The sequence below is a fragment of the Copidosoma floridanum genome, unplaced genomic scaffold (assembly GCF_036245765.1).
Source record: "Copidosoma floridanum isolate Cflo_tuat_1 unplaced genomic scaffold, Cflo_Japanese_pri ptg000014l, whole genome shotgun sequence".
Classification (NCBI taxonomy): domain Eukaryota; kingdom Metazoa; phylum Arthropoda; class Insecta; order Hymenoptera; family Encyrtidae; genus Copidosoma; species Copidosoma floridanum.
This window is the reverse complement of record NW_028321891.1, coordinates 4,593,583-4,821,731: the sequence shown is the minus strand read 5'-3', so window position 1 is coordinate 4,821,731 and position 228,149 is coordinate 4,593,583. Positions and strand designations below refer to the sequence as shown.

The window sequence follows — 228,149 nt, the reverse complement described above, 5'->3', positions numbered from 1 at the left end:
ATTTGCTATTGCAAAATCATATCATTGATTTTTACTTGATTTGAGGTTTTTAAGATTTTTATACAGAGTGTAAATATATTAAAATATATAACTTTGTTAAACCTCAAAATAGAAACACAATCATCGCATTGATGTTAAAAACTCGATGAGGCTAGAAAAAATACCAACTGTAAAAATCTATATAGGAAATTTCATCGATTTTTCAACCAAATATCATTGTACAACCGAATGAAAACAATTTTTTTAAAATAAATATCTACAGAAAATAACTTTAAAAATTGCGTACATTCTTATTTATAGTCCATAACATATTTTAATTTTGGTTAAATTTGTAACAAACAACAATGAAAACAAAACTTTTTTTTCGAACTATAATCATAGATTTAAATAAATTTTATTGTGCATTGACATAAATGACATTCCATTGAAATTACAATTTACATAAATTTGCAAAGTAACGAAGTTTTACAAATAAGAAAATCTTTGAAAGAATCTAGTAATTTAAGAGCGTAGTTAGTAAGCTATTGAAATATGAGAAATTTGTCTGCTCAACTCAAACAAAAACGTCATCAAAATGCAAATCAAGTATCACCAATATAATTGAAAAAAAAATTATTAAAGATCTGCGTGAAATTGACCGGTAATTTACTCCTTCTTTCAGTGCCAAATGCTAAGTTTTAACAATCGCATAAATGTCCCACGCTCATTTGAAAGAAAAACAAATGCGTTTTTTAAAAACAATAGCTGAATATTCATAACTTTTCAAAGCATAAAATACAGTACTAACACAGGCGCTGTTATGATTGTATTTTACTCTTAAGTAATCGATAGATGTGAAATATCAAGTGAAGTCCCTGTTTTTGTTTTTACGACAGCCTTGGGAATTTTACAACAAAATTAAGGATGTTGTGAATGCCCGCAATCAATTTAATCTTCCATCAATTAAATCATACGTACGAGGAAAAGTGTCAAAAAAATATGCTCGAGAGCTATTTGTCAATTGAGATAATATAAGAAAATCAAAACTGATGATAAAATTTACTTAGTTAACACCTAACTCTTTAAGTTGCAGAAAAACTAAATACCAACATTGTGGGTATAATTGATAAAACTTTCGATAGGTACAAATGATAGTATTTCCATGTTAACGTGTCAATTTATTGAATACAATCGGACGTAAACAAAATTGTATTTCTAATACACAATATTTTCGTTACTTCAAGCAAATCGAATACAATAGGTCACATGTATTTTTAAAGTGATGATCAACCTTCTTTTTACTTTTAAGATTGTTTAATTCATCTTAAACTATTTAAAAAAAATTTTTCTTCAATTGGTATTTGTTTATTTTAATTATGATATCGTCTTTGATGAGCCCAAACAATTCAAATGATTTATGGTCTCTCGAGTTTCTACTTCGAGACATCAGTTGAATTTAAAGTGGGTATACACATACACATTGTAGCAAAGAAATTGCAATCACTCAGCAGTGACATAATGAGGTCGTTCGATAACTATCTAAAAATTTGACATTCAATTTTCTCACAATCATTAAGTCTGCAAGTGCAGAATGAATTTACTCGTAATTTATTTGTATATTAACGTTGTATACGTCAAATTGTTGTAATTACCGTAAATTACTTTATACATGTGTAACCCAAGCAAGTTTTTGTGTCCTTGTCCTTGAACCCTGCACGTAGGTATGAATATGCAATTAAACAACCATCACCAACTCACATTGGTTCATAACAAGAACATGAAATTTTTTAACGCTACTAGTTACGGACTTTGTGAAGTTCTTCGTAATTGACATTTTTTTTGTAATAACGTATAAATATTTAATAACGTTGCAAAAAAAAAAAAAAAAAAAAAAAAAATATGAACTCACCAGCAAGCCAACCCACGTTCAACTTACCTTTTACTTACCGTACTTACCTGTGTAAGAACGGTCCCGGTGGGCTACTACACATCTTTCAACAGTAGAAAACCATTCAAACCGAGCCGTAAGTAAACAAACTTGTTTGTATTTGCACTTCTTTATTTACAAACTATTGTTTACATACAGCATTAATCTAACCTAACGTGTACAACTGCGCATCGCGTACGGTCAGGGACGATCGCGGACGATCGGAGAAGAGCACTTGTTCACTTTCGTCTCCGACTCGCTCACACCGTCCCCGACCGTCCCTGGATTGTAAGGTGAACGAATCTACTAACTAAACCTTTTTTTCGCCACTTGCGGGAGCTTACTTTATGTATGATATTCATGTATTATTGGACTAATTGCCGCCACGCGGTCAGAGGTACGGTTATACTGTCATTTCAGCATTTACAATGCTGCTGTGGCCAACCGTTGTCGGTAATCAAGTAATACTAATATATAAATAATATGGTATGTTGGCTTTCCTTTGATAATGTAGGTAACCGGTAACCATATGCTAATAGAACGCTGTAGTATACCTATATATGCGGCAAAAGGCAAGACGTATGTGAACTTTCCCGTAAAGTCAAACATCGATGGCCAATCAAATCGCGGTTGAAACCAATGACGCATCATTTTTTTTATCAGTTTAGGGACTCGGGAGTCGGGAGTGTATCTTTCGATATTAAAAGTACTTAGCCCCTTACTGTGGCTACTTTTATACTAGCTTTAATATTATTAAATAAACATCATACATTACAAGAGGAGCACACCACTATAAACCTTTTTCTATAATTTTCAACAAAAACAAGTTTGATGAATAAATTTTTAAAAATTACTTCTAACGATTAAGAAAGAATTAACTGCTAAAGAACATTGACCAAGCTTTTGAACAACAATTTTTAATTTGAAAAATAATTTTTTTTTAAACAAAAAAACAAAAAACAAATAAAAACGGATTTTATTCAGAATTTTTTTTCTCACAATAATTCATGACAGCACGTGATGGTAAGTAATTCATAGATGATGAAATCAGTTCCTAAAGTACAAAATCGTCATTAGCTTTTTATTTAGAACAATAAAAGGGATTCATTTTTTGTATAATTCTCACATATTTTTATTCCACGCTATAGCGATATAAAATTACTACTATAGGTGGTATACATACAACATCATGATATTACTATTAAAAAAATTTTCTGCCAAAATATCATATAATTCTTCCACAATTAATTAACAAGAAAACTGTTAAGAAATAAGAATAATATTCTTTAATATGTTTTACACATTTTTTTCCTTTGTCAAAAACTTTTTTTTTCAATCTATCTAAATATTTATTTATAACCTAATTTCACTTGAACGAATAATAATTTGATCACAATTCCATTTCTGATCCACCATATCACCAGCTATCGTCGGAAATGTTGATTATTATTATTATTATTATTAATTTTTTTTTTCAGTAATTGATAAAGCCTATTACAATAAACTACTGTTTAAAAATTAATCCATTGATGTTACTCTTAAAAAATTGTATTCATGAAATAATTAATGATTTCATGAATTCACCTTAAGATAAAGTCTTGTTCTACTTCCATAAAAAAAAAAAGATTATGACAATATTGATACAACAAAATCAATATCCACATTTGTTGAGACGAGTACAGTAATAATACTTAATTATTTCTCTAACCTTATTACGATATTAAACAAGTAAATGGACTTCCTGCTAATTGATCTTTTTTATAATTCGATTCGACATACTACAGATAACGCCGAAGTCGATGCGCTTTCAATTACGCTTGTAAATCATCAAATGTTTTAGTAATCTAAATATCATCAATGCAATAAATCACATCGATCTCGAAACTCTGCACTTCTATTAAGTGTTATCGTACGAAAGGCACCTTCCGGCATTTTGGACCTCAAAAATTGAGTGGAAAAAAAAATAGTTCTATTCAGTCTAGCTTTTGCCTTGGACAAATACATTTAAATTACGTGGCCTATACGACCAATCGCATATCCCGAAAATGCACCTATCCCCGCTTACAATTAGAGGCGATCGTATTCACACAGATAACGATGCGTTTGGAAGAAATCGTTATCCAAATTTTTTTTTAAATCCTTATCAGACAATTATCTGGAACTGATATCGATGAGCTCGTTCACTTAAACATTGCAATACTCTAACCAAAAAATTTTCTCATTCGTTAACCACTAAAATTAACGTTCAGTCACGTTTTCAAAGGTCATCGATAATATATACAGGCAACGCAACGGCCACGTCAACGACTTATCTACTAAGCTCGGCTTTCTCACGCTCGGATGAAAAATACGTAGAAAAATCGAAGGTATTTAGTGAGAGATACCGTGATAAACGACATCGATGAGTACTGTGAAAAACTCGCACGTATACGACAAGTGGGTATAGAGAGAGATAAATACAATTAAACACCCACGCACACAGAGAGGTATACCAAAGTCTCAGGTGTCACTCTCGTGAGTGAATGAGTAAGAGATATGGGTCATTTAGGAGTATACATTTGAGTGACAGACGGATCGGACTCGGATAAGTAAGTATAAGGGGGAGGTTTAGTCGGCCGCGGCCTGCAGTCGACAGTCAGTCGCGCATCCGCGGCTGAGGCGTGTGCTTGGTGTACCTATACCGATCGAACCTCCGGAGTACGGCTCCTTGACCGGTTGTCTCGCAGACTAAAAAAGTTTTTTCCTTTTTTGCGGTGGTGCAGTGCTTGTGCGACACTAGTGATTTGTAACAATTAGGTAAGGGGGGGCGAGAGAGGATTTCCGTTAGGTTTCGATCTTTTGGATGGAGGATGCCGCGATGGGTTCGCGTTTTCTGCCGATCCACCGGAACAAGAACCTGTTGCTGGTGCTGTTGCTGCTAGCTGGCACGTTGTCCTGTGCTCTCGAGGCGCACACCTTGGGTGCCAAAAGTGGTAAGGAGCTTGGAAATAATTTATTTTCACGCTGGAAATGTGTGGTCATTTCTTTTTTTTTTTCTACATTTATTTTACACTCTGGTTCGGTGCTGGGTGACAGTGTGACTGATTATTTTCGTTTTCATGAATAATTAACGAGCTCGGTGTTGCCCGAGGAGCACATCGGTTTCTCTCGTATAGTGCAAAGTTGTGCTTCGCTGTTTGGCTAATTTTATGTTTTTTTTTTTTTTTTTTTTTTTTCCTAGTGCATTTAATTCAGTCGAATGTATTGGCGAGCTTGGCGGAAAAACAAATTTTTTCGATAAGAGTTCGTTAATTGGGGTTCGAGGATGATTAAAAGTGGTTGCTCAAAGTCATTTATCGTCGATGTGTCTTGCGTGGCACAAAATGTACCGTAGGTAGTTATTTTGTCAGTTGATACTTTCATACAAAGTTTCGTACTGGGAATACCTGAATTGTTCTTTTCTTACAAATACCATCTTGTGCGAGTCATATCTTTTATTTGGTGTACACACACGTCGTTTTTTGTAGATTAAGAAAAATAAATCATATAATTATATTATCAATTATCGAAATTTAAAGACGTTTTAATCAATTACTCGATATGATCTATACATTTTACTGTACATTGTTACACATTTTTTAGAGTTTGATATCCAGCAAAACAATTTTGCATTTTTAAACATTATCTTATTTGTTATTCTATTTAACAGTTTATACAATATAATAATATAAAATACAATTTAATGAAAATTAATTTTTTAGTAATTTATTGTTGATCACGTGTTGTTTAGAAATATAAACCGGAAAATGCTCTTTAAACCTACCATTTAAGTGAATATTAAAAATAACAAGTAATATTACAATACTGTAGTACAGAAATACAAACAGAAATATTCCCAGATACATTTATTTGTTCTAAAAATGTAAAATATGAATTATCGAAGAAAGAAATGGTATACAAACAAAAACATCATAAATATGTAAGAAGGACATCAGTGTGAACATTCTCGAAATAATCAAATATTATCTATACTTGAGTATATTTACCTAGTACATTGTATACTAAACTATTATGGAGCTGTTTTTTTTCTTCTTTTTTTAACATTGATGTTGCTCATTATATAAAACACATTTCTGCATTATTATACAATGTAAAAAAAAAAGTGTAAGTACATCGACTTTCTCACGAATAAAGTGAATAAATGAATGCATTTTACTTATGTAACAATTTATTGTCTTTGTAAATTAAAATAAATTCCCTTGGACTAAAAAAAGAGCTTAAATATTTAACGATGACAGTACTATCTCTTGTATAATTTGAGCTTTTAATCACAGGAAAAAGCAAAAAGTATTGTAGTCATTTCCAGATTTTTCTATTTTAATCTTTTTAGTTATTATTTACATTAAACCTTTTTAAAAAAATGAGTTTTTCAGCATTTTTTATTTTTAAAGATAAAATTTGAGCTTTATCACATTATTCCTATAGTACTTGCTTTAAAAAGTTATAAAACTGTTATCTTTAAAAAAGGGACGTGCAAAATTTTTGTTCTATCAAATCTCGGAATCGAATTCAAGTAGTGAAAGATAAATACACAAATAGCGTAAAAATTTGTACTGATAACAATTGGTTGTCACTGTCAATTGATTAGATTAAAATTCATTAATATTGATTGCCAAATATAAATACAAATGTATTTATGGTGTACCAATTTTTTATGTTTTAATTTAAAGATTCAAGTTTATAAGTAAAGTGAAAAATCTGCAAATACTAATAATAAATTAAGAATTTCAGTTTATTCTTAAAGATATTATATTCCGTACGTGCCAGACACCTGGTTGACTCGATCCGTCATTCAATCAAACCAAATGGAATCTGGTTAATCGATTAGCCGATTAAAAAAAAAAGAAATGCGTGTAATCTTTACTATATGCATAATTGCGCAATGACGATTTATACAAGCAAAAACAAACAAAATCTTCGGCTCGCGCTTTGCGCGTTTATGACTGCGTTGTTCTTAATCCATCGACTCGAAAGAGCGCGCGTTCTTTTGACATTAGCCTGGCAATTAATCTGATTCCAATTTGTAGAATGATCCACCCACTGAGTTTATGTCTCGAAGTCATACGATGAACACGAGTTGTTCTGTGCCGATTAGCTTGTAAATTTTATGATGAACTGTTGTTACCTGTAATATCACAAAAACAGACTCGGTTTTTTGAAGATTTATTTCACTATCTTTTTAACAACGTATCGATAGATAAGATCAAGAAATTTGGCAGTGTCTTTGTGTACATGACTAAAAAAAATTAAATTAAAATCGTAAAGACATAACTCGCACAAAAATAAGTTCAACAAGTCCTTATACGTCACACTAATTTCCACATTCATATTATAATTTTTCTTTTTCTCTTGGTACAATACTTTCATTTCAATTTAAGAAAAAGTGTAAATTATTACAAAGTATTTGAACGAATTATTAAAACTCTGTGATACTTTTGTATATATATATACATTTTTTTTTCCCGACTTTTATTTTCACGTAAGTCGGATTTGTTTATCTTATCTATAGAGACGCTGTCCTTTGCATCACTGCACACAAAAACCGTCCGTACTCAATAACTGCAATCGTCATTTAAGCTTACGAGCGCTAACCCATAAAACCCCGAAAAGTACATTTTTCGTCGTCTCCTTTTATGTTCGCGTAAACCACCTCGAGCTACCTCTTTTATCGCTCAATGAAATTATGATCAACAGCACCGGCATTGCCAAGAAGCGTCGAAAATGCCAGCTCGTCCCAACCGAAACAATCAGCCGCTAGCCTCGAGGCGGTGGTGGAGGACGAAAACTGCTCCCACCACTCGATAGAGGACTTTCCCGAGGACCTATTCACGAGGCGGGAGCGCCAACGCGGTGCGGTTGCCCTGCACGTCCTGTTCGGGCTCTACTGCTTCCTCCTCACGGCGTACGTGTGCAACGACTACCTGCTGCCGTCCCTCGACTGCATCTGCGCCGACCTGAGGATAAGCGCCGATGTTGCTGGGGCCACGTTCCTCGCCACGGCCAGTTGCTTCCCCGAGCTATTCATCAATGTCGTGGGCACATTTCTCACCGAGTCCGATCTCGGTATTGGCACCGTCGTCGGTGGAGCTGTTTTCAACACCTTCGCCACCCCCGCCGTTGGAGCGCTCTTTGCTGCTCAGGTTTGACCTTTTTTTTTCTTTTTTTATTAAGTTATTTTTGCGAGAAAAATCATTCTTTATTTTTATTCGCAATACAAATCCCAACAAGGAATTTTTCTGAAAAAAGGAGGATGCATTTATGATTATTGAGACTAAGAATTACTTTAAAATATTTAAGCAAGTATTCTTATGTTTTTTCTTTCAAAATATTGTTTTTATTGCAATTTGATTAAAAACTGTATGGTGAAGTATTTGAGCAAGTAATTACGCTAATCCTTGACGGGGATGGTGTACAAATTTAAAACACGAGTGCAACGTTTGGTTTTATTTTTACGTCCACCCATTTCTGACCTAAATATCAGTAAGACGCCAATAAAACCACCTTACTCGTGCGGTTTAATGACACACTCAAATAGCATTTGTAGACAATCACCACGTACAATTTATGTTCTATGTAAGCAGCAATCTTCATTTACTCGTCGCGACAGTTTAAACCCTAATTTCCACGTAACATAACAATATCCTAACGAAGCGCGCAATAGCGTAGAAAAAAAGTAATATAGACATAATTTTTCAACTCGCATGCACCGACGAGAATAAAAATAACAATAGACCATGATCCGCAGGGTATACGGCTAAAATGGCAAATTCTGTCGAGGGACTGCATCATATACGCGCTGTCCGTGGGTGTCCTCGTCTTCGTCATGTGGGACGGCTACGTGACGCTAACCGAGTCCGTAGTCCTGCTCATCTTGTTCTTCAGTTACTTTACCCTCTTATTCGTAAACGACAGTATTGCCCGGACCTTCCGAAGGATGTTTGCTCACCCCAAGGTGGAGCCCACGCCCCCTGATCCTGACGCCAAAGAAGGTAAATATTGTCTCTAAATGAAAATCTATTTCGGGAAAAGGGTCTCTTCTAACGTAATTTGTTCAAAAGCCTAATATTATGTTTGACAAGTGTTTTACGTTTATTTTTGGACGAAGCAATTACGTTAATAGTCTCGTGTGTTTTACAAACTCTGTCGTACCAAATTTAACATCGAGCAAATGACACGAATTAAAATTAGACCCGTTAAATTATCTAAAACGACGTCGTCCATTACATTTATTCGAGCAACTACATACACACATTCCAAAATTGCTCATGAACAGTAATAAATTTTTTTTTCTCCAATTGCCTGATGATTAAGTTATTTTCCGTTCGTACGAAAGCCTGAGCTAAGAGGACGAATTATCAGTACAACGAACAATTTTGAACATTTTTTCCAGAAACCGTGAAGCAAGAAAGCGATGCGATGCCCTTTGGAACTTACAAGCCGTACTTCCACGGGGAACTTGTGACCGAGTACAGGAACAGCTTGCGCAAATTAAAAGCTCGGTCCAACGGCGAGGCTGGCGCCGATTACCTCACGCCGATTCCCGAGGTCTACAAGGAGCCAGGTACAACTTTTGGCTTACCCTATCGCTTGCAATCCAAAAAGATTACGGGTTCAAGGATGATGTTGCGATTGATAATTTTATTTTTTTTTTTTTTTTACTGACAACAATCAAAATTAATCTTTTTGAGACTATACACGTTGGTAAAATTTAATTGTGCGGTTAAAAATATTTTTGTTCAACTTCTCGATGTACATACCAAATCAAAAATTCTCGTCAATGATTTTCAAGAAACGATATTCTCGTGGCCATCGAAGTGCACGTCGCCAGAGAAGTTGTGGTTCGTCTTCACGTGGCCCCTGAAATTCGTCCTCTTCGTAACGATACCGGACAGCCGGTACAAACGGCTAAGAAAATTCTACCCTTGCACGTTTGTCATGTGCGTTATTTGGATCGCCATATCGTCCTACCTCGTCTCGTGGATGACGACGGTCGTGGGAGACACGATTGGTATTCCCGACTCCGTCATGGGAATCACCTTTTTGTCAGCGGGTGGTAATCTGCCGGAAATGGTGTCGATCGTCATACTCTCGCGCCAAGGTAAGACCGATGATGTACACCTTTGCGGGTACTTTTTTTTAAATCTTAACAGTGCCTTGTACTTACTGCGCACAGATACGGTTGGTGGTGTCCCAACAAGTTAGATCGGGGGATTTCTCTATCGGTCCGAGTTACACAACGTTAAGCGTTGGGGCTACCGTTGGACTCACTGATGCGCTAGATTGTTTATCTTATCGTTTACGAGACAAATTCGATTTTTCTCATTTCTAATGCTTTCATACTCACGTTATGCGCTTTTTTGTTCAAGTTACTTGCGCCAATGCACCCGTTGGAATTTTTGTACTCGAATATTTTTTTTATAGGATTATAGCTACATCATCAGTCGTATTGATAATAGTATGAAATAGCGGATTAAACCTTTTTTTTTTTTTCTATCAAAAATGATAAATTTTAGGTGAATATATTTTTTATCCATCGTCTTAAAAGCTCACGAGTCATTAACTTTCCTTTATCTTGATATAAAAAATAAATTCAGTATTACGTGTTGGATAACGAACAACAATTATGTACCTGAGGCCTACAACAGGCTATTTAATTGATGTTTTTAATTGTCTTTCCATACGATTAATGGGCTAATCTTTAAAAAAAGGTCCGAGATCAGAGGTAATCAATGTATTTTAAATTAGTTAATAAATGTTCTTCGTAAAGTAAGATTGACTCGTTAATATGAAGAAGAATCGTTTTATTACCTAATTTAAGACCGTCAGTCTGCTTATCTTTGTAATAAGCTACATTTACTTTATTTCCTGATGCTCATGACATTCAACAATAATCAAGTACTTTTCATTTTTTAGTAATTGATTTATCATCGGTTTTGTGAAAACGTTTCTTTGTTTTCACACCCATTTATTGTCCGTTAATCAATCGTACGATCGATCAATGAATTCTTATCGCATAAGGGAAAATGTTAAACATTTCTATTGAAATCATAAAACTCGCTTATTTAAATTCCTCAGCTTAGCATGAATGAAATAGTATGAATGAATCCAATTCTTCATGGTAGAGGTAGAACTTAGGTTGATATTCCGTATTGAGAAGACATTTTCGTAACACTCAATTGATTCTTTAACCCTATAGATGCATTTATTGTAATTATAATGTGTGCTATGGTAATACACAATCGTAATTCTTCATTTTTTTTCCAGTTTAAATTTATATTGATGGGATAGTGATGATTTGAAGAAAGTAGCGAGCTTTAATTTATGATAATCGATCAATGATCCAAAAGCTCATTGATACACAGAAAAGCATCTTTTTACAGTGGTGATATGCCGATAATTAAATTAGGAAAAATCTGGAAAAATTTATTATTTCATCACAATGATAATGTACATTGTATTTACAATGAGCTTACGACGCGTAACGAAAGCGTTAATAATAGTTTTGGTTATTTTTAAATATTGGTATACAAATACCCTATCAAGTGATACATTTAGACAAATTTACAAGTCAGTTTACCATTACGTATTTTAAATTCGTAAACAAATTTAAAAAAAAATTATACTTAATATAAAAATGTAAAGAAAGTACTTTGAAAAACAGTTTTTGTCATTTTCGACCCTGATCTTATATATAATAGCAAGTAACAGGTAAAAAAAAATAATAATAATAATATTAATATTTATAAAAAAAAGGTTTGTGTTTCCAATTGTACCGTTATAATTTGTGTATGTGCCCAAAAAAGCTCAAAAAAATGGATGTAATTGCAGGCCACGGTGACATGGCGATGAGCAACACCCTGGGTGCCAATACCCTCGACATTCTCCTGTGCCTCGGACTTCCATGGGCCATCAGGTGCTTCATGACCGGCCGGAAGGTGGCCATAGTCTCCGGAGCGCTTGTCTACAGCAATTTTTCCATCATCATCTGCGTCATCGGCTTCTACGCCGTGACCGCCCTTTACGGCTTCATCCTCAACAAAAAGGTCGGCATTGCCTGTCTCCTGATGTACGCGCTCTTCCTCATCGGCGCGGTCATGATGGAGCTCAATGTCTTCTTCTTCGTCAATCCGCCCATGTGTTGAGAAACCGGGACTATTTCGTTACTTCGCCGCGCATAGTACAAATAATAATACAAAGAGTCGTCATGCTCTTGTGTTGGTAGGTTTTTTTTTTTTTTTTTTTTCATGTCGTTAAGTGTTTCTGTAGAGAAACTTGCAACTCGTGCAGGTAAAGCTGTGAGTCGTACTTTTGGTGTTGATGATATGTAGCAACAACGTGTAGATGCCATTGCCTTATTGAAACAATTATCTCTAGATTTATTACACGATAGCCCAGTTTTAGGTTTACGTATAGCTCGTACTCAAGGCAACGGATAATTGTGATTTAATGTATAAAAAAAAAAAAAGCAACAACATTTATAATTTTGTGTGTTCGCGTGATAAATGAATTGTACTGTATAGTTATGTGTGAAGATTGAGTTAGCAAAAATATTACTGTGAAAAATATATGTACACGCTTAAAAGATGTATTGCTATTGAACAAAGTATAAATTACGTAAGTGTAATTGTGCGTTCGTAGAAATGAATAATAACGTCTGATAATTTTTATCCTCATGGTCGCGATGGAGTGCCACGTGCTGATAGAGCGTCCTTTTTCGTGTACATGCGTGTACCGTTTAATTGATTTTCCCTCGATTATCTCCCATCGAACGAGTACGAAGTGAACTCTAGATCGACGAGTGACAGAGAACTTGCGACGATAAAGGAAGATAATGAATTTCAGTGAAAGAACGAGTCGATCGGACGCAAGAAAAGTGCGAAGGTTAAAGAAAAACAGAGACGCGGACTTTACCGAGATAACAATAATCTACACGGTGTGATCAGCACACGCGGCTGATACGTGTAAATTACATATTTCGATTTATTATGACGTAGCGACGATTTGTTGTACATTACTGAGTAATATACGTAGAATATATCGAGTCAGCCAAACTGTGAAAGACAACTTGCTTATTATTTACACACACGCAAATGAAGAATTTACTGTACATAGTTTTATATGTTTGTATGAATGTATACTTAAGGCATCTTTTATTTTGTTCTCTTTGTTAGTAGAGAGTAATTATGAATTGCGGTACACGGACTTGGAGATGAATACTGACTTTTTCAAATACTAGTTACAATTTTCTTCAATGTTTTATTTGTGCTACACTTTTTTTTTTTTTTTTTTTTTATTTACTGTTTATAATCGAGTATTTAAAAAAAAATTTTTACAAAAGTAATACATTTTGTTTTAAAAAACAAAACAATTTAAAAGAAAAAAGTGTTTAAATACATTTTTAAATACTTTATGATATTTTTTATTTTCTAAAAAAATATGTTGCATTATTAGTTGCTTGAAATTTTTGTTGAGTATAAAAATGAAAAATAAAACAAAACTCTCCAAAAAAAAAACAATTAGTAAAACAAAAAAAAATTTGTATTAAGAAATTATTGAAAATTTATAAAATAAAAGTACCTAAGTCTGGCAGCGGGCGTATAATTATGTCTATGTATGTATGTGTGTGAATGTGTAAATTAAGTGTTAACTATACAATGTATATATCGTATACGTGTAATAAAATATTAATTTTAGTTAGAAAATTCAAAATTCTTATTGTTATCCTGATTCCATTGTGTATATTTTTTCTCGTACATAAAAAATTGCAATATAGTGAGACCTGTGTGGAAGTTAATGAAAATCCAAACTGATTTCCATGAAAATTCCTGAAAAACAGTTGGTGTTTGTAAATAAATCAACAAAGACACATATTCTTTTTACTTTTACTTATTGTTACTCCTTCATCTTTTGAAGCTTTTATTGTGATAATAAAAAGGCGCCACTCATCCTCCCTGCCTCTGTGTAACAATGTAAAAACAATTTTTTTTTTTTTTTTTTTTTTCATTATTCATTTTATCATAATTTTTGAAGAGAGCACTGAATAATCACGAACTACATTACTCCTTAGTTTTTTTAACGTAATTTTAACTTCAAAATCCTGCTGCTGTATTTGGCAAAAATCGACTTCTCGGATATTGTACATCTGGCTCTCGCTTGTGAACACCTACAGACATTCTCTCTCAGGAACGTTTTTACTCGTGATATTAATTTTTTTTTTGTTTCGTCCAACAAATTTTCCGTTACTTCGAATCATTTAACGCTATTATTATTCAATCGATGTATCTACAAAACTTTATGAAATATCGTATGTATATAATATATTAATAGCTCGTGCCCTCTTGCTGTGTGAAAGTTTTACCGATTTCGTTTTTTTTCTTTTTTTTTTCAGGCTGTTTAAGTCGTTTGTTTTCTGTTTTTTTTTGTTTGTCGCTTTTTTACAGTGAACGGTTTTCGGCTCGATTGCGAGTAGGAATGCAGGAAGTAAGTATTCGGATGTACACGCAGTGTTTCGGTAAAAAAGTAACTACGCTTCGCTCGTCGTCCACAGAATTTTCGCTACGCTCGAGGTGTCAACAAATCCAAGCACCGGCACACAACAAACGACTGCTCGATGTTTGCATCATTCCTTCTTCTATAATTCGTACAATAGTTAATTTATTTTGTAATTTTACTTTTGAAATTAAAAAGTGCCTAAGCTTATATCTTATTCGACGTTTTAAAATTTACGTTTTACTCCGGATTCAATACTTTTTTACAACTAAAAAAAAAAAAGAAAATTTTAGTTATAAAGAGTAACATTAGTCGAATAATTTATTGAATCAACGAAAGATTAATTTAATCTAATTTGACTCAAGTGTGTATATCTGCGATAGTTAAATTTTGTTTTTTTTACGTGCCAAGCTGCATGACTTTCCGTTTACTCTTTGTTGATAGTACGTAAATCCTTGGGCTCATACAACTACATAAAAATATCAAAAAATCCACTCGAATCCAGAGTAAGCCGATCAAACCTTAAAACGAAGCCCGAGCTAGTCCGTCTTGCGAGCAATGTAAGTATACATATATATTAACAATTGATCTAATGTAAAACTGTTCGAGTCGAAAAGCAATTAAAACCGCATAGATAAGAACGTGTGCGCTCCGAAATGGCAGCGCGCTACTTTAATTTTTTTGTTGCGTGAACACTAAGTCATCGCCTAAAAACTTTTTCCTCGTCCGACCCGTCGCGTTTTTCCAGCAATTATCATCCCTTCTCTCAAGATTTGTACGCGCGTGTGTTTTTCGAACAATACTAATGATCGACTGTTTTATGGTGCTATTATTTTTATTATTATTTCTTTATTATTATTATTATTTTTTTAAATTTATTTGTGAATCTATTTTTTAAATCGTTTATTAACGTACGGTGCTCGTCGAGCTGTGATTATTTCACGTATCGACTACAGTTAAAATTCCTTCAGGGGACGAGGCTTTCGAATCTCGACGGTTGTGATCACGAGTCGTCAACGTTTTTATGTATAATATTACTGTATATACACATGCTTTTGTTCTTTGCCAACTCATCTGTGACGTTAAGAAGTTCATTGACTACGTTTATTCGTTATTATTTGCTTGAACTGCTAACTAGAGCAAACCTCGTTTATTTTTACCGAGTTATTTTATTTATTTACCTTTTTTAGCTTACTTATTGCGTATGATTTATTATTATTTATTGTATTTCATTGCAGCAGGTTTTTTCTTTATCGCAATCCTTACTGCTTATTTAAATTCTACCATGCATCTCTCGTATTATCGACCAGCTAATATTATTATTCATGAAAAAGTTATCGAAACTTCTTACAGAAGAAAAAAGTGGAAAAATTTATTTCTTAATCGTACGATAGTATAAAAACGCCGGATTCGAAGCATCGGTTATCCCCGCCAAAATTTTAAAACATCGTCGACAATGACATACTTTTTGGTTTTTTTTTAATTGTTAATTTTTTTTTTAAATTTATTCTTTTGCTAAATAAAGAAAATTCAGGAAACATGTTTCGATACTAAATTTTCCTTAATTTTTTTCGTTTTATCATACATATGTAATATATACATGCATAAAAATCTAATAAGGCTGAAAGCTTATCAGCGATCAAGATTAAAAACTTCTCTCTTCCTCCCTCCACTCAAAATTCAATATTACGGTTGCAAATCACATTATACAGATTAAAAGTTAAAATTTATCGCATGATGAAAAATTTGTTTTCTTATTTGTTTAAAAATGCAAAAATATTTTGATTGACGCTTAACAGTGTGCTTCATTTGTGATAGCAAAGTAATTAGGTTTACTTAAATCATTTGTTAAATACGTAACTTACTGATGTGATGCAAAATAATTGTGTAGTATTTTTTAACTTTACATTAAATTTGAATATAAATTCAATTGTCGAAATCAAAAATAATTGTAATATCGCCATGTTATGTATGTACAATTTCTCTTGATGTCATTGTACATGACAAGATAACATTAAACATTTAGCTAAATTTAAATCAACTTAATAAATTTTTTAACGTGAATGAAATCTCATAACAAAAAAAATTTAACATGAAGATATTTTCCTGGATTAGATCCAAACAACCTATTAATACGATGATAAACGCGAGTATGATTGCAAAAAGATCAGGATAAATTCGCTCCGTCCAAAAATTACCTTAATTTTTGCTTGATAATGCTTTCTCAACCTCCATAAATATCTTTAGTTTTAAATATATCGAGTTAAAAAAGTGTTAACTAATGTGAGCAGACGGTTGTTTTTCATTAGAAATGCATAAGTGATTTTCTCACTTGTCCATCTATTTCTTAAATTTTTATTTCTTATGACTCATACATATGGACTTATTTCTGTATTATTGTAATAGGATCGGATATTGTAAGCAGTATATAATAATGGATCAGTCGCGATTTACCTTTTCAGTTATAAGTTACGCTATATTATAAAAGTTAATTATTTGAGGAGAAATTTTTATTATTTTATTTAATCATTCAAAACAAATATGTTTTAATTTTTTTTTAATATTTTTTTGTAAAAGACTATCACTGGCTTTCTGCGCTCATACCTATAAATTTTTATTTTATGTCTTATTGGTGCGATTTGTAACAAACTACGATATTTCTCTATTTTTATAAATAGATTGAGAACAAAATTAAAATTTTCATATTTCCTAAATTCAAAAATAATGAACTAAATAAACTAAAAGCTAAATATATGTCAATGACAAAATATTATAAGTTTTTATTATGACACATGTTACAATAGTTAATTTTGATCTGTGTGATTCTCATGATTTTAAAATATTATGTAAAACTAATTAGACACATTTTTTATAAACATTAATTTGTTTTTAATGCAGAAAATTTAAATTGTTTTGTTTATACAACTTAAATAAATTTAAGTTTTTTATGATTAACATATGCACGGGAAATAAGTCAATGTAAATATTTGCCTATTTTCCAAAGAACAGATTTAAAAATATAAAAATGGATTTGTCACTTTGTAATGATTGTACCACGATTGAGATATTTCAACATATATTAAATTTTTTTAAATTGATAGTATTCAATACAATTATTTATGTCAGCATTCTCTTTTTATCAGAAGTGATTTAAAATAAACAAAGATAAAATTTGTTGAATCTAACATTTCTGGGATAAAAAAAAAGAAAAATTTTTTTTTAATTTTTAGTCATTTTTGATGCAAATAATTTCTGCACTTTTAAATGTCTTGCGAAAGTATAATAATTTTTTTTTATTATAAGTTTCGTAAAGTTAGATTTTATACAGAGTTTAAGAGAAAAATGTCAGTGAAAGACGACAGTACTGATTTGCATCGTATAAACTATATTTAAACTCTTATTACAGGTATTTCTTTTTTGTACAAAAAAATCTATCCTATCTGGTCTTGAATTTTTCAATCATGTATTAATTCGATTGATTGCTTACTCAAAAATCATGAATTTTTAACTATCTATAAATATTTATTTGGAGGTAATAATTTATTTATTCGCTATAATGCACGTTTACAGTTGTAGCTACACCGTAAATTTATTATTAAAAGCAAAGATACAATTTTTATGAATAACAGATTGACATGCTATGTATTCTTTAATCATCAAATAAATATATTACTTTTAATTCATGAATTGATAGATTTCTAGATCTACGGAAAAATTATTTTAATTTTTCTGAAATAAACCAATAGCATGTTTTATTTTAAATAATAAAAGTTTTAATAAATAATTTTCATAGAAATCATCTTCATGGAAATGTTTGTATTATTTATTTTACCTAAAGTGAAGAGTATAATGTATTCAATTGATGCAACTGTAATATAGTTTTTTTATTATATCGAAAGATTAATCGAAGTTTGTTTGTGCCAAAACACAATCGATTTCATCTTTTACTTAATATCTGTCTCATAGGCAGCGTTGAACGCAAATATCGATGATATTTATTGATCTCATATGTCAAACTAAAAAAACTCGTTTCCACCCTTATCATTTTTTATTACTCTATATTTTACACATTCTCCCTCTTTACTTTCAAGTAACAAAGCGCAATTATTTAGTTTTATACCTATCATCGCGAATCAGATTACATTTAAAAAGTTTTAATAGTATTTTTTATAAGGTACTTTATGAATACGATTTTTTGTCTCGAGTATTATTAAAAATTTAAAATTTAAATTCTTCTCTGCGTTTGAAACCAAAGATCTTCGTCTCGATGCTGTTTAAAATTGCGTCCCATATTTATTAAATATAAATTTTATATAACTATGGATTTTCGTTTATAATAACGATAAATTTGACTCGTTCATTTGTCCATCCACGATTCGAGATGTCGGCACTCCATTCGTCATTCTATCATTAAAATTTGAAACCTAACGTACGTATATTTTATGTTTAATATTTAAAAATTATTTGAACTATGTACACATTTATTCTAATAGTTTGTTAGTTTATTTATCTATTACTTTGACTTATTAAAAGCTTCCGTCCTTGTCCACAGGACGCGATCAACGCCAAGGAAAAACGTGAATAAAGTTTCGCACCTACATTTCAAAAAAATAGAAAAAAAACTCGAGAACGAGTGATATTAAATTTTACCACTGCTTTCGCATGGAACTCGCTTTCAATCGGATTGTAAATTCATTTTTGAATGTGACCTGAACTAGAAACGATGTTGGCTTAATTTCTGTCCATTGGCCTCAATCTTTGGTTTATTATTAAAATATTTTCGTTGCGCTCTGGTCGGCATCGTTTTCACATTTGCATTTGGGTTCGTGTAGTCCTTTATTTTCATTCACCACTCCTGAGAACAATCACAGTCGATGGATTTCCAGTTGTATTTGTATAAATATAAAATTATTGTAGCATCATCATGAAATGTACAAAAAAATTTGGATGCCTAATTTTTTACGCATCTACGCTAAAGCGTCTATGTGATGTTGATTTTTAGCATCGAATCGTCTGTAAGAATATTTTATCAGCATTTTTACGAAGCGTAAATAATTTTTTGCTAGTGTTATACTTTTATTCAGTTAAGAAAACGTGATCAAAAATTTTATTTTAGTCTACCAAAATTTTTATTGCTTATTTAGTTTTGTTTATTTTTTTTTTTTTTTATTATGTATTATTTTTTTTAACAATATTTCTATTCAATAATAACATGAATTTTAATCTTTACGATAAAAAAAAGAATACGTGAAAAACAGTGAAATTAAATCGTTTGGTTAATTGCACAAAAAATTTTCACGTCAGCGAAAATTAATCGTACATCATCAATAGAGAAAAGTATAAAATTTTGAATAATTATTAAAATATATTGTAATGTTTTCCGTACAAAGAATGAATTAAAAAAATCTCATCTTGTAATGTAATTAGAATGACAATAGATTTAGTTTTAAATATTTAAATATTATATTCGTAATCTGTACACGTAAAACCCTACAGAGATGAGAAAAATGTCTCTAGATTAGAGTATAAGTATCACTAAAAAAAAAAAAAAAATATTGAGCCAAAATTAATCGTGAAACAATTTTTCCAAATATAAAAAAACAACTCGCGCGAGCGAACTAGATGAGAACAAGCGATCACAGTAACATCCGAAAATCCACCGACGAAAGTCTCAATCGTCGCACCAAAAAATCCCACTCTCATCATCATCATCAACAACAGCAACAGTAACAATAACAGCACCCCCTTCATCATCATCAACAACAACAACAACAACAACAACAACAACAACAACAACAACGCACGGCCAAAAGGTCGGCTCGGGGGTACGAGCGAGACTGGCAGGTTGAATCGCTTGGGACGCAATGAAGGTACAAGGTGCAATAGCCCAACAGTAGGTGTGAAAATCATCGCTTATCATTGTATCTCGCAAAAAGCGACCTTTTGGGTGGGATCCTTGTTCTGGTCCTGCTCGGTGGACTGTCCCGGCTGGGGCTGTGCGCTCTGGCCGGCGATTGCCGCTATCGCTGTCTCGCTTTTGGGGCTGCCCGCTAGTGAACCCCCACGGCTGCCGTGGGGGTTGAGCGATTGTCATCTGAGCTGGAGGGTCGAGATCATCGGTGGACGTATTGGCTTGTTCAGTAGGATACGCTCGATTTCCGTCATCGTGGCGACCGTCAGCCTCGGGATCAGCTGTAACACCGTTCGGGGAATTTTCAATGGTTCGACAAACTTTTTGGCAGCTTATTTATTGTTAGCTAATTACTTTATGGGCCATTTTTTTAACCATCGAAATATTTTTACACCCCAACGTGTAATATTTGTGACGTTTCATCGCGATCTTTCTTGCTAATCTAGGGAGCTGGTGGTCTTTAAATCCTAAATTATTGAGAATTCAGTCAAAATGTAATTTAATTTCCTTTTTTTTTTTGTTGTATGAATTTAATTTCTTTAAAATTACTACATGCTAGCGTAATATTCAAATTACATTTTTCAACCCGTCTTTTTTTATTTAAAAAAAGTTTTCTCAGAGTATTAAACGTCAAACGTATTTATTACCGTATTGCTGCGGTACGAAAACTTTTTATAAATTATGAGCTTTCGTTACAGGAGACCAATAAAACTATCGTTATTAAAGCCCACTGTCACTGTAGTTTTATCAAGAATATATTTAAAGTACTTTAACCGTCGAAAGTTTAATTTTTAATTGTTTGAAAAAATGAACAAACTGACCTGCAAGCTCTGAATATTGTCGTAGAGTTGCTCGACGTTGGTCGCACCGAGTAGAAGGCACTGAACACTTTCATTCTTTAGGGTCCACGCGATCGCCAGTTGGGTGAAGGTGCAGCCGAGCCTCTCGGCGAACGCGCATATCTCGCGCACCTTGTCCGGGCCTTTTCTAGTTTCAGAGTCAACCGAGGCTTTTCGCCACTGCTCCTATGTTGGAGAAGAAAAAAAAAAAAAAAAAAAAAAGGAAACGGTTACACGCGTGCTTTTTTTTTCTCATATAGAATCAATGATTTTGTAATGATATTGCATCGTGTATAATAAATAAATATATGCGAGCGACACACATATAATGATTGATATTTGTATGTCTGGAAGAAATGCGTCTAATCGCTATTGTACGTAATGTATCACAGTGTAATTGTGACTTGTGTGAGTGTATATATTACAGTATATAGTTGTACCAATCGTCCAATGGTTGTTCAATACTTTATGATGAATTTTTTTTTTCTTTACATTCTAATTCTTCGATTTTTATGTTTTATTGATTTTTTTTTTTTTTTTTTTCTTTCTAACAAATCTAGCGTGCAACTAATGATTCACATTTCATAAGGTGGCTACGGTAAGGTTTTTTATCACTAACTATTGCTCTACTATTGAAATATGCAACACTACATTTTAAAAGAGCACTTAAGTGTACTTGGCAAATATTCATGACTAGATAGATTTCTCCCCAACACTAAAGTTCCAACACCCAAACGCATTCAACAAAAAAAATAACTTTTAAAAATGTTTCTGGGTTGATTCATTTTTTTTTTTTTTTTTTTTTTTTTTTTTTTTTTTTTTTCTAAACATCGATCACAAACGAGATTAGACAAACCTCTTTACACAAAATCTCAGACTCGTCCTCCGTCCAACTGAAGGACTTATTCTAAAAAGAAAACGAATAATTTTTGTAGCCATTTTATTAAAGAAAAACATCAATTTAAGAATAATAATTCGTTTTATCTACTGAAGCATCAGCCTAACAGGTATAATAAAAATATCTTTTCATTCCGTTTCAATATGATGAACAACGATAAAAAACAACAATTGCTCTATTGTACGTATAATATGTATATATATATATATGCGTGTACATGTACATAAACATTCATTGAGCTGCTGCGGCAAGATATACATGTATTGTATTTCTTGTTTTGAGATTGAAAATAAAAAATATGATTGGCTGACTCACTTTGTACGAAGATCTGGATCTTGGGAGAACGGACATGCCACCGCTGTCATCGACTCGCGACGAAATCAAGCCTATCGATATCGACGACCAGCACATTAACCCAACACCTGCCATGCAGATACAAGGATATTAAACAAACGAAGATTTTTTTTTTTAGATTATAAATAAACCAATGTTGAATTGTAAAATGTACAAGTTATTTACTTCTCGAATGAAAAATTTAAATCCCTCATCATTATAAATAAAGCGAACGTTTATGATTGTACAAGCAAAAAAAAAATTTCATATGGTCCCATTGAATAAATAAATAAATAAATGATCATTAAGAACTGAATAAATAGACGATAGATTACCAATCTTGTTGTACAGTTCCGGCATGTAGAGCTCGGGTTTTTCCCTGTAGAAAAGATGATACTCGGCCTGCTCGACTATAGGGGTGACGCAATTGAATTGCCGGCAATTCGAGTAGGCCTCCATTATTTCGCAGGGCGACCATCTTGATGTCCCCCAGTACATGACCCACCCTTGGTCTATCACGTAATTCATCGCACGAACGATTTCTGGAACAAGCAACAAAAAAAAAAAAAAGAGAGAGTGAGAGGCAATTTTTTTTACAACTTAATCCTGTAACGGGTATCACGATGGCCACGGGGCTCGTTTTAAGCCGCTTATCCATTTTTTTTTTTTTTTTTCTTGCCTCCGTTTCAGGTGGAGTATGGATTTTTCGAGTCGTTACGTAACGCGGGCAGATATAAAGCCCACGAGGAGAGATAATTCAAGGCGATTTCTCGAACTTTGCGCGAATCGGAAAAAAATAAGCAGTAACAATGGTAATAGGAGAAAAGGACGTACCTTCCATGGGACACGTGGAGTCGACTTTGTGGATCATGACGATGTCTATGTAGGACAGCTGAAGCCTGGCCAAGGACGCCTGCACCGTCTCGATGATGAATTTCCTCGAAAGTCCTCTCGCCTCGGATCTGTAAATACACCTCGAGTTGAGCAAACAACCAAAAGTACTCTGCAGTGTTAGGTATATACAAGTGCTCGGGGACCTAAACACCCTGTGACATTCCATTGTTCACGCTAAAGCGTGGATAATCCGAGTAAATATGTACATGTCGAAATGTACGATAAATCATGAAGATAAATTATTGCTCGACTTGGGAGGCTTCTATGGCATCAATCTCCATTGATTGCTCTCATGATAAATATTCGGATGAACTTTATTTTCAGCTGATTAACGACATAAAGAATGGAGCTATAATTTTCACTGAATGTATTTTCTTTTTTATGCAATCTCTCTCTTTGGCATGTTTTTGTTTTTTTTTTCCAGTATGCGTTGAAAACCACGTTATCGATTTTAAACAATTGAATGAAAGTGCTCGCGTATTAACCCTGTACCTCTAATTTTAAATACCTCCAAATTATGGTTTTTTTTAGATTTTACACGTACCTTGTATACATCATCAATAGCTTTACCATTCAAATCCCCTGTTATATGTATACATCATCCCTGCTCTCCTATAGTCGCTCCGTTACATCATTTGAATACGTAATCCAGCTTTGCTCGTGACGAGCGATACAAGTATATTACCGATACCCCGTGCACTGGTTTCATATATATAGGTACTTGTAATAGTAACAATAATAATAATAATAACGTCAATTACTTGGGATTCCAGTAAATTTTCGTCGTGACGATGTAACTCGTGCGCGTCCAGTTGCGCTTCTGAAGTATACGGCCGAGTTGGGTCTCGGCTTTGGGCCCACTGTGGGCCTCGCTCAGGTCGAACACGTTGATGCCGCTCTCGTAGGCGAGGGCTATTATCGCCTCGGCGTTATCCTCGGTGTTTGTGCCGTTCACGCCGCCAAACATCGTCCACGTGCCTGGTACGTTTGAGGCCCAGGTGGTGCAGGTATCGATGAGAACGAGAAAACAAATTTTTGGGGGTGGTTTTTTTTTCTATTAGTCAAAAACGTAATCTTTTCTCTCCAATCTCCGATTTTCATTAATATTCACACATGTAATAAACAAGCCATGTTGTGCACAATCGAAGGTATTGGGGTAATTTTTACCGTTAAAGTACCTATAATATACGGTAAGGTTTGGTAAAGCTATTTAAATGCTGCAGTTAAAGTGCATTTTTTTTTCCAATCGTACTTGTACGGTAAAATTACCGCGACATGTGTGTATATAAATCATGTAAGAGGGTGTTGCGTGGTCGATGTAAATGTTTACGTGACACTTTGGTTTGTCACTGAATGAGACTTTGGTGGGTTTTTAATGTGGTATTATTGGTTATATAATCATTTTTTTTCCATCCCCTTCCAAGTGTCAGTGGAGGTGTTACTGCTAACACGATTAAGACAATCGCTTTACATGCTCAGTCTAGAAGAAGAAGCACAATTGAGGTTTGGAGGCTCAGTTCGGACTGACGAGTTTATTTTATCATTCGAGTGGAGGTTGCTTTGGCATGCGACATATATTTTATTATTTTTTTAAAAATATGTACAGCCATTGATTCTTTGACGATCGATAATCTACTGTTTGGCCATGGATTACAAAAACAATTTTTTTTTTTTTTTTTTTTTTTTTTTTAATCACATTAACTCACAGTACGAGAAAAAAATCAACTTTCTAGACGAGGGTTTGCACAGAAGAAGGATCCTCGAGTTGTTCAATTAATTAAAGTTTCTTTTTTTCGACAAAAAAGCGGTTCAAAGGAGACGCTTTGTTACAACGCGTCCATGATAATCGGAGGAAAAGCCATAAGCTGTCGGAAAACTAATGATCCCCGGAGGCACAAGTGATAACCACGCATTGTTCGCCGCAGCTAATCATAGTTTTAAAATGGTTTAATCACTTTTCGAAAAGAAAAAAAAAATAATTGTGAGTATCGAATTGTAGGCACGTGTATATTATTTTGTTTTTCTCCCCGTCATTCCAATGTACTTGACAAACGAACCACACGTAACGTACAAACAAAAAAAAAAAAAAAAAAAAAAAAACGTTCATCCAGACAGTAGCAAAACAAAGGGAAAACAATCATGTCAGGTATAATAATTGATAATGCAACACCACAACGATCAGCACAATAACGATCACGGCTATGCGAATATCAAATATGGGCAAGACAGCAAACAACAATTAAAAAATACGCCTTGGGCTCGTTGTGTTGCGGCAAAAGCATCATCATCATCATCATCATCATCATCACAGCTGATCCGAGCGACGAGGACGAGGGACGCCGGTGACGACGACGATCGACGCAGAGATGAAGAACTTAAGTACGCGTGCAACTCTCGACTCTCTCGAGTGCTCAAGAGAGGGGGACTGACTCTCGAGTGTGCCGTGGGCGGAAGAGGAGCACAGGAGGGAAAAGAGGGTAAGGAAAAAGCTCGTGTAACCGGGAGCTGTTTCCTATAGCCCGACCCCACTTTTTTCCCCCCACTCCTCGTGTCGTGCGACGATTCCCCACCCCCCAGTATTTTTATTCACGTAACTCTTGCAACTACTGGGTGTATCGGAGCTTCGGTGTCGGCAATGCATTGGCACTACACGTACATGCACGACAACGCGACGCGGAGTCGTTTCGGGATTTATCGTGGGTGAGGAAGTTTCATCGCGCGTCCCCTGGTATGTAAGTACAGCGAATAACCTTCTCTCTCTTTCTTTGCCGCAGGTTTACTTGAAAAAAAAAAAAAAAAAAAAAAAAAAAAAAAAAAAAAAAAAAATGTTGTTTAGATGCTAATTCCGTCCGGCAATTAGACGGGGTAAAGAGCAAGCAACCGGACGCACTTTTAACTTTTCAGATGGAAATTGGCCACGTGCGCGCGCTAAAGGACATATACCCAACGAAATAATTCAAGAGCCAACGCACGCGTACTTTTTTTCAACGCTAATGTCGCCTAAGCGCGAACCAGCCGTGCAATTAACTCGGCTGTTCGACAGCGCGGAGTCGAAAGGCTGCGAGCCGAGAGCTGCCTTTAAAGGGAAACGCTCAAAGTACCTTTTTTTTCAAAAACTAAAGTTACTCGCGACCGTACGACTCCATGCACGTGCTTTTTTTTTCTCTCTGCCGACTGGATCGTCCGGGCGTCTGACCAAAACGGGCTTTTTCTACTTGCTGTATGACGCGATTGAAACAGACACGCGGGAGGCAAGGATTGTCATTCGATCGGACATTTGTTTAACCCCAATGATTTACCCCCTTCAGAGAGTAAAGGAAAAAACAAAAAAAAAAAAAGGTACGTGATGGAGTGAAGAAAGGGTGCTGGTTTGGAAGCGAAACAAAGATAAAGGGCGCGAGCGTCAGTCGTCGTCTCAAAGCGTAAGTATACGAGAAAGGCTGTTGCGGAAGCGGACGTCGCCAAAGAAAGAGAGAAAGAAAGAGAAGAGAAAAAAAGACACTTTGAGGGAGTCAGTGAGCATATGGAGGAAGGGGGGGGTGGGGTGAGATTTTCGAGAGAAGTAGAAACAAACAAACAAACGGAGAGGAGCCGGGGAGGGTGGTTGATTGTGCATCATGAGTGGACGGGGCGTAAATTGGGAGGAAAGGGAAAAGAAGAAGAAGAAGAAGAAGAGACACGGAAAGCGTACCTAATCCAACATTGGAAACACGTAGACCGCTTTTGCCCAAGTTGCGGTAGCGAATACCTGGCGACGGGTTGTGCTGGAGGCCGGCGCGCTGGAGGGACTGGCCGGCCAGGCAGCTGGCCAGCAGGTGGTCCTTCGTGCCAGGGGTGCTGCCGTAGTGGCCGCTCGAGTCCGTGCCTGCGCCGCCATTGAACTCTTCCATGCAGTCTAGGCTCGCTATTGGCGCCCGGCATCTTCCAAATATACAAGTGCATAAATTATCAAAAACCTTTTTTTTTTTTTTTTTCCATGCAACGTTTTGATTTCCACTGTATACGTGCTCGGTGTTTTAACGTTCAAGGCACAGAGCAATAAAAAAAAAAAAATTAAATCCCAATGTACCAACATACTGTGCCGTTGGTTGCAGAGAGAGTTATGTTTCGTAATCTAAGTATTAGCGCTCTGTCGTGCATTTTTCACAAGCTCCCGGATGACGTTAAAAAAATACGGTCACGAGCAAAGGGAGGAAGTGATTTTTTTGTTGGGACCAATTTTGTTATTCCGCTTGAGCCAGGTGTCTTTTTTTCCCACGAGAAAATCCGATGTCTTGAAAAATTTTCATCGTGAAAAAACTTGTTTGTCACTCTCTTGAAATTTTTAAGGGTAGGAAGTTTCTTTTTCTTTTTTATTTGGAAGGTATAAATAAAAAGGACCATAAATAAGGTTCAAGATGCGGAACGAGAAGTACTTGGTGAGTGTCCCAGCGGGCTCGCCGTAGTTTTAAACTAACCCTTTAAAAGTAGCAGAGACACAAAAAAAAAAAAAAAAAAAAAAAAAAAAAAAAAAAAAAAAAAAAAGATAAAACAGAATCTAGTCAAAATCCCTGTACAGTGGGGGGTGGTGCGATCGTCTTAAACTTGAAACGTAACCGACGTAGCCCAGGAAGCGCATACGCAACAAAGACAACAAGTGGGTCGTCGGACCACAATCGAGTTAGCCCCCACGGCGATCGGGCAAGATAAACGAGTTAACCAAAGCCTCCCCCCCCGTGTAAGCTTCTCTCAACTTTTCTCACCCTCCCCACCGCCACCCCCGAAGTATCCGATCACACGCCTCGACGGAACACAATAGCCACGGGTGATATGGAAAAGGAGAGAATTGAATTGAATTTGTTATTAAAGAGCTAAGAGCAGAGCGCTCTTCGTAGCTCTAGAGAGAGAGAGAGAGAAAAAGCTCACCGATATATCGTAGGCAGCGGATACGAGTCGTCGTCGTCCATGCTGCTGTGAGCGGTGTGCGGCACATCCGTCAATTGTTGCAGCTGTAGTTGCTGCTGTTGCTGTTGTTGCAGTTGTCTCAGCTGCATGCGCTGCTCCCTCTCGAGCTGGAGCTGCCGCTCGAGGGCCTCCTGTTGTATGAGCTGCTGCTGGCGCTGGCGCTCGTGGCGCTCGCGCTGATCGCGCTGCTCCCGCTGCTGGGAGCTACTCGCGCTCGTGTCGGGACCGCTGCCACCGCCACCGCCGCGCGCCGCGCTCGACGGCGCCGGCTGCCCGAGGTTGCACAGCATTACGTGCGACATGGTGCTTATATTATACGCCCACGCTCTTTACTCTGTTTCCTCCCTCTCCTCTGTTGCGCGCGAGAAAAATCAAGGTACGAGCTTCCCTTTGTCTCTCACTCGCCGGCTCCTCTGCGTCTCCTTCGCTCGTGCAGACTCGCCGCCACGGAGCTGCCACCTCTCGCTGCACCACTCGCCCTCGTCCTTGCTGATACCGTTGCACGCGACATCGTTACAGGCACTCGTTCTTCTTTTCCCTCGCCCCCCGTCTCGTGGACCCTCTATTTTCGTTTTTTTTTTTTCTTGCCTTTATCGCTTTGAATAATCCAGGAGACCGGTCGTATGTTAGGCAGAAAGAAGACTCCCTTTTCGCGTATACCTACGTGGGTACGGATGAACCGCTGGAACAAAAAAAAAAGAACAAATTCGTATCGTTTTCTCTACATCCCTTTAATTTGTACTTTATTGGGTGATTTTTGTTATTGCGCTGGTTAATGTTGTACTTTTACGCGATCAGTGAGCTAGCGTTGATAAATTTTGCTCGTTATACGAACGTTGGTTTTTCAAAAAATTGGGCAAACAGCGTGCATGAGTGTATATATGACTCGTGGGGAAATTCAAGAGTACAATGGGCTTATAGTGGTTGCACGCGTTATAACGTTGACACATACAAATCGCGTTAAATATTAATTTATCGGCGTTTGATGCTCGCACGAGAGAATACAGAAAATATGTGACTCAAAAAAGCAAAAACCATAGCCAACCAATGGCATCAATTTCCTCGCGACGATTCATTTTACGTGTATAGGTACGCGTATACGTAAGTATATGTAAATGCACGTGATACCGCACCGCAGTCGCAACGCGTATACGTATATATACATGTGTGTCCTCGAAAGTTGTGTAACCGCATTAAAACTTTTATCCTGCGCCTCCGTACATATATATTTACGTGCACTCGCACATACACATGCACACGTACCCACCGTCCACTTTACCTCGGACAGAAGGCACTTACGATTTCATCGCTCGGGGCTCTCGGTTTTGAAAGAGTCTATTTGAAATTTCAATCCCTCTCCTTCTCGAGTACTTATTTAAAAAAACACTTCATCGCCACCGCCTCACAACAAACACACACATGTACACGTACCTAAGGCTCATCGATGCTGGCTTATAGAAAATAATCGGGCTCTTTGGGGAACGAAAATCGGCACTCCTTTGACGTCCTCATCGGTAATCTGCATCGAGAGGCAAATTTTTCCTCTTCCCTGGCAATAGATAGCCCCTCGAGCACAAACACATATACACACACACTCAATACTTCACTTATCCACCACAAGAACGTGCACCAGAGTAATCTGTTATGTATTTCTTATTTTTTATTTTATCCCTTTCAAACGATTTTCTCAGTATCGATTGAACGAAAACACGATCTTCATAGACCTGTACAAGCACTGATACACCCCCTGGAAAGATACTTACTCGCCTCGAGCGTGTATCGCAACAACGATGTGAACACACGCACGGGAGCACACATATGCATATACATTTATATTTATGTACACTGGCTCATTCAAGCTTTTCCTGCGATAAATTTTCCCCGGCCACCATTACACGCGACGTACGGGCCACTGCAACCTCATGCATATAATATCATGTGTGCGTGTATGATAAAACCATTGATCCAACTGCGGTGTACCCTCCTCTTGCACGCGCTAAAAAAGCTCGAGTTAACGCGCCGTTTCACCAGGATCACATCACTTTCGAGGTATTGTCGAGGATCGTTATCATTGTCGAAATAACAGGTACTTGTTGTTTTGCTCGTCTCGCACGGTCTATGACGTATACCTCGGATACTTAAAAAAAAAAAAAAAAACAACGGAGTTAAATAGCACGGCGACCCACTTTGGCCGGTTATCATCTATCGGAGGGTCCAACGAGGCGGATCGCATCCCCCATCGAGCAGCTCATCCTCGTAGTCTCGCGTCCATCCATACTCTCTTAATGCCCGATCAAGTATGGTGTACACCTACACGCGATAACAACTCGTGTGCGTAATCACGCGCGACAACGAGCTCCCATCGCTAACGGTCCCCCTCCCCCCTCCCCGCCCCCCAATCACCGAGATTGGTGTGCAGGATCGATTGTCCCTTGTCCTTCGTTCGCAGAGTATACATATAAGATCGTCGTATCATCTGGACGCGGCAAGTAGCACCTCGTGGCCCGAGCCGTTGGTCATCGGCAACATCTTAGCCGTGGTATCCCCCAAATACGAAAATCAGCTGACACTGTACGGGTGCAACAGCGTTGGCAGAAACGGCACGGCTAATGGAATTTGGCCGAAGAGCGAGGCGCTTGGCACGGACTTTCGTGCCGTTGTTACGAAGATCCATCGATGCCGCGGGACATGTGCTGGTGGTTGGGCTGGTAGTGCCTTGGCCGCATAACGACCTGGGGCACATATACACGCGCGCACGGGCACAGAGTCACTCGGGCGAGAGTGTCCTTGGCCGAGGGAGGCTCGGCACGTTTCAATTAACAATTGAAATAATATTAACAAATAACAGTATTGTCTGGCACTGCTCGTCGGCCAGGCGGTAAGGAGGCGAAGAAAAGGAAGGAGGGTGTGTGTGTGTGTGTGTGAGGAGGAGAAGGGGGCAGGTGGTTTTGTATATCGTTGGTATTTGTCGGGTAAGCGAGTTAAAAAAAAAGGTGGATGAGGTAATGCAGAGTCGGCCTGGCAATCTGACAATGTCACGGGAACGTCGAACGAGCGAGCTAACACTGCCAGCAGCGGTCGGTGGGTATGCGCACGTAGGTGCTCCGGCGACGTCGCGGTGGCGGACCGCACTGCGGCGGCAGCAGCTGCCTGCTAAAAGCAGCAGCGACCCTTATTCCGCGCTCCCTATCTATCTATCTATCTATATATATAAATATGTATGTATATATACACGCGTTCAACACCACCCCTCCCCCGGAGGTGCTTGTACGCTGCGTATAACTTGCAGCGGTGTCAGTCGTACAGGGTGGTGGTGGTGGTTCACCCCCTCTCTTCTCGCACCGCCACCACTGCACTGCCTCCGCCACCAGCGCGTTATCAGCTCGCTATATTTATAAGTAGGTATACACTGCTCTCTTCCTCTCTCTCTCTCTCTCTATCTGCCTGATGTACATGTATGTAATATATACGAGTACCTGCCCATACCCACCCCCTCCGCTTTATACCTCCTCATAATCGGTACTCGTTCTTCGCTGCTACCGTGCCTGTATCCGTAGGCATATATATATGTGCTGTTGTTGGCGTGCCAGCGTACCTGCTATTACTTCTACAGTTCCGTGTTCGTATATGCGTGTAAAGGTGTGAGCTTGGCAGGCGGTAATTGTTAAGAAGAAAGAGGAAAAAACAGCGAGAGTGAGTTGTATTGTCTGGGGCGGTGCACGTGCATACGTGGAAATGGAAGGTCAATGCGGTAGTTGGCCGGATACACCGGTAACTCCTCTCCTTCTTCCCCCCAAAATGATATTATTTCTTACCTCGTACCTGTACGTGCGTTTGTGTGGTGCATCCACTCTTTCTTGCCAATTGTGTGCGCTCCATTGTCTTCCAGATATCCAACATCAGAGGTTTGGGCACTCGATGGAGCTAAGCTTTTTCTTCCCTCTCATTTTTATCTTTTACGTTTTCCTGGCTCATGGATCATTGGATCGTCGATGGTGATAACACCACGGCTCATTGCACACCCTTTCCTATCTCAATTAACGAGAAACAAAAAAAAAGAAACAAGTATTTTTTTTATTCCCAGGATGTAAGCATGTTTGGGTGCACATTTTTGTACCCATACACGTCAGTCAGGGGCTCAAAGAGCCGAGATAACGAGCAGAACGACGATAATAACGCTCCTCTTCTCTTTTACCTTCCAATAAATCTACACGTGCAGTAAAGCGCCGAAGCTGGGCGCAGAGAGAGAGAGAGAGAGAGAAAGAGCTGTAAGTCTTTAAAAACAAACCATGCAGCCAGTCAGACGGGAAATATAAGTGCATCGTATAGAGTGTGAGAGAGCTACAGTGATTGTGTGTGTGTATGCACAAATGTACGCGCTGCACGAGCAAAGGGAGAGGGGTATAGCGGGGCTGACTGACCCCTTCCCCTTTTGTGCGCTGTGTGCGTGGGGTAGTCTCCGTAGGTATACAAGTATATATATATACGCGCGTGCAAAAAGAGGGAGGGATAGAGAGAGAGCTCCGACACAAGTTACAGGTATACATGTGTACAGATAGGCACGACTCCGAGGAAAGAGGGAGAGAGGAACGGCTGTTGGGAGGGAAGGGGCTGCGGCAAAGGCGCACGACGCCCGCCGTTCTCGTCGCATCCGGGGCATGGATCGACTGTGCAGGCTCGGCTCACCTACACCCCCTCCCCCCACCCCTCGTTCCTCTCCTCCTCCTCGCTATCTTATAAATATGTTATTCTTGGGCCGCATCGAGCATAAGCTTTCTTCCATCCCCCCCCCACCTTCTTTCATTCTTCCAGCTCGTGGGTACTTTGTTTGGTTATACTTACCTCATTGTTTCGCTCGCGGTGCCTAACGCCCATTTGTTTTATCCATACGATATTTCGTACTCGAAAATGACGATTGTGGGCACCTTAAAAACATAATTATGCTTTTTGCGCTTCGACTTTGGCAGTTTCTCACTTCACATGGTATCGTGGCCCACGGTGTCTGGCGTCACGCGGGTCTGTACTACTGATTTCGTAGCTACGCTGCACTTTTATCCTCCTTTGAACTCTGGGTCTTGGGGTTCCTTTTTCTTTTTTGTCTTTGGTTTCTCTCAACCTTTTATTTTTTTATTGTTTTATCACTGTTTGACATTTTTTTTTTTGTGTTGTTTGTTATACCTACTACTTGAAGAAGATCAGAACTAACTTGAAAAACCGAACATCCATCATCATTACGGATAACATAAACTCCAATGAATAATAATAAAAGAACCAACGTTGTTTTGTAAAGGAACGAAAAAAAGGTAAAAGAAAAATAGACAAATTATCTATACAATGGATAAAACGCCCCATGTCTATGTATATATTTCCATACTAGGATACACACGTATCCCGTACGATCCAGCTTATAACAAGTTCGCGCACACAATCAACGGGCGTCGCATAAAACGCCCCGGCGCGTATAATCTCAGTTTCGCGCGTGCACAAAACAGTCGCTATAATTTGCCGCTTCCCATTTTCTCTCTCTCATCCCTTTTCTCGCGTCACTTCCACGCGATTCCACGGTCGCGTACACATGTACATGTATATATGCACACCGTACGCACGTTCCCTGTTCTCACGTTTACCTACACGCAACAACATACCACTCGTGCATACGTACATAACTATATGCTTACATACGCAACTATACGCAAGCTTACATAGTACATATATATATACCTACTGATGTACACGAGCGTCTGACTACATGGGGCTGTTTCTACTTACGCTTAACGCTCTCTTTCTCTCTTACTCACGCGTGCCTCTATACAAGTCTGACGTTGCTCTCTCACTGCTTGCACATTGCAGCTGATGCCAAAGTATATATGAGCCGTTGTTGGTGCAGCAGTTACCCTATATATGTATGTATAGGTGGATGGTTGGTTGTTGGGCGAATCTGTATAGTAGAATAGAGCGGAGAAAGGGGGAAAGACGCGCGCTTTCCTTCCGCAAAGATTTTACTGAGGCACGAGGCACCGGTGCATTTTGAGCTTTCCGTCTTTAGAATGGAAGGGAAATAGCTTCGAGGGGTGCGGGAAGGGGAGCTTGGAAAGGTTTTTCCCAAACTTTTTCACCAGAAAGGCTGCTTCGAGGTGTCTGGGCCAACTTGAATGGCTTGGGTTTTTCAATCGAGCCTGAGCACTTTTACCTTGATTAATGCGTCATTATTGCTCAGTGTCTCTTTTCAACATTCAATATATCGAATAGAGGGAGGGACAAGCGTAACAAAACTAACTGCGGCGAATCAACAAACTTTTTACCTGAATAATTTTGGCTGTCTATATATTTTTAACAGCCGCTGCTTCCTGCGCTGTCCTAGTTTTCCGGTGTCGTACATTTCATTGAATTTATGCATGCAGCTCCATAACATGCAAATAGAGCCTCTCGTCTTGACTTCATCATCCGCTTCTCGGCACGGAGTAACAAAAAACGAAATAAAAAAAAAAAAAAAGTTCAGTTGGATGTGTTTTCCATGAAAATTCATTTCATTAAAATGGCCTGTAATAATTTTTTTTTTTTTACCACCCACGTTTTCATTGATCAGCAAGTTTTAATTGGACGAAAGTTTTCTAATAGCACTACAGTGCCTTGAACACCAAACTTTGTTTAATTCGCACAATTGACCTTATTCTTTTATTTTATTTTATTTTTTTTTGTTTTCCACCAAAGTAGTTTTTCTTTCTCATCGATGAAAATTCCAACCCCCAGCACTGGTCCAAGAACAAACGAAATACATTATTCGTAAATGCTTTACTTTTACTGTGGTACAAAAGAGTTTAGTAATAACATGCAGAGATATAGGCTGGTAAGTGTAATTGTCTCGATCTTTACTGTGTTATGATGATTGCGGTGCCATCAGTAAATAGATAAACAAATGGATGAAATGTGCCTTAAAAACTCAAGCAGTACGGGAGGTTTTTATGTTGCGCAATGGTTTACTCGTCATAGTGAGTACACCTTTAAATAGCGTGGAACTTGAGGCAGTCAATAGTTTTCGACCGATCGATAAAAGAGGCAGCGACAGCAGGTGAAACGTCTGAAATGTAATACAACAAAATTCATACGTGTACATGTATATGCATAAACATCGCATTTTTTTTTTCTCCATCTTTACGTAATAAATTGCATACATACGTCACCTTTTTTTAAATGTACAAAGTTTTTCTTTTTCGAGATTCCGAAGCTTTTTGGTCATCAAATTAGTAGTTACATAACGATACATTGGTTTGCGATTATTCCTGAATAATCTAAAATTTACAATATTAATCGAGTATAAGAACATTTAATCGCAGCAAGTTGTCCAAGGTCTCGTAATATACTTTTGTTGCACATCATCGATGAGTAATGAAACATTTAACGATAAAAAGCTCTCACTTGTATCCCAAACCTCAGCCTTAAATCGTCAAAACGATTAAACGAAATCCCTCGATAAATACACGCAAATCGTCGAGAGCACCTCGTCAAAAGCAATTCAAGAGGGACGTATTGAAAAACAAAGGGACCGCAACGAGCGAGAAAACAAACAAACGTACATACAGCCAAGGCGGGCGCTCCAAAAATAATCCTTTCCCGGCGAGCTAATTTTTTTTCAATAGCGTCGAAAGAGCGCGCAAGAGGTCAGACGAGACAGAGAGGGTAGTATACACCAACAAAATCCAGCCGAAGGAGAACGAGCGAGTACGGTCCCCCCCGGACTCCTCCTCGTCGGCAACGCCGCATTGCAGATCTCTACGCTCTGACGTTCGGTCAAATGCACCCCACCCCCTTTACTTGTACATCCATATGTATATATATACACGCACTCCCCCGTCCATGTATTTTCGTACAGGCACACGTGTATACATTATACACACACGAGGCTTTGACTCTTTCGCTTTTATTCCAACGCACACAGCCACCCGCGGACTTTTGCTCTCTGTCTGTCGTCCCAAGCGCGCGAGTCCCCCGATGCCCGTTTCGCGATATGATTCAGGAGGGACGCCCATTGTGCTTTGATTTATGCCACGCGACACCACCTTTCTTCCCTTTGGCGCATTGTGCGTGGAGAGCAGAGCGAGGGGTAGGCGTGCGGGTGCTCCAAGTAGTAGAGGACCGGCTTTGGTCGGACGGTTGGGGGTCAGTCGGACAGTTGATGCACTTTGTTGATCATTTCGCTGATAATGTGCGTCACGTCATCCCTTTTTACCGAAAACAGGCATTAAATGATCGAGGGGCCCATCCCCTTTTGCTCCAGAGGTGGTAGAAAGAGAATAGAGGGGAATTCAATTTTGTGAAGATAAATTACAAAAACAAGCTTCGGCGAGAGTTTTAGCGTCGGGGGGAGCTCTTCCGGCGAATTAAATGTTTTGGCTCTTGGCGAGTAAATACGCCCGAGGACAGGGGGGGGGTGAGGGAGGATCCGCCGAGAGGGTCGCGAGCAGCAGCTGCCGACCTACAGACCCAGAAGCGCGCGGACACTGCGGACATGAAAAACGTCCGGACGGGCTGCCAAGGAAATAAATAAGCACGTGTCCCCTTTCCGGCTGATCCCCAATTTCTTGGGTGCACCGAGGGTGTGTACCTGACTGTAGAGTGCAAGGCCAAAGTTGCGGGGTATTGAATTTTTCGGTGGGTAAATCTTTTTTTTTCCCAAGGAAACGCGGTGCATGGAAACAAGCGACTTCGCGTGCCTTCCTTCCGGTCTCCACTTCCGGAAGCTTTTATTCACACGCTTACGGGAGTTTTGGAGGGGAATTTTTTAAAACTTGCCAGGGGTTTTGTTTTTTTTTCATGCGAAAAAAGAGATTCGTGCCAGAGGGTATGAATGTGGGATAAGTACAGGTACACGTGAAGGGTAGTTGTGGATTTTTTAATTCGCTCCAGCGTTAATTATAATGTATTATGCAAGCTCAACTGAGGGTAGCTTGGAGACTTTCCCTTCTCAATTGGAATAATTGAAAAAAATGATAATTAACAATTAACAAAAATAATGATGCGAATTGAGCACTGTGCGGCTAAGAAGACATGTATTGTTCTTTTCATCGAGGTCATAAATCCTTCAATGGAATTCCCATTCAATTTGTATTTAAAAAGGAAAATAAATTATTTTATTCATTTATATGTCACAATTAAATTGTTAATTTATTGGAATTTCTATTGAAAGTTGAGTTAATTTGTTTGAATCAAAATTAACTATCTAATTTGATTGATGATTACCAATAACGTGCAACAAAAGTGAACAATTAAATTTACTTATCCACTGGTACACCTTTCAATTGACAATTACATTTCATTTTTAATCCAAAAATACGAATCAATTAACTATTGAATTCTCGTTAACCGTAACTATGTTGTTTAGTCGTAATCGTAAAACTGTAGTCAAAACAAAACAGTAAAATGTAAAAAAAAGATTTTTAAACTACATCGTTTTATTAAGTATAATCAAGTACATGCATGAAGAATCAAAAAATAGGGTGTATAAAGAAATCGCACCCCTCGACGAATTGCAAAGACTTATTATGTCGCTGTCGAGCCGAATAAAAAAAAAAAAAAAGAAAAAAAATAGATGAAAACACTTGGGGGGGGTGGGAGAGCAAAAGAGCCCTTTCGTTTGGCTCGATAAAGTCGAGTGGGACTATGCTACTCTGCTCACGAGCGGCTCAAGTCGTTATATGAATCAGTCAGCGTTGGGTTGGGGAAAAAAAAACTTGCAGTGGTGCACGAAGGGAGTATTAATTTTACTCCGCAAAAGCCCCGGAGAAAGAAAAAATGAGAACGTGCGAGGAAAAACTGTTGGAGTTTTAAAATGAATACAAATAAAAGGGGGTTTTGAAAAACATTGGGACAAACTCGTGTTCTTTCATTTTGGTGTCACTTTTAACACCCACGTTGATTCAGATTTTGTTTGGTAATTAAACTCTTTGGTGAATATTTTTGCCAAAATAGATCAAAGATCGAGGGCCATACACATAAAATCTCGATGTTTCGAGAGAGTAGGGGCTATACGTTGTAGAGCCTCGAGGGTAGAAATGGAGGTAAGGGTGGGGGAAAACCAGTCGGAAGTTGGCTGACGACTTCCGATCGAACACGTATATACATACGTATAGGGGGAAGAGTGCCACAAGAGCGGCCCGTCGCATAAAATGGCCATCGACGTGCACAAACACGCACGTGTACACTTTCCTCGAGAGCTTCGTCCTTTTTTTTTCTCTCCCTCTTTCTCCTCGTAACGTAATAAAACTTGGAGCGGCCAGGTTTTACTGTGTCGCGAAAAGAGAGACGGTCATTTTGAAGAAGAAAACTGAATTCGACAAGTGTCACATTCTGCCTCGCATTTTACGTATTTTTAGAGCTGCACAAACTTTTTTTTTTTAAATTTATTTATTCACTAAAGGAGCAGTGTCGTACGAAATGAGATTTATTGACACATTTTAAATGTAATACATGTACATGTATGCATAACCATCGCATTTTTTTTCTCCATCTTTACGTAATAAATTGTATACAGACGTCACCTTTTTTTTAAATGTACAAAGTTTTTCTTTTTCGAGATTCCGAAGCTTTTGGGTCATCAAATTAGTTACATAACGATACATTGGTTTGCGGATATTCCTGAAAAATCTAAAATTTATATTGTTAAGCGAGTATAAGAACACATTTTAACGCGAGAATCCATGTATAATAGTATACTTTTTTCTTCTCACCCGCACGCATTCAAATTAACGCAATTATATGGGGTTACAGAAAAAATAAATTTTTTTTAATGTAGACAAAAATCGGTGACCATTTCATTAATAGCTAACAAATGAATAAAATTTATAATCTATGAAACTTAATGTAATAGAGTTAACGAGAGATTTTATCGCCTAGCACACTTGAAAGGACATTTCAATTCTTGCGATGTATATATAAAAGTGAAGCGCGAGAATTGACTTTCCATTGAGATTTATTAGATTGTCATGATAAATTATACATTACGTATGTGCCTGTTATCATTTCAGCAGTTGAAGGGATTTGTCAGTTCGTAAAACAGAAATCTAACTTATTGAAATTTTTTTTTTTTTTTTTTTTTTTTTTTTTTTTTTTTTTTTGTAAGGAATAAAATAAGACTTATACAAGAACTGTGTCAGACGTTTTGAGAAATTAAGGTAAATAACGTTGATAAACTGAAGAAAATTTAGTACATATTGTCAATAAGGTAGATTTGTGTTTAACGACTTGATTTTACCTCGATAAATTTAATGACAACACAAAAGTAAAATATCGTTAAATATACAAAATAACCAAAAGATCAATATTTTTTTCACATAAATGTTTCACAAAATGGATAAACTGTAAATTCGTCTATTTTATTAGTGGTCAAACAATTGTTGAAGATCATTCATATTCTTCACGTAACAGTTGTACCTAAGCGTTTACCCTTTAAATAAGGCCAACAAATTTTCATGCTTTTATTATTATTATTATTATTATTATTATTGTTGTTGTTGTTTCACACGTGCAAAGAACCTAAAAATGAACTGTAAACGTACACGCACATTTAGCACACGCGCACACACACGTACACATCGTTGCCTTGGCACGCTCTCTTCTTCGTCCCTTCTTTTGTTATTTTGTTTACTATTACTTACCATTACTATTTTTTACCAACTCTTGCAAAGAAAGAAAATATGGAATTTTACAATTTAAAAAACATGCTAAAGCCACATTTGGCGTAAACAACCGAAATTCACAAAAATATCGACGTAACAGTATTTTTTTTTTTTTTTTTTTTTTCTCGCTATGTTTGATTCGAGGTCGCGCGGCTTGTACAGATGATGATAATCTATTTGAAATCAACACCAAAGATAAAACACACACTCAACGTTACGTTAGCGTATGTCAGCAGTGTTAAGAACAACAATAGTAGTAGTAAAAAAAAAGAAAAAAAAAAAAAAAAAAAACCGCACTTGTCCATAGTTGGAAGGTAATAGGTGTGAAGGTAGGAACGAAGGGAGAGCATAGTGGTGGTGGTGGTGGATGAACAAGAGATTATTGGGCAATAGTAGTAATATTGTAGTTGAGAACCCTATCGGGGACAAGTGGGCAAGTTGACCCTGAAGAAGACGTTGAGCTCGATGAGGGTGGCGAGTATGAGGAAGACGGCGTACATGCAGAGGCAGGCGCGTCCGACCTTGCGGTCGAGTTGGAAGCGATTCGCGGCGAAGGCGACGTAGAGGAGCAGTAGGGTCGAGAGGAGGGAGATCGCGCTGTACTCGAGGCCGCCCGAGTTGATGCTGATGTAGTGCTGGCCCTTCACGGTCGGGGCGAACGATGATTTGATCAGCCACGGGAGACCCAGGCAGAGCAGTATGTCGAACGTGTTCGAGCCGATCGAGTTGCTTATGCCCATCGAGCCGTGACCTGTGGGCGTTAAGTGCGTGCATCAACGTTTTTAAATCTTTTCATTTTTTTTCTTTTCTTTTTTTGCTTCAAGCAACCGAAATCTACCTCACCAAAATGGCAAAACTAAGTGAAAAAAAGGTCACAGAGAGATATCGTGTACTGGGGTCAATTTCGCGCAAATTACCTTGCTTAGCGACGATGACACTGGATACGGCTTCGGGCACGCTCGTCCCTGCTGCAAGAAACGTGATCCCCATTACCGAGTCTGGTATTTTTAGGGTGTCCCCTGTACGGAAAAAAGTCGAGATTTTTTTATCAAGATTCGTTGTACCATTTTTCTTTTGTTTTCAGTAATGAACGAACCGATGATGGTGATCATCCATGCGACGAGGTAGCTCAGGGAACCGATCCAGACGATGCACATGAGAAAGGTCACGGGGAACCACTTTTTGAACCTGGGTTTGTCGCAATCCGGGATCGTGCACATGAATATCAGGTGAATCGGCCACGTTATTATCCACGCGGTCTTTCTTATCCAACCGGCCTTCGATGGCCATACCAACAGCTGGTACTCGTATTCTACAACAACAAAACAAATGTTTTCCGTGTGCACAAAAATACATTTTTATCTCGTTTCATCCCTCATCGGTATATATACATGAACGTGAAATTAATACCATGAATTTTGGACGAAAGTTGGAGTTGGTCTTTTTGATTGAAAACCGCTTGAACTCTCTTTTTAAACTTTAACAGTTGAATAGAAAGAAAAAAAAAAAAAAAGAAAAAGAAGAAGAGAATAAAAATGATTTACCAGACTCGTGATTCTCCTCCTGCGACTTGGTGCCGCCGTTCTGCAGTGGCACGTCGATGGTCGCAATTTGCTCGACGCGGTCGATGGGCGATTGCAATTTATCGGATCTCGATAAGTGAATTTCCCCGGCGTCACCTGCGGATCAATATTAAAGCCAAAGTCCAAGCGAGGCTCTTTTCTTTTTTTTTTCTTTTTTTAATCATATATACCCACTTGGAGAGCCATTTTCACTCGACGCAGCAAATTTTCCGTTTAATAGACCCGCGCGAACGGGAACGATAAAAATCGGGGATTCCAAGTTTCATTAAAAAAAAAAAACACCTTATACTTATAAAATAATAGCAAAGTTGGAGTGACGAAAAAAAAAAAAAAAAAAAAAAAAAAACCAAGAAGCGCCTGTACAAGTTTCACGTAACCCTACACATAATCATCGCTAAAATTAAAAGAAACGTCATACATTGTGGTCATACGAGGCGAGAAACGAGAGTCACGAGGGATCAAACACTGAAAGGCCCGTCACGTACGCCGGACTCACTTTATATCAATTATCGTCACGCAATACAAATGAAAAGCCTAGATGCCGAGTGCGCCAGTTACAATTGCACGGCATAAACTCACGGAGATGGACAAAACAGCTGATCTCCCAAAACATTTTTTCAGGCGCAAGTTAAGAAAAAAAAAGTACCATCTACGTATCCGCGGGTAAAACAAAAATGATGATGATGAAATTACCTGGTCGGGCATTGAGGGCCTCGGGCGCGGTCGAGTTCTTTCGGCGGAAACGCGCACACCGTTGGAACGACTTGTCGTAGTACATGACGGCGATGTAGACGATGTAGAGGAGGACGAGCGAAAGGGCCTCATACCACTCGACCCGCTCGTCGTGAATAATACAGATTAAGATGGCCACGGTCACACCGTAAGCCAGACAGTCTCTGCTCACCGGCCACCAGTCCAGCGGCACCACTTGCTTTTTTTTTCAAACAGAAACACACAAAAATCATTTTTTGTTTCCCCTCACGGAGCATCAAGGATTGAAGAAGCAGTTACCATTCCCGCGCCGATACCGCAGCACGCGGGGACGGCGAGGATGTTGAAAACGGCCGAGCCGACGATCGTGCCGACGCCGATGTCGCCCTCGGTGATGAAGGTGCCGATCGCGTTGACGAAGAGCTCCGGTGCCGATGTCGCCGCGGCCATGAAAGTCGCCCCTGCCACATCTTTCGACATCGACAGCGCTTCGTGGCCACGAGTAAAATAAACAATGAAAATCCATTATTTCACTTTGTTTTTTTTAGGGTTTTTCAATATGTCCTCTTGCATCTAAGCTGCCAAGTGATTTCTCAAAGATACACCCGCTCAGGCATGTTATTGTACATCTCGTAAATTTGTCGAAATGGACATTATAAAAATACATTAAATCATGGGATTTTCCGTTTGTGTCAACCGTATCTTGGGATGCCCCTTTTTTTGGGGGGTTTCGATGAATCGGGCGCAAATGCAAAAAAGTACGCGTGTTTATTTGACGAGCTTTAATCTCGTGCCCCGGTTTTTGTTGTCGCGCTGTACATGCCTCTTGTTAATCGTCACACCGATCACTGAGATAAAAAGCACCGAATTAGCGAGTCAAGTATCGCCCTGCCAGTAAAAGCTACGGGCAGTGGTGACGCGTGAAAAAATCGCAATGAATGTTAAATCCTACTCGTCGAATCGGATCGCGTGAGCTCTTACCGTGGCATATTTTTTCTACGGCAGGTACGAAGAATTTGTCGCATACTACAGCTAGGGCGACGAACAGGTAAAGGGAGATGAGGACGTGGATGACTACGGCGCCGGCTTGCCGCTGCTTCTCGTCGAAGAAGTCGTGTGGAAAGTCCTCGATGGCCGGCTGCGTGCAATTAGAACCTGCAAGATGCCAACAAAAAAAAAAACACAGGTAATTTTTCTCAATTTGTTGAGCTTATCTCAAAGGTGATTTTTACTCGATATCATTGATCGATATCCATGTAGCCGGGAATTTTCTTATCTGTCAACATTATGACGCGTGCTGCCAGCTGTGGATGAGGAAAATAACGTGCGTGCAACCTGCTTGAAACTACTATATTTATGCTCCATACTTTTTTTTTTTTTCCATACTACATTTAGATAAAGAAAAAATAAAAAAAATTCGGGATATTCTTTAAAGCGCATCATCGAATTCGTGTACCAAAAACACGTAAAAATCCAAACCCTTGGATTTTTATAGGTACGCAAGTTACGCAGTCTAACTCTTATCAAACGAAAAAATTACGCAATCGGCATTATCCAATTTTATCAACGAAACAATAATCGCCGATAAGAAGAAGAAGAAGCCATGGCCGCGTCAACATAATCATCGTCGACCTGCTCGGGTTTTCCGTCCGACTAATTCTTCGTCGAGGCCACGGCTGACACTGTACCGCTATACCAAGCCTGTCTGCATAATCCTTCATTAACACGAACCGAGAGGCAGACGAGGAGAAAAAACGACTTGCCGGAAACTGCCGAAGCATCGAAATGAGGAAACCAAAGTTCGTGTAATCTCTTTCTTTCTGTCTTCCTATAAGAAAGGAGAAATCGGTAAATTAGAGGAGAAGAAACTCGACCGCCGAATTATCTTTGCAAGAAGAGCTGGGGACCGCCACCCTCCATCGTTCATTAATCTTCTGTGCACTTCCATGGCAGTTGTGCCATTAGTTGTTTTTTTTTTTCCCCGTTGTAAGAATCGGAAAAAATAAGGAGTGGGAAAATACGCGTGGTTATCCGTGACGAACGACCAATTTTCACGATTTTTCGATCTTTTTTACGAGAGCGGGTAGTAATTCATTTTTGGTTACGAGCGACAGAAATAAGGTCACGATTTGTTTTGTCCTTTTGGCAATGCGGTTGAACCAAAAGGTCCCGTAGTTTTTTTTTTTTCCTACAATCCATGAAATAATACAAACATTATGACGCCAAAGTTACGGCAAAATCGTATTTTTTAAATGATTGAAAAAAGGTAAAAATATATGCCCATAATCAACTCGTTTGAATACCATTACGAAAAAAAAGGAGGAAGAGATAAATCGGCTAAAGCAATCAGGACGCAATTGCGAAAAGTCAGATTAGTCGCGTGTCAGTCAACAACGATGGATACAACGTATCATGGGTGGGAAAGAAAAAAAACACGCCAAGCGGCAGTTTCGTAGGATCAGTTAATGTCCGTATACATAATGGCCCGTACATATACAATCTGTTTACACCACTTATAATGGGTTCGGATTAAATTTTTTACTAGTATACATATTATGGTTTAGTTTTTTTTTTCATTTATTTATTTACCTTACGAGTAGACGAGTCTTTCTGGACAAAATTGAACAAGAATTTTAGCACAGGAAACCAAACAATTAATGTAAAATGTAATATCTTCGAGTTATTAGAAATACGCGGCAGACAGAAGCAAATATAGCGCAAGAAACTAATAACTGTGATATTGTACCGAGTGTCGAGATTCTATTTATTACAGATAAGATTTCGGTAGAGGTCAGACGTTTTCGGAGTAATCTGTAGTTTAACACGCGAGTTAGGAATGTTAGACAAGTACCGAGACACGTAACGAATGGTTTATGCACTGAGTATTGTACGAGGCGCACACGATTTGCGAATTGTTTTTCCGTGAGGTCAAAGACCTTCGCGTCCATATGTATGAGAAAATCGAGGTGTGTCCCTTGTACATCGACAAAATAAGAGAAATACACACGGATGCGAATGATGCCGACCTGCACACCACAATGAATCAGAAAACAGATGTATTCCCGTTGTCCACGCCCGTTTGAACGACCAAACGAAATTATCTCGTCCATTTCTCTCGAGACCGATTTCCATCCACCCAACCAACCGAATCAGACCCAATACCGATTTATTCCCAAATCGCGTACTTTGAAATCGTAGCTAAAAGTGCGCATCGGAAAAAAGTAAATGAACGAGCACGCGTGTGTGCTAGTGAGAAACGGCATGAAAAGGTAATTGTCTCTCATCGTTGTTTTAGTTCCACTCCCAGAAAGTGGGCACGTTGGTGCTGCCGAACCGAGGCCAGCTCGCGATGGATGTAGGCATGTGTACACTTCATAACAACCATGATCGGTTCGACTCGGCGCATCGAGTTTGTACTATTAGGCGTAGGTACTTGTACGTTCATGTATAATGTACATAATAGCTTTGGCAACGCGTTATTATGCGCGTACACATGCTTACACGTAGATACAAACGTATAGGTGTAACTGATATCATATGGTTTCGGTGGAACGACACCGTGGTAAAATGTTGCAGTAAATCTATATAGAGACTGCAAAGTTAGAAAATCGATTGAATGTTATTTGTAATGTTTGGCTACAAATTTGCATTTCTGTTCACGCGTTCGGACGATAGATGTATCAGTGCGTAAGACTAGTGGTTCACGATGAAATTGATGTGCCCCTATACTGTTGCCGTGTAATCACGAATTTTGTAAATCATTTTTTACTATAGAGATAAAGACCTCATCGTTTTTTTTTGTTTTTTTTTTCCACACGTTACTACAATTGCTGGGTATAATAGGTGTAACGTCAAGCAGCAGAGGCCGACCAATGGAATAAATTAAAGTTATGTACACAGGACGGTCGACTGTGTGAAATGTGTTGGCACTTAACAAAAAGACAAATCAACGGACGGGATGGAAAAACTAAGTCACAAAAAGTGATGTAGGAAGAGACTCGTTAGACCGGTAGTTTCACGTGCGTATAAAAGAGATGGTAAACAAGCAGCATCGTTATCATTTGATCATTCAATGCCATGATGATCTATTTCACCACATCATAGGCTCCGGCTGTTACAAAAGCTTTCGGTTTGTTCGCCCTATTTGAAGAGCCAAAAAAATTACTCGACTAGCGAAAGTTTACATTATTAAAAAAAAAAAAAAAAAAAAAAATTATAGGTCCAAATTAAATTTTGTATGCAGTGTACTCGTAACGATCGTTTTGTACATAGATAATAATATTATTTGTTACAAGCAGCGTGCCTTGCATTCCACTCTTGCACTGTCAACAAGTGCATGTTATGTTTGTAGGAAATCAAATGTTGTTTCAAGACGCTGTGTCACAGCACAAACAATGAAGAACAATATTCTCGAAACTGATAAGGCGTTTTTGATTACTGAGTCATAGACAGTGCGTGCTTGGGTAAAAGCTCAGAATCGTGCTATCGAAACTCGACGCAAATCATCGTAATACCTTGTAATTAAATCCTTCAGAACAAAGAAGATACCTCCATACATATGCGTTATGACATTACTCGAGCTTCCGGGGAACGAGTACACATTTTTCCGAGTTAACGTACCTCGGCATGGGAGCGTAAACTTTGAGTTTGGCGTTTGAATGAGGGATTGTAAGCACCGGAGCTTGCCTGTACCATTATTAATACAAGACACAAACATGTACGCATTTATTCTATCCCAAGAGATCAAATCAAATTAGATAAACGCATCCCCAAGAATACTTATGGATCTGAAAAAAAAACTCGTTTTCACTTCGTTGTAAATATACAGTAAACTGTGTTGAGTTCTTGTACTCAAGTTTATGTATTCATCGGAATGGTCTTATTCCAATATTGTCATATTCCTCATCAATACGTAACTGGATTCTATGCAAAACCAATCCAATTGGTCCATTACCAATTGGAGAAACGTAATAATTTTTGGCAGGACATCGCGTGATTGGTAATTCAAGAAGCTTTGCCTCGTATAGTTTCCTCACAAGCAAAAAGAGAAATGATCATTGCCAAAGGGAGCAAGTGGAAGAATAAGAAGAGGCGAAAAAGTCTCTTTGGAGTGAAAGACGGTCGGGCAGCAGTAGGTATATCCACGAGCAGTATATGTCGTCGTCGTGGTCGTTGAGAGAGTCGTGTTATATCTAGTTTATACGACGTACATTAGGCATGAATGGCAAGCCGCTCTGGGCGCTCGAATGAGAGCAATTTAAGCTTCTTTAGGATGCTTAATCGGGTAGGAAGTCACATCAGCCGCATAGGTGATAACCCACACAAGGCGGACTAGTTACATGTACATATAAAGTGTACTACACACCACACACGTCATGCACAAGCATCTCGATCTGCCTTTGCCTTTACCTCGGCTCGAACGAGACGCTCTCACTGTTGGACGCACTCGACGATCACGAGGATTGCCAAGAGATGAGGTACATGGGAGATGTACGGAAGACCCACAAGCTCTAATCCGTACTTGCACGTGCACAACCATTGGTAAAAAATCTTACTACATTCATTTAGGGTTGAAGAAAATATATCAATGTTTGACCCGTCTTGGCTTCAAAGTAAACATATTGGGACCAGATGCGAGAGATGAGAGTCAAGAACTAGATGAATAAATCAAGAAATAGACCTACAGTACTTACTTATCAGACCACCATAGTGTGCGTATACTAAATCTGAAGAGTATGTACCAATGGTTAACCGAAGCGTTAATAGTAATTGATAACAATACGTTGTGTGAGGATGAACGACTAGTAAGGTGGATGACTCAGTTATCTCCTGCACTAGGAAGCGAGTAAAGATTTTTTTTTTCTCAACAATTCACAGTTGTGCGTCACTAGAGCAATAATTGTTTCCTAAAGTTGCTAAAGGTGGTTAATATCAAAAATATTTTTTAATTGTGGTTTGATTCGTTAGTTGTTGTATTTAAAAATAATCGAATCAAAAGTGAAGATCCACAAAATCTAACAGAGGAGTATTTTAACCATGCATTGAAAAGGGCTTGTCTCATATTTCTTGTACTACAGATGTGATACTATATTTATTTTTAAAAAGTTGCTTTGTCTACAGAAAATAGTTTTAATTTGTTGCCTCTACAAATTTTCAGAATATTTCAATAGCAAATGGTCTCGTGTACTTATTTTGTAGAGATTTCTGTGCCCAAACACCAAAATTCGTATATTTTTAAAAAATACGAATGTTAACTAAAACTACCATTGTGTCAATAAAAACAATAATCAGTTAATGTTTCTGTATTGTTTCCTTCTAAAATTTACAATAGAAACACGAGGAAAAAGTTGCTCGAAAAGAAGCCAAGAGTTTCACAAAATATCAAGATCACTAACGTGTGATGAATATAAGAACAAAATAGTATTTAAATTTAATTTATTTCCAAGAAGTAAATGTTATTTTCTAAAACCCTTGACCGTCTATTCTTGGGGAAATTGTAAGCTATTAACTTTCTTCGTTGTGGTGGACGTATATAGATTCAAGGACGAGATGCGAATCTCATTTCTGTCTATCGGAAAGTGTGTCCAACGATCACATTAGATTCAAAGTTGAAGCGTCGCTGATGAAGTTACCGCACTAATTAAAGGCTAAAATTAAATCAAAAGTTGAAAAACTTGAAAATCTTTCTATCAAGAGGAAACTCTGCGATTGATATTGATTACTAGCTTTCCCCCTTTCCATCTTTACGATATTGAGCACGTAACAAAAAGAACTCATAGTACTTGTAATGTACTTTGAAATAAAGGTCACTACGAGAAAGCAATAATACAACGTTTACGTTGAGAATCGATTTTATCACTTTTTTTTATTTGAAATCGTAAAAGTGTAGGAAGCAAAAAAATTTTATGGATATATATCGACTAGTATACTGGTAACTTCACGGCTGACCTGTCGTCAACTTTGGTTTGTCCGTGTAATTCTTTAGTACGTAGATTATTTATATTTTCTACTTCTGTGAGCAGATTTACAATAAACGATACGATTGTTGAAGGACGTCGGGTTTCACTGCACCGCACGCCCTGGCAATGACTGTGTTATCGAGGTGATGCAATGATGTTGTCATTGAGGTTTAACGATAAAAAAAATGTCAAGCACAACAAATTTTTTTATTCTTGCACTCAGACAATTTGTTGGGTTATCGAATCTGTGAATTGCATCATCGAAAAGAAATTTATGACCATGAAGAAGTCGAGGGTCTGTTACTTCACTGAATGAGTCACTTGTCGACAATTTGGGGGTAACAAATTTTAATTAGATTACCATCGATTGAAACGTAAAAATTTCTACGTTCATCGCCAAAACAATAACACGTAAATGAATCATATGTTCAAATGTAGAAGCTGCTCGAATAATCAATTTTCCTAATGTGTCCATTTCACGTGTACTTGAGAACCGTCTCCAAGAGATACATATTTTTTTTTGTTTCAAACATTTTTAGCGCGTTAAACTATGACGGCTCCACCTCTTTGGCGGCATTTCAAAGCAACATTCTTGAAACAATTAATAAGTACTTAATACGCTACAAGTAGGCAGGAATTTCGCGCGAGCGAAACCTAACGAGCTCCGACATCTCGGGAGCTTTCGAAATTGGAGCTGATTATAAGCACACTTGTGAGTAATTCACGTTGAAACACCAACAAACACACATGTGCACGCCATCACACAAGAGGCTCATTTTCTAAGTAGATTATGAAGTATTCAAGGTGCGTGAGAATTTCTGGTCTTGAGAGTAGTATATAGTGTTGAGGCAAGGTGTCATGTATCCATTTCAGCTGTTAGAACTGGTATCTTGGTTCTATGGTTTGGCAATTATTTACTTCAATGTGTTTCCGATCATAAATACCCACTCTCAACATTTATCAACATATGTCACCTACGGTTATACCTAAACGATAAAAAAATGTATTTATCGTATCCGGTAATACATAAACTGTAAGTTGAAAAGGCTTTTCGAGACAAATGATAAATGAAACCGATGGAATAAGCTACTTAGGCAAGTAGTTTTTTATCGTAAAATAATGAAAAATTATACCAGATCATACTTGGAAGAGTCTCTATGTGTCTGTAAATATTTAAAAACAAAGCTATCAAAATAAAATAACGTATCAAACTAAGGTAATAATCGAGTCTATCTAATTATTTTTGAGAGATCCACATTCATAAAAAAAATGTATACGTTATTTTTTGAAGTTTGAATAGTACCTAACTCACACTTCATCGTATCAGTTTAAATATCATGAGCTAAATAATTAATGAAATCTCTGTAAGACAGATTTTACAATCAGTCAAAAACCGAAGACAGATGAATCCAGGAGAAAAAATATTGTAGGAAAACTTGTAGTCATTAATCTAGTTTTTATTCTTACTACGTTCAAGGTAAGTAAAATTACTCTTCTAGTGTTAGGCAGTCATAAAAATAGTAAAACAAGGAAATGCAATTCATAATAATCTGTGATTAACACTGTGTAATTTTTCCAAACATACCAAGGTAGATTATATAATTATTATATAGCAGTAATATGCATGATTTTTAGAGTAGATAGCATTATTATTGGAAGTGTATTGTTTTTTTTATTATTCAATAATGAAGATTACAGAAAATTTCCTCTCATGTATCATAACTTTATTTTTATTTGTATAATATTTACTCAAATCTACGATAGAAAGGATATTGTTCAACACTGCGGCCCATCATCATTTCGTAATATTGTAGTTTATTTTAAATTCAGCTAACGTTTTAAAAAAAAAACAGTAAACACCACAAATTTATATTACTAGTCTTTTTTTCTCCCAGTACATCGTTATTATTATTTATTTTTATTTTTTTTAATCAAACGTTTGCAGTTTATTATTGAAAAATTCAATTGAAAAGACTGACGTTGTCAAAAAGTGCCATCCCCGATTGAAATCGTCAGATATTTCCAACACGACTTGATGATCGACAGATGAAATTGACTCTGCAGTCCACACTCGTAACGTAACATTAACAAGATAATCATATTGATTGCAAGTTCAGTACACAGACAACAAAGTGAAGAAAGTGGAAAAAAAACCCCACTCAAAGTAGGTCGTAATTCAAAGACATTCGTGGAAGTTTACGTATCTAAAGTCAATCTTCGATATCTAATCAATTTCATAATATCGTAACGATCGTCAGAATCAAGCTTCGGTGATTTATTGCGCATTTAATTACGCACTTACTTACAAATGATACTTTTCTTAAAATAAAACGGGCACGATCATTCAGAACAATAGACGATACTGGTGTTGGGTATCGAGGACATTTTTCGGTGGACATGCGTATAGGAATAAAAAACTGTTACTTTGTTTAAGACGTACCATTGATGGTCCGATGAAGATCGAAGTAACCTGTCGAAATAAAAATAACAAACATTTAAGAATTTTAACTGCAAGACAAGCAATTAGGCCTATACAAATTATCATGCAAATATGTCAAGCGATTGGTTAAAAAAAGAAAAACCTTTTAGATGTGCCATGTTATAATGAATATCTATGTGTGTATATTGAGTTTTAAGCTCAATTCAAAGACGATGTAGTCTTCTCATATTATTATTTTTTTAAGAAACTAATGAGACTCTAACTTTTCGGTTCTTCGCGTCACCGCTGGAAGTTTGTGTCGTACAAAATTTCAAGTGAATTAAATTATGGACAGTTCGAGTTGTGCACGCGAAGAGCCACTTTTTTTATCAAGTACTTAGAAGAAAAATACCCGCTACGAGAGCCAGCCGCCGCGCGTCAAAGTTGCGCGGTGATAATACCTACTTGCGTCCCATTAGATTGCCTTGTGCCAATTTTTCGCCGGACTTTGGCCCGTAACGGCATCCTTTGTCAATTTCCGAAAATTGCAAATTTGCACCGCGTGGCCTGTAATTTTTGGCGAGTAACACCTATATACAACGATTATTGCTCGTGTTTGGAGCATCGGTGGTGTAAGTGGGTGGGCATACGTGCGGGTGCTGTGCGCCGAGTTAAACCGATCTCGAGCTAACCTTATTCTTCTGATTGAGCGAATTAACCTTTAAAGTTTGTGTTACTTTAAAACGTCTGGATTAAGGATCGCGTGAAAAGAGATCGTTAGAGGCGGAGGAGACTTTAATGCGAATGGACGCACGTATACCATGTACTTTTGTGTATACGTTTGCTGCAAATATTTATTTATTTTTTTTTTTTTTTTAATTGAATTAAATTTCTCTTCTTTTGAATAATTTTATGCCATATAAATTTTTTTTTTTTCAAATCGAGGAAAACTATGATTGACACCCTGTAGCTATAAAAATATAAGATCCATAATCTTTACACGTTCAGTACGAAAGAAATCTCCATTGTAGGACCAAAAAATACAACTATCTTTTATGATCGGACTACTCGGTACATTCGAATCAGCAAAATTTGTCATAAAAAAAAAAAAAAAAAAAAAAAAAAAATCGTGACACGAATTGAAATGATAAACCAATAATTGGAATAAAATTTACTTTCTCTAGTACCACAATTTGCACTGCTGTACATATAACATAAAACGAAATGAAAAAAAAAGTAATAATAATAATAAATAAAAATGGCAAAAAACACACGTGTTGCGTGCACTAAGGGACCAAAGTAATTTCGCCCGTTTAAATTTAATTTGTCAAATAAGCCATCTGCCAATTCAAGCAAGTCACTCGCGACGACGACGACGACGACGGCTAGCTCTCTTTTACCGCAACATACACATACGCACGCACGAACCTTTTCGAGCCCCATATACACATTATACGCCACTGATCGGATAATCACGAATTTTTACCATTTATAAATGTACACAAAAAATCTACATATGTATAAAAAAAAAAGGATGAAAAAGCAAAGAAAGAAGAAAAGAAAAAAAAAAAAGGCTCATGTGATGATCCGCGAAACATCTCGTCCTGATGTGATGACATCAATCAATTAGACGGCATCATTGCACTGCTGGTCACGATTGCTTCGGATAACACACAATAGCTGGTGCATTATACTTGTAACGCGTATATATCCAAGGGGCCTCGGAGCGGCCCAGATCCATACACGATTGGCATTACCTACAGCTTCGGCGAGTCGCGAGCTAAGGATATCCATCTGTCGTCCGACGATTGAGTATAGGTGCACGTCAACGGGGAAGGTGTCAGCAGATGAAGCCACGGGATAAACGTGATACCGTCACCACGAGCGCACGAGCCATTTGTCAATTTATTTAACGTGTGTGTATATGTATATATATATATATGTATTATTATGGCACACTGGATTTTTTACTCCGTTTAACACGCCACACTGTACTGCTCCTCTTCTTCTTGTTCTTCTTTGTACTACCGTAGCTGCCGTTGGTCTCTTTTGCAAGGTGACTTTATTGCAAATGCGGCCATCGCACGTATAGGACGAACAGTCGGAGAGCAATGATGGATAGAATAGAAAAAGAGAGAGAGAGAGGGAGAGATGAGCGCAGTGGCGTACACGTCCACGAAAAAGCTCTCCTCGCAAGCTCTTACGCGCGCTACGTCTTTACGAAAGCTGTTTGGATTTTACCAGCTGGCTCATCCTCCTCTCTCTCTCTCTCTCTGCGTGAACCTATACCTATGTGGAGTAAATGTGCGAGTGTGATTACGTGTGCGTGTGTGCTTGCAAGAGGTGCATAATGTGGTGTGTGATTAAATCGAGCTTGCAGCGAGTGGAACGAGTATAAAAAAAAAAAAAAGATAGAGATAGAAAATAAGGAGCGGTGGTGCGTGCGGGATCAAACGAGAGAGAGAGAGAGAGACCAACCTCCTCCTAGGTTGGACGGCGAAGCCATGCTGTCAATCCCGTTGTCACACACATACTACGTTAACAACTACTCCGAAGTAAGTCGGGCATCGTTTGTCGGACGGTTCGGCCGGGCCCCTTCCTCGCCGGCCCTACTCCATACCTACTGATGCTGCTACCGAGCGCTGCTGCCACTGCTCTCCTGTACTTATACATACATATACCACATCTAGCTGACTCTGTTTTTTTTTTTTTTTTTTTCCCCCATCTCTTTTCATCTCAACCGCATTTACCTTTTTTCCCACTACTCGGATCAAATCATTTTCTGCTTCTCTCTTACTCTCGCTTGTGTACCTGGCTATACTTTTTTGGCTCATATATCTGGTCCTTAGTTCCGGAGGTTTTTCTATAGGTATTTTCGTACTGTTGACAGTGGGTGCAAAAAAAAAAATGGGCAGTACAAACCAGAACTTGCGCTCATATGAAAAAAAAAAAAGTTACTACACGCGTGAGAGAAAAGGGCGCGTCTTTGGGGATTTCGATGCTTCGGCCACTACGCGTTATTCAAACTACAGAATATAAGACCTGAATCTCTATAGTTGCTTGAAACGTTCGAGTGGTGATCATTGAGTTTTATTTCTATAATTTGTAATATTTTATAAATGTGCATATGTTATGTATAACAGATTATTATTATTTATTTTTTTTTTTTTAACCGTCAGAAAAGAATTTCAAAAGGCACAACTGGTATATTTAAGTATCACCAGTTAAAAAAAAAAAGCTCAATTACTATTACACTTTTGACGCTTTGATGATATTTTTTCCCGCAACTTAAACCGACAAACCACGCATCATTAATCTCGAACTAAAGAAACTTTAAAAGAAAAGCTCTGATCCAGGCATGTGTACATGTATACATCGAAGCAAAAGAAAAATGAATCTTCAAGATGAGCAATAAGCCCACGTTGCGTAATGGAGTATAATTTACAAATGGGTATACCGATCATCATCATCATCAAACGCTACACACCATCAACAATAACAGTGGGATATACATGCAATGAGTACACAAGTATATCAGTTGGATTCCATAGCTGTCGCGTGCGCCATGCATACCTCCGACATGTGGAGCACATGTACGAATATATTATACCGCGGGCGTGGTGTATGCGTATATATATATACACTTGTACACGGGACACATTGATATATGTACGTGCTTGTGCTGTACGACAAAGGAACATATAGAGAGGAGGGAGTAAAGCTCGGCTACACAATGAGCTTCAGCGTAAGCGTATAATGGCGAGATTGACGCGTGGGTGTCGGTCCACAGTGAAATGGCAGCCTTTTCATCGATCCGTCATCGCGTGCGTATATGATGTTTGGATGAAAAGTACAAATTTAACCTTCGCACTCGATTGCAAAACTGAGATCGGATCGAGGAATCGGTAAATAAGTAGTCCTCGCGATGGAGCTTTAGAGTCTCGTAACTGCAACGATTCAAGCGAACGCGTCACTCGAGATCGGCAAATCATCCGAAAGAAAGCAGATTGCCCGCAAGCATTAAACTCATTGTCAAAATATACCAACGATATCGCCGACGTAACGAAAACAAAAACAATGTACTCGTACCAACCAATGCAAAAAAAAAAAATTCCCCGCGGGTACACAACACACATGTGTACATACGCGCACCCTCTCTCCATCGATCTCTCAAGCACGGCGATAAATCCCGCACGCGTTAACCAGCGGTCAATGCGAAGGGAGAAAAAACTTTCCTCGCGTCGAGCGCTCGCTCGTGTATCTCCTTGCGCCAACGGTAGATTTTTTCCTCCGGCTTACCAAGGAGAGAGAAAGAGAGAGAGATAGGTATGGGTTTACCTATGCAGGGGCAATCTTATCACCTTAGGCGCGAGGAGATAAGGCCCGGAGTCTCTTTAAGTACTACCGATCGGCTCCCGGTCGATCTTCGATCAGTTTCGCGCTGGACGTCGATCCTCGGCGTTCGGGTCCTCTTTCTCTGCTCTTCTTTTTCACCTGCCTCCCGCGCCTCTCCCTCGATTCAGAGCCCCCTCCCCCCTCTCCTTTTGCAACCCACGTAGTGTACGACGCATCTTTGCCAAACTAAATACAACCGCAAATCAAGGACATAAAAGATAATAAATCATCCTTTTGGACGGTAAAAAAGAGAGAGAGAGAGAGAGAGGGAGGGTCAGTGGTTGTGCAAAAGCAGCAGAAGAAGGAGCAGTCTCGGGGGCAAAACGAAGGGCAGGATAACCACAAGGGGTCGGCCGGCTATGGCCAAGAGGAGACGATCGCTCGGCATACGATTGCTACTGGCACTAGCAATACCGACCCTCTACGCTTTATTCGCCAGCTTTGCCGGTTACGTGACCTCCGCGGGCAAAGGCCCCCAAGCCCCGGCTGCGGAGAGCTTCTATCGTAAGTAGTCTCGGTTCCTTGCCGATTTTTTGCCTATACGATCGGTCTTCTTCTTCTTCTTTTTACCGATTTATTAGCCTTGTTTGAGTTGAAAAATGTGCATGTAAATATGTTTACATACTTGTACGAAAAATCGGTACATTGAAAAAGCGCCTGGTTCGTCGGGCATGTCCAGTAGCACGTACGCGATCTGGACGATAATACACGCAAATACACTTCGAAACCAATAAAAAAAAAAAAAAAGTTATTTACTCACTGGAGAGAAGTGTTTGTTATCGGTCGATAAGCTTCTAGTGCGGATTTTCGCAAACAAACGAAACAAATGACTCGCGATGTCGTTGCTACGTCGATATCGTGGATTGATCCTACGTGGTTTTATCAGGTATGCGTAAGCGGGGAAATTTTTCCAATGAAACTGCAGGAAATAAAGTTGAATGAACAGAGACTTGAAGATTTGTTACGAGACATATATGTTAACTTGTACATGATTACAAATAAATGGCACTTTGATACGAACTGTAGGTATTGTATACAGGTGTGCCTTCTATGTGTATAAAATTGTATTATAAACTAGGAAATCTCGTATATTTATTCATCAGAGAAACAAAAGCTACTGCAATATGCGCTGTACGTATATGATTAAATATTGCCTGCTTCACGGGTAAAAGATTAAAAATTTCAGATTAACGCGTGTATAATATATCTAATCGATAAGACGTCGAGGAGTTACTGATTTTTATCGCTGCAGTGTCGAGAGATGGATGTCACAGTGATACGTTAATTTGTTACTTGTGCAAATTTTTTTTTTTCAAATATAATTTTTTGGTGAAAGTGTAAAGCTTTATTTGAACTAAAAAAAAAAAAAAAACACATTGCTTGAAAAGATCGTTAGCAGTAAAAACGATACATTAAAACTTGAAAGAAAAAACAATTAGTTGAGAAATTTAAAAAAATTTAACAAAGTATTTTAATTTCAATATTCAAAGTGTACTTATTTGCTAGAAAAAAAATTGTATCGTAAACAGTGACGAATAAAAAAATCTTCTCAGCAAAAAAAAAGAAAAAAAACACTTTGTTCAGAAAAAACAATTTTCTTTTTTAAACAACAGAATTTTAAAGTCCATAAAATAATCGCGTCCAAATCTGATAACACGTATGTGCGCAACTCGATGGAATATAACAGATTCTCTTTCATGACGCAATTAATTGATCAAGAGCGACGATACCGATAGATCAACTCGTTCGATATTCAAAACAAAAATACTTTTAACATCCGCAATTAGAAACCACCAAGTTGGAAAAGAAAAAACCCCAAACGCCTCGTACGGAAGACGTTTTCCAAAAAAAAAAAAAAAAAAAAAAAAAAAAAAAAAAAAAAAAATGTGGCAACCGAAGCACAAAGCGTCCCCCGCAAAGATTGTAATAGTTTCCTCTTCCACCGATCACCCAAAGACTCGTCGAGGCGACTACTTCAAGCAAACGACACCGAGACACCAGTGCCCGAGATCAGCGCCAACTGCACCCCCCCGTCGATAGCCGAGTTCCCACCCGATGGGTTAACGCGCGAGCAACGCCAAAAGGGCTTCCTCATCTTCCACATAATAGTTGCCGTGTACTCCTTCTTCCTGCTCGCCATAGTCTGCGATGACTTTTTCGTTCCATCCATCACGAGGATATGCGAGAGTGAGTTTATTTACATCGTTGACTCCTCCTCCCCTTCGAAGCACCTGTAACTTGAAAACGAGCTGCGCTTCGTTGCAGAGATCGGCATGTCGAAGGACGTGGCAGGGGCGACTTTCATGGCCGCGGCCTCGTCCAGTCCGGAGCTGTTCATCAACATCATCGGCACCTTCGTGACCGAGGGCGACCTGGGCGTCGGGACCATCGTCGGCTCCGCCGTTTTCAACATCCTCGCCGTCCCCGCGTGCTGCGGCCTCTTTGCCAGCCAGGTAAGCGTCCATTCGGCTTCGACGCTGTACAATTTACCCTCGTAGATTTGAGAAAAATCAGTCACGCGTGTAACGCGGCTCTGCTGTACTTGTATACCGAACGCGTGCAATAAAACAAAACAAAAAATGTTGGCATGAGTATAAAAAAAAAGACAATACGGCTTTGCTTGGACGTGTTTTTAATGTTCAATACGCACTCGTGGATATATCGAGATGGTGATTCGAATGCGTTTTTCACCTCAGAGCTTTCGTATGATGTTGCTGAGAAAACTGTTTTACGTAATGAAAAACAAAATTGGATTTATAATTTTAGTTCACGGCTCAACTCTGTTTTTCGTTCGTAGTTTCATTTGGCCCCAAAATAAGGGGCGTTGAGTGTATTTGGGGGGCAAATCGGAAAAGTAAGAAATTACGTTTATGCGCATTTGTAATGTTTTTCAGGTGCTGGACCTTGACTGGTGGCCCATAAGCCGCGATTCCATGGCCTACGGCATCACCGTACTGCTGCTGATCGTCACGTTGCGTGACGGTCGCATCGAGTGGTACGAAGCGTTCATACTCGTATTGTGCTACATTTTGTATATCCTAGGTTGGTATCGCCTTCTGGTAAAATCGCAATGTGAAAAAAAAAAAAAAAAAAAAAAAGAAGCGCGATCATTCGTTGCATTTGTCGGTTGATTTAGCGATGTGCTTCAACACGCGCATCAGCAGCTGCTTGAATCTCTTCGTGACGAAGCGCCGGAGGAAGTACAGGAACCTGAGCGAGACCAGCCCACTCGTTACCAAGGACAAGTTCCACAACTCCTTTGTCCAGTCGGACCAGCAGAACGACAACTTCTTCACGAATACCAAGGTCAAGGAGACGCTATATCAAGCTGGTACGTGTTTTGCAGGGTTGACAAGTAAAAAAAAAAAAAACAACACAGAATTTCTCCATTGCTTTTTTGCAACAGGTGACTGCAACGGAGTCATGGACGTCGAGAGCCTAGAATTCAGCGACGATGTCTGTAAGTATATGTATACACAACAAACACGTGTAAGAGGCAAAAAAAAAAAAAAAATAAAATAAAAATAAAACAATAAAAATGTTGTAATGTTTACCAGCTGACATTGTGAGCATGACAAATTGGCCCGACGATGGCTGGGAGAGATGCTGGTGGGTCCTGACTTGGCCCATAAACGCCTGTCTTCTGATCACGATTCCCGACTGCAGGAGAAAATCACTTAGAAACTGGTATCCCGTGACTTTCGGCATGTGCATCGTCTGGATCGCCATGGTATCCTACGTCGTTGGATGGGACATAACGATCATTGGTAATTCATGAGCTACTTGAGAGAAAACAAAAAAAATAAAGTAAATAAGTAAATAAATGAATCTCCTGTTTCCAGGTGACACGCTGATGATCCCGGATTCGGTGATGGGACTGACTTTCCTCGCTGCCGGGATGTCCGTTCCCGAGGCGGTGTCCAGCGTAATCGTAACGAATCAAGGTAGCATACCTTTTTTTTCCCACAATTCCCTATACCTCCAAACGAGGGTATAAAAACAGGCATTGTCTTTTCAACAGGTCACGGCACAATGGGTATCAGCAACTCGATAGGTTCGAACGTCTTCGACGTGTTGCTGTGCCTGGGGCTGCCTTGGTTCATCAAGGCCACCTTATTCCCGGTGACCAGTGGCATGCACTACGTGCAGATCAACTCCGAGGGTCTGATATACAGTTCGGTCTCGCTGCTCTCGACCCTGGTGTTGCTCTACGGTGCTCTGGCCCTCAACAAGTTCAAGCTCGACCGTAAGGTCGGCCTCATCTGTCTCGCCATGTATTCCGTATTCCTCGTGTTCGCCTCGCTCGTCGAGCTCAACGTTTTCTTCGTCGTCAACCGTCCCACCTGTGCGCACTAGTTTTTTTTTTCTTTTTTTTTTTTTTTTTTTTTTTTTTTTTTTTGGGAGGGAGGGGTCGTTTTTTAATTTACACTATACATTTATATCCAGGGCGATTTTTTTTGTCTTTCACCCAAGTGTGCACCAGGTACCTATAGGCTCCTTTTCTACTGTTTCATTGTGCGCCCTCGCAACTGTGTTACTCTCTGTGCAAAAATGGGATTATTATTTGGCGTGGAAAAATTGTAGATTTCGTTGCCAAGTTTTTTTTTTTTTTTTTTTTTTGAAGTTTAAATGTGCAGGAGTAATTAAATAACAAAGTATACTCGTGGAACGTTTTTTAATTAAATTTCTTGAATTGATTGGTAACTCGAGATTGATAAATATTTTATTGTTATTACGGATACATATAATATATACTCCATTTTATGCATCATAATAGAAAATATTTAATCACATTTGTTATTTGTTAGCGATCGCTTTTAAGTTCATTTTCAACCAACGACATGTACGTTTGTTGTGTTGCGAAAATATAATACGTAATTAAAAAAAAAGACATAATAAGTATGACAATAATCGCGTGTAAATATATATAGCTTAACTTGTGTATATCCACATGTATATACGTATACTAACGTTACGTTTACTGTATATTTAGATAAATAGGTGATACACATACCGTATATGAATAAATAAAAGAACAGAATTATTACTGATTTGAATTTTTTATTAAATCCCCATGGAACCACGTTATTATGTTTTATTCAGTATTCAGAGGTAAGCTGCATTTTTTAAGAACAAATGGAAGTACTTCATGAATTTAACAAATGAAAAAAATTAGATGAATAACAAAATGCCCCATCAATTTTTGTACATCGGTTTAATGAACATTTCAGATGCTATACCGATCTTAAGAGAATTCACTGTATTGGGATGCATCTCGATATTATTATATGCTTGTTAGCACGTCATTAATACGCGAGTGAGAATTTATAGTGTACGTACACGAATAGGGATAAACTCATAGCATTCTATAGTGAGCAAACAATGAAAAACCGATGGCATAAAAAAAATGAAATGAATTTTCAAGTAAATATGTATGAGCTTGAACAATCGTACGGATTCAACAATAAATTCGAACGAACGAATACGCCTTAGAAATAATCAAATGTTAAGTGAATTTGATGATGCACTTTGAGTTTTGCTTATACCCAAGATTTAAGTAAATAGTATATAATGCTTCTATTATGACATTGATACATTCATGAGATATAGAATACAATTAAAGTTGATAACTATCATATAAAAACATGTGATATTGTTTAAATTTTTAATCCATACCGAAAAGAATAGGACAGTATTTAAAAAGCAGAAACGTCATTCATTTGTACACTTCCTACAAAATAATAGTACCTACCCTCCTATATATTATACACTTACTTTTTGCACAGTAATTCTCGCACGTTCGAAGTAAATTGACGGCAATCGAACTTTCGCCGCTTACGCGCGTTTCAACGATCCGCAAATCCGGTGATTCTCCAGGACACCACGTGACCTCCCCCTCTCGTCTCTATTTGCACACCAGCCAGATAGGAGAAAAAAAGGGGAGGCTCCTGCATATTTTCCTGCTTGTGTTGTCATCATCCGCCTCAGACAGACACGTGTGTGGCACGTCAACTGTCATGACAAGTGTCAACACTGAACGAGACGGTTTGTATCGAAAGTATTATATTATCAATCGTCAGCAAGAAAAAACAACGTTCTACCAGCTATATTATCCATAGACAACAATTCAGTAATGCGACAACCATCTCTCATTTAAATTTTCATTGGCACAAGAGAAGAAAAAGGCTGTGTTTCGTGTATATTTACACCGTGATGACTATTTTTTTACACTTTAAGTTTCCTAAGATAATTTTTTTGTAACCTCGAAAATGATGCTCAAGCCGGTTAACCTCGGTGCATTCGTAGTTTGTTTGATAACATACTGTTGTACCCTTACGCTCGCGAGTACCAACAACGAGGAGCCAAAGGATTGCGGCTGTGGCAAAAACTTGAATAGACCAAGTTCGAGCAATGACGGGGGCATGTGTTCTACAAAACCGGAAGGAAGTAACTTGGACGAGGGCTCGTGCGTTATCGAGGAGGAGGAGAACAAAGTCGGATTCGACGACGAGCTCATCAAACCTTACTACATGCACTACTCGACCGAAGACATGGTGAAAATAGAAGCTGGCTCTTACTTCATTGGCACGAACAATCCAGTCTTTATTTCCGATGGCGAAGGACCCAGGCGTGAGGTCGAACTGGACAGCTTCTACATTGACAAGTACGAGGTGAGCAACGCGGACTTTGAGAAGTTCGTCACTGACAATGGGAACTACGAGACCGAGGCTGAAAAGTTTGGCGATTCCTTTGTCTTTGAGGGACTTTTGAGTGACGCTGTCAAAAATGAGATCAAACAGGCTGTGAAGCAGGCTCCCTGGTGGTTACCTGTTAAAAATGCCACTTGGAGGACACCAGAAGGCATTGACTCTAATGTATCAGGTTTACTATCATCCTCTTACTTTTCTCACTTAACTGAATACATTGGTTTCGATATTTTTAATAAAATAGCGTTGAAATTACAGATAGAATGAACCATGCGGCTGTACATGTTTCTTGGAATGATGCAATGGCTTACTGCAAATGGTTGGGTAAGAGGCTGCCAACAGAAGCCGAATGGGAAGTCACCTGTAGAGGTGGACTCAATGACAGATTGTTTCCCTGGGGGAATAAATTGATGCCTAATGACCAGCACAGGTTTTGTTGCACTTTCGTTGTGGATAAGTTTATCGTGTGCCAACATTTTAAACTGAATTTGGTGTTTACATTTTTAGAGTAAATATCTGGCAAGGACAGTTTCCAGAAAAAAATACTGCAGAAGATGGTTTCAAAGGTACTAATCCAGTGGACCACTTTCCACCAAATGGTGCTGGGGTTTATAATATTATTGGCAATGTCTGGGAGTGGACTGCAGATTGGTGGACAGTCAGGCACTCGGATGAAAAACAAGTTAATCCTGTAATTAAATACGCTATCAAAGATAAGTTAATTTTTTGTCGGATGTGGAAAACTCTAAAGTATTTTTCTTTCTAGACTGGACCCCCAAGCGGATCTGACAAAGTAAAGAAAGGCGGTTCTTACTTGTGCCACAAAGATTACTGTTACAGATATCGCTGTGCAGCTAGAAGTCAAAATACTCCAAATACTTCAGCTGGGAATCTAGGCTTCAGATGTGCTGCAGGAGTATGATGAAAAAAATAAGCAATGCACAAGTATTATATTTTTTACTTTGTACGCGTTTTGATTAATGTCTCGGCGCAATTGTTTTCTGTTGATTGTTGCAATTATTTTGTATATCTATCATTTTATTTATTGTTTTCTGTTTAATTGTTGAATTTTCTTTTCTATCGTAAACAAATGCATGGCACTTAGTTAAACAGCGGGATTTCGTACCTTGTCGACTTACTATTTTATTTATTTAAAGTTAATGTGCAATACGCAAGTAACAGATTCTGAAAAGTGATGAGATAAGGATGTTTTTTGGGCTGTACCGATTATGATGATCGGAGCTTATTGCAATCAGTTTATTACATCACTATTTTTTTGATATCTCAAGAGCAAATTATTTTTTTAAACTTTTGATCAATTTTGATAAATATAGACACTTCATTTATTTTACGGCATGAATATCTATTCGGCAAAAAAAGTTATTATAATAATTGACTGGTAAGTGTTTTGAAATATTTTTATGTATTTAAACTTAAATTTTTTATAATATTTTTACACAACTATACAATAAAGAATGTTTTGAATATTGCACACTGCGTTTCAATGATTTAAAACAATATTTTAGAAGGGTAAAGTGATTTATTTACTAATATGAAAAAGGGCTGACTAATAATTTTTTATTTAGTTCTCAGTTAATAAAAGTACTATTGAAACTGTTGAATAAACATTAGAGATTATTAAAATGCTCACGTCAGTCATCAGTGAAATAAACAATAAATTTTCAATTCGATTCGAACGCATAATTAAGTTATTACCAACGACATTTTACCGACTGAGTAAAAGAAAGGCTTGTTTACAACGGAAAGACGCAATAAATGAGGTAAATGCACCTTAAGATTTTTATGGTTATGATATCATAACTCGATAAAAAAGAACGAGAAAGAAAAGCACTTGCAAAAAGAGAGTATATAGAGAATGGGCAGCTGGAGCTCTCTGTAAGGCTCAGGAGCTACTTGTTAAAGAAGAGAGAGCAAAAGGTCACTGCATCCGTTGGATTGTAAATCTGTTATATACACTTATGTCTGTGCAGAGAGTTGTTGACGAGACGACGACGCCCATTCCACTGTAGAAATAAGATTCCACCGTCTGCAATTGAGTCAGTCTGGAAGTGCGATCAGTGCGTTGTTAAGTGTCGCGTGTGTTCATGTTGTATTTATATTGTAAAAGTGCGACCGGTTATCTACGATTACTTATACCATCCTCATTGAATTGGGCCTCCTGACAAACGTACGGATAGTTATAAGTACTCCCAATCAGTTTCGCCGGATACGATCGAAGAGAGAGATACATGTTAAAAGTATACATGTTGTAAGCGCACTGGTGCGCGCGTGTGCCCGTCCAAAACTTCGTCGGCGACGACGTTGCTATAGTTTAAGTACCATCACAGCTGCCTCGTTCACACGCGTCGTCGTCGGGAACAACTGCATCCTTGCACTGGTAATTATATGGTTTTTGTGGTTTTAGCAGAAGAAAGACTAGACGTTTGTGCATGCGTGTGTCTTCCGTGATATAAGTATATACCTACCGTCGTCACGCAAAATGGCTTCTCCGAAAATAAAAAGAAAAAAAGAAAACAAGACAGAAGCCTTCTCTCCTACGCGGTACACTCTCCGCAGATGAGTTGCTTTTTCTCTCTTGCTGCAGCCGTCGTTCTGTTTATTTGCTCAAATTCCATGCTGTATGTTAATCTCTTTCTCTTCCTGTAGTTTTTTTTTTTTTTTTTTTTTTTTCTTTTCATACTGTGACAATTATGACGTGTTTCTTATCACAAAATTCTTTATGTTATTATTATTATCTATCTTTCATGTAGAAGTGTATGTACACAAGAGACATCTGGACATGTGTAGTCACATGTATGCATCTAAATTTAAGGAGGCTTGGGCGTTTGGTGTCGTATCTATTGAAGGGCCCCTGAGGGGTACTTGTCATACAAATGATTCTTTGTAATATTTTTTTTATAATCATTTTGATTATACACATGTGTGAACAAAATAGCAATAATACGCGGAAAAGTCATTGGGAAAACCGATATTAAAAAATTTATTAGTTTTCCCGAGGTACCTTGTGTAAAGACGACGGCCCTGCCACGATAAAGCTGACAACACTGTACTCTCTTGCTCTCATCTGCTATTATATACCTATACTTGTGTTAGACTTAAATTTTCATGCTTGTATGTTTATGAATGTACAGCGCATGCGCACTTACAGTATCTGAACAAAACAATTCTCATGTTCGATGTTTTCCTCGCTATTTTCTCAAAATTTAACGTGTTGATCCTATTCTTTTTTTTAAATAATAGATTCTTTATACTTTCAAGTACATGTACCAATATAATGTGTGGGCCCACAGCTTTTTATTGCGGTACGGTAGTCTATTGAATTTCGGGTTCCGTAAGGTTGCGTGTTAAAATGACGAATTTTCACAAGCGATTTTCTCGAAAATAAATGTGTTGACCTACCTATTTTGTTTTCCTAAAAAAATCTAGCAAACTTTATCTATATAATCTCTGAATTTCAGACCTAGCCAACATTTAATTCAAAATCGCCCAAGCCTCCTTAAGTACATACATTTGATGTATATTATTATGTACGCAGGGCTCTGCATAGATACGTCGACGCTACATGCTCTATACTCGGCTATGGATGCAAGTCGCATATGTGCACGCTTTAATCTGCCGTTATGTTCGTTGCCGCGCCGTGATTTACGAATACTTGACGCTTTCGGCACAGTTTTTTCCAGCTTTCTTTTCTTCTCTTTCCCTCTATCATCTCTTTTTTTTTCAACTCTCAATCTACTCCCACGTAAGGAATAAAAGCTTTGAATTTTTCGTTTCGTGAAATATGTTTCACTTGTTTTAAATGAGGTACATGTGTCGAATAACAGACACATTTCAATGAGCTTAATTGAGATTAATGTAAACCAAACTTTTTGGCAGTCAAACTTACTTTTACAAAAGCAATCTCATTGTAAAGTGCCCCTCGTTGAACGTAAATATGCGTACAACAACAATGCATACATCAGTCAATTTGCATGAGGTCTACGGTTTTACGTGGTGATACATGCTTTTGCTGTTGCTTTGATTTTTTCATTTAAATATATTTATAAACGTGTGTGGTTGTACGCCAAATTTTAATTATGTGTTTATCTGCTCGTTTATCTGTACATATAAGTAGTAACTAATTATGTGTCATTACACAGCCATTCTAGTCTCTTTTACACTGATGCATGTAAAGATATGGTCAACTAATATATTGGCTCTGGAATTTCAGTTGTTACATTTCGCAACTTAAAAATTTACTTATCTTTTTTTCGTTATTATTTCATTAGTGGTTTTATCATCTATCTAGTGTGAAATAACAGGCTTACCAGATTTTTTAAAGTTACTTTCGCGGTACGACATTGTTCGAGTATCGTAAATAAATTATGTATAGTACACAGTGTGGTCGTATTAAATTGCATTTAAAACGAAATAAAGGTCTTTTATCGCATGTAGAGTGTATGATTACATGAGTATTCTTTAGTACTATTTTGGTTTAGACGTAGATTAACATATATATTGTATTTATCTTTCATTATTCTTTACTTTGTTTTGTTGTCCTTTTTTCTTTAGTGACATTTATATTTTGTATTTAGAGTTCTAAAATGTATATATTTTACTTTAAAGTTTGTATCTATATATAACGCAACGACAAAGACCATCATATTGTATTATTTTGGTTGTAAAGAACGTACGTGTATTTATTGTAAATGACAAGTTGATTCGCGATGACGTTATACTAAGCTGTTTATCGGCGCATCACGTCATTGATGGCTCTTTATTATTATTATTTTTGTATATTTATTTATTTTTTTTTTTTCAAGGGCGTAGAAGTTATTAAAGTCCTTTGTTGGGATTAGTTTTACAATTTATCCACTTTTATTGGGTATCTATGTGTGTTTAAAGAATCTTAATTTTTTCAGGTGACATAGACTAGTTTCAAGATGCAGACAATAAAGTGTGTTGTTGTTGGTGATGGAGCTGTAGGTAAAACTTGTTTGCTGATATCATACACGACAAATAAATTCCCCTCGGAGTACGTACCCACAGTTTTTGACAACTATGCTGTCACAGTCATGATTGGTGGGGAGCCGTACACTCTTGGATTGTTTGATACAGCTGGTAAGGATTTTATCTGTAGTAGTGTTAAAACGGTTGTAATTATAGCAATCGCTATCGTTATTGACATTGAAAAAAAATTTATTCATAGGTCAGGAAGATTATGATAGACTCAGACCATTGAGCTACCCTCAAACAGATGTTTTTCTAGTCTGTTTTTCAGTCGTATCGCCCTCGTCTTTTGAGAATGTCAAAGAAAAAGTATGTAAATGATTAATTATCTTAAAAACTTGTATGAACATTTTTTTGTGTCTGTGTATAATTTACCATGCAATTATATTTTATTTCAGTGGGTGCCTGAAATAACGCATCATTGTCAAAAAACGCCGTTCTTACTGGTTGGAACGCAAATAGATTTGAGGGACGACGCCGCAACCGTTGAAAAACTTGCAAAAAACAAACAAAAGCCCATTACGGGAGAGCAGGGAGAGAAGCTTGCAAAGGAGCTCAAGGCAGTCAAATATGTTGAATGCAGTGCGCTTACACAGGTTAACTATGATTTTTTATCATGATTTAACACCAATTTACCGATTGGCATGGTTCAATCAGTAGAGGGTCAATTTTTGTTTGATTCGAGCCACATTCTGGTACAAAAAAGAGTAGCAAATGCCTGCAAATATTATTCAAACAACACCAATGTTGCTACAATAATTAATATATTCATTATTTCTTACGTTTACAGAAAGGATTAAAGAATGTTTTTGACGAAGCAATTTTAGCTGCTCTTGAACCACCAGAGCTAGTGAGAAGAAGAAAGTGCACCGTTTTATAGAAAAACGCATCAGATTACCTGTTTTCTTCAATAATCGGCTCTTGAAACACTGCAATGTAAGTCCTATCGATTAGTTTTGCTTTTGTACATCCTCCTTAAATTTTTTCAATTAAATACTAAACTTTTATTTTTATGACATCAATAAGTTAACTTGTAACCCTCTGTAAGGATAAATTTCAATTAACTCTATTGAATTTTCCTCCTTTTTCCTACTACTAAAAATGAAATCTTTTGAACTATAGTTGCATTACAAAGACATACATGAAAACTTAAAAATTTTATTATTATATTATTATTATTATGATTTCAGGATCGCATCAACGTCTTTATGTATACAATTGGTATTGAAAAAGACAAACAAAGTAGCCTTTAAATAACTGGCGAACGAGTGCAAGAAAAGTCTGTCACTTAATAAGCTAAAAAACATAAGGCATTTTTTAACTAATAAGATAATATTAATGTAAATTTTTTCCTAATGAACTCGTTAGTCCAAGAAAAAAAGTTAAAATCATGTAAACAATACGATCTAGCATGCGATTTTTTACCTGTGGAGTTGTGTATTGCGAGACACGAGCGCTCCTCCATTGCGTCCTCGGAGCTCTGTGGTTTCTATATTTTTTGTATAGACATTTGTACAAAATAAATATTATAATTATATAATATATTTGACGATATCAACAGATACGGCATAACATAACATAATTTCCATCCAATGTTTTTTGATAAAAGTTGAAGTTGTTTCAAATAGTCTTTCTACACTACCCCTTCCACTGAGAAACATACATATTCTATTTATGAGCAAAAATTTTTATACAACCAAAACTCAAGCTGAAACAAAAAATTACTATTGTGCAAGTAATAAAATTTTGAAGACCTTTTTATTCCACTTGCTTCAATTTCACACATGTACCGTTTACACGTATATTTTTACTTGATATTAATTTGATAGTCCTTTTATAATTATATTTTATAGACGTCAGTCTAAATCATCTACACAATATTATTTAGTATGTATGTGTACGTTTTTATAAAAGTATGTCAATTAATCAAACTAAATTAATTTTAATCTTTAAGTGCCAATTAGAGTGATTGTTAGCTCTTGAACCGAGATTTTATGTTCTTGTAATAGAGATTTTTTATGTGTATGGAAAAATTATACTTTCTATCGAAATATTCTCTTTATTTTGTTTATTTTAGAACAATCACTGCGAGTAAAGATGTGTAAGTTAAAGTTAAATCTGTATGTAAAGCTCCAATATCAACCTAGATAATATTTTTCTGATTATGTTTTTTAAAATAAAATCTAATACGAAATTTTCAACAATTAGTTCACTTTTCTCAACGACACCTTTAAATTTAAGATTTGTTTCAAATGCGGGATAAAATAGAAAAAGCTCCCCTCGTTATTATTGAAGCTTTTTATTTACATAATGTTTTACTAGTTTTATTTAACAATCAAATGGTATGTATATACAGTCTGTGTGTAAATTATTATTAATTATTTTTGGCCGTTTCAAGTACAATCGCATCAAAAGTACATTTGACGCTTCGTCATACAAAATCCCATTATACGTATATAATATTCTTCGAGGTCAGAGTAAATATGGGATCAATCTTATCTCTCTACATTGAATTTTCATTTTGAAAAAGTTAATGCGTACAAGGATCCACAAAGTAATCGTTCTTTTGTCCTTTTTTTTTCAATTTCTCAATGGACACCATGAGAGCCTTGAAAAATCGAGTAAAAAAAGTTTCAACATCCTTCACAAATGCCTCAATCTCACTACAACATTTGAGTCGATTCGCTCGTTTGTTTATGGTATAGTAGCTTATAAACGGGACATGTATTTTTTCCATTGACCTCGTTCAAGTGCCTCTCATTCAATTTGTCAAATGTGTATTATTCACTGACTCTGTACATTCACATCGCAAAATCTTTTTCCTTTGTTTTACTTCATGAATTTAATCTCTTAATACACAGTCCGAGATTCCTTCTGTTTATTTAACATTAGTTATCCACCACGTCAGTCGTCAAGTTAATATAAAAGTTATTAGCAAGTAAAGATTAATCAAAATTCATGAAGTCATCAAAATGTTGAAAAAATTATAATTTTCCAAAAGACGAGAGTTATTTTCAAAGTAACGATTTACATGAAAAATAACAAGTATATATCAATCACCACATCATTACTCTTTCACACGCAAATCACTATGTTCAATTCAATCCAAAATCGACTTTTTTTTTTATTAGCATCTAAATAATTCGCGTATTCAAAAATTTTCCTTAATACTTTTTTTTTATGTCTAACAATCTTTATTAAAATAATATTTATGTCTACTTATATGTCTACTTTGTGTTTGCGAAAAATTAAAATGTTTTATTTTTTCTCTTTCTTTCATACATCTATACTTCATAAGAAAAAATACTCTAGATAATACCGACTTATTTTTTGGCAGTCAATGAACGAGCCTAGAGCAATTAACATCGAATAATTTTAGTTGAATGTTTGTCTGACTGTTTATTTAGCAAAATGCTTAATAACTTTTTTCATCTCAACTTTTTATTGATTTTTTTTTTCTTTCTTTTATGCTATTTATTATTAATAATACGATTTACGTACTTTACTGGACCACTTGACACAACAATCAACGATCATTACTTACTTCCTTTATCTTGTTTCCGTTCGCGATTTTCTAAGTTTATTTACACTTTTTGCTTCAATTTGATACATTTTTAAACTTGAATATGCTTGAAAAAAAGTCGAATAATAAGTAAAAGAATTTTTGACACGTTTAGTAAAAAGGTAGAATACAACCCTTTGAGCTGGAAGGTAGATTGTTTATTTTTAAAATTAATTGTGTTAACAGGTTTTGAAACCTACACGAGAATTAATGAAATCTTTTTTTTTTTTTTTTTTTTTTTTTTTTTTTCTTATTTTAATACTGTTATAGGTAGTACGTTTTAATTAATATTTTCTTTACTGTTGGCGACTCAATACTACAGATAATTCAATCGCCTTACGTTTAAAATTCAAAAGTGATTATTTTAGGTAATGGTAGGCTCTGGTTTATCCACAAAACAGGAAATACTGCATAAAATTTTTAATTTATAAAAAATGTTCTATTTTGGCTTTGTTATGCTATGCTTTTATTTATTTTATGATTTTGATATAAAATACTATAGATATTTTTTTGTTTCTACATAATTTCGAACTTTTTCTCACTGAATACACTTTTCTTTTCTTTATCTTTTTTTTTACGTTTGTTTCATTTTTTTTTTTTTTTTTTTAATAGTCATGAAATTTATATATATATATTTATGTACTTATAGATTTTGACTAAAGACATGTTTGTACCTATAGATTGGGGTTTTTTTTTCAATCACCTGACAGGATATATTTTTCTAACAAAGTAGTACATTTAACGTCAATTGTATTAATTTTAATTAGAAATTTTTTTTTTTTTTTTTTTAACGTAGTAATAAAAAATTTACCGACACTAAAACAAAGCAAAATCCTTTTACTTTCTTAACTTTCAACGGCGCACACATATTGTAAACTCTATTTAAGAATTGAAAAATTCACGAAGGGTCCCGAATACTCCTCATGTATACCCTTAATTTACCATCCCCCGCCTATACTGTCTCATACTTTTTTTTCCTAATAGCTCGATTAGTCCTTATTCACTCGGACGACATGATTAACTTGTTTTTTTAACAGTTTTTTAATTTTTGTTAATGTTATTATATAACCATAGCTTGCATGATGCTGCTGCATAACTAAAAAATCTGTATTGTTGACAATTATCGATTGGCACAAAAAAAATTTTTTTAATAGTTTTTTTTCATCTCGTGTGCTATTATACTTTTTCAACCAGAACTTGAAAATTTTTTTTTCTATTTTAACACTCTACTGATTAAATACTGACATGTTATAGTGATAAATGAAAGGTAAATGAATAAAATAAAAATCATTCAATCTTTGGAATGTCGTTTTACTAATCGAAAAAGAAATTAAGGTAACTTAAACGTATAACAAAGATGCAAAATAAATAAATTGTATGTACTTGCACATCCTCGCCGATCCACGTGTGTACGTATGTATAATATGATGCGTTTATATGTATATAATATATAATAACATACTTCTTCCGCCGTTGTTGCTACAAATAAATTGAACAATCGCGCGCTTCGCCTACAACGCATCGAAAAATCGTCGAGACATCTATATACGAAAAATCTTTACGGTCTTACCGACTAATCGAATGCTGCTATACATGTATTACGTGCATACATAATAATACTTGGATTCTTTTATCGCTTCTCTCACATATTTAATCATTAATTTTCATTATTTTTATTCAAATAGGCCAGAATTGTATTTATTTATTGCAGTCTTCAGTGTTTCGACAATTATCGAGAACAAAAGAAAAATCGTTCTCGACCTCTATCGTTTATTTCCATCAGTGTTTTTCTTATTCCACTTTTTTTTTTTTCTTAAAGTTATATACGGCTTGTGTGTATTTTTCTGTCGACATGTTTGTGTACCAACGCATGGACACTTCACCGTTTGGGGTTATTATTTTTCGCTACAATCGGTTTCTTTGCGCTTGTCGAATATCGCTTATGGCTCTTTTGTTTATTTTTTTTTTTTTTAATGTATACTTGACCCTTGTGTTTCTATACGCGTACAATAGTAAATTGTGTGATATATCGAAGATTTATGTTTTTTTTGTTTCTTCATATTATGTTTGCTCATCAACGGAGACCATACCATTTTCTCGTGCCTATACTGATAAAATATTAAATTTCTTTCTAAAACGTAAAACTCATTTTTACCATTAATTTCATTAAATATAATTTTCCGACGTAACATTTATTTTTCAGTATAGTCTCCACTTATATTAACTTTATTTTTCATTTTATAAACGAATCACAAAACGGCACAGCTTTTACAACGTTTTATATATATATATATATATATATATATATATATATAAATATTACAGCAAGAATAATCTAATCAACTACGGTATTCATTATAATTTAAACAACAATGAGCTCATGGATGAATTCAACTTTAGTGACAGTTTAACGGAATCACTGCACTTTGAACGCAAACAAAATACATCGAGGAAGTTTTTTTTTCTTATTTACATTATATGTATATATATATATATTTTTTTTTTATACCTATAGACGATGCAAGAGCGAAAGAGAAAAATAAATATAAAAATCTATATTTATTTATCATAATTCGAAATAATATCACAACAGGTTTTTTTTTTTTTAATCCTCAACACAATCGTGTTTTCAATGCTCTTCTTGACATTATACAAGTAAGTCTTTCACAATACTTTTTTCGTATTCTTAGAAAAACATTAAAAATAAATATTAATTTGAAACATAATCGACATTAAAATTTTGAAGAAAACAAAAGCTTATACGTATTAGACTGTTTTGTTGAAAAATTTGGAATACTCAAAGTTTTCCTACTAAATAGTAAAATTTTCTACAATCACGATTAGTTCATTCAACGCTCACTTGTATCAATAGTTGAGAAATTTTTCCACCATCAAAATAAACGCACATGTTATTCAGCTCGTCGTTTCATTACAGGGTAAATAACAGATATACTCTCTATGCATTCGCTAAAAAAGCACATTAACGGAAAACGCATGATAGACTTTGCGCATTGACTGCCCCTTTTACAAACCGCGTGTATAAATATAATACTCTACAATAATATATTATTATTTTTTTTTTTTTCCTAAATCAGAGAAATACGCTACGTGACGTAACATAACGGCACTATTTTTTTTTCTAACCCTCGTATTTTCAAATGGAGAAATGAAAATTTGGTATACGTATGGTTTACCTTCGCTCGCGCGATTATACATTTATAAATTATATCCCTGACTTACGGTTTCTATTGGATCATTTGTTTTTCTCATTGTTTTTGGCGATGAATTGCGATCGAAGTACTATGGTTGTGTTTATTTATTATTTATACAACTAACACGATCAAAGTTCCACTTACGGCGCAGTTCTATGTAATATTAATAAATTTTTTCATTATTTTACATAATCCTTTTTCAGATTACTACGTATATCTTAAATATATATATATATATAAGTTTACTATATTCTTCGGCTTCTTTGGCGTCTGTCTTAATCATTACTCTCTCATTTTTGTTTCTTTTTTTTTTTTTTACTTATTTTTCATTTCTTACTCTAATTCCTATATTCTTTACATGAATTCGCGAGTCACATATTGGTGATTCGCCGAAAAAAATTTTTTTTCTTGATTTTTCAATTACCATCCTACGTTATAATACTGTGAGATTAATCTCTCCACTCTCGGAGATCGAATAATTAAAAAGTACGAGTACAAAATCGAAGATTGTTGAAGTTTATTGTAAGATTATTACTTTTTTTTTTTGCTGAGCGCCTGTCTTTCGAAAAAATTGAAAACAAAATATTTGTATTTTTGCATAATATGTTTCGTTTATCGATTCATGTTTCTGAATAAAATCGTACAAATATATTTCGATTCCAAAAATTGTATGATGCATATAAATTAAACAATAAGCAAATTAATATTTGCCGAGAGCACTTGCGCTAGCATTTCTAATTGATTAATTTTGATGATTTCCGCTATTTGGTTATTTCGTCGATAAGTACAAGAAAATCTTAACAAAAATAAATCATCTCTAAGTACAAGAAGAAAAAAATGCACTACATGTTAGTTAAAGATTTTCGTCGAATAGTGAGTAAGTATATGTGAAAAAGAAAATTTTTTGTTTTATCATCCCTCCGAAGTAAATCCTTAAATAATAAACCCTCTCGTACATCGCGAAAATTTAATCACGTTATTAAGCCTCTTATACACGGAAGTTCACTCCTGCCCTCGATTACACGATGAGAGGCAGACAATAAAGTGTGATATCGTACACATAATCTATATCACCCGCTTAATCTGAATTTCGTTATTGCGCGGAGAATAAGTACAGCGTCGAATCGATTTTCTCCCACGACATTTATTTAATTTCCCAGTTTTCCAATGTACTTCATTTCAATTCGTTGATACAACTCATATATATATACGCCAATGTGAGTAGAACAAAGAAATAACCAACACGCGTGTACATGTATTTGTACAAATAAACGTACACGCACGAAAATAAAGTATAGACCGAAAACAACAAAGAAAGCAATGAGTGTTTACCTAAATCGTGTAGGTATCCTACATGAGGTCACACTTTATGAGTTCTCTCTCGGCGTGCAACGAGTAAAACTCCTCTCAGACATTCATGGCGTAGTATACGGGATTCTGAGCGTCGACGAGGGTGGCCGAGGGCGGTTCGCCACCAACGACACCGACGCTGCTCTGGCTCGTGGTCATCGTCATCGTGGTCGCGGTCGTAGCCGTCAAACCAGCGCTGCTAGTGCCCATCAGTTGGTAATCGTGGGAGGGTGCCGAGGCCGCGCCCTCGGGTACCCCGCGCTCGGCGACGCTGCAGCTGGATCCCCTCTGGAGGCTGCCCGTTTGCGAGGGCGGCTGCGACGATGGCTGCTTCGTGGGCGACGAGAGGAGGGACGAGGTCACGGAGCTCAGGCTGCCTGGTAGGGACGAGTTGGCCAGGAGACTGGCGCTGCTCAAGAGGCCCCCGCTCACGCTCATCGACGATGGGTTGCAGCTCGTTTGGGTCTGCACGTCCGACGAGGCGAGTCGACCTTTACACCAGCGAGAAACACACGGTTTTCGATCATTTGCATCATGGAAGAGCCGTCATGCGTTTTTTTCGCTATAAATAATATCCATCGGTCGGACTTGGGTACTGTAGTTTTTTTTTGCTCAAAGTGTAAGGCTTTATTTATTCGAAAAAAAAAAAAAAAAATAGATTTTATCATAAGATAATTATAAAATGGGGGCACTTTGATCAGGAAAAAAAAAGACTTTTTTCTTTTAAAGCGTTACGAATCCATGAAATACTTGTGCCCAAATCCGTTGGGTAGTATAATACAGACAATATGTATGGCGTAAAATATCGAGGCTTCCCGAAAATATGAAAATCCACGTGGGGAGCGCTGAAATTTCTATAATTACGAGATTCAATTATATAGCCGGAGGAACGAGCACAAAGAGTTGGACGGAGAAATTCAAAGTCAATGAGACGGAGGGATTTAATGAGATTAACTAATTAACAAGCGCACGAACGAGCGATTACGGCTTCGGATCTGGGGGAGAAAAAAAACAAGCGCGGGGTGAAATAAACAGGCGTTCCTGCGAACGCTTGACACGTGTGACACGATCCAAATACTGTAAAAGGGGGAGAAGACTGACAAGAACGAAAAAAAAAAAAAAAAAAAAAAAAAAAAAAACTATTTACATGGTGCGGGGAACACCCGTTGGATTACGCCAGACCGTTAGTTAATTACACACATATCAGTAAAACAAAGGTATATAAAAAAACTCTTTTTTTTATTTTTTGTTTTAATGAGGACACTAGTTGGGCTTCGGCACATCCAGACAATACGAGATTAAGATAAATACTGTATTTTCGTAGTTCAATGCATTCGTGCTTTCGTTAAAAAATTACGTAGGATTGTAGCTAAGCATTGAAATGGACGTCAAATGTATGCATTTAAATCTTATAAATTGCAAAAAAAAAAATGTCATTAACCTCTACGGCTTCATTTCAGCCTCGTTTGGCTATTTTATAATTTGATGTGATCGAGCTCAACATAGTTGGTCATAATTTTGAATGACTATTCAATTTAGTCGTATTTTGGCACAGGAAAAAACTAATCGCAAAATTTTCTAACGGAATTATATCAGACTCCAATCACATAAGAAATGACTAACCCTGTATCTGCATCTGATAGGTGTAGGTAGCGCTCGTCTGCGATGGCGGTGGCGGCGGACATATTGAGTACGTAACCCCGGCTATCGTCTGCACAGTGTACTGTTGTTGTTGTTGTTGTTGCGGCTGCTGGAGATGGTGCTGCTGTTGTACCTGTTGCTGCAGTTGGGCGTGCATCGGATGAATACCGCTGCTGCTGCTGCTGCTACTGCTGCTGGTTGACTGAGATCCAGTCGCAGGGAGCTGGAGGGACTGCTGGCGGGCGAGCGTGCTCTGGGACGACGAGGCCGACACCTGGAACTCCTCCGCCTGGTGGAGGTGAAGGTGTAGCTGACCGCTCCCCGTCTGAGTGTTCTAATGATGGTAGAGAGATACATTTATTTTATTTCATTTATCGGAACAGTACTTTTGTTTATGCAAATCACATATAAGTTGAGAAGCTACACGCGACAACTTTTCTGCTAGACATGCACGTCCATTTTTTCTTAACCTCTGGTCGTCCGTTTGTATGTGTGTCTGTTGTATTCGCGTCTGTTCGTCTCTATTCCATGATTACTCCAACTCCACGCTTAGTTGCTTGATTAGAAGAAAACCAAAGATGTCTACACGTGAACTCACCGGTATCGAGGCCGGCCTGACGTAGTATCTCTGCTGGGGCTGTTGCGGCTGGTCGATCCTACCGTTCCTCGGATAGGGATACCTCTCGAGGTGCTCGGCGTAGTTGGTCGGGGACGACGAGTGCGGCGGCAGTATCCTCTGTATGTTCTGGTAAGTGGGATCCGACATCCCGTTGTACGGCACAAAGTACATGGTCCGGTAGCACTTGGCGTTGGCCGCGGCGGCCGCGGCTGCGGCGACCGGGTTGACCCCGGGACTAGACGCCGGTAGCATGCCACAGGAGTAGCCGGCAGCCGCGGAGTACGCGGTCGAAACCTGGGCCGGATGCCGGTGGTTCTTGGGCAGGGTGCTGTAGACCCCCGGCGGCGTGGACGTACCGGCCGGCGAGTCGCCGGCCATCCTCAGCATCCGGTTCGGGTTAAGCAGACCGTTCTTGTGCTCGAGGAAACGATGACAGGCCGCTTGCTCCTGCTGGGGTAGCATGGCCCTTGGCAGGGTGCTACTGCTGCCGTTGGTGCTCTCGATGTAGGGCATCCGGTGCTGCTCGATCAGCGAACCGGCGACCCCGCTCTCGGCTATCGTCTGGTAGATGTCGTTGATCTGCCGTTGCATGTTGTTAATGCGGTTGATTGTGTTGTGGTCGGTGAGGATCTCATTGGCGTAGGTCACCCGGTAGAGCTCGGACGAGGAGGACGAGGACGCGGAGGCCCCGGTCGTGGCGAGCTGATCGTTCGTCGCACCGCTCGCCTCGTCGTGTCCGGTGGTCGTGGTGGTCGCGGCTGCCGAGGCCAGCCGGCAGGCCTCGGGCAGTGAATTGGCGGCGGCGCTGCGGCTTCTCAGTTGGCGCACAATCTCGTTCGTCGTCTCGAATTGGGCCTTGATGCCCCGCACCGAGGGCCGCCTGTTGAACCCGTAGTCGTTGAGCTCGTCGTCGTCGTCGTCCTCCTCGTCGTCCCTAGCCATGGCTATCGAGTTCTTTGGGATCTCGATCGCCATGATGTTCGACGCCGAACTGTCGCTACGCTGCAACGACAGCTGCTGATGGTGGTGGTGCAGCTGCTGCTGTTGTTGTTGGTGCTGCTGGTACAGCTCCTCGGCGTCGTTGTAGCGGCGTTTGATCCGCTCGATCCGCGACTTGTCCTGCTCGACGAAAGCCAGGAGCTCGTCCGTGGGGTCTTGCTGCTGTTGGCCGGCAAACGCATCTATCGGCGGTCCAGCAGAGGTCGGCGTGCCCCTCGTGACATCGGGCGGGGCGGGTATGCCCTCGCTCAGCGCATCCTCGATATCCTCGAGGCTGTACGACGAGTCGGAATTGTTGCAATACGAGTTCCGCTCGGCACCACCCACCGGGCCCCCGGCCGAGGAGGCCCCGGCGGCGAGGCTCGGCTTCGGGGGCATCCGGTAGTAATTGTCGCGCTCGTCGACGCCAGTCGAGGCGACGCAGGACAGCGTCGCGAGGAACTGCTTGCGCGCCTCACTGTTCGCCTTCGAGCCCGACTTGCCCCCGCTGAGGTTGTGCTTGCCACCCAGCCCGATGTCCGGTAAGTTCAGCTGCTCGGACGCGCCGTTGCTTCCGCTACTGTTGCTACCGCCGCTCTTTTTCGAGCCGAACAGGTCGGTGATCTTTCGATAAGCCGAGTTGTGGTGGTGATGGTGATGGTGGGCCTTGGGCCGCTCCTCACCCGACGGTGAGACCCTAGCCGGCAAAGGCGGGTGCTGGAGCATCAGCAATCCACCCCCACCGGCCTGAGACTGCATCAGCTCATCCGTCGCGCAGTTGCCCTCGCCCATCATCCTACAGCCACTCGGAGGCAGGACCCCATTGCTGTTGTTATTGTTGTTGTTGTTGTTGTTGTTGTTGTTGACGATGACGCTGTTGCTGATCACACCGTTGCCACCAGCCCCAACGCTGCCGTTGTTGTTGTTGTGGAGGTTGTGGTGGTGGTGGTGGTGATGCTGGTGAGCGTGGCCAACGGCGTTGCGGTGGTTGTTGGGCCGGCCGATCTTGCCCAGCATGTTGTTGTTGTCGGGGTACAAGAGACGGTCGTCCGCGGCGCCACCGTCGTCCTCGTCGACGCAAGTCAGCTGTCTGATGCGCTCCTCGAGGGTGAGGTCCTTGCCCCGCAGCGTGTTCTTCTTCCTGAGGGTGTCCGTGTAGTTGGAGAGTAGACTGCGGCGCAGAGCGTTGCGCTCGATCGTCCGCTTGATGGACGAGTCGCTGTTGTCCGAGGAGTCGGACCGGCTGACCGCGCCCGGCCGCTTGGACGAGTCGAAGAGCCGGAGGTTGTCGGCTGTTATGAGGAACTTGGTGCCGTCGCCGGCGTCGTCCGGCCCGGCGGCGTCCTCGAGGTCCGAGGAGGAGACGCTCTTGGCGACAGCCGGTGGGGGCGAGATGAACCGGGGGTCGGGGAAGAGCTGTCGCACCGCCGAGTTCGGCTTGAGACTGTTGCTCGCGAGACTGGACGACACGCTGCCCAGCTTGAACGCCAGCGACAACTCGGCCGCCGTCGCTTGGTTGGGCTTGCCGTCGGCCGCGTCCTCGGGCGGGGCCTTGCCGGCGGGCTCGATGGACTTTTGCTCGGCGGAGCCATCGGCCTCGTCCTTGGCGCCCACCGGCCGGCTCTCCTCCTCGCTGATCTCCCGGACTATCCGGCGCTCCGTCACCGTCGTCATTGTTATCGTCTCCACCAGGTAGCGCTGCTGCACGTCTGCAAACACATTGACCGTGCTATTCGTTTGAGATTTGTTTGTACAATCGCGCTTGGATTATAATATATTCTAACGCGTGAAGGCGAATCGTCGAAATTTCGGGGTGAAAAGAGTTTCGAGCCCGCACAACACACGGCCGGATGCGGGCCTGATTGGCGCCTTTGTTCAATCAGCTCTTGTAAAGGATAGGGGGGGGGAAAGCTGCAACGAGGCATCTCCAAGGGGACAAATTAAAAGTATCCGAAACGAAAAATTCTCGAATCAAGTCTCCAGTTGGCTCATCCGGCAAACTGTCGAAGCGTAAGAAAAAATAAAAACTTGCACTCCCGAAGAAAAGTTTCCAACGGACAAGCAGGTTTATTATTAGCAAGCTGCCTGCGAAAGCAAATTTTTAAATTTCATCCTCCAATCAGTGCCTCGACTTCTGAAAAAAATGATCTTCTCATCAAGAAAGTATATATACCTGGCGTCGTCTGCTGCGCCTGATCGATCGTCGGCTGGGCCACCGCGACGCTGCCGCTGCTGCTGCTCCCATCCTCCTGGGACTCCTGGGAAGCGCTTCGCCAGCCGTCCTGTTGATGATGGACGGCCTTGGACTCGTCGCCTCCTCGGCTGCTCGGCCCACTAGCATCATCCGCGCAGTTGGCTTCTGCAAATCATACGTCGGGGGGGAGGTAAGTTTTGCGTCACATATAGACAAAGTTTATCATCATCATTGTGAAATTTTCCTGTCATGTTATTTCGTTTTATTTTTGTAAGAGTTCGTGCTAGTTGTTGCCGATGTAACAATTAACGACCCGCGAGCACGCGATAATGCATTTATATTTTATTATTCGAGTACGCTGCTTCTGCGCGATATGCACGCTTTGCTAGAGGTTCTTGTATTTTTTGCACCCCAACATTGTTTATGGAATACGTGGAATAAAGAAATGGAATATCAAAGCTACCAGCCATGCAGAACCATATCCGGGAATGTACGATCGAACTTTGTGTTTTTCCCGTTTTTTTCGCACGTCCGTACGATTTTATTGGTTTTTTTTTTTTTTTCCAAAAAGAACGGACGTGAAAGGAATTATTCTTCGCGCGTTCAACTCGGCTCTTTTTGGGGGAAAAAAAGAAAAAAGTTAGATTGGTACATTCATAGCCCCGTATTTTTAAAATTATCTACACGTCAAGCGTTACAGAACTATTCTTGCCAAGGCATCGCCCTCAGTGATGAACGTTGAATTTTTCGCTTTTCTCAAAAACGTACTATCCTCAAATGGGTTATACCCACAGGTCATATTTACAAGCTACAATCGCGTTACATCGACAGTTTGATTTTTCGAAAATTCAAAGTTCGTCCTACTTACCCCGAAACGGAGGAAAGCGCGCTCGCGTGTATATACGTACCTCATATAATACTATCGCCCGTCAAAAAGTTCGAAATTTGCACGTCTACAAGCGAAAGGGGGTGGAATCGTTTATGAACTTCGATCTTATGATCCGCGTTCGAAATCGTCGAAATTCCCGATCCGCGTAATTAGATTGGACAATGACGTATTTCAGATGGATATTTTTTTAATCAAGAAACTCAATTGAATGATAGGAGCTGAGGATCGGGACACCCAGTCTCGAGGACTAGAACAGCTAAAAAATACATGTATACGATTGACGAAATCGCCTAAAGGACATATTGTACACTTCATCGAAGAAGCGCGCCCACATAGATCACACCGACCTCTTGCAAATTGTAACCAATTCTAGAGCCTCTTGCAAATTGTAGTCATCGTCTAGTAAAAGTCCTTACAAATTCAATAATCATCGAGTATAGACGCGGGCGCAGCCCTTGATTACCTTCGTCACGCACAACATCATAGAAAAAGAGAGAGAGTAGCGTAACCCGACACCGAAGTAGGTTAAATTGTAACAGGGCGTATATGTACGAAACTCGTCGACTCGTCTCTCGCAAACTCTCCAACCAACAATGCAAGACACATCAGGAGGAGGGGAAGGAGAATGAGCACGCGATATATTCTCAAGTAGATGTATATATAGGTACGTACGTCTTAGCAGAGCTCGTGACGCCGACTCGCGCTTTGTTCGGTAACTGATGTTAGCCTCCGATTTCATACCGATCACGATGACGCTGCCAATCGAGTTGACGCGCCGTGGCACTGCACGCGCGTACAACTTGGTACATTTGTAACAGGCGTTATACAGACACACGTGTCACCCGAGAGACAGATACTTTTCCAACTGGCTAACTACGCTCGACTATGTGCGCTGGATGGGTCCCGCGCACTTGACGTCTTCTTATCGCGCGCCGCGCTTCAGGGGAGACGCAGTTTATCGGCTTATCGTGTATACGCGTGTGGGTGTAAATAAGTAACCCCCTCCTGTATACCGTAAGCGCGAGTACGAGCTGCTTATCAAAGAGAAACACACGAGGTATAAGTAGGTACGCGTACACTATACGTTGTACTCTTTTGAAAGTTGGTTATCGCCATGGGAAAGCAGGTACGTGGGTGGTGCGCGTAAACGCGGGTTCGAGTTTTTCTCTTTCTCTCTAATTATTTGTGAATGTCTGATGAATTATTTTCGACATCGATCAACAATTACTTTTTCTTTTCAGTTCAAGGGTAGACGTATCATACAGTAGGTATTGTCAATGTTGAAATTGGATCGGCAACTAGAATGGAAGTTGGACATCTTGTATGCCATTATTTTATTTTTCATTATCTTTACTAAAGGCAATCAATATTAACCAATGGAAATTCGTTCATTTGACGTTTTGATGAATTTTTCATCAAGTTTAACATTAAAATTGAGAAAGCCCCGAAATTCGTCGTGAAGAGACGATGAGTCTTCAAAAAAAAAAAAAAAAAAGGCGTAGGCGCCTACACGTGCCAATATAAGCAAAACTGGGGGGACCGGCATAAAAAGTATAGGTATATATATATATACCCTCGCCGAGACAAAGAGACAGGCGCGTTCCCCTTTATATTTTCCATTGTGTAAATCAAGCATATACAACAAAGTGTAGTACTCGAGGTACAAGGAAAATTCTTCCAAATTCCTTGTACAAAGCTCTACACCGTCCAAGTGGCTTTGGGACGCAAAAGCTTACACGCCCGACGGAGCACTCGATTATACACCCCGAGACCGTGAGCCGCGGGTTGGGCTGTTGCTTCTTCTTCCTGTTCCTCTTGGCTCGTTTGTATATATACATCCTTTGGCGCTACATATACGTACACCGCTCGGAGTATCGACTTTCCCACTTTCGGAAAAGGAAACTTAGGACGACGTGTCGTTTCCGCTCCTAACTAACGCTGTTGTACCCACTTTGGGTTGATAGTTGGAACGAGTAATGGGCTCATTTCGACGTGTGATAGTTTGCCCTATTGTGTGGCCTTTTTCGGACAGCAAATACATATATAGTGTGTCTCACTCGTACACTCGTAGCGTTTTGGTGTACAATGACAGTTGGGTGTACCCATGTACGTAGTACAATGTCGTAAGAGGATACGAAAAAAGAAAGACAAAACATTTACAAGTACATGCATGACGTCAATTGGAGCAGATGAAATCGTCTAAGTTATATTTATTCGCGGAACAGTATAGCTCAGTTGTGTGTTTGCACTTGGATTTCCGAGATTTTGAAGCTTGCATGATTTATTTGTGGAATTTTTTTTTATTCTGAGGAACGATAAGGCGATCCGAAAAAACTATACTGTTTAGGGCGTGAAATTGGCATTACTTTGGACACAAAGGTTGTAAATACTCAAGTATCCAAAATGATATAAAGAAAAATGTTTGGAAACAGATGATTCTCTTCTGCACACACCCAAGTACTTAGCAATGTACCGCGTCAGAAAAAAATATCAGTTGTTTGTATACGTATATAACATTACATGCCGTGCGAAAGTCGACATTGCAACGCCAACGAAACATCAAAACACGATGTGCCTCATCAGTAAAAAGCTCGGACATCATAGACTACAACTATTTTTTTTACATTGAAAAAAAAAAAAAAAAATGATTGCCATCAGAAGCAAAGAGGTAAAACGTTGTAATTGAGAATTCGTTATTACAAAGCAATTTACCATTTCGTAATTGAAAAAGTATGATCAAACATTCGTATACTGTACATGAATACGTTTTTATGCATCAATACTAATTTGCCCCGTGTAAATAATAAATACAAGCAATTAATGACCATAAAATAAATCAAGGACAAACAACAAACCAATTACTTTTCGGTGACAACAGCAACAAATGGAATTAAAAAAAAAAATGCTGGCTCGCAATTTCACCCCTTCTCCCTTGCGGCAAACGACGCTATACTTGTTACTATATTTACCTAAAGGATATATGCAATGTACCTACGTATTCTCTCGCACAATATAGGAAGTCGCAGGCAATTTCCGTTCCTTCCCCACACCCCAGCCGAGCATTCGCAAGACCCCGCAGTCTACGTGTTTGATCGAACAACTTGAAAAATGAAGATTCGGAGAGAAAGATAAAAAAAAAAAAAAAAAAAACAACGACCTCCGATGTCACTGCTCGGAGGGAGCAAGTATATACAGTGCAATACACCCTCGACGAGACAGAACGGCAAAACGAAACGTAACGAGTACTCGCACGCGACCCTCTCCGTCTGAAATTTCGCTCATCTCGTCTATATCATCAGGGGTAAGAACAAAGGGAGCAAAAAAAAAATCTGTGATTATATACATATGTGAAAAAAAATATAAGGAAGTATAAGCTCGCGCGTGACGGCTAAAGGGCTTTTGTGCAGTGATGCATGATATACGTAGCGATGCGCCGTCGTGTCCTTTCGTTTGGTATGCCTTGCGGATGTATGTATATATATATACGTATAGAGAAAAGGGGGGACACAAAGTCGGTATGTGGGTGTGTCTGGTGTGCAGTGCATCACCGGAGGGCCCCCCGAATATATAACGCTTCCAAGGCACGCCTCGGCCGCGTCGTTGGCATTTTACGCGTGTGTGTTTGTACACTTACTTGTAGGTACATAACAGACGCGACGGGAATGCCTTACGACGATAACGAGTGTACTTTGCACGCGGAGCGATCCTTTTTTGTCTACTCTATGTACGTTTTTCCAATCGAGGTTTTCGCTAACTTATTTTTTTTTTTTTTTTTTTTGTTTTGCGCTCTTCAACTCGAAAATGTACAACTCCATCGAGATTCATTGTATGCGGAGCCTATGCACAATGAGTCATTGTAGCAAATACCTAGCGATGAAAATCTACACCCCAGACGCGGAGGGAACGAAAATCGTTTTCCTCCCACCCGCGAGGGAGTAATGAATTTTCATTTGGCCGTCGATTAGGTACAGGAGTATACATATATATGATCCTTCCTTGCCGTGTCGAGTATACGGAGAAAAGCCCCGATTTTTCACCATCATTCTTTTTAATTGCAGGCAAGCGTGTATACGTGCAATAGCGATCCAACATGTATACCATATATATCGGGTGAATGAAAATTTTCACGAAAAATTACAGAAAGACCGGCCTCTGAAACGTTGAAAAAGAAAAAAAAAAAAAAAAAAGGACGGGCGTTTGTATCGTGACACCGCGAGTTTGCTGTGTCTCGTGTGACGTTATGGGAGCACACTCACTGACGAGAGGGACAACAAAAAAAAAAAAAAAAGCGCCGTTACAGGAACGACATCGAGACAATGAATGGCTTTGTGTAATCGATGCGTGCTATATATACAGAAGCGCTCACGAGTTTATATATATAAGCTACAAATGCAAACGAGCCTTTCGACATCCACAGAAGAAAAAAATAGCTATTGGTCTTTTTTTTCCATACACCTATACTTCCAGTGGGCGAAGGCGCGAGAGTATGTACCCCACCTTTGACGGAGGACTTTGCGATTACACACACGCGTCTGTTATTGGCTGGAAGTACTGACGGCTTGATTTGCTCGAGTTGTTAACTTTTTATGGACACTCTTTTTTTTTCAAACCAAATAGAGTACACATATTTTTAGAAAGCTATTCTGTACCTATGGTATTGAGTAAAAGTGGTTTTTTCGACCGGATCAAACTATGATTTGTTATTTAGCTCGCATTTTTTCCAATCTCTCACTCTTATTACAGTCAAATCCACGTTACAATTTCTACGACACGAGCTTTACATTAAATTAAGCGAAAATTTCTTCGATGAGTTTTCTTGTGAGTTTATAATTAATTATCAAACTATATTCTAATTAAATTGGTGAACATCTATAATTTGAATTTTACGAAAATGAGAAAAAATTCAAGTGCTTTTCGGATGTAATTACGTGATGAAAAATGAATCGTCGAGTATCCAAGACATCCAACATATGCCCGATATCGGATTAAATAAAGGAGAAACAATAAAACGTGAAGCGCAAGTGTACAGATAAATACTTTGCAAGACAAACGTCGAAGCGTATAGGTATACGAAAAATGGATAAACTGAAAAATCGGTGCTCAGTGATTTCGCTCCGTTCAATTTTGTTGACACTGCAGTTTCTCGAGTTTCGACCGTTTATCACTGGCGCAGCCGAAGCTCGGTAAGGCCCGTACGTATATATAGGCAAAGCTCAAATCTGCCAATTGCAGAACCCGTACCCGGAAAAATCAACTGCAGAGCCGCGCGCGAAACTTGAACCGCCCGACAAAAGATAAACGACGATTTGGAAGCTCCGCCGCGTTGCAGGTGGATATAATTTATTAATGCAAGTTGTACGAATGCACGATGATTTATTGCAATATACGGCTCGAGAGCCATATCATTGCAAAAAGAGAAAAAAGAAATGGCTGCGCAAGTTCATATACGGTTTGAGAATTGTCATTTATCTTGATTAATCTCGGAGCAATTAAATTGCAACGTAAACGATAACGTATAAACTTCCTTTTCTATGGTAATAAAAACCATACGATTTATCTTTTTACGTAGGATAAACTACGAAAAATTGATCCCTAATTTACATCCAAATGATGGGATAAGTAAACTAATGATGGTAGTTCCGACTGCCCTGCGTCTCCGTCCCTCACAAAACTCGACCGCACGAATCGATAATTCGAAAGCAGAGCGAAGAGAAGCAATACTTGGTGAAGAAAAATAGAGGATTTTTTTGTTCATTATTTTGAAGTATGCATAAAATTCATCGCGAATGTAACTTGCTTATTTTCTTTTTCTTTCGTCGAAAGTTCATACGTACAGCTTTTCTCACAATGGACGAGGCATCCGAAAAATCGAGAGAGATAGAAAGTGTCAGGCGCCCCCTACGCCCTCAGTGCCGAGGTATTTTTTGCTGCCATTTGTCTCGCCATTCATCTCACCGAAAGAAGGTCCTTTTTTGTTTGCTCGCCGCTCGATACGAAACGCGCAATAAGATTGGTATGTGTGCATATACGTGTACATACCTCCTTCCATAGTATCCCGTTGTCACGCAAAAAATGAAATTTTTTTAATAACTTGGAGAACATTGATACAACAGGGGTCGCGTGTGCATCAATATTTATGTAGACTTTAATGGAATCCAAGTCGTACATATATACACAACTTTACCGTAAAATCGTTGGAAATAAAAACGAATAACTTTCTCCAATTAATTACTCATAATTTGGATTTCAAATCGATTATAAAGATAACAATATATGCCAATGAAGCTCTTGGTACAATTTACTCAAAGATTATTAGCGCACTTTTTTTTACAACAAAGTTTTGAAGTATAACTTATGGATTACTTAGCTATAAGTACATTTACGTTTAATCATCGATATATACTTAAATTTAAGAAAATACGATAAAAAATTAATGATTCACGACAGCATATACTCTATAAATTTACAGAAGAGATACCTATAACATAATTCATCGTCTCGGAAAATATTGCGTTTCATCCCAGATGGTAAAAAAAAGTATATGTGATGGCCGATCGATCACAATGTGATTTATATAGCGCAGACATGTTTTTTTTTTTTTTTTTTTTTTTTTCCAAGTTTCCTCAGCAAAATACGTATACCCAAGAGAAGATTGATTATGTATGGAGTATAGTTGTAAAAAAGTGAAATTTAATTTTGTCGTCCATCATCATTGTATAGCGTATATGTATATACATTCAATAATTGCACAAAAGCCAAATAAACTCATCCGATGTGACTCGAGATACTAACGTATACATATAATAGACAACAAGTTCACTTGAAGCTCATTAACAAGCGTACCAATCGAAGAATAATATAATTATCCTCCAGCCGTATACGGTTACACACACACACACACACACACACACATGTATAAGTACCGGCGTGCACTTTTCAAACAGTTAAGAAACAACAGCAACTGTAATGACAACCGGCGCAATTAGGTGTATACGAGAAAAAGAAACCTGTGCGCACCCCATCGCGTGTCTTTCTCCCATCAAGAACAAACAAGCGCATCCTCATATATATATATATATACGTACAGAGAGAGAGAGAGAGAAAAGAACCGCACGGCCACTTTGCTCCGTATAAAGTATGAAAATTGATTCGGCCGTCATCCTCGCGTCCTTCCGAGAAAATTGCAAAAATATCCCCCGCAAAAAAGAAAGACGCATCGATCTCCCGAAGCTGTGTGCGTATACGCGTATATATCATATGTACGTAGAAGCGCAGAGTAGGTGTACGTGTACAGCTTAGCGGCAAAAAGCTGTTTTTCCAGCAAAAGCCTTCGTCGTCGCATGAGAGAAAACTCTTTTCTCTTGTCTCTTCCCGACGCGTAAGTATATATTTATATACACAGAGACAGCTCGGCGCCTCGAGTGTCGAAAACAGTCGTATTGCACGAGTACATCATATCATTGTACATACTGCACGCGCGCAAAAAAAAAAAAATGGGTGTCTCTCTTTTTTCCCTTGTTTTTCGATCTTCACGGAGCATTACAGCTCCTTCTCGTCCTTAAAATCCATAAAGAAGACATTCCGTGCGTTGTATATACTTGCACGTCTGTAAGTATAATACACGTGCAAGGGACGACACAGCCTTTCGCAATCGATACTTGCTCGAGTTTTTCTTTCGTATAACTACGTCGTGTATGGCTCTGAATGTTGGCAAAATGCATTTTTAAATATATCTATTACACGTTTACATCGTGTGGATATCAGATTATTTTTTTCCATAATTTTTATGAGACTGTAGTGTTCAAGCGGTTGAAAAATAATCAAATGCGAAGCATTTCTGTTCGTTTCATGTCATAGACATCCCCCGTCCAAGGTTTTTTTCATGTAAAAATTCGTATTAATCGATAGTGCTGGTTAAATAAATTTGAGTTGATAAAAACTTTATAATGTGATTATTTATCTTTGGTTATTTTTTTTACAGAACTGAAAACTTTTGAACAGAAAAAAATTGATGTAGGAAGGCCGTAGAGTGAAATAGTTTGACTGTCACAGATGTAATACGGATACATGTACATATATACATACAAGTGCGCAAACCCTACGACAGAAATGTTTCATTTATAATCTACTTGAAAAAATTGATCAGTTCAATAAAATAATGCATTTAATGAAAAAAAAAAATAATAATAATTCAACCGCTTTATTCTTATATTTTATGTTTGTAACAGTAATAAATAACGAAATATATAAAAATAAAAACTCGATCAACCAGTCAGACGTAAGGGAAGTTGAAAAAAAAATCAATAGATCCACGTAACGCTAATATTTCCAATTAATAACCATAGGAAAGCTTGTACCTGCGAACAATGTTTTCAACGCGACCGATTGGCAATTTTCATCGCTGGAAGCTGGAAAATCGATAAACTAATTTTCGACGCCCACGTCCGTGTTTTGTTCGCCGATGGGTGTATAGATTGTCGTCGGATGCAAATTCGGGTAAAAACCATCACGGGAAATTGTTTTTTATTTGCCGCGAAGGATAATTACTTTTCGAGACGACGGGACGCTTTTTTGACGGCCGACATGCGAATGAGGGGGACGAAAATTTGAAAAATCACCTCCATTACTTTGGCCAGAGTCGAATTTTTCCATACCGAACAAGTGGCCAATTTCAATGCTTAACGAGGATCGGCCCAAATAATTTCGTCCGAATCGCAAAACGAGCGTATATATTATCCGCGATATCGCCCCCGGCACTTAATAACAATTACACCCCCTCGGAGAGAGGGAGTTCATATTGCGGTGACAGATTGGCGCATGCACGCGCTCGTATAATAGTATAAATCACTTTGTTGTATACTCCCACGCGTTTTCGTTCCGGAATCGCGTCATTTTTCAAATTACCATTACGTTGTGTGCAATTCTGATGTTTGGGGGAGACCTTGAGCTCCGTGGGTATATGCACAACGTTGTTTGGCACTACCTATTTTTTTTTTTTTTTTTTTTTGGCCACGTGAAAAATCACCGAGTTAATCTCGTAATGCGCTCATTGGCGCCCGGCCAAACTCTATGATGTCGAGATTTAACTCGAGCGCGATAAAAATCACTCGGTCATTAGACCACGTGGAACCGCTATGTAGTTATATGTGTACACCTCACTTGATGCGATTATAATATATAGAGCTTCCAAATTATTAATAGCCAACAATACAGCCCCATCCCAACTAAAATCCATATTATTCGTCAATTGTCATACGGTGTAATGTTAAAGCGATAAAAGGGATAAAAAAAACCTTTATATATATAAATTTTCAACATAATGATCAATCGTCTCATATTTATACACGGGTAATCAAAAATGAAAATACACCCCGGCAAAACAGAGGATTACAGCATAATATAATATAGGTAATGTGGACGCGTAAGTATATACGTATAGGGCCCCCACCGCAGCTCTAACAAGCCAAGCCATGCTCGTCAACGCGATTTTCCGTACAAATTTCATTACGATCTCGTAAACTCTCGCCGAGAGACTTTGACGCGCGTGTGTGTACAGGTGTATACATAACACAGCGAGGGCAAAGCTGGCGTTAATCTCCCCCTGCTCTCTCGGCAGCAGCAAAGTTTCACCACGTCACGCATACGTATAGGTACACACATATACGTATACGCCATTGTACAGGTGTCTCGAGGAGCTTTTCCGCACACGTATATATTATACGCGTAGCACGTGTGCTGTGTATAGGTACGATACGCGTGTAATTGAAAACGGGAGCGAGTATCTGAGCGCTCTTGCATGGCTGATTTGCGTGGGAGCGCCGTCGTAATACGTACATCCGTACACACACACACACACACTTGCTTCTAGGCGATAAGGGCTCGTCCCCTCCTCGTTCAACGCGCATAAATATAACGATGTATACATGTACGTGTCACCATTTTGCATTTCCTTTTTTTCTTGATTTTCGTAACAAGTATATATATGCAATCAGTTCTGTCTAGTATAAATACGGCGAGCTATGATAAAGTGCAAACGATATGTGTAGGCATTTAAAGAAAAATACCCTGTATAACGATACACTATGTAGTTGCGCTCCCCGATTTTTTCCATATCAATTAATACGTATTCATGCGTTGCTGCTTTTGTATAATTATATATTTAGTTCGATCTCGTTTTATTAATGCTCCGAAATTTATTTACAAGTATATATGCACTAGACGTGACAATTCACATCGTATACCTATACGCAGCGAGTTTGACAATTTCAGAAAAAAAAAAAGGGGTTGGGCTTAAACGCGCAAATTAATACGACAATTGAAGTATAATTACACTGTTTAGAAGTGACATTACACCGCGCGTCCTTCGATCGTGTTTGCTATAATACGCGCGAGGATAAAATTATTCCCACGAGCGAGGCACAAAGCAAGAAACCTCCCTGATATCCATAAATTCACAACCATGTACGTATATTATATTATATTATATTACACGCTCGTTTCCACAAATCCGAGTCACGCACGGAAAGCTCCCTTCTGCCGCTCGCGTTGTTCCTTCATTCACGCAATCGCGCGTCACGCATGCATATACATACAACTTACTCACAGAGGGACAACAACAATAAAAACGAGTGGTATGTGCATGATACAGCTGGTATATCGTGCACGCGAAAATTCATAAAACACGAAATACCGATGTATATATAGTATATGCGTTACGCGGGTATACAAGGGGTCCAACCTATAGTGCATTGTAGGCAGTGACGCCGTCGCGTTGCAGACGGTGGGTGGGAGGAGGGACCTCGGGGGAAAAAAGCACGAGGGAGCCCGATGCTAATGATTTTTTAGAGCCCCGCGATTTAATGAATCCACCCCTCTCTTTGTACGTGCATGCGTATACGCAAGTAAAGTATATCGTCGAGTTTTTTCTTTTTTTTTTTTTTTTTTTTTTTCCCACGACGCGCGCTTTGATACACTCACTTTCATGAATGCATACATATTTATTATACGCGTATGGATACGCGCGCGCGCGAGAAAGGACAAGTGTGCACGAAGAAACACACCGGCAGGGATTTGCTGAGAAACGAGGAAAATTGGACGCGCATATAATATACGTGTACATGCGACTGCACGTATATATAAGCAAAATGGGTATTGGGCGTAAAGGAATAAAAGGCTTTTGACTCTTTTAATGATCGAAACGTGTGACGTTCACGCGAGAGCAGGAGCTAAAAGTGGGGAATAATGGACCACGCGCGAGAGCTTTTGCGATTATTTTTTTTTTTTTTTTTTTTTTTTTTTTTGTTGGAAGCTTTAACGAACGTAATAAGAACCACCGAGAGTAAAAATTCAACCGTGTACGATTTAAATATTATACCGAGTAAAAAGCGCTTCCCGTCCCTAATCGGGCCCTGCCTTGTGCCGAGCTAAATTAAATTATCATATCCACTGTGTATAAGCATGTGTGGTATTCACACAGTGCCGGGGAACACGGAAGTCTATATATACACGGCGTGTCTCGACGAGGAAGAATCGAGCCGCTTCCCATTACTCCTCTAAACCATACCGATTTCTGACGGCTCCTCGGGTCAATTTTCCAAAGTCGTCGGACGGAACAATGGAGACGCCAAGTTTCACCTCCTTCTGCTCCCGGCCCAGGCACTCCCCCATGGGACCCTCTGCCCCGCCTCAATCGTGCCTATTCTTCTCTATACCGCTGCCAAATTGATTTTTTCCCTTTGCTCTTCCCACGTCAACCATGAGCAGTATACATGTGCCATCGCCTCCTTTTTTTTTTTTTTTATTATTTAATAACCCCAACGCGAGTACACGGCTCTTCTTTTTCATTGCTCTTTCTCACGAAAAAATACGTGCACGCGGAAAGTTCGCGTAAACGACAAGTAATACATATATGTACGCGTATTATTTTAGTTCGGCTCTCTCACGCGTCTGTTATTCTCGGCGGGACGGAACGAAAACAAAACAATTTTCCGCGTCTATCTAACGAGGTCTAACACCGCGCTTTTCGCCCCCCTCCCCCCCCCCTCCGATAATTGAGCAATTTTGCACGTACACACATGTACGCGTATATATTTATGGATTATTACACGCATTTGTATATTTCTCGGCGTATACGGTGTGCCATTGGTGTACTTTTATTACAAGTTGTTCGGGAGAGCCTCGAGATATTATACTATTAAAAAACAAACGGCAATGAGCGCGCGTCGAAGGTCGGACGGGAATTTTGATGCAGTACGAGTGACGATGCTAATTTGTTGTTACAGTCGATTTTAGCGTATGCCGTCAGCGCTCGGTTCTTATGTATGTACAATCTAAAGCTGAATCGTCGACTTGAAAAATCGATGAGAGATATAATACGTAAGGGGAGGGGAGGGAAATCCGATCGAAAAATGGAGCGAACCACTTCGATTCGCACCTTATACCTATACGTGTTATAATGTATTCTCGTCACGTTTCGTCGAGCATTTTAATCGCGCTGAGTTGGTGCTCAACGCCTATATATATATGTATGCGTTATACCCGTGGACGAATGCCCATGCGAGTCGAGTGTATAAATTCGATGAATTTGATTATATAGGTACTTGCCCGACGTATGAATGTATGTATGTATGAGATGAATCGAAAATCAGGAAAAGATGCGGTGCACATTTGCCGAACCCTGGATTTTCGTCCAAAGTGTTGGATTGGCTATGCAATGTAATTTATAATTTTGAAAATTTTGATAACCAAAGATTGTAACTTAAGTCGTGGATAAAACATAGGGATGGGAGACATAATTTATGAGGTTTAAAAACGAGACCAATTCACATCGAGAACAATTCCATGGTACATAGTACTACCTTTATTGGATGATTTTGTAAGCTTTTTTATTTTTCTCCAATTTTTTCATTTGATGAGATGTGATTTTCTCGTATTACTCCGTAAAAGGAAGTTTAATAGGAATCGTGACGCTATGCAATGCTTTGTCTTGTCTGGATATTCGTCAGTTTTCTTTTTTTTACATCAAATAATATATATATTATCTCCAAGTACTGTCTGTTAAAAAAGAATTAAATAAAAAATATGGTTGTGGGTGGTACGTCTTAGGTATTTTTCGCACGCAATTAAGTTAGATCATATGTACAGCTTATTACTGTTCCTCGTGCAATTATTTCAATAGTTGAAAAGTCTTTGTCTCGAATGCTTTTACACAGGTCGAGAGATGACTCGTAGGTCAACGATGTACAGACTAGACCATTTCAATCTGCGAGATAATTGTACAATTTTGATACTTATAAAGCAACCTATTTTAAAAAATGCCAGTAAAGTTTTAAAATAATCATAAAATACGGTACTTCGGATACATGCAAAAAATGCAGTGTAAACAAAGATCTCGCTAGAAAAGGATATGATTCAAGCAGTGCAACGAGATTCGCTTTTAATATGCATCGGGGAACGAAATCGACATGTCGGATTGATTAATTATGATCCACTGCATATGTATTGTTATTTGCAGTAATTTTTTTTTTTATCGCTACGTAGCGAGCTTTGATTAAAGACGAAAAAACGCGTGCACGGATGATAAAAATCCCACTCCACGTTGGGCGTTGAAAAAAAAAGAAATTCGTAGACATTGGTTTTTTTCTCCCTATATATATTTCATATATGCATAATGGATTTCAATAAAATCTGGAGCAACAGCTAGGCCTTTCGAACTGGAGCGCGAGGAAGTTAAAATTGGAGTAGATCGAGGACTCTAAAAGAAAAAAAAAAACAACTTTGCAAGAAACACATGTAATATTTTTGGGATAATTTTTTTCTTCCTTTCTCTTTTCGGCGTAACAAAATAATCGACGAAACTCCGAGCGGACGAGCCAATGCACTTAGAGTTGATTAAATTTTTCCAAGCCATATACCTACAGTATCAGGTGTATATGTTGAGTTGATCAAAACAGGGAGCCAAGAACAAAAGTAATCACACTCTCGGTGGTGGCGCCAATTTTCAAGCCACACACACGTGTCGCCGAGCATCGCGAATCAACGTGCACCGCTATACCTCGAAACTCTCTGTGATTTGGACGGAAAAAACGGGGGGTTTTGGGGGAAATTAGGTCGTCCGCCGATTAAGGTCGCGCGTTTTGACGTTTTGTTTTTATTAAAGCCGCGGGAAAAGTCCACGGTATCGGGCATTTGCACGTAAAGCGGAACGAGGCCTTGTATAGTATTTTTTTTTTTTTTTTTTTTTTTTTTCCACCACCGCGAGCGGATGCTGCTGTAAATAGCCGGGACAATGAGGCAAACGCACGGGGCGTGATGCTCGTGAAAAGAAAGCCGGTGACGCTATTATGCGGGGGAAAAAAAAGTGTGTATATATATTTATCATCGGAGAGATAAGTTTTTAATTAGCGCGAGTCGAGCGAAAATGCGGACCGCCGAGAGATATCGGGGTCTCGTTCGCCGTTTTTCTCAAAGTGGGGCTGCTGCGCGTTGCAGAGTTTCGTTAATGATACATCATCATCATCACCATTATTTTTTGAGTTTACTACGTGAACACGGTCGAGACGATTTCTCAAGCCAACAGCTCGGAAAACCTGGACGTTGTAATTCGCGACGCTTTTTCTCCAACTCGGCTCTCTCGCATTTTTCACAAAAGCGACGCAGTAAGTACCGATCACTTGCCTCTACTTTCCGAAACTGCACGCGTGACTGTGATCGGCGACCGATTAATAATCATCCCCCACCGTGTGGTTAAGCATATATACGTTTCCCTCATTTTCTCGATTCGCTCTCTGACGGGGCGTATATTCAGAAAACAAAAGGAAGCGCAAGCGAGCAAACAAACAAACCCTCCGCGGCTGATGTACCCGCATCCAAGCATGTATGTCACCCCGCAACGTTATAATTTCGCTAACTGTACATATATAAAGCTCGGTTGCTTTTTTTTTTTTTTTTTTTTTTTTTACATGCAGTGCAGCATTGCTGTCCTCTGTCCACGTTATACCGGCCGATTGCACACATAGCGTGTACATACAGCTCGGCCGGATGCGCGGTCTAGCGTGACTCCGGTCCTCGCCCACCTCGAATGCACGCACGTATACTCTGCCCCTATACTCCCTTTCCATCTGACGGGTCTATCTTCTTCCTCGTGGCTTTGCTCTCTCTCTCTGTTGCATTATAAATTATAGGTATGAGTATACCCTCCAATTTATTTCGAGGGCGCGATTCCTTTGTCCGCTTCAAAATATTTCCGTGTGCTCGGACGATGTCGTCCTTTTAGTACCCCCCTTTTATCTTACGAGCGTATCTTTTTTACACCTATACATCGGTGCGCAAGGGGCTACTCGTACACGATAGGTACACTTACTCCATCAGCCACTGTTCATTTAAAGGCACTCGAGATTTTGCTCGGTTTACAGTAGGTGTATACACACACGGTGCCACATGGACCGGGGCATACATATAGGGTATATAGTTACAGAGAAGAAGGGCAGTCGTTCCCTCTTACCTCCGTATATGTACCGATGTTTGTCGCTTTTAGAGCGAGTTCACCCGCACTCTCGGCGCGTTACGTACCTATATGTACACGCGTGTATATACCCTCACACGGTATGGGCTTTGTTTGATCGTAAAATCACTGAATAAACAATATATTCTCCTCGTTAATGATATTAATTATCCCCAATACACGTTTGACTATTCAAAGTTTTTCTCTCCATCTCCTTTTCCCTCTCCACAGAAAGACGCAGACGTATACATATATTTATACACAGAGAAGTAAAAGGACCCCATTCATACCGTGCCACGCGATCTCTGTGGCTCTCTGTAGCAACGACGACGATGATTTTTATCAAAACTAATTGGTCCCGGATGTTGCGATACAGTGGTTAAAAGAGTACTTTTTTTTTTTTTTTTTTTATTCTTTTTTTCGGTAACCAACCAATTTAAGTACATGTATTCCATCGTATACCCGGTAAATCTGTTTCACGCCTTCTTCGTGACGGTCGTTCGTGCGGCTAATGGCTCTCTTTGGGATTGAAGAACCAGAGAGAAAGTTGTAGTTACCTCCTGCTTATTGTTACTTGCGTGGCTTTTACGTATATATACATTGCATGTATACCTATACCACCGTTTTTTTGTTATTCATATCATTTTTTTTACCGATCAGTTATTCCGATGCAAATACGCTTTACTTCTTGGACGCGCCAATCGAGTCCAAATTTAATTTCCCGCCACACCTTCCAAAGCTCCTTGTATAAATTCTCTATATTTACGGACCACTGTACTGTATACGAATGAAAAAAAAAAAAGAAAAAAAGAACAAAACAGAAAAACGAGAGGGAAAGCAAAAGTGCGTGCTAAACAAACGCCCTTCCGATGAATTAGCGCCATTTACCCACGAGTATACGGGCAATCGATAAATCATCGCCACGGTGTACGCGTACATATATTATTCCCATCGTCCCGCTTTCTACTTAATAACTTCCGTTTGAAGGGTAGGTACAGCCATGGGAAAACACGGAAGTCCTCTCTTGGCGTTATACCTACACCCCGAGCGAGTGAAACTTCCGAGTGAGTGTACGTATTATCATCATTCTCACGCGGGACGGAGCAAAGGGCGCTCCCGAAAAAGCATAAAACGCACCTGTTATACTTGTGCATACACTCGCGGGACGAAGAAAAAAAGAAGAAGAAGAAGGGGGGGGGGAGAGACAAAAAAGTCAAGAAGAGCATGACGTGTAGGCAGTGGGCAGGCGACCGTGACCCCGACCAGGGCTATTCCCACGATAAACGCGCGTGTGTGTGTATACGTGTGCTCAAGATAATGTATACGGCGCGAGATAATCACGGCTCAGCGGTGCGTGTGTATGTGGAACACGGGGGCGAAGCAGAAGGGGAGCCGAGGATGCCTCGTGGCCTTCTATACGTGGAATCCGAAGGACGGAGGAGGAAGCGCCGGACAAGTGACTTCCGACGCTCGGCCCTCGCGAGGGTGCCGATACAGTGCAGTAACGAGTGCACGGCACAGGGCGAAGGAGAAACTATTTATACAGGGAAAATGGAATGTGTGTTACAATATGTTGTATATATAGATCGGCGGGTGGATATGGAGAAGGGCCTCGCCCTTTGTCGCGCGGGTCTGCCGAAAGGGAGATTTTCGTTTGTTGGATTTTGGAGCAAAGTGTATGTACCTTGCGCTGTATAGGATTGGTACATATACATACCTATACTGACAGTGTGCTTAACAAGTAGACGAAATTTTGCTACGTACCGCCCTTTTGGTCCTTAAGTTACATTAAAAATATTACTCTGGTGCGTCCAACGAAACTCACCTGAAACATAAAGAAGAAAAAAATACTTTGAAATATTTTTATTTGTGCTCTATGGAAGATTATTATGTTTTTTATCTTTTCTCTAGATAATTTGTAAAAAAAAATGAACTGCCTATTTGTAGGTAAAAAAATATTCGTTACCCGTGCCGTCAATCGTATAGGTTGGTGGTTGAAATGAAAATCTGGTATGAGTGGTGGAAAAGTGCATAATCGGTTCAAGACACGCTAAAAATTAAATGTTCCGAAGGAATGCGCCACCATGCCTCAGCATATGGCAATGCTTACATCATGACGTAATGAATAAACATGAAATTCTAATTTATTGAGCTGATGGGAGGTGTATTACCCGCATTATCTCTTTTTATGCTTCATTTCAAGTATCCGTACCGACAATGCTCATATCCATATTAAAATAGAATCAACGGTTATAATCCAACGGACCGCGAAATATAATTTATTACTTTTTTTTTTTTTTTCATAAGCTATACCTTACAAACGCTATACCAGTCCACTCCAATGGTAATTGTAGGTCCGAAGTATAACGTTTGAGCGCGCGCGAGATCGACGAGTTAATTGAATCGGCTTAAAACGCAAAAGGGGGCTAAGATGTTATCTCACGCGCGCGTGCTTGGGCCGTCCAATTAACTAAACGGCTTTGGAAATAAGTACTCCCTTAGTTTTCGTGAACATCAGAAAGCTCTTGGAAGCTCTTTTGTTTCGACCGGGCTTTCACGGCAAAAGGTTGAATAATGGTAAAAAAAAAAAAAAAAAAAAAAAAATGGTAAATGAGTGTAGACAGACTCTTCCCCCGACCAATAAGTAATTATCTTCACCCCCGTGCAGCTCGCGTATATGCATAGCCGTGACTCGATACTCTGAAGGAGGAAGGGTGTGAGGGGACGAGAGCTAGAAAAATGCGCTTCGGACGTGTTGGGAGTAGGCTCCGTATACTTTGGACACCAATTGTGGGTTTGGGTAACAAGTGCCGTACACCCTTACTTTTGACGTTACGATGTACAGGTGAATTGTAATGACGTTCGCGTAGGTGATGTTTTTAGTAATCTGGTCAGGTCAAACGTACCAGACGAGAGTAGGTTTCTTTTTGTTTGCAAAGCTTTTTTCGGTAGACTACCGGAGTTTTGATGGATTCGCTCTCTAATGAAAATCGTCGGGATTTTCCAAGAAGCAATTTTCCGAGCGTGAATGGACTTGGCATTTTTCGAGATGCGATAGGTAGGTGTGGACCATGAGGATTTCGAGGTATTTACACGTGGGTGGGTGTGGTACGTGAGCTACGTTAAGGTTGAATTTTCGATAACTCCAACGTTGGAATATTTATTGAACAAAAAATATTGGATTTTTTCGTCAAATTGCTGCACCTGATCACCATTGTCGAGTAAATGTTACATTTTACGGGCAATACTCAACTCGGCATCAAAAAATTGAAAAGAAATACAATTTATTACCGTATAGAGTCCCCCAGAAATGCTAGAAAAGAAAAAATCAAACAATATCATTCCACGACCACGTAACCGTTTTTCATTCGCTCTTGTGTCGTGATTCACAAGGTAGGCGCGATAATGAGCCATGCGCACTTATAGCTATATGTACCTACAATATATTTACGAGGGAAGCCGATTACGCAAATCCTCGGTGAAACAATGTAACGGCATCAATAGAGCAAAATAAAGTGTAAAGTCGAGGCAGAATTTATTGTTCGACCGAAAGCAAGTGGTACGCTGCACTCGAAGAAAACAAGGAAGAAGTAAACAACTGCGTAACGCGTCGTAAAATCAAGCAATAGAGGGAAAAACGAAGAAAAAAGCTGCACACTTTTTGCTATTCCCCTCTATATGCGAGGGATCGATTTTTTTTTTTTTTTTTTTTTTTTTTTTTTTTCACCATTGACTCTCTTTGCATCGTCATTCGAGAGTTTTGGAGAAAGTGCGCGTGCAACGGGAGGCCTTTTACAATGGACACTTTTTTCCGGGACCATATATTACATATGTACAAAGAAGAAGATTATTTCGTGCTGGTGCGCGTATGCACCCCCACTTGCTCGAAATTGTTACTCCACAAAGGGACTTGCAGAATAAAAGTATGTCTCCCCCCTGCCGTGCTAGTGCAGATACTCGCGGCATCAATCCCGCAGCGGAGCTTCGTACGGTTAGGTAATTTCCATCGAGTGGGAAAATTCACTCCGTATATATATATGTGTGCACGCGCATCTATAAACTCTTTCTACATACGCACCTTCAACAAGCCTCTTCTTGCTGTTGATGCTTTTTTCTCTATCTCTCTCTCTCTTGTCTGTGCACCGCATACTTACGCGCTTTTATTTCATAATTAACGCTTGTAATACGTATGGGGTGTATAATATGGCAAAGGAGAGGTATACACCTATACCGCTGCATTTGATAATGCATACCTGCATGTGTGCTTATATTATTGCCAGGAGATGTATTAAGTGTAATTGTGCACAAAAGGCGATGAAAGACGTTGTCGGTATAGTATACGTGTTGGTATTATTGTGTGATTTGTTAATTAATAGTTTTTTCATGTCTATAAATCAAACGAGAAAAAAAAAATGTATTGTTTATTCTTATGCACATCAAAACATATACTTTATCCAATGTTAGTAAAATTTCATATCAATTCAAACAATGATATAATCACATCAATATATAAATGTATAGCGTTGAGGTACCATCGTAATTGTTTGATTCATCTTTTACAGAACCAATGTATTGTAGCGATTAAAAAAATTTTTAATCTATTCTTAAAGTGGCGTGACAGAAATATTGAAGCTCGTGTAGTATCCATATTTTTTTGCCATTTTAAATAAAAAAAAAACGGTACTTAAACAATAAATCACAGTGAAAATAAGTAAAGAAAATCCCGCAGTATTCACGCCCCGGAGTCTCATGATCCACGTAAATCAATTAAAAAAACTAAGCCGAGCGTTTCGTCATTAATCTGATTAACACCTTTGAAAAGAAAAAAGAAAAAAAAAAAAAAAAAACACGCAATAACAGCCCACGTGCATCGGAGTGTGCTACACTCCACGTAGATCAGGAAAAAAAAAACCAACGCTGCCCTATGGACAACGGCAGCTCCTCGTTTCTGTACCACCCACTCGGCGCTAACATATACATGGGTACGCGTGTCGCACGGTATACTATACCCATGTACTGTAAAAAGATACTTGTGTATGAAAAAAAAAAAAAAAACACTGAATTCGTTTTCAAAAAAATGAGCGGCAACAAACGAACGAAACAGAGTGCCATCATCAAAATGTCATCTCCAATACCAATATATATATATGTAAAGTATGGGTATACGTATAGTAATTATCGACACGTCGCGCACTGCATATTATACGTCCCACGCTCTCGGACCCGAGAAGCGCTCGTGTGGGTGTGTCGTTGTCATCGGCCTCCTTCTAGCTCGTTCCAACAAACTCTGTATTACCGCCACGTAGAAGCATATTATGCAATATATATGTATATAGGAAGCAGAGCGAACAACCCGACAATTAGCGCTGCCACTTAATTTTCCCGCTGCAGTCCCGCCTGCTATTTATATGTATAACCCACACGTTCTCTCTCGACACTCGCGTGTTTGATATACATTGCCACGATGCTATACGTATCTATGATGCGCATACGGCGTATATATTATGCATTAAATTTGTTTGCTCGTGATGTATAGAGGAGGATACATCATATTTGTAAAAATGTACAGGATAACAGAGCACATCATCGCGGATGCGGAGGACAAAAGAGTAGCAAAACGCGGTCAATGATACGAGATGCCCCATATATATGTACAAATGCGTGGTGTGCGTTGTTAATGTTTATATGTGCTCTCGTGGACGAGTTATGCTCAACAGCGTATAAGCCGTTACTAACAAGTGTCGGGAACGTAAATTGTCCTCTTGCCATCAGCCCGCGCCGGCACTCCCTCTCCCGTGCAGTCATTATAATATAATATTATATTTCACGCGCACAGGCGCATGGCGCATTATGACAATTACAGCGCGAGAGATAACTAAATGCAAAGCGTATGCAGGGATATGTATAGGTGTAGGTACGTGCGTGTATGTCTGTCGATGACGAAGGGGAGAAAAGTATGCGTTCGCGCATTTTTTTTTTTTCCTCCACTTGTACGCGCATGCCAGTATATACCCGTACAGAGTACTTTTCTTGCCTCCTCGCGCACGTATACATATGCAGTTAATATATATCGGGAGATGAGCCTCGCACCGATGGAGATCAAAAGTTGTGAGTACAGGGAGGAGATAGTTGTGCAAGCTGTATACGTCCAGCTAATGGTTTTCCGATTCGACCAGTTGTATAATATGTATATGCACCTGTTACACGTATATATTATGTGTAGAGAGAAAAAAGCGCGCCTATGTGTATTGTGTTCTGACGATGATTAATTTTCACGTCGCTGCCTCCGGCTGTAGGTCGAGGGGACTCGCTTGGGCTTTTGCGGTGTATTGTGTGCATGAGATAAGGTGTCTCTATCTGCGGGATGAGAAAAAAAAAACAAAAAAAAAAATCTGCGATTTACCCAACAAATGTCCTGTTGCAAGTGTTGCGGCTTACACATATATACTGCGTACACTGTATAGGTTGAGGGTACAAAAAAAGCTTGGTCGACGCAATCAATCAACTGCACGGTTGTTTTTATTGTATTTTTCTTTTTTTTTTTCTCCTGCTTATGACTTTTTGATTTTGATCTTTTAAGGAACAACTTGTGAATATTTCATCGTATCGTTCACCCGCGCTCACGTGTTTTCCATGAACAGATGATAAAACAAACTCGATGTAGGTACACTTAATTTAGACGACATGAGCAACGAGCCAATAGTTTTACTCGATAATTTTAACATCAAACAGCAACGAAAGGGAAGAGAGAGAAAGAAAAAAAAACCGTACATAAAAAGAAGAAAATCGTTTGGTTATATAGCCAACGGAACAGCAGCTCGGAGGTCCCTTGGCTGTACCACGTGTGTATATGCAACATGCGCGAGGGGCTGATTTAATCATCGGCCCTTCGACTCGATTAACTTTTAATTGAAAAGGCGCGTGCGCCGCATAACGCGCTCTCTCGATCCTCCGCCACGTATATATTATGTCGTGGTACAAGCCAGATAGAATTTATCATCGGGGACAACAAAGTTAAGAGGAATAAAGAAAGGCAGCTTCGAGGGTGAGATGGTCTTGGAAAAAAAAAAAATGAGCTGCCATTTAACTCTGAATGATTAATAAGCGGCGCGCAATTACTTCCCAGATTGATGTACCAGCCGAGAAAGAGATCGCAGAAAAAAAAAAAAAGGAGTGGGCGGAGGACTCGGCGCGAGCGTGAAATTCGCCCGAACAAGCTACACGCTCTTGCTATAAAATTTGCACGGAAGCTCGCCGCAAAAAGAGAGTTATACAGCTATTACGCTTACGAGCTGTTAAAAACTTTCCCCCCCCTCCTCCTTTACCCCGCCCGAGAGAGAGATGGGGTTAAAGACCCGCATAATCACGTCTCCGGGGAGCATAGCACTATATACTTTTTAAAAAGTTCAAGGGGACCACAAGTGCCCCCCCATCGCACCGACTATGAGCAACTTTCTCAGCTGCATGGGCAAGAAAGAAAGAAAAAGCCATAGACTCGTCCTCTCCCTCCTACACGCATTTTCATTGCAGAGTTCGGGAGGATCGCAACTCGCAGTAATATTCTTTATATAGCCCACGGATCGGTATGGTACAATGCCCCCGCGTTGCCATCAGCTATATGTATACGCTCTTCTTGCACGCGGGAGCCTCCCTCTTTCTCTCAATATACAATAATACACCGGCAGGGGCGCTCTATTTATTTTTCATCGGGAAACCCGCAAAGGCGGTATACGGGCATTTACATCTTTCCTCTGGGAGTCTGTATACTGTATATATATGCATGCAGTTACGTGCGCATCTGCGGGCGTTCCGCGAGAGCGCACATTCGGCTTGTGTGTCCCCCGCGCATTAATGGAAAATCTATCGCCAACTGAAAAGAGTATCTGCAATCTACGCGAGGGACGGCTTTGCTACGGAGGGATTACATAAGTTGATTTTTTTTTTTTTTTTGGAATACAAAAAGCGCGTCTCGTCCACGAGTAAGGCATTAGTTCAATTTATACTTGATCCCTAAATCTTGGAGTGCGAAGGAAAAGAAAAAGAAAAGGAAGTTAAGGACTAAGCTCGTCACCGCCAAACTTGCGCGAAAAAAAGATTTCTCTCCAGCCACAGTAAAAAAAAAAAAAAAAAAAAAAAAAGATTAACTACCGAAAATTGCGCAGAATAAGAGCAGAGTCTGTCCGGTATGGTGTTGGTGGAATGGGAGGGAAAAAAATAAGCAGTGCATAAGCAGTACAGAAAGCCACGTGAGGGAAAAAAAGTACATTTACTCCACGTTATACGAGAGGAAGAAGAAGAGGAAAGCATCAAAAGTGTATGTATAGGTATATTTCTTATGCACGGCCAGTAGGAACAAAAAAAAAGAGGCGTCCATGGGTGCGGGTACGCAACTTTGCCCGAGCCTCAATACATGCGATATACTCAAAGGAGACAATGGACGAGGTGTGGCGCTCTTATATATATGTGTGTGTGCGGGAGGATCTATTATAACATTTGTATTACCTATGGGATATGTATATGTACCGTGGACGGAACCGTACAACTACACCACGGCTTACCAGTGCGAGGCTGCATCTACTGCGACTCTCGTTATTCTGCTGGCGCGTCGTGAAAATGCTACCATATATATAATTTATACCCGCAAATGGGAATAAGCTATACGTTTGCTTCTGTTTTGCACCGATTCTAGTTTTCTTTTTCTCTCGATAAGCTAATATTTTTAGCGGCGAATCGCGGTTTCATCGATCGCGAAATTAAAAGTGGCTAGCGAGCACCTTTGAACGCAGGTATATATATATATACACATGTATGTATATGCGTTTCGGGTGTACCTACTTGTATCGAGGTCGTGTGTGGCGCAAAAGGCATAAAGCGATTTTTTTAATTACTGCACTAATTAACCGGCTGTGATTTAACTCCCGAGCACTTGGGTGTACCGGGTACCTGCTATACCGTGTTTTCAAAGCGCAATAACTACACTTTATCGCTTGGTTGGCTTTTTCCGATTGGATCCTTGTACACATGCGTATACGTGGTATACATGAGTTAACCTGGTAAATCTCTACTTGTTTGCACCGCTTCTGAGGGAAAAACCACGCGGACATGTGCATATAAAATAAAACGCGACTTTTTTCATCTATGTATGCGTATATATGTTATCTACTATATACCCCGTCAAGCGTGTGTGGCAGGAAGAAAAGAGGATCCTTTGTCTCCCGGCACACTTTTATGCATTGGAGCGATTTACGTCTTTCTTTTCTTTTTTTCCTCACCTTTTCCTCCATCGGATCACTCGAACGCGACTCTATTTTGGTATATGATATTTATTATTTCGTTCCTTTTCCACTCTTTTGTGCTCCATCGTGAAGTATAAATAATCTTCATCTCGAACAAAAGTACGGGAGGGATAAAAGTCATTGATTTTTCCGAGTCTTTTACTGCTTGTGCAGGGTTGGTTTGCAGGGGACGCGATAGAATATATCCCTGGTAAAGGTCATGGGGTCACTATCACTACGAACCTCTTTTTTTTTTTTTTTGTTTTTTTTTTTTTGTACGAGGCCCCAAAAAACCTAAACGGTCTAGGTACACGGCGCTTCACTTTTTGTAGTGCCAATCGAGCATCGCTTTTGTGATTCTCTTTCGAGCAGATAAAAAGACACCCTCGCTGTTTTTCGAGCTAACTATTTATACGACCCCCCCTCCCCCTTTTTTTTGCGTTTGCGTATAATAGTCGGTGGTGTATCGTCACCTCATATCGAAACCCCTCCTGCACGGGATGTGTCAAAGAGCGGAGACAAAAGCCTTGCGCGCACACACATACTGGATAAACATGTACAGGTAGGAGGTGCGTGCGGAGTCATACACCGCAAGCGTGTGTATCAGCTCTGCCGCAGCTTGAAACTCCTATGGCGCGGGAGAAGCCCTTTCCAGATCTGTACTTTACGTACAGGTGAAACCTGCATGGTACACCACCCATTTCGACCCTCCCCCTCTCTGTTGTTCTCTTCCACCATGTATAGGTACATTCACGAGGAAGTTTGTTGCGTGCGGGCCGTGGTAGTAGAAGCTGATTGAATTATATATTATATTGGGAGGCAGCGAAATTCGAGGGGTTTTTTAGAAATTGCAATACAGGGACAGGATAATTAATAAGAGTGTAACGGTAATACTTTACAACTCGCTGTATATACAGTGGAGCGGCGAGACACAGTTTCCCACCGCTATCGGCTTCTATTCACCACGTGGATGCGATTCCCACGCGAAAAACTTGATGATGAAAAAAAAGAGCGAAGGAAAAGAAAAGAAGCGGAGTAAGTATGTAAAAAAAAGGAAAAAAAAAAAAAAAGAAAAAAAGAAGGAAGGAGGAGGATATCGTTGTTGTTGCGCAAGAGTTGCACGAGAGAGAGCCGCGCGATGTTGCGTTGGATAACAGAGCGGCTTCCTCACTGCGCGTATATATACTACATGTTTATATACACCTGCGTGTGTAACGTGCGTACAGCTATTGCATGCACGTATGAAGCATCTGCACACTGTATAGATGTAAGAGAAAGTGAACGCAGAGATGCATGAGTTTTTTTTTTTTTTACGATGTACGCGAGTGTCATTATCTCCTTTTTCGGTAATATGATGTTCGTAATCTGGATAAGCAAGCGTCGATATACACAATCGGTTGGGTAAGTGTACATCGTCGCCGGTATTTTTATTTCAGAGTAATAATAATAATTGTATATTTATTGTAGATGAATTTTCATTAGCAAAAGCCTATACTGGCGTGTAGGTGGGAGCCGAACAATAAGCTTCATTGGCAAACATAGTGGATCATCCAGCTTCGTCACATATTATAACCACTGTAGAGCTGCTTTGTAATAATTTCACTATACGATTCCCCAAAGAAAGTAATTGAGAAAAAAAGAAGAAGTATCAAATCTGCCGAATGAAAAGCTTGCCCCTTTTTTTCCATCTTCCATCCGAGGGAAAATGAAAAGTCACACTTTTTAATGAAAAAAAGAAAAAGAAAAATTCTTCTCTTGGCTAGACAGCTCGGGGCATTGCTTACGTATTATGTACTCTTTGTTGTGCCTTCCGTGGAAAATTGAAATTTTCCTCCCCCACCAGCCCCGGTGTAACTCTGCAACGAGCCGTCAGGCATCTCGTCATTTTTTCGTACAGGTCCACCGAGTTGGGTTTAATCTACATTCAAATCGGCTCCATTGTTTTTCGTTCACGGGTCCAGTGATATACTGCATGGGTGCATATATATAAATCGAAATTGGTGGATCAGTCGAGTCGCAAACTCAGCGAGTCTCGGTTTTTTGGGGCTTGAGTTTTGAAACAGGAAATCGTTGCCTCCACCGTGGCTAGTACCAACCCGAAGCGTATAATATGTACGTACGCGTCAAAGGAGTGTCAGAATTAAAATTTCAAAGTGACCGAACCATACACACGCGTCGCGTCATTGTTTCGGCGCATAAGCGTGAAGCTCGCGCGTCCTCGTTGTCGCTGGAAACTTTCATCAAGCCTATGTAAAACAACACATTTATGTATACATGATATTGCTAGTTTTTTTTTTATAAACAGCACACCAGTGTTATCGCGAATTTTGTATAAATAATCAAATATTGGCTAGATTCATAAATTTTTTTTTTTTTCGTATCCTGTGTGTATTGTTATACATACGATGAAGCTGCAATGGACGATAATTATTATTGTGTTGCTGAGCAAACGTTCATTAAAATATCGCCGTATGATGCACTTTGCACGTAAACGTGGAATAATTTGATGATCAATCAATAGTGTCAAATAAACACCGCCTCTGCACATGGCTTGCTTCACTATGTACACCGACTACTCTAAATGATAAAATTATGTTGTGGAGAGGTATATAAATGCATCGATGAAGAATTTGGCAATAATTTCGTTGCACCTGAATTTGCAACGCCAAACTTGTACATGTAAAATAATTACAACTTTATGCGAAAAGTCAACTCTCAGCCGACCCTATATATTACGCGCCCGCAAGAGCAGATGATAACTTTCGTAAACCAAACGTATAAACAGTGTCAGCGCACGTTACGCGCGCAGTTGCTTCAAAGCCACATTCACACACCGTATAGTAACAACGTATAATTAGATTTCATTTCGTACAACGTGTCGAGTGAACGATTTTGGGAAAACACCGCACGCACGTAGAAATCATACAAAAGGTTTGAAAAAAAAAACTACCCGTCGAAGACGAAGGTGGTATACATAGAGGCGCAAAACAATTAACGAGGCCGCGGCGGAAAATTAACTAGCATTCGCGAGCCGCGACACATCCCTTCCCGAGCCCCCATACACTTTTTAACCAGCGGCACTCGTCAGTCTTCCTCGGCCCTTTCACAAAAGGGGCTGTACGAGCCGATTCACTTTATTATCATTACACTATCGCGTAAGGAGCAAAGTTTGGCCAAAGTTCATTTACGAGTAAGAGGTTCGGGAGACGAAAGCTCTTGGGCGCGGGATTTCTTCGGCTCCGACCATATATATACTGGCTGCTTCGCTAATAATTTAATTAGAGGGACGAAAGAGCGAGGGCGCGCATACGATGTTATATAGCCTGCGTGTGGGTTAATAATGGATTCGTCGACAAAGACGACGAACGAGGGCTGCGCAAGTAAATTATTTCAGATTAGACAATCCGAGGGTACGTGTGTGCACTATAATGAGCTCCACTTGTGCATATATAGGTGTATGTGCATTATCGAGTGGCTGGCGACGAGTAAAGTCACGTTTTCCGTATATTGTTCACTTTGCCGGTAGGTTTGTATTGTGTCTGTATAATAGCGCGAATGAACGAAAAGTACTTGCTTTGTGCACTGCGATCACGTTGTCTTGGACTTTGTCGAGGAAATAAAGAGATTAGCATTGGTGTAAGTCTAGTGGCTCCTCTCAAGCATGTAGGTGGGGATCGACTGTTCCTCGCCTTCAAGTGTTGCATTTGTTTTTCACTCAAGTGTATTGAAATGGATTGATTCTCATTTATATGACTTCGTAGTTGATTCTTTTTTTTTTTTTCCATTAGTTTTATTTCGATCACGTTGAATGTATTGTGTTTTTTAAACAAATCATTATACTTTTTTATCAAATGTCACTCATTTGTTCGGTAACGTTTTCGTTTTGTTAATCCATACGAGCAATCCATAGTTTGGTACACTTGTACCTGTAACGAAGATATATATTGCTCGTTCAGCGAAAGTGCGATCCCCGTCTCAACAAAGTTTCCAAATCCGTTTCCAAATCCAGGAAACCAATTATACCACCCACTGACGCAAAAGGGGAGCCACCATATATTATATTTCCCGAAACACACGAGGAAAAAAAAAAACCATGTAGAGAGAGAGCGAGAAAAGTCGCCCGAACGAAATATCCAGAAAACAGCCGCGTCACACCAGCACCTATATACACCCCCGAATGCCCAATCAGCACCGGAGGAGGGTGCCCGGAAATAGCCCTTTCATTAGCGCCCATTCTTCCCACCCCCCCACTCTTCTGTACCTACGCTCTTCCCGCTCCGATCGATCCCCTAGTCGTTTATACGCATACATGTATACATTGTACACCTTCTTATACAGCCATACACGGGCGCCGTTACGCTCTCCATTCTATACTCGCTAAAAGCCATTATATGCACCATCGCTCGCAGCTATATGACACATTATCAAGTGAGACGCCGGCGTCTAGTTTTTTTTTTTTTTTTTTTTGCTGCGGCCGCAATGCATAACACCCGCGTCACCTGCAGTCGTGAAAAGTCACGCGCCAGACGTGTCTCTTGTTTCGCTCGCTCGCACTATACGTAGGGTCTACGTGTAGATGATCGGCGTTTTTTCTCGCACAAAGCGTCGTCGATACGACTACGATACAACGGTGCGAGGGTTATTTTTAAAAACGACCCTGACAATGGCACTCGCGAAGCATTGCCGTTTTATCGTTGCTCTCGTTTATGAAGACGGGGTTAATTTGGGCTGTCGGTTGCTCTTTGCGTGGCTTTTGGTGTGCGCAAGAGACTCAAGAGATCAATGAGCTGATGAGAAAAAAAAAAGGAAACAAAGTGAACTACTGGTAATAAAACTCAAAAGTGAAAACTCTCTGGGAAACAAAGACACTATACCAGAGATGTAGGTACGTATAATCAGTGGGGAGGGGCATCGCGAGTTGACTACTCCAAACTTGTAAATTTACTTTTTTATCAGCGTCAGATCGCGAACTTTGGTCCTCTTATTGGATACCTACTTACAGCATTGAGAAAGAGCGACCACTATTCCTTTTTTTTTTGCTCTCGATTCCCCCAATGTTTTAAACGGTGGAAAAAAAAATTTCCCAAGGAATGAACTGTAGAAGTGTACAATATTCATAATCCCAAAATCAGCTTGAAAACTTATGTACCTGTACGTATTTCCACGCAAATATCGCCGAAAGTATCGAAACGAATCAACAACAACCAAAAGCTGGTGATAGAATGGCTGCAGTCACGCTCAATCAGCTCGCAGGACACCGCAAACCTCCTCTCTTTTCCTCCTCTTTTTGTGTGTATGGGTATACGTAAATATACGCAACTCACCCAGACCTATACTGGCTGCTACTCTTTGAAAACGTTCAAAACAGACGCGCCCACATATACGTACATATACCAACCCCCGCGTTTACGTAATCTCGAGCGGCCTCCCCCCCATTGCTTTTCACGTAGCTTTCGTTTAGCTTTTTTTTCCCTCTGCTCTCGAGGTGGTTGGTTTTTTTTTCCCTCTTTCTCCCTAAATACGTACGCGCGTATGTGTGTTTTCGGGCACATGCGTATGGTAATAGCCTGAGCCACGAAGGGATTTTTTTTTTTACTTCCATCTTTGAAAGGTCCCTCATCAGCTCTTGCTACACGTGTCGGGCTATACGGTTTTCTTTTTTTTTTTTTTTTCTTTCGCATTTCATCCCCCAAACGAACAGATTTTCTTTCCACTCCCTGTACATTTATATAAATATACGCACAATTCATGTGACTCTGGAGCACTGCATATGTTTATCAACTATTCAATGGTATGGCAATGAAAAATTGAAGAAAAAAGAAATAAATAGCCATCTCCAACACATTATACGCAGTATGGGACTTTCGATTGATCGTTATCAACTATAAGCGGTTCGCCTCAAGATTTGTTTCGCCAATCAAAGTAGGTATACATATATAGAGCACACCAATATACACCCATTGAATGGCAACACGACACTTGGACCCGTTTTCCCCGCCGCGGCGACGCCGATCAATTACCAAAGTTTCTCGCAGCAGCCGCACTTGTCCGGCGCACAAGATGGAGATACACCTATATACACACTCGCGGCGCATTCGAGTCATTAGCATACTCTATGTCTTCCAAACCCCTCTTGTGCTATATATCGGGATTATACGTCAAGGAGTTGGTATATGTATATATATATAAAGGTAAAATTGAGTATCGAGCTGCGAAGGGGGTGCCAAGATATATAGGGTACAAAAAGCCGTCGTCATCCCCATGGCAGGCAGCATCCGCGGTATCGAAGGGCAGAGAGAGGACCCGGCGTCGGCGTCGTAGTCACATGTATATGCAACACAGACTCGCGCCCGCGGATTCAATATTGCTGCGCACGCGCCGAAATAACGAGTCGCCCAGTCGCCTTTGTATACGTACGTATATATAGAGATACGCGACACCGGTGACTGCAGCTTTTACTCTCTCGTGGGGTTTGCTTCTTTTTTTTTTTTTTTTTTTTTTTCTCTTTTACTCTTCTCCTTCTCCGCTTTTGTATATGTACGCACGACCACGACTGTCGCATCTCGCTCTTGGGATGGCTACTTTTTTTTTCTCCCATCCGACGAAGGAAAATCGGGAAGATCGTACAAATATCGTATAGTCGAATGCCAGTACATCCCCCTCTATTTTCGTCGTCCCGAAGTCAAAGCCGTGCAAGGAGAGAAAATTCATTGTTTGGACGATGAAAATGGATCCGACCGGATGAGGAAGTGGCTTCGCGTGGACGAGAGGCGCGTGCGCGGGCTGTCCTCATCTCCGGAAAAACCAAGTGTGGATAAATCATCCGGCGCGTGTCTTCCCCCTCGTGTTGTTGCTCTTCGCTCGTGTACCTACTTGTCTCATCATCGCGATTTTCTCGAGGTGCCCGTATGTATATACTTTCGATAAAAACGCGAGCGTGCATTGTAAAAACATAATCCGATGGCTTTTCCGGGTGTACTTTGAGGGACCCTCGGCCAAAATCGATATACCCACGAGAGCGGCGCGTGTCGAGTTGTCCGGCTCCACCAACTTTTCCTAAAAATACACACCGGACCAAGGATACAAATACTCGCGTCCCCTCGGGGAGAAAGTGTTTTTCTTTATTTACAAAGTTTTTGCGCGCACGGGCCAAGTATAGTTGAATTAGGGAGACGAGGTTTTCCTTTGAGAAAATCAGGAGATCTTTTTTACTCTCCCTCTCGTGCTCGCCCGCGGGGCTGAGGCAACCTTTTTTTCTTCTCCTTTCAAGTGCAAGCGACGCAAGACTGAGACTTTGCTTTGGCGCAGCCTCGAGCTTTTTCATTTCCTAATGCGGAGGAGAAACTAAGTTTCAAGTGACACGCGATTGAACGCGCCTACACTTCACCATCGCATCAACTCTTGCTAAAGTGTACTTTTTTTTTTTTTTTTTTTTTTTTTCAACCCTCTCAAATCGAGAGTGATGATGGGTTTTGATGGAGAAAAATTTCAACCATTTACAGCACAGAGAGAGAGAGAGAGAGAGAGGCGTTAATGGTGTTTCGCTCAGTTTGTAGGACGAACTTCTCGTAAAAGCGCACTAAGCCCCCGCTGCTGTTGAAAATATTTCACGTAAAAGCGGCCGTTCTAGAACAAAAAAATAGCTCCTGCGAGTGGGTTTAAATAACGTCAGCTTAGGGAGAGGGGTAATTAAGGAAAGAACCCACGGGTGACGTAATGCATATGCAAGTGCGGCGAGTAAAGTTTCCAAAGTGGGATTTCTAGGGAGGAAATAAATATACAAAGTTTTAAAAGGTAGGGACATGAGAGTCCTGGGCCCGGTTGACCACGTGACGTATGTTTCACCCTCTCAGAGACTGTTTTTTTTTTTTTTTGATGCCCCGATGGCTAAGCCCGTGGAAAAAAAGACATTCTCCGGCCGGTAGCGTCTTTAATCCGAGACGGCTTGGGTATGTATATGTATAGTCATCTACTCTCCGCCAAGGTCCTGTGACGGCTACTGTCTGCTCTGGAATTTTTCCGAGTGTCTCTGGCTTGCTTTTTCCTCGACCTTTTAAATTTGGCTGAGTGCATGGATTTTGTAGGGGATTTATGGACTTTTTTTTTAACTTCATGCTTGGAAACATTTTTTACGTAAAGAGGCGACGTGGAAATAAAAACCCAAAAAATTTTCAATTTTTATTGACAAACACTGTAAGTAAGATTTAAGTGTCGTTTATGTTAGAATAAGTTTTTTTTTTTTTTTTAATTATTTACGTTTTACTTGTTGGTCAAACAATTATGAAAAATTATAAAGGTCGGCTTATCTCGAGTGCACTAGTTCTTTAAAAGGTGCAAGAAATTGATAAAAAAGTGTATTGGAGGAAAAAAAAATAATTATATAGAATTGAGTGACAGTTTTATAAAGGGTACAAAAATATGTAGTCGCAAACGCTCGGCTGAGACCTAAAGCGCTTGAATTAATTTAAGAGCTTTTGTTTAGGTCTGAATGAATTTTTTCAAACGCCTCGAGGGTTGAATCTATATTTACTCACGTAAAGAGGAAGGGCGAGAGAAATAAAGGAGGACTCCTCGAGTTCGATTTCCAAGGTATTTAAAAACTTTGAGCTGAGCGGCCAATAGTTTTTTTATCACCAAAAATGTTATTATTTGCAAGCACTTTCTACTTTACCAGAAACTTTAACTTTTTTCTTAAAAAAAAAAAATACTTTTTACCTTGATCTTAGAGAGAAAGGGAGAAAAAAAAGAAAGAAATGTAAAATCGATGAAATGAAACGATTCGCGAAGGAAGCCCGAACAGCGGAAAAAGAGAGAGGACGGGCAAATTAACGGCCATTACCGTACAAGTGCCCGTTTACAGTAGAAAAGAAAAAAAAAAAAAAAAAAGAAATCATACCCGTTACGTGAAATCACATCAATTTTCTGCAAACTTAATAAATACCCTCTGGCCCGTACACCGCACGGCACACGGTAGCAATCGTATACTCGAGTATAGTCAAGGAAAAAAACAACCACACATCCGACGGAACTCGTTTCGATAAAACAAATCGCGCACTCGCGCGTTAAAATTGACCAAATCACGGGCGATTCGCTGGGACAAAGAGAAAAAAAAGGAAAAAAAAAGCCCAAGTGCACTGTAGCCCGATAGTATTCTTGCACGGCGCACGTACACATGCGTGTAAGAAAGAAAGGTCGTCGTCTGTAATAGGCGCACACGGCAATTTCTCTCTCGGAAAGCTGGCGGAAAAAAAAGGCTCGGGGGGAAAACTGCTGATGACGACGAAAGTGTGTACATACGTACCAAGTAGCGACTACAATACCGCATCGCTCTTTGGTTCGGTTCTGTACCACACAATGTGTAGGTACATGCATATATATGTACATGTGTAGCAGGTGCATTCGTGTGTCCCTGACTTTTTTTTTTTTTTTCTTCCACCCACACTCGCTTGCGTGGAGGCGCTTTTCCCGGTTTTTTTCCCTCGTCTTGCAGGATTTAACGATCCGGTGCCAGGAGAGGAATTTTTTTCATTAGCGAGAGAGAGAGAGAATTCCACGGTGGATTGCGAGATGCGGTGATTTTCACCTTGATTTACCATGGAGAAATCTGCGTGCTGGGGCTTTTAATTCGGCCCTCGCGAGATGCGCTTTTCTACACGTCCTTTTTTTTTTTTTTTTCTTTTGATCGGTCACTGGTCGCCCGTGTGGAGCGCCACGCGGGTCAATTCATCCATACCGAGCTTTCACTTTTCGACCAAACGGTGATTGTTGGGCTGCCCGGGCATCACGAGTTGCGTGTGTCATACACGTACGATGATTATAATTTTCCGGCCTTTTCTTTTGGAATGTATACAGGTATACATTGCGTTTGTTGGTCATTGTTTATACATAAATGTGACCTGTGCAAAGTGCACTGCAGGAGCGAGGACGAAAACAAAGGCGGGGAAAAAAAAAAGGGGGAAGCCCGCGGGGACATTGGCGTCGTGAGAATTTTTCTTGGGCGGAATGCGCGTCTGTGTCGTAAGAAGGAGCGCATTCCTGACTTTTCGTAATCATCGGTGTTGGCGTTATTATGTATAATATTTTATTTTGCCACGTAACTGCATGTCATTCGGACCGTTGAACTTGTGAGATATTAATGGCGATACGTGCAATGTTTTTCTTTTTTTTTTTTTTTTTTTTTTTTAGTGTCGCAAATCTAAAGCGGATGATTCTTGTACCTCAAAGGATAGTTCAAGAAATCGGTCCCCACAGCATACAATAAGGGTGCAATTCTTTTGTCTACATCCCGAGTAAAATATGCAACGACTCGAATGAGGGAGATTTTATTTTAATTTTGAACACCGTAGCACTCTGGCATCAGTAGAAAAAAAAAAGTAGCTATTGTCATCGTAAAAAAGAAATGTAGATGTATACCTATACTACTCGTACAATTTAAAGTATGAGCATGTATATATATAAGTTAAAAGCCTGCGTGTAATTTGTAACTTTCCCAAGGAGCAATAGCCGATCTCACGCCCCGATGACGCATGATTCATTAGGAATTACGAAATGACATATTGTTAATACAAGTACCACCAATGCATCTATAACATTGTGATGTACCTATACGTATACACAAAAATCCTGGAGGGAAATTCGACCAAGTCATACTTTTTTTTATTGATTATATTTGTAATACACAGATATTCCCTCCTCCCTCTCCGAAATTCAACCCTCATCCTGACCCCAAAGGTGATCCTGCACACGTTGAAAAACAAAAAAAAAAAAAAAAAAAAAAAAAAAAAAAACCCAAAGGAACCAAGTCGACGAATAAAAAATACAAGCAGGGGCAAACACTCGGGTCCAATCATAACGCAGCTCCATGATGGAAATAAAACACACACAGAGAGTGGCGGAACAATGCGGCTCGGGGAGAGAGTAAAAGAGGAAACGAAAACAAAGTCGGAGGCCGCGTGTACACGCGGAGCCCAGGGCATAAATACAATAGGCCGCGGAACCCGCGCTCCTACTTATATATCAAATAAGCGGCACACACACACACACCCATACGTATTATGTATGTATATATATATATATATGTATATGGGTATTATAGGCGAGGCCAGCGAGTTATTCTCTCTTCCGATCTGGAATCTCGGCCTAGTTCCTAAGGCTAACTGTGCGACTCGTGTAATATGTGCGCTTACTCTCTTGTGTACGTATGTATATATATATACATGGTACGGACTCCCGACTCGGAAAATGAGTCTGTAATCAGATGAGAATGCCTCGTGTACGAGTATGTAGACCGCATATATATATATATATATGCACCACCTGTTTTTCTCCTCCTTCCCTGTACTGTTTCTTTTGCACAACACCCGTACACCCAGTGCACTGACACTGAGACCTACTCGGCTGGGAGTCGAAATTCCACCTGCGAGTATGGGTATGTGTATACCTAAGTGTTACTGGCAACGGCCTTCCGCAAACGGAGAGAAAGTCGGAGTCTGTGGGTCTCGTGCATGCGCGCACCTATACATGTGTATACAAGGGGGGGGAGGAGGAAAATAAAAAAAAAAAAAAAAAAAAAAAAAAAAAAAACAGGTAGGTAGTTATACACATCAGATGCAGAGAAGGAAAGTGAGGGGGAGCCGCACTCGTCCAGCAGCAAAGGAGGAGGAGGAGAAGGAGAGAAACGAGCGCGTGGGCACGCGCCTCCCCAAGAGAAGAACCGATGCTGGTGCGCGCAGGGAAGAGGAGAACTGATGATGATGTCCCAATTAGCATCCCAACAAACGGATTGGGTGTGATTAAGTGCAACAGAACGAGACGCGGTATTAATAATGTATTCTCACGGGATTGGGCCATTAAATGTGTTATACTTGTGTTTTGGCTTATTTTCGTTGACCCATGCATACCTTGTATAGAATTATTGATTTCTGATGATCCGTCTCTGCATGTGGGCAAAAAGTGCTCGTAAAGTTTTCTTTTTTCATTGACGGATGACTGGTACTTTTGCGAGACCAAATGTTGCATTTGTCGGCCAAAGACACCTCAAACCGATACCTATAATATTCTCATCGAGCCACGGAACTATCGAAGCTGATGCAGGCGCGCATAATTGTTTATAATATATGAGATCAATCGCAAATCGGGCATTCCTTTTGCACACTGCTCGGATATGACAATTGTGATATACAATCAACTTTAAAAAAAAAATAGTATATTACGCCACTAGGGCGGAAAGTGCTTCTTCCCGCCCGCGGGCGCACTTTCCGCCCGCCGAGTACTTTCCGCCCGAGGGCCGAAAGTACTCGAAGGGCGGAAAGTGCGCTCAAGGGCGGGAAGGCCTCCGCCCGAGTCGCGTATCCTATTTTTCTCCTTAAGGGCGCAAAGTGAGAACGTATTTTGTCTGGTTAATGATCACTTCAATAGAAATTTAACTACAGGATTAAAAATGAAAAATATTTATTCAATGTCTATCTAATGTACACAAAGCTTATTTTTCTAGATAAATGATGAGAATTTTTACAATTTTATGCATAGAATATCGAGAATATCTTGACTGCAGTGTAGATATTAGTGAACTACCCTATTTATAAATTGTGTTGTATATATAAAACTATGTTTATTGATTGAGATGTCATGAAGAAGAACGGTAACTCGTATTTTGCATCAATTATTTAAAATTGAGTATGATTTTATTTTTATAAAATAATAAGTCTAAAAAAGTAGTCGGTAAGGTAGGGAATTTTTTAAAATAAGTAAGAGTTAATTGTTAATAAACGAAAGTTCGCATCAAAGGTTGTGCGGGGTCCAGGGGCGGCAGCCCCTGGTGGGGGACCAGGGGGCAAAGCCCCCGGCGGGGGTCCAGGGGGCGGAGCCCCCGGTGGGGGGTAGGGGGGGCAAAGCCCCCTCCCTCGTCCAAAAAATCAATTGATCGTTCGATTAAAAAAAATTTACAACCATTTCCCGAAAAAAAAAAAATAAATTAAATTAATCTAATCTCCCGAAAAAAAAAAAACTTGGTGGAATGAGAGTTTGAGTATCAAAAAATGGCAATCAGAGATATAATACTCCCTTATTGTAATATTATATTTTTTCTTAAGAAATTATACACAAAATATACTTATAATAGAATTTCATAAAATAATCAAGTCTTGTTTTGAAGATGTATAAAGAAAGATATTTGATAGATGTCGCATATAACATATTGATAATGTACAGCACCAACTACAAAATTTACTAATTTTTCTTATTTGCGGGCGGGAATGTACTTTCCGCCCTAGGGCAGGAATGTACTTTCCGCCCTAGGGCGGGAGGTTCCACTTTCCGCCCGTGAAATAGGCACTGAAAGTACTTTCGGCCCTCACTTTCCGCCCGAAAGGAGGAAAAATTTTTTTGTTTTTGTTAATCTCATTAAAAATAAATGTACAATTTACAACAGCAATAGAGTTTACGCACGAGCGAGAAGCGAATTAATAATGTACATGTAGAGTGCGCGTATATACATTCACAGGTGAAGAGCTATCAGTTTTCAGCGGATCAACGGTACAATAAATACATACATATTAAAGCAAGTAACGCTTAATGATGAAAGTAGTTGTGTATACATATACCATTACTTACTAGTAGCGCTTACTACAAGATGAGGATAATAGGGGTGTATATATATTATACTGCACGCATGGATGCAAGATACATTATATATACGTATACCTACATACAACATATATATAATACATACTATAGGTGTGTACATGCAACAGCCGCGATCCGCACAATCGCGTTCGCTTAGCCTACATAACATATAGAAAATGGCAATAACCGCCGCACATCGTAATATATGTGTCAGCAAAAGAGAAAGAGAGAGAAAAGAGTTGATTGGTGTACATGTATATATACAAGTAACCATTACAAGAAAGTACCTACAATTATTACGGGCAGTAAAAAAATGTAAGCGAGAGATACACCTATATCTCCCTCTCTCTCCTCTTCATCTGTGCTCGAATAATGTTATCGGCTCTCAATACCTATATATACTTACTTGTGCGCAACTCGGGCAAAAATTTCAGATGGGAGTGGCGCGGCACGGATCAACACATCCTTTGCAACCCGACCAAATCATTAAGATAAAGCTCAAATGGCTATATATACATACACACGTGTATGTATATAATATGTATACACCTGTACCCATATGTACCTAAATATACATATATATATATAGTATATTGGGGAGCGCAATGAAAAATGCGCGCAACAGCGGCAGCTGTTCTCCGTGTTCCACTTCCGTAAAACGCGATATCGGGGACACGACACGCGCATATATACCAATGTGTACTTATACCTGTGTTGTACCCGGGCTCGTACACGGGCAGATTATCGGCGTCGTTACATCTCCCACCTTTGTCGCCGACGAAGAGGGACGTATATATACCCCCCCCCGGGGGGTCGCGAAAATTAGCTTCCCCCTACGGGTGTGCTCTTCTCTTTTTCATCATCGGACGCTCGTCTTTGGCTGATGTACCACTTGACTCTCTCGGTCGGGAAGGTGCCCCATACTCCATACATGCGCTACATAGAGTAGATGCTGCTTATCGCGATTGTTCTCTTTTCTTTTAATATTGAGATTAAGGGGTTTGGTGGGGCTGTTTGAGCAGCTGAGCCGATGATAACCGAATATATCGTGTATTGATCGAGAAAGAGAGGCCTGACACGGTTCGCTTTACAACAAAGTTAAGAGTGTGTACATGGAAAATCTATGTGGATGCGTGTGTCTGTTATTTTGCACTTTTGTGTCCGTCGCCATACATTGGCTCTTTTTAATTGTTTACATTACATACACGAGTGCGTGAATTTGCCGATTTTTTTTTTTTTTTTCTTACATCTATGACGTATGGATAAGGAAAAACGAGGTTTTTTGATATTTATTTTTATCCAATCGTCCTATCAACGTACATTTATACATGTACATAAAATTGTGTAAAATTATACAGGATTGGCAGTACGATTGGTGTAATTAAAATGTACCTAAGAAAAAAAAAAATAATAAAATAAATAAATAAATAAAGATTGGTCTTGAAGAACAACTTTGTAACTTGCACGAATTCAGTTTAATTTTTTTTTTTTCCCCTGTGCGAAATTATCCACGTGGATGGTGTATTGTTAAAGAGCCAAACCACCAATACTGTCGATTTCTCACGTTACATTTTTTTGTTTATCAAACTATTACATCGAAGACGCCTACTCGCTTTCGCTGTGATACGAGGGAGAAAGAAAAATACTTCTTCTTATGACAAAAGAGCCGCGTACATATATATATAGTTATACGTGCATAAACTGCGTTAGTTCTGCCATTATCTAAGAATATGTATATCCTTATGAATATGTATGTAAAACAAAGGTTTGTCGCGTATACAATAGAACGTACAGTTCCCTTTTAAGCTGTGCGCAGCGTTGCGTAAAAATGTGGGAAGTGTTTTTCTTTCTTTCTTTCTTTTTTTTTTACTCATGATGTAATTTGGATAAATGTTTTGTATCGGATCGAAAATTTGAATTTCATGGTTTATTTTTATTTATTTTTTTTATTTATTTATTTATTTTTTATTTTTTTCATCGTGAGACCATCTCTTTGTTCGAGGATTGCCATCCTACTTGTTCCTGAGCTTGAGAAAAAAAAATAAAACTGGAGTTAAATTGTGCTCTGTTGTTGTTGCTGTTGTCCAACACTTTGATTTCAACAATTTTTTGTTAAAACCCTTTTACTATGAGCTTTCAAAATTACAAACACGAGCAAATACCTGCGCTTGATGGAGAACGAAAAAAAAGAGCATTGAAAATTGAAGACTATATAAGAAAAAATATGATCTGCACAAATTACTTTTTTTTCATGCAAAGTGATAGAGTGATGTTAAAAATAAATTTTGTAAAATACCTTTCACTCCTACGAGTAGATAAATTTTCGTAAAAACAAAAGCTTTTGCATACAAAGGCACAATACCACAGGATGAATTATAGCGACACGATTAAACGTAATAGCTCGTAAGATTGAGGTGTATGTATATATTTTACGTATAAAAAAATGCAGAGCTGCCTCCGCGAGCTTAAAACCTGCTCGTAAAGCTTTTATAGTACCTATAGCACGCCTACTTTGTATTTTAATAATAATTTAGTTTGCATAGAAAAATGTTTTTGCAAATTTGGTTCAACGCAGTTTAAGAGCATTTCAGGATTGCATAAGAATGTATATATATTTTAATAATACCATGGATGACTAATACTCAATAGGTAATTGTAATCAACACGACTAGTCATTAGTTGGAGAACTTTCGACTAAGAGTAAACAATATATAAAATAAAAAAGTAGGGAAAAGTTAAAAAATTCACTATTATACTACACTAGTTCTACATTCCAGTCCAAATCTGAAGAACTTATTTCAGGCTCAAATTTATCGCAAAAAACACACAGACACACACACACACACACACACACACACACACACACACACACACACACATTGTTCCACAGTTAAACAAACAAACAAAAAATTTCTATAAACGCATGACTCGTGCAAAAACAAACAAAAGGTGAAAACAAAAAATACTGCCAACAGCACTGAAAAACTCTTGGCTCAATCCGCTTTGGATTATACTCATAGCGAGGGAAAAACAAAGAAAACTCTCGTCAAATCGACGACGACAAGCAGCTCTCTCTTTCTCATCGACTTTACATAACTCAAACAATCGATCTAGGAAAAAAAAAAAAAAAAAAAAACCTCTCGCACATTATACGTATATACATCTCAAGCTTACGTATTTACCTCATAGGCCGATCACGCGTAAAGGGCATACCCGCAAGTATAGGTATACGCAAAATCGTCTCAGCATTTGCACAACAGCGCCTGGCATTGCGATAACAACAACAGCCGAGCTTTATTCCCTTCCACCTCTGTACATGCATATATATATATATATATGTGTGTGTGTGTACCTCTACGGCAGCAGGCGCTCATTGGATTAAGCTGATGCCGCTTTGACACTACTAGACCATGATATATAGGTACTCCTGTATTGTATACATGGACTCACCCCTACTTATCGGATCGCCAAGGTCATCCGACTTATCCAAATACCAGCTCCCGTGATAACGTGTCCTCGCAATGTGACTGCTCAATTCTTTCTTTCTTTCTTTCTTTCTTTCTTTCTTTCTTTCTTTATTTTTCAACCCTTTTTTTTTTTTTTTTTTTTCATTTCAAGCATCCATTGGTTATATGCGTGTGTATATAAATATATAATGGTGGAGTGCAAGCACAGCGAGAAACGGACATAAGTAGGTATATGTATGTACTGCATATAAGGAGACACATCGCGTGTCTTTTGGCGTTGACGTGCGTGCGGAGAAGCCGGACGACGGCAGACCGCGGACAAGTTTCGAGAAGCGCTGCATTTATACTTTCTTTTTTTCCTCCTGGTTTTTCTCGCCATTGAAACTCTCTTTTCTATTTTTTTTTTTCTTTTTTTTTTCCTTTCAAGCTGATGCGGAGTAAGCGAGGGTTGTAATTGGTTTTCGAGGAGTTGGGTTGTTTCGTTCCCTCGAATTTCAAGGGATGCGCGAGAGCTTGGCAAAGAATGGCTTCTCTCTTTCTCTGATGGCGTGCACGCACGTGTCTACCAATGTGATATATATACATGCACTTTAAATTGGATGATCATTTCACGATGGATTCACACTCAATTTTGATGATGATTAGAGCCATACGCGTTAAATCGTTCTTTGGGTGAATTGTTTTATAAATTTCTTTTGCGCCAATGCGCGTCAGAAGATTTTCTCTTGGCTACAGAGAGGCCGTATATGGTTTTATAGGAAATCTATTTTATCGATTTCCAAGCTATTCGAGGTAGTGGAAGGAAAAAAAAAAACATCGAGCGCTTGAATTTACGACTTTTAATATCGCCTACCACGATCTATTGATCGGCTTTCTTAATTCCGATACGGGAAAATTCCACTAATTTTTCGCCAGTCAAAGTAATTTTTACTGAAAAGTTTCATAAAAGTTATTGTGGACTTATTTGTTTTTACAGTAAAAAAACTATTTATTGATTGAAACAACAATTTGATATGTAATGAGCGAGTTTTTTCATCATTTTTTTTTAAACCGGTTCTCATTAAAAAGGACGTGGTCCAAAAGTGTGGAAGAATCAGTACTATTTTCCATTCTTTTTTTTACTGTTCATACCGCCCAAACTTTTAGATTAGATAATAGAAAGAGGAACGTGTCATCAAGCAATACGTACTGCAAGATTATCATTTTGGGTCTCGATTTGTGTCTTGTCTTGAAATATATATTTATGTGCAAACTCATTAAAAGGTTTTTCAAATCTAGGTGCGTATAAAATAATGAGTATGCATAAATATACATAAGCAAGGGTTTTCCAAACCTTTTTTTACATATTTTTTTCAACTTGCAGTAAAAAACTTTGACACCGTCGTATATACCGACCAGCAAGAACCTTAATCATTTAACCAACTTTGTGAAATTAATACAATATTTCCACGCTCTTCTTCTCGTCTCGAGGGATCACACATATATATTCAATTATACAACGCACAGTAAAAAATGAAAGCAACTCCCAATATCTCTCTCTCTCTCGAAAAAAAAATCGTACACATGGATACCCCACCCTCGAAGCTCTCAGAGCAACGACTGGTATAGCTAAACTCGTCGGGGTGTAGAGAAACATCTAGCTCCTAATTTCGTGAAATCGAAAACCCTTGTAAAACGCAAACGCCTCCGAGTGGAAGAAAAAAGAAAGAAACAGAACCCAAACGTCGCAGCGATTCTTCTCCGCAGTGAAACTCATATGGAAAAAAGAAAGAGAGAGGGAGAGCCCGGCGGAGCCTTTTGACACACTTTACTCGGCTAACACTTTCATTAAGTCCGCAACCCGTTTTTCCGCCTTCTTTTTCCTTCGCTGCTGTTGCTGCAATGCCGCGTACAATGTCGCAAAAAGCGTCGGGGGCCCTCGAGACACCAGCGCGAAAAAAAAAAGAAACGGAGCTGCTGGAAACGTTACTTTTAAATAAACAAAATAAACGAAACGCTCGTGACATGTTACCAAGTATACATTCATGTCATGTTGTGCATTGAGACCAAAGTTACCGCTACTGAAAATTGACGCGCGTGTACTACATAGTACACATGGGCGTTGTTTTTTTTTATCTTTATACTATTCTCAGTTCCTTCTTCGCTGTATTATATATACTTACGGGAAAAACTGTTCTCTTATTCTCATATATGTATATATATAGTAGGTATACTTGCATCAGGGTCTGCAGTGTTGCGAGAGAACGTAAAGTTCGAGCGGTAAACGGACGTTAATGGGATTGGGCTACGAGTCGTAAGCGATTTCTTTGTTTCTCGGTTAGTGTATATATATATCTGCTCGTTTTCTTTCATTTGAAGAGTATAATTATACTGTACGCGAGAGTACACAGACTGTGAAAAATCATCAAGTAAAATAAAAGAAATGCTACCACCCAATTCCATTCATTGGAGGATTATTCTCAAATTGTACACGAATATCATCTGACCAATCTGGTTTGTCTTTTAATTTCATCTTTAAATGGAAAACGTGATTTAAAAAATTAAGAAAAATACGGTATTATTCATTAACTAAAAAGTAAAGAACAATTTTTCATACTACGTATACGATTGATAATATGATGTACATCAATGGAGACCCCCTATTATATCAGACATGCGTAAGAGCGAAAATTATTTTTTACTTAATTCTGCAATACATCGTTAAAAGCGTATTTTTATTAAATTTTTAATTTATTATTTACTTTTAATTTTGATTTGCAATCACGTCTATGATTTAACTAAGTACGCCACTAGTATATTCGTCATGTATGACCAAAAGGTTCATTGTTTACAAAATTAAGTAGAAACAGACGAGTGAGGTAAGACAATCCGAGAAATGGAAGTGATCCAATCTGATGTACATTTAAAATTTATCCATCATTATCAACTTGCAAAAACACAATAAGAAAAAGAAATTCGTCTTATAAGTTTAACTTAAACACTCCATTGCCGGACAATAGTGTATGGTAATAAAAAAAAATCACTGATGTTGTATCGCCATGCGCTCATTGAATTAACGAAATAGCTTGTAGAGAAAACGTTAAAGTTTCGAACACGATGATGATTTTATCCCCTAATCTAGTAAAAAATGTAGTATTCACTCTATCATTTTCAAACTTGAAAACAAACTCGATCTGATGAACATATCCGGCCCCACCAGAGCTCAAACTGAACTCCGTTTCATGCGCTTTTGATTGCTCTTCGAGCTCCAACTTTGTCCTCAGCTATACATTACAACCGAAAGGGTTCAACTGAAATTTTCGCTTATTATGTTTGCTGCTCGTCCCAATGTACCCCTTTGTCCGGAGTCCAGGAAGCGCGCGACGTTTACCCTCATCTCGTGACTTTTTTTTCATTGATTTTCACATATACCTATATTATACGTAACATACGTACATCACGGTACTCAAGAGTGTAAAAATAGCATTCGGCTCGTCGTTGCATACACGCGAGGACAATTAAACACCGGCTGCCGGCTCGGGTGGATTGATTACATTTTCATCTCTTCTTTCATCGAGCAGTAACATAAAGAGCCATTTCGAGAATTTCCATTGCGCGTTTCACGTATGTATGCGTGAATATTTACATCAATCGCAGTTCTCCCGTACGATTGCACCGATTACCAAGGAAATATCAAAACAACGTACGCGTCTGTACATAAATGGTTGCGTTGTTATTGGAAAAAAAAAAAAAAAAAAAAAAAAAAAAAAAACGTTTTACTCTAAATTACACGCTCGCATACATATATGTATAAATGTAAGAATCGTCCGATCGATCAGTCGATATATATAATAAACATGTGCATGTAACTAGGAGGTACAATTTCGACATCGCGCCCAACTTCTCCCTTTCACTCGCTTCAGCGATCGCGCGCGTGTATACATGCGTACACGCGCGACCGATCCCATCGGTGGGTAATCGGCGCGGGCAGAGCCTAACGAGAAAAATAGAGCACTTAGCCAAATTAAAGCGTTTCGCCGAGAGGTCCAATCGAAGCGACGCCCTCTGGCCACCTATTCGTGTGGGTGAAGAAGAGCTTCCGGGAAGTAAAACTGGACTAAAGTAGGAAGCGATGAGACCGAAAAAAAAAGCAAGCACAAAAAAGTGTGGAGAGGCAGAAAGACGGTGGGCGCCGCCCCGTAGCGAGGAAATCTCTTCTTCTGTCTCTGAGCACCTTATTTTGCGAAGAAAAAAAAAACAACAGAGAGAGATGAGGAAGAAAAAGAAGAGCACATGTGTGTACGGAGCGAGTAAGCGAATCCTCGAAACCGCGCACGCGGAGCGAGCAACCACTTCCGCAGCCCCGCCACCGCGTTTTCCCCCCTTGCGCCCTTTTGAGAATCTCTTTTCGTACCTCCTCTGTATAAGTATATATAGGTGAGTGGAAGGAAAAAGCTACACGTGGGATGTGCGTGTGTGTAGGTATCGAAGGTATAAACATATACAAGTACAGACAGGTACAAACGACTCGAGGATATATCATCTGTTTCCGTTGCCGGGCGAGACGAGCATTGGCTGTTATATAAATACAGTGCGTCTCGAAGGAAGCGCGGGTCGAAGGCGTTTGATGTTTCTCGATTTTCTACAAATTCGCTCTCGGGGGTGGTGAAATGAAATTTCAGGGGTAATTTTATCACGCGCTGATGGAATAATTTGCGGTCGAAAGGAAAGCTTAGCGCTGCAGCTTTTTTTTTTTTTTTCCTCGACCAAGTAGGGATAGAAAAAGGACGTTTAGTGGCACGTCAAGGTATTAGATTAGACGTCGATTTGCCGTAGAATATTAGTAGATAACAATCGTTACATGCAAGTGGGAACTTTTTAATCTAAAATTGATGTACTCGTATGCCAGTGCACACTGATAAAGATCACAAATTTATCGGGGATACAGGCATGTACGTAATCTATTCGAGCTCGAGCAAAAATATTGTCGATTGATCAATAATTTTCTAATGGACTTGATGCATATTATTAAAATTGTTTACCCCGGTTATTCCGGTACGTGGCGAAATAAACTTCCGTTTTAATCACGAGCTGTTTCACGAGCAGGTGTACATATATATACGCCCACTCGCGAAATTTACCACGCGAATAATGCACATGAATAATCAAAGAGCTTGTAATAAAAATAATCGACTCGGCCTTTTTTTCTCACCCCCTCCCCCTACATCCCTCGCTTCGTTTCGTGACCACTGATATTTTACATTTTATTGAACGCGAATGAATTCTTCCGCAACTTTTATTAAAACTCGATCGGAGGGGGAAAACAGAGCACTTGCATGTATTGTACCTACGTTTTGTATAAAAAAAAGGAGAAAAAAAAAATCCAAAGTCGAATAAAAATATAGGGAAATTAGCGAGACGCACCTGAAAACGTTGGGTCGCTAGTCGGGCTGTTTCTCTACCTGTGGCAGTTTGTTTAATTATGAGAAACTTTGAACCACTTGGCTGAAACTTACAACTTAACCTCGTTTCCAACGGCCCTCCCTCTCTCTCTCTCTACCTGCTTCTCGTACCTTTGCACAAGATGTGTACACACATACTCACGCTCATTTCTATACGTGTGTATATATATATATCACTGTAGTGTACTCTGAATTCGCTTCGAGTGAGATATTTAATTAAAATTTCAAGGCGACGACGATAAGGAGTTTTATTACCGAGATGATTATTATTTTCGAGACTCAAACGACGCCGAGTTTTCAATGAATAAATTTTTTTTATTCGTCCCTCCTCGCTTGATTTCTCGAGGAAAATTTTTTTCAAAACGAGCGCAATTTCCACACGCAGATAATGGCTTTAATATTACACAATATGTAAGCTCTCCCACTGTATAACCGCCAACTAGGAGTGTCGGATTAAAACGAGCAAAGGCCCTGCCTGTGCACTTGCAACATCATAATTTCCTGCTTCCCTGCAGAAACAGAAAAAAAAAAAAAAAAAAAAAAAAAAAAAGATCAAATTACCCGCGTCCGCCCTTTACTCCCCGATGAACCCGATACCGTTTCCGCGCGCGACCAAGAGCCGACACGTACAGTCTCCTCCTCGTCCCGCATGTGCGAAAAAAGAAGAAGCCCGTAGAGAGAGAGGGCCCACGTGCTGCCAATAATACACGGCCACCCGGGCTCTCTCTCTCGAAGAGAAAAAAAAAAAAAAAAAAAAAAAGAAAAGAAAAAGAGCCTGGATATGTCTATACGGGGAAATAAGTAAGTATATTCGGAAAGAAAGAAAGACGTATGGCTCACCTGCTGCCGCGGCCGCCTGTCTCTGGTAATAGTCGCACTCGGCGCACACGCCGTCCTCCGCGGCGTCCTCTAGCTCCTGCTGCGCCTGTGCCGCGACGCAGAGGTCCTTGTAACCCTCGGGCGGGCTTAGGGTCTCGCGCTGCTGGTGGCGCCTCGCCGGGGTGACCGGCCTCCTCTCCTCGACCTTACTGTCGACCATCATCATTGGCCGATAAAGCTGCTGCTGGTGCTGGTGGTTATCGCCACCCATGCACTCGTGGTGGTGCATGTGCCGATGCTGCTGGTGGCCATCCCCGTCGCAATCCTCCTCCTCCTCCAACTCCTCCTCCTCCTCGAGCTCGTCCTCCTCGTCCTCCTCGTCCTCTTCCTCCTCCTCCTCGTCCTCATCCTCGTCCTCTTCCTCCTCCTCGTCCCGAGGGTTGACGACCCCACCACCCGCGCTGCTATTGTCACCACCACCACCACCACCACCGTCCTCGAAGCGCAAATTGAGCTCGGCCCGGCACTCCTTGCAATTCCCGAGCCTAATCATCTCGTGCTCCTGGCAGCAGCAGTCGCACTCCTCCTCGTAATCCGGGCAGCACTCCTCCTTTATGAGGATGATGTAGTCGGCGGCGAAGAACTCGTTCATCTTCTCGTTAATGACGACCCGGTTCTTCGGGGTGCCCTTCGCCCTCGTCTGCCCGGGCTTTTTCAGCAAGCTTTTGAGCGCCCGGACACCCCCCGGCACCACCATCTCCGGGCCCTGCTCCGCACCCTTGTTCGTCTCCTTGTGCTCCTTCATCCTCCTCTTCTTATCTCGGTCTCTCGTCTTTCCCCTCGTTATCCCCTGTTTTCTTCCTCCTTGCCGCTGAGCTCGCGGTTACGAGTGTTTCACCCTGGTCCGGTCAATTGTCACGCCGGTGCTGCATCTTCGTCTCCGTTTGCCCGCACCGATGCCGTACGTGGCTTGTACGACGCGCAACTTGCGTACGATACATTTGCGCGCGCGCCCTGCGAGCGACAGCTTCCGCTCAATGGTACGGCCACGGTCGCGAGAAAAAAAAAAAGTATCACCAGCGGCACTGTCTTTCGGTCAACGATGATTACGAGTACCAACCGCGCGAACCATCACCGCGGAGGGTACGGACCGTATACAACAAAGGGGGGGGGGGCGATTTGACAGCTCGATCGAGCCGCGCGTGTGTTTGGGGGTGGATGGGATGCTGGGCCTAGGTTACGGTGCCGTACGGAAGCATCGTTACCCCCGTCGCTGCTCCACTGTTACTGAGACGACAACGGCTCTTCTTCTTCTTCTTCTTCTGGTGAGAGGAGGGATGCTGCGTACGGAGAAGGGGGTGGTAGTGGGTATATGGCAACTGATGGTCCTCGGGGAAAAAAAAAAACGGGGCAGCGGGGGAGGGAGGACGAGTCGATTCTCTCCTCCGACCGGATGCCCGCTACGGGTTTTACTGATCCCCGTTCGCTTTCATCGCTGCCTCCCTGCAACCACCAACGGTCCTTCTTATTCTCCTACTACAACTACTACCCTCTCAAAGGTACAAAGTCTCTCATCCTCGTTCCTGTAGTGGGTGCTGGGTGCTACCACCACCACTCGGCTGTTGATCCGTCTTCTCCTCCCACGAGGGAGTGTGCGCGCGTGTCGTTATATATATGTATGTATATGTATGTAACGGTGTGTCTGTCTCTCGGCGCTGCTTCGCCCCCTCGCAACCACTTTCTGCCGCTTATCGATCAGAGAGGGAGAAAGAGAGACGCGCACGCACGCACTTGTCCCCTATACAATACAAATACAAATGTGCGTATAGGGATACATATAACGCATCATATCCCCTCTCGCCTATCTATATATATTATATGGGGTCGCGCGAGTGCGCGTCCTTGCTGTATCCGTGCGCGACCCTTGCGCTTGAACCCTCCTCACCCCCCGCTACCCTTTTCACACGTACGTGCGTGTATAAGCGCGAGATATGGATGGTGGACGCACACCTGTACACGTGATGGGTGTGTTGTGGCCGTCCGAGCGAGTTCGCCAAGAGCGTAAGTATATGTATATTACACCAGTGGCCTGGGAGCTTTTGCAAAAAGCGCCCTAGCGATGGTTCCTTCTTTTTCTCTCGCCGGATGGTAATTAATGGCCCTTTTTCCCCAAGCACGCGTATCGACCTTGGACTATATTTGTCGACCCTTCCGTCGTTGTTGTTTGTTTGTTTTTCCTCTATGCAGATCTATATAGTCTATGCGGGCGTATAGTCGCTCTGTATATATATATACGCGTGATTTCGGGTCGTACGGCGCGGTGGGTTCAACCAACCCCCCTATATATGTACATATATATGTCCGTGTACAACCTGCAACGAAATGCATACACGCGCGCTGTTGTTATCATAGAGCGGGGGAGCTTTTCCCTCCTCCGACGCTTCTCTCTTCCCGACCACCCCACCGCGAAAACCGACGGGGCGAAAGGTCGTTCGCTCCCACCCCCTACCCCTGGGGCTGTCGACACTATACGTATATTTAAACTGTGGTATATATTGCTATTCACGCACCGCACTTTCTCGTCTGCTACAGCAGACGACGCGTACAACTGTGTATATATATATACGACTGCACTGACATAAACTTTGCACTTGCACGTATACTTATATACTTAGGTGCAAGAGAGTTTCGTGTTTCTTTTGAAACGATACTTTGCCCTCTTGCTCCTCTGTGCACTGTTTTTACTAACTGCTCGCACGTTTAATTTTTTTTTTTTTTTCTTTTTTAATACATATAAACAATTGCTGTCACTTTTTCGAATATTATCTTTCTCGTGTGATTTTGTACCCGGTGGATCCTTTTTTTTTTTTTTTTTTTTATGACACAAACACTTTATCGTCCCCCGATAAAAATACGTCACGAATCACATGAAAGACACTCGTTGGCGGCAAAAAACATACAACACCAATAGAAGAAAAAAAAAAAGGACGAGGAGCGCGTCGCGCGAGGCACACGCACCTGAGCACGGCCGGGCCACGACTACCGCGAGGCCACTCGCTCGCTCTGCACAGTACTTACTGCATGTATCCAACGCGCGTTGGATATATCCCTATCGTCCCTCCCTACCTCCTTCTTGAGGCTGCAGGCACTTGAGAGGTGGTGTGTGGCGACGGCGCGCGCACACGTGTATATGGATCTTTTAACAAAAACTTTGTTGTTGTTCTTTTTATTTATTTATTTTTTTTTTTCCCCTTGGTACAAGATAAAAAGAAAACAAGGTGAAATTCAGTTGTATTTTGGATATTTTACCATCACAAATGAATGAATATTTTTTTACACTTCATTGTTAAGACACCGTTTTGTATTCCGAAACGGCCATCGCGAGTACATATTTAAATTTGTTTTGCAACCCCAAATGCTCACGTAGCTGTGAAGTAACAATATGGTCAACTGCAGTTTCAGAATGTCGATTAGGTGCGGGTGCTAAATCATAAAAATGCGAATCAAAAGAATTTGTCGTGATTTTAATGGCAACTCAATAAGACTCTTATTTAGCCATTATCCTGCTTTGAGAGCGTACCCCTACTAGATAATGCAATTAAATTGACATGAATTTTTCACAAATTACTATACTACAACGAAGACGCAATGTTGAAAAAAAATTTCGCTTTAAAAAGTAAAATTGCAGGCATTGGATTTTTCGTGAAATAACCCATGTACTCTCCTATACACCTGCAACGTTTGACATGACAGCACATTTATATATATATACACACGTATGTATCACGTTGCCGGTACTTTAACGTCGTCGTCATGCAGGGGGCTCTTATAAATAAGCGTATATACCTGCACGTATGTAATATCTACTGCGCACCACGCACAGGGAAAACTATATATGTAGGTGTACATTTCAGACGCGGAACTCGTCGCTAGGCTGCGGGCTATGCTCTGTTTCTGACTGGTGCGTAAGGGGGTAAAGTACGAGGGGTTGATTTCCTTTTTTTTTTTTACTTTCTTATTATAAGTTTTTTTTTTCCAAGGGGTAAATTTCAGGGGTGGGTCTAACAACTGGGGGAGGAGTACTGATTCGTTTGGCCAGGGCTTGATGCCGATGCCCTCGGTGTCGCGTATGTTGCGACGCAGCCTGCAGCGGTCTTTGCCGGCACGGGGGGGTGCGTTGCGTTGTATATTTAAATCGATTACGGGTAGTTCCGCCATCTGACCCCTCACACGGTTGCCACGGGCTTTTTCGCATTAATTTTCAAATAATTTATATTTAGTTTACGAAGTAATGACATTCTAACATGTACTGGAGCAAGGGTTTTTATGTACATGGACGGATGTTCACCCTGTTATTAAATGCATTATTTTTTTACAGAACTTTTTTACTTTTAAATATTTTTAAAAATATTTGCATTTTTTTTTTTTCTTTTTTCAAACTTTGTCGTGCATAATGTATACTGTACGCATTGATGATCCAACGAGTGAAAGTTGTACCGCAAATGATTTGCAAAAGTTATTACTTTCCAGATTCATCACAGAGTTTACACCAAAGTTCATCGTTTGCCTGTATTCCGAGAAGTTGGAAAAATGAGAGGAAGCAAACATGTCTCATACTATACTTGTTCCCAAATGGATTTTTGTCTTATTCGAAAACCAAATTGGCCTCCCTTTTCCTTGGTCATCGCCGCCAATCCCGCGAAGCATAAGCAATAAAACCAGCATCTATCTCCTTTGCTCGAAAACCCACGCCCCCCCTCTCTTTTCACCGTAGTCAAAGTTTAGAGAGCCAATGGTGCTTACCCCTACACACCCCATCGTATATAATAATATAAATATGTTCCTACTCGTGCTCACACTGACAGGTGAGATTTTCTCGATGGGCCGTAAAATGACACGCGAGCGAGGGAGAAAGTCATCCGTGGAAGAGACAAAAGTGGTACGTGATGCGTGTGTATCAACAGATTTACAGAGGACCGAGAGCTTCGTCATTTGGGGGCTATAAAACCGTCCCTCGAGGAACACTTACAATACTCCACGTTTTTCCCTGTGCAGCTTACTTTCTTTGAATCGTGTGAATAATAAGCTTATTATGGCCCTTTATTTTTACTTTCATCTGAACATACCACGCGAGAACGGATTTTTTCACGAATCATTCGTTTGTTGGAAAAAAAAAAAAATGGCATGGACTTTTCATTTTTTCCGCGCTATTACACTTAAATACGCATTTTTCTCATTCGATGCGACGAAAAATCATCATCTCCGTGAAGGGAAAATCAGCTTCGAAAATCAACCTCGAGGGAAGTCGAACTCCATTTCGCTTATTAAATCATCCGAAGCGAGGCTTTTCCAGTAGACTTGACATATATATATATAGGAGAGGCGAGCGGAAGGGGGGGGGAAGGAAATGAGCACATCTCGAGGGGAAAACGCTCTTGGAAAAAGAAAGGCGTGAACCGAAGACCAGAGAGAGAGAGATGGAGTAAAAGTACTTGTATCTTTCAAGTGGAAAAAACAGGATATAGAAAGAGAGAGAGAGAGGGTGTGTGCGTGTGGCGAAGGATTAAGAGGGAGTGGCTTTTTTCAGAGGTACCGAGAGATGAGTGATAATACGCGATGGGTATAGGTATATACATACTTTGAGAAAGAGTTACGAGCCGACAGAGTATACCCGAGAGAAAAGTTCGGGGGAGAGGCGCGGTCTTGGTCCTTGTCAAGCGCTTAAAGTGGTACTTCACGAGTTTTTTTTTTTTTTTTTTTTTTTTCCCTCCAACGATTCCCAAAGTGTATAGGTGCGAGCTGCACGTACCATACTTTGTCCAGAGATTCAAATTTGATTTTCAATCGGAAACGAGTAAGATATCTTATTTTTCAGCCTCTCATTGCAGGCAATTGAAGTAATGGTAATTTAAAAGGAAAGGAAAGGACGTTTTTGAGATTTCGCAGACACGCGAGGAGACGTTGGATTGAAAATATATAGGTACACTATCCCATTTGCTCGACGTCGACGGCACTCTCGTGTGCTCATCAACTACACGACGGCACAACGATGTGCGCGGTACACGGATAATCGTTACGCTATATATATATATATAGCTCCACTCGATACAAGTACCTACGTACAAAGGGTGCGAGGAAGCGTGTATACGCGTCTGCAGTGGGTGGCACACGGTCCAAACACAACAGTATACGAGAGTTGAATGGGGGTACGAGTGGCAAAAGACGGGGCGAACCCACACGCTGGCGCACCCTGATGGCGTTCTTTGTCATTAAATACATTTTGTGGTTCAGTGTTTTTTTTTTTTTTTTTTTCTTTTGTTTTCCCCCTTTATTTCCATATACAACGTATAGCGTTTAATTGGGCAAAAGTGCACGCGCTTCGAGGATTATAATGAGGGTGGAAGGGAGGGAGAGAATAGCGTTAATGAGTCAAGGGCCTCTCGTGGTAGTCGCCGCTGCATGGGAAGAATATCTTACAAGTGCGAAGGGTCGCACGTCTCCTTTTCCATTGGAAACCTTTTTTTATTATTATTATTAAAAATTGTTTTTACCATTTATTTATACTTTTTGCTTCGTATGGCGTGGTTATACATATCCTCATATATATTTAATGAAGGGTCGAATAGTTTCACCTTCACATATTTTCATTGGTTTAATGTATACTTTACTGCACAGCCAGTATTTAATATGCTTTATTTTTATACTGCTCCAAATGATGCGATTAACGATGATTTGGGTTTTAGCTTAAAACTATGCGAAATTTACACTTTGTTGCAAATCATGGGTTATACGCGTAAAAACAACATAAAAATTCAAATCTAACAACGATCGAGTGGACGACGCAAAAATGATATTCTATACATGTTACCTAAAATACGCGTCTCTTGGACACATTAACGATTAATTATTCGGGCGTTTACTGCACTCAAGCGATTCATTTTGGGTGGAAAAACATTTTTTTTTTTTTTTTTTCCTCAGCAATGAAGCTGATTTTACCTGTATCCGTACCGCTACAATATTTATATTAAAAACACCTTCCAAAGAAAAAGAAAAAAAAAAAAAAACTTCTCCATTATCGACGAAGCCGCGAGCAAAAGCCCCCGCGTTCGCTCCGATCCCCAGCGATGGCGCCATCGGTCGACTCCTCGTGTCCCCTAGTGCCCCGGCAATACTATATATATACATCGTCGTCGTCGGAGCATACACACGCAAAGACAGAGCCCTCGGGGAGCAGCAAAATCGTCGGGCCGATGCACTTTTAATAAGGCGACTGCAAAACGAGCGCTCGCTCCCTCCACGTTGCTTGGCCTGCTTCTATACACACACACACACACACTTATAATATGTATACCCACCTATTCCTACCTATGCCGAGTGCACACTTGAAATAGCGGCGCATCTCGTCAATTAATCACGCCGTCCTGACCCGGCGACGCCAGCCGGCGTCACACACATAATATAATGATTTTCCACTTTCGCGCTGCACAGCCGTACTTGCATACCATACACACGCACACACACACACACACATCCATCCCATAGCACCAGTGCTATTTTCGACAGTCCCGTAAATCCCGTAATTCTCTGTGTCGCGCAAGAGAGAAGGGACACACGCATGGAGAGATGTGTGTATGTACGCGGGGCGCGAGCGAGCCTCAGACCGAGTTGGTGTGCAGTATATGTACACAAATATAGGTGTATCGATCGGTAGGGACGCGTGTTGGTGTGTAGGACCGAGCTGTCGGGCGCAGCGCGTTAATAATTTCGAAAATTTGATTAAGGAGGATCGGGAGATGGCGGGGGGGTGGGGGGGAGTTCTCGGGCTACCGGACGTTTTGATTGGGACAAATGACTCGTGATTATGGGGGCTCTCGAGGACGTGACCTTTTTGGGAGATCTGTTGGAAAATCGGATGGTCTGCAATGTTGACTATTTTGTTTGTTTGTTTATTGTTTGCATACGATGTTTGAAAATATTTTTAATTGGCGTGTATAGCTTCAGAGTTTTTTTTTTTTTTTCGTTAAGTGTCTTCTTACGATGTATCTACCGATTGTTGCCGATTTTTTTCATTTTTTGTGTACTATAGAATTTTAGTGAAGGTACAACAGGATTGTGAAGAATGTAAGGAGCGAGAGAACGGTGTAGGGTTGTACATACCACGAAGCTTCCAACATTTGATGGATCGCATTTGTAAGAGGCGCTGGTGCGAGTGAGCTTGCACTTGTACCTAATATTTTGTATACTCTCTTCACTTGACGTCTTTTCGTATGTGGAATTGTCATACTGATTATCATCTTATCCAATGAGACGACCCATTTTTTTTGTTTTTTTTTTTTTGTTTTTGTTTTTGTATACATTTTTGGTGAATTGTGGGTTTCTTTTTTCCATGAAGATGACATTTTTAAAATAACATGTATAAGTTTACCAAAAGGAATTTACTTTGATTTTGTGGCTTACAGAAATTTATTAGCACAAAATATCTCAATGGTAAAATACAATAAAGTTTATTAAAAAATAAATAAATAATCTTTTACGTTAACAGAAAAAAATATATATATATGTACATACATGTGTAAATAAAAAGGAGACTCTCTTGAATACCTATCTCAACTGGTTGTAGCAAGTGGTATACCATTGTCTTCTCAACACAATCACTGGGGCCAATTTGGTCATTGGCAACAGTTGGTCACTAGGGCGAACCCTTGCTTAAGACTATGAAAATTAACAGCTGCGATATTGTCACAAAACAAATTGTTGCACTTCTCAACATTTGTGCGACGGATTCATGCGCATTTCTATGGTATAACATTTTTTTTTTTTTTTTTTTTTTTTTTTTTCAAATAAAGTATCGATTACGGCAAGGCATGTTATTTCAGGTAAACATGAGTAACATGTGCATTTAATGCACTATACAATAAACGTCGGTCAAAAAATAGCGTCGATAACTTGGTTATCGATATATTTTTCTATTAAATCCCCGAGTGTTTCAAGGAATACAAGTATTAAAAAAAAAAAAAAATAAAAAAATAAACAAAATAAACAAAAAGCATAACTGCCTATAAATGTAGCAACAATGATCGAATGCTGAAAAAACACACGCACGCGAATAATGCATGTCCAGCCAATTCCAAAACAGCCATCTCAGAGGGCCCGAAATAAATAAATAAAAAATGCCCCTTTCCGTCCATCAATGCCATATACAACATGTAGATCACCACACGACCTTGTACGGATTGAGTATGCGATTGGGGTCCATGGTTTGCTTCACGACTCGCATGAGCTCGATCGCCGACTCGTCCTTGCTGTACCCGAGGTACTTGGCCTTCTTGAAACCAATGCCGTGCTCGGCACTGATGCTGCCCCTCAGCTTGGACGTTTCCTCGAATATGTACGGCTCGACCAGGGCAAACACCTTAGGGTCGTAATCCGGTGTCGAGACCTGCACGTGCACGTTGCTGTCGCCTGCGGACAACAATCAAGCACCATATTACATATATACATACAGGATGGGTACAGGAAAGGGTGGAGAATATTTACAGGGTGGTGTATTTGAACATTGGACGCAGTGCGATCATCTTACGACAAAAGATGAGGCAAGACGGCTCGAATCTTATCGCGGGACTTTTGGGGCGAGCCGAGTTTACCCTTCACCCAAAGCCTATAATATGACACCCCCCCCCCCCACGTGTGCGCCCTTCTGTGCCTCGCGCTCTCGGGACGTTTTATCTTATGCAAAACTGTGCAGCGAGTGGATTTTCGTGCGAAAATTGACTCTTTAGCATACGGGAATACACACTCGGTGGGACGAAAAAGATTGAAATTTCCGAATCACGTTGTCTATTTGCATAATAGTTTCGCTTCACTGATGAAACTTTTTTTTTTTTTTTTTTTTTTTTTTTTTTTTTTTTTTTTTTTTATAAATTAAAGGAAAAAAAAGGTCCATCTTGAGACTTTGAGTTTTCCTTCGTCGTAAGTCTATATGATTGAAAAGTCTCACTGTCATCAATAATGTTAGAGTTGTGAACTTGCAGTGTATAGAGGAATACTTGATGTTGGTTCTTCGTCATGCTGAGAGGGGATTTATAATCTATGGTTCAAATATGAAGCTGTTAATGTAAATTACGCGAGTTACAAATTGATATTAGCCATATACATAGGTGGAAAAAAATATATCAAGCATTTTGAGGTCACGTGAATTTACGAGCATACGTATACATATATATACGTGAGCTGAGAATTATTAATCTCTCAAGTAATTATGCAGCCATACGTCATTTATATATATAGATGAACTTTTTCGACCTCAATACGGAGATCTATACAGATAAATCAATCAATTTCCAATAATATACATGATTTGAGAGTTGAAATTTGAGTTGTTTGTAAGTGTAGGTTGGTAGCACTTTATAATTTAACGATATTGAGGGGTTGTTAAATTTTTCAAGGTAATACATTATATAGACAAACGATTTGGATGTTACCGATATTCGACGTAATCTTACTAAGTGCATGTATTTCTTGAATATTCATACGATCGAGTCAATCAACAGCACATATTATATGATGTTCCTGCTTAAATTGCACTAAAATTTAGATTTTATTGAAGAGTTCAGATTCGTATGAAATATTTCGAGTATAGAGTTCTCGTCATTTTTACTGTAAAAACAACAGTGAAGGTTTGTCCGAGGTTTGCCCTTACAGTATAAGAAATATTTTTTTTAAACTCATTTTGATTACATCACGCGGATGTGCGAATAAAATTTTGGATGATTGCGGGAAAAGTCTTGTTATCGATTTTATGAGGAAAAAAAAAAAAAAAAAAAAAAAAATGTATACTATTCCTGACAGCGTAATTATTCAGTGCTTACCCTCGTCATTACCGAGTCTTTAAAAGGCAGCGAGCCTCCTTTAATTTACTCGGCGCACTCCAGAGCACAAAAGGCCCGGCGTGCACACATTTACGTGAGCAACTTACCAATGTGTCCGAAACCAGTGACGAAGCGAATATCGCAGTCCTTAAGGCGTTCCTTCAGCTTGGGCACGAGGGCGTAGAATTGCGGCAGCGGCAGCGAGACGTCATATTTAAAGAGATAGCCAACCTTCGTCTGGGACTCGGCTAATCTCTCCCTCAGCGACCAGATGTACTGCACGTGCATGGAAGGAAAAGAAACACAACATACACATATTATCCTCTATATATACATGTATATATGTGTACTTATACGGACGACGCGAAATGTCTCGATTTCTGTATACTCATTCCATGCATACCATGTCAATACCATACTGTAATGTGTACTTTGTCTTCTTTTGTCTCGTCCCAAAGGGCTTCGAGTGTATCATTATTTTTTTCATAACTTGAGATTTTGATGGATATTTTGCAACACAATGTCCTTGTATATAAATGACTGTGATCACATTTTTTGATCAAATGAAACAAGGAACGTTTACATAAATAATCATAAAGACAGTCTAGACTTGTAGTAATATATACCGTTGTAAACACGTGTAATCCATCGATAAGATCATGAAACAATCGTTGTTATTTTACTCTCTTGTAATTAAAGACCGGGTGATTTCTGTAGAGCAAAGAAGGTCACGTCGAAAGCGTAAAACTATATCAACAGCACTTGGTAAATAAAACATTTAATGAAACTGTCCAGTTGCAGTTGGTCGTGTGGATGAAGCAGAGTATACGAGTGATGAACAAACCTGAACTTTGCTGGGCTCGGAGGTAACGGTGCCATCGTCGACAATGCCCTGCTCCATGACCTTCTCGAGGAAGCCGGCGACTTTCTCCTCGTCGTGCGCCAGCTGGCTGCCGGCCGTCTCGATCAGCATGTGAAACTCGTGGCCAGTACCGAGCGGACTCCGCAGCCCCAGCGCGTCGTTAATGTTGTCCATCGACGCGCGGTCTATTAGCTCGCACGACGACAATATTTCGCCCAACTCGTGCTTGGCCAGCTTGTACGCCCTCAGTACGTTGTCGAAGCTCCTCAAACCTGGTGTTTGTTTTCTTTTGTTTTCATCATCATGTCTATAGAGGGTTTTAACTTGCTTTCGGGCAAGATTTTTCTTTTTTTTTGTCATTTCTTCGTAGAGAGAGTTTTGTAAATTTTTGTTTTTTCAACGGTCAAGGACAGTTGCAATTGTGATTTCATCAAAGCCCCCGCACAACTACCCATTGTATCTTTCATTTTTAATAAATATGTATATGTTACATCTGTTACATTCGTAACGATTACTGGTAAAAAAAATTTAGATAGGAGTAGTTGAAGGTAGTAAGAGGAAAGCTGTATTTATAGTGATGCTTTTTTTCATCACCGTGTACTTGATTCGGTCAAAATTTGACGATCAGGCTGTTTGAGATTGTTTGTATAAGTAACAGGGGGCCATTAAATGTATACTTCCAAGGCACGTGTACAAAATCATGTAAAATCCCTGGGTTTAAAAAAAATTCTCATAAAGTACAATGATGGAAGAAAAAAAAAAAAAAAAAACTGTAATCCGCTCGCAGCCTAAAAAGTCAAAAAAGCTACACTTTCTGCTAATCTGTTCCCCTTCGAAAAGGGAATGAAGGAAAAAATCGTTACCCTCACGAAAAGAAAAAAGACCCTTCCCCTAAATGAAAAAAAAAAAAAAAAAAAAGTTAGTTTCCCTCCGGTTAACGCCCGGCGCGCAGAGTCCGCCCAATAATAACAATAGAGAGAGAGTCGACGAAAAAAGAGGAGTCAGGTCAACCGGATTTCTCCAACGCGCAATAAATACTTGTATATCGTACGACCGGGTCTCTCTTCCTCCTCCTCTTTCTCTCTCACTCGATACCGTCCGAATTATACAGTGCACGGGAATATCGAGCATACGAGCTATGAGTATATTATACCCATGCCCACACAATACATACATGTTGTGGTGAATTATATTACATTTACAAGGGGGGGGGGGCGGAAATAGCTCACCGAGAAAGGCGACGTTCAGTGCCTTGGGTAGGGTGGGACACTGAATCGACACTTTTGTCACGATGCCCAATGTACCCTCCGACCCGATGAACAAGTGCTTCAGGTGGTAGCCCGTGTTGTCCTTCTTCATCGTGTTCAGGCAATCTATCACCTTGCCGTTGGCCATCACCTATACACACACCGTACATACACACGTTGTACCCAAACAACAAAAATATTTTTTGATATTGCCAAGTCATGTAAAACAGTAGAGCTCGTTGTTACATTACTTTGTTTTTTTTTTTATTCTAGTTGTTAAATGCTAAATATTCCCAATAAAATTATTAATTTGTTGTAAGGAGGAATTTTGTAGTTGGAAAAAATCTATTCATCGAAGGTCAAAAGAGATTAACACAACATATGTAAGGAGGATTGAGAATCAAGTGGAACTAATATAAACATGAAACATACGACATGTACATGTATATAGGTACAAGAAAGCAAGAGTGGGAAGCTCGTTAAAGCGTTTATAAAGGGAGATTGAGGCTGATTGAAAGGTTTTGTACGTAAGTATGTGTATATATATGTATAGGCTACGGGTGTTGTTCGTGGGCGCAGCTTTTTACCTCCTCAATGGTCGTTAACATTTACATTGTATTTCATTTGTATGTGACTGACGATTAAAGCTAGATAAAATCAAAAAGTTGCCGTTAACGTATACACGAGTTGAGAAATTGTGCATCAATATCGTACCGAAATTATAGGTGAAGCAATTTTTTTTGTGGGCAAATGCTGCGTATATTATTTAATATGGTATCAATATTGAAACACATTTGCAATAATCCCCACGAAATGCATGATAAACGTGTGAATTTCATCTATAGCGTAAGGACGATGTGCTCCTGTACGTGTTAAATGGGGTATGGAAGCGTAAGTATACCTGATGTGCATGATAAAATGATGAAACCACAAGCCAACGAAGGGAGGGAAGAAAAATTGCGTGTTGTTAGAGAAAAGAAAAAAAAAAAAAAAAACAACCGAACAGAAAAGGAGCAGAGAAAGAACGTATGGTGAGAAAGAAAAAAAAAAAAGGCTAAACATAAGAGAATCGAAATCAGATCTCGATCGTCACAAAATCGGTACGAGGGGTGTACCCATGTACCTTGTGTATAATTATACCCCATAGTCTCTTAACACGTGTATTAGAAGAAGTAAAAAAAATGCGCTTACGGCCTCGAGTCCCAGGACGTTCCCATGAAGATTGCCGTAGCGCAGTAGCCTCAAGCCTCCGGCGTTGGTGGAGACGTTGCCACCGATCAGGCAGCTGCCCTTGGCCCCGAGGTCGATCGGCATCATCAGACCGACGCGGTTCAGATGCTCCTCGAGCGTCTGCAGCACGCAACCGGCCTCGCACACCAACACACCTGTGCATGTTTTTTTTTTTTTTTTGTTTTTGTTTACAATTTTGTGAAAACCACAGTGTTTCAGAGGATATTTGTGGATGCGTGCGTAAGTATAGTAGCGCGTAGCGTGAGCTCGGGCTGTTTGAACTTTTTGTTTCTCGTATCGTTGCTTAAGGGGTGGATGAGGGGGGGGGGAATATTTGATTGAGATGTTTGGGTGGTAGGTATACTTTATTGCCAAGGGATGTGTTTCAATTCGTGCATTTTGTTAAACGAGAGATTGCTTTATTGGTGTTATTTTCACGCCTGTGGTATGCACTTTTTTGTATCAATTTTCATGGAACGAAATAATAAACAAAAAATTTGTGGAATTTGAGAGAAATGAAACTGTTCCTTGTGAAATAGTTATGGTTTTTTTTAACTTTTTTTACAACGGCTGTGTTTTGCATGCAAAGAATTTACTTAATTTAATTTGTTACGTATAACAAAAAAATCAGTTTTTTATTTTCAGACCAAAATAACATATTAAGTATCTTTGTTTATTTATAAAAAAAGGTGGTACCTCTATTTTTCATAAAAAAAGAAATATCTTGGACGTAAATTAAAAAAAATCGTGATCTTCAACGATATAATTATATAAATTTCCCTTTACGAGAAAAAAAAAAGAACTCCCATACGTTGATAGTGTATAAATAAAGAAAGTATTTGAAAATGTATTTATAAGTTACAGGTTATTATTACGAAAAAAAAAACTTTCCATTCACTTTAAACACAAGTAGTACGTTTTTCTCACCAAAAGTAGAGATAGGTGCCACTACTACAACATTCAACTCAAGAGTCAAAATTTACTCAATAGCAAAGCGGGACTACTATATAGTAGGTATTTTTGTTCACCTAGGAATGTTCCCATTGGAATGGTCCATTTCACCTTTCACGGGTATATACTTATTGTTACGAGGGTACAGAGCCCGCGGGAGTCAAAAGTAGCAGCTACTGGTTTTTAGCCTATGATTTCATCATTATGAGCTATTAGCCGTGCCGCACTATTCGTATATATATTATATACGTCACACGTGAGAAAGAGATGGGTGCGTGCAAAATAATAAATCGCAATTCCACGAAAAGTATATATTACTCAGTCAAAAAAAAGTTACTCCGATGCTTGTCATTAATGCATCCCACGAAAAATTACACGCACGCGCATCTAATATGTATGTATGATGTACGTGCAAGTCGATTTCAACAACAGACAAAGTTTCGATGGTTTTTTTTATTTTTTTATTAATTTTTTTTTCGTGTACCTCGCCTATTATATAGACAAGTGCATATTATGTAAAAAAATCATTCCCCCGCATTACCATACATCCACACTCTTACAAAAAAAAATCCACTCACAGCCCACCTGTCTGCTGATAAATGAAATCCAGGCCCTTCGTATAAAACAGAAGATAAGAAAGGAAGCGAAAAATCGCAGCTTCCCCGAAAGGAAAAGAAGCAATGATCTCCGCGCGTGTATCACGCTGTATAGGACCTGAAAAATTAAAACGGGCCGTCGCAGCTCGATCGAGGCCCAGAGCGTGGATTATATAGGTATATACACGTATAAAAGATTGGGCGGGAGGGTAAAAATTTGAAAATTAATCCTCCCCGCCTGCTCTCCTCTGCTCAACGTGCCCCTTTCAAGGTAAACTATACGTGTATGGGTTTCTCTGGCCGCGGCAGCGGAGAGGAAAAGGGTAAAAGAAACGGCAGTGTATAGCGGGAGAGAAGAAGCGCCTCGTTGGATTACGGTACTTCCAGCCTCGCGTGTGTTGCGGACGTGTTAGCGAACGGCCCGGGATCTAGATTAGCGCCGTCATTAGGGAGCCTACGGGTGTACGGCTCTTATTAGTGGCTTATACTCTATATAGCTGTTTCTCCTGCCGCTGCGAACTTTTCTTTCGAGAGCAATCGTGGAGAGTCACACAATTGTGTATACATGTACTGTTGACGATACTCTTTACCAGTAAAACAATTTTACGTTTTTTTTTTGTTTTTATATTTAGGAAGTACATGGCAATCGGTGCCGCAAATAGAGGACAATTTAACATTTGATAAAACTAGAAGTTCTTTGTGCACGAAAAAAATATCCCCAACCGAATTGTTATTACACGTAGTCTTTTTTGTCAGACAATCATATAACCTACCATTGAAGTTGTACACAGTTGTATGAAGGTATAGTAAAATTTTGAGGGTTTAGATTTTTGTTGAAAAACGTGCTAATTAAGTTTTTCTTATCAGGAAAAAAGGTGTTTAGTCAAATGTGGCACAGTTGCGACAGATTTCGATCTTCGTATCGATAAAATTTTGTGTATCGTGACCTTTTCCCCCCGACCTCCCAAAAATTCCAGCAGTGGTAAACACAAATATTAATCATAACAAAAACGTTAAAGTTTAAGAACATGAAAAACAGTAATTTTTCTTTTCATCCAAAATACGTACCCGGAGCGAGCGAGATGCCTTTTGTTATATTTTCAATCCTCCTCCATATACTGATGTTAAACAACATTGTACACATGCATATATATACCCAACTAATGCACCAACCGCAGCCTCCGAAAAAAAAAAAAAACTGAAAAGTCATACACCAATGTCCCGAACAAATATTATTCCAGCCATGCAGTGGTGGGTCCACGTGTCTTTAGTTAAAAATGTGTGTGTGTGTGTATATGAGTGCGCGCGAGAAACTCAAACCTCGCCGGAGTCGAAGCGAAAGAAAAGAAACGAGAGAAAAGCCGAGGAAAAAAGGAGCCGAACGATGAGTCCTGCCGTGCTTCAAAAGAGAAAAGATAAAAGGAGAGCTGCTGCTGGCTCATGCACATCTACATGCACATATATATGTATACGTATATATAGAGGCGGCGGGCGCGGCAACAGCGTTTCTCGAATCTGGGGCCCATTATCGGCTCGCGCCCCGAAAAGCCAACCTTGGCTCCTCTCGCCTATTATGTGTATAATATATATACTAACGACACGGCTGCGAGGCACTTTATCTCTCTCTCTCTCTCTTTCAGTGTTCGTCCTGACCACCTACTGATGTCCACGTGTTTGTGGACGAGAGCGCGTCAGGCACGAACGACGCACGACCCTTTTTTCCTTCTTTTTTTTTTTTTTTTTCGAATACAAAAGGACGAGCTCGGACGCCATTAGGTATATTGGCTCTCCCTCTCTGCTCGGGGCCATTTGCATACACATATCGGGAACAACGGGCGGGGAAATTTCGGGACCTTTTTTTGTCCCTCCTCCTCCCAAACGCATCCTTAGAAACTCAGCTGCTGTCAACGTGCTCTACAGCCACTGGTATATCGGTATGTATCCTTCGCGGTGTATACAGGCAATTCGTCATAGTATTGAGTGATAGATATCATCAACAGAAAAAAAAAAAGAGGGAAAAGTCCTTACCAGACAGCTCGTCGGTGTGGATGATTTTGTTCATGAGTTTCATGGAGATGACGATTTCGTCGAAGACGGGCACGCTGCCGCCTACGAGGCCGGTGTTGCCGCTCTGCGGACAGACGGCCAGCCGCTGCTCGTTGCAGTACCTCAGGATCGCCGAGACCTCCTCGGTGCTCTTTGGCTTCAGGACCATTCGGCTCATGCCTATAAGGAAGAGGAACGACTTTTTTTTCTCTCTCTTGTATAAACAAAGAGATCGGGGACTCGCAGCCAAGACTCCCGAACAAATTGACATGCTTCCCCCGAGCAATCGACATGGGCAGATATAATTCATATGTGCACCGAGAGAAAGAAATAATAAAAATTATCAGAATATGATCATCTGGTATATCTACCGTTTGGTTCTCAAGAGACTTTTTACTGTACGAACAATGATTTTTATCGCAAGTATGATTTTTTTTTTACTGTTTGCGTATACAATAAAAATAACTGTCCAGCAATCGAATGATAAAGATTAAAAGTTGCCAAAAAGTAAAAGGTCCCTGTAGACGGCGAAATGCCATTCTAGGACAGTTGGCAGCAAACGAATGGTTTATTTTTATCGTGGGTAAAATAAATAAGGATATTTAATGAGCCAGTGGCCCCGAGTCCAATCTTACCCCTCAAAGAAAACCTTACCCTTGACGGAATTGAGCCAGTCCACGTTGTAGATTTCGCACTCGTCGGCGTCGGTGATGACCCGCTCGGGGCCCAACAGGCCTGTGAAGAAGCTCGCTTGAGCGTCGCCGATAACCGCGTAAGGCCCGCGCTCGACCTTGTACCGCACGGCCGTCGGTTCGGGCTGCGTTTTTGCAGATGAGAAACGATAACCGATGCTGCTCCCCAGTGGCCATTTCACGCACAAGGCCCTTCGCGCAGTCTGCATCGTTGTGATTTTTTCGGACGGTCTTTCGTTGCAGGTTCACCTGAAATCAAATGTAGAGGAGAGTTTGGTTTAGCCGGTTTTTGTGAGTAATTATCTACGTGGATTAAATGATCATGTTTATAGAAACTGGGTATTTTCTTATACCAATGATGGCCAATGAGGAAATTCTTTTTTTTCACGGGTGAAATCGTCGTTGCGTTTAAAAATCGAGACTTACGCTATTGTCTTTATATTGGCATAGGTACACGCCACGGCGAGTATCATTTTTAAATACTTTTGTATGTTTGTAAATACGTGCACAATTACAGGAGACGTGGGTGGGTTAGTGGGAGATTTTCAAACGAATCACAGTTTAGATAACAACTCGATAAAAAACCAAAATTGTTTTTTCCCTCCCGGTACGATTTGCCATTAATTGACTATTATATGAAAGACGGAAATCCCGAAATGACATCATGACATTGTACGTATCTGTGGATGTAGGTTGGGTGTATTTTACATACAATTTTTCGGGCTAATATCGTAAAAATTATAATCATTTATGACAAAATGTCAACTCGGGGAGAAAAAAAAATAATAATAAATTGTAAATTGTAAATAAATTGGACTTGTAAATTGCATTAACTTCGAAATTTAAACTTTTCTCACTCAAAAGCCGTCTGCGTGGCCAAACAAAAATCGGCCCGAAGCGCAATGAATCGTCAAATTTTCTTTGGTTCGTCTGACGGGCGCAGCTCGAAAAAAAAGCACGAATCTCAACCCCGCACAGCCCGGCACTGTGCACACACCACAAATACACATCACGTACAGTGACAAAGGATTCCCCCGGAAAGGCCGAATTTCAAGCTCTTCACGCGCGCTCTCCCCTCGTCTCCCCCGTTCACCTGGTGGCCCACACAGCCCACGGGACTCGAACAAAACGGCCTCTCTTGTAATAACATGTATACCTACATAACAAAACCAACAATGAGGATCCAGGCCCGCACGGCTCCTCTAACTCCTTCGTTTATTCGCGCGGACGAAATACAACACGGAATTCCTTGCGGAGGGACTGTATACAGTCTACTGTGCGCGCTTTTTTCAATGTGCGTTATTGTACGTGCTCCGCGTTGCGTTGCATATACATATATATGTAAGCGCGAAAGTGCGGGCGGAAGCGCAGAGTTGCCAACTGGACTCGCGGCCGTTGTAAGTATATGATGTCTTGCAAAGGAAGGAAAGAGGAAGAAAAAAATGCGACCAGTCGAGGAAACGACGCACGCGCTTCCTTCTTCTTTCGCTTTCGTGACTCTTTTTTTTTCCACCTATATAATACACCTTAATATGGGCTCATGAAGCGTACCTCCGAGTGTCACATGTGGCACGGCTGCGAAGGTATATAATATAGCATTACGAGAGAGAGAGAACTTGAACTCTTGCCAAGAGTTTTCTTTTTTGGAGCTGTTGGATTAATTGATTTTAACCTATGGTCGAGCAAAAAGTTGAAAAAAATGCAAAATTTATGTTTCAAACAGTACAGGGTTTTTAGAATTGCTGAGTCTCTTCATTTGTGACACATCATTAATATACCTGAGCGTCAGTGAAGCATGTCACTGTAGTTTTATTTCGAGAAGTGGTTTATTGGTAAAGAAGCTCATACCTTTTACAAATTTTATCACCATGTGAGGGAAACAAGCTATATACGAACGGAGATATCTGTGTTTTTTTGTATTGGTTTGTGTTCTTGTAAAAAAAAAAAAAAAAAAAAATACATACAAAAAATAGACAAGGAATTTTATATACTAATGCATTGTAAAAATATGTTTTAATCTAAAGGTTGAAAAAAAAAAAAAAAAAAAAATTGTTTATCCATACCATAATATTAAGAAAATAATCTTTTATCATTTCAGTGCCCATAGGCCAGAATTATCATTACTGTTTTTTTTTTTTTTTTTTTTACCAAATCTTCGGTATTTTATTTGTATGAAAACCAACGTGTCACAATAAATTGCACCAAAATCGGATCAAAAGATTAGGTAATCACGAATTAACGCCACTGCGTGCAAAAGACGAATATAGTACAAAGAGCTGGTTCTCAAGGATCGATCAATTAATCGAGACGTATCCCAACCGTATAAATTAATGAAGCGATGAGTACCGCAAGACTCTCTCTCTCGAGAGAGAGAGACGAAAATAAAACAGGGGAGGCCCCCGCTAACACGAGAGCCGATCTCTCTACACCATCCCTGTGTTCATTGACACGGTACCTTACACAATCAAGACAGGTATAGGTGGGCAAGGTAATAAGAGCTGCTGTACGAAAAAGAAAAAAAAAAAGGAAACAAAAAGAGGGGGTCGGTGATGTATAGTTACATTACGAGCTCCAAAGACTCGCGAGGTGCACAAAGGAAACGAGGAAGGAAGAAAAATAAAGGTAGCGAAGGGGGTGGGGAGGATGGAACGAAGGGGAGGGGTGAAAGAGAGAGAGAGAACAAGAGGAGAGGAGTGTACAATTACGTAAATTGCCCCGCGTGTGCCCCCAAAGTGGTGGCGAGAAATAATCCCCTCCCCTTCGCTCTCTTTTCTCTCTCTCACTTGTATAAGTATCGCGCGGACTAACGCGCGTTCCCTGACTCCACCCCGAGAGTGTCGAATGTGTGTGTCTGTGTGTGTAAAGAGAAGAAGATTGTACTATGTATGCAAAAAGGGGGGAACACGCGACTCGATTGCTGCTTGGCAGCAGGTCAGAAGGGAGTCGTCGATGTTCCTTACTTTTGTGTGGGTATAATATCAATATTGTATTATTATAGGTATACCCGCGAGTGCCACGTATACGTGTATACATGAAACGACGAGTCGTCTTGAAAAACCGCCCCGAGGAAAAGAGGAAATGGGCTTCCAACCCACCCCTTTGGTTGAAATGTATATACGCACATGTTTATACGAACGCGCGTGTAATTATACGTGTATACTTGTATATATAGGTACATTTGGGTGCATGACTATTGTTATCATTTTTCATTTTTCATTGTTTCTGCCCTTTGTGCGCCATAATTGTTGTTTATATAACGAACGTCGCGAATATTGAAATGTATGTCGTTTTTATTTTATTTTTTTTATAAGCTTTATGGCTACAGGAGATATTAATTTTAATTGTTTTAATATCAAGGGGTGAAATCGAGACGAGTCTATACAGGATCACCGATTTGGGAAAAAGAGTATGGATGATGGTTAAGGGAAGGAAATTTGGAGCTAAAAAATAAATCAACGTGACCCTAATCATGTAATTATCTTTATTGGTGAATGTATGTCAAATATTCACCATCGAAGAATTGCTAAAGTATAGGCGTCAACGTGATATACGCTGCTAAGTATGGAATGATCATTTATATAGATAATGGTAAAAAAAAAGTATAACCCCGCAAGACGAAAAAAAGAAGATTGTATGTGAATGTACGTACATGGCCATCACCGGATCGATAACTATATGTACGTGAAGAACAGTATTGACTGTGGGGGGAAATCAACAGGTAGCGCGTCAAGTGCTCCGCTGTACCTTATATATATATGTATACCTGCGCACGTCCCGTATAACTATATAGCGCTGTCTGTTTTTGGATAATCCATACGTGTGATTTATTCATTGGACGCCGGGGGAAGTTGAAAATGGGTCGTGGTGATTTCGTTGGATGAATCGTTATTTTCGTTCACTTGGATAAATTATACGTCTGCGCGAGATCTTTGGTAAATTGCTTTCAGCGACAAAAGTTATCGATTGTCCTGTATTACTGTAATGACGGGTCTATATGGCATATATACATGCAGGGTAAAAAAGGTTGGTGTACATGAAGAGTTAAATATGGAAACGTCTCGAGCAGGTGTGCGACTTTTCAGTTCGAGATGTAACGTTCTCCAAACGACCAAAACCCAAGGCAAAACGGAAAAAAAAAAATTATTGCATCTGTCATCGAATCATTTTTGATTTTTGATATGGTCATTCTCACAGGGGACTTTTTTTGCTCTTGTAAACACATGATTCTATAAACTCAACGCGTCTCGAACTCCAACAACGTATATGTTTGCCAGATCGACGCTCGACCCACTGGTCTGCACCAAACTTGGCATGAAAACCATACAATCATACACCTATTCGAAGATAATTCATAAAAACAAGGAGAAGCCAGGATCCACGTAAAACACCACCTCGATGAAAAAAAAAAAAAAAAAAAAAAAAAAAAAATGAGCATTTGATGAGCATGAAAAACGTGTTAGCGAGTCCAGGTGCGGGAGGAATGAATTTTCCAAAGGACGACCGCGAGTCGGGGAAGGGTGAAGGAAATGCCCCGAAACGACACCGGCGGCTTCCCTTTAACTACACATCCACCCCTCGAAATGATCAATTACCCACATGCACGCGCACACATACACGAAGCCGTCCTTCCTACCACCCCCCCCCTGTATAGCCCTTCTTTGGATGTATAGTGTCCCCTGTACACGCACGCACACGGCGATCGCATGTAATTCCAACGCCGATCGGAAGAGTAAATAATAATGTACACGGAGAGGGGGAGAGGAGATGGATAGAGATAAAGAATAACACAGAAAACAGGGGGGGGGGAGGATGAGGAAGGGTATAGGCACGAGCGCGTGAGTGTCCGGGTACATGTACAAGGGGGGAAGGTCGGGGAGGGGCGCGACATCGACAGCAGTGGCAAACTGTATATATATATATGGCTCGGGTGTAAAAGGTAAGGGGGGGGGAGAGATGAAGATCGAAAATGCCGGCGGCCGATTTTGCGTGGGCCATGTTTGGGTGGGCACTTTTGGCTAATGACGCCTGGCGCGGCGAGCGCGCATATAATGTATATACGATGCACACCTCTCGCACCTACATATATATACAATTACCCCAATGTGGATGGATGCTATCGGTGTCGTATATCGTGTTCCATTTTCTTTTTTTTTCTTTGCTTGTAGCTGGTGTGTGGTAGAGTACAGTGCGTACCGGAGCGCCGATGTACTGATCCGATTGTCTCTCCCTTGCGTAATGTATTTTCGGGGAGTAGCCGGAGTTGCCGTGTTGTAATGGGTTTAGCTGTGCGCGCGTATGGACATCTACTCCGGCTGATGCGCTTACGTCGTGGATTTACGGTGGCAAGTTCGAGACGTCACCGTGTCTTTGTTCTGGGTTGACGGGTTGATTTCATTTGCAATGGCAGGGCACATGTACATTGTCGCAGTGTGGTGACCAACAGTTTCGAGAATTCCTGTACATCGATAACCTATACTAATACCTTGGGTGACACCCGGAATTTTATTACGGCGTAACACGCGAGAGAGGATAAAATCCAATACCATTTTTGGTTTTTTTCGAAATTTCGTTAATTTTCCATATACTCTGGGATTTTCTCTCCCTTGCAATAATGTAATGATCTGAAAAATTATTAAATCTATTGTCAATCGCGTAGAAATTCATATGTACATGGGGAGTAATTTCAGGCGACTAATGTACGGTTGCTTGCACATAGTTTCTAAAAAAAAAAAAAACATTCCTATGGTTTGGTAAAACTGAAGAAATAGAGATGAGTCGTTGCTTAATTTGACGGCTTCCAAAACACTTGATTACGGTGGTAGCTGTAACGCATTGCATGAAAAATCCAAATTTTCTTCTACAAGTGCCATTTTCATGCATCAAATCGACCAAGGGTTCATTGTAATCGTCAATTCGTAAAGAGTTGTCAAAAAAGGGTATCCAAAAACTTAACGGTTTACCAAACCTTTGCTCCGAAAATTTGACCTTTCGAAACCATGGTCAACCTTAATTTTGTCAATACCTGTTGTGTAGAGTCACCGTCAATGTCGAAGATGAATAAACAGTATAGGCACTTACATGCAACCAAGTGACCGCCAACACTTTGTATTAAATCCACACATGTGTATAATATATACTTGTGCATCAAAGCACGGGGACAATCGTTCGAATGCAATTACAGCGTGTAATCTAATCGTTTGCCTCGTGGCTATACCTCCAAAAGGAGAGGGGGACACCATACAGCTTATACATACAGAGACGCCTGCGACACATTACACCTACATATACATATACACGTTGACGCGTAAAGAGCGACTGTGTGCCGCCAGATCAAATGATCAAGTGGCTCATGACGGTGTTGGATGCGTGCTCTATATGGTAGTATAGTGACAGTAGGTGATGCTTTAATCTCGTTATTGTAGCTCAGCCGAGGCGCGTTTACCCCTTTGCTCTCCAAGAGTCGGATGACGTTTCGAGGTGCCTAATTGTAAATGAAGCGATGCTCATGCCTGTACCTACGCAAATGGCTTGTAAAACAAGAAATCGCGTAGTATTGTTATAATAAAATATTTAGCATTTGTGTGCCGATACTCGAGTTTTTATTGCTTTGTGAGACACTAAGCTTTGTGAAAAGTATATTATTACAATAGGTGTAGAGCTGGTAAGTATCGTCGGTGGTTTTCGCAGAGACGAACGGAAAAACTAGTCGCGTACCAAATTCGACACCGGGGATCGGCTTTCGTGCCCCCAGGGGGTGGGGGAAGGGGGGAGTTAAAACTGCTGTACACACGAGTTACTTGGAAGGCCCGATGGCTTGGACTTAGGAGAGGAACAAAAAAAACACCAACTTGGCTCCCTACCAAACTTGTCCGATTAAACTTTCAAATGGCCTTATTATCTTTTCACGGTTACTTTGAGGTGTGGGATACGGACAAGCTTACATACATACGTGTACAATAGTTACGTTTATGTATACCCGTTTCTGGGAAAATCAAGAATTTTAAATTCAACCGGGAGGAGACTATAGTGTTGTGCTTGGGTTTGTCTGGATTTAAAAATTTAAGTTCGGACGTTTCAACCAAGTATATCTACAACTGAACAAAAGATATATTATGTCCAAAGGTTACATCTGAATGTGGCATCAATACGTTGCGTTTCAGATTTACGGACTGCTTCTTTTCTCTACTCGAGTCAAGTTCGATATATATATATATTTAGGTGTTCCTACAAATGTTACTCGGATAAAATGAAAATAGAAATGTCAAGGTTATTTTATGTTGGACGTATGATCAATGTCCAGCAATAGATATATATTTCACCTGTTGTTCCCGTGGAAATTGTGAGCTTCTCTTCGATGAACCACAGAAATGAAATTGTGACGATATTTAATTTGAATCATTTTATCAAACTGTCCCGATGTCTTTCATATAATTATCGTTTAATTAGTTGGATATTAATTACTGCACTATATATTAAAATAGAATGTCATTTATTATTTACAGTCTAATTATTATCACTCGTATAAAACAGCACTGCTTTTTATGATTTGTACTATATTTTGATAGTAAATATAAGTAGGAAACAGTGAAGTATGTCTTCAAATGACAGAATGCCATTAGTTAACAGTGCAATGTTGGGACAGTAATTTTTGCTTTTTACCTTTTTTTTTTATCCCAGTGAACAGCATTGTACATTGCAACGAAGGGTGAGACTCTAAATTCGTCACAAACTCGAGATCGTTAACCTAAGCTCATCATTAAATAAAAATAAGCATATATAATAGTGTCCCATCCCTCGATTAAAAAGAAAAATTTCGATCGGTATAATATATAAGTACCCCCTCGCTGCCGCAACGAGATCACTCGGCACACTTATTCTCCCTCCCCCCCTCCCCAAGAAATCTTATCACTCCAGATTTCATTTATGACTGATCTCGTTGTACAGCAAAGAGAAGCCATAATAACCTTTAGGGTATATTGAAGAATATGCTCTTCTTCTTTCCTTCTTACCGCGAAAGATGATGCATGTATTTATCAACAATCACACACGCGCGCAATGAAAAAAGGAAGTAGCGCAGAGGCCAAGGGTGCATGAGAGAGAGAGAGATATTCCACGGTCTGCAGGACGTGGCCCCCGAGAGAGATATCCGCATTCCTCGCGAAATCGAGGGTCCCATGCCCCCCCCCTGTGACCCTCTTATATGCCATGTATAGACTCGATTAGCTTGCGCCCTCGCTCTCTTTCTGGCTGACAATTCGTAAGCCCATAACAATAATGATGAATAACATGGAGTGCGGGAACGAGGTTCTTGGGCTAATGGTACAGGTATTCCCAGTTGGGACGAACGGGAGGGAAGGATGAATGGGAGAGAGCGACGTTTTAGCGTATAGGCCAAGTGTATACATGTAAATATACAGCGAGCACCGCAGAATTGAAATGTGGAGCGAAAGAAAGGAAGAAATGTACCGGATAAAAAGGGCACGTGTGTGTGGGTAAGGGGGGGGGGGTGCTCTGCATGGTGTGGGATGATGGTTGAGTGATTGGAGATTATTAATTCTGGGGTGGTCATTTCTTTTTTTTCCCCTTTCGTTACGCTCTTCGGTGGTTTATACGCGCACAGTGAATTCGCTAATTGATATTCCGAGGATATATTCCGATGCCCCGCGGAGTGACCGTTGGGAATTTCGTTTTGAACGTTTGCATGGATGTTTGTACAATTATCATGAAAAAAAGAAATTGTTATCAAAGTACGAATTGGTACGTATAGTACTGAATGTACCGACAACTCACTGGTGAAGGCTAGTTCACGATTACGTCTCTAATCTTTTCACCGAGATAAGGTGTATCTCGGGTCTTGGCTGGCAAAGTTAAATAAAGTCGCCGAGTCAGTTATCTCGTGAATTTTTTATTTATTCTGTATACGATTTGTATACGAGAGCACGAGCTGTAAATTGCTTTGTTTACTTTTTATACGTGATTCGAGTTGCTTTATGTAGATCCATGTATGTAGGATTATTTTGTTGAAACATTTTTTGTCTTCTCAACGCATTAGAATTTTTACTTTTATGAATTTTAATGTTACTGTGTATGGATAGTGATGCAGAAGACTCGTAAATTTTCCAAATGGAAAAAGTCAAGATGTCTACATTACCGACTGGACCATTTTCGGACTAATCAACAAAACCTTTCTTAGCTTCGTTCATCTTTGTTATTATACGCAATTCAATTTTTACCAAAAATACGAAATTTAATTCAGTATACAAGCTTGAAGATACACATTCACTTTATTTAGACATTGAATGACATTGTATAAATGTTGGAAAAAACGTGAGTTATTCCGATCACAAAACCTCAATGTACTACTGTACAAAGTTGAAAAAAAACTCGTACAGACAATTAGCAATATCGTTGTCCTCCAAATGAGATGATAAATCAATCAATGAGTAACACATAAGCGATGGATCAAAGGATTTTACAGCAGCTTTGAAACGAAATACGAAAAATCGCCGAAAAATCTAAAAAAAGGCACCTCACGAAATTCCCAGCTCAAATTCGATAGCTCATTTAAGTATTCAAAATCGAGTTCAAAATACCGTCAAACAGCCGAAATCTCGTTATCGGTAGTGGCAGTAGCGAGTATCGGTTGCGCGGTGGATCGTCACTCAAATCCCTTAAAGTTCCTGCCATTACCCTTTAATTCGTATTTTCTTCTCAACCATATAAATATATACTGCAACATTATGAGATGTGCAATGTACAAACGTATAGATGAACAAAGTTCAAGATGCCACGGCGATGTAATTTCATCGGAATAGAGAGAATCTCTGCATGGCAAAGCGATGCAGAGCCAAGAGACCGTACAAAGTGTGGGTATAGGTATATAATCTCTGAAAATCCCACCTCTCGAGAATAAAACACACATTATGAGCTCGCTCATGCGCCGCTGTCTCTTCCGTACTCACGAATCATCTCTTTTGCTCCCGCGTCCAACTGCGCTTTATAATCTCCCCGTCTCCCTCTCGTCCTTGTACAACATGTACACGTATATTTACTATACTCGTTCGCTCGCACATATGTACATTATCTCTCGACTCCCCTTCTCCTATTTTCTCCTCTGAATTTATATATATATACGTGTCTTCCACACTTCCAAACGCGAACAGAGATGGAGAATGTAAAAGTCGCTTGCGCGCGCGCTCTACCGCAGATCTGATATTATACACTCAATGTGTATACACCAGCGATTACACGAAAAATCATTAGATGCTCGATCCAAAAATATTTGAATTTAATTATACTTGTACATTTTTTACAAATTCGTCTTGTATTTCTTTACTGAGGCAACGCGTGACCAATGAAAAAAAAAGAATAATGGTCACCTTAAGACATTGATTTGACGCCCTTGGTTTGGACCATTTTGAAAGTAGTTTTTAATCAAAAATATGACGTTAGCTTGTACACACAAGAGCAACATTTAAGTAAGCCTGATTGCTTGTAATTTTTGTTCCTGACATTACTTTTCACATCAAAGCTTATTGTTTTTTACCAGCTCAAAGTTGTATTTTGAACAAAAATGGCACTTTTCCGACATTGAAAAACAAATTTTGAAAAGGTATTTACAACGTTTGTCCAGTGGAAGTAAATTGCCCGAAATATTCAACAAAAGTTGTTTTCATCACAGTTTCCAAAAGGATTTTCAGGATAACCAAGATTTTCTGCTTTCCACCTAACGGAAGTACACACAAACAAAATGACATTCCCACATTCCCAATTTGTGGGTTTTTTTTTTTTTTTTTTTTGTGGAATCGACCACTCGTACCCACACAGCCACAATCGGCAGTAGTAGCAGAAGGGGAAGAATATCATATAGTAATAGCGCACAACTACAATAGTGTTGGTTGCAGCGACACACACACACACACACATGTATACATTTATATACGAAGCCAAAAGAAGGATAGAGAAGTGGTCGCCGCCGCTGCTACGCCCACCACCGTCAATCAGGAGAGATGCCGCGCAGACTCTCTCTCTATTCCGCGGAGAGTGGGGATCTATTTCTCATTTACGCGCCTGCATGTATCACTATATCCGTGTGTAGGCCGCAGTGCCATCGACAGGAGATATTTATATTGGCACTTGGAGGAAGCAGAGGTAGAGGCATAATATATGTATGGCTGTGAGGGGGTGGCAATTCCCTTGTGCACAATATTATTATTACGCAAAGGCAAGCTAGTCAAGTGACAATTGCAGAAAACGCTTATACTCACTCTGTTATCAATATAACTTTCATGGCTATACGATATATAACATACTCCTCGTGTATCTACTCGAGAACAATTTTCTTTCTGTAGAATGGATAATATGTTCTCGTATGCACCCCTTCGTCCCCGAAACCGCGGAGCTAATCGTAAGATCTCGCGCTCGTTCCGCTCTTTTCGAGCGAGTAAATGTATACATTACGCACCAGCGCCGAGCGCTCTCGGGTTCCGGGACACTCGAGCCGGGAGAGCAGAAGCGCGGAGGAGGTCGTTTCGTTGCTTCCCGAGCTTTTGCCGACGACCTTAAGATATACTTATACCACCAGACCGCGGATACATTACCGATCGACGCTCCGTACGATGGGTGTACATAAATACTAGTGCGGTTACGGTGCACCGTCAAATCCCCTTTTTACGGGGGGTGAGTCGATAAGGGCTTGAGTAGGTATACATATATCTGGTATTTTAATATGGCTATCTGTTTGTGTACCTAAATTATTTTTCGATCCATCCTTCGAAAAGAAAAACTGGTAATAATGATATGAATAGGTGACGTAGTCGTATACGCGTGTAGTCGTTACTGCGCAACAAGAGTACAAACTTCATTTACGACCTGTAAAGGTGCCCTGGAATTTGTCTGTGGAAACAAGATTCAAGTATGTAAACGCACTGCATGCATGGTATGAGCTTTTACAATGTCAGCTCTGAATGATGGCTCTCTGTTTATCAAATACTTTCCCGTGAAAGAATATAATTTTGGGGAAGCAGAGTATAGGTGCAAAAAAACAACAATTTGTTGGACTGTGTGAGTTTTCAGAGTTTAGCTCCGTAGGTGTCGGTAATCTTGAGTTTTTGCTGCGTATCGCAAAGCCCAAGCGCGATAAGTTGTCGAATAACGTGTGAAATGACAATGTTTGTGTCTTTTGAATTACTGGCTGAAGATACAGGAAGATATGATTAAAGAAACATCGAGTTCCACCGCTGCTTTGATAACGTTCTTTCAAATTGTTTTTCCTACCGAATTGAACGCTGCTGATGTCAAAGCGTCAACTTTGTTTTTTTTTTTTTTTTTCCCCACGGGAAGTCAAAAGAATACCAATCGCTCATTGGCAGTGATTCGGTTGGCTTTGGAGTACACGATCGAGATTTATTCTTGAAAAATCGATGTACTGAATTTCGGAAATGCCTTACGTATATATAGGTGTGCACGATACACGTGAAATTTCAAAATAATACATTGAAATGGGATGCGGCATTTAAGATTCCACTGGTGCACGCATTTGTGAACCAACTTCCTATTGTAATAGCGATAAATAATTAATTATCCAAAGTTCATGAATATTCGATTGCATATCATGACCTTTCGTAATCTTTTGGCCTTTGGTATACTCGACTAGTAAAACCGAGTGAAACGGTTGCTCGGTACTATTAATCTTTTCTTATCTTGTATACATAAATATATTCGTTGAATAATTTTCATCGAAACAAATAACGCGATACCTCAACTGCGAACAGCTTGAATAATTTTATCTGTTTATTGATGAAAAAAAAAAAAAATGTATTTTATCGTGAAAAGTCCCGATCAGTGACAACGGTATGCTTTAGATGTGTGACCTTAATCGTATCGCAAGTTACTATACTCTTACTAAATAAAAACTAAATTAACGCGTACCGCTCAATGTATATCGATTTCCCAAATAAATAAAATGGGATTTTCAATCATTTTAAGAAATAAATTTTTCATCTATTCTAATGTTTTTTTGTATGCTTTAATTTTTCAATAACATATTAAGTAGAGTTAATAAACCATCTAATAAATTGTTAAGGGTTTTTTCAAGCAAAAAAAAATTTTAAGATCATTTTACAATAAAAAAAAAAAAAAAAATTATGAAGTTATCTTAAAAATTTTTTTTTATCTCAAAAAGCCTTTAAAAAATTTTTCTGAAACCGTGAAATATCTCATTTTATTTTTTTCAATTAGCAATTAAAATGTGACATATGGATTCGTATTCCTGTTTAAATAGCTTACCATTTATGTTGAAGGAGACAAGGAAAAGACTTGTTTTAATTGCAAGATTTGAGGAAATTTTCAAGACTATAATAAACTACAAAAATCACAAGACCATTTTACTAAATTCACATTTCAAATTCAACACCTTTTGGTAAATTAATCAATTAAACGTTATTTTCCTGTACTGTACTTACATAAATAAATAAAAAGTTTCAGCAGGAAATGTAACAGCAGTGGATAATACTCGATTACTTTTTATACCTTTGAAAAATACAATAAGGTGTGTAAATCAACACATATAATGTATATAACACCAAAACAATGGCCTACCGAAATCAAATATTTTATCTTGAGATGTGCCACTGCATCAACTTATTTAAAAAAAAAAAAAAAAAAACCATAAGTATACTTGTGCGTGAGTTTAAAGTTTTACGAAATTCGAATAATTACAAATAAAAAAAAAAAAGTACGCTTGTTAACTATACGTAAGATATTTTTATAGGCAATAAAAACATTTTTTTTTCATCTTACTAAATTTGGTGCAATTACTGTTTTTGGTGCTATTATAACACGTCTGTAAAATTTGAATAGCCCTTAATGTAGACTGGGAGAATAACAATAAAAAAAAACGAAATTTAAATAAATACAAGCCAGAAATTCTTCAAAATGGCAAAAAGATATTGGTAACCGTATAAAACTCGTCAATATTAGAGTTTGAAATGCGTGAAATGATCGTTTGCAAATGAAATGCGTAAAAAAAAAAGATGAAGTACGACAACGCCAACAGAATAAAAGTACAAGTGTGATTAATCAATTTGTTGACAAATAACTGTTTTCAATAATAAAATGCGATTATAAATCTTAATAAATAGTTTGAAATAACTTTCTTTGAACTCAACAATGTATTTTCAATAAGCTAAATTTTGTTATCTTAGCTGCACAGATAGAACTGACGTTACTTTTACAAAGAAAGCAACTATTGCGAATGCAAAAAAAACAAAATGAGCAAAAAGCCCACGAAGTCACAAAGTAGGTGGAATCGACCTTTGCAAAGCGGTAAGAGAGAGTAGGATGGAGTCGAAGAAGAAGAGGATCTTCGTTGGTAGGTATTGGTATCTCTGGAAAGGATCGTCGATGATCTCGAAGATATATTGCGATCCGTTCTCTTAGCTATGGCCGGAGCCAGGTAAACTTTCCATAGATTCGTATCTCGCCAACCTCCCTTTTTTTTACCTATATGCTATTCTTACCTGAGAACCGATCATTCTTTCTTTTTTTTTTTTTTTTTTTTTTTTTTTTTTTCCCGTAGGGTTTCTTTAAAAGGTAGAAAAAATTTGACCGACCGATAATGAATGATTAATTTTGGAAGCCTCTCTAATTGCCCAACTATTTCAATGTTTTTCGGTGAAGTATGGCTTTCCAAGACATATTCGAGAAAATAGTTACGAAGTTTGAAATAGTTCTTTTATCTATTTCATAGCTATATATTTTAGATACACGAAAACTAAAATAAACGCGTTGGACGCCAAGTGAACCTAAAGATTCGTTAAAAAACAAGGTTCGAAATGACTGTCACTTCTTAGTTCTCAGATCAAATACACTGAAAGAAAAAAAAGAAAAAAAAATTACTGCGCTAGAATGGTAATCTGGTGTCATTGCGTCGTCTAGGGACTGTTTACTTTTTCCAATCTATAATTTTTACCTTTCCAGACAGTAATTTCTATTGTACAATCAGTAAAAATCACTGTACTTACAGCAAAAATTACTATTCTGAACACTAAAAATGATTGTACAAATAGTAAAAAGTCTCTAGACGACCGAACACTACCAGATTACCATTCTAGCACAGTATTTTTTTATTTAATTTTTTTCTTCTCACTATATACCAAAGTGAATATAGTTTGTCATTAAAATAAAATGACTACGATTTCGAGCCCAAATGCATTACATTTTTTATGCTTTGAACTTGTTGAAGTTGATCACTTGTATTTCGAAATATAGAGATAATGTTATATTTATGTCGATTCAAGTTATCAGGACTATTAACTCTTTGATAGTACAAAGTTATTTTCGGTGAAACAATTTACACTAATTTGTAGTGATGTTTAAGAATCGATTAATGAACTACATTTTATTTTTTAGTCAGTAGCATTTTAATCTATTGGTCTCGAGTTCATTAATCCTTATTTACCAATGATAAGATAACGTACACTCGAGGCACTTTATATCTGTCGGAACGATTGGTCTACATACGGTCAATGATGTCCTGTAACGTATAATATAACAAAGACGTACTGTCACTTAACAGGTAATTTTTCATCGTTCCGACAAATATAAAGTGCCTCGAGTGTACATAACAACAAACTCAACCTACTTTCAAACACACCGGTCAGAAGTCCATCATTTTCAAACATAAACTGATAATAATAAATTTTGTAGCTAAGTACTTGTAAACGAAAATTATACCAATATTTGTAATTATTCGCGTAAAGGACACTTCACATGGATTGCGTGTAGAATTATTATACATCGTATTGTTCATGATAATGTATAAAGATAATTTAACGAAAATGTATTGTTTATTGAGTACATATTTTTTGCGCTGCCCAAGACTAATGAAAATCGTATTACTGTCTTGTTTTATATCGAAAAATCAAGACAAGACAACATGTCAACTCATTCATCAGACTGTTGGGACATACTCAATGACTACACAATATTTCTCTCAAGGAAACGTGAATTCTAAATTATTGTTTTATAAGTACAGCACGCATTGCGGCCAATATTTCTCAAATTTCTTATAGGATCCATTTTATGTATAGCTCATCTGTTTGAGTACTCGTTTCGTAACTTTCCTCCTTCATTTCTTATCATTTTTACAACATCTGTACGTCTCTACACTTTACATGCTTCTAAACATGCAGTATAGCAATTATACTTCAATACACCTAAATTTGTGGCCATTTTACAATAAAAATACGTACAGAATAGCATCCAAAGACCCATAACCATAATAGTAATATGCAGTACACTTGGATGTCACAGAATAGAGACTCCTCGGATGAAACCAATGTCTCAACAAGTCTTTATTTGAGGAATCTCGGAGATTGACATGTAGACTCAAATTCTTTATAGACTGTTCAAGATGGCAGCAAAACAGAGGAAAAGTCTCGTTTCATTTTGTTTCGCAGCATCCACAATTTATTCCCGAAAACCCAAGATGCCTCCACATCCCGAACGACATAGATATCTGTTTCCAAGCTCCGGGTAACAATGTATTATTGTCATAATCAAATTCACGTATCCCGTACAGGTGACGCAAGTATTATGACATGGACGGAATTTCGCAAAAGGACAAGCGAGTAAGTGCAAGAGCATCAAAGTAGAGATGATGGAGGAAGGAGGGGAAGCTGTCGCGATCACGCGTGCGTGAAAAGAGTACCGCGGAAAGACGAGAGGCCGCTCTCGGTTCGTTCGCGGGGGGGCAGCGCAAACTCGATCGACCGGTCGCGAAAAGAGCGAAGGAGACAGAGGTACATATACGTATATATGTATGTATACATGGGTGAAGTGAGCTGCTGCCGTTGCACCAATGGGCCCTCCTTGCAAGCATTGAACTTCCTGCACAAGGTGAGTGCGCCGCCGCCACCGAGGTTTTCTATATGCATCTCGGGCGCACCACCCTCTACCGCGATAATATATATACACGTGTATAGGTGTATATACATAACAATGTTATCAGCCACCACCGCACCATCGTACACTAGCTTTTTCTCTGGATCCTCGGGCGCGAATCTGGCTTTTGCGGGACGCGTTGGTTGGTTGGTGCGATTTGTTGATCATACTGTCGGAGGATCAATGGGTGTGTAGTACCTATATAGGGTGGAGGCGAGGAGTCATATGAAATGGACTTACTGTGACACTTTTTATATGTGGATGATTTTACACTTTTTTTAATGTGCACTCATGATTTACACACGTGAAAGGTGTTGTTCTCGCATATTTCGTGTGTGTGTAAATGACAAGTACCAACTTATAATGTGTAAACTTACCCACATAAAAGTGAGCAAAAAGTGTTATGCGGATTGAAATAACACGCTTCGATTTGCACATGAACCACCTCTGATTTGTACCAATGCCTGCATGTGCAAGTTGCGGTGACATCTATACGTTCCTCGAGACGACGTTTCGTGGGTCTACGACGCAACTTGACTTACCGAAGGGAAAAATCACGCGAAAATACATAAATGGATGGTTGATTCGTTTGACATCGAGACAGCAAAAAATTATGACACTGTCACGGACGTAAATTACGTCAAGTTAAATGGGTTGTGCACGTGAAAGATGATTGATATTGGATCGTGGCCGTCCATCGTGTATTTGCGATTGGAAATCAATGCGCGAAAATTCTTCCAAATGTGCTGTTATGGCAGTTTTTATTCATACATATGTATATATAATCCATCCCACATTGATAAAAATACCAAATTCTTCCACAACTATATAATATATCGGGTATTGAATAAAGTATATATTAGTAGTGCTGACGGAGAGGGAAGTTTCTTGCGACTCGAGTCGAATACCAATACCGAAATTGACATGATAAATAAGCTACAATTTTAAATCGTTACAGTTAATTCATTTGTAATATCCAAAGAAGCTGCTTCGTTGGTCGATACGCCATTACAGTGAGGGAAAAAAAAGTGGGAGAGTCAATTGTAAGTGCACTTGCATACTGTCCATATACCAACCATCTTGCATGCCTCAAAAAATCGAGGGCGATAAAACCAGTGACAATGAACAACGAGCATAAGTACGGATACCAGAAGAGAAACAAAAAAAGCAACGAAACATTGTTACGTATACGAGCATGTCTTGCGCGGAGGGTCGAAATAGGGCCGTATAGAATATGTTCGAGAGCACAGAGGGGTTGGGGCGGAAAAGGGCGTTGGAATGCGGAATAAGGCGCGCGGGGCGACAAAATGTCTGCGGCACACGCACTGAAACGCGCGTGTACAAAGTGCCCACGGAGACATAGAGAGCCGAGAGAGAAAGAGAGAAGGAGAAAAAGCTCCTCGCGCGTTATGCTCCCGTGATGAGAGCCGATGCACGCAACGCGTAAAACTTCTCCCTCCCTCCCCCGTTCGGGCCGACTCCCACTTTTTGTGTGCGTACACGTGCGTGTTAATGGGCGCCCTACTGTTTAATACTTACCTATACCACGTGTGTGTGTTATTGGATGACGCGCGAATTCACGCTTATCATCTTCCATCCTCGCACTTGGAGATCGATTTGTGCTGGTGTAATTTTATTTCGGTTTGGATGGAGTGTTCTATTTTTTTTTTTCTTTTTTTTTTTTCTTTCGAGAGAGCTATTAAAATGTAGGAAACGTGCCGAGATTATTGGAATTCGAGTGGAATCGTTATCGACTTCCGATCACGTATTTTTGATAAAAAAAAAAAAAAATAATCATCAAAAACAGTGTTATGTAGATCGTGGAAAATTTTTTAAATGATGGCTACGTAAATTTTAATTTTGATTGTCATGTTATTGATGTGGTTTGGTTAGAACAAGTTTACGTACTGATTTTGAGTTGCAATTTTGAAAATCTGTATCTTTGAAAATTTTTCTGTAAAAAACGTTACGTACTCAATAAACCTGGAGGGGGGAGGGGGTACACATTTTTACTAGCACTATTTTCTAGTTTTTTTTTTTTTTTTTCTTTCGAGCAATTTTTAACAGAAGGTGCATACATTCCTTAAAATGATCCGTTTTTTATACGTATAACGTACTTTCTGATTTACTGAAAGATAAAAAATTGATTTGGAGAGAAGTACATCGAGAAATTAAAAAAGGTTTTTTTACAATGATGATCTCCTTTCAGCATTTTATACTCGAAGTATTCGACAGTTAACAGTAAAAAGGAAAAATTAGCCTACGCGTGATTTCACTTAGTTTACATAGCTGTACCTGACATTTTTTTTAACGTAAAATTACATCGATACTGAACAGTTTGGAGGGTAAACAATATTTTTTTCGACGTCTTGGAAAATCCCGGGATTTGATAGATACATAAATTTAATTTTGTGTAATCTTCTGAGTTTCTTATCGATAAATGCGACCTTGTTTCACTTGACGGCAAGCTTCAACTTCAAGTTTCTTTCTTTGATTCTAGACGGAAAATACTACTTCAATTTTACAAACGTGTTTCTACCATTGAATACTGTACATCTTCTGAGTTTAATTCCGATGATAAAAATTATGATGCCCTATGGAACCACCCAATTTTTTTCTCAATCAATCATCCAATTTTTTTTTCTTTCACGCTACTAATTCTCGTGAAACATTATTTCTTCAAACACTTGTCAATCTTTGACTATATATAGTGTTATATTATCATATTGGTATCACTTAGTGATGTGAAATAAATTAGTTTTATGATGTTCGACGAAAAACAGACTTCAAATTTCGAATCGAATTTTGGTGACAAACAATGATTCAGATTAATTTTGAATCTTGTTCTAAATGATCACTGTATCAAATCACAAAATTTTAATATTGACGTAATTATGGGCGATACAAATAAAAAAATAGTGAAAACGTGCGTAGTTTCATGTATGAATTTCACGAATGTTTTTTCTGATATGTACACGTATAAATGAAAATTTATTTTACCCAAACGTATTTTTCACGAGGAAAGTGTTATATTAGGATAAAAACCACGATTTGTTTTGAAAATACAGCATTATCAGAAGCCTTGTTATTTTTTATATTAATTTTTTTTGTGGACCACATAATACAATTGTTCTTACGAATAGATGTGCATAATAATAATAAAAAAAAAAAAATTACCTTTCAATAATACACTACACATGTGTTGATGCTAGTAAACCTCCAGTAAAAGCACTTTTACCGAACAAATTGTAATTTTCCTTACAAAATATTCAACTTTGACCATTTTTTCTCAATAACTTAAAACACCCATTGTTCTGCAAAATAGAATAGTAAAAGAGCACGTACTGTTCAAAGTGAAAAATTTACAAAAGCTATTTATAGGTATCTGCGCACAACACTATAAGAATATGATCATTCGTCACTGTGCTCATAATCCAAAGTCAAGATTACCATTCATCGTGATCTTTGGCTCTTGTACAAGTATTACGCCCTACTAAGACACGCCTTGCTGACAAAACATCGATCTTTTTGCCACCGATACCAGAGTTTGCGCAATCGGTTGGACATGATTATACAGACTGCAAAAACCATGGCGAATCAAATTTTCGACATGTCGACGGTACAGCGATGGCGTTGCCGCAATCGTTGGCCGATTGCGAAACTTTCGTTTCTCTCGCTCGCGCTCGTTTGCGCCAATACCAAAGTCATCTACCGATTCGTCATCGGTTCGTAACTTGGGATTGCGCTATTTATTCTTCTATAAAGTTTTTCCTTGCAAAGAAGTTTGAGAAAGTGTTCAGGGTATACTTTTTTCGTGTTCAAGAGCTACAGTTGTATACCCGCGGTATGGGGTGCAATATGATTCTTGCGTATATGTTTTGGCAGGTGCATCATGTTGAAGCGAAAATAATGTCACTGATTACTCGAACTTATTGTTTTTTTTTTTTTTTTTTTTTTTTTTGTGTTTTACAATTTTATCTGATGCAACGAGCATTACATCAATACATTGCCGAATAGTGACTCAAGTTGTTTGGATGACCAAATATGGTGTGATTAAGTTGGTACGAACAAATAACTCACGTGATCTCATCAATTGAGGATCAACAGGATTTTTTGAGTCCTTTGTTCTTTATTTATAGTGTATGTAAGGAAATACTTGTGAATAAATAAAAAAAATCGACCTCATCACTATCATCGACCAATGGTACAATCAAAGTGCACCTTGATTAATTATCTCTGATAAACATCTAACTTCGAATGTTACTTTGTGTACATATTTTTCACCACAAATCTGACTAATCTAGTGATGCTGCTAAAAATGGCATAGGAAATTGTGACGTGAGTCTCGTTCCCAAGTTGAGACACCGACGTGTAAAAAGACGATAACCGCAATCCCCCAACCCTAAAAATTCCTCCCTTCGTTACCTGCAATCGCAATGAGACGTCATAACCAGACAGATCGAAGCTCACCCGATTATCCAATTTCCGTGGCGGTAAAATTAGACCAACCCGACCGGGGGTAAGGGGGGAGGCAGGTGCACCCTGGAAGCGAAATCTAAAAATGGCGCCTCTCGCTCCTTCGATTAGCCCCTGCTCACACCAGCCCCCCCCAACCCGTTGCACCTCGGCAAACTCGATCCGTCTCAATTCGATACCTACCAAAGATCTCTGCGCGTCCACGTAACGCAACGAGCAACGAAATACCCGTGCGCGCATCATCCATCAATCCTCCGGCGAGCCGGTGCACCCTCGTGTATACTTATGTATAGACGGCGGGGCCAAAAAAACTGAAAAATGGCGCGCACGATGCGCTTGGTCTGCCATCCGCGTCAGAGTCGGCACCTCCGAAACGTAGAGAAAGAGAGAAAGGAACAACACGGAGTGTCGTTACAAAAGAAGACGGAGATGGTGAGATGACGAGGGGGGAAGCCTCTCGAAGCGAACGAAAAAAGAAAAGAAAAAAAAAAAAAAAAGGAGGACGAGAGCGAGCCAACTCATGCGCAAAGGGACGCGACGGAGCCCTTGTTTGTATGTATATATATACAGGGGCCGAAGAGAAAATGAACGAGAGGCCGTGTATAGGTACATACTCACAGATGGGAGGGGGGTGCTATACTCAGCTTCATATTCTGCTTTAAAGCGAGAGGAGGAGATGAGCCACGCAGGCAAAGGTCGGAGCTCAGAGACACACCTACCTCGGTCACACATACATATTATATACATATATACATACGTATATTTTTGCGCGTGTGTACGCGTGCACTTTGTGTTATACATTATTCAGGCTCGTATATATACATATATATGTATATATGTAGTAACCCCCTCGCGAATTGTACCTATGTATATATATATTTTTTACGTACGCGGCTTAAAACCAAACACGGGCAATCGGTATCAGAATGTGTGCGTGTATCGGAGAGAAAGAGATGAAACGGGACGATCCGAGAGGAGGGGGTCCAATCATCGAATCAGTAAATCGTAACACGTGACGTAACAGCTATATACGTATACATGCACATTTTGCGGATCGGCTCCTCTTTCTCTTTTCAATCGAGCACATTATATAGCTATACGCGCATAACCATGACGTGTATTACACGTCACACATGCATACACAAACGCATATAAAATATTATGCAGCTCACATCCATGTCACGTGATCGCCATACGTCGTGTGTGTTTGTCAGTGAATGAACAAAAGAGAGCCTATATATATATATAGGTACATATGTGTGACAAGACGTATGTGTCGCGACGTCGCGAGTTGGAGAAGGGACACGAGTGCGTTGGTGGCGGAATAGAGGGTATAGATAGAGAGAGAGAAGGGGTGGGGGTGGCTTGTTGGCCTTTTATTTATGGGCGCGTAAAGTAAGAGAGAAAGAGAGAGAAAAATAAAGGTGTTACGTATATTGTATAGGCGGGTGGTGTTACCTGTATGTATATGTAAGCGGATGTATTCTCGGCGCGTTTAACTGATGGCAAGTTAGCGAATCAGTGTAAAATTGACGAGCTGACCCTAGGTTATTTTTGCGAGAATGTTCCTTGTGTCATTTTTTTTATTTTCATCTTCTTCCTATACTTACCTATAAATTCTTTACAGTCTCTATTTTTATTTTGTGTATACCCTTGCACATGTGAGTTAATTTTTTTTTTTTTTTTTTTTTTTCTCACTGACTGAGTTTTGATCCGAAAACTTACCGTTAAAAAAATGAAACTTTATAAAATAAAAAAAAAAAAGGTTGTTTTTTTGTTTTTATCACATGATATCGTCTGACCTCACCAACTCGTGTATCTCGATAATATATTTCAGTACTATTTATTTCTCTCTGGCAACATTTGTGAATTCTTTTATACGTCTATCACAAAAATTAGGGAGGCGGACGATATCTCTGCCTTATAATATCTCTAAACAGAACGTAATAAAATTTCTGAGGTAAGTTGTCATTGTTTATTCACGTAATGCTGATGGCATTCAATGAAAATGCACAACATTTATGGACTTGATTTTTTTTTGCTGTGTTAAACTTTTGTTTTTATCTAGTTTGTAAAATGATTATTGCATGTTGATTCAATTAAATAAATAATTTTATTCGGCGTAAAAGTTTCGGTGAGCCAAATCTAAGCATTACAATTTCGTAGCAACACATTATCGTATGGTTCTTTTATACTTGATAACTTGGCACTATCGTATAACAGAGCCTTGAAAAAACAAATGAAACGATACAATATGATTATTCATACGGTCCTAGTGAAGATAATTGAGTATTTATGTGTCGTAAAAAATATTATTCGTCGGTGCATCATTAAGGTTTGATAAAAAATTCTAATAATTAAAGCAATCAGCACACAACAAAGAGATATTGTTATTCTATCATTGGTGCATTTTTTTACTAATTAGTGTATTATAGTGGCTATTACTATACGATATATTTATAGTCATTAGAGACGAGGATGGAGATAATTATACAAAAGAGATTTTACATTCCTCAAAAAAAAAAAAAAAAAAAAAATCAACTGACTGGATCGTCGTGTGGATTTTCATACTAACTAATGACGAATAGACAACCAATCGCAACCTAATCATTGGTACAAAATAGACAAGGGGTATTGGTATGAGTGCGTTGTCGCACGATTGGCGTAGAAATAGATAACTTTAAAAAACGTTTATCTAAACATTAATGACACTTGTGTATCGTGTGCACAGCAAAATTAGTCAAAGCTTTTGGGGCCTACACGTTTTGCCGTAATGAACTGAAAAAAAGTTTCATGTTTTTACTCTCTAAATTTGTATGTAGGTATACTGACAATGGAGGTGAACTTACTGATATATACTTTTGAAGTGACCTGGTTTTCTTGCTCGAAAATTCATTTATACAAGCTTCGTTTAATTATACCGATGTAACCTCATTTCATCAAACATCAGATCTAACACATCAAATTTACGGATATGTGGTTGCATAAATACACTTGACCATAGATATTTCGGAAAAAATGAACAAACGGAAAAATTACAAAAAAAAAAGAGGCACCACACAAATATTACTAATCATTATTTATACGTAATTCTGTACCACAAAGTATATTTATACCTATAATCAGGTGTTTTTTGCATTATTTTACGAGAGCAACCCTCTGTACACACATATATAGGTATAACGAGCTTCAGCGCCTCGTTAGATCCCAGCTCGGAACAACCCCTCTATCGGAAACGTTTCGGGTAAGTGAAAAAAAAAGCCTATATAGCGCGTGTTTCCGTGATTGCTCGAAAACTGATGTTTGATTTTCTTGGTGTATATATATATATATATATATATATATATATATATATAACGTTGGAGTGACGATCGATCGGTGCAAAAAAGCCTACACCATGGACGCCAAGGAAATAAAGGAGATAGACACTAAGAAATACACTCGCAAAGAGCAGCAGTATACGCGACAAGGAGGGGGGGGGGTAGTCATGCCGAAACAAAAGAAACCGAGGATGAGGGCGGAATCGGCTGGAAAAGAGGCGTGAGAGGCATCATCCCCCAACCCGACACGGATTGAGAAAACCAAACGGGGTAACGGCAAAGCTTGGGGGCAAAATCATATATGTATATATATATGTATGCGTACAAGGAGGAAGTAGGTACAGTCGTCGTGGCAGGGGAGGCCTCGCAGTGGCGCGCAACTGTGTGTGTATACGTGGTTCTCTCGTTTCGCACACACACACGTTACATCACGTGTATATCAAGGGGTTGGAGGAGGACTCTCGAGCGAGGATGTAGGACGTATATAGGCAACACGAGACGAGAAAGAGGGTGGGTGCTCTCACGTAAGTGCTCCATCCGAAGCGAGTGAGGTATAGGTAGGGGCGCTCGGAAAACCAATCGTCGCGCGCTGGTGTTCTACTACCGCTCCCGGCGAATCCCTAAATGCCTGCAGCAGCAGTAGGGTTAGAGTTAATGTAGTGGTAGTAGGTGATGGTGGTGGTGGCGAATATGAAACAGTGGTAGTACTGGTAGTGGTAACGGTAGCTCTGTCGTTCTCTGTCTGACTTTAAAGCGGACGTCTTGGTCTCCTGTCTTCCTTTTTAATGCACATGTATGGAAGGAAGGGCGCATGCGTACACCCTCTTCGCACCCCCACGAGCCTTTTGATTTTAACCCACCCGGATTCGCGACACTCGCACAGTGTCGCACACCCATGCATAAATTATACACACAGGTACACCCATGTCTATACATATACAACAGCTGCGAGAATAGCTCGGTACGTCCGCGTGTTTGAGCTTTCAGGGCGATTATGCATATTTGTACGCATACACAATTATACATGTGTGTAAATTCATACACACACATTGATGTAATTGTGTGTGGGTTTGCGCGCGTGTGCGTATAAATATGTATGCGCGCGTAACTCGCGAGAGTACGACTACGGCCTATTGACATGCCCCCCTTGGCTCCCCCCGAGCAAGAAAAGCAGGAGGGGGGCACACACACACATGTACATACACGTATAGAAGATCGCGAGGGGATATTAATGAACGTCGCCGTCCCTTTTTATTCTTTGCCTCCTGTTCCATACCTCGACGACAGTAGGTTCGATATATGTATATGCCCTCGTGTACACATACGCACATAGATAGGGGGACTGACGCAAGCTATAGTGTAACATCGGCTTGAAAATCCAGCCAGCAGCACGCGCTTACTTACACACATGCAAGAGCAGAGGATGGAGAATTGGAGATGTATAAGTATAGATGTGTATAGGGAATCGAGAGACACACACAGCTTCGCGAGTCGTGGGGCACTCGCGGCTTATGATGCGCATGCGCTCTAGCGAGCATGGTGCAGAAAAGGTGGAGTGAAGGGGCAGAAGGGAGGCAGCATTAAAAAGGCCTCCAATTCCGCGAGCCTTGGATCGGCCGGCGACGCGAACCTCGAATCATTAATCGGTCGCCCCGGCAACCCCGACCGTCCGAGTCCATTGGTCGAGGCTGGCTGCTTCCCCCCACCCCCTTCGCACACACAACACACCCGTCAAAACCATATACCCACTACACAACCCCTCCTCACCGCCGCCCCTTTGCCGTGCGTGTATAGCTTTCGCAGTTGCCCCCATGCATGTTGTGTATGCGTGGTATGTGCGTACACACGTACGTTGCACACACAGGCCACCGCACCAATACCACGAGCTGGCCAACTGAACCGCAGACGCGATGTTCTGATGTGTTCCCCCCTTTCTCATCTGCGTGCGTTCGTTCGTTCGTTCGTTTGCTCGAGGCCACTTATAGCCTCTTTCTATCCGATGCTCGACCAGGGGCTCCGATAATATTACACGTCCATATTATATATTCTACAGCTGGTACGATGGTGGCTATTGTACATATACACATCAGCATTTTTGTAATACATGTATACACCTATGGATTGCCTGTGTGGGCGTGAGGTTTGATTCACCAATACCAAAGATGGATGTAAATGTATACAACCGAGCGAGCTTTCTGTTCTGCGCTTGATGCAGTTTTCGAACGCTTGGAGCTGGGAGTGATACGGACAGTTTAATCATAGTATCAGACCCGTATCTATATGTATACAGCAGAGGCACAGCGAGTCTGACAGCCTGTACTTGTGTGGCTATGATGTAATATACCTACATTCACACTACAAAGTTACCTCCATTGAGTCGTTACAACAAAAAAATCTTTAAAAAATGGCTACAAGAATGCCTAAAAAGGCAGTGAAAGTTTTTGCGACGCTCATATAGGATTAGCGCCGTCGTGTAAAAAGCAGTTCGTATGAATAATACTTAAATGTTTGCTTCTCTCGTTGTATACATTAGTCTTACTTGTTGGAAAAGGCAAAGCCGGCCGTGTATACCACGCAGCACGATGGGTCGAACCATCAGTTGGTTAGGTAGGGATTCCCACCTCATTTATACATCTTAAATGTATACATATATGCGTTACACACGTATAATACGTGCTAAAAATATACAAGAGGAACAAGCAGGGGGGTGGAAGGGGGCTGAAGAAGAATATATTTATAAGAAGATAGAGGATGCAAAGAGAAAGAAGGGAGATATAGAGTGAGAGTATATGGCTGCATGGGTCGTCGACGCCGTCGAGGAGTATAAGTATTATATGGAGTAGAAAAGAGAAGCTATAGCGTCGCATTTCGGTGGGGGGCTACAGCGCTCTGGGGGCTTTCGTTTCACGTCTGCGATTCTGCGCGTGTGTATCCAGTATCTGTGTAAGTTCTGTGCGCGCTATTCTACACCTACATGGGCGTATATAGAATGCCACGATATATATAATAATACACAGCATTGTATACAACTGCTCTCTCTCTCTCTCTTTTCTTTCTCCTTTTACTCTCTTTCTTCCGACTCTGGGGATCTGAACGTACACATACACACAGATACGCATACACATACAAGTTTCTGCATTTTAGAACCAGCCTGTATGCCTCAGACGAGCAGTTTTATATCTTCGACCTTACATCAGGGCTGTGTATGTATAGGCTTCGGTAACCGAGGAAAAGTCCCCCTTACAAGGAGAGAAAGGAAATGAGCTTTTCTTTCCCAACCAACAACGTATTTTTTCTTGTTTCATTTTTTGGTATAATTTCGAACAAGTATAGATATCTTCCCCCGAGAAAAAAAAAAAACAAATCACATGACGAGACAGCAGGATAGACCGAAACGAAGTTCGCTCCCCAAAGCGCGTGCCTACTAACTTCAAACGGTACATCGGCTTTAAGCTCGGGGAAATGAAGTTACGTGGGCACATAAATATAGTACATTATACACAGCAGCAGCAGCAGCAGCAACAGCAATCTCCATCCACCACCTTTTTGGTAAATAACGTAAGACTTTCGTTTTGTACATCTTATTTTTCGCTGTTTCTCCCTTTACGCGGAAAATGGGGAAGAAAAGTACAAAACCGGAAGGGAAAGCTAAATTGCTTGCGAATTCGCGAAAGCGCATGACTGCTGCGTGCATAATTATGTGTGTCTACCATTTTATATATATTTATAGAGGCTGGGGTGTACCACCAGCTGACATTATGTTGTACGTATATGGTACTGTTGCGTGTATATGTATATAGCTAACTCGGAACGAACAGCAGCGGAGCGCCAGTATACAGCACACGGTGCCAAGTCGGACAAACGAAGGGAGAATCGGTGAAGGAAAAAAAAAAGGAAAGAAAATGAGAGGAGAGAAAAGAGGACCTTATCACATCTCGGGCGCTGTAACAATAGCCTCAGAGACACCGCACTTGTGTAATAAATATAATATGTGTTGGAAAAATAAAAATGGGGGGAAAGGGGGGTACACTCAGTGGAACTCTGATCTGTCCCGAACCCTATTTCGGAACTATGGCGTGAAGTACTGTTCAATAATAGGGTCCAAGACAGATCAGAGTTCCACTGAGTGTACCTATAACGAATCAGTCGATGTATGGTATATATGTATATTGAAAGCACCATCGTCAAAGGTGGAGGGATCATCTCCTCCCTAAAAATCTCTCTCGACAGTTGCTCCGTATGTGCGTGAGATGTATGTATTATGTACTCCTGTATGGGTGTATAACATATAACGTGGAGCCTAAATCCCATGCAAGCCCCGTAAGGCGAATACATCACGCACGCATATGCATATATATAGGTCCTCTACGCGTGTATAAATATACGTATACGTTCCGCTTGTTTCTCATCGCGTGCATATAGAATCCCTGATTTTTCTGTACACGCATACACACGCACACCCACACACACCTAGCTCTCTCCAAGTGTATTATGAGAGTGAAGAGAAAGACGAGCCTCCTCTGAATATAAGACGGGAGTCGTTTTGTAAAGCGCACACACTCGCTGTATGTATAAGCTCGAGAGGAACTTTTAGCTTTTGCACTCCCTCTCTAATTTTTTTCTTTTTTTTTTTTTCGCGAAAGGAGAGTGCCTTGAAGGAACAAGAAGATGAGAAGGAGGAGGGCGTCCCAACAGGAAAAAGGAGGCCTCTCTTTGTGCAAAAAGCGCGAATTTTTTCGTGTCGGAAGCTCATAGCTCGGAGATATGGGAAGATGAAGGAGACGAAGAAGGATTAGCGGGGTTTTCGGTGAATTCCACCGACGAGACCTCCCCATACATGTATATATATACATACCCTTCCGCTTCCAGCATTGCTTTTTTCCCCCTATCATCTCTGTCTTCTTTATACACGTATGTAAGTATAGTTATAATGTTCTTTTTCGTGTGTGGCTCGTGAAGTTTTTTTCCTTCTCACAGCAGGGCTCTCCCACTGTTATTGAAGTTATGCCCCCCCCCCCTTTACTCAACCCTCCGATTTTATTATATAAAATACGTATATGAACCCATTGTATACAATTTTACCAATCAACTTTGGCCTAAAACGACATAGTTATACCATTTGCAAGTACGAAAATGTTCTAAGCAATGAAAATAAAGCCCACCGTAACCCCGGGCACCCCGATTCGCCCTATTCCTCGTTCAAAATCTCTCATTTATATTTTCTGAACCCAGAATCATCTTCCCCTCCCCCCCCCCTCTTTTTTTCACTCCCATCATATCAAAATTTCTCTCCATCTCTCTATAGCTTTCTCCGCTGCTATGATATTGCTACATGCACATTGTACACCCGCGTATACACACATATATATATATGTACCTATAAATGTATACACGAAGAGGCCTATTATATGTAAGCTCGCGGGTTATCTTTCCCCTTATCTATCTTTCACCCGAGCAACACATCTTTCCGTCCTCCTTTCGCCTCCTTCTACACCCAACACCCTTCTCTCGCTCGCTCTTCCAGTTTCTATGTAATACCATACACACGGACACATATACGCAGTCTCATCGGCGGAGCCGGCTGCTGGGCTGCCTTCTCGTCTTTCTCTCTCGATCCTTCGAGCCCAGTTGCGCCACTCTTGTGTTGGTGAGCCCCCACACATACATCCACATCCACGATTGCTTTTGTGTGTGTGTTGGTGGGTGTCCGTGTAATGGTGTGGGTGACCAACACGTACAGCCGAGCCGACGAGAGGAGAGTATAGGCCCCCTCGGAAATATAAAATGTCGCAGCAGCTCTCTGCAGCAGTCGCCATTGGAGGAAAATGTTATTTGCCAAAGATGCGTATATGTGCGCGTTTAAATGCACACACTATCCCATACATCCGCGCGGAGCCCCAAAAGCGGTGATGGTGAGTGGTGGGTAGCCCTCGCCTCTGTTTGCGCTCGTCCGTCCGTCCAAGTGTGTGTGTGTGTGTACCCACACATGGTCCGTATAAGTAAAATGTAGGTGTGTGTGCACGTATACGGTGCGTGTCGGTCGGTCTCCGGGTGGGGCGGAAACGCCGCTTCGAGACATCAGCTGGTAGCATCATCAGGGACGTAGCGAGAGCTCGTGGCTCTTCACCCGTCTTTTTTTCGAGAGGTTTATATCGTACGAGTGTATAATATGTGTGTGCTCCAAATTCCACTTTCTCTCTTTTGGATTTCTTGCTCGATACGTAATATATACACGCGACAATTTTTTTTTTTTTTCCATGCATGCACGTGTGTTTTTGGGTGGTTTTTTTCCATTGCTTGGGGTGGGTTTAGGGCAAACGTAAGGGGAGTCTTGGAACGGATGACCGGTTTTTTTTTTTTTGTATTTTTTTTTTTTTGGGTGGGTTGGGACAGCGATTAAAGTTAGGAACTGGAGAGATTTCTTTTGGGTGCATTTCTGGCATTTGGCGTTTCGAGTATATGGGGAGAGTTGCTACAGCGATTTTTTCAATTTTTTAGTTTGACGAACCTATCAAAATCGACACTATACACATAATTTTATTGTATAATATACTTATGCTTTTGACAGAAATTAAGTGTGGATCGCACATTTTTAAGAATTTTTACAAAGTCCTTGTTTTATATGTAATCGTGAGCTGACATACCTGTATAAGAAAATTCTCGTTTCGACCAATTTTAAGGGTTAAAATAAAGTGTAGGTCTTTATTAGAAAGTATTTTTCAGTTTTTAATTTTCAAACAAATTCATGTGTTTCAGAATGAAATGCAAGTGTACTGATTATTTTAAAAAGTGTACCAAACAATCAATTATATAAACTCATAGAATTTAACATTTTACAATTATGTCGATAATTGACACGTGCACAAAATATCAAGGTTTATATTAAGAGCCGAAATATTAGTATCATGTTTGCCAATATCTCGTGATTATAAATAACACAGTTGAAATAAAAATCAAATTTGAAGAAATTTCAAGTAGGTAGATGTAAGGAAACAAGTGAGGAAACTGTTGAGTATTACAATGTTATTATCTTTTTATTGTAGGTGTAAGAGGCCCTTCCTACATATTGAACAGTTCAACCCATAAATGTAGAAATGAAAAATATAATAATGTAATGTATGTAAGAGTTATGTTATTCTTCTAAAACATTATTTAGCAGTATATATATATATCCTATGAAATGTATGATTATTCATTTTATCATGCCAAATTTGTATATGATTCGACTATTTTACATTGCTTATGTATGTAACCAACTTTGAGTAATGTACAAGACTAGTGGTCATAAAGAATTAAAAAAGATAAAGAGGAGCTATGGGAAGATAGAAAAAAGTTAAGGAATATTACCTTAAAAACAATAAAAGATGGTATATTGAGTTTATAACAGAAAACGAAATATTAGGAAGATTTAAAAATAGGAAAAAACTTTTTTGATAAATTTTGTAAATTTGATAAATCATTTGAAATAAAGTGTCCAAAATAGAATAAAGATTAATACAATCAAACAAAATTACAGTATTTAAGAGAAGTGGAGTATGAGAAAAAGACAAAGAATAATTTTTTATAAAATATAAATATATCAAATATTGTATAAAATCTAAACTTATGAAATATAATCATAAAATATAAATTTTTAATAAATATATAAAAGACTGATGAAATAGGTAAAGGACTATTATGAATGAGTGATAGGAAAATGCTGATTTATTTGAAGTAAAATCGTCAATTTGATAAAGGTAGTAACGTAAGAGATGTGTAAATGCAGAATAATCGAATGACAAAGGATTTACACACCAATAAATGAAAAGTGCGCAAAAGAACAGAAGAAAGCTTAGGGCGTAATTTTCAAAAGGTAAGACATTAAAAGAAATAGAGAAAAAAGACGCAGTAGGAAAAAAACACTAAATAAAAAATATGAATGTATTTTGAGAAGGTAATTATCAAGTGAAATAATAGTTTCAGGTATTTGTAATTTTTATTTCAACTGTACACTAAGTATAAAAAAAAAAAAAAAAAAAAAAAAACCAAGATAATTTCAACTCAAGACCAAGACAATACTTGTTTACTTAATATTTACATGAATAAAACAATATTTTTTTTAGTTTCAGTTGGGATGAGATACATGGAAGAGGCCTCAAAATTTTGAAAAAAAACTATGAGTCATTTAAAAATATATGGTCCTAGTATCGAGACCTTTCCCTGTTATCGGTGGTATATAAGTTACAATTACATAAAGAAATTGGTATAATAACACACATAAACACGTCTTATTTAATGATAAATAAATTAAAAGATCAACTTTATAAAAAAACATTATTTGCTTACATTTGCTCACATCCTTATCACGTAATACTATCATTAAGAACTTCGACAATAGGGCCAGCCATTTCAATAGATTTATGAAAACGATTATTAAAAGTTTTAAGATCTAGCAGAATCAACAGTGATTTTAAAATAAAAATACAATTACCGATATCAACAATTTCCATCCAACTCGATTGGTGAGCCGTGAAGGTACAACATTTTTTAGATTGACCGGACACTCACTGCATGTTGAAGTATTCGTCTTGTGAAATACGACAAGCATCAGGTAAAAATCGTACTATGCACGCAGGTAAGATAAACAAGCATGATAATGTGAATTAGTTGAAAACAAGCAGCAGGGAAATACAATAACTTTTAAAAGACAAAGCTGCGTCTTACTGTGATTCAGTGTAAAATGATCAAATTAAGAGAAAACGATCGATGAAAGTGTCTAAACTATACCATTCAATACATTTTTTTAATGCTCATGACCATCAAGCTCAACGATGGCTAACGAAAGTTCCAGACGTAGCTGTTTACGGAAACATAACCTAATACACACGTGACTATCCGATGGTTGCTTCAACTATATTGTTTGCCAATAGACAGGATGAATATTATATTCATGCAGAGTCATTGTTTAGTGAAACACATTATGAAAACACTAATTTTTTCAAGGGAAAGTTTGTTACTTTCTCTCCAGTGCACTACTAATTGCTTTACCTCGTTATCGGTTACATTAGTATGAAATATGGTAAATCATCGACTGTACAGTAAAAGTTTTCTCCACCTAAGTTATCATTGACGTAGAATGAGATACGTTTTGGCCAAAGCACTATTTTTTCATAATTCTTGTTAAAAATAAACAACAAACGATACACGATATTAAAGCTTGTGCAATCATGAACAGACTAGCACTTCAGAGCCCACTTTAAACTATCCACGATTTGATGAAAAAAAGTCAGCTAAAAACAAATATTGCAGTGCAGCGCATTATCATTAAATTGCTTCTCAAATTTTTTTACATGTATTCTTGGAAGGTTACTGCATAGTGCAGTATTAAACAGTTTTGGATTTTCAAATGTGCATAACGGTCTTTAGTCCATTAAAATTTTCATTTTCAGGTTAGTTTTTTTCCGAGAACACCATACAACTTATTGATCTGAGACAAAAACCTTCAGATACTATAGAGTATGATGAACCTCTGTACATTTTTTAGTCCTAAGTCATTGAGTATTTTTTGATTATTGGCGATTTGAACTTTACTTGTCGATAAGAGCCCTAGATGGGTACAGAGATGCGCAAGGGCCCCCTTAAATTCCACAAGTCTTCAGTCAACAAAGTATATTGTTTTCGGAAATTGTTTTTTTCATTATCTAAATTTTTTAATTATACATCGAACATCAGCATTAAGTATCAGAAAAACTTCAGGGACAGCGATGCTATGAAACAGACATTTGTTTCGGCTCATATCACGACCATGGAAAGGTTTTTTCAGAAATCAGTGAATGTGAGTTTTTATTGCTTCTTTTTAGCAGAAAAAATAACAGGATTTATATTGGATGAGTAAAAATTCGTGTTCTGCATCGTGTAGGAAAAATAGTTTTCTTGTAAAATACATTCTAGAATTTAAATACAATTGATTAGATTAAATCTCACTAACACATCATAGCAGACTATCTTTTGAAGAGCCGCGTATAGCTATGCTACCAACGCTATCGAAACAACAGATATTTACGCTTCTTTTAAATTTACAATCGAGCAGTGAAAAAAACGTATGTCGTGGCACACAAGGTAGAATTATTGTAATTTGTAAATCAGCTTCATAAATTTATTACGACATAGATATTGACTGATTTTATTATACACAAAAAATGTATGAACGCAGATCTACTTGGGTTACCATTCTTGTTGCTGGAAAGTCAAAGTTTTTTTTGGCCCTGCAGACCCAAAGTACTTTTCTCTGCAACCTTTGGATGCAAAGTATGTCCCGAGGGTGATACTTTGCGCGAGCTTTGCGTCCTAGGTAAGAAAGGTAGGTATAATGGCCTCGGAGCCGAAGCCTTGGGTTACAAAATACAACATTCATTATTACACAAATTTTCAGAAAACGTGATGTATTTTGTTAAACCGACGCAAGATGTATTAACTATTAAAACGTTTTGAGCATAAGCCAAAGTACCTCAAAATTCGGACAAAGTTTGTTTAAAAGTATAGGCTTTTTGAATATTGTGTCTCTAGTTTTTGTGCACGAGTAATATGCTTGTTTTTCTGAAAATAAACCTCAAATCATTATTAAAATCAGTTCAGATAATATTTGTGTCGAGTAATTTAATTGTAGCTACTTCGTCGTAAATCCTAAAAAGGAATATAATCATCAGAAATACTTTTCATTTTTCACTTGAAATATGATAACGATAATATCTACTTCTTCCATGCATTTAGTTTATTCCTAATACTTATAATTAATACCAAAAATAATATGCAGCAAATAAAGTTGAAATGTCCGCGAAAGACGAAACATTGACACTCGTCTGATTTTTGAAGTGACACGATGGTATCACTTACAGACATGGATGCAGATTACATCCATTTTGCACACGATAATGTTTTCTCTAAAAATATTTGCTTCTTTTTTAAAAACTGCCAGCTTTTTACTCTACATCGTAGAAATTTTCACTGTTAGCAAAGATAATTTTTAGATGTACCCGAGCGCTCAAAAAAAATTTGTTGGCTCAAAAAATTTATACTTCAATTTCCTTTGAACTGCCATTACTGTCGAATTAAGCTGTAGCGTGAGTTCATAATGTACCTATTAGTGTAAAACGTTTACTTAAGATATCGATACTATTTAAAACTAATAGACATGAAGTTCCATCAGTCGTGAAGTAACACCAACTTCGGTGTTCATTATATACTTCGTTTCGTTTGTGGTAGTAACGCCGACGATTGCTGGAAAGTTCCACAGTCAAATGATAGTGGCTGTGATAATTTTACATAGATACTTAAGACATTACTGACCAATACCGTATTGTACACGTATGCTGGACAACACTATATAAATGCGGAAGGAGTACCGGCGCACACAGTACTGTTCGCGTTGCGTATAAACTGTACCCAACTCACCTTGTTATTAACTTCAACTTCATAATTCATTATTGCTCCGTTGCAATTACCGGTAACTTGTTACCTCTATCGGCGTTACACCAGCTACTATATAAAGATACTTGTTCGTTTAATTTCAACAAGCTCCAGTGATTAGTAAGTGTATTTTAATTTATTAAGAATAACACGTAAGTTGACGTTTGTTGTTACAAAAGACAGAGAATACGGGGAGTCTTGAAACTCTTTCTTCTTATACCTTCTATTCACATTTATAAGATAACTTTAAAGAAATTTCGACATTTTGGAAGGTTGGGCGGTTTTGTTATCTAGACTTGTACACAAAATGGGATTTTTGCAATGAGAGGAGATATCTCATAAAATTTATTTTTTTCGCACATGTACATTCTATTTTAATATTATCACGTATAGTATAATATTTACCCAATTTTAATATATAGCACGTAAAGTTTTGTTCTCACCAGTACAAGTTTGGAACTGCATATCGCCCTTTTAACTAGATTTTTACAATAAAATTACATTATCAAGGGCCAACATTTTTCTTCCGACGATGCTTCCAGGAACATGTACACGAGCCTAAATTGTTTGCTATAGAGGTTAGAAGTGGCAAGATCGGCCATGTTGGTCCTCCTAACCTAAATACAAGCGATTTTACTTACCTGTGCAAACTGTTTTTTACGTTTAAATATAGAAGTTTCGAGATTAATATGGAATTATACTACTAAAATTCAAGATTAAATCAGAATTTGAGCGAATTTCATCGAATTTCATTGCTTTGAAGAGAAACAGAGACACGAAGCATTAAGGCTATCTCAGCGATATCGTGGAAAAAAAGCTTACAAATCTTTTTTTTTTTTTCATCTGGAGATTTTTTATTTCAAAATAAAATTTCATTTATTAAGATATAAACGCATCCCATCTTAAAATCATAATAAAACCAAATGTACTGTTATAGAGAATTCATATTATGTTCTATCATACATTCAAAAGAAATTATCATCAGCTAGATTTTCTATAATTCTGATCATTTGCTCGTCCAATACGTCTACATAGAGATGCAAAATCACCAAAACCATGTCTCCATTTTCGGTTTCAATCAGCTTGGAAAATTATACTCGTTACATTTAATAATTTGAATTAAAAGTGATAACAATTTTGGACAAAAACAAACAAGGACCCAAAAATAGCCTGTTGTGAAAACAAACAGGAAATTTTGTGAAAAACAGCATTCATTACAAAAATGATCAATTATAATACCAAAAAAAAAAGCGTGGGTAGTAAAAAACAGGAAAAAATTAAAAGTACGGAATATTTTCTGTACAAACAAAGAAATCGTAAAAATGTAAGCTTTAAAACGAGATTTTGATTCGAACATAGAGAGAAGAAAAATAAAAAAGGAAAAACCACAAAAAGAGCAAAATCAAGAATTATCCTTGCCTACAACGACTATAGGAACTCAATAAATCGGGGAAAAGCCTCCACCTAAATTCCCTTTTGCCTAGTAGCCATATACGCCCCTGTTCCATATATCTCCTACGCTCCCTGCACATAGCACAGTCAGCAGCAACAGCAGCTTACACCCCAATCCACTTCCCCTCCACCTCCACTCTCCGGCCAGTCCGGCCGAACAACATTCTGCATTCTCCTCTCCCTACCGGCCACCAATACAAATGCCCCCGAACACCACACGCACGTACCTTGTATTATACGCTCGACTGCTATCGCCGCCATTCATTAGCCCCCACCACCCGAGAGTCAAGCTTCTCTGGCGTTGGCTGAGCTCCAGTCCGACGATCCCGTTATGGGCGCATGCGCCCCCTAAACTTCGGTCCCCCCACTCCTCCGGGCGCCATGTTTGCGCGCTTGCGCGGGATCAGGGAGGGGCCGCTTCGGCGCAGAGGAAATCGAGGGAGACCCCGCCCGAAAACGGGGGGCGAGCGTGTCTTCGGCGATTCGTTAAGGCTGGTGGCCAATCGGCGCCTTGCCAATGACTCGGCTATCGCCCTCCCCCTCGTCGTACTGCTCCGGCCAATCGCTGCGCATCTCCAACCAACAAGACGAGGATATTGCGCTCTCTCCTGCTGTTTCTTCCTCGGCGGCTGTATACATGCGCTCTCCCTCGGTACAATTCAGTGTATACGTGCGCACTTTGGCCGACGGACAATACCTGATCTCTCGCCGCCAACCTCCAAGGCTCCCCTATGCAACAGATATAGGTGGACCTCCTATATAAGTTTGCTTGTAACAATTGGCCGGGAATTTTCTTCTATTATTTAACGAAAAAAGTAGTTTTTTTTTTTTATTTGATTGTTTTTGCGAATGTCCAAACAAGGATACCATAATTAAAATCGTGGTGTTTACAGTAGAGTGTACTTGTGTTTGTGCTGTGTGTGCCTCGTATTCTCCGCACAAGAGAGAAAAAGAGAGCAAGTAATGGTGTTTGGTGACTAACCGTTCGTAAGACCTTACGACTGTGCTCGATTCGAAATATGCGGAATCGATAAGGTTGTGCTTAGTGAGATAAAAAAAAATTGTTTTTGTTCAAGAAAAAACATTATCTCGAGCTCGAGCAGAGCTGTGAGCAAGTATATAACTGTAGATATACCCACACTCACACGAATGCGATAGATACATGTATAGTCGTCGGCGCATCAAATTCATGATGGAGCGTTATTGTGTTGGTGCGAGTCCGACTGATGCTGCTTTTCTTCAAAACGTGCCAAGGTGTGACTGCGCAGGCGCTCTGTAAGTGTTTAATATTGTACACATCGCCGCGGTCTGACTTCCTTTCGTATCTTTCTCTTTTCTTCGTCCTAGCTATTATAATTTCCTCTTTCTTTCTCTTGCCATACTTATAACGCTATAGGTGCATATAAAGACCAACCAACTAATTAGGTGTTACCCGTCTCTTTCTATTTCTCTCACTACCTATGTATTTTTCGTAGCTTTCGCATACTTGTGCAGCATTAATGCACACGGCACTCGTACATTTATATTTTATAATAATCGTGTACTTTGTCCATTTGTTCCAAGTTGCTGTTTGTTTTTTATTTTTTTCACATCCATTGTTCGTCACACAATTAATACATATCCAAACAGTTTCTCTCATTTTCAGAACTTTTGGTAGAATAGTGTGAGGTTATGTTGAGCGTCGAAAATCATCTTAAACGAACGAAAAGATAAATCGGGATGAATGTGGTGAAAATGGAAATTTCTTTTCTATAAAAGCCCAACAATAACTAACGGTACGGCAAGAGATTAGCCAAACAGAGTGAAAAAGAAACGAGTTGTAACAATAACGCCCGCATACCGTAGGAAAAGTCGATTCGGGGAAAGGACTCATTTTAGGACGACAGCCCCCTAACGCTAATAAACCGTCGGCTAAACAGCTGACCTCGAAGAGTGATTGAAAAGAACAACGCTGCGCGCAGAGAGCGTTCCTTAACCTCAAAAAACGTCTGCTGTCAAATCATTCTGATGTATACGTGTACACACACACAAGAGCAAGTACTATATGAGTGAATATATATATATATGTAACGCGCAGAATTGAAAGCGTGGAGGAGAAAGCCCTCCTGGTGCGATCATAATCTGCTCGCATACACGCGCACATGTATAAACACACAGCTGTAATACGCAGCTATGTGTGCAAATGCATGTAAAACGCGATGGCGAAAGCAAGCCGCGTGTGCACAGCCCCATTTCGCTCTCTGTTCCCCGTCTCTCTCGCACTCTCCTCGCTTATCCGTGAGCTCTTAGCGTTATTATTGTTATTACTATTATCATTATTGTTATTATTACTGTATGTGGGGACGGGATGATTGCCGTGCAGGCGGTGGCATGTGTTTATATATATATATATGTACGTGAGGGCACGCCACTACATCAGTATTCCGTGTACGTGTGGTGTGTCTGTGTACACGCGAGAGTCTCTGCGTGAGCGAACAGCTATGGCGTGGAGACGTTGAAGAGTATCGCTCCGAGTAAAAAAAAAAAGGAAGAGAGAGAAAGAGAAAAAAAACGGGCACGTTCTTAACACACATATATCTATATTCGTAGACGTATACATTATCCGGGACCTCCCCCCTATATTTTTCATTCGCCTCCGCTGTCTTCTCTTCTTTCACTCGCTCCCCTCCCCCTGCCACCTTTGGTACTTCCACCGTGTATACACTTGCTGTGTATGTGTGCGCATGTACAAAGTCCTCGTATCTCCCCTCCTACCAACGTGTGTGCCGCCTTTATCCCCCTTTTTTTGTATGCTTCGCTCCACTCTCCTTTCATTACGTACATGTACACTTCCCCTATATACCCATAGGCTGCGTATCCATGTGGCGGTGGAATAAAAAAAAAAAAAAAAAAAAAAAAAAAGGATCGTCCATCTCTCGTGCGCCTTCTCTCTCTCTCTCTCTCCCACCGCCTCCCATCTGATCCGTAAGTTCGTTCGTTTGCTTTCTCATCTCGTGTGCGCGCCGTGTGTTTTCTTCCTCGCGTCCTCACCGTGTGTCTCTTGCGACGTTACACACAACATATCCTCTATCTCTTTCTCGAGTTTTGTACACCTTATATGCGCACTTATACACATCGCGTATTATGAAATGCAATGTGTACTCTTTTTTATACATAGGTATTTGTTATCACCGTGTTCCTATCTTTTTTATGTACTTACATGTACAGGATAACGTGTATTTTTGCTCTCGTTTACTAGCTATGTTATTCTTTAAAACTTCGCGCTTTGTACCAGATTTTCGTAAATTTCACTGTTTATTTATTTAAAAAAAAAAGTTTTCAACTGTTTATGGTAATAAACCAATTTACTATCGAGTGATCCATCTTTGATATTAATAAGCACATGTAACATCGTATTAGAACACCCAAGTTCCTGTATTGGAATAAAAAGTAAATACAGATTTTGATTAGCATAATTGCAAAATTAATTATGTAGCGTAACGATGCTGTATATTGTACAATTACACTTGTTTTTATTGTTTGTATAAATAGGTCATTGTAATTGAATAAACTATTTATAAACTACAAAATGTAGGCATTTAAAATGTACTCTAGGAAATTATAATTGAGATCCTTAAAACTGTAATGGGGAATAATTATTTAAAATTTATATTTACATTGAAAACAACGATAGTTTATTACTGTATAATCCTTACATTAATGTTGATGGTATATCTATGGCGATTTTAACTTGAATACATTACACAAAGAAATAGGTTAATTGGCAATAAAGGAACACAAGCTAATGCTACCCATAATACATTTAAACAACATTCTCCACTAGCCTTTTTTATCTACCTCTTTGAAAACAATTTTTTTTTTTTAATTGAAAAATGATTTTTGTTTAGAACTATGAAAATTGTTAGTTTATATAATAAGTTTTACGGTAACATATCGACCAGAAAATACGGCAAAAATTACTAGCATTTACATAAATTTTTATAACTCTGATCTACTCACGCATCAGACCAATTTTCCCGTTGCTTCGATAGTACGATTTAATGTAATGTTGTAGTTAGTTGAGTATTTGATCGGTATAAATTACAATTATAATGTTAAAAAAAGAATCATAGTAATGGTACTTAATAATTTAGTCAGCAAGATTTTTTATCGTAGTTTTGTAAACTTTTACAGAAATAATTTTTTTTTCTTTTAAAAAATTTACAATAAATAAATTTTATTTTACATGTTATCTTAAGATAGCATTAAAGTATTTTCTTCAACAAATTACTAACTCAATATAAGAGTCTTTCTTACCAGATAAAAAATTATTTCTCGTGTCCAATAGAAGCTAAGCTGTGATATTCTTTCATCGCGATGACTTAATATTTATCCGCAGAACGGCGCTGACGTCAATTTGCACCTGGCCCATAGATACAGCGTTATCAAGTATCAGAAATAAGAAAATTATTTATGTAAACAAAAAAAAAGTTAAAAATATTAATGTTGAGTGAAATTTTCAAACAAACATTTATTTGATAACAACTAAATTATTATTTTTTGCATTGATAGCTCGGAAATTTTAGTTGCGGTAAAAAAAATTTTATTTAATCAAACAAACCAAAAAATATGTTAATTTTTCAATTAAGTTTCGGTTTGGCTAACCCAATTTTGTTTGTGATATCAAATACTATTAAATGACGTCTCAAGTAGATATTTTACCTTACGAGGTAGATAAAATACTTAAAAAATTTTTTGAATTCTTACGTAATAAATATTTAAACGTCATATTAAACGAAAGCTAAACAGGCTTTGATACATTTTGTATCAATTGAATTATATTCTAGTAATTTATGACATTACAAGCAATGTACATTCCACCAAAATTTTTTAGCAATTGATAGCATTGTTTGAATTACTCAGCATTTATGACATCTAAGTTTACGATAAAAATCTCTTTTGTAGCTGTATTCTACCATAACTAAAAAAAAAATTAGTGTAACCCTTTTTTCAACGTAGCAGTTAAAGAACGATTTTTTATAAAACGCGTAGCACTGGTCAGTGGCTAAAAAAGGAAATTGCTTCACTGTTTCAGAAACAGTGTTCAAAATAGCAGAAGGTAAAAATTAATAAAAACAATTCAAGTATGAAACGTATTATTACAAACAATTAATGGAAAGATTCTTCAATGTACATTTTTTTTAAGTCATTGATAATTTATTATTAATAGAAATTATTGGCTTTGACCATCAATATAATAATGCTTTAATTGACCAACTAGTTCTAATTCCATTTTGAGCCACCCAATTTGGCTGTTATGATCGTGCCCTCTGCCTCTGAATCCAGGAATAATGATTCGATAACAAAATCGGTAGCAGAATAGACTGAAACCGGATCCACTTTCCAATTAAAATCTGTACAGGGAAAAAAAACCATCAGATCAGCAACCCCAATGATAATTATACCACCCATGAGGTTACACCAAAAATCGCTAAATATAAGTTTCAGTGATGTAAAAAAAAAGAAATAAAAAATAAAAAGAAGATGGGAAGTACTACATTGTAGCATCAAGAAAGACGACGGCCGGGCCAAAGGAGCAGCTCTAACTGAGCAGCGTACAGCCCCGAACCAACATTTTTCGAAATGCCATTAATTAAACCTCGCCGTTTCCCATCCGTCCCATCTCTCTCTCTCGCTCGCTCTCTTTTGTACCCCCACACACACACACACGCGGAGAGAGTCAGTCTAAGGGGGAGGGGGGCGCCTGTTTCATTTTCTCTCTCTCGCTCCGCTCCTCCTCTCCCCTTCTAATTCCATCTCTCTATCTCGGTCCAGTATCGCCGGCACGCACCCCACCGTTCTTTCCATCTCTCTCTTACACGCTCACACACAGACACCCACGGGTCCATAATATAACCACCACCTCCACTTCTCCCCTCGTCGCCGATTCCTTTGAACCGGTCCCTCCACTTCTAGCCGCATCCTTCTCTCTCGGGGGACTCCCCCGCTGCGTCCCACGAGGGGCTTCCATGCTTGGCTTTGTCGTTTTTCCGTATACGTGTGCACGCACACCCATAAACACACACATACCCACAGTACATATATAAATACACATGTATGTGCATGTGTATGTATGTATGTATGTATGTCCCAAAGGCTACACAACGGCAGCACCCAGAGCAATGCCTCTTCGTGTCCCTCCTTTTTCGTAGACAAGTCTGTGTGTTCTGTATATATATACATTCTCGACTTGGTATCTCTCTCGGCATGGGTGCGCAGCGCACGCTAATTATGGTGGCTCTACGTAGGATCTACCATACACACACTTGCACGAAATATCTCTCTCTTTCTCTCTCTCTCTCTTTCTGCTGTAAGGCCTGGCATTTGCCGAGGGACGACATTTTGTTTTGTGAAACTTCCAAGATGGATCGCGCGATTCTCCCTACCGTAACACCGGCCCCTCGTCTTCTCCATCTCTTTCTTCCCCCCCCCTTTTTTTTATGGCTAGCCCTCCATCAGTCCGCCACACTCTTTTTCGTCGAGAGATATATATATATATCCGCTCACCATACTTGTGTATGTATAGGTACCTTTCCTCGATGGGCATAGGCTGTATCTAAGACGCGACTCCGTTGGGTGTTTTGCCTGTTGCAGACCTGACTTGCTGATGTTCTCGTTCTTCCCCCCCCCTCACTCTATACATATATACTTTTTTTTTATCTCTCACCTGATGATGATTCCCTCCACGACTCTCTCTATGTACCTTTGGCCTCTCTCGTTATTGTTTGCGCGTGTGTATATATAGGTGTATTCGTCTTGTGGGCCGGCCTTTTTTTTTATTTCTTCTTCGAATAACTCGTAAATTTCGGGGTTTTTCATTGCTCGGGGGAGTCGACCGATCATTTGGCGACTCGGACAAATTTTTCGGATTCCGGTGCCCCCGGCAATTTTAACCATGTCGCGCGGGTTTTGCGTCGTAAAATGTATCCCCGCTTCGTCGGTTGGCCACGTGAAGACGCTTTGGTTTCGCTAGCGAACTTTTCTGCCGAACGAACGGAAATTCGCAAAGTCGCAGAGTATAAAAGCATCGGTTCATCTTTTCTTTTGGAAATTTAATTAACTTGCACCGAGCCACGTGGGACACAGTGCCCAGGGTTTTTTTTAATCAATCAACTCATACATTCATTCTTGCAACACATCCACAGATTTTTCGTGAAGCTGTAGTTAAGGAGTTTTGGATTAGCGAGTTGCGACTAGTCGGAAAAAAAAAAAACAAAGATAAATGCAATTTTTTATAAATTTGTTTGGGCAATCGTAAGAAAAATATGAAAAATGTACACACTGCAAAGGTTAATGTATCAGGTCTGACTGTTGCTGGGATAATTAACCACATCAAGTTTGTGGAGTCGTTCGAAGAGACAAAGTTGAACGTGTACTGTTTTTGAGTCGTCCAGGATTGACGTCAGTTGCGAGACGCGTACACATAAATTGAACAAAAAACAGCGGTGTTTACTTTGACTTTAAAGTTTGGCGGGGCTCAAAAAGTAAAACTTTGGTAACCTTCGATGCGTATACTCATTAATTTTAATTATTACTACATAATCTCTAGATAAGTAATATTATACACACCGAAGAATCAGTCGATCGGAAAACCAAGTAAATCCAACGAAATGTGTAGCAGTAAGCCACTGACGCTACGTAACCAAATCACCGAGATATTTTTCCACGAGGTGATTTTCGTTCCCTTCCAAAGTTTCCTCGCCCATACCATGTACGGCGCACCAAACCTATATGTATAGTTTTGGCGGAACCCTATACGAAGGCCCGCCTTGAAAACTATCGGGGACCACTGGCTGCTGCCAGGCCCACTTTTTGAGAGCCAATTTAACTATACGTGCGTTCCCTTCATGATTTATCATCTTCCTATTCTCCTTCTAGCCCCCTCCCCACCCCAAGTTGGGATCATCCGAATGAAGCCATCCTACATTCCAACTTTCAATATATGGCCGGCTGACGATGCTTGTATATACTTATCATTGTTATTACTTTTTTTTTTTTCGTTATCTCCCATGTATGTATATCTTTCACGTGTGCGCGCGTGCAATTTTGCCTTCCACGGGCAGTAATAAAAGTCCGGATGCTTTGACTGCGCGCAATGCGATAGCTTTTGCAACAGTAGGCGCGAGAGCTAAAGTTTATGCATTTCCAAGTCGTAAATATATATATGTATACATATCGTGAGAGCTGTTGTGGTTGATAGCGACTCCCCGATACGTGATGCCTATATGTGTATACCCACATATGTGCGGAAAATAAAGTGATCCGACCTTTTGCGTAAACTGGAGACTCGATGATATTAAAACAACGCAAGACGTGTTGTGCCATTCTTCTTGGAATACGTGTATATATACCCATACCTGTACAATATTATTATGTATCCTTCAGCGTATGTAATTGTGTTATGAATGGCAAAGGCGTTTGATTTTTACGGCAAAATCAATGAATCACCACTTTTTTCCTCGTGTCGACGAACTCAATGTTCAACGTGCGAGTGACTGAGTTCCACCTATGACGTCAAGGTGATGACAATAAAAATAAAGCAACATGCTTTGTCAATCATATTTCGGTGAAAAAGACATCTACAGTGCAGATGACTTTATTTCTTAACTTTACGAAATTATGTAAATGAACAATAAAAAAAACCCATTAAAAACACAAGTATTGTTTAGGCTAATATTAGTTTATTTTGAGAATTTTCTAATACTTATACTCATTAAAAAAAAAAGTTTAGAATTCATACATGTAATTTGCTAATAGTTTTTAGTATATAAATATGTAAAACAACATTGTTTCACTATACTGGACTGCTTTAAGATTTGCAGAGTCTACAGTTTTCTCTTTTTTTATTACTTGGCTCTCGAAACATTGGATTGTAACTTTATGTATTTACAAAAATATATATATAATTGTCACGTACATAAAATAATTTACAAATTTGTAACAATAATCCACGCGTTTCTGAAATATCCACTTACGATTGTACACGTTAAAAGTTTTTTTTTTTTTTTTTTTTTTTCACGTGCGTTTATTTATCAAACGAGGTATGGTACCAAAAACTCAGTGCTTAATTGCTTCAAAAAGACAGTAACAATCTAAATACAAACAAAAAAAATACGTACAGAAAATTATGGGTGAACAAAAAGAAAAAAAGGTAAGATTATGTGAAAAATTGCCACACTGATTCCCCATGAAACGAGCTCTAGAGCCGCAAGAAGCCCTCGTTATCCGAAACGTATTGTTAAATTTCGAAACGAGCCCGCAACTTTAGCCTCAAGCTATTTTCAATTCAAGACTCCCTAACGAACGAACGCGCCGAGTGTCAACGCAGCACAGAAGCACGGGCGCGTATATACTTACACGGTCGCGGTATAGCTCTAGCGAGATAAGAAGTGCACGCGTGTATGATACACGCAAACAGACTCGCGGTAAACTCGTGGAATCGAATGAAAAAAAATTTTTCCAACTTTTAAACCATTCAAAAAAATCCAGAAATAAATCTCGAAAAAAACCATAAGGAAAATAAAGACAAACCCGTAGTTGCAGCCTTGCGGCTGGAAAATCGAGCACTCGCGTGTCAGTGTGTGTGCGCATATATATGGAGCGTTGCAGCAAGTGCTTGATAATATTATGTCCATGCGACTCGACTGAATTCGTGGGAATCGAGCAAACCGGTTCCCCTAATAGCGTTACATTTCCCTTATATAGGAGCGAAAATGAGCACGCGTGTGCGTGTGTTTTCACGGTGTGTTTGACGGGCAGAAACATTTGCAATTCCCCTCTATATATTATATACGAATCGAGTGAGGTATGGTTAGTTGACTCGAGAACGAGAGACTTTCCCGCTTCCGTAGCGCGATTTTCTCGGCCGAGGCCGTAACCTTTACCCATATAAGTGAATGTAGGTATCGTTCATTCGTCGTATATAGTGTGTGTCCGTATTTGGATCTGATTTTTAATGCATGCCCCAAGTTTTACCATATAAATACACCACACAATGGACAAGAACATCGGATACTTTCGCTTAAGTTAATGTGTTTTGAGATTTCATTGTTTTAAACAATTTTTGGGTCGAGAACAATGGTGACTAATGATGTTACAAAAAATTAATACAAACGTTAAAACATTTACCTCATAAAAATACAATGCGTTTCGTTGGTTAAAAAGTATTAAAAATACACAAATTGGTGCAAGAAAGTCATAAAAAGTTAAACATTATTATTATTATTGATGTAAAAATTCGTAGTAAATGTGTTTAAAAGCTCTAGTGTTGATTACGAGTTTTGAGAGGAGTATGTCAACGTTGACAGCACGTGTGCATATAGAAAAAATTATACTCTCACAGATTTTAGATTGCCCGTATTATGGTATTACCTTTTTGGCATTGTATAATCATGAGTCACCTAATTTTTTTTTTCTTTTTTATTTATCTCCTCGATTTCACTGTTTACTCGACTCTTTGTTAATTTGTAATACCTACCTTGAATTAAAATTATTATTTTCTAATCCTCCGTGATACACATGTTGATGAGAAACTCTATTTTAAATGAAGTATATCAAAAAGCGTTATGTATTAAAAATTTATGTTTTGCAGCGAGTGCAAAGAATGTTCACTTATTAAAAAAAAAAAAAATTTAGTAGTTGTAAAAAAAGTTAAAAAAAGTTTTTATTATGAATAAAAAGAAACAATTAAATGTATTGTTATGATTTGTGGGTTATTTGGATTCATTGAGCATATGCCACTTGTCGAAGGCAATGAGAGTCGATAATAATTAACGTTTACTGAACACATGCTTTGTTATAGTTAAGTAGGGATTTACTCACCAAAAACCTGAATAAAATCTCATCTACAAATGTATCTTAATACACCATATATATATTATACACAAATAAATGGTTACACCGCATGCATGAGGGTTAATAGTCGTTCTCTAAAACTCTAAACGACTCGTAAACACAAATAGATTCTCTAAAACGTGACCTGCGCAATACAAAAACATTTTGAACGCCTCGAATTTTCTTTCGGGTGGTGTGAACGACCTCAACACAAACATATATACGAATCAAACTTAATTTAATGACACACTGGCAAACATGGACCCCAGTAATTCAACTACACGTGATTGAGATAAAATATTCATAAACATACCCATGTCGGGCAAAATATTAATTAAGAATTCTTCCTAAAGTTACTTCATTATTGTAGTTAAAAAAGTTAAATAAACTTTAACACGTCTATGATTCGCTAAAAACATTTTTCAAATAATTTTTAATTAATCATGCATGATGCCATATTTATATGCCACTACTGCGTAATTATGTTACACGTATGGTAAGTTATGATGTTTAACAGCAAGTAATAAAGAAAAAAATTCATTCCATTTTAGTTTTTCTCATCACAGCAGCTGTAGACTGTTTTATATGAATGCCTCGTTTTCAAGTCTTCAATAACAAAAAAAAAGGCTTTTTGCACGTGCGTCCTTTTAAAGACGCACAGTACACAGGACACACGTGTTAGAACTCCAGTATCTAAGGTTTGACTTGATAACATCGTCAGCTGGTGCAAACTGTAAAAGCGTGTGTCCGGGCACATAAAGGGTGCCACGCAGGTGTCTTTGACTAAAAATAACGCTGCTTCATTTTTTGAGGACTTGATCCACTGCTTTTTCGGTACATTCATCAGAGCCGAAATAGAGTTAAAATCATATGTCTTGCGAGCCTCTGTACATGCAGTACCTATTGTATATGCGCGTCTCCCTTTCTTTCTACATGTATATAAATATAGGCTCCGTCGCTCGGCCAAACGTTTCGACTCTAGTATTTCTATACATATACGTTTGATCGTTAACAGGCTAATAGCATTATGAGTATCGAAGGTCAAGTTTGGGCAGGTTCTAAACATTTTTTTATCTTATCTTTAGATACCTACTTTCGTAACAAAACACCAATAATCGAAGTCTAATGGAAGTTTTATATTATTGTTTGACGCTATAATGTTTACGCGTATCCTATAGCATAGAACGTTAACTGATAATAAATTTAACCCAAACTTTACTTGAATCATTATTTTATGTGCAATAGAAAAGTTGTACTAGCTTTTTCAAGAAACCTAAAGTTTTTTAATAGTTTATGTATGGCTTAAAAATATGTGGAGGACAAAGTTTTTATTGCAAAGCTGTTCTGATTATGAATAGAAATATAAATATTAAGGTAACATTGTTTTTCATTCTCCGAGTATAAATAAATTGTTTTTAATCTAACTGTTTAGTGACGAAAAAAATTTAATCTTTTAAAAGTTACTTTACTTAAGTTCAATAACACTAACAGGCACTTGTCTAATTTGGCATAAATTATATATATTGTAACATATACGATGATCCCTTCGATATCATTTATCACCTGTAAGAATCCAAAAGAGGAGAAACTGATAATGATAACCAATAAAGTGCTGGTTAATAATTAATAAAAATCCGTGTCTGTTCAAAAATATTAATCAATGAGACTTTATCAGCCCACAAAGCTTTGGTAAATTAATCCAGTATTTATTGATAGATAACAAGTGCTCATAAATTAAGCAATTCACATAAAAAAAAAAAAAAATTTACTCGTGACTTACAAAGTTGAGCACCTCCTACGTAACAACGAATGATCCGACGCTGTTTCAGCTCCTCCCCTGTGCTGCAGCCGCACATAACCACGTTCATAAATATTACGTATATGCACACCCATTCTTGTACCCCTTACACTATAGGTGAGCTGCCAGTGGCTCAGTGGTAGAGCGTTTGCCTTCTACCTGGGAGGCTCGAGTTCTCGATTCCCCGCTCCGTCCACTCACGGTATCTCTGTGGGGTTTTTTCTCCACATGTTCCATTATCACTGTGACTGCTCCTGACTTCTACCGCGCCGCAGTCAGTTATCAAAAACGGCAACAAATTAAAAACTCATAGAACAAAACATGAAATGTGGCATAACGGAGTCCATTAGATACCCAAAAGCCAAATAAAGAAACAACAACAACAACAACTACACTATAGGTATTGATAAAAAATAAAAACTGTACGAGCGATCGCAAATCTAGCCGCACTAACAATCACACCTTTCTCCCTAAGAATATTGAGTAATATAACATCAACGAAAAAAAGGAAAATTTAACTTGTGTGAACACAGACGCAGAGCAAACCTGATAATACCACAGTACACGGAAAGAGAGAGAGCATATTCCACCCGCTCCCCTTTCGCTCTCTCTCTGTGTATTTCACCGAAATGAAACGGAGCAAATATTATATACACACAAAACGTGCTGCCCAACAACAACAGCATTCCAAACAGCTTTGGTCGTTCCAAACATGCACAGTACTTTTTTTAAAACGTATCCCTTATCAACTGAACACAAATGAAAAGTACTTGTACGAGTGAATGATTGAAAAAAATAAAAATGAGATGTAGCAAAACACACGGAAAACATCACAACATAGGTCGTCCCTTGGAGGTTATGTCCTCCCCTGTACAATCGTTTTATTCTTTCTTACCTCGAATCGTCGATTCCGAAGCCTCTATGTGTATGCACACTCAAGCTATCCTTCGATCTTCCTTTGAGAAAACTCTTCTTCAAAATTCGTTTCGTCAAACATCAACTAATAGCGTACACTTGAACTACAACCACACACGCGCGAATCGGATGCAGACTATATTATGTTGTGTAGCGCACAATACTAGAGTGCAAGATAAAAAGATACTCGTACGTGAAGGTATACATATAGAGACGGTCAGGCTTTGGGGGGGTGATCATCGGTGCCATACATCACATCCAACAACAGATGATATTATACACAATATGTAGGTATGTGTTGAGCAACGGGAAACGGGAGACGCGCCGCGCGCTCACTACCTACCTATATCGGATAACGTGGTTTGGTCATCTTTTTGTTAACTTTCAGTTAAGCTCGTTTATTAAATGTCTTGTCTGTGCCTGTGCCTTGGTCCACCCCCACTATACTTACTATATATATACACACCGAGTAACTTTCTTGCTCTCTTTTTCACAGATCGCGTCGTCAATTATTATTATATCAAAAAATTAGGGTAAAATTGAATTTTTTAATTTTAAACGCATTAAAATTCCGTCTTCTATTTACGGTTTGAATGAAATTACGCGATGGTAACAACGTTTTTTTTTTTTGTTTTTTTTTTTCATTTCACTGTAAGCACGGAAAATTATTAACGGCCTGTAATGTAAAAAAAAAAATGAAAAATTTACTTCAAAGTAACATTTATGTTAATTGCGATATTTTTACAAAATGCACCTAAAATGAGATATTAACATAAAATCCGGAAACAAATTGGGATTCGCCCGTTTATGTATGCAAATACACCAACATTGAATAATTGCCCAAGTAAAAAATATTAATCACGATGCAATTGTTGCTTTCTGTTCCAGGTGGAGCATTTAAACTAAGCAGACGGGTTGGAAAAGAAAAAAAGAATCCCTCGAAAAAAACTCGACAATTGTAAGCTTGACGAAAGATTGGTCGTACTAACGCCCTGAAACCATCATCAGGAAAGCAAAAAAAAAAAAAAAAGAACACTTTCGATTATCGAAGTAGACATGGCCGACAACAAACAAATGGAGTTAGACCAATCGCAAGCTCAAGCCCAACAGCAACAGCAGCAACAACAACAGCAACAACAACAGCAGCAACAAAATTCGAATCAGCAGCCCCAGCAGCAGATGATCATAACGACCCACGAGATGCAGCAACAACAACAGCAGCAGCAGCAGCAGCAGCAACAGCAGGCTCAGCAACAACAGCAAAATCAGGCCCAACAGCAGAGCCAGCAGCAAGCCAACGGGCCCCAAAAATTGCAGACGCAGGTCCAAGTCCAGCCCCAAGTTGCCGCAATTATGCCGCAGCAGCATGTACTTAGTTTCAATGTTTTTCTTTACCTCTATCTATCTGTTTATTTATTTGTTTTTTTGGTTACTTATTTATTCATTTATAAAAATTACGCGTGTGACCCCCCCAGCTACACTTGTACAATTTTGTGATTATCATTACAAAGTATGTATATTATTTGTATAGCGGATAATTTAGTTGATGGGTGTGCTGGCGCTCTATAGAGTAATTATAAAATGGTACACTAATTTTGAAGTTTAACGCTAGAAAATTCGCTTTAGATCCCTAGATTGGTAATCAAAGTAGATCATCCCCTCGTGTCCACCACCAAAAAAAAAAAAAAAAAAAAAAAAAAATCCAACAACGACAGCGCTACTTTTTTTCGCCCTCGCTCTTCCAATGTACACGCGCTACTTGTTCCTTGTAAAATTTCCTTCTTCAAATCTCCATTCAATCGCCGGTTCACGCACCTTCTTATCAAGACACACACGCAATCGACCATACATCCGTACATACATACAATGACAACAAGCCCATATGTCCCCCGGTCCTCAAAAGCACACGTCGTTCGGTGCGTGTAACTCCCCGCGACCACCATCGTCGGCGCATCAATAGATAGCCTCGCACCCTCGTTCTTCTTCCGCACAAGCTCCTCTTCCCCGCATATATCGTCGCTATGAGAAAAAGGAAAAGAAAAAAAAAAGGGCGACGATTCGGCACATGTACATATATATATATCCATCACTTTCATATGGTCATGATAACCGGCACATACATTGTATACGGTACATAATAATATATACTAACTGGCGCGTTCTCCCCCTATACTCTCCGTAACCATATACATATATATATGTTACGTACTCGTCTGTTTGACATGAAAAATTATCGCCACAGGACGCGGTGTCGGTCACGATGCAGCAGCACCAGCAGCAGTCCCAGCAGACCCAGCAGTCGCAAAACGTCGGTGGGGTCTCGATGACCCTGTCGGGCCAGCCGGGCACTACGACCATCACCACGATGGCCGCCCATCCCCAGGCGGTCCAGGTGATACAGCAACCCATGCAAAACCAGTACCACCTGCAGCACCTGTACACGAACCAGGGCACGCCGATCCTATTGCCCGGCAATCTACTGGCGCACCCGGCCGGCATCAACCCCTCCTCCATACAGGTACTGGATGGCTCGTGTTGACGCCTGTTTTCTCTCTACACTTTGTTTTTGTTTGTCTTCATTCTTCCACGTCTTTGTTTTTTCACTCTTTTGTGTGGGTTGATGTTGATGTTGATGTTGATGTTGTTGTTGTTGTTGGGGATTGTATGGGCGACGGTGCTTTTTGTGAGAAAAATCGAACGGGATCATCGGGGGGGTCAAAAAACAAAGTTTGGGTTGGTTTGGCTCGCATAAGTCGTCTGTGATGTTGTCTATGTGTCGAAGGATTTACTCAAACGCTGCACCTTGTACTTTTTTTTTTTTTTTTTTTTTTTTTTTTCTTGTTTTGGGGGCGGGAGCTATCCGTGGGAAGTAAATTGTAAAGTGCGTGTACAGATAGCGCTGCAAATGTACATGTACAGGAAGGATTGGTGGATATCACTTGGCACTTGTGCGTAACAAAAAAAAAAAAAATAAAATCAAAGAACACCGCCCAAGTACAGTATGTTCGGGAGCTCTTTTCACGTGAGGGGTTACAGAAAGGAAAAAAAAAAAAAAAAAAATCAATCTACCCACACAACCGGCAATCGCACCTTGAAATGCAGTTTAAAAGACCCTGTCCGGCAAGTCCTTCCAGGCAGGCGCGCAGCTCGCGGGCCCGCACATGCTGACAACAGCATCAACAGGCCAGGGAGGTGCGCACCCTGGCGCCGGGGGTGCTAAGGTCCAAGGCTTTCCGGCCGGCTACATACCGGTGCCGACTTCGGCGACTCCGGGAGCCGGGCAGACCCTGGTGTTCAGTCAGTTGGAGGTCTTGCCTCAGCATCAGGCCTCCATACAGCAGCAGCAACAGCAGCAGGGAAACAACAAGAACGACCAGGTGCAGAAGGTGATTGGGTCCTTTCATTTTTTTTTTTTTTTTTTTTTTTTTCTTTTTTTGCTTTCTCGTCCTTCAAGGGGTTGCGTTTGCGGTTGATATTTTTGTTGTTCTTGGCTTTGGTTCATCGTCTCTCTTTTTTTTTTTTGTTTTTTTTTTGTTTCGTCATTTGTTTTTAAAATTGTAAATGTTTTTTTTATTGTTTCACGCCCTCGTCATGTTCAATGTAGTAAGGAATCGTCGGAGAACAATAATTGAAAGCTCGTCTCATGAACAAAAAAAAAAAAAATGTATAAATATACGTTATTTTTTCCCTCTGTTTCAGTATACCACTTGCACGACAGGCGCGCCGTCTGGTCAGAACCGAGGCATGCAATTTGCGCCCTGGCAGTTTGCGACCCAGGGCATCTGGGCTGCCGGTCTGCCCTCGCAAACGCTACTCACAGCCGCGCCCAACCAGATATTCATCCGCGATCCACAGACCGAAATGTTCATCGGCAGTCCCCAACCGATCCAGACCCAACACGGTAAGAGCCCACATTTCAATCATAATGAGGATCTTTCGATACAATTAATGCGTGGATGTACAAAAAGTAAAGCCAATGTCTCGTTGCAGCCTTGGCGGCTCAACAGCAAATCCAGAGCGTACAGCAGATCGCGGCGACCGGTGGAAAACCGCGCGTCATGAACATCCAACAGCAGCAGACCGGCAAGCAGGGCGTCGTTAGTCAGAGGCCCTTGAATATTTTGCCGTCGTTGCAAGGCGTGCCCACGGCCAACATCAGGCCCGCCAGCTCAGTTTCCACGCAGACGAACCACGGCGTTCAGACGACCGTTCACGCTCAAGTACGTCCACTATTGGAATTGTAGAAGGAAAAAAAAAAAAAAAACATTTTACAACAATAACGATGATTCATCGCACTACTTTGTTTTCATCGCAGAGCGGTAAGGCAGGTGGTGGCACGGGTAAGGGTCGAGGCAAGTCGGTGGTTCGCACGAGCCCGGGTCCCAACACCATAAGCGTGACGGTGCCGAAGGCGGTAGGTGCCCAAGCCAACCAGCAGACGTCGTGCGTGACGACCAGTGTGGCCAACAGCATCGCTGGACAGACTGCCAAACAGCAGGTCCAGCAGCACACGACCATGATAACGATTCAGTCTGGCTCGACCGTTTCGACGACCGTAGCGACAGCGGCGACCAAGCCAACGATGCAGCTAGTGCACTCGATAGCCACTACCGTATCCGCGCAAGCCAACCAGCAGCAGCAGCAGCAGCAGCCTCCCGGCTCGCCCATGCAATCGGTCGAGAAGGCAAATTTTGCCCAGCCGCAGGGTAAACAAGCCGTGATGCAGTCACCACAGCAGCAACAGCAGCAACAACAAGCCGCCCAGCAGCAACAGGCTCAGGTGGCCCAGCATCAGGCGCAGCAGCATCAGCAGGCCCAAGCTCAGGCACAGGCGCAAGCTCACCTCCAGCAACAACAGCAAATGATATTCATACAACAGATGCAGCAACAGTATCAGCAGGCCCAGCAGTCCCCTCAGCAGATTCAGCCTAAACCTCTCATGGGTGAGTACTGTTACTTATTTGCTGTGCTATTTATGAGCATTTTACGTGTGTGTTCGTGTGTGTGTACGTTGACGAGAAAGGAAGATTATTTGTGCTCTTGCCAATTGACATTGAGTTTTCGATTTAAAAAAAAATAATAACAATTCAAAAAAACAGTGGGGTTATTGTTTTCGTGTACAGTTGGCGGAAAAGTTCGAAACGGAAAAACACATATTTTGTACACATACCAAAATTTACAGGGTGTGATGTGAGCAACAGATGTAAGAGGTATGGGGGGTCGTAAAAGCCGCGCGACCGGTGCCATAAAACCGCACGTCCAACAATCAACGGGGTTCCGTTATTGCGAGCGATTGTCTGAATTCCTTATTTTTCAAAAATTCTTTAAAGGCTTTTGAATCGACAAAAATACCTTTTTTTTTTTGTAATTCAATCAAAGTCAGCATTGTGTGTATGTGTTTGTATACAATTCAAATAAAAATCATAAAAAAAAATAAATGTGAAAAAACTAAAAATCCACAGTAATGAAAAAATTCGATAAAATTCCAATAGTGTTTTCCCGTGCACCAACAGGCATGGCTGTGCAACAGCCGGGCCAACAGCAACAGAACGTCGTTTTGAGCGGCGATCGATCGATCATGCCGGTAGTCTCGCTAAATCCAGCCCTGATCGGCAACCAGATCGTAGGCGGACCGCACTCAGCGATTCAGACCCTACCGATCGTCGGCCAACCTACCGATTCCCTGCAAGCCGCCGCAGTCGCCGCCCAACAACAGATGCATCACGCAGCTGCTGCTGCTGCTCAACTCCAGGCACAACAACAACAGCAACAACAACAACAACAACAGCAACAGCAGCAGCAGCAGCAACAACAACAGCAGCAGCAGCAGCAGCAACAACAACAACAGCAGGCTACCCAGTCCGCTCAGGCGAGTCAACCCGTGCCTCCGGAGCAGCCAGCTACCCCTCAGCCTGCTCTCAGTATGCCCCTGCTCAACGCCGTATCTCCGTCGGTCGACCGGGTGGCCAATGTCGTCGGTGCTCACCAGCAGCAGCAGCTCGAGGTCCAGCCGAGCCAGCTGATGCAGCCGCCGTCCACGCCGACTCTGGCGCCGGCCATACCGATCAACGTCGCCCTCGACGAAGCGAACAAAGTCGCGGAGCAACAGTTCTCTGGGGCGTTGAAGAAGGACAACGCGCTGCAAGGCGAACCGGCCGCGGTGCAGGTTGCCACAGCGGCGGCGGAAGCCAACGGTACTGCCGGTAAGTTGCTTGTTTGTTTCTGTGTTATCGTTTGCCCGGGACTCGAGCGCGCTCGTTACATGACGCAAGCTGCATACACCTACCAAAAAGACTCATCATGTATACGTAATCGCCCACGCTGACGACGACGACGGCGCGCGTCTACGTGCCAACGCCGCTGGGGGGAAAGAGATGGTGCTCACGTTAGGTTAGAGGCTCGGGTTGCGTGTATACATCCTCTACGTCAACTTACCGCGTAGTTTTTTCGGAGCGCTCTCGCAAAGCGTGCTGCACTCATCTATATAATACGTATACGTGTACTTGGTGCTTCGTGTTGCTCGGGGTTCATCTCATTTGTTTTTGTTTTTTTTTTTTTTCCTCATTGCCAACCGAAATAATTTGTATCGCGCGTCGTTGACCGACATTGCATTACAATTAATTTAGCTTGTACGCGTATACCTACGTAGATACATTTGTACCTGTACTTGCATAGCTGTTATTCTCGTGTGTATACATATATGTATAAAACAGTGCCGCACGTACTCTCATGGTCAAGGCTGTGAACTTGCGAGGTGCGAATAGTTTTCAATTCGAAACGAAAGAGATCGATGCTCGCTCCTCTCTGCATCTGTGAACTAAACAGTGACCAACGTTTGCCTCGTAAGTCTTTTGGGATTTTTCAACGGCTGTCTATAGTTTTCTTCTTCTCTTTTTCTTTCTTTCTCAAAATAAAACATGGTACCTGCACGTTAACACTGATCGATCGGGAAACCATTAAGTAGTCATGAGAAAACGCAGACGTCAGAATCGAAAAGCTAGTAAGCACAGCAAATCCATCCTTCCATGGATTTTGTGCACAAAACAATAAAATAATAATGATAATAACGATTTTCAAAATTGACTATGACAAGTACCGCAATGTGTTTATTTCAGAAATCGATAAGCATGCGAACGAGAGCCACGAGCCGCTGAAACCCGGCGATGACAAACAGGCGCCGAGTAGCAATCCCCTGGCGAACCTGACAAAAGCCGTGCACTCGATGATGAACGGCTGCGACGATAACACGCCTCTGGAGTCGGCCATCCTCCCGACGCCAACGAGTGTCAAGCAGATGCCACCCAAGGCCATGGTCAAGCCTCAGGTGCTCACACACGTTATCGAGGGATTCGTCATCCAAGAAGGTACGAAGATAACGAATACAATCGGTACTTTCTTTTCCTTTTTTTTTTTTTCTTTTTTCTTCTCGTCGAATCATTCAAGCTGTGTGTGGTACATACATAGAGAGGAATAAATAATAATCATAATATCGTGTGACCACAGCCTCCGAGCCGTTTGCTGTCAACCGCTCGTCGCTCAATGGTTCCACGACCCAGGATAATAGCATCAGCAGGAACAACTCCGCGGACAAGGAGAATCAGGAAGAACCGCCGTGCAAGAGTAAGATGATTATACTACCTTTATTACTTTTTTGGGCAAACTTCACGAATTTTGGCGATACATCGCGAATTTAACTTTAATTCATGTATTTTGCGTTTATAAATTTTTGTATCGAAAATTTCGTCGGGGTTGTATTTCTCAAAGTACCGATCGCGTAAAAAGAAAACTCCGTTTATCGGTGTTTCAATGAATTTTTAAAACTTTTTAACAGGAAAGAAAAATTACCTTGACGGCGATCAAAATCTGCAAGGAGGCAAGTGCGAGGCGTGCGGTAACACATTGGACGAAAATAATGTCAAGCTCAAGAAGGACAAGCGTTTCTGCTCGACGATTTGCGCTAAATCGTAAGTATCTACTGCTGAAAGCACAAATTTTCAGTTTAATTACATTTTTATTTAAAAAATAGCCAACGATCGATGATTAATTTATATTTGTCGTTTTCAGGAAAAAGGAGATTCGCGATAACGGAGAGAACAAGTGGACTGATATAGAGGTGGACGTGAAAAATGATACTGACGCCATCAAGAAAAACGGAGATGACAAGGTGCACAACCATTTGTCCATCAACAACATGCCACTGGACGATTTGGTACCAAAAATTAACCCTGTCAAGTGGACGGTACGTGGAATTCATTTTTTTTGTTAGTAGAGATATTTTATCCCAGATTATGGTGATGCATACCATAGTGCATTTTTTTCATAATATATTCGGTGTTAATTTTCTTTATTAACTGAGCAAAGCAACAAATCGGATTAAAGAATGTTTACCTAATCGATGCGCGCTTTTCATAATTTCAGGTGAACGAAGTGTGCGACTTTATACGCAACCTGCCCGGCTGTGCAGATTACGCGGAAGATTTCGCAATTCAAGAAATCGATGGTCAGGCTCTTATGTTGCTCAAGGAAGACCATCTGATGTCCGCGATGAGTATTAAACTTGGCCCTGCATTGAAGATCGTCGCAAAGATCGACTCGATGAGAACCGACGGTACAATGACGGGCGCTAGTCCCGTGTCCAGCGCTAACGTTTGAGTGCTATGGAGTATGTAGAGGTGTATGAGGACGTGATACATCCCTGGTGAATCGAATCATAGGATGTGTCATTTGAGGTAGTTGATAACTGTTTGTAAAAGGGAAACTCGATGTAAATATACCAAATAAGTAACATTGTCTTGAGGTTATTGACTGGAATAAATATTTTTCTAGTTAGTCTCTGATAGTGCGTAAAAATGGATTAATAAGCCTTTATAAAGGAAAATTTCCTTTCTAAAAGATAAATATCATCTTGGTGCAATAGTTTTTTGAAATGCATCACTGTTATAAAAAATAGTAAGTAAGGCACTAAAAGTAATTCTTTAACTTGTAAGTACAAACGATCTTGATCTAATAATATCATTAAGACGAAAAAAATTTAGTTTTAAATTACTTCAGACGTGAATGTAAATATTTAAAACTAAGATGTTTATTTAATTACAAATTTTATATTACAATTACTATGGAAACTTGGACATGACTATAAATCATTCATCGTGGTAATGATAAATTTCAAATTTTTACAAATTGTGAAAAAAAAAATGCAAAACGCTCTTTGAAAATCAAAATATTTTTATGTTGAACAGAGATCATCCTAAGAAATTAAAAATTGCGCATGTAACTACATTAAAAAGTTCGAGTATAATTGTAATAAAGATAACTAATTTTTTTACAGAAATTAACTGTTTCTATGCAATTTGAAATAAACAATCATTCATAAATAAATGGTATTTTCTTTATTTACTTAACCAAAACCCCTCCACGTAACATAACACAAATACTATTTTTTCCTCATCACTGAGTTGCAAATCTATTGTTCATTTAAAATAATTTCAGGTGGCTCCAGTGTCCTCAACGTTAAAATTATAAATAACCCAACCTAGGTTAATAAAATTGAATTATATTCTTTGAATTCCCATCTTTCTATTCGTATAAAAAAAAATGAAGGTTGACGATGAAAGTTGTAAGAAATCATGCTTACAAAATCGTAGTTTTAAGACGGGTTAGATAGGAAATGCAAGCTTACGCGATATACAACCTACTGCTGCACTTATATAAATAACCCGTAAGGTGTAAAAAACATACTATCTTGTATATATTATTACGCAGTTTTCGATGACATGAGAAAAGTGTCTTGTTATCGAACAAAATCTTTAAATAATCGGAGACTAAGTATACAGTTGCGAGCGCAAGTCAGCTCTCAGCTGTCTGCATTCTGCAGAGTACATATATATAGGTATAACTACTCTTGAACTTAGGAGCGTATCGTAACAGTTCATCAATTAGGGCACCATAAAACTTTTTTGTTTTTTTATATTGACTCACTAAAGTAATAGATAAAATGTAGAATATGGCTAACAACAGTCTCTACGATAATTTTATACCATATTTTAAAGAAAATAATGATTAATTTTAGTCTCCCCATTTTGATACGGCACTAGGCGCTGGAGCCACCTTAAATGGTTTTTTAAAAGGAAACTTAGTACTTCTAATGTTATTGATATTTGAACCAACATAATTTATTATAGCAGTTGAAACACGAAAAAAGGACACTTTTTTAATTAAAACGAGCTATAAACAAAAATTTATATAATATATTCAAATATGCATGACACTTCTCTGATAACTTAAATAGCTAACCTAAATAGCTACACATTCTTGTTAAGGGATCAAAATATTTTGAAACCCAAAAAAAATTCTAAAAATAATAACAATCTATAACTATGTACAAAGTGTTTCCAACTAGCTTGTCATTACTGAAGCATTATCCTTCATCATGCCTTCTTTTAGAAGGTCTCGCTTCAGCTGTTCTTCCATTTCCTTCTTCAGAGGTTTTATGTACACAAAGTAATTGAATAGCTGATATCCTACTACAGCTGTAGTAACTAATGTAACGCCTACACAAGTCGTGACCCATGCTCGTTGCATTTTGTCATAAAGTAAATTTTTTGATCTTGAACTAACCATTTTGACGTGATTTGAAAGCGTGGAAGCTGAAATAAAAATTGTAAAAATACATTTCATCTCTGATAACATTAAATAAATTTTATTACGAACAAAATGATGACATTGATGAATTTTTGTAAAACTTTTAATTATTACAAAAAATAAAAAAGTAATTAGTAGCGTAAAGACAAACGTAGAATAGCGCAAATTTACCTAAGAATCTGTTCAACAGCTTACGGTCTTAGAGAAAAATTGTTTTTTAGTCTCTTTCAATCTGTAGCTTCTTCGGCATTTAGTTCTGTCAAATTTTGATAATTACACTTGGGTTTCAAAAACTAATACTTGTTATAAGCGATTGCTGTTACAAACATAATTCAACAAATAACATTTCATTCGTGCAAAAATATACAATTCACTTCTGCGGACTAAGCAGCTACTGCCCTCAAACCTAACCCTAATTTTTTTCTTTGTGACCACGTGACCTTCCAGCCGCCCACACAAAATTCAAATAAATTTAATTGAGTTTGTTTTTGTTTCTAATTACCAATCCCACGTAACTATAGAAATTATTTGCATATAAGTAGAAGTTAATTTGATCAATGATAAGACAGTTTAAGAATCACGCAATTTAAATTAAGAATTAAGTATACTCTAGCAAACTTCAAATTTTTAGTAGTAAAATGGATTTATTGGCTTTAAAATGTTGTCAATTGCAAAATCAGCAAAACTTAAATGTCTTTAACAGGTACTTTCACTTCAAATTCATGTGATTTCATCAGTGATACCAATTTACTCGAGTTACTCGTCTATTAAACACAATACATATAGTTTTTTTTTTATATATTACAGTGTTTTGACCTAAAAGAGTTAATTTAAAGGCAATTATAGTGTACTACAACTTTTCATACAGGCTACAAGCAGTGGTTAAAATAATAGTGCATAGCGAAAGTTGACGATTGCTGCTGGGCGCAAGTCAGCACCGTATTGCAAATCGTCGGATATATTTTTGGAATTTCTATCGTAGAGTAAGGAGTCATTACAAAGAAAAAAAAATGAATACCATTGTCATCTTATATAAATAAATATATATATTATAATGTAATTTGATCCCCTATACAGTTGAAAGTATATTGTATAGATTTTTCATTTTTCGTAGTCTCCGTTGCCGCTTGCATTTGATTCTTTTTCGTTTTATTCTGATGTATACGAAACTGTTACTTTACGTAACTGTAATTCAGAAAAAAAAAAAAAAAAAAAACCAAGTATCGTTTTTTTTTTGTGTTCAAATGCAACAATGCGTTTGTCTATGCTTGAAATCTAAGTGTTTAATGGTCTGTTGGGAAAGGAACTGTAGGAAATCAAAAACACAATAAGCTTGAATGTTGCGAATATTAGTTTTTAATGCAAATTCACATATCTCAACGTATTGAAAAGTGTTTTTACATAAAATCTATTTGTATCTTTACAAAAATACATATATGCTAATAATTTGATGCGCATTTTAAATCACACGAATCATTCACTCGCATTACTATTAAGATTTAATAATAATATAATATATAAAAGTCCATATAATTAGTTTTCGTATATCTTAGTCTTGTAACGCTCAGACGCAGAAGGGTCCATGTCGCAGAGTATGTGTATTTCCGTTGTTACCGCTCGTCTTGACAGTCTTTTTTAAAGTAAGAAGTCAAAGAGCGCGTTCCTTTTTTTTTACTTCAACATCGTAGAAAATTATTTCGTTAATATATAATTAATTAGTTCAAATAGTCGTGTACCACATTATACACATAAATTATTTCTCATTTAATATAAAATTTGAAAAACATAATTTTTAGTTGCTCTCTAATAACCGCAATCACATTGCATTTTGTTATCACAGAAAAAGTACAATGTTACAGCAGGAGCAGCTATTGAATTCTTTGTGTTATCTGTTGGTTATTCTATAATAAATTGAATTTCATTTCTCATATATGCTCTTAAGCACCGTTTAATTTGTTTAACAGCACACGTACTTTTTACTATATTACATATGTATGTATTTACATTAATCAGTTCTGATCTATATAATTGAAGGAACGTTTTATTTATTTTATTATCTATCTATGTACGTTAAACATCAACGAGAAGAAATGTGTTTGGAGATATAAAAACTATAAAACATTTCTTGTAATTTGAATTAAGTTATTTGAAATAAAAATGAATTATATTTTATCTGTTTTAAATGATACATAGTAAAATTACGTTGATGAAATCTAACAGATTTGTTACGTTTAGTATGTAGGATAATTTCATTTTTACAAAATTCGTGTAAATACTGATGTTTACCTCTTATATTAAACTCGTTGAATATCTTACAAGTCTCAAAACTTCTTTTTGAAATTATAGTTTTCGCAACTAGTATTTCCTACAAGGTCAAGAGTTTTATTTGATTGCACTTGTTAAATGCACACTAGTTTTGAGCAACATTTTTCTTTAACAAGAGCGCACTGTAAGAAAACGAGTAACCAAAAAAACTGTCGTTACTCACCAGAATCAAGTATAATTTTTGCTTAATATAATTGTATAAATAAGGATATCGTTTACTAAATTATATAACTTTATTGTCATGAAAAACGTCATTATTCAAATATTCTCTTAGAAAGTAATACTTTTATGGATTTTGTGATTGTATGATAGAATGTTTAAACAAATGTTACATACTTATGACAAAAAAACCATCATGCTCTGTTTTTCTATTCAAAAGTTACAATCGATAATAATGTTCGTCCAGCGTTAAAGACATTCTATGTGTACAGCCAAATTTAGTATTAGGTTAACATTTTCAAATGCGTATGTCTTAATCAATGTGAAAATTTCTAATTACAAATGATCAGAAACATTTATTTAAGTAGTTTCATTTAAGGAAAACTCAATACTTTTCGAGTTTGTCAAAAAAATAAAGACTTGATCACATTAATTTTGATAAGTGTTTTTTGTCAACAATAAATAAAAATTTGAAAATTTTTTATTCGAATAAACATTTTTTATCAATCTTGAATATAAAATAGTGACAAATTCAATTTATGTTATACACAGTGGTATTATCGTCCATATAAAAATTATGAACAGATCAATAAATGTTTCATCACTTGTGTAATGAAAATCATTTATACTTCTTTGAATCATCGAAAAGTAAGAAAACGTTTTAGCACTAAACTTTTTATAATGTTCCCTTACATACATTATTTTATGTTCTTAATCTATTACACCCATTTTCATATCTGACCGTTCTTGAATCGTCAAGTCACTATCTAGACTAGTTACCTGTGGCTCAAATGCTTTAATGTACCAAGACTTAAAATCGAAGTAGCTCCTAAAGCTGCAAGATTGTTTGAATTGGGATTTCGTGCTCCGTCTATGGTAACAATCGGCAAACCATAATTACCGCCAGTCATTGCACTTAGCTGCGATAACGGTATGTAACTCTGAATGCCGAGATTGTTAAGCCGAGTCAAAGTTGCGGGTGACTTGAGATCTACAACTGGTATAGCGAGTTCGATATTGCTATTTTGCATCGCGTCTACTTCCTTATGGTAGGTCTTCTTGTGCATTGCAAGAGCTACTGTAGACGGGTATTGCGCTGGGCACAAATTACATCTGGAATTATTATAATAAAAGTTTTACGGTTTTTTTAAACACTTGTCCAACAAAATTTCATTTGTTTACTCAATTTTTAGGGCACCGCATCAGGACACTTACTTATGTGGTAGCTTGTTTGCCGTTCTGTGCGTCGTCATGTGATTATTTAGCATTTCTTGGCTTTGGAATCGTTTGTCGCAAATTTGACAAGTCAGCGTTTGAAGCATTCTATAACAAGGGATACATATTCAATGAGATCAATCAAGACAATCAACAAGATTTACTGATATAAAACTTACCTAGGTGGCCTGCCTCGACGCACAGGCTGTAGTGGAGCATTATCTTGAGTAAGATCAACTGTGGGCGGTCTGGGCGGCCGCTCTACCTCACTATTAACTTGCTTGCTTTGTTTATTTTGCGGTACAGCAAACTGTCCGCTCTGTTCCTGTTGCTGCAATTGTTGTTTACGTTGCGAGGACGCTGGAATGATAGATATCGCTGAATTCAGATTTAGAGTTGACACAACACTTGGCTGCTTGGGCGGAGTTTGCTGCTGCTGTTGTTGAGACGACTGTTGTTGCGACTGACTGTTGCTCTGTTCGGCGTTCTTCTTGTTCGATGCCGGGGTCACGGTAATACCACGAGCTGCGAGAACGTTGGCTACCGACGATGCGTCAGGTTTCTTTGATTGGACGTTAGCGTTGATTTGGGCTGGATTATGACCTTTATAGATTAGTAAACAGAGAAACGTAGTTTTTCGCATTTGTGCACTTCTCCCTTGATGACATAAACTAATATTTAAACATCAAACACAAGGAGAATAATTTAAGTGCACGTAAGGATGGTAAAATAAATATTACTACAACAAATATGTTGAACTAAAAATGAAGAACAAGTTGCCAGGAGAAAAAAAAAGTGATAGTGATAATTTCAAAGACAAGTAAAGAGTAATTGATGGCCAGAATAACAATACTTATAGATCATCCACTAAACTTATTTGCGTGCCAAATGAAGAAATGGTAAATAAAATAAATAGCAATTGAAAATTAATAATAACAAAAACTTACTACTAAAAAAATTAAATAAACTATGTAAGTACACACCTAAAAAAATTATCAAATTTACTCCAGTAAGAATAAATTATGTATACATCAAGAATTTATCTGTGAGTTACTCTAGTAGGTGTTATAGGTGTTTACTCGATAAAAAAATAACCAATCAACAATCGCGTCACCTACCGGGTTGCCGGACGCTCAGCGTTATTGCATCCGTCAGATGAATCATTGAGTCACTACGACTGTTTCCACTGCCACTGTTATTGCTGGGATTTTGTTGCTGCTGAACCGAGGCACCACCCTGGACATTTTGTATGACCGGCAGTCCATCGTTTCTCTTCTGTTGGGCGATAACGTGACAGTCGGCATCCTCGTTGCGATCTGGCAAAAGCACGTCCATGCGTCTTTGTTTGACCGCGCTTGGAGGCGCCTGCTGCGGTTGGTGATGGACTTGCTGTTGCTGCTGGACTTGCTGTTGCTGCTGCATTTGGTGACCAGATATCTGAGTCATTGGTCGCTTCATGCGTACACGTTGCATGGGAACCAACGACCCTGGTGGGGGTGGTTGTGATAACCTCTGGTGCCTGCAAGGATATGATATCAGAGATCACGAGAAACGAAACTACTGTGCTAGTGCATATGTGAGGTACTGTGTGGTCTTTCAGTGATACACTATTCTCTTCTGCATCTTTCATTAATTTAACCCTGACGTGTTTGTGTTACACAACTAGTTTCAGTTAAGTCCTATTAGGTTTGGTAACACTCAGCTACACACTAAAAGCATCAAGACATGCATTCTCGTACGTTTTTGGTTCTTAAGAACTAAACTGAACGAGATCGTGAAAAAATATTTTTTCAAGATGTTATTCTCATTGAAAAACTTGAGTTTTCATAAGGTAAGTACATTTTTGTTTGGGAACGAAAGTAAGTATATTGTTAGACGAATTGTCAGCTTAAATCCATTTCAAATGCACGCGATCGCGATATAGTAACTTTCCTTTGGGTAGAGAAAGTTCAATGAACAAAATCACCGACTTTTAGTTAATCAAGTAATTCACGATTAATTATCACTCAAAAGTAGAATTCAAAAGTTTGTTTTGCTTACAGTCTCTATTGATTTTGCAGGTTGTAGTAGGTAGATTATCACGTGCACAACATACCTACTGTACTGAGGTGTTTTTTTGAGTTTTCCGTTTCAGAGTTTTTCGACTCTCCGAAAAACTTTGCCAGTCAGCGCCAAACACATTAGGCGGTGATTTTTGAAAGCTTCTCAACTCGACACTAGCGCGGTGTTTTTTGTACATTCGTTTTGCGGGAAATTTTAAATCAACTACTGGAAGAGGTATAATGTAATGTCATGGAACCAGCCAATATACATTTAACACAGCCATTGAATTCTTAAATTGTTTTACTGCTAATCGACATAGAATGGTAATAAATTTTTTAAGCGGTTATTCACACTATCGCCACCTGATAACTGAATTACGATAATTGGAATTGTTCTTATTGGCTAATTGGCTAAAATCTCTCTCTTCTCTGGCGCCCTTTGAGCTGAGCCCATTCCCAAATTCCCATGCATAGAATTAGCTGTGTCCAGATATTCCCGAATAATCCGGGCTTAATCGAGAGAATGCACTTACCGCTTTTACGGAACACAAGAAAATGTCTTATCAATTATCAACAAAGTAACTGAGGCTTGATAATGTGTATGCGTGTGTATTATAAGACAGCAGAACTAGCTTCAAGTGTCCCAGGGGAAAGATTTAAAAAAAAAAAAAAAATTATTTACACACTAACATTAAAAAATTTTATTTGTAAAGCTATGGATAATTGGGGTGCGTTCAGGTGAAGTGTGGCAGTCTGCCGGCTACTTGTTATGCTTTTAGATGGTATGACCGTAATACAAGGTAAAATAAGCTATAAAGTTGTACGCCTACTAAATTTCCTTTAACTTTATGAAACGTAGCGGAAGATAATCAAAAGTTCTAAAAAAAGTCGCAAATATAAGCTTACCTTTGACCAGGAACCATAGCCGGATATCTTCCCCGAGGCATCTGCTGTTGTGCCATTTGGGATTGCATCTGAGCTTGCAGTCCCATTTGTTGGTGATACGAATTTCCAGCTGCTGCTGCTGCTGCATACTGCTGAGCAGCATACATTGCCAGATTGGGAGGGTAAGCAATGGGTGGTCCCTGTACCCTACCATACATTGGTGGTCTGCCTGGTGGACCTGGATAGTAAGTTGCACCATGGGGTATCATAGAAGGTCCACCTGTTGACATCTGGACAGGCTGAGGAGGCAGAGGCATTCGTTGCACTTGCTGGGCAAGCTGCTGTACAGGCACAGGAAGCTGCTCCATATTGACTGGTGGATAGGTGTGCTGCTGACTGATTGTGGGTATAGTAGGTGAATTGGCATGGGGCGAGGTGATGGGTGAGCTTCGGGACGGATGCTGAGGCACCTGAACGCTAGGCGAATGCGGCGAGTGAGCATTCATGAGAGGCGAGTGCGTTTGACTTAGATGGGGTGATTGCGAGTGTGGCGAGTGGGTTTGGGACAAATTGTGGGGTGATACACTGGCCACCGACGAACTGGCGACGCTAGGCGAGACCGGTGCCCCGTGATCCTGGGACTTATGCACCGACACCTCCATTGGTGTCTTGAACACCAAAGAACTGCAGTCTCTTGAGCTGCACTGGTAGTGTCCGACCTTCGATTTGTGAGCGTCAAGATGAGAAATGTCCTTAAACTTTTCGTTGCAAACTTTGCATGTGTTCACAGACTCGGCGAGCTTCTCCAGAGACACATATTCAGTTTCAAGCGGTATCTCTCTTGACTCGTTCTGGCCCCGCTGTTGTTCGAGCAGGAAGTTTTGGAGTATCGAGCCCGCACTCTCGCTGTTTTCCACCTCATCTTTGTCCATCGAGTGGCGGCTGTCCTCACGACTTTTATTGCTATTCGAATTTTCGTTCACGATCTTGGTCCAGCTGATGCTCGAGCCTCCGCCGATCGGTAGGATTTCCGTTTCTTTTTCGTGCGTCGTACTGCTCGGTTTTTCGGCCATAAGTGCTGACCTTGGTACCAAGCTTATTTCGCTATTCGATTGAAAACGATCTTCAATTAAATTTCTTGGACTACGTTCCTCCTCCTCTTCGTCTTCTTCTGCCTCGTTTTCCTCTTCGTCTACGACCTCTTCCTCCTCGTTTTCCACAGAATCAGCTCTGGGATCGAGAATTTCGGAAGATCTGGAATAAACGTACCTAATCGTGTAAATAATGATGGTTTAATTGAAGCAAATGAATGAACCAAACGAAAAACGAAGCAAAATGATACGCACATGGGGAACAGAATGAAAAAAATAATTGAAAATCATGAATTCTTGAAATAATAAACTATAAAAACAAACTTAACTGCAAAGCAAAGCGGTAGCATCAATAAAATAAATTACGCAAAAATAAAGCAAAGTCACAAAAATAATCTGCTTTTTAGGAGTTACGATTGTCTGTTGATAAAATAATGTTTATGAGGATTATGATAATTTTTTTTTAATCTGAATGATTCATCACTTAGTATTAACAGCTTGGCTCCTTACGATATGTAAAATTTAATATCATTAATAATAGTTAAATGAATCAAATTCTTAATAATCACAAGTCGAATGAGTTTATACTCAAGATTTCTTTTGTAAACTGTGTACTAGAGTAGGTAAATGAAAATACAATGAATGTGGTATGTAACATATAAATGACTATGCATGTGTTAATGTCTGTTCCCTACATGTATACAAGTAAAAGACTATTCAATATACCTAGACTCGAGTTCGCCAAGTTTTTTCAAGTTTTCTATAGTTTCCCTGCATGTAGCTTCCAGGGCATCACACTCCTCGTTTTCTGGATCTTCGTTATCAGCCAACTCATTCTGATCGGAATTACTGTTATTATCTCCTTGCAAATCATCAACATTTTGATCCTCCTTTTCTAAAGGATTGGCAGTGTCACTGCCAACCCCAGAGTCTGCCTCGTTATTATCCATTATAGGTCTTTCAGAACTTTCTAATGGATTATGATCTCGTTCACTTTCCAAATTCTCTTCTCCATCATCTTCGTCATTTTCATAATCATTCTGTAATATAACGATCTTAAGAATCACGTAACAATACTCTTTTTCAACGATTCTACTTAATAACTTGAAATTACTCAAAACTATATCACCACGACATTCATAACCATAAAAAACGAATATTTTAATGAAATAGTACCTCTTGATTTAATATCACATTTTCATATGACTGTTCGGCGGTTTTTTCCTCCTCCTCTGAATCACTCTGATTGTCATCCTTGAGTTTTGTAGCCAGTTCGTACTCTTGGTCACAACTGTTTTTTTCTGCTTCTAAATTGTTCCTGACAACAGTAAAGCTTTCTGACATAGGAGACTTTTTCAGCTTCAGGGTGATCTTCAGTGTACCCCGAGGCTCAACCTCCGGCCAGAATTTTTCACTCGCTTCCTTTTTAGACGTTTTTGTATTAGGTATCCTTTTTAGGACTACTCTGGGTTGACCAATGTGTGCAAGGAGATGGCTCTGAAGATCCTTCTTAGTATCAAATCTCTGATCACAAAGTTCACAGCGCAATAGATCTCCTGAAAAATCACATAATTATTATGAACAGCACAATAAGACAAACCTTAATGTGGAAAGAATAAGGATGATCAAATTTAATAATTAAACAAATTGATTTTTATCGGATTAAAGTACATTTTTTGGAAAAAAAATATCTTTTTAGTATTTGTACATTAGTCTTTATGAATTAGATCGAAAACATCCAATAAATCCCTTTAAAATTAAAATTAGAAGTCGTCAAGATCGGAGATCCAAAAAGTGAATCATCATCTCATCATCGTATTCGATAACAAGGACGTCAGTTTTGATTGTTTCAATGTTTCAAATTATTCTAACCAACATGAGGACATGAGATTCACACACATGCACCCACAGAAAACCGCTTAAAAACAAAAGTCCTCACCTATAGAACATTAAAACTCCCGAGAAGAACCGTCATTCTCCTCCAATTGAGGTATCTCCGAATTTTTTTTTAAGTCGATCCTTACACCCGCGCCCATCTCGTAAGTGTATAAGAGAGAAAAAGAGAGGACGAGAGGAGCTGCGTTTGATGTGGCGCGTTCCATTCGCACGCGACACTATTTACATGCGCGCAACAAAGCCGCATTTCAAGGTACCACCCACACAGCGTTAATATTATATACGTTACAACTGTATCTACTACATACACGAGCGAGGAGCACGAGGTCCAAAACGAACCAATCTCATCTCTCATCCAAATGGATTCTGAGGAATTTGAGGAGTGCTGCACCCTTTAAAGACTTTAAACCTACTTTTTATGCATATGTATGCATGCAGTACGTGTACAGACGACACAACTATACGAGAGCATTCGAGTCTGGGGCCTGATGGGGCCCTATCCTCTAAACGTGTTGGCAGACGACATAGCCAATACACAGCTAAAGGAGCTCTCTGATTGGTCGAAATTGACTGTGTTGGCCTGGTGTCAGTTGTGTCACTCACCGACACACTTAGAGGATAGGGCCCCTGTCGAGAGTTGTGCGAGTGCAACCGCATCAGCGGCATCAGCGCCTTATCGGGCTTCAGACTGACTCGTAAGTAAGTAGGTATATAAGGTATATACTGGCGAGACGAGAACTGGGTACATGATCGGTTTATAGTCCTCAAGTCGAGGTCGAGGAACAAAAAGTAGATAAGTATATACGTGTATATCCTACGCGAGCGCGCATATCGCGAATCGTTCTTACAATTAACCAAGATCCCAACTGTCCCAAGGCGCGGGGAATGCACGACTGAAAAGTGTTTCTGAAGCTGGTGTGTTCTGCTGCAGTGAATCTCGTGATCGTGGGCTATATACACGGCACCCATATATAGAGTTAGAGAGTGTAGGTACATATATATATATTTTATAACATATCTTTCCTTCCTATCTTCCTAAATGTATACCCATATGTATAATGTAGGGGTATATAAATATGGGGGCATCACACTTACACAAGAAGAGGTCGACGCGTGCGCACGTGTGTGCAAAAATACAATACGGCTCGTCGCGAGCGAGGATTAAGGATGATGATGTGATGATGATGATGATTTTCGTGATTAGATGGGAGATGCGGGTAAGAGGGAAAAGGACGCAAGAGAAGTTGATGCGACGAGGAGGCTCCCGCTCCCGACTGCTGGCTTGAACGGCACCAGCATAGACCATCGCATTTAGCCAATCGATAAGCAGGAACCGCACAAAGCCGGCCGGTCATTGGCTCGCGCGCTCTACCATACTATGGTTAGGTATATGTTTTTCATTATTTGGAGGTGCGATTGTCTGTTTTTCAACATGATTCCACTTAATTTATGTTTTTCTATTACAAATAAGTATGCGTGTACATAAGGTATTTCCTAGGATCGTACAACGTGGGCAAAGGAAACGTCAACATCGTCGTCGACCTCAATGCTTGTCTTCTTCGCCAGTGTCGCTTAACGTCATAAACAAATAAGGTAAATTTTTATACTTTGACTTCCTTATTCATTCAGTCTCATACATATAGAGTTTTTAGCCAACTTCATTGTTTTGCAACAAATTTAGTTGTTTCGCGTCAAAGCTTGTCTTCAAAATTTTATTTTTAACGGTATATGGAGGCCCGGATGTTTAAAATGCAGTTGTGTTTTTGGAAATGTTAAAAACGTATATTTTCAACTCTTTCATACTAAAAATGAACTTTCTCTTACTTTCGCAAGAACGTCGTAAATTCAAAAAGTTCGACTTGGTAAAATAAGCTGTCATTATGTCCGTCCGTAAAGCTATCTATCTACATCTGTAATTTTACATTTTTTAATACGTAGATGTATATAGTAAGTATTTATCATGCTATAAACTGAATTAACTTAATGGAGATGCTAAATAATTATTTGGAACTTCAGAACAGTGATATATTCTCATTACAGTAATGGCCCATTAGACGATAAAAAGAATCGCCAGACTGCATTAGCAGACTAAGAAATAATATATACAGCTACGTAGATTAAAAACATCATAGTAGACTATATATACCTACTTTCTGAAGTTTCATTACAACGAAAAGAAAAATAACTTACAAATAACAAGTTAACAAGTCGAAATAAAAACGTAGTTACAGTTTTCAAACATGACTAGTCAATAACAAATTGTTAACTAATAGTATATTTGAAGATTTTGAAGTTGGGGCCAAAAGTATCGATCTTACTTGAGCTCCACATAAATAAATCGAATCTTGTCAACGATTTTCGATTTTTTTTCCTCGGGCTCGCGTAACAGGAAAAATAAGGTCCGAAATACCGAAAAATACTAACTTCCCAATGTTTAAGCCGATTAGTGGGTTTTTCCGAAACTCCAGGGACGTTCGTTCGAGGAAAGCCATTAGCCAGCCTAGTTGGTAGAGAATTAAAAATAATCTCGACACAGCCGGGGTATACATGATTTGCAGGGAACATCGTCCCATAAATTAATCTGGAACCTGCCGAAGGATTAATAATGTTCCTTTAGCAAGATAAATGTCTGAGTTGTCTAACGGGACCTTACACCGTATGCAGTATATGGCTAGAGAGCACACCCAAAGGAAGGAAGGGTGGGTAAGTAATGGGTAAAAAGACGTCGTCGGCTTATGGGATGAAAACTCCCCATGACAAAAGTGATGGTTTAAAGAAGGGCCTGTAAAAAGCCCCTGGGTCGTCGTGTAGGAGAGGAACGACAACACGAATAATGTAATAGAAAAGGTTCATGCATTCCCAAAAACACGGAGCCAAATCGGTGAAAGTATGCACAAATAACTGTAAATAATTCACGTGTGCAGAAAAAAAAGAAATTATTAGTATAGGTACATAAATTTAGCTTATTTTCCGAGATATCCTATAAATCTAAAGATTTAAAAACCAAACACTTGTATATCCTTTTGATTTTTTTTTCACAAATTGTATATAAACACATTTACTCAATCACTTGGAAAGACCAAGTGTTTAACTTTAACCATTTTTCGAAACAAAGAACAATTAAGTATTTTAAGCTAAATGCTTGAAGCGTTTAGTTACTCAGTACTTAAAATTAAACGTGACAGAAATAATTAACTTGAATGTATCGTTTAAAAAAGTATTTGGAATTAACAGCGTTCATTGTCACCTTGTTTCACATTATCAACATTTGAGAACAAAAGTAAAAAAAAAAAAAAAAAAAAAAAAAAAAAAAAAAGTTCTAAGTAAGTATACAGTTGTTTGGGGAGCTTAACCTTCCTATGCATTCCCGGGAAGAAACCCCTCGCAATCGAATAATATTTTTGCTTTTACTATTTCTTTAACTACGGAAGATCATATTTTTAATGTGCGCAACAGAAGATTTAATAACCAACCACGTTAATTAACCTCGTGCATGGTTTTTTTTTTTCATCTCACATTATTATTGTTATGGCCATTATACCGGCAACCTATAAAGGTATGTATACCCCTGTCACGTCTGTTATGCCATCGGCTATCGTTTTACCATTAAATCGGCGCTTAATAGGCACTGCTAGACTAATAAAATTTACCGATGTTATGGAGCTCCGACTCGGTGGTCCCCGCGTACTTTGGTAAAATTCCGTAATTCTGAGAACCGAAACTCATGCGTTGGAGCACACGAGTAAAGTTTTGATTCACGAGTTTTCCCAAACGACAGGTTTTTTTGAAAGGAAATTTTCTTTCTTTTTTTTTTTTTTCGTTGAAGTCATGGGCCCCGGAGAAGGTGATTCAACGCTGAAAAATACAAAAATTCGAGGCCGCAAAAATTGGCAAAGACACAAACTCGTCAAAAAGCCACGTAGCAACAAACGGTAATATCCTTGAAAAGAATCCTTTTCACGGCTCACTTGTACGTATATAACGTGAAAACAAGACGTGGTCGTCGGTTACGATATAAATAAATCAAAACTTTCTCGTATACGCTTATAACAGGGCTTGCGAAGCGCGCCTATACACTTCTCACACCAGTCCTTTCATCGGCTGAGACATCGATGTCAACTCTACGGGCACACGTTGGGGAAAAGCTTTGCAGTCAGTATTAGAACATCGTTTATCTTATGTGTGGGCTATATACCTATCGGAACCAATGATTATAAATATAGTCAAAGTTATACCTATACCTCGCGTACACGGTTCATGGCTATGGAGTTACACGTATGTAGAGCCGTATTTCAAGAACTTCACGTGCATAACGCGCATATATATATATATAAGGTTTTCAGAAGAGGTAAAAGCTCTGCCGTAACTCTGTAATCTTAACTACGCTGTCGGTGTCTTTTATAGCGCGAAATAAATGCTTGCGAAAGCTTGGGGAGTAACAATGTTTCCTTCCGATCTAAAAATACCACGTGATACGCCTCGTTGAATCATTGTTGCATAATTTCGTATGTATAAATCGTGGAAGAAAGTTTTTCTGCGGCAAAAGTTCAAAAGCATGATAAAACCATCGGCGTTTCGACTTTGGTTGATGTATAAGCTATAATAGCAAAAACGTATTAACCGAGGAAGTCATGAAAAACGCATTATCATAAAGTATAGTAATCAAAAGCTCACTGTAGGAATGACTTTTTTCATAACATTATTTGCAAGCAAAAAATTTCAGTACCTCGATAAAAAGTAAAATAAAAAAAAGAGTTTCAAACTAAAAACTAAATAAAAAAAAAAAAAATAAAAACAGTTGTGTTCAAAAAGTTTTGAAAGGAAATGTTCATCCTCTCGAGAGTTAGGGCGTTTTTATCACTATATTTTCTTTCATAGAGGTACACTTTTACGTTCAAGCTAAAAGTGTACAAAAGTTTGACTTTTTACTACAAAAAAAAAAATCTACACTTTCAAAGTACATGTAACTTTTTACATTTTGAAAATATTTATGAAATACGACAAACATTTTTTACATGATTTGAACTCCAGATCAATAAACTTTAATTACACTCAAGCTTGAAATTTTTTTTCATCTTGCAAGATACCTATATACACGTGCGATTGATTCAAAAACTTTGATGGCTCGGTCGGTAATACAACGCGTTTATCATACTGTACGATTATTGTACATACATAACGTTTTGACGTTTAGTTAATAAATTTAATATATGTGCTGATATGTTGCTCATCTACAAACGATAAGTGAAAAAATTATCCAATCCCAACTTGAAAGTAGCGTACCGAAGAAATATTTATTAAAAAAATAAGTATGAGTAACTACTTAATTGTTGTCTAAATAATACAAATTTAAAAATGACTAGTATTTACGTTAACGTCTTGTTTCTTAATAACAATTACAAATTACGAGAAAAAAGCCATTCATGATTATGAACTACATTTTATAATTGTGACAATCATAAATATCAGTTTTTATTCGCACAATACCAGTGTGCTGTATGCAACACACTTATCGTACATATACATATAGCCACACACACACATGCTATCATTAGAGAGCACTGACATATAAAAAGTGCGCGCTTTAACGATGGACGAATACACCTATATACATATATACGTATGTAATAACCGGTAAAACTTATCTCACACAAAAAGCTTGTTTATCTTTGATTACATTTATCGTTGCAGGGCTAAATTTGAAGATTCACGTAAGCACTTGGACGTATATACTCACTCAAATTGTGAAAATCCTCTTCTACGTTAGCCGCCTCAAGCTTAACTTCCTTCTGAAACCGAAATTCGTCATAATCTTGTCCCAATGAACTGTTCATTTCCAATCTGCAAACAAAAAAAAAAAAAAGAAAAGGACCAATTAAATTATCACAGTTTTCCAACTGACACATGACAAGTATATTATAATGTAAAAAACGCAGTCCACCCGGTGTCCGTTAATTTTTTCGGCTTGTTGAATATTCAACGTGAAACCAGGTGCGTGTGTCATTGTTGCCGACTCACTGCTGTAAATAACAACGTGTCCAAAATACCTACTCTGTCGAAATGACAAATCGAAGGGTCAGGACGCAATCGCACAGATCTTTGGATCATCGCCCCTTGCAAAAACTAGGAACTCGAGTAAGGCAAGCTAATAACTGCTTATTACGCGGAATGAAAAAAAAAGCACCTGCCTGTTCGTGTCAAGCCAGCTCCGTCTTCTCCCCGTCAGCTGCGAGCAGTTAGAAAGAGAAGAAGCATATCGTCGTTGTGCCAGCGGCTGCCTCTGAGCTTTCAGTTTGCCGGATTTTCGATGACTCGTCGATAAGCTGTCGCAGAACCTCCCCGTCGTCGTGGCCGTCGTCGTAGTTTATCGCTGATGCAGCCTCGCAATGACTTACTACTACTCGATCGAGTAAGTAACCTCATTTCGCGACGAGTGGCTCATGTGCGAGAGGGGAAAAAAGGAACAAGGAGTTGCAGCTCTGACATAATTAATATATCCTACCGATCACTAAATTCAGTTGTCATGGACTCGTGTACCTTTGTTATACGTCGAGTCACTTATTGCACTAACAATCAAACAAACCGCTTCTCTGCCACAACTCTGTCACTATATCACCGATCTATATTTAAAACAAACCGTTCGAGAATGCCTATATTATATACTTTCGTGCAGCTGTCGTTCCGATCGTTTCGTGCACTAGCTGCTTATTTATGAAGCACCAAAAATCATCTTTTCAAATTTCAAGTACATCAGTCTGTTTATAACACCCACGATTAATACAAGCACACACGTGTCACTTGCCCTCACATAATTCCACAGTAAGTATCCGATCCTCTGTATTTTTGTCTGCTGTGGTAATGTAAGCAATTTTTCACCGCCGATCGCCGATTGGTGCCAAGCGAGCTTTCAACTGGCGCTGATCGAAAGTTCTGCCAATCTGCCGGCAGTACTGGCAACGACGTTGTCGCTCGGATGGTCTACCGATCAAAAAGTAACGAAAATAAAGAAAAAAGGGAAGAAGAAGAAGAAGAAGAAATAGCAACGAGAGCCAACTGCATGCCACGGCGAGCGCTGCAGTTGCACATATATGTAGTCAAGTCACGAAATTAACATAAAAAGCGTATGTATATAACGTGTAAAAAAAACGAGATAGACGAATGTGATAAAAGGGGGTGTAAAAAAGGGACGACCGACCACGCGCGCCAGCCAGCTTGTGCGGAATACTACTGGCTGGAGCGAAGCTCTCGAGTATGGGCTCGCGGCGTGTACACCTATATACCGTACGCTGTACGAGAAAGAAAGAGCGTCGGATACTCACGACAGAGGGAGAGAGACGGATGTACTTGGGCTGTGTAGAGATAAATTCGTCGCGACTCTGAGCGCGTAGTGTTCAGCAGCGGTGAACACGCGAAGCCAGCCACCAATAACTAGGCACGTATATATGTAGATACATACCTATGCACGCCTGCGTGTGATGTAACGTCAGAGTTAGACCAATCGGTGGTATCGAACGGTACTCGGGTGCCGCTCCCACACAGTAATCTGATCCCTCCCCCTTCGCCCCTCTCTCTCTCTCTCTCTCTCCTGGGCTTTTTCAATTTCCTTATCTAGGTATATACATATATATGTCCGGGTTTTAATTTCGTTCCGACACAGCTCGAGCTAGGTTGTTTTGGTGCGCCACAACCCACAACCAGACAGTTCTGGTACTGTTGCTGACGCGTGCGCGCGCACCGCTGAGGATGGCGCTGCAGATGTTGATGCTGAAAAGCTTCATCATATCATCATCTCTTCCCCCACCCTTTTTTCCCTCCCATCGCTACATACATTATATACATACGTATATATATTTATTGCTATGAAAATTCAGTTGGAGGGGGTGAAAAGAAATATCGATCG

At 39.3% G+C, this 228,149-nt stretch overlaps 10 protein-coding genes and 1 long non-coding RNA gene across 16 annotated transcripts; 5 read left to right on the top strand and 6 right to left on the bottom strand.

Moving 5' to 3' along the window:
• Positions 1-4,266: 4,266 nt before the first annotated feature.
• LOC106636814 (sodium/potassium/calcium exchanger 4) lies at positions 4,267-12,182 on the top strand. The gene is made up of 6 exons (XM_014349340.2): positions 4,267-4,878; positions 7,640-8,085; positions 8,691-8,934; positions 9,336-9,506; positions 9,735-10,043; positions 11,774-12,182. Exons 1-6 carry the CDS (start codon positions 4,749-4,751, stop codon positions 12,085-12,087), a joined length of 1,614 nt encoding a protein of 537 aa, XP_014204826.2. The 5' UTR covers positions 4,267-4,748; the 3' UTR covers positions 12,088-12,182.
• A 7,900-nt stretch (positions 12,183-20,082) lies between these two features.
• Hk (potassium voltage-gated channel subfamily A regulatory beta subunit hyperkinetic) lies at positions 20,083-28,556 on the bottom strand. The gene is made up of 9 exons (XM_089591893.1): positions 28,215-28,556; positions 27,001-27,230; positions 24,071-24,287; positions 23,250-23,377; positions 22,751-22,957; positions 22,398-22,504; positions 22,041-22,091; positions 21,167-21,370; positions 20,083-20,626 (listed from the first exon to the last, which is right to left on the bottom strand). The coding sequence occupies exons 1-9, from the start codon at positions 28,553-28,555 to the stop codon at positions 20,525-20,527; spliced, it is 1,587 nt and encodes a 528-aa protein (XP_089448019.1). The 5' UTR covers position 28,556; the 3' UTR covers positions 20,083-20,524.
• A 286-nt stretch (positions 28,557-28,842) lies between these two features.
• Positions 28,843-30,076, bottom strand: LOC106636846 (uncharacterized). Its single transcript, XR_001338899.2, has 2 exons — positions 29,685-30,076; positions 28,843-28,935 (listed from the first exon to the last, which is right to left on the bottom strand). It is a non-coding gene; the product is annotated as an uncharacterized LOC106636846 (long non-coding RNA).
• A 9,823-nt stretch (positions 30,077-39,899) lies between these two features.
• zyd (sodium/potassium/calcium exchanger zydeco) lies at positions 39,900-54,231 on the bottom strand. 2 transcript variants are annotated; one of them, XM_014349412.3, is made up of 9 exons: positions 54,076-54,231; positions 51,619-51,648; positions 43,201-43,374; positions 42,520-42,707; positions 42,202-42,439; positions 41,470-41,604; positions 41,022-41,237; positions 40,843-40,944; positions 39,900-40,676 (listed from the first exon to the last, which is right to left on the bottom strand). In XM_014349412.3, the coding sequence occupies exons 1-9, from the start codon at positions 54,101-54,103 to the stop codon at positions 40,342-40,344; spliced, it is 1,446 nt and encodes a 481-aa protein (XP_014204898.1). In that variant the 5' UTR covers positions 54,104-54,231; the 3' UTR covers positions 39,900-40,341. The 2 variants fall into 2 exon arrangements, with proteins under 2 accessions (XP_014204898.1, XP_014204897.1); XM_014349411.3 differs by lacking the exon at positions 54,076-54,231 and adding an exon at positions 53,355-53,457.
• Positions 54,232-56,267: 2,036 nt separating this feature from the next.
• LOC106636799 (sodium/potassium/calcium exchanger 4) lies at positions 56,268-60,369 on the top strand. 2 transcript variants are annotated; one of them, XM_089591871.1, is made up of 9 exons: positions 56,268-56,463; positions 57,949-58,179; positions 58,258-58,445; positions 58,887-59,034; positions 59,129-59,323; positions 59,399-59,452; positions 59,550-59,759; positions 59,835-59,936; positions 60,014-60,369. In XM_089591871.1, the coding sequence occupies exons 1-9, from the start codon at positions 56,352-56,354 to the stop codon at positions 60,346-60,348; spliced, it is 1,575 nt and encodes a 524-aa protein (XP_089447997.1). In that variant the 5' UTR covers positions 56,268-56,351; the 3' UTR covers positions 60,349-60,369. The 2 variants fall into 2 exon arrangements, with proteins under 2 accessions (XP_089447997.1, XP_014204794.2); XM_014349308.3 differs by having other exon boundaries at positions 56,268-56,496.
• Positions 60,370-61,974: 1,605 nt separating this feature from the next.
• On the top strand, positions 61,975-64,093 carry LOC106636828 (formylglycine-generating enzyme). Its single transcript, XM_014349358.2, has 4 exons — positions 61,975-62,874; positions 62,958-63,129; positions 63,207-63,390; positions 63,466-64,093. Exons 1-4 carry the CDS (start codon positions 62,262-62,264, stop codon positions 63,619-63,621), a joined length of 1,125 nt encoding a protein of 374 aa, XP_014204844.2. The 5' UTR covers positions 61,975-62,261; the 3' UTR covers positions 63,622-64,093.
• Positions 64,094-64,520: 427 nt separating this feature from the next.
• LOC106636787 (cdc42 homolog) lies at positions 64,521-69,881 on the top strand. The gene is made up of 6 exons (XM_014349288.2): positions 64,521-65,097; positions 67,622-67,820; positions 67,909-68,018; positions 68,108-68,305; positions 68,500-68,645; positions 68,900-69,881. The coding sequence occupies exons 2-5, from the start codon at positions 67,643-67,645 to the stop codon at positions 68,587-68,589; spliced, it is 576 nt and encodes a 191-aa protein (XP_014204774.1). The 5' UTR covers positions 64,521-65,097; positions 67,622-67,642; the 3' UTR covers positions 68,590-68,645; positions 68,900-69,881.
• Positions 69,882-75,790: 5,909 nt separating this feature from the next.
• On the bottom strand, positions 75,791-131,086 carry LOC106636863 (uncharacterized). Its single transcript, XM_089592107.1, has 5 exons — positions 130,303-131,086; positions 81,245-81,430; positions 78,073-80,780; positions 77,457-77,808; positions 75,791-76,324 (listed from the first exon to the last, which is right to left on the bottom strand). Exons 1-5 carry the CDS (start codon positions 131,084-131,086, stop codon positions 75,891-75,893), a joined length of 4,464 nt encoding a protein of 1,487 aa, XP_089448233.1. The 3' UTR covers positions 75,791-75,890.
• Positions 131,087-139,300: 8,214 nt separating this feature from the next.
• D2hgdh (D-2-hydroxyglutaric acid dehydrogenase) lies at positions 139,301-200,124 on the bottom strand. Its single transcript, XM_089592243.1, has 8 exons — positions 199,976-200,124; positions 148,736-149,022; positions 148,064-148,261; positions 144,450-144,643; positions 143,241-143,409; positions 141,994-142,283; positions 141,257-141,425; positions 139,301-139,743 (listed from the first exon to the last, which is right to left on the bottom strand). The coding sequence occupies exons 2-8, from the start codon at positions 148,980-148,982 to the stop codon at positions 139,493-139,495; spliced, it is 1,518 nt and encodes a 505-aa protein (XP_089448369.1). The 5' UTR covers positions 148,983-149,022; positions 199,976-200,124; the 3' UTR covers positions 139,301-139,492.
• LOC106636867 (uncharacterized) lies at positions 187,041-209,322 on the top strand. Of its 2 annotated transcripts, XM_089592241.1 has the most exons (13): positions 187,041-187,685; positions 200,884-201,363; positions 202,238-202,513; positions 203,121-203,381; positions 203,695-203,896; positions 203,986-204,215; positions 204,311-204,938; positions 205,488-206,198; positions 207,111-207,383; positions 207,499-207,615; positions 207,827-207,959; positions 208,060-208,234; positions 208,414-209,322. In XM_089592241.1, exons 2-13 carry the CDS (start codon positions 201,052-201,054, stop codon positions 208,645-208,647), a joined length of 3,552 nt encoding a protein of 1,183 aa, XP_089448367.1. In that variant the 5' UTR covers positions 187,041-187,685; positions 200,884-201,051; the 3' UTR covers positions 208,648-209,322. The 2 variants fall into 2 exon arrangements, with proteins under 2 accessions (XP_089448367.1, XP_089448368.1); XM_089592242.1 differs by lacking the exon at positions 203,121-203,381 and having other exon boundaries at positions 208,414-209,321.
• A 2,739-nt stretch (positions 209,323-212,061) lies between these two features.
• Positions 212,062-227,472, bottom strand: LOC106636801 (uncharacterized). Of its 3 annotated transcripts, none has more exons than XM_014349310.2 (9): positions 226,438-227,472; positions 225,987-226,090; positions 219,530-219,909; positions 219,080-219,393; positions 217,284-218,531; positions 215,454-215,854; positions 214,515-214,938; positions 214,336-214,443; positions 212,062-214,233 (listed from the first exon to the last, which is right to left on the bottom strand). In XM_014349310.2, exons 2-9 carry the CDS (start codon positions 226,081-226,083, stop codon positions 213,897-213,899), a joined length of 3,309 nt encoding a protein of 1,102 aa, XP_014204796.2. In that variant the 5' UTR covers positions 226,084-226,090; positions 226,438-227,472; the 3' UTR covers positions 212,062-213,896. The 3 variants fall into 3 exon arrangements, with proteins under 3 accessions (XP_014204796.2, XP_014204798.2, XP_014204799.2); XM_014349312.2 differs by having other exon boundaries at positions 214,515-214,926; XM_014349313.2 differs by having other exon boundaries at positions 217,284-218,516.
• Positions 227,473-228,149: the final 677 nt, after the last annotated feature.

What these genes read in the sequence shown, in the direction of transcription:
- LOC106636814 (XM_014349340.2), top strand. Translation starts at nt 4,749, where the DNA reads ATGGAGGATGCCGCGATGGGTTCGCGTTTTCTGCCGATCCACCGGAAC. An exon ending in GAGCGCTCTTTGCTGCTCAG is followed by an intron (nt 8,086 to 8,690) that starts GTTTGACCTTTT and finishes CATGATCCGCAG; the next exon opens with GGTATACGGCTAAAATGGCA. An exon ending in CGTCATACTCTCGCGCCAAG is followed by an intron (nt 10,044 to 11,773) that starts GTAAGACCGATG and finishes ATGTAATTGCAG; the next exon opens with GCCACGGTGACATGGCGATG.
- Hk (XM_089591893.1), bottom strand. Translation starts at nt 28,555, where the DNA reads ATGTCGCACGTAATGCTGTGCAACCTCGGGCAGCCGGCGCCGTCGAGC. An exon ending in AAAATTTACTGGAATCCCAA is followed by an intron (nt 23,378 to 24,070) that starts GTAATTGACGTT and finishes GTGTATTTACAG; the next exon opens with ATCCGAGGCGAGAGGACTTT. An exon ending in GGAACTGTACAACAAGATTG is followed by an intron (nt 22,505 to 22,750) that starts GTAATCTATCGT and finishes TCTGCATGGCAG; the next exon opens with GTGTTGGGTTAATGTGCTGG.
- zyd (XM_014349411.3), bottom strand. Translation starts at nt 53,391, where the DNA reads ATGGATATCCTTAGCTCGCGACTCGCCGAAGCTGTAG. An exon ending in TCTTCATCGGACCATCAATG is followed by an intron (nt 43,375 to 51,618) that starts GTACGTCTTAAA and finishes GGCATCTTGCAG; the next exon opens with GTTCTAATTGCACGCAGCCG. An exon ending in GCGGTATCGGCGCGGGAATG is followed by an intron (nt 42,440 to 42,519) that starts GTAACTGCTTCT and finishes TGAAAAAAAAAG; the next exon opens with CAAGTGGTGCCGCTGGACTG.
- LOC106636799 (XM_014349308.3), top strand. Translation starts at nt 56,352, where the DNA reads ATGGCCAAGAGGAGACGATCGCTCGGCATACGATTGCTACTGGCACTA. An exon ending in GGCTGCGGAGAGCTTCTATC is followed by an intron (nt 56,497 to 57,948) that starts GTAAGTAGTCTC and finishes GATCACCCAAAG; the next exon opens with ACTCGTCGAGGCGACTACTT. An exon ending in GGAGACGCTATATCAAGCTG is followed by an intron (nt 59,324 to 59,398) that starts GTACGTGTTTTG and finishes TTTTTGCAACAG; the next exon opens with GTGACTGCAACGGAGTCATG.
- LOC106636828 (XM_014349358.2), top strand. Translation starts at nt 62,262, where the DNA reads ATGATGCTCAAGCCGGTTAACCTCGGTGCATTCGTAGTTTGTTTGATA. An exon ending in CATTGACTCTAATGTATCAG is followed by an intron (nt 62,875 to 62,957) that starts GTTTACTATCAT and finishes TTGAAATTACAG; the next exon opens with ATAGAATGAACCATGCGGCT. An exon ending in ATGAAAAACAAGTTAATCCT is followed by an intron (nt 63,391 to 63,465) that starts GTAATTAAATAC and finishes TTTTCTTTCTAG; the next exon opens with ACTGGACCCCCAAGCGGATC.
- LOC106636787 (XM_014349288.2), top strand. Translation starts at nt 67,643, where the DNA reads ATGCAGACAATAAAGTGTGTTGTTGTTGGTGATGGAGCTGTAGGTAAA. An exon ending in TGGATTGTTTGATACAGCTG is followed by an intron (nt 67,821 to 67,908) that starts GTAAGGATTTTA and finishes ATTTATTCATAG; the next exon opens with GTCAGGAAGATTATGATAGA. An exon ending in TTGAGAATGTCAAAGAAAAA is followed by an intron (nt 68,019 to 68,107) that starts GTATGTAAATGA and finishes ATTTTATTTCAG; the next exon opens with TGGGTGCCTGAAATAACGCA.
- LOC106636863 (XM_089592107.1), bottom strand. Translation starts at nt 131,086, where the DNA reads ATGAAGGAGCACAAGGAGACGAACAAGGGTGCGGAGCAGGGCCCGGAG. An exon ending in ACAGGCGGCCGCGGCAGCAG is followed by an intron (nt 81,431 to 130,302) that starts GTGAGCCATACG and finishes TATGATTTGCAG; the next exon opens with AAGCCAACTGCGCGGATGAT. An exon ending in CTATCAGATGCAGATACAGG is followed by an intron (nt 76,325 to 77,456) that starts GTTAGTCATTTC and finishes GCTGGTGTAAAG; the next exon opens with GTCGACTCGCCTCGTCGGAC.
- D2hgdh (XM_089592243.1), bottom strand. Translation starts at nt 148,982, where the DNA reads ATGCAGACTGCGCGAAGGGCCTTGTGCGTGAAATGGCCACTGGGGAGC. An exon ending in CCACACCGACGAGCTGTCTG is followed by an intron (nt 144,644 to 148,063) that starts GTAAGGACTTTT and finishes AAACATGCACAG; the next exon opens with GTGTGTTGGTGTGCGAGGCC. An exon ending in CACTGGTTTCGGACACATTG is followed by an intron (nt 139,744 to 141,256) that starts GTAAGTTGCTCA and finishes TGTTGTCCGCAG; the next exon opens with GCGACAGCAACGTGCACGTG.
- LOC106636867 (XM_089592241.1), top strand. Translation starts at nt 201,052, where the DNA reads ATGGCCGACAACAAACAAATGGAGTTAGACCAATCGCAAGCTCAAGCC. An exon ending in AGACGACCGTTCACGCTCAA is followed by an intron (nt 204,216 to 204,310) that starts GTACGTCCACTA and finishes TTTTCATCGCAG; the next exon opens with AGCGGTAAGGCAGGTGGTGG. An exon ending in TTAACCCTGTCAAGTGGACG is followed by an intron (nt 208,235 to 208,413) that starts GTACGTGGAATT and finishes TCATAATTTCAG; the next exon opens with GTGAACGAAGTGTGCGACTT.
- LOC106636801 (XM_014349310.2), bottom strand. Translation starts at nt 226,083, where the DNA reads ATGAACAGTTCATTGGGACAAGATTATGACGAATTTCGGTTTCAGAAG. An exon ending in AGAGGATTTTCACAATTTGA is followed by an intron (nt 219,910 to 225,986) that starts GTGAGTATATAC and finishes GTGATTTTTCAG; the next exon opens with GAGATCTATTGCGCTGTGAA. An exon ending in ATGTGATATTAAATCAAGAG is followed by an intron (nt 219,394 to 219,529) that starts GTACTATTTCAT and finishes GTTATATTACAG; the next exon opens with AATGATTATGAAAATGACGA.